Source organism: Narcine bancroftii, unplaced genomic scaffold (assembly GCF_036971445.1).
Source record: "Narcine bancroftii isolate sNarBan1 unplaced genomic scaffold, sNarBan1.hap1 Scaffold_301, whole genome shotgun sequence".
Classification (NCBI taxonomy): Eukaryota; Metazoa; Chordata; class Chondrichthyes; order Torpediniformes; family Narcinidae; genus Narcine; species Narcine bancroftii.
Genome location: NW_027212038.1, coordinates 2,047 through 290,404, shown reverse-complemented (window position 1 = coordinate 290,404; position 288,358 = coordinate 2,047). Strand labels below are relative to the sequence as shown.

Here is a 288,358-nt window from a genome sequence, read left to right as displayed (position 1 = left end):
ACCAAGAGATCCGTGCGGCTGGAGATTCCTCTCTTCTATAAGAAGAGATGCCGTTAAAAATGTGTTTCATTGACGTTTGATTTGTCACTTCTCTGAGAACATGGGAGCCTGGTTACTAAGTCAAATCATTGCCATTTATTATCCTGTTGTGGCAGCTGTCGGTGTTCCAGGTGAGCAAATATACCCGGCGTGTTTTTCCCAGTCAGCCAGTTATTTGCTCGTGTTGGATGTGGACCGCATTCATGGGATGCGGTTTAATAGTTATGAAATCGATGAGCGACGTCTGCTCAATGATGGGGATTCCTTTAAATTAACCCGGTGTCTCAGTCCAAGCCGTTATCTCGGTAAAGTTGCCAGGCTTCCTTTTCACAGTTCAATGTGCGGGCAAGTCCCATGAACACGACAGCAGTTGACAGGCTGAGTTTGTGGCCAGAGTGGAATCGCACGCTGATGAGCTTGATCTGCGAAATTCATGGTCAACCAATGCAGGGCGGTGGGGTTGGTGTTCCTTGTTCTGGACGCTGTGGCAGAACTGAACGACGCTGACCTGCTCTCAACGACTTTATTTCTCATTGATGGGCCAGAGATTGGATGTGAATTCTCTGGCACGGTGTGATTCCGCTGTGGTCTCTCAGCTGACTGAGAACTTGTTCAGTTTCACATCCGTCCGGGCTCCAGATTCACTGAAGTCGTTGAATATTCGCATATCCAGAATGAAAATTCTGTCATAGATCAGTAGGAAAAGCATTGTTTCTGGAGGGATCACCAGTCACCGGTCGACAGATTTCTTTTAGATTTGAGTGAATCAGATTGCACGTTTCCCCTTCGGTCGTGATTTTACACCTGCATATATTTTTACTCTCCAAAGTTTCTTTCCCCATTGACTTCCTCATTTTTGTTCCCCCATCTGACTCTTCACTTTTTCTCCGCCTCTCTCATCCTCCGCCCTATTGTCCATCAGCTCTGGGCCCCTTCCTTGTTTAATTTCTCTTTGATAGTTAGTAAGTTTACTATTCTATTTGGGTCTCGTAAACCCGAAACTTTGATCACTTCTGCGCATGGATGTTGGCTGAATTGGAGATATCCTTCAGCAACCCTTTCTTGGATCAAGTGAAAGACTTCTTCTGGAGTGAAACAGAAGGCACTTTCAGGTGGCCAATTGCCCCGCATGTAAAGCCGCATGTTTAGGCAATGTGCGGCTGTTTTGAGGCCAGCTGAATGTGCAGGAGAGGCGAGCGACGTCTCCCTCCTCCGAGAGGGATAATCAGCCCAGCTCCGTGGCTCCTCCAGCCGCCTGAATGCAGCTGTTAAAGGGTCAGGCTGCTGATCACATCTGACACTGGGCAGGAGCCCCATTGTGCTCAGAGCCGCATCCTGTGCAGCGGCGTCCTTCAGGTGGCCAGCGTTGCGCTTTAAACGCTGCCACCTGAAGGACAATTTGAAGGGCCGCTTCTTCAGGGACGCTCTTAGCGTAGAATGCACCTGAAAAAGCCTAAAGAGAATACAAACCTGACTGAGTTGTGGACAATTTAGATGATTGAAAACGGATGTCTGTAACTCATTGAAATGATGTGGCTGCTGACTAGGATGGCTTATAATAAGGGGCTGGATGAGGAAGGATCTTTGAGCGACGAATGTACAAAGGAAATATTGGTACAATAACTGGCTAAATGTATTACATTTCCGAATTTCAATGTGAATGGTCTGAATGGAAAGATTAAGAGAAAAAGAGTCTTGGCGTACATAAAGAAATTGGGAGTGGACCTGGCCTTGCTCGAAGAAACTCATTTCACAGAACTCGAAAACAATAAATTAAGAAGATGGGTGGGCCAGGTACTGGCTTTCTCATTCGGTTTGAAAGCAAGGAGGTGGAAATTTTGATCAGGAAGTGTTCTAATGAATGGATAAAAATGGTAGATTTGTAGTGGTGCACTGTCAAATATATTCCAATCCTGGACCCTCGAGAATCTATACGACCCAAATATAGAAGATGAAAAATTTAGGCAGGACATTTTCTTCTGGCAGAAGCAAAAGAGTATATTCTAATTTGTCGAGTATTTTTTACTTTTGTTTGGATCCTGTTTTGGACAAGTCAATGAAAATAATAATGAAAACAGAGATGGCCACTGGCACTATTTGCAGTATGAAGAAGATGAACGAGACAGATGTGAGGAGACAGAAGCATCTGATTATTGCTTCTACTCGAGTCAGCATTACTCCTACTCTAGTATAGATGTTTTCCTGGCTTTAGCCCATATAGAGGTTACTGAGTGCATGGTGAGACTACTTTCAGATCATTCACCTTGAGTAGTCAGGATAGAGATGCCGGACAAACAGGAAACGGTATACAGATGGCATCTTAATACATTGATGTTAAAGAAATTTGGAGATTTGTAAGAGCACAGATACATCTGTTTTGTGAGTCTAACTGCACTTGCACTCCATATGAAGTTTATCTGGCGGATTGGCGAAGCATTTGCCAGAACTAATGAAGAAAGATCAAATGGGCTTTGTGCGAAAAAGCAGGCAACTGATAACTTTGGCAGACTGCTAAGTAGAATAAATTTGGCGCAAGCCAGAAATAGTTGGGGGGTGGGGGGGTGGCTCGCCATTCTTCCCGATGCAGGAAAGTTATTTGACAGGTTAAAGTGGAAATTTTTATTCATAGTTGTGGAGAAAATAGTGATAGGATTAGTTGGATTCGGGTGCCTTATTATGCACCTAATACAAAAGTGGTGACTAAGGGGAACATTTCTTCAGCCTTCCCACTCACAAGGTGAAGCAGACAGGAATACTCACTATTTCCAGCTCTGTTCATACTGGCATGGAATCTTTGGCTGATGCCATTCATCATGATCCACACATTAAGCAGTTCAAAGTGGCACATGAAAAACATAAAATCAGTTTATTTGCTGATGATGTACTGATATATTTGACAGACCCAATAAACCCATTGCCGAAGCTGCCCTCTACTCTGGAAGACCATGGGGAGATTCTCTGGTACAAGATAAATTGGGATAAGTGTAAGATCATGTCACTTATGGAGGGGGATTACAGTCAATGTCAGAAAAATAATTACCTAAAGTGGCCACAAAATGGTATCAAGTACTTGGGAATTAAAAGAGAGAATAAACTAAATAATTTGCATAAATTAAATTTCCCTTGCTGGGAAAAATTCGAGGAGCACCTAAAGAGATTGGCAGGGTCAACTGCATTAAAAAAGAATGTGTTGCCAAGACCAATATCACTTTCAGAACTTGCCTGTGACATTGCCCAGGGGCTTCAATCAGTTGGATAAAAAAATACTTATGGAACAGGAAGGTAGCCAGGATCTCTATGGAGAAATTAACCTGAGACTCTAGTGTTGGTGGATTACAGATGCCGGTCTTTAACAAATACTATTGGTCAGCCCAATAACATTCATCTCCTCACTCTTTGCAGGTGGGGGAAGAGGTACGATCCTTGGTATGAATTGGTCTGTGCTTGGTATGCTTGAGAGTAGCAGAGGACTTTATTTCCAAGTGGGGTGCCAAATTGCTATCTTCGAAAGCATGCAGTGCCATACTAAAGCAGTTTTTTCGCATTTTGGGTGACATAAATCAGTATTTAGGAATAAAACTACGGCTGTCTCCAGAAACTCCCCTTACCTCAAACCGGCTAAAACCTCTGACAATGGGTAACAGGATCCTGCACTCCTGGTGCTGGAATGGCATCAGGTACATGGACGATTATTCCGATGAAGGACAAGTAATGTCATTTCAGCTTCTTAGGTAGAATTACAATTTGTAAAATAAGATATTCCACTGCTATCTTCAGATAGTATCTTTTTTTGCAGATCAAATTGGGTCCAACTGTCCCCACTAAAGTGCAGTGACTAAGAGACCTTGATTCGAAGGGGGATCACCTAGAAATTCATTTTGCCAATGTATTCCCTGTTCCAAGAAGAAGGACACAAATGGTCACCATAAATCCAGACAGAGGTGGGAGTTGGACTTTGAATAACAATTGATCAGCGGTGCTGGTCGGCCCAGCATGACAGCAGTGATCAATGCAAGGTACGGGTACAGGCTAGTGAAATGTAATATTTTTGTATCAGCTGTACCTGACTTGCAAAAAATATGCAGGTCAATAACTGATCTGTCGGATCATTCTTTTAGATGCCGCATTGATATAGGACCCTTTGTGCATTCGACGTGGATATGTACCAAAGTGAGGTCCTTCTGGACCGAACTCGAGAACTCGTTGAATTCATAGGGAAAACTATTGGTAAAGATTTCCCACAGAACCCTGACCTGTTTCTGCTGGGTAATATAATGGACCTAAGACTTAAAATGATGCTTCCAAATTCAATTCCTAATGATCGCGTTGGTGGTGACCAGGAAGTGCATAGCGGTTACCTGGAAATCCGACATTTGGCTGAGTATTGCACAATGGATCAGGAAGCTGCAAGCATGAATTCTCCTGGAGACAGTTACCTATAACTTGAGGGGAAGGTATGGCAACTTCCATAAAAAATGGCAGCTGTATCTGAGACATATAGGAGGACGGCTGTGAAAAAAATACCTCTTTGCCTCGCGGTCTCGCTCACTCCGATTCCTTCCCAATGGCTGGAGAGGGGGTTGGGGGCACAGCGACCACCTCAGTCCAGCCAGTAAAAGTCAGGAAATCAAAGTGAAATCGCCCCAATCTCTAGCCGATGGGCCAGGCCAGAACCATAACTCCTCGATATGATTTTGTACTTTTTAATGTCTTAATTTTTTTTTAATGTTTCTTATTTTCCTCTTTGTGTTAAGTATTTGAGGTCAAGGGAATGGGGTGGGGATGGGAGAAAGGGAAAGGAGTGTTAGCCTTGGACTTGACAGAGAATACGCATAGACGAGATTAGAATAAGCTGTAATTGACACAGATTTGTTAAAAACTGTTGGTGACAGATGAGTTCAATTTTGAAAACTATAAATAAATTATTCAAAAATTATCTGGGCGATGCTGTTAATTGTCCCCGACTGGGACCTGCGCAGCATATTTGAATATTTCCAAGTTCTCCATTATGTTCAGTTTCATTTCATATTTCCAACATCCAGAGTGTGTTTGAATATTTCCATCTGTGGTTCCATTCAAGGATTGGTGCAACTTTTAATTTTCTGAATGTCTGGGATCGGCTATTCCTGGTTTCACTAAATTCCGGTCCAGAGAAGTGGTGCCCCGTTGTTGCATGGATTTCCCTCCTGGGAATCCGGTGTCTGTGATCGAACATAATTGGAGAAAAGCGATACATATTATGATTGGGAATATGTCCATGTGCTGCGGGACATCGATCCTGAAGGAGAATCTACTGTTGCAGGGAACTCATGGATAAGGTGGAGGAAAGGGAACTGCATGTGTTGTCGTGTAGATTGTGGATAACAGATAATTAAGTGGAAATAGAGTTCAGGTCGCAGCCCTCAATTATTTTAACTGAAAATCAGTGTTGCCTCTCATACACCCCACAGATCTTTCAATGAAGTTCACCGTGAACTTCGACGTTCATAAAATCGCATTCGTTTTTCTGCCAATGTTTATTGTTCCAGGTGGTCTGGCATCTGTTGGTCATTGTGTACGGTCCTTGTATTGCTCGTTGTTCCTCATTACTGATATCCCTGTCCGATTCTCAGCTTCCCCTCTCCCACGGGCTGCACAGTTGAGCAGCTGCAGCAAGAACGGCTGCCTCCAAGCACAGGAAATCATCGTTCGATCCTGACCTCGGGTGCTATCTGTCTGAAGTTTGTGTGTGTGGGTATCCTTTGATTGCTAAAACACATCATGTTTCTGAATCGCAAAGAACACAGACACAACTTTTCTCGCATCTGTTGCATGAATTCCTCTATCATATCACTACATCGTCTGCTGAACGTTATCTCGACTGCTTCTGACCATGCTACATTTGGTTTTTTCGGTGTCCATTGAATTGTGCGCATTATTCCAGACATGACTCCACCAATCCCCTGTATATTACAATAAAGCCTCTCTTTTCTGGAAAATAATGCTGTCCTTTTGGAATAAAGTTCCATATGCTTTGATCATTCCTTGCCACATTCTGGATATGTGGTAAGGACATTCTGGAGACCCACGATCACTTCACCCTGTAATATCCAGACATCAAAAACAACCTGTGAGATCCCCTTCTTATATTTCCCCTTCCTCTTCAATCTCAACTAGACCCAACTCGCGTTTCTCGCCTGAGCCAGCCTACCCGCCTCACAGCCCCATTGATAACTTACACCTCTTTCCAATGAAGTCTAAATCTATCCATTCAGTTTTAACTGGTGATATTTCAGTCATAGAACACAGTACTTGATGTTATGCATATACATATACCTACCATAAAAAATACTTAATCCTGACTACCTTGTAACCCTTTACTTTTTTTCATCCTTGCTCCTAGAATCCCCTCAAATCCCTTCATTATACAGCACCAACCATAATCGTTGGCAAGGCGTTCCAAGAACCTACACCTGTCGCTGTAAAAATTCAACCCATGGCGTCACCCCTAATATTTCCCTCTTCATAGAACATAGAACAATGCAGCACAGAGCACACCCTTCGGCCCTCGATGTTGTGCCGAACATATATTCCTTCGAAAAAGAAATGCTAAACCTTCCCAACTCATAGCCCTCTCTTTGCCTTTCATTCACGTGTCTCTTTGAGTCTTTAAATTCCCCCAATGTTTCAGCCTCCAGCACCATCCTCAACAAGGTATACTCTGTATAAATAGAATCTTACCCCTGATGTCTCCCCTAAACTTCCCTCCCTTAACTTTGTACTTTTGTCATCTTGTGTTTGTTGATCCTTCCCATGGAAACTGATGCTTGTCATTCACCTTACCTCGTCGACCTTTGTCAAGTCTCCTCTCATCCTTCTATGCTACAAAGTGAAAAATACCAGCTCTGCTAACCTTGCCTCATAGGATATGTTTCCCAATCAAGGCAACATCCTGGAAAATCTCCTCAGCACTCTCTCCATAGCCTCCAAGTCTTTCCAATAATGAGGTGACCAGTATTAAACACAATGGTCTCTACTCCTGAATTCAATCCCCCTATTAGTGAATACCACCATCCCATAGTCCTTCTTACATATCCTATCAACATGTACGGTGACCTTGAGGTATGCATCCACATGCTTAAGCAACTAACCATTATCCCTGTACTCGGTATTCTGAATAGTCCTTCCAAAATGCAGCAACTCACAAATCCTCAGATTGAAACCCATCTTCAACTTTTCTTTCTATATCCTCTTGTGACCTCTGGCAAACCTCAGCTTCATTCACACCTTCTCCAACATTCATGTCAACTGCAAACCTACTGGACATCGTTCTGCCTCTTCATCCAGGTCATTTTAACAGTCACATGTACCAGAGGCCCCAGAACAGATTCCTGCAGCACTCCACTAGTTACCATCGTCCAGGCAGAATACTTTCCTTTCATCATTATTCTCTGCTTTCTTCATACAAGTCAATTATTTGTCCACACAGCCACGGTTCTACTAATCCCGTGGCTCGTGAATTTCTGGATAAGTCTCTCGTGGTTGATTTACCACATGCTTTGCTAAAGTCCATGTAAGCACATCTACCATGCTACCCTCATCAATTTCTTAAGTTACCTCCTCAAAAATCTCAATTAGACTTCTGAGGCATGACCTTCCCTTTACAAAGCCATTGTGAATATCCCAGAGTAGACTCTAGTTCTCCAAATGATCAAAGATCCCATCCTTAAGAATCTTCTCCATTAGTTTGCTCATGATTGACGTATGATTCACTGATCTATAATTCCCAGGATTCTCCCTATTACTTTATGGAAGGGGACTACATTTGACATTCTCAAATCCTCTGGAACCTCTCCCAGAGCCAAATACGATTAAAAGATCATAGCTACTGTCCCAGCTATCTTGACCCTGGGTATATATCAGCCAGTCCTGGGGGCTATCAATCTTGGTGTTTTTAAGAAAATCCAGCAGATCTGCTTTCTTAACCTCTGCATTCTCTAGAATGCAGGGCTGTTCAATTTCAAATTCACTGTCATGAATGTCCTTTTCTCTTGTGGAATCTGACACATAGTATTCGTTTAGGACCTCCGAACCTCCACTGACTCCAGGCCCATCTTGTCTCCCTTATCCTATATCAGCCTCACCTTCATTCTCATAATCCTTCTGTTTTTTATGTACACATAGACTGACTTGGGGTTCTGCTTAATTCCACATGCCAAGGCCTTCTTTTTCCCCTTTCAAGTTCTCATGTCCTTTCTGAAGCTCCTTCCTGCCTACCATACAATTCTCATGAGCACCTTCTGTTTCCTCTTTCCTATATTTAAAGTATTCTTCGTTCTGCCTCTTGGCTTAACTGCCTCACCTGCTTCATCAGCAATGGTTCCCCTTTCGTACAATCTTTTCCTTATCCCAGTGGGGCAAACCTATCTTGAACCCTGCACACGTGATCCCTAAAAGCCCTCCACATTACCTCTGCGCTTTCGCCCTTAAACATCTGTTTCCAACTTACTCTCGCTAGTTCCTGGCTTATCCCTTCAAAATTTACTGTTCTCCTGTTAAACACTTTCCCAGTTTGACTGTTTATATCCTTTTCTGTGGCTTAGTTGGAACTATGGAAATTGTGAACACACATGATGGCCGAGAAGGCAGCAGGTTCCCCACCTCTGGGACATACTAGTTCTGAAACTCTGAATATTAACAACTCTATTGTAATTATCTTCACTTATCTCTTTAGCCCGTGGTCTGGATCACATTGCAGAGAACATCCTCTCATTTCTGGATGCCCGATCGCTGTGTGCCGCGGAACTGGTGTGTAAAGAATGGTACCGTGTCATCTCCGATGGGATGCTCTGGAAGAAATTGATGGAGAGGATGGTGCGCACAGACACCCTCTGGAAGGGGCTTTCAGAGCGGAGGGGATGGTAAGGTTTACTTGTGTGCTCACATAAACCCTGTGGACAATACCACTGCCAAATAGTACCTTGAACTGTTCCAGTTATGGGTGCTATTATTTTGAGCTGAGGTGGGCATGGTGTTGGACGCCATTTATTTCCTCTCCCAGTTACAAGTCTAGGCAGAACAGCAAGCATCGCAGGTAGAAACAAAACAGTGGAATATCCTGCTAGTGTCCAGTGGCCAACCATTTAAATGTCAGGGTCACACTCCCACGCTCACATGTCTGTCCATGGCCTTATGTACTTTCCCACCCTGACGAACCACAGATTGGAGGAACAACACCTTATTTTCCATTTGGACACCCTCCAGTCTCATGGTATGAACATTCACTTTAATGCTTTACATTAAACCTCTTGCCTTTTCATTCCCCTCCCCCTTTTCCTGTCTTTCCAATTCTTTCATCCATCCAGCCCAGCCATTTCTCCTCCCCTGCATTCCTGCTGTCCTCTCCCTCTTTTCTCCACCTATCTTCTCCTGCCTTTGCCACACATACCCCCTTTCCCCCGCCCCCGCTCTTTTGTTCAGATGCTTGCCGGCATTTTCTCATACTTTGATGAAGGGCTATTTATCTTTGCTTTTGCTACATAAAGGACACTGTTTGACCTGCTGAGCTTCTCCAGCATGTTGTGTTTTTACTGCTTTCTTCAAGATGCCATTTGTGTGTTGGGTCCAGAGAAGATCCTCTGAGAAGGTGGCTCCCAAGGAGTTAAATTTTCTCAGCTGAATCATAAACATCTGGTTTTCCCTACCTGAAGTCAACAATCAGCTCCTTAGATTTGGTGACACTGAATGCAAGGTTGTTGTTTGTGCTAACCTGACTGTTTGTTTGCCTCACTTCCCTGGATTCAGTCTCAGTTTCCTAAGTTAATTTTATCTCTCTGTATTGCACATTCAGTTTGGTTACATTTCTTTATTTATTTCTATGTGTACATATCTTCTTGAGTACAGTTTTTTGCACTACCAATAAAATGGTAATTCTGCCTTCTCCACAGGGAAAAGAATCTCGGGGTTGTATGTGATGTCATTTGAGCTCTCACAATAAATCTGAACATTGAACTTCGAAACCCATGCTAAGATCTCCCCCATCTCTTCTGACTCTGTACATAGCCGTTCACACTAATGTACAAGAGGACCAATTTTGTCCTTGCGATTCTTTATCTGCAGAAGTCCGTACAATTTTCTTTCACTTTGTCTGCCAAAGCAACCCCGTGTCTTATCTTTCTTCATTTCCATCTTAAGTTTGTACACATCAAGTACTTAATTTGCTTGTTGCCTATACCAGCTGTACACTTCTCTATGCCTTTACCTGATCCTCAATATTCCTCTTAAACCAAGGTTCCTTATGCCTGTTAAATTTGCCTTTAGTTCTTTCAGAAACTCACAAACTCTGCACTCGCAAAATTTCACCTTTAAAGGCCTTCCATCCACCAAGCTTATCCTTGCCAGAAAACAACTTCTCCCAATCGATGCTTTCTAGATCCTTTATCATTTCTTCAAAATTGGCCTTTCTCCAATTTAGAATTTCAACCTGAGGACCATACCCTATCCTTAATTTATCTTGAAACTAATGGCATTATGATTACTGAACCCAAAGTGTTCCCTTACACATACTTCTGTCACTTGTCCTACCTTGTTTCCTATTACACTCTCTCTAGTTGGTACCTCGATATATTGATTTAGAAAACTTTCCTGAACACCTTTGACATGGATACCTGTATTAAATCATTTGAACAAAGATGAAGTGCAGGCTTGAAATGACTTGAAGTTCTCGCCATGGTTGGGAGATCAGAGGTGCTGATAACTTTTCAATGACTTAAAAGTTGTGAAAGAGAACACTGATCACTGTTGTTTATCCAACCAGCAGCATTGTCCACATTTAAATATTACAGAAATGAATCTCTGATTGTGGGAGTGACCTTGTCTGTTGAGATAGCACCTCTTCAGCACATGGCAAGACCCCGCAGTGAGACAAATGACCAGTTCATCTATCCTTTTGTGAGTATTGATTGTTAGAGGACATATAAGACAGGATGTTGGGAGTGGTGCTCTGATTCTGATTTTGGCACAGGGTACTTTAGTACAAGAAAAATGAGATGTTATTTGGACTGGTGCAGTAGGAGGTGATCCAGAGTTTGGGTTAGTCAGACAGTAAAGGCAGATTTATTTACATTTGGGAATCTTTGCCTTGATCAATATGTATTCTTCTCGCATGCCCATTGACATCCCTGATTCTTCTACCACCCACTCACACTCGGGGATAACCTACCAACCATCATGTCTTGAGGATGAATGAGGAAACCAGAGCACCCAGTATGTATTAAAAGAAAACATTTGGGAGAGAAAGCAAACTCCACACACCAGAATCTGGCTAACTGGGACTGTAAGATAGCTGCATTACATGCAGTACATTATGTCTTGTGTACAGGAACAGGTCAGTGGCTGGGGGCAAGTTCCTCAGCTTCTGAAACTCCAGTGCCTTTTCACTATTATCAGGGTACGACAAAAGAACATGGTGAAAAATTCTCCATTTGCCCAGGAGAGGGCAGCTCCAATAACTTGAAGCCTAACACCACCAAGGAAAGGTTTATTGCATGAAACATACAGTATTCTCAATGCAATTTTAATTATCTGCTTAAAGTGACAAAAGAAAATCATTATACTCCCACTATACTCACTGTACATGCATTACTTTGTAGCCAAATACCATTCCAACTTCAGATACAAATGTGTGGGTGATACCACCATTGTTGGCCGGAGCTTGAACAATGACACAATGGAACATAATAGGGAGGCAGAGGGACTAGTGACTTCGTACAAGTCAATAACTTCTCCCTCTGTGTCTGCAAAACCAAGGAGTTGGTCACTGACTTATGGAAGAGAAGTGGAGCTCACTGATCAGACCATATCAATGATTCTGAGGTGATGATAATGTCTAGCTTTTAGTCCTTGCATAAATATTCCAACAACCTGACCTGGTTCACCCACAACCTGTCAGGATGCATCAATACATGATACAGGAAATCTGCCAAAGACAACAAGAACTGCAGAGAGCTCTGAACACAGCTCAGATCATTACATAAACACACCTTCCCTCTCCATCATTTCCATCCATACTTCCCACTGCCTCTGAAAAGCAGCCTGGAAAGGACACATCCCACCCCAGCCATACTCCCTTCACCCTCCTCAATGGGAAGAAGATTCATGACCGAGATCACACACCACCAGGTTCAACTGACTGAGTGCTTCATCAGGTATGAAGTAAGGGATCAGGCCCAAAATGTCGACAGCCTATTGTTTTCCATGATTGATAGCACGCTGCTGAGTTCCTCCAGAACTTTGTGTGCACCCATACACCCTAGAATCTGCAGGCTTCTTGTTTACCTCCACTAAGTTCAAATTTTCCTGCTACTCTCAGATTGTTGAATGTGCCTCACACTAGTAAAATAATGTTGCCCTTCCTCTATTCTAACTGATCTCTCTCTAACTGTTCTTTGTTTTATCTGTTGTTCTTGTTAGCTTTGTGACAATAAACCTCAGCTGAAAGCCTCTTGCTTGTTGGAAATTTGTTTCCTGGTCCCACTTCTGCATGTGGCAGTTTAACCCATGGCATCAAATGTTTGCATGAATTTGAACATGGTTGTACATAAATGATGTGAGAATTTGCAGCAAGTTCCGGAGCACCAAATAATGTGCAGAATCCTGGGGTTTAGCTGAAGTATGTCTGCCTTTTGGTGCCAACTCTAGACTCAGTTTAAAGGTCTCAAATACTGCAGGTTATTGACAATACTGATTGTCAGATCTCGGAAGCTAAATAAGCACAGGCCTGGTCAGTAACTGGGGGGGAGACCACCTCGGGACACCAGGTGCTGTCGGTTGCTGTGAGGGGTGCTGTACAAAGTTGTGACTCTTACGGTAGACAAAAGTTAAAGAATTTCATGTATGTTACATTCTAAATGTTGTATTACGTGACAACAATGGAACCTTTACTTTTACCTAAAATGTTCCCAATGTGATTACCCTCCCTGCCATTGGGTTCTGAGTGGTGATGCTAAAATTTATGTACAATTCCACTGACGCTAAAGAACTTTTTTTATCTACAGGATCCAGTATCTGTTCAAAAACAAACCCTCCGATGGTATTTTGCCTCCAGATTCCTTCTACAGATCTCTATACCCCCAGATCATACAAGATATAGAGGTAAGGGATGTAATTTCTTCGGCAGGCACACTGATTGCTTAGGGTAAACATTATTGCAGGAAACATTGCTAATTAAATACATCTCAAGAAAAACGCACCCAGATTGCTCACTGCAAGCACAAACGTCACCAAGATACAATCCAGACAATAGCTGTGATGAATGTTGTCCAGAAAACTGCCGACTGAAATGGTTTCTCAGGATGGTCACATCCACCTGACCAAGGGCTTCATTTAACATCTTGTCTGAAATGTGACCCTTCCAGCACTACGACACACAGTTGGACATGAGCTTGGGTTAGAATTTTTTTATGTTTAGACATCCAGCACGGAAACAGGCCCTTTCAGCCCAGGAGCCCTTGCCGCCCCAATTAGACCCAATTTACCTACAACCCTGGTACATTTTTTGAATGGAAGGAGGAAACCACATCACCTGGCAGAAACCCACACAGGCATGGGAAGAATGTACAAACTCATTACAAACAGTGCAGGATTCCTACCCTGGTCCCTGTTGCTGGCCCTGTCACAGTGTTGTGCTAACTGAACCGCCCTCTAGGTGATGCATGGTTCTAGGGTGTGACAACTCTGGAGTCATTCAATTTGTAGAATATTACTTTACAGTAACTTGCCTCTCGTGTACCAGTGCATCCTTTGTTCTCTCTTCACAAGAAGTTGGCAGACAGATAGCTGAAAGTTAAAGAGAAAGAATTCCTTTGTTAAATATGTTGCTTTCTTTCAATGAATCAGCAAATTCTTCTCAACTGTATAATCTCTCCTGAGGAAAGAGCAATGTGGGTGATCGAAGAGCTGCAGATGCCGAAAATCTGAATTGCACATAGGTAAAGCAGGTCAGTGTCAGTGGAAAGACATTTCAGGTCATTGGCATCTCATTGAAACTGAAAAATTTGAGGTGTAACAGGTTTTCACAATTTTGGGGATGGGGTAAGATTAATGAAAACCTTAGAGTGGAAATTTGGTCGAAATCAATGCGGACACAAAGTGAATGGTTATAGTATGTTAAGAAATACAAAAGCACTGTTTGTTTTTCCAGACTATTGAATCTAACTGGAGGTGTGGACATCACGGTTTACAGCGGATTCACTGCCACAGTGAAACTAGCAAAGGAGTCTATTGTTTACAGTATGATGACCAGAAAATCATCAGTGGGCTGCGTGACAACACCATCAAGGTAGGTGGAAGGAATCAGGAAAACTGATGTTATACACTGATAGATGGTTGGTGTGATTTGTTTTGTACTAATGCTGGACATGCACAGTTTGCAGTGAGTTGGCTGACTCCCAGCGACCAATGCATGGTCTATACTGAGTTTGCCAATTTTCAGGATTGCCTTTATGAACAAAATCAGTTTCAGTTTCAGAAGGAGACCTTTCAGTTAAAGGAAGCTAATTAACCTGTATATGCTCTGGCGACAGTGAAAGATTGGCTCCAATTGTGACCTACAAGGATAGAGAGTCCTTGGCTGAGGGAGAGGCAATGGGGCCTTTGGTTACTGTGGAAAGTCAAGATTGTGGGATTAGTAACTGGGTAAAAGCGCTGAGCCTGATATTGGTAGTCAGGGTGCCTGGGATTGACACAAGGGGAATTATTTTTAGAATGAGGGTGGAAAGATAAGAAACGACAATGCTCAGTTGCATTAAAATATCCAATGCTTTATTTTATTTCACTCTCCTCAGATATGGGACAAGAACACGTTGGAATGTAAGAACATTCTGACAGGACACACTGGCTCTGTGCTCTGTCTACAGTACGATGACAAAGTCATCATTACTGGATCGTCTGACTCCACAGTACGGTATGTGTGGCTGCTTGTTGGGTTGTGCAATATGGAACCGATACCTCGAGTTCAAGTTTATTATCTGATTGGACAAGTACAACCTGATGAAATAGCATTCTCCGGTCCTCGGTGCAAAACACACAGACTCAAACTAGACATTACACGCATACAGTCAAAGAATATGTTCAGAGGACAAATATACATATATAAAAATAAATACATTTTTTGTAAATATGAGAATCTCGGATGGTTAGTGTGAATAGTTCGTTTGCTCATTCAGCATTCTCACTGACAATGAGAAAAAGCTGTTTCTCAACCTGGTGCTGGCTCTGATACTCCCGTATCTTTCCCGATGGCAGTGGTTGAAAGATGCTGTGTGCAATGTGGTAGGGGTCCTCAATGCCCTCGCAGATCCTGTTAGATCATGTCGATGGCGAGGAGAGAGACCCCAGTGATCCTTTCAGTCACTCTCATGGTCCTGTGAATTGACCTCTAACCTAGTGCTCTACAGCAACCATACCGCACTGTGATGCAGCCGGCCAGGATGATCTCAATAAAGCTCCTGTAGAAGGTCGTCACAATGGTGGCCAGTAGCCTTGCCCGCTTCAGTCTCCTCAGGAAGTGCAGTCACTGTTACGCTTTCCTGATAGGTGAAGAGATGTTGTGTGTCCATGATTGGTCACTAGTTAAGTGGATTCCAAGGAACTTGGTGGTCTCTACTCTCTCCACAACCGATGTGTAGTGGAGGGTGCTCATTCCTGGTTCTCCTGAAGTCCACAATCATCTCCTGATATATCTCACCCTGGGCTGTGTAAGGATTGTGAACTGTTCCCCTCCCTTATGGGTCAGAGGGAGTACAGCCAGGAAATGGCGTGAGGAGATCAATCTCATCTCCAAGAGTTGAAAGTCCAAGTATTTAACCTAGCAGAGCTCTGACATTAGGGGCCTTGAAATTAATGACTATCCCATCTTTTCACTCTTTTCCTCTTCTCTCTTTTTCCTTCTCTTACTATCACAATCTTGTTGCTCTTTCTCATTCTGCTCAGTGATAATCAATAAAGTTGGGCCTTGTTTGACCTTTGCAGGGTTTGGGAAGTGAACACTGGGGAAATGTTGAATACTTTGATCCATCATTGTGAGGCTGTGCTGCACCTCCGCTTCACGAACGGAATGATGGTCACGTGCTCCAAGGACCGCTCGATAGCTGTGTGGGACATGAGCACATCCACAGACATCACCCTGCGCCGTGTCCTGGTTGGCCACAGGGCAGCTGTTAATGTGGTTGATTTTGATGATAAGTACATCGTGTCTGCTTCTGGAGACAGGACCATCAAAGTAAGATCAGTTCCTGCTCTTTGATCTTCCTCTGTTCCCTTCTCTATCTATTTGTTTTGTGTTGTGTTTGTTGCAAGACAGATGTAGCTATTGCAGTTAGACCAGTCTGGGAACTGTTGGGAGATTTCCTGAGCACAGTAAAACCCTGGTTGATGGGTCCATTATTGTCATGTAATACTACATTAAGAAGGTAACGTACATGAAATCCTTTAACTTTTTTTCTTCCGTAATGTAGACAGAGTCGCCACTTTGTCCAGCGCCCCTCACAGAAACCTACAGCACCTGGTGTTCCCAGGCGGTCTCCCCTCCAAGTACTGACCAGGCTTGAGCCTGCTTAGCTTCTGAGATCAAACAATCTCATGAGTATTCAGGCCATTAGATGCTGGATACGTGAATTTTCCTGTTGCTTGAGATTGCATGTTGTGTGGATTGGCAAACTAACGGCGAGGCATGCCAATTTTAAACATATATTTTTTACCTATTTATTTTTGTCAATTTATTTGCCGATTGCTTGAAGCTTCCAGTTGCTTTAATTCTCAGATACCAGGGGTTTTACTGTAGTTTTAAAATTTTTGTGATTATGTGTACAACATTTCTGATGGATTTTTAAATTTAGAATTTATTTTTATAGCTTGAATTTAAATCCACCAGATGACTATTAAATTTTAAATAACATTTAGGCATACAGCACGGTAACAGGCCCATAATTCCCACAAGCCCGTGGCCGCCCCATTATACCCGAATAACCTACAACTCCAGTACGTTTTGAATGGTGAGAGGAAACAGATGTGCCTGGAGGAAACCCACGCAGACATGGGGAGAAGGTGCCAAATCCTGACAGATAGGGCCAGATTTGAACCCCAGTCGCTGGCACTGCAGCAGTGTTGCATTAACCACTGTGCTAACCATGCCACCAAAGTGGTGGACTAATGATATTAAACCCATCAAACCAATGCTGCCTTTCATAGCAATGCCTTTCCTTTTACATATTTTCCTATTCTGTATCATGCCCATTAAATTGACCTGATTCTCAATCACTCACCAAGTCCAAGTAATAAACGTTATCCAGTGAACCGACCAACCCATGGGACTCAGATGTGAAAGGAATAGAGCATCTGGGAAAACCGATACAGCCACTGGGAGAATGTGCAAATTCTGTTTGGGTGGTGCCCAAGGGCAAGGTCAAACCCAATCACTGGAAGTAGCAGCACTGCGTACTGCGTCACCCAAACCCATATTCTCTAATGTTAATCCAGGCCTCAGGACCTCTAATTTGTAAACTAACCAGGGTGCTGTTGCATCCCATTCTCGTACTGTCCTGAAGATATCGATGTACTATGTTCAGCTCAATCCAATCTCCTTTATCTGGATATCATCAGAGAGAGGCATTCAGTGCAGAACAAAACCTTTGGCTCCAAATGCCAACAGTCCTTTTAAACAGCGTTTGGTCCAGATCCATTGAAACTTTTCCTATCTGTAACTCTGTCCAAAAGTGTTTTGAACTTCACAATCGTACCTGCTTCTAAAGCTTCCTCTGGCCGCTCATTCCAGAGACATACTGTCCACTGAGTGGAAAACGTTGCCCCTCGTGGAACAAGACTAAGATAAGAGGACGTTCTGATCTGAAGCCAGTTCATCTGGCTTGCAATCTTGTGAGGCTTCCCTGCGCATCCAAAAACTAAATTTGCATATCTCTGTAGGATAGACCGATTTGTAAGCAAATTATAACTTTTGTTATAATGCATCACATTATCACTTTGTGACAGCATGGTCCCAGGTGTCAATCAAGCCTATCTCATATGGTTTAGTCCAGCTGACTCATGCTGCCCAACGTGGACTCCAGAGGAGTCTTATTAAAGGGGCGCCACAGTGATTCTTTCTTTCATTTGAAACTGGAACCTAGGTCTCCATTCATGTCAATAAGTCGACTAAAGAAGAGAGCAATGATGAGTAATTGTTTGGTAAAGTTCAAAGGATATTGCTTAAAGCTGGGATTCTGAGGTCCATACACACCCGCAAGCAGTTAATTCACCATGAAGTATGTCTGAAGTACTTCAAATAAATAGATGAGGAATTTTGTGACATGTTCATGACAACAAATTCTGATTTTGGGTTTTACACCCCAAAGAATTTTGAAACTAATAGTTCAAGTTTATTATAATTATCCAATTGTATAGGTACAACTGGACAAAACAGCATTCTTCATCCTCAGTGTAAAAACATACATAGAGATGACACACACATTTATATGCAGTACTGTTATGAGCCCAGAGGACCACAAAACCCAGCAGCAATAGATATTCACCAAGACAAATGGGTACTTAAACAAGAGTTGCTTTTATTTATCTTTAAATAGGAAAATAGAATCAAGCTTTAACATCACTAACTTACTTAACCTAACTTAACTCCCTTCTAATTCTAAGCACATGTGTGTGTGTATAAGTTCAGAAAAATTATTTGTTTCACAGTCCAATCTCACTTCTCATTCCTCCAAGTTCACTGGTTCCAGGCAATTCTTATACTGTGCACAGAATTTAACATTTATAAAGTTCACCGGGCTTTTTTGCATGAAAGGTAAATGGTTACTGCTCAAGAAGGGTCTTGATGGTTTTCAGAGAGATTTGTTGTTCCAGGACCTCCACAACTGATGTATTTTCATCAGTCACGCCAGTGTCCTGCTGACGAAACTTGCCCCTTCAGGGTTCTCCAGATGATAACCTCTTTCTTTCAGGTCCCCACAGAGTTCCTTTTTGTTTCACATATTGCAAGTGAAACATTAGACTGCATGAAAAACAAGGGCTTTGACCAGGCCATCTTCCAAATGGGCTTTTCAGCTTGTCCTGTACTAGTCCCAGCTACTTCTGCTGGCTGTGACACTGTGTGTGTGTGTGTGTGTGTGTGTGTGTGTGTGTGTGTGTGTGTGTGTGTGTGTGTCTCTCTCTCTCAGAGAGAAAGCCTGTTTGACTCTCTCTGTTTGCAAAACCACATGACCTTACAACAGCAAGCTCTCTTCCAGACAGCATCGGCTCCAGCATGCTCTTTCATAGTTGCCTTTGGTACACAACAATCCAATAGTGAAGTCTCTTGAGCATTTTTCACAGCTCTTGGAAAAGCTGTGTAGCTGATATGTCTAGCAGGGGCAGAGCTCCAGTATTTCAAATAAGATCTATTTTAAAGTGTTTGTATGTGGCCTACTCTAACAAACCTTTTCCAATTTATCTCCCAAAAACATCTATATACTCTGTCACATCTTCGCCCTTTAAAAGAATTTAACTCTTGAGTTAAAATTCAGTTATACCTTAACTGTCTTTAAAATCGCTAACAAAACACAATATATAACATGTCGTAATAAAGTAAACCAATGTTGAGAATATTTCTATACACGATTAATTTTAACATCTTCACAAACAATCTGCTATCATATTATTTGTACCTCTGATATGATTAATTTGCAGATTATATTATAATATTAAACTCTAGTTTAACAATCTTCTGTTTTTATTCTTCATTTTATTCAAAAACACCAGAGGATTGTGGTCAGTAAATATTACAGTTGGTTCTTGAGAGGTATCAGAATTCCGCAGTGCAAATATGATAGACAGCAGTTCTTTTTCAATAGTGGAACAGTTCCTTTGATGAACATTGAATTTTTTTTGAAAAGAAGGCAACTGGATGGTCAATTTCTTTATGTTTTTGCAATAAAACTGCACCTGCTGCTCCCTCACAGACATGCTCCGCTAAAGAAAATAGTTTGTCAAAATCAGGAGATTTTAACACAGGGCAATGACATAGCATCTCCATTAAATTTTCTAAAGCTGTATGACAAACTTTAGTCCACACAAATTTCTACCCTTTCTTCAAAAGATTGGTTAAAGGAAGAGATACCTCAGCAAAATTTCTGCAAAATTTCCTATAATATCCTGCCATTCCTAAGAACCTTCTCTCTGCTTTCTTGTCATTTGGAATAGGAAACTCAGAAATTGCATTCACCTTAGCTTAAATAGGTGCAACTTTGCCATGACCCAAGTATATTACAGTGGCATTTTCAAATTGAGTTTTTGCTAAATTAACAGTTAAGTTTGCTTTAGATAATCTTGCAATTTGTCCAATTCCCTTAGATGTTCTTCCCATGTGTAACTTTTAGTGACCAATCATCTATATGCGTTAACCCTTGGATTACCGAATTAATCATCCTTTGGAATGTTGCAGGGGTATTTTTCATGCCAAAAGGTAACACATTATACTCATATAAACCGGATAGAGTTACAAAAGCCAAAATATTCTTTCCTCTCTCAGTTAAAGGCACACACCAGTAACCCTTCAACAAATCCAACTTAATAAGAAATTTATCTTTCCAAATTTTATCAATACAGTCATCTATTCTCAGAATAGGATAAGCATCTGTTTTAGTTACTGAATTAACTTTCCTGTAATCTGTACAGAACCTAACAGTTCCATCTGGTTTCGGTACCAGAATACAAGGAGAACCCCAATCTCAGTTTGAAGGTCTAATAATATCATTTATCAACATATATTCCACCTCCTGATCCATGATTTAACTCTTCTGAATGTTTATTCAATATGGGTGTTGTTTTATGGGATTTGCTTCTCCCACATCTACATCATGGTAAATCACTGATATCCTTTTTGGAACATCAGGGAACAAATATGTATACTTCAAAATTAATTCCTTCAACTGCATCTGCTCTTGTGACTCAAGATGGTCTAACTTTTCCTCCAAATTTTCCAAAATTGCTAAGTTAGACAGTCACACAGGAACCATGGTTTCTTTAGGGTTACCCTCACAAGATTCTGTTTCCATAATCTTATGATCTATAACTTCCCTGACAACAGCTAACACCTCTGATACAGATTGTTCTCCACTACCCTTATCCTCATAATAAGGTTTCAACATATTTATGTGACAAACCTGAGTTTTATTCCTTCGATCTGGAGTGTTAACAACATAGTTAACATCATTCAATTTTGATTTAACTGTGTATGGACCAGAAAATCTAGCTCTCAAAGGATAGTCATGTGATGGAAACAAAATCAAAACTTTACTTCCTGTCTTAAAATTCCTCACTTGAGCTTTCCTGTCAAATAAATGCTTCATTTTACCCTGAACCATTTCTAAATTCTCTTGAGCCAAAGTCCACACTTTTTGTAACCTATCTTTAAATTTAGAAACATAATCCAGCAAATCCAACTGCTCATCCTCATTAACCCACTGTTCTTTTATCAACATTAAAGGTCCTCAAACCTGATGTCCAAACACAATTTCAAAAGGGCTGAAACCTAATGAATCCTGCACATCCTCCCTTGCTGCAAATAACAATAAAGGAATAACTTCATCCCAATCTTTTCCAACCTCCAGACAATAAATCCTCATCATATTTTTAAGAATAGAATGAAATCTTTCCAAAGCTCCGCGAGTTTCAGGATGGTACCCAGATGAAGTGATCTGTTTATTCCCAACTCATAAATCAACTGCTGAAACAACCCAAACATAAAGTTAGATCCTTGATCACTCTGGATCTCTTTAGGTAGTCCAAAAACTGTGAAAAATCTTTCCAGAGCCTTTACCACATTTTGGCTTTACTATCTCTAAATGGTATAGCCTTTGGAAATCTTGATGCTGTACACAAAATTGTTAATAAGTACTGATTCCCAGACTTAGTTTTCGGCAGGGGACCTACACAATCCACAATAACCCTAGTGAAAGTTTCCCCAACCACAGGAATAGGTTGCAATGGAGCTACTTGAGGACCCTGGTTAGGTTTCTCCACAACCTGATAAAAATGACATGTCTGGCACCAATTTACAACATCCTTACGCAAACCTGGCCAGAAAAATTGTCTCAAAATCTTATTCATGGTTTTATTTACACCAAGATGACCACCCAAAGATGTACTCTGGGCTAGATTTAAAATTGAATTCTGATAATTTCTCGGATCAACCACCTGATGAATCACCCCTCCCCCGTGCCCCCCCACCCCACTCTTCATTAGCAGAAATATCAAGAGTTCTCCATTTTCTCATCAACAATTCATCCTTCAAGTAATATCCACAAGCCATTTCTTTAATCTCCTGTTCAGTTACTGCTTTGTCCCTCAAGTCAACAAATTAACTCTTTCTTTGGTAAAGAGAAATCCTTACTCTCACAATTACCCTGCTCTTTCAAAACTACTTCAAAACTATTGTCTAATAAAAACGAGACACCCTGCATGGGTAACTTTGAAATTACTTCTACTACAACAGATCCTTTAACTAATTCTGAATTTAGCACTATGTTGTGAAGAGATATTGACTCTACCTCATCTCCAACTCCTTTAATCAAAGTTGTCTCTCCTATGTCAGTCCTTTGATCCAGAGTTAAAATACTTTCCAACAACAATGACTGAGCAGCCCCCCAGTATCTCTCAGAATTTTAACGGGAACCTGTGATTCTCCCTCCTATACTGAAACAAAATATCTGGCACAAAAGGTTTGAAAACATCCATGACCTTCTTACCAGGGTTTGGAACATCTGCTCTCCTTAAATTCCACTATTTGAATATATGCTCTGGTAAAACCTCCTTTTGTCATCTCTTTTTAAATACTAGACATTTTGCAATAACATGACCAGGTTTACAAAAATGACATACAAATCCAGAAATTCTGTCCTTTCCCACCATCTTTTCTCTTTGCATTCTCTCCAGACTTAATTTCAGGTTTACTAGTCTGCTCCACAATAACCTTCTGAAAAGGCTTATTAATCTGTTCCACATTAACTTCCTGAAAATGTTTTACTATTCTGAAATGTACCTTTGTGAATTAGGGCAAATTTGTCCGCTAATCTAGCCGTTTGTAGCCACGTCCCCACGTCTATCTCATCCAGGTATAATTTAATCTCCTTTGGGACACACCTTTTCATTTCCTCAATGAATATCAATTCTCTCAATCTGTCAAAATCATTGTTTATTCCTTTTCAGGTGCATCAATGGTCAAAACATACAGATTGCTTCAGAGAAAAATCCATATAAGATTGATTCCATGTTTTCACCAAATTCCAAAATTTTTATCTATATGCTTCTTTTGCCAAATCATCAGCTTTAAATACTACTTGTTTAACAGTATCATAATTTCCCATTTGCTCTGTAGTCAAGCTAGAGGATGCAATTTGTGTTTTTCCCTTCAATACACTTTGGAGCGTAAGGGGCCATTTTCCCTTTGGCCATCTTGAGCTCTCATTAACCTTTTGAAAAAGATGAAAATATGTATCTATATCTCCCTCATCAAAAGGAGGAACTAGATTTACCTCTCTACTCACCAAAAAGCTCTCCCCAGGAGTTACAGCCTCATTTCTCTTACCTCACTCCATTTCAATTTTTATCTTCACTAATTGAAACCATCTGTCCCTTTCAATCTTTCCCAAGTCATATTTTCTTTGTCTTTCATCACCCACCCTCCATTTTCAGCTACCTCTAAATCATATTTCCTCCATTTTTCAGTTTTCTCTGTCTCATGTTTCCTCTGTTTCTTAGCCTCTTCTCTTTGTTTTTCAGCTTGGTCTGTCTCATATTATCTCCAACACCCTCTATTTCTCTCTTTCTTCTTCCATCCTCAATCTCTCCAATTCCAATTGCAATTCAATAGATCTGTCCTCTGGAAAATTTTCTAAGTCCTTCTCAACAAATTTTCCCTCATCTATATAATATTTCATTGTAATCCTCTATACTTGTATTTTCCTCATCCAATGCATAACTTCAGTCAGTTTTAATGCCTTAGAAATAGCCATCAGTTCCTCTTTCCTCTTGCTCTGCAGCTCTGCAGGTGATGGCTGTGACAAAAATGTATTAACATCCATTGCTGCTGTTTTTCCATACAAGCTTTAAATTAGCTTGAAAAAAATACCAATTAACTAATAAATCACAAAAACTCCAATTTTCAAATCGAACGGACAAGTCCCCATAAAATGTTAGAAGAACACAAAAACCCAGTAGCAATAGATATTCACCAAGACAAATGGTTACTTAAACAATAGTTGCTTTTAATTATCTTTAAACATTAAAATAGAATCAAACTTTATCTTATCACTAATTTACTTAACCCCCTTCTAATTCTAAGTGCACATGTATGTAATGTGTGTGTGTAAGTTTAGAAAAGTTCTTGGTTCACAGTCCAATCTCACTTCTCATTCCCCTAAGTTCACTGGTTGCAGACAATTCTTATACTATGCACAGAATTTAACATTTATAAAATTCACCAGGCTTTGGTGCTTGAAAGGTAAATGGTTACCGCTCAGGAAGGTTCTTGTCTGTTTTCAGAGAGAGATTTGTTGTTCTAGGCCATCCACAACTGATATACTTCCATCAGCCACTCCAGTGTCCTGCTGATTTAACTTGCCCCTTCAGGGTTCTCCAGGTGATAACTTCTTTCTTTCAGGTCACCACAGAGTTCCTTTTTGTTTCACTTATTCCAAGTGAAATATTAGACAACCAGTCCTCTCCTCTTTCATGAACCACAAGTGTTTTGACCAGGCTGTCTTCCAAATTGTCTTTCCAGCTTGTCCTGTTCCAATCCCAGCTACTTCTGCCGGATGTAACACTGTCAAGTGATCTCTGCCCCTCTCTCTTTCTCTCTCTCTCTCTCTCTCTCTCTCTCTCTGTCTCTCTCTCTCTCTCTCAGAGAGAAAGCCTGTTTGACTCTCTGCTTGCAAAACCACATGACTCTCTTACAACTCTCTTCCAGACAGCAGCGGCCCCAGCATGCTCTTTCATCTGTTGCCTTTGGTACACAACAATCCATTAGTAATGTCTCTTGAGCACTCTTCAAAGCTCTTGTAGCCGATATGTCTAGCATGGGGCAGAGCTCCAGTATTTCATATAAGATCTGTTTTAAAGTGTTTGTATGTGACCTACTCTAACAAACTTTTTCCAATTTATCTCCCAAGAACATATCTATATACTCTATATACCCTGTCTCAGTACATATATCAAAATAAATAAATATTATTAAATAAATTGTATGAGCAGCTCATCAATCATTGGACAGTCTCACTGCTGGTGGGAAGAAGCTGTTCCTCAGCCTGGTGGTGCTGGCTCTGATCCTCCTGTATCTTTTAGTAGTAACTAGAATATGCTGTGTGCGGGGTGGTAGGGGTCCTTAATGATTTTGCACAGTCTCTTCAGACAACGATACCGGTAGATCACGTCAATGGGGAGAGGGAGACCCCAGTGGTCCCCTCTACTGCTCTTATGATCCTGTGGATTGACCTCTGATCCACAGCTCTATAGCAACCATACCACACTGTGATGCAGCCAGCCAGCTCCTGGAGAAAGTTAACAGAATGGTGGCCAGTAGCCTTGCACGCCTCAGTCTTCTCAGGAATTGCAGTCACTGTTGCGCCTTCCTGACAAGTGAGGAGATGTGTGTCCATGATAGGACACTACTTAAATGGACTCTGAGGACCTTGGTACTCTCTACTTTCTCTACTACCAATCTATTAATGTGTAGTGGAGGGTGATTATCCCTGAAGTCCACAATCATCTACTTTTGTCCATGTTGAGACAAAGATTGTTATTGCACCATATCATGAGATTTTCCACATCTTTTCTGTAGCACAACATGTTGTTGTTGCTGATGAGGCCAGGAGCTGGATCTGGCAGTGCAATTATGGGTCAGAAGCGGGCTGAGCATACAGCCCTGAGGTGTGCCAGTGCTCAGAATTATGGTTCTTGAGGTTCTGTTACCAATCTGGACAGACTGTGGTCTTTCTATTAGGAAGTCCAGGATACAATTTATAAAGTAATAAACTCATCAGACAGAGCATCCAATTTTGGTTGAGGAACAATTATTGATCTATAATTTGGTTTCATCCAACAGATGAAATCTCAGTATAACTCTGAAGTACAGCATTTTAACAATACAATATACACTGTTATTCCCTCAATGCTGCTCTGGGGTCATCAGCTTGCATTCTCTCCCTCAGTATTTAAAGAGAGAACTTTTCTTCACCTGTGGAAATGATCCATAGGTCCTCTAGAAGAAATGGTATTCCTATTATATTAGAACTCTTCATGACAGGATACAAAAATGCAAATTGATAAAGTGGAAGGAGTGCACTCAGCCCCTCAAGCCTGCCCTGCCGTTCACCATGATAATTTCTAATCTGCCCCAGACCTCTACGCCTCCACTCTGCCAGTCCTCCTTAGCTCTCAATTCCCCCATCTTTCTACATTTATTTTCCTTCATTTCAATTACTTATAACAATCTGAATATTTTTAATAAACCCAAATGAATCACCTATAGTTTTCAGCTTAAAAATCCATTCTTCCATATTTCTTCTCAATCAATAAATTTATCCAGGTTACTTTGTTCTCTTAATTCTTTTAAGATGAAATTTGGAATCTAAACTATTCCCTCATTGTGTCCTGTGTCTACTTATAATAACATCCTTGTCCATAACCCCCACAACTCTCATTTAGGTGTGGAACACTGGATCCTGTGAGTTTGTCCGAACGTTAAACGGACACAAGCGAGGCATCGCATGCCTGCAGTACCGGGACAGGCTCGTGGTCAGTGGTTCCTCGGATAATACAATCCGGTAAGTCTCTTGGGCATTTATTGCAAACTGTCATCCCCACCAAAACAGGAAACTGCTGGTTTGGCCATTTCTAATAACAAATGTCTTCAGGTTACCACTTGAAATGTTTATTTTTAGCAGAAAAGGGCAAGTTTTATCACCTTTCACGATCTTGGAACGTCTCAAAGCATTGGAAATGTGATACTGATTTGATAACTATTCTTAAAGATGCTGAATTGGGGATAAGTATGAAGAGACGAGGACAAGCACTGTTTTCCAGTAATGGCCATGGCATCTTTTGCATCCATTTATAAGGACAGAGAGGCCACACTTCAGTCTCATCTGAAGCTGAGTATTTCCAAAGATGTAGGATTCACAGGAACGGTAAACGATCTAATTGTGCAACTGTTTTCCAGAGATGCAGGAATTTCCAGGCACGTCTTGCTGTTAAACAGAAGGAGCAAAACCACATTAATCTCTTGCAAGTTGGATGGAGTCAAAACTTAGGAAATGTTCTCCGATGGTTTACTCCAAGTTAACCTGTTATTTTCTCCTGTTTATCTGACAATTTAAGAAATCTCAACCTTAAAAACATCTTCAAAATATGAAGTCAAACAAAATCTGACATCAAACCATGTCATTGGGATAAGAGCTGACCAAAAGCTCTAACCCAGGGGTGGCCCTCCTTTTAATTTTTAAGTTAAACATATGGCACAGTAACATGTCATTTCGGCCCACGTGTGTAGGTTAATTGGACTCATGGGCCGAAATGACCTGATACTGTGCTGTACCTCTAAATTAAAAATTGAAAGTTTGGCCACTCCTGCTCTAGGTAAAGGGTAGGGTTTCAAGAGCTCTGGAAGAGGGGAGAGATGGGGTAGAATAGTCTCCACAGCCGATCTACCTTTGGTTGCAGATCCCATTTACCAGTACCCTCCTTTTTAATAAAATACTGTGGCATTGCAAATAGTGTAGCTGTCTCATGGCTCCAGCAACCAGAGTTCAATCTCGACCTCCAGCACTGTTTTTATAGAGTTTGCCTGTGGCCATGTGCATTTTCCAAAGGTGTGCTGATCAATGGGCTGCAAGATGTCCCTAGTATATATCTGAGTAATAAAAAGGAGAGGTGGTGAGTTAATGAAACGATGGGGTGAATAATTTGCAATCAGGGGAAGAATGTGATTGCTCTGTGCAATGGCATTGACTCAAAGAGCAAAATGGCTTCCTGGTGTTTGGTCGGGAAATATGGAGACCCCTGCTGGGTTTGGAACACGATTTGTGAGCTTTTGCAAATGTGATTGGACATCAGCTTCAATTTCGACCCCTCACCTCTCTCTGCTGTAGGTTATGGGACATTGAGTGTGGTGCTTGCCTGCGGGTCCTGGAAGGTCATGAAGAACTGGTTCGATGCATCCGTTTTGACAACAAACGGATAGTTAGTGGAGCCTACGATGGGTAAGTAAAACATTCCAAGGAACTTCATAGCCAATCAAGTACAGTAAACTGGATGTGCAAAATTTTCGGATGCTTGAGACTCACTTACAATGCAAAATGTAAAATAATTTAAAAAATATCAGTATTGTAGTCCTTAATTGTGTAAAATTCTCTTTAATCAGGTAATTACCTAACTTTAAAAATTTAAATTTATATTTGAATACCTGTCGCTAGCGCTATAACAGCATTTTGCTAACCGTACCGCCATCGTAATTAACTCCCTCTCCCAAGTTTACATAAAGCCTCACTTAATAATATGCTAATAAAGACAAAATCTCTTACTAAGCAGGGATAAGGAGACGCTTTAAGAGAGTCACCTCAACAGCGAGCAGCATCAACCAGCTCTTCATCCTGGGTGACCCCATTGCTATTTCGCACAACTTTATTCAAACAGCTGCTACGAGCAAAGCCCAATCAAGGCCCTCCGCTGGCTGAATATTTGCTCTCACCTTCACCAAAGGGTTATGTGTTACATCGGAGACATTTAAGTTTAGAATTGTAAACTTATATTTAATTTTTTTTTTCTTTTTTTTGTTTGTTTATTTTCCTCAAATTTTTTGCCAGTTGCTTGAATTCCGGATAGAGAGGATTTTATTGTAGTTATTAAATTGTCACAATTATCATGCAGGAAAAAAAGTGACTTGTTTGTTGACAAGCAGCAGTGAGAAAGTAAACAGATCAGATGAAGTGATGTTCATGTGGTCCCTCCTGTTTCTCCATAAACTATACAGATGGTACCAGGGGAAGCACACTGGCCAAAGTGAAGTATCTATGTATAGTGGAGATCCCAACAACTTAATTATTTAATACCTTTCACTGCAGGCTCTTCCTGGGAATGCTTCTGATAAAAGCACAGGTCACTCCTGCACCAAACTCCCATGCTGACATGTCTATCCATGGCCTCGTACTGTCCCACCAAAACCACCTATAAATTGGAGGAGCAACACTTGATTTTCTGTCTGGGCACTCTCCAGCTGGATGTCTCTATCATTAACGTCCAGATTTTGCTAGCATACTCTCCCTTCTCCCTCCCTTCCCTTTCCCTCTGTCTCATTTCCTCCAGCTATTCATCTCCTCTCTCCATTCACCAGCCATCTCCCTCCCCCTGACTGGTGGTGTGTCCTCTCTTCCTTATCCACCTATTACATCCTGCCTTTGGCACTGTGCTCCTCCCCCTGCCTACATTTGCTCTTACCTTGATGAAGGGTTCAGGGCCAAAATATTGGTTATGTATCTTTAATTTTGCTGTATAAAGTGCACTTTTTGAGCATTGTCTTTTTACTTCAACCAGGGTGTCTGGAAACTTTCATGTTTCAAGATTTAATTTATTGTCATGTGATTTAAAAAGTGTCATATTAAATTAAATTACCTTTTGTTTGCTCTAAAGCGGACAGATTTGCCTTCAGCAAAAATTGCCTGAAGAGCCTCTTAGTCAGTGAAAGAGAAGCAAAAGAGATTCCCGCCAGAATCACCAAGTGTCTGAGGATTTACCTCCAGTGCTCCCACAGCCTCCCCAGCCACACAGACTCCAGTCCAAACTTTCGGCAACCCAAGCTCTAGTTCCACAATCAGGAACTCTTCAGCACCCTCACATCCAGTTCTGATAACTTCAGCCAGTCTTGAGCCAGTGTCCAGCAGTTCGCCCCTGGTGTGAGTCCCTTGACCACAATCTCCAGCCCACAACTTGCATGGATTCCTCTCCTCCAGTCATCAACAGCACCGCCACCTGTATATTCCTCAGACGCAAAACCCCTGGTCTGCCGCTATGGTTATCAACCTGTGGGTTGTCTCCTCTGCTTCTTCTCATACCGGCTGTGGTCACCATGTTTTCTGGTGCCCTGCACCAGTCCGCCACTTCCCCAGAGTGTGCAACTTTTTGGCTGTTGCCGATCATAAGCGGCACCATCTTGGACGCAGACCACACAGTCGGAGGATTTTAAATAAAATTACTATCCACTCCTTTAATCAACCATTTAAAACCCATGTGGAGCTGACAGCAGTCAGACTGGGTGGTTGGACCCTGTGGGAGCGCTGTGTCTTCACTCCCTGCTCTCCACAGGTCCGTACCAGCACTGTCACTGTCATTACAACAGCTCCAACGGTGCCATCGTTTTTTTTTCTTGTGGAAGTAAGCAGGTGACCAAATATTTGGCTTGGCATGGAGGTCAAGGTGTATCTTTGATGAGAAAACGGGGGAATTTGGAGCAGGAATTCCTGAGCACATTGGCAGTGATGGCAAAGCATTGGGAATTAGAAATGATCAAGAGGTCAGAATTGGAGGAGTGTAGAAATTTTTCAGCTTGGTTGGGAGGAGATTATAGAGGTTTGGAGGGATGAGTCTATGGAGGAACATGAACATGCAAGAATGGAGGCATTGGCCAGACAAGAAGCTAGCCTGGGTCGCTTTGGAAGCAGGGCCTGACGGATGACAGGTCTTGGCATGTTAGGTCACAGAGGAGGTGCCAGCAGTCATTGATCTAGATTCCTCCATCTATAATCTTGCGTTTTTTCAGCTGTCATTGGTTTGTCATGTGGTGGGCTTCAAGAGTTGAATGGAGCAGTCAATCCATGCTCCGCCATCCTGGAACAGTTAACACCAGCTGAGCTGCCAGACCAGCATTCAGCCACTGGACAAGATTCCTCCTGCCCCCCTGGAGGATTTTAGGCAAAATGACCATGCATGGTCAGGCAACCTGCTGACGCACACACAGGGTGTCTCTGGGCCGTGGTCAGTCAGTGCAGTGCTTTAATTTAATTTGATTGATCTCTTTTTTTCTTGTTTCAAAGCAAAATTAAGGTTTGGGACTTGGTGGCTGCATTGGACCCCCGATCGCCAGCTGGGACCCTTTGCTTGCGGACTCTAGTGGTAAGAACTTCATGTTCCACTTCTCAGGAGTTATCCCTTAAACCCATTGGACTCTCGAGCAAACAGCACCTCCAGCTCAATTCCTTTTACTGAATCAAATTCCCCTCTTAAAGTGTGTACAATCTGGATAATAGCAAAACTATTAGCAAACAGATTGGCCGACTGTGTACCAAAAATAGTAAAACAAGATCAAACTGGATTTATTAAGAAAAGATGAACAGCGGATAATGTCTGTAAGTTCATTAATTTAAATCCATGCTGTTCAAGGAAATAAGATACCAACAATGGCTGTTGCTTTAGATGCAGAAAAAGCCTTTGACAGGGTAGAATGGAATTATTTATTCAAAGTATTACAGAGGTTCAACCTACCAGAAAAATATATTAATTTGAATAAAGCATTATATAATGGACCATTAGCGAAGGTGACAGTAAATGGATATTTATCGAACCAATTTAAATTAAGCAGGTCAACTAGGCAGAGATGTCCACTTTTTCGCTTTATCAATAGAACCCTTGGCAGAACTGATAAGAACAGAAAATAAAATAAAAGGATAAAACTAAAGGAGGAGTATAAAATCAGTTTATTTGCAGATAACATCATAGTATACTTAACAGAATCAGAAATATCAATAAAAGAACTACGTAAGAAATTGAAGGAATATGGAGAAATATCGGGGTACAAGATCAACGCAAATAAAAGTGAAGCGATGCCAATGAATAATGCGGATTACACAGAATTTAAGAAAGAATCACCATTTAAATGACAAACACAAGCAATCCAATACCTAGGTATTAGATTAGATAATAATTTAAGCCACCTATACAAATTAAATTATCAGCCATTAATGAAGAAATTACAGGATGACGTAGAACATTGGAAAGAATTGCCACTAACATTGATTGTAAATTGCATTAAAATGAATATCTTCCCAAGGATACCTATTTCAATCGTTGCCAATTCCCTAATTGAGAAATTCTTCAATGAACTAAAGAGAATAATAAGGAAATTCTTATGGGGGAGGGGGTGGAAACCGAGGATAGCATGAAATAAATTTACAGAGTGGTACAAACAAGTGGGTTTGCAGTTACCAAACTTTAAAAATTATTATAGAGCAGCACAATTAAGGTATTTATCAGATTTTTATCAGACAAGGGAAAAACCAAATTGGACTAAAATAGAGCTAGATCAAATAGGGGAGAAGGTACCAGAACATATACTTTATGTGGGATGAAAAACTGGTGCAGTATAAAAGTTCACCAGTACTGCATCATTTATTCAATATATGGAAGAAGATTCACTTAGAAAGGAAAAAAACAAATTACCAAATACCAAAATTATTATTGACGCAAAATCAACTAATCCCTTTCACAATAGATAACCTTTCCTTTAGAGAATGGGAGAGAAAAGGAATTTAAGGAATAGAATTTGTTTTTTTGGGAAATAATTTATTAACATTTGAACAAATGAAGTACAAATATGGAATAACTCATGGTACAATGTTTGCATATCATCAACTGAAAGCCTACTTAAGGGAGAAATTGGGAAGCAGACTGAGATTATCAGAAGGAAGCAGCTTTGAATATGTGATTACAGAAACAAGGTTCATAAAAAGATTTATAACAAACATGTACATCAAGCTGCAAGAGAAGGAAAATTATGAAATAAGCTATAAACCCAAACAAAATTGGGAAAAAACATAAAGATAAAAAATGAAATATGGGAAAAGTTATGCTCTGGAACTATGAAGAATATAATAAACACGAGGTTACACAGATTATATATCACGCCCCAAAAGTTAAAAAAATGGGATCCAACATTATCAGATAGAAGTTTTCACTGTAAGAAGGAAATGGGAACAACAGTACATGCAATTTGGGCATGTGAGAAAGTGAAAAAGTTTTGGGAAGATCTAAATCAGGTATTAAAAAAAAATCACAAAAATCAACATACCAAAAAAATCCAGAGATCTTTCTTCTAAGTAATATAAGAAGTAAAGAGTTAGGCTTCAAGCTGGATGAAGCGCAAAAAAGATTTATTATGATAGCCTTAGCGATAGCAAAAAAATGTATAATGTCAACTTGGAAACCAGAAGAGAGCCTTGAGAGTACAGCAATGGTATATGGAAATGAATAAATGTATTCCATTGGAAAAAATAACATATAATTTAAAAAATAAAGTCACATTATTTGAACAAATTTGGGAACCGTACATGGAACACAACAGAGAGGGCCTACCGCGGACCTCCACCCCCTAAAATGATAAAATGGTAAGAAGACAAAATGACTTGATCCAGTGTGTAAAAGTAGATGACACATTTTTCTTGTTTATTTTCATTGTGTGATGACATTGTTTAATGGTTTTATTGTATTGTATATGTTGAACGTTTAATGGGTTTGGAGGGGGGTGGGAAGGGGGAAGGGAAGGTAGGGGGGACAAAAGGGGAGAAAATGCCACTATATATTTAAGAGGGAAATGTTTGTATGTATTTTGATTGATATGGTTCACAGTGTGAAAATTTTTTTTAAAATTTAAAAACAAAAGTGTTTACAATCTGCAACCTTCTCTGCACAGAGGTGCTCCAGTGAGACCGGATAACGAGTAATCTCTTCTTCTCGAAGGAACGATGCTCTTTGTTATGGGAAGGGAGTAGATTCAGAATTATCGTCATGAAATTCATTGTTTTGTGACATTACAGTGAAAACATTTAAACAACCTTATGAAATAAATAAAAAATAGTGCAAGACAGTCAAAGTAAGGCAATGTTTATAGTTAATTAATCATTCAGGAATCTGATGGCAGATGGGAAGAAGCCGTCCTTGTGCTCATTTTCGCTGAGTGCTCACCTTCGGGCTCCTGTACCTCCTTCCCGATGGTAGCAGAGTGAAGAGGGCCTGGCCTGGGTGGTGGGGGTCCTTGAGGATAGAGGCTGCTTTCTTAAGACACCGCCTCTCATAGATATGATAAATGATGACTGGTGGCCATGACTTCACAAGCTGAATTCACAACCCTCTGGAGTTTTTTCTTGACCTGAGCACTGGAACCTCCATACCTGACACTGATGCAACCAGATAGAATGCCCTCCATGGACCACCTGTAGGAGTTTTCAGAGACATACTGAATCCCCTCAAAATCCGCATAAAGTATAGCCGCTGGCGAGCCTTCTTCGTGATTGCATCGACGTGGAGGCTCCAGGATTCTTGGAGATGTTGACACCCAGGAATTTGAAGTTTTTAAACCCTGTCCTCTGCTAAGTTCTCAATGAAGTCTGGTTTGTGTTCTTCTGATTTCTTCCTGAAGTCCACAATCATCTCCTTGGTTTTGCTAATGTTGAGTGCAAGGTTGTTGGTGTGACACCCCTCAACAAGCTGATCCATCTCCCCCCAGTGTTGGTGTGACACCCCTCAACAAGCTGATCCATCTCCCTCCAGTGTTGGTGTGACACCCCTCAATGGGCTGATCCATCTCCCCCCAGTGTTGGTGTGACACCCCTCAACAAGCTGATCCATCTCCCTCCAGTGTTGGTGTGACACCCCTCAATGAGCTGATCCATCTCCCCCCAGTGTTCGTGTGACACCCCTCAACAAGCTGATCCATCTCACTCCAGTGTTGGTGTGACACCCCTCAATGGGCTGATCCATCTCCCCCCAGTGTTGGTGTGACACCCCTCAATGAGCTGATCCATCTCGCCCCAGTGTTGGTGTGATATTGTCATTTCTGATTCTGCCGACAACTGTGTGTCATCAGCAAGTTTATAAATAGCATTGAAATTGTTCCTAGCCACACAATCACAATGTTCACTTCAGTTGAAATGACCAAAGGTGATTGTATCGGAAGATAATGTCAGAAGAATCAGCAGGTAGTTGCCCAAAGCTTTTGTCTATCCAGTCTAAAATACACCTCAGCCATGGGTTATAGTCATACAAATGAAAAAACTCCTTCAGCCTGAGTTTGAGAACTGAGTTTGTATTGACCATCAAGTGCCATTAACACCAGTCCTACACTAGTCCTCTAAAACTATCCCCATCCTCTAGGATTCTGCTCCTCATCTACACACTAGGGGCAATTTACAGCACCCAATTAACCTACCAACACAAACATCTTTAGGATGTGAGAGGAGTCCAGAGCACCGGGGGAAACCATATGAAAACTCCACACAAGGCAGCACCAGTGGTTGGGGTTGAACCTGAGTCTTGACCCATTGTACTCCAATGACCCCCCCACTGGGTGGGCACTTCTGCCTGATGAGAAAGTGCAGTGTGACGATTGTGAATCTAGAACCTAATGTTTGGTCTATTCAGGTTCTCCGATAGAAGTGGGGAGAGTATTGCTCATCACTCAATAAGCCTTGGATTTAGTGTTTGTGTGATCTCTCTCTCTCTCTCTCTCTCTCTCTCTCTCTCTCTCTCTCTCTCTTTCTCTCTCTCTCTCTCTCTCTCTCTCTCTCTCCCTCCCTCTCTCAGGAGCATTCTGGGCGAGTATTCCGGCTTCAGTTTGATGAGTTCCAGATAGTCAGCAGCTCTCACGATGACACCATCCTGATCTGGGATTTCCTGAATGTGCCCTCTGAGCAGGGTGATGGTTCGCAATCGTCCCCCCGCACCTACACCTACGTGTCCAGATAGATGGAGGCTCTGAGCAGACCAGTAATGGTAAGGAGTGTGCGTGCTTCCATCTCTTTGAAGGCATACGGGGAAACTGGTGATGTGGTAATCCTACCCGGAATCCTTGACAAAGCGAATTGGTTCCATCGCCACTGTCCACTCCCCTCTTGCAGTGTGGCCTAACAGCAGATCATAAAAGCTGGCAAATTCCCAGTGCCCTCCTCTGCTTGGGACAAACTTCCCAAATAGGTGAAAGGTACAGAAATTTACCTATGACTTCAATTTACTGCAAAACACCTAGACCCACAACCAGACTTATCACACATACAGACAAACAATACATACGTAGAACACGTATTCGTCTACACAAATAAATAAATATTGTTTTGTAGATATGAGAGTCTGGGACGGTGAATGTGAGCAGTTCTTTTGGATGTTCAGCATTCTCACTGCCTGTGGGAAGAAGCTGTTCTTCAGCCTGGTGGTGCTGGCTCTGATCCTCCTGGGTCTCTTCCCCGATGGGAGCAGCTGAAAGATGCTGTTTGCGGTGTGAAAGGGCGGGGGGGGGGTCAATGATTTTATGTGCCTTCAGGAATACAAAGGTTTTGTCAACCTCTTGTGTCTCTCCCTCCACATTATTTTCCCACAACCTAGGAACTTTGCATCCACTTTGAAAAGCAAAGATGTTCCCAAGGCAACAGAGAATGACCACCGTGCAGGATTTGGAAGTTGCCTGATAAAGACTAAGCCAACACCTCTGCCTCACCATTTGATGTTTTATTGACATTTTTCTTTCTATCTCTAGATTCCCACAAGAAATCCAGCTTTTAGGCAGTGAACCTGCAACAAACCTGAGCCACACATTCATACAATGAAATTATTACATTGAAGGGGTCTGTGAGTCAGTGTGGCATTGCTGCCTGCTGAGTGAAGAGTGAGAGCATTTTTGAAAGAGGAAAGCCCCCATTGCCACCCCTGCCTCACACATACATCATTGCATCAGTGAAGGAAGTTTAAATTCGATCTTCAACCATCGCGAAGTAATCCAGCCCAAACAGTTAATTTTGTAAATTTGCAAGGACTGAAAACTTGAAGGAACTTCAAAGACAGAACGCTAAATAGAGAATCTTTGTAAAGGGAGGTGTCAGAAGGGCCGCAAGGAACTGGTGACTGCTTGTGAAGTGACCATATGTTTCTTTGCACTTTCCCTTTGTGTTCCTCTCCAGCCCTCTGTTCTTCGATAGAGGTCCCAGTGGTACTGAGCTCCACAGAGCAGAAGATCCCAGGTATCAACCTTAGTCTCTTTCGGCCCTGGAGGGAAGCGGGGGGGGGGGTGTGGGGGTTTGATTCATGCAAACAAAATCAACCTACTTTGAAAAGTTATAGAGCTCCTACCATCTTTCTCGCCATCCTCTCCCAGGTAAATGCAGATTCAAGCCTTCAACCCGGTAAGGCTCAAAATAAAATGGTGCTGCTTTGCATTGGAAGAGGGGCTCCCTTACTCCTATGACTAGTTTGGAGTGCAAAGCAATGTGTGTACCTCACAAGTACAGTGGATGGAGCTGCACTTTCATTGATAAATCTAGCTGTGTCTTTTCAAAAAGCCATGCCAGAAATAGAGACTTGTGTGAATTTGAGTGAAGTCTCTCCGATGCTTGAAAACCCGAGGGTTGGCATGAGTCAGGGATTCACCTTGCACCTGGGACCTGTGGCTCAAACTCTACTACAGTTTGGCCATGCAGCCGACTGACTGCAGCTAGGATTAAAGAGCAGATACGCTGCTGGACCCCTGAAAGCTCCTGGTGAGAAGACTCCTGCCATGACCCTATCTATACCCAAGGACTGTTTAAATGACTGGCCCTGGGGCAGTGACTGGTATGTGCACACCAGCCAAGAGCAAATGTATTGAAAACAGGCACACCAATCGAAGACAACAGTGTAGATCTGTTCTCAGTGATGTTTCAGTCCCTACTAATAAGTTGTATATTTGTATGTCATCACCTTCCTTCTGAGAGCAGGGGAGGTATTGTGTTGATTGAAACCAATGTGCAATTTTAGTTACTTTTGTAAAGCTTGTGTAATATATAGCACCTTCTCTGTTTCTTCATGCAGTATACATCTTGCCTTTCAGGCTTCAACAAACTCTGGGACTCTTGATGTTGAAACCTCATCAGTATCTCATGAGGATGGGCTCAAGCTGTGAGAGAAGGGGTTCAGTTGCTCTTGCTACTGTCTCTCTGTCTCTGTCTCAGTGTGTGTGTATGTGTGTGTGTGTGTCTCTCTCTCTCTCTCTCTCACCCACCTGCACACCCCTTCCTTCTCTGTTACTTCAATATGGTAGGGTCAGTCTCACTGCATCCAGTAAGAAAAATTGGGAATGATTTATAACAACAGTTACCACTTTCCATCTCCAACCTATGGAAACAGTGGCATTTGTGGCTGTCCCTCGCCCACACCTTTCTCCACTCCAAGCCTGTATTCCATGATTTCTGCAGTGACTTGGGTTTGAGGGGGCAATTCATTCTCTGCATGACAACAGTACAGTAAAGAAAGCAGTAGATCCTGGAGGACATTCATCCCATCATCGCACAGCCAGTATTTACCTGGGTGATGGAAGAACTTGTGATTCAGGCAAAGGTTAGCACTAAACCAAAGGTGTTGCTTAGACCCAGTTCTCTTCTGAAAGTTTCCCCTATCAATTCTACAAGGCAGATAGTTAAAATCTATGCTCCCCAAACAATGTGTTCACTACACATCAACATGGTCAAACAGTTGTCGTGAAGACCAGACCTCCATGGTGTGCCCAGCCTGGCTTAATTTTTATTTTGGATTCCAAGTTCTCTTTTTATTACTTGACTCTGGCTTTGGTAGTGAATTGTGCTATTTTTCTACACTTTCTTATTTTGTTCTGTGGATTATTTATGTCATCTTTTTTTAAAAAAAAACAAATGCAATCTTCAAGAAATGTGGTTTGTGATTAAATTGCAATTTATCATTCCCCTGACTTGCAAGGATATCGAATGTCCACATTTTTTTTTTAGACAACACTTCAAAATTTTGGCCTGAGGTTTCTACCTCCATTTAAATTGCCAGTAACCACACTGAGGACTGCTTTTCTTTGTTCATTTTGACTGGACGATGGCTTGGAACACAGCTTCTCTGCTTGAAGGAGGACTATCCCATTTCTTTGCCTGACTCAAATACTTCAATCTGGAAACCTTTTCTGCATCATCAAGTTTATTAACCAGACATTTTGCTCCTGTTATGGCACAGCCTTTGCTCTAGTTTACAAAGTCCAATGATCCAGTCCTGTCCTGGTACTTTCAAAAATTCATAAACTTCAATTCCCAGGCTTCAAGTGACAGTCCTTCCTTCAGGAATGGTCTGGAAGCACATTAGGTGGAAATGTTTCTCATGAATCATCTGTTGGCTTTAAGGCAGGTCAACATCCTTAGTTGTGTCCTCTCCCATATGTGCAAATATTTTCTTATCATAATGTGGATAAAGTAAAGGTGCAGAAGATTTATTCATTTGAAACTGAAAGTTATGTTAAGTTGGAAAAGAAAAAAACATCATCTCATTGTAACATTTGTCACTCAATTTTCTATCTGCATAATTATGTTTCTGGATTTGTTTTAAGTGATTGAATAAATGAACCTATTCAGGTGGGGGGGGGGGGTGGAATTATTATCTTTTCAGCAACCCAGTTTTCTAAAGCAAATGGGTGACCATAACCTATCTGTTCTTTAACCAATGATCACAAGTGTTGGCAATAGAATCATTGAGTAATGAAGCAAAAACTCAGCAGGTCAAACAGTATCCTTTATATAGCAAAGATAAAGATACATAACCAATGTTTCAGGCTTGACCCCCTTCTTGAAGGTATGAGCAAAATGTAGGAAAGCTGCCTGGTTGGAGGGTAGGCAGGCCCACTGGCAGGAGATATTAGGTTGATATGGGCACACCAGCAAGGGGGGTGGGGGATGGCTCCATGAATGGAGAGGAAAGCGGGTGGAGAGCTGAAAGAAAGAAGAGAGAGGGATGGGGAAGAGAGGGAGAATAGGGATTAGTCTAGCAGAAACTGGAGAAGTCGATGTTAATGCCATCCAGTTGAGAATGCCCAGACAAAAGTGTTGCTTCTCCAATTTATAGATGGCCTTGGTTTGGTAATGCATGGGGCCATCGACAGGCATGTCAGCACACGAGTGCGGCACAGAATTGAAATAGTTGTCCTCCGGGAGATGGCTGTCATTGATTGGCAGAGCGACGTTGCTCAGTGAAGTGATCTCCCAGTCTGTGTCCAGTTTCTCTGATGTAGAAGCCACAATAGGAGCACCGGATGCAGTAGATAACATCCATAGATTCACAAGTGAGCTGTTGCTTCACTTGGAAGGACTGTTTGGGGCCCTGAATGGTGGTGAGCAAGGAGATGGGGGCACATGTGGCACTTTTTGCAGCCATTGGGGTAATTGCCAAGGGAGCAATTAGTGGGAAGGGGTGAGTGGACATGGAGAGAGCAGTCCTTACAGAAGGTGGAGAGGGTGTCTGGTGGTGGGATTATGTAGGTGACAGAAATGATAGAAGATAATATGTGGAGTCTAGTGGGGTGAAAGGTGAGGTCAAGGGGAATCCTGGTTTTATTGTGTGTAAGGCAGGAGGTTCCCAACCAGTGGGCCACAGCATGTTTCCATGTGGGTCTTTAAAAATGTTAAATAAAATACTTTAAATTAGATAAAGATCTGTTTCTTACAGAGCTGCCTTTGACTTGAAAATATTACTCAGTCATTGCCATTAGTGGGCCATGGCATGTTAGCCACATGGGCCTTAAACTGAAAAAGGCTGAGAACCATTAGTCAAGGGGTAGAGGGCCCAGGGAAGATATGGTAGGAAATGGTGGAGATGCAGATAAGGGCTGAGTTGATGGTAGTGGAGGGGAAGTCACAATTTCTGAAGAAGGAGAACATCTTGGAATATCTAGACTGAAGTCCTCATCTTGGGAGCAGATAACGACAAACAGAGGTATTGAGAGAAACCTTGCAGGGAACTGGATGTGAAGTATCATGGAACCCACTACTTTGTATGTTTATAAAAAACCCTACACCTGATGTCGCCCCTAAACTTTCCTCCCCTCACCTTGTTAAGATGTCCTCTGGTGTTTGAGGAGTAAAACATGAAAGTCTGCAGACACAGTAATTGAAGTAAAAACACAAACCTGGAGAAATTCAAAGTCAAAAAGAGTTATTTCTGTAGCAAAGAAAAAGAGACATAGCTAACGTTTTGGGATTGAGCGCTTGATCAAGGTATGAACAAAATATAGGCAGATGCCCATGCCCAAACAAAATGTGTGGGCAGGGAGTGGAGCACAGTCCCACAGGCAGGAGGTAATAGGTGGATAAGGAAAGGTGCACCAGAAAATGGGGTTGGGGGTGGCTCTGAAAGAGGGAAGGGGTGGAAAGCTGGAGGAAAGAAGAAAGAAAAGGATAATGGGGAGTGGGCTAGCAGAAACCAGGGAAGTCGATGTTAATGACACCAGGTTGGAGAATACCCAGATGGAAAATTAGGTGTTGCTCCTCCAATTTACGGGTGGTCTTGGTTTGCCAAGGACAGACACGTCAGCCCACGAGTTAGGTGCAGAATTGAAATGCTTGGCCACTGGGAGATTCCTGTCATTGTTGCAGACAGAGCGAAGGTGCTCAGCAAAGCGATCTCCCAATCTGCATCCAGTCTTTCCAATACAGAAAAAAACTAAAACACAAAATACTGTAGAAGCTCAGCAGGTCAGTGTCCTTTATAAGTCGGAAAGGTTTTTCAGGCTTGAGCCCTTCATCAAAGTATGGAAAAATGTCAGCAGGCATCTGAGCAAAAGAGTAGGAGAGGGGATGGGGGTGGCAAAGGTAGGAGATGATAGGTAGAGAAAGGAGGGAGGGGACTTGATGTAGAGAAGAACTGTTTGATACTCTCGCCCCCGGAAGAAGATGCTGGCTATCCACTTGGAAGGACTGTTTGGGGGTACCAAATAGCCATGATGGAGAAGGTGTGTGTGGAAGTATAGGACTACTTGTGGACAAAAACATTAGTACCAAGGGGGGCATTTAGTGGGAAGGGATAAGTAGATGAGGGAGTTGCTGAGGGAGCAAACGCTATGGAAAGCAGAGAGGGGATCTATTGGTGAAAACCTGATGAGGTGGCAGAACTATCAGAGAATGATGTGTTTGGTGTGGTTTGGGGAGGATGAGGGGAGTCCTAATCTTGTTGCATTATGGAAGGGAAGGGGCCAGGGCAGATGCATGGTAAATAGAGGGGATTCACCTCAGTAATTCACATCCTTGTACCACAGTTGATTCTGGTGTGTTTTGTTGATACCAGCCGCAGAGTGATGAGGATATGGAAATCAGTTCCATGAGGAGTGGCTGCAGTGAATAATTATTTAATGTGTGGAATAGGATCAGAGAAAAGACACTGATTCAGACTGAGGGTTAAACAGCTTTTACATCCAATAAACATGATGCGAGCACACGGAGTATCAAGTACATCAACCAGAAATAGGTTCTTCAATATTTACAGCTAAAATGAAAACTGGTCTATAATGTGAGGCCCTGCCTCCTCCCTCCCACCCTGTTTTCTTTACAATGTTCCTGTACAAACATCCTTCAGCATTTTTCTCCATCAGAATGTGCTGGACCTCAGATTCTGGCATCTGCAGTCTTCAGAAGTCAGATTTATTGTCAGAGTACATACATGACATCACATTCAATTCTGAGATTCTTTTTTCCTGCAGGTGAGACAGAATTACCACTTGAAGTGCAAAAAAATGTACTCAACGTAAAAATGGAAACAAATAAAGAAATGTAAACAAACAGTGTAATACAGAGAGAGAAGAAAAAAGCAAGTCAGAGTACTTAAATTAGTCCCTGATTGTGCTGTTGAGGAGTCAATGGTGGAGGGGGAGCAGCTGTTCATGTACCTGCTGATGCGGGTCTTGTGGCACCGATACCTCTTTCCTGATGGCAGCAGCGAGAACAGTGTGTGTGTGCTGGGTGGTGTTGATCATTGATGATTGCTGCTGCTCTCCAACGGCAATGTTCCCAAGATATGTTCTCGATGGTGGGGATGGTTTTTCCTGTGATGTCTTGAGCTGTGTCCACTACGTTTTGCAGAGTTTTACGCTCATGGGTATAGGTTTCCCCATACCAGACCATGATGCAGCCATTCACCATACTTTCCAACATTTGCCAGGGTTTTTGGTGCCATACCAAACTCATGAGGAAATAGAGGCACTGATGTGCTTTCTTCACAACACCATTAGTGTGTTGGGTTCAGGAAAGATCCTTCAAGATAGTGAATCCCGAAATCTTAAGTTTGCTCACTCTCTCTACCTCTGATTTCCAATTTTTCCATGGAAATCGGCCCTAAAGTCCTGAATGTGTGGCATTAGATAGTGGCATCACTGAGCCTTCTGTAGTCGCTGCATGGCCTCCAGCCGACTTGGACACCATGTGCAGCGGAGAGGGCCACAGACTGTCTGAACACTGGATGATCCCCATCTCCATTTTCCTGAACTCCTCCTCGGCAATTGGAGTTGATTGGGTAGGAGCTGTCAGTCTGGGCATGCAGCAGTGGTCCTTGAAGGGGAATGTGGTGAAGTATGCCATGCTAAGGGTGTCTGTGGAGAACTGCAGCATAATAATGGCCGGGAACTCATTGCCTGACAGTCACAGAGTCCAGGTGTGGGGCCAATAATTTGGCTTGATGAGTGAGAAGGTCTGAAAGGACTTGGCATTCACTAGGCAGTATCCCTTGAGGTCCACTAGGAGGCAGTATACCTGTAGGAAATCTGCATCCAATAAAGCCTGCGACACTGCTGCCAGAGTATATGACCAGGTCATACGTTAGAACCAGACTGTAGTGGGAATATTTATAGTGTGAATATTGTTGGCAGCACTGAGCGCCAGTCATGACTTTCTACCATGTGTTTCATGACTCAAAGAGGGCAAGACGCTAACCTCTGCCCCATATCTATGAGGAAGATTCACCAAGAATGTCGATCACCTAAGTAAAGGAGGCTATCACAGTGGCCAGCCAACATATCCATTAGTGATGGCCGTCCCTAGCATTTCCCAGAAAAGAACAGGATGGGCTCAACGATGGGTTCCTGAACACCAGTTTTGGTGTTAAAAATGCCAATAGTCCAAAGTGAGTTCACTCCCTCCTGCAGGCATCACTGGCTTTATTGGTGGTGAGGGGAAGGCCCAGGCCTTAGGGTGTAATGCAGCAACTTGGTCGATGTAGGTCCCGCCATGATTCTTGGTGTGCCACAGGATATCTGCATGTGCCGCTACTTTGCGTGGGTCACTGAAATCATCTTCAGTGATGCGGAGGTGGATATCATCTGGCATCTGCTTGAGAAAAGCTTGTTTGATCAGTAAATATGACTTTTGGCTGTTACTAGTGCCAGCATCTCATTCAGTAAGGATGGTGTCCCGCGGTCACCATGGCCATCCATGTGGAGCAATCACACTGTGTGCGCATGGCAGGAGAGCCCAAAAGTATGGATCAGGAGTGCCTTGACTGTTTCATTCCTGTCCACAAACTGGTGTAGGAAGCCAATGATGCAGCCAGTTGTTTCCTGGTCGAGTGAACTGACCACAAAGTAGTCTGTGGTGTCTGAGATGATTTGCCCAACCTGGAATTGGGCTTCGACCATTTCAAACCACACCCGCGGCTGCTAGGTCCAGGAAGTCAGCAGTTTCAGTGAAACTTCATTCTACATGCTTGGGTCGGTCATCGTTGGGCCCAAATGCCGTTTGGACAGTTGGGGTCACCAATGTAGTCGTAATAGGCACGCAGTTAGAGAAAGCACCACACAGGGTCGAAAGTTGGTTGAACCAACTGACTTTAATAGAACAACTCACTTTAATAGAACTTCGTGCGCACTTAAATCCTACGGAACCCGATGACGCTTGTGACTCCTTATAGCATCATCCGCCAGGTGGTGGGATGCCCCGCACCAGGAGCTCTCAGTCATATCTGCCGTGGACTTGCCTGCGACTCCATGAGCTGATTCACCTGTTACATGGGCAATCCACCCACACTATACATAAAATAATAATAATAATGCACAAAAAGCGAGGCAGTATCTTTGGTTCATTGATTATTCGGGAACCTGAAGACAGCAGGGAAGAAGTTGTCCCTGTGCCATTGAGTCCTTGTTTTTAGGCTCCTGTACATTTTTGCCAAAGGTAGCAGAGTGAAGAGTGGTGAGGGTCTATGACAATAGCAGATGTGCAGGGAACTGGAATATATCTATTGTTCAGATGGCTAGCTCCTCCCTTGGCTCCACCCTTACTTATCGATATGTAAATGCTAATTTTCCCACCTTATCTCAGATTTACCTGAGGACTATTGTATCATCTACCAGTTATTAATTTAGGTATTTGTACTCCTCACTTGTCACTGAGTGCAATCAGTTGTGTTACAATTTTAATAGCATAACTTTGAAGCAGCGAGGAAGCCCAGCTGAAGCCAGGCATGCTCCAGGTCTTCCCTCAGTCCAATCCACAGAGGAATTTGTCTATTAGCTGGAATGCTTCCAGTCCTACCTGACAATCACACAAAGCGTCTTCAAATCAGATAGTCTCAGGAGACCAGCACTTCTCTTTCAAGTCAGCCCCAGAGGGTTCGTTGTCATCAGAAATGGTGCTACATACAAGTCGGCCATAGAAGAGTTGAAGGCCCAATACGTGAGCCCCAGAACAATGTGCTGGAGAGGCACCAGCTCTTTGAATGTGTCAGCGTCCGGGTGAATCGCTGGATGACTATATTCTGGAATTGTGGGCCCTGACCAGAAAATGCTGCTACGAAGTGGCCACGGCCCGGGTAAGAGAGGAGGAACAAATCTGAGACACACTTGTGGAAGGAATGAGGTCAAGGTATGTGAGCCAGTGACTGCTGGAGTGGGGAAGAAAGATGTCCTACATCCTGGAGCTGGCAAAAGCACTCAAGCAGGCCCAACTGGGAGCTGACAATCTCACGTGAAAGTGGGGTCTTTTCAGAGAACCAGGTCATTGGAGTGCTGGTGACCCCCACTGCCCCAGCACTGACTGCTGTAGCCATGCGCAACTGGGTGCTACTTCTGTGGACAGGCGCAGCACCCCCACACCTGATGCCCTGTGAAGGTCTCTGTGTGCTCAGGATGCAGTAAGCGAGTGCACTGGGTGAAGGTCTTCAGGGTTAAGGAAACCCAAAGAGGGTGATCACATGTACGACCCCCCGAATCATCGCTTGACCTGTGCTCAAGTCCCGAAGTGCTAGCCTAAGCCTCTCAACACTGCTCACCGCCAGCATCCTGCTGTGCCTCGTGGTGAGACGCGCCACCAGAGGTAAACCATCTATAGAAGCTACAGCAGCCATCTTGCTATGCCTTGAGGTCGACGCTATCTTGTCTGACTGTGGGCCAAGAGGGGAAAATCGATATTGGAGTGGGGGCCGACGGGGTTTCTGGCATCGGTCATCCTGAATAACTTGATGATGGAGGTGAGGGTAAATAAACATTTGACTGATGGCTTAGTAGACACTGGCTCAACTGAGAGCTTTATAAACTCTGCGATGGCTCTGCTGTACAACATAAGAGTGTACCCGATGGACTATTGTATTTTCCTAGCTTTGCACTCTCATTCTGCAATGATACAGGGGTAATGTATAGTACATCTAACAGGAAAAAGGGGGAATTTTGCATGTTCAGATTGTATGTACTGAAGGATTTGTGTGCTCCTGTGTTGCTGGACCTGGGCTTCCTGTGTCACCTTAAAAGCGTGACCATGGAGTACTCTTGACAACTTCGTCCAATCATGGTGTGGAATTGAAAGTTCCAAAAGCTGGATGCCACATGTGATTCTCCTCCCTAAATATAGATTTCCCCCCATCCCACTGTTTCTGAATCTGACTCCCTATTGCAAGCGAATAGCTACCAAGAGCAGGAGATACAATGTGGGGGATCGGGAATTTATTCGACCTGAGTCACAGTGACTGCTCCAAGAAAACATCATTAAGCCTACCAACAGCCCATGTAGAGCCCAGGTTGTAATCATGAAAGGGGAAGAAAAGTCCAGGCTAGTGATTAACTTATAGCCAAGTAATTAATTGCTTCACACTACTGGACTCAGACCCTCTCCTTTAAATTTCAGACATGGTAAAAAGAAATTGCACAGTATCGGGTCTATCTGACTATCAACTTGAAATCTACCTTTAGTTACTGATCGCTTTCGAGGACCGCCCTTACACAGCATCTGAGGCAGATGGCTCTATCAGTTCTGGAGGGTCCCTTTTTGCTTTACTAATGGTGTCTTCCAGAGACACATAGACAAAATGATTGACAAATACGTGTTGATGGCCACCTTCCCTTATCTCAAAAATGTCACCATTTGTGGGCACTCTCTGGAAGACCATGATGCCAAACTCCAGAGGTTTCTTCACATGGCCAAGGCCCTGAACCTCAGTAAATGCATGTTCCGGATGAAACATCTGGTGGTCCTGAGGTATGTGGTGGAGGATGGTATCATTGCCCTTGAGCCCGATTGAATGCGCCCTGTTAGACCTGATCTCAAACACCATGAAGGCCTTCAGGAATTGCTGGGATTCTACTCCTACTACACCCAGTGGGTCCCTCACTATGCGGAAAAAGTTTTCCCCCTCTTAAAATCCTCTTTCCCAATATCGGCTGAATCCCAGATGGCTTTCGACAATATTCGGAGCTATATCATAAAGGTCACCATGCATGCGGTGGACTAGAATGCACCCATCCAGGTGGAAAATGATGCCTTTGAAGTAGATCTGGCCACTTCACTTAACCAGGCAGGTAGGCCAATTGCTTTCCCACCTCCCCCCCCATCCCGCACCCTATAAGACCATGAGATTGAGAACCCATCTGTGGAGAAAGAGGTTCAAATCATTCTGGAGGCCATCAGGCACTGGAGGCATTACTGGGCCAGCAGAAAATTTACACGGCTCACCAACCAGTGATTGGTGGCATTTATGTTTAATAATGCAAAAAGGGGGAAAATAAAGAATGATAAGATCACTAGGTGGAGGATCGAACTCTCCACCGATAATTACGACATAGCATACAGGCCAGGTACTCTCAAGAGGAAGTTGTATCTGTATACAAACCAGCCAGTTGCAGTCACTGCTCAATCAGCTTTTCCACCCAGGCATCACTCGCATGGTTCATATCGTCAAGGCACACAACCTGCCCAACTTTGTTGAGGACATCAGGGTAATGACCAGCTCCTGTCAGGTCCCACAGAGTGCAATCTGCATTTCTACCTCCCCGACAAAACACACCTGATAAAGGCAACCCACCCTTTCAAACGATTCAGTGTTGATTACAAGGGGCCCCTCCCTTCCACCAATGGAAACATGTATTTTATCAACATCATCGAAGAGTATTCACGTTTTATGTTCACCATCTCCTGCCCAGACATGATCACCACCATGGTCATCAGGGCCTTGCATTCTATTTTCACCCTGTTTGAATATCCCAGCTATATCCATAGTGACCAGAGCTCATCATTTATGAGTGAAGAGCTACGCCAGTATCTACTCATAAGGAGCATGTCTCAAGCAGGACAACTAGCTACAATCCCTGGGAGAACGGACAAGTCGAAAAAGAGAACACAACTGTTTGGAAGGCCATGAAATTAGCTCTCCGGTCCAAAGTCCTTCCAGACTCACACTGCCAAGAAGTCCTACCCATGGTGCTCCACTCCATAAGGTCGCTCCTCTGCATGGCGACCAACAAAACTCATCACGAGCTTATGTTTATGTTCCAGAGGAAATTCACATCTGTGACTACTCTCCCGGCTTGGCTAGTGGCACTAGGGCCAGTTTTGCTGAAGAAGAATGCGAGGAGGAGCAAGGCAGGCCCCCTGATCAAGAGGGTGCACTTGCTGTACGCCAATCAAATGTATGTATGCCACATACCCTCATGGCAGAAAGGACACCGTCTCAATCACAGACCTGGCACCCACCAGAACTGAGGATTCCGATGCCTCAAGTGAGCTAGGAACTACTGAGTACCCCATTCAGGGTCCCGGAGCACACTGCTCGGGAAGTGGTCCATTCAACCCCATGACCTAAGCCTGAGCCCTTGAGGCCCACTGACCCTGTACCACAGGGGGTCCAGGAAGTTCAGGAAGCCCAAAGTCCTCCAGTACTGTGGCACTCGACCAGAATTGCCAGACTCCCTGACAAACTTAATGTAAATATTTGTAAAGTGTTAGTTTTTTGAATGAATGGTCTCTGTATTTCACCCACAGGCTCAATTTGGAAGAAAGGGGTAAATGCAGTGAACTGAAATTCATTGTCTATGTATTGTTCAGATGGCTGGCTCCTCCCCTGGCTCCACCCTCATTTAAATCCTGGTTTTCTGCCTTTCCTCAGATTCACTTGAGGGACTATTGTGTCAATAGGCCACTTATTGTAAGCTATTAAAAGCATATTTGTTCTCCTCCCCTGTCTCTGAGTACAATCAGTCGCGCTGCACAAATAAGATCCTTTTTGAAGGACAAATTAAGTCTGTCTATGTCATTGCCATTGTGTAGTGACATGGAGGCTCTATTTCAAAAGGGGATCACACAGAAATTCAACTCTGGTTCTGTTCCAAAACAAGAGCCCAAAAATGAGTCTCCATAAATTGAGGCAAAGATCGGAATAAAATCTTGGAACAGCAATTCCTGAACAATGCTGGTCCGACATCTGTCGGGGCAGCGTGATAAAGGTTATTAACGCCAGGTATAGGCTGGTGCAGTACAATTTCCTTCAAAGATTGCATAAGGCAAAAACAGGAATCTCAGAATTGTGTTTTAGATGCGGTGTAGAGACAGGAACCTTTGTGCATTCAAACTGACTATGTTCCAAGGTAAGACCCTTTTGGGTAGAATTAGGGGAGATTTTGGAAAAAAATTACAGGGGTGACGTATCCACAGAATTCAGTCTTGTTCCTGTTGGGTTATATAATGGACATGAATCCGAACTTGTCCAAACACCAAATTCAATTTGTGAAAGGTGCCTTGGCGGTGGCCAGGTGAAGCATAACGGTTACCTGGAAGTTTGATACTGTCACTGATATAATTGGCATCAGTTTTAAAAGAAAATTGCCAAATACAAAATTTTAATGGAGTATCTTTTCAATTATACATATAATTTAGACGCTAAGTTGTAGCCTTAAGCAATAGTCAAAGGTAATACGGTGGCTATTGACACATTAGACCAAATTAATATTTTAATATACAAAAAACAAAGGTCATAATGGAGTTCTCATGAGCTTAACCCATATTGTAATCCTATTTACCGTAACAGCTTGTTTGTCTCCATATTGTTGTAGAAGTAAATTTTGGACTCAGTAAGCAGTGGGGACTGCCACCTACTTTCAATTATATATCATGTGAAATAAAGTTAGTGACATGATACTTTTGGTCTCATATCAGTTAATTTCTTTGACACATACAAGGAAACAAAAATTAGGGAGGACTGGGAAGCTTTTAAATACGAATAGTAGGTAACTAGGAAGGTCAACAGAAAAGAAAAGATGAACATCGGAAGGACGCATGCAAATATTATCATTAAAAAAAGACGTATTACGGCTTTTTCGGGCCTAAGCCCTTCCTCAATGTGTGATTGAAAATAGTCAAGACTCTGATTTAAAGACTGGGGAAAGAAAGGGATAAAAATGGGAGGAGGGAGTACAGACCAACAGAGAAAAGGTGTTAAAGGAAATGATAAGGGGGAAAAGTGAGAATTGAATTTGGCTCCGTGAAAAGAGATAGAGGGAAAAGGGAAGTGTGTGTGTGTGTGTGTGTGTGTGTGTGTGTGTGTGTGTGTGTGTGTGTGTGTGTGTGTGTGTGTGTGTGTGTGTAAGAGAGAGATATTAGGGAGTAGGTTTCAATGGAAATTGCAGAAGTACATATTAATGCCATGCAGTTGGAGGGTGAACAGATGGAAAATGGGGTATTTTTCCTCCAATTTATGAGAGGTCAATATCTGGCAGTGCCTCAGACCATTGACAGACCTCTCATCAAGGGAATGGTGCTGGTAATGCACACTGGTTGCGCACTGATTGCCACTGGTGTGGTGGACAGAGCCAAAGTGCTCAAAATTAAAAAAATAATTTCCCAGTCTGCATCCAGTCAGGGAAAAGCACAACGGGACAACTCGATGTTGTAAAGACCCCTGAAGATTCAGAAGTGAAGTGTTGTTTCACTTGGAAAGAGTATTTGGGGCCCTAAATAGAGGTAAGGGACTTGGTTTTGGCTCAAGTGGTGCATCTCTTGTGATCAAAGGGGAAGGTGATGGGGGTTGGGGGGGAGATTCAAAGGGTAGGGAAGTGGACAACGATGTTAGAGAGAGAGAACCAGGTGAAAGACAGAGAGGAGAATAAAGTAGAATACGTATCTAGTGGTGGAAGCATGTAGTAGGGGCTGAAATGGCAGAGGAAGATATGTTGGATCTGGAGGGTTGTGGTATCTGGGTAGCAAACTTTGCATGTGACCAAACCTTTGTTAATGCCCCCTTGATGTGTCCAGTCATCATTTCAACCATTCAGGAGGACAGAGATTAGGATGGGATCTGCAAATCCCACCTGAATCATAGAGCATCATTGAGGCCTCATTAACATATTAGCAAAATGAGACCCTCAATCACTGTTGATCCCCATTGCAGAAGTATTGCCTTTAGTTGGGACTTTTACAGCTGTTTTCACATCATTGTGTGGTACGGAGTTGCCAATACCCCTGACTGGAAATCCCTGCAAAAGGTAAAGAGCACACCGCAGAACATCACCTGTTACACCCTCCAAAATGTCGAGAACATCTACAAGGAATACTACTGTCAGAGAGCATGTTGCGGAGAAAGAATTTCACTACTAACACCAGGGTAATGCTTCGGAAGAGTTTATTAGAGCGAGATATCTCAGAGAGCCGTCCCTGTAACAGCCAGGGCTCAGCTCTGAACTACACAGTTGCACAGCTCGAATTTATACAGTGAAGTAAACAAGTTAGTTTGCGAAGTCAGCAGAATGAGTTACTAGAGGAAAGAGGGAGGAAATCACAAGAACATAATGCAATCAGTGTCTCAGACATAATGCAATCAGAGTGTCTCAGAAGATAAAGAATGTTATCTGGAGCTATTCCTTTGCAAACGGCACCTGGGACCAGAGATCCTGTCTCATTCCATTCGCACAGACAACTTCTATATCATCCCATTAAGAGTTACTCTGCTATCTACAGTATCCTTCCATTTGGCAAATTTCTTCCACAGTTCCCTCCTTGTGGATCCGCAGATCAACACCTTATTGAATCATAATTTCCTTTTCCTCCTCTTTCTGTCTAGCACTTTTGGTCACCTTCAGCAACCTGTGCCAAACCTTTCTTGCAGTCTTCTCTACCTGCCTTATCAGTCGTTTTATTCTCATCCACAGGCATATGATCAGGAATAATAGTAGCAATAAAGTGAGAAACATAAGAACAGGGTGCCATTCCAAATTGAGCATCCTACTGGCTTTGGGGGACCAACCCTTAAAGATATCCCACCAGTGATGGGTCGTGAGTTGGGTGATCTGATCTGCGACCCGGATCAACTGTCCCTCCTTATAGGTTACGTCCACTCGGGTTTGACTTATGGTTCGTCCTTATTTTCCCATCAGGTGGGTGATTTGCTCTTTTTCTTTAATCAGTCTATCCAAATGGGTATAGTTAATAAGGGAAGTGAGGAGTTGCCGGCGGTGGGCAATTCAATAATCTTATACCTGCCTCCAGGTTCCCAATAAGAAAGAACATTTCTCATCATATATTTCAATCTTAGCCACCCCTCGGAAGTCACTCCACTCACCAATCATGAGACAATCATTAACTATGAATGTTACAAGTCAAAGCATGTTAAAAAAAACAATGCTGATCAAGTGGGTCAATATATTCACTAGTGCCATCCGAATGCTGGACAAGGCACATAGATAAATTCAATGACAACACCTCACCAGCCTCCACACCCCTGACCAAACAGGGTTGTTGTGTTACCAGTGGGGCAGGGTGCAGTGTGAGCTGCTCCCCAGTGTCAGAGGGGAAGATAGAAAAAGGAATTTGTTTGGTCCCAACTCCTATGCCTGGGTTCTCCAACTTAGCCAGAAAATGTGAGCACCCTTACCACCAATGTCTGCGAGGAGGCAGTGCAAGGTCATCCATCAGGTGGCAGAGCCTCCTCTTGGCTTGCGCATCATGCGCCTTGGCCTCATGCTTGGACACTCCTCAGGCTCAGAGCCCAGATGCCTGTCACCGTGCTACCCCATGGTGAGGCAGGGGGCAGGTCAGCAGGTATACATCCAGGGTGTACCTGGAGCGCCTGCTTTTCTGGGCTGACGTTTGACACCAGGATGCCCTTCCTGCTCACGTTCTCTTTCAATGGGTGCCCCAAGTGCCTGTAACGATTACAGGGATCCAGCTCACAAACTGTAACTTTACATCCACACTGCGATTATGTATCTCGAAATTTCATCTTCTCTGAGTGTGCTTCGAGACATTACGCTTTGTGAAAACCACAGCTAAACATACAATTTTTAAAAACTTAAAGGCTTGGTAAGATGATAGTTTCCAGAGCAACAGCTGTTCTCTTGCTGATTTTATTTTTGCATAATACATGACGAACTGTCTTGTTGGTCAGTCGTCAGTTCGGTGTCACTGTACAAGTGCTCGCAAATTCATAAGTAACCCTAAGGAAAGTGTTGGCCAATGTCCCGGTATCAAATGGGTTGTAGCAAGCAGCGGCACCAGGCGGAGATTTTGTCCAGAAGACCAGCAGGACTCTGCACCCTTGGATCTTCTGCCAGAGATTCCATTCAGTAGCCGAGATGTGTAATTTAAAAGGAACACCTGCCTGGCAGGGGGAAAGGGGCAGTGCTTGTTTATTGGGTGAATAAAATTAGAGGTCAAAGAATGCCTCTGGAAAACACTTTCAATGTTCATGTCTCAAGGTGATGATCTTGCAAAGGTTGCTGCAATTAGGGCAACCATTTGCTTCAAACGTGAATTGCATCTAAAAGGACATGAGTCTAAACACAACAACACATTAAGCCATGTAAAATAGTGAATTCAAAGATTGTCAAACCAAAATATTAACTACTCCTCCATTCAGAGATTCTGTCCATCTTGCTGAATATTTCTTGCATTTTGACTTTTAAAAAATCAGGTTTCCACTTTCTATAGTTTATTTTACCTCGAGTGAGAGGCAATAATTGTGAATCAGTCATCAAACTCTATCATCCAACATCCATAGACAGGGATTTGCACCAGTAAGAGCAGGTAATTTTCCACACGGGCCAATTTTAGCAACCAGCTAGGCTACGCTTTAAAAAAAACAGGATTTTTCTGTTCCCTTTAATCTAATTACAAGCATTAGAAAAAAATAGTAATTAAATGCAATTATCTGGTTATGAAGACATTAATAAATATTTCATTTTTAAATAGATCTTAGGAATGACTAGCCATCAATGGACTGAATACCTGGGAAATGAGGAGCAAAAATAAAAATTAACAGTATTATTCAATTGTTAACTGTACAGTAACTTAATTGAAAAGTTGAGTGTCAATGAAATTGCCATTGGAAATTACAAATACTTTTGAGAAAGTCAAAGCTGTTTATGAAATGTAAAATTACATGCACATTTTTTAGATTTTTAACAAATTATATGCCATATTCTATTAATATTCTCTCACTTTTCTACGTAGCAATTTTCAGTGGTAACGTCATATTTAGCAAATTCAGCTATAATAATATATTCATAATAAAAAATGACCACAAATTATGAGTGTCATCTAAATTCTAGTCTTCTCGTAATTGCATTGTTAACATTTAATTCTAACAACTTTTGGTGTTATTAGTTTGAAGCAATTCTTGAGTTGTAGTGCCCTGCACTGGAACCAAAATAAGGACTGAAGCTTTCCAGATGGATGTTTTCCATCAGGTTATAAAGTCTAAACTGTTAGAAATCTCTAATTTTTTAAAAAAGACACAAATTTCTACATCAAAATTCAATAAATACTTTCTTTGTTAATGAAGTATTCTGACATGAGAAAAAGGCTATATAAATTACATTTTTTTCCTGTACAATCTAAATTGAACATTTTACCAGGTAGTTTGATATTGTGGCGGCTCACCCATGTGGCAAGTGAACCGGCTCCAGCGGTTATGGGTGGGCCCACAGTGACTCTCAGTGCGGAGCAAAGCCTTGGCCTGGAAGTTGACAACACTTACATTCTGCAGGGTGCTAGGGTTTCTGGGAAGCGCGGGCCACTTAATTGCTCAATTTTGAATTAGTCAATCAGTTGAACTGAAACTATGCTCAACTCAATGTGTTTCTTTTGCTCGCAGTGGCACATCAGCCACAATGTGCTCTCATGCTGTTATTTGGATTGAACTTGTTACCAAAAAAGGTGATGCCTATAGTATTTCTTTAAAGAATTAAATTTAACCAAGTAAAATGTGATGAATTTGTAAATGAGGAAATAAAAATGGAATCTCTAAATGTGCTTAATCCTATTAAATATTCTTTCTAATTACAGTACAACTCTGATTACCCAAAGTCAGATTCTCTAAAATCCTCTTTTATCAAATTTTTTAAACTTTTGGAGCCAAACTGACCTCACAGGTTTAAAAATTCACTTGACACGAAATTAGAATGACGATTGTCCTAGTTTCAGGTAACTCCCTCCCCTCTCTCTTTCCATTTCTTCTTTACCTTCCACTATTGACTTTTCTCCAACTCTCTGCCACTGTCTCCCAGCTGCAAGCGAATGGAAGAATCCCTCACCCAGGGATCAAGGAGAGTGGCCTCCTGGGCAGTAGCAGGGACATCAGGTTCCCGGACAGGAGCACTCCCTCCTTCATTGTCGGTGTTTTCCCACCAGTCATTTATTAATTGCACATTAAAACTTCCTCCATACAGCCACTCTCTCTGAGACTACCCATACAATTCAGTGGAAAATGGGACAGCCCATTTCCAGGTCCCGGTCTCCTTAATCACAATATCAGTGGGCGATCCTGGCAGTACTATCAAATCAATGACCAGTCGCCGACTCTTATTTACCTATTGACCTCGTCTGACTGGCTTTTTACTCATTGGCGGTCCCTTGGAGAGTCTCGCTCCTTTGGTGGGTTGGGAACAGCTTTCCCTGCTCGACCGACACATACTTGATTTCCCATCTTGGCCTCCTATTAAATCTTAACAACAGTTATACAATATATACACAATTGTCAGTTCTCTTACTTTACAGCGCGTGAACCAGTGCCTCTTCTGTCTGCGTTGTCACCCTGGGTTTCACTTCTCCATCTTCCCCCCATTTTGGATTTGGGTTCTTGGCATGCCTCACCTCTTTACAGTTGGGTTCTTGGCATGCCTCACCCCTTTACATAGAGAGTCTCCCACTCTCTGTACGTCACTTCACCCTCTCAAGTGGAGTTCTTGGTGTGTGAGCCTGCCTCATCCCCTTTCAGCTAGGTTCTTGGCCAGGGCTGTTGCCCATTCACTCCTATGGGACCCTCAGTCCCAGGTTCGTGATTCTGTCAAATAGGATCCTGCTCGCAGCACCAGATTTGTTGCTGAGAAACAATTTTACTACTAACGCCAGGGTAATGCTTCGGAAGAGTTTATTAGAGTGAGATATCTTGGAGAGCAGTCCTTGTAACAGCCAGGGCTCAGCTCTGAACTACACAGTTGTACAGCTCGAATTTATACAGTGAAGTAAACAAGTTAGTTTGTGAAGTCAGCAGAATGAGTTACTAGAGGAAAGGGGGAGGATATCACAAGAACATAATGCAATCAGTGTCTCAGATATAATGCAATCAGAGTGTCTTAGAAGATAAAGAATGTTATCTGGAGCTATTCCTTTGCAAACGGCACCTGGGACCAGAGATCCTGTCTCATTCCATTCACACAAACAACTTTTATATCATGCCATTAACCCCTTAAGAGTTACTCTGCCATCTACAATATCCGTCCATTTGGCAAATTTCTTCCACAGAGCAGCAGCAATTGTCAAGGATCCACACCACCCAGCACATGTTCTATTCTCACTGCTACCATCAAGAAAGCAGTGTATCAGCAGGTTCAGATACAGCTGCCATCCGTCCACCATCAATTTCCTCAACTAACAAACCCAATCAAGAGCTCATTTAAGGACTCTTACTTGTGTACTTGATGGTTTTTCCCCCTCTATTGCATAATCAGTTTGTTTACATTCCTTTATTTGATTACATTGAACGTTGTACACAGATTTTTTACACTACCAATAAATGGTAAATCTACCTTGCCCACAGGAAAATGAATCTTAGGGTTGAATGTAATGTGTATGTACTCTGACAATAAATCTGAAATCTGAAATAATCATTTATTTTAGTTAGATAAGATTCCACACACAGGGAAAATATATCAACTATAACTCAAGAGTATTTGAATTGTTTACTGGCAAGCATCTGAACAAATTCAATTTGAGCTGCTGCAATGCCAGCTCAGGCCCAGGCAGTGATCATTTTTTTCCTGGTGTCCTGCCTCTACCGTGTTGTTCACAGACCTCACACATCCCTACCACCTATCTACCATTACCAATATTCCTTGTGAAAACCATTGCTTGATAATAATGTGTAGCATCCCTGAATTGACCATGTGAGCCTCTAAATGATTCACCTGACCCAGGGGAAGAAAGAGTAATCAGGTAAACTGGTGACATGTCAGTGTGCACCCAGCCAGCAGCATCTTTTTTTGCCAGGTACGCATCTCCTGAACTGTGGCTGCATTCTGAACTTGCTCTGGGTCAGAAAAAAGAAATGAACAGGGGATAATCGGTTGAGGCTGGTGACTGCCAAAAGGGCGATTGATTTAAAGTGACCTGTTTGGGGTGATTGTCAGAAAGAGCGTTGCCATGGAAACTGGGTCATTTTGTAGTGTCATCTTCACATTTAATTACCATAACTTGTAAAAGTAGGAGGGTACCTTGAGGTTGTGCAAGCAGGAATTTTGATTTAATGGCCAGGTGACCTGACACTTCTATACAGAGTGGAAAAATAGAGTGAATAGGCTCTTCCCCTTGAGGGTAGGTGAGATTGGTATGAGGGGTCATAATTAAGGGTTGGGGGGAGAACTTTAGAAGTAAAATAAGGGGGAGCTTCTTCACTCAGAGAATGGTGGCTGAGTGGAATGACCATCCTGAAGAGGTGGTTGCAGCAGGGTCAATTTTGTCATTTAAGAGGAGGTTGGATGAGTACATAGATGTGAAGGGATTGGAAGGTTATGGACAGAGAGCAAATAGGTGGGGCTAGTGGAATTTTACTTAAATCGGTGTGGACTAGAGGGATTAAGATAGCTTGTTTCCATACTGTAATTGTTATATGGTTATAACCATATAACCATTTACAGCGCGGAAACAGGCCATGTCGGCCCTTCGAGTCCACGCCAGTTCACTTGAACAACTCCACTAGCACCCCCCTCCTGCTCTCTGCCCATAACCCTCCAATCCCCTCCCATCCACGTACACATCCAATCATCTCTTAAATGACAGAAGGGACCCTGCCGCAACTATCTCTTTTGGAAGATCATTCCATTCTGCCACCACTCTGAGTGAAAAAGCATTCTCTAATATTTCTCCTAAAGTTTTGTCCTCTTACCCTTAACTTATGCCCTCTTGTTCCAACTTCCTCTGCCCTCAGGGGAAAGAGTTTATTTACGTCTAGTCTATCTATTCCATTCATAATTTTAAATACCTCTATCAAATCCCCTCTCAGCCATTTATGTTCCAATGAATAAATCCAAGTCTCCTTAATCTTTCTCTGTTCTCTAGATGCTGTAAGCCAGGCAACACCCTTGTAAATTTTCTCTGCACCCTCTCCACCTTATCTATACCCTTTCTATAATTTGAAGACCAGAACTGAACACAGTACTCCAAACCTGGCCTCATCAATGCCTTAAACAGCCACAGCATCACTTCCCAGCTCCTATACTCAATACTAAGATTTATGAAGGCCAGCATACCATATGCCTTCTTAATCACCCTGTCTACATGGGAATCCACCTTCAGTGAACTTTGTACCATAACCCCCAGGTCCCTCTGTTCATCTGCGTATCTCAGTGCCCTCCCCTTAACTGCATATGTCCTATTTTGGTTATTTTTTTCAAAATGCAGCACCTCTTATTTGTCTACATTAAATGCCATCTGACATCTTTCAGCCCACTCTTCCAAACAAACCAAATTCTTCTGTAATCTAAGAAAACCTTCCTCACTATCCATCACTCCTATTTTCGTATCATCTGCATATTTGATTACCCAGTTAACCACACCCTCCTCCAAACCATTAATATAAATGATAAACACCAAGGAACCCAGCACCAATCCCTGAGGCACCCCGCTTGTCACAGGCTTCCAACCTGACAGACAGTTGTTCACCATGACTCTCTGCTGTTATCTCCCAGCCACCTCTGAACCCATGTCACTATCTCTCCATTAATCCCTAGTGACCGAACCTTCCTTATTAACCTTCCATGCAGAACCGTATCAAAAGCCTTATTAAAATCCGAATAGATAACATACCGCCCTACCTTCATCCACTTTTTTTGTAACCTCCTCAAAAAACTCAAAAAGGTTCATCAAACATTACTTTCGCTTTACAAACCCATGCTGGGTGCCCCTAATCAATCCCTGCCTATCTGTCCTGTATTTTGGGCACCAAATACCTCTCGGGGGTGGCTGCATTGTTCAACTGACAGTTGTCTCCACATGGTCTCCAGCCACTGGACAATTTCTGCACTATATGGAGCGGTGATGCTCAGGTGCTCTCCTAGCACTGGATGATTCCCAGTTCCTGGAGCCTGGAGAACTCCTCCTTTGCCTGCTGGAACTACGCAGGCAGCAGCCGTCTAGGTCTAGAATGCAGCAGGGGGCCCTGTGGGGCAATGTGGTGAAAGATCCCATGCTAGGGCAGGGAGGCATTGAACTGTGGCTCTAAGATGGCAGGGAATTCATGGAGGATCTCATTGAACTAGTCCCTGGCAGCGGCTACGGTGGCGATTTCAGGCCTATGGGCTTCTGCTATGTCCAGTCGGGTGGAGTGGAACATTTCGGGCATTAACCAGTCTTTTGCCCTTCATGTCAACCGGTAGGCCGTGAGCTCTGAGAAAGTCGGCCCCTAACAGGATGGTGCCCACGGTTGCTTGGAAGAACCTTCAGTGGAACTTCTCCTTCTTGATCTGGATCTGTGCCCTGTGGTTGTCGTAGGTCCTGATAGTGGAGCGGTTGACTGCCTGCAGGGTTGGACCTCGAGATCGGGTGCGAGTCTCTAATGCTGTGGGGGGAAGGACGCTGAGCTCAGCCTCTGTGTCCACCAGGAAGCAGTGGCCGGTGGATTTTTCTGTCACATGAAGGAGGCTGTTTGTGTGGCCAGCCATCACAGCCATCAACTGCGGCTGGCCTGGTCGGTTCCCTGAAACCCGCAGGGCTGGGAGTACTTACAGACTTGTGCTCCCCAGCGCTGGTAGTTTAAACACCAGGTCGACTGGCCTTCCTCTGGCTTGGTCTTGGGAGGGGCTTGCAGTCGGCTGGCTCCTGATAGTGCCACCTGATTGAAGGCTGCCTTGTTCTCCATCTTCGTGTGCCAGAGGGCATCCGCACAGGCTGCTGCTCTCCTCGGATTCAAGAAGTCTTCATCTGTGAGGTTGTCAGCTGGATGTCCTCCGGTATCTGTTCCAGGAATATCTGACGGAAGAGAAAACAAGGCTTGTGGTCTTCTGCCAGGGCCAGAATTTCATCCATCAGTGCTAACGGACTACAGTCCCAAGCCCATCTAAGTGAAAGAACCTGGAAGCCTGTTGCTGGGGAGTTAGTCTGAAAGTTCCAAGCAGCAGGTCTTTGAGGGCGGTGTACTTGCCCATAGCCGGGGTGTGGTGGATGATGTCATCCACCCTCACTGCCGTAACTTTGTCCAGAGAGCTCATGACATGGTAGAATATTGTAACATCTTAGGAGATTTTGTTGCAGAGTTAATATTGTGCTTCCGCCTGCCCGAACCACGTTCTCGGTTGGTGGATCTAAAAGGGGGGAAGCTTGATTGAGACAGCGATAACCTCTGCTGAATCCATGGTGTTTTGTGTCCAGAAAAACATCTGGGCTTGTCAGGGTCACCAATGTGGGGGTGTGAGCAGTGGAAGAAACACTGCCACCATGTTGAGGGTCGTTAATGACTGTTTTTATCCAAATTCAGCACGCCCCTATAAGGGCAGCAGGAGCTCAGTCACCTGGTGCATTGTGGCATCATAATCACGGCCCAGGGTGCACACTGGAAGGGATGCTGGAGTCAGAGAGAAACCTCTGATAACGCCATTTCCCCGTGGCTGCCCCGCCACGTGGCGCTACAAGGGGGGCCGGTTCACCATGAGGATGTGCACCGCCACAGTAATACTTTTTCATGATGTTGATGTTGGAGAAGAAAATCCTATTAAACAACAGCCCTATCGAATTAACATTGAAAAAAAACTAATGAATAAGGAGGGAAAGAATAGCATTGCAAAAATTGATGTGGAAGAATGCTTTAGGAGGTTTACAATTGCCTCATTTTCAAAATTGTTATGAAATCGCACAGTTTAAATTTATTAACAGGATGTTGGATGTTACACAGTCTCCTAGTTGGGCTAAAGTGGAATTTGCTTGAATTTCTGAATCTCAGGTTCATCAGTAAACTGGAATTTAGGTCGATTACAGGGATATAACGTACCAGTTTTAAAACATTTAATAGGGATTTGGACTAAAATGAATTCTATTATAGCTACTAAAAGTAAGATATCAAGTTCAACTCTGATATATGAAAAACTTGAAGAGGCCTTTTTCGTTGAAAAATAGGTTTTTAAAGGAATGGGAATTTGAAGGCATTTGTGTTAGAGAATTGTTTTGAAGAAGGACTTCTTTCTTTTAATCAACTTAGAGAAAAATTTGGAATATCAGTGAACACTATATTTGTGCATTATCAGGTTAGAGTATTAGTTAGGAATAATTTTGGAAAAGAAATGATAATGCCTAAATTAACAAAATTTGAATTCTTGATATCGCAATCACTAAAAAAGGGTTTTATTTCTCATATGTATGCTTTGTTACCGGATAGTATGGATAAGTCAAATTTAAATAAATCTAGAAATAGATGGGAAGGGGATTGATCTTATGATATACCTCAGGAAGATTGGGAAATTATGTGTCAAGACGGGGGTGACTAAATTACTTAATGTAAGATATAGTATGCATAATTATAATTTTCTCTGTCAGTTGTATTTGACCCCTGAGAAATTGAAAACATATGGATTCAGTCATTCGGATTGATGTTTTAGTTGTGCACAACGTGTTGGACCATTTTTGCATTCAGTTTGGCTTTGTGATCATGTTCAACTATTTTGGGAAAAAATTAGTGTATTTTTGGAAAATTTATTTAAGATCCAATTGCCATTAGATCCTGAAATTTTTTTTATTGGGTTACACTGTTTAGTTGACTGGTTTGGGGTTGGATAAATTTCAGATAGCTTTTGTTCATTTAGTATTGGCAATAGCATGGAAATGTATAACGATTACTTGGAAAGATGATGTAGAAGTAAATATAGCACGTTGGCATAATGGAAAAGATCATGTATAATTTGTATGATAATTATACATTTTTGTTCAAATGAGATTGCCCTATTTGAAATCTATGGGGTTGGCAATATCTTGATACTATCTAGTTTATCTCCATATTTGTTACTTTTTTTGGCTCCCCTTGGGGGGTGTACTGAGGGTGGGGAGAGTATGAGATGGGTTTATGTTTAGATTATTTTGATATTATTTTTATGTATTTTGAAAAGCTTAAATAAATTTTAAAAAATAGAAATAAGGAGGTGGAATACCTGTTGGAGAATGTAATTGTTAGACATTCAAACTCCTTTTGTTCTTGTACCTAAAACAGGTGGAACTGTTAGGTTCTGTACTGATTACAAGAAAGTCCATACCATAACCAAAAAAGATGCCCATCCTATTCCTAGAATAGATGATTGATTTGATAAAATTGGGGCAGCTAAGTTTCTTACTAAGGTGGATCTGTTGAAGGGCTACTGATGAGTGCAACTAACAGAGAGATTAAGGGAGATTTCTGTATTTGTGACACCATCAAGCTTTTATAAATACAATGTCTTACCTTTTAGTATGAAGAATGCCCTGCTACATTCCAAATGATGATAAATTCTGTAATCTAATGATTAAAATATACGGATGCGTATATTCTTGACATGGTCACAAAAAGTAACATCTGGGAGGAACATTTGATGGAATGGGAAATAGTTTTTGAGAGATTATTGGAGGTTAAGTTAACTATCAATTTATTTAATAGTGAACTTGGACATGCTACTGTGACATTTTTTAAAATTAAAAAAAAATTTTCACACTATGAATCATATCAACCAAAATATGAACAAATGTTTCTCATTAAATTCACACAGTGGTCTTTTCTCCCATTTTTTCCCCTTTCCTTCCCTCCCATCTACCCACCCCCCTCCAAAACCCATCAATATTCAACATATACAATACAATAAAACCATAAAACAATATCTTCACACAAAGGAAAATAAACAAGAAAAATGCATCATCTATTTATTACACACTGAATCTAGTCGTTTTGTCTTCTTGTCATTTTCATTCTCATTTTAAGGGATGGAGGTCCTAGGCAAGCTCTCTCTGATATATTCCATGTATGGTTCCCAAATTTGTTCAAACATTGTGACTTTATTTTTTAAATTATATGTTATTTTTTCCAATGGAATGCATTTATTCATTTCCATGTACCATTGCTGTATTCTCAGGCTCTCTTCCATTTTCCAAGTTGACATTATACATTTTTTGCTATCGCTAAGGCTATCATAATGAACTTTTTTTGCACTTTATCCAATTTGAGGCCTAATTCTCTACTTCTTATGTTACTTAAAAGAAATATCTCTGTTTTTATTGGTATGTTATTTTTTGTAATTTTATTTAGTATCTGATTTAGTTCTTCCCAAAATGTATTCACTTTCGTACATGCCCAAGTTGCATGTAATGTTGTTCCCATTTCCTTCTTACAGCAAAAACATCTGTCCGATAATGTTGAATCCCATTTTTTAAAATTTTTGAGGAGTGATGTATACCCTGTGTAACCTTGTGTATTCTTCATAGTTCCAGAACATAACTTTTCCCATACTTCATTTTTTATCTTTATGTTTAGATCCTTTTCCCACTCCTGCTTAGGTTTATAGTTTATTTCATTTTCTTTTTCTTGCAGCTTAATGTACATGTTGGTTATAAATCTTTTAATTATCATTGTGTCTGTAATTACATATTCAAAGCTGCTTTCTTCAGGTAATCTCAACCTGTTTCCCAATTTATCCTTTAAATAAGATTCCAATTGATGATATGCAAACATTGTACCATGAATTATTTCGTATTTGTACTTCAACTGTTCAAATGTTAATAAATTATTTCCCAAAAAACAATTTTCTATTCTTTTGATTCCCTTTCTCTCCCATTCTCTAAAGGAAAGGTTGTCTATTGTAAAAGGGATTAGCGGATTTTGCGTCAATAATAATTTTGGTATTTGGTAATTCATTTTTTTCCTTTCTAAGTGGATCTTCTTCCATGTATTGAGTAAATGATGCAATACTGGTGAGGTTTTATATTGCACCAGCTTTTCATCCCACTTATAAAGTATATGATCTGGTACCTTCTCCCCTATTTTATCTAGTTCTATCTTATTCCAGTCTCCTTTCTCCCTTGTCTGGTAAAAATCTGATAAATACCTTAATTGTGCAGCTCTATAATCATTTCTAAAATTTGGTAACTGCAAACCACCTTCATTATACCTCTCTGTTAATTTATCTAATGCTACCCTCGGTTTCCTCCCTTTCCACAAGAATTTCCTTATTATTCTCTTCAGTTCATTAAAAAAAATTCTGTTAAAGGAATTGAAATAAGTATTGTATCCTTGGGAACACGTTAATTTTAATGCAGTTTACCCTCCCTATCAACGTTAGCGGTAATTCTTTCCGATGTTCTAAGTCTTCCTGCAATTTCTTTATTAGTGGCTGATAATTTAGTTTGTACAAGTGGCTTAAGTTATTATCTAACCTGATCCCTCGGTATCAGATTGCTTGTACTTGCCATTTAAATGGTGTTTCTTTTTTTAACTTCTGTATAGTCTGCGCTACTCAATGGCATCACTTCACTTTTATTTGCGTTGATCTTGTACCCCGATATTTCTCCATATTCGTTCAATTTCTTATGTGATTCTTTTACTGATACCTCTGGTTCTGTTAGATATACTATGATATCATCTGCAAATAAGCTGATTTTATACTCCTTCTCCTTTATTTTTATCCCTTTTATTTTATTTTCTATTCTTATCAGTTCTGCCAAAGGTTCTATTGCTAAGGTGAACAATGAGGGGTATAGTGGACATCCCTGTCTAGTTGACTTACTTAATTTAAAGTGACTTGATACATATCTATTTACTTGTGCCTTCGCCAAGAGTCCATTATACAATGCTTTAATCCAATTTATATATTTTACTGGTGGATTAAACTTCTGTAATACTTTAAATAAGGAATTCCACTCTACTCTGTCAAAGGCTTGTTCTGCGTCTAGAGCAGGGGTGTCAAACTCAAATTCACGGAGGGCCAAAATTAAAAACTTGGACTAAGTCGAGGGCCGAACTAAATATCTATTGAAAATTTTCAACAACATCTGCATGTTTTCTCTCCTTTCAACATATGTAATGTTAAACTTTAGGATATAACTTTAGGAGGATAATGTTACAGGTCAGGAGTAGGTAGCTCAAGTTCACCCTTTGCTTGACCTGAGTGAAACATATTTGGTCCCTGTGGAGATGTAGTCAGCATTCACAGGCTGTGTCCATCAGGACTCAGCATTTCATGCTCACTCCTCAGGCTCTAGGCCTCTATTCACCCTCGACTCACCATCCCTCTACCTGAACAGTCCTTTACCCAACCTCTACTCACCCCTCACTCCACTCACTCTGCCTCTACCCACCCCAACCTATACACGCCCCTCTACTGCCTCTCCCCTCAACCTGTTCCTCCCTCTACCCATCTCTCACCCTCTAATCACCCCTCGCCTACTCGCCCTTCCCCTCCCCTTTTACCTCTTCCCTATCCACCCCTCCATCTACTCATCCCTCCCTCTAACTGCTCCTCGCACCACCATAACTTCCCCTGCCCATTACTCCTCACCTACACCCTCTGCCCACCCCTGCTTACCCACCCATTCAGGCCCAGCGCGCTGCCGATCAGCCTTTGCGGACAGCCACCATCTCTCTCTTCATGTGCAGGGCCGAACCAGCCGTCCCAGGGGTCCACGCGGGTGCAAGCGCTGAAGGACGTGGCGACCGGGAGAAGTGCGCTCGCGCTGTGGAAGGGCCGTCCGGTGCCAGTCAAGCAGGGCTTGCGCTGCCCGGGGTCCGTGCGCAGCCTGCCATGCCCGTCGCGCCGACAGGAAATCACAGGCGCTCACCCATCCGCCGCACCGCTTGACAGGTGGGAGAAGTGACTGGTTGTGCGGGGAGCCTTCCCGGGAGCCGGCTGATGACATCGACAGACTTCTCGTGTTACAATGGGGAAGGATGTGCAATGAAGGGGGTGGATGGTGGGGGTGACATTACCAAAAAAACAGCATCGGCTCTCGCTGCAGGGCGGGCCACCTCTAATACATTTTTGAAATGATCTTGCGGGCCAAATATAATTATATCACGGGCCAAATTTGGCACGCTGGCCAGAGTTTGACATGTGTGGTCTAGAGCAACACCCACTGTTGGTTTCTTATTTCCTTGAACTGTGTGGATTAGATTAATAAGTTTACAGACATTGTCCACTGTTCATCTTCTCTTAATAAATCCAGTTTGATCTTGTTTTACTATTTTAGCTACACAATCGGCCAATCTGTTTGCTAATAATTTGGTTATTATCTTATAATCTGAGTTAAGTAGAGATATTGGTCTATATGATGCTTGTGTTAATGGATCCTTCCCCATCTTTGGTATTACTTTAATTATTGCTATCTTACATGAATCTGGCAAGTTTTGTGTTTTTTCGACTTGGTTCATTACTTTCAGTAAAGGAGGAATTAATAACTCTTTAAATGTTTTATAAAATTCTCTTGGAAATCTATCTTCTCCTGGAGTTTTATTATTCAGCAGCATTTTTAATATATTCTGTACTTTCTCTATTTCAAATTGTTTTATTAGTTTGTTTTGTTCCTCTTCTTGCAATTTCAGCAGTTCAATTTTAGCTAAAAATTCCTCTATTTTATCATCCTTCCCCTCGTTCTAAGTTTTATATAATTGTTCATAAAATTCCTTAAAATTTTCATTAATCTCTGTTGGGTTATATGTAATTTGTTTGTCCTTTTCCCTTGATGCCAGTATTGTTCTTTTAGCTTGTTCTATTTTAAGTTGCCAGACTAATATTTTATGTGTTTTTTCTCCCAGTTTGTAATACTTGTGCTTTGTTTTCATTATGTTCTTCTCCACCTTATACGTTTGTAATATTTCGTATTTAATTTTTTTGTCAACCAATTCTCTCCTTTTCATTATATCATCCCTTTTAACTAATTTCTTTTCTGTACTTACTATCTCCTTTTCCAACTGCTCTATTTCCCAGTTGTTATCCTTTTTCACCTTAATCACATAACTTGTTATCTGCCCTCCAATGAAGGCTTTCATTGCGTCCCCTAATATTAATTATCTTTCACTGATCCTGTGTTTATTTCAAAATATGTTTTAATATGGCTTTCAATAAACTCCCTAAATTCCTTTCTTTTAAGTTGCATGGAGTTTAACCTCCATCTATATGTTCTTAGTGGGATGTCCTCCAGTTCTATTGCTAATAATAGAGGTGAATGATCTGATAGAAGTCTAACTTTATACTCAGTTTTCCTAACTCTCCCTTGAATATGGGCTGACAACAAAAACATATCAGTCCCTGAGTAAGTTTTGTGCCAACTCAAATAATATGAAAATTCATTCTCTCTTGGGTGTTGCCTCCTCCATTTATCCATAAATTTCATTCCTTGCATTGATTTAACCATACATCTGGCTATTCTATTCTTTTTACTTCTCTCATGTCCAGTTTTATCCAACATTGGGTCCAAATTAAGGTTAAAATCCCCTCCTATCAATATATTTCCTTGTGTGTCTGCAATCTTCAAAAGATAAACCTGACACTTTATCATTGCATACCTCCCTGTCGGATGTATTATTTCCTCCTCTATTTTGAATGGTACATTTTTGTTAACTAGTATGGCTACACCTCTAGCTTTTGAATTATAGGATGCTGCTGTTATGTGTCCTACCTATCTCTCTTTAGTTTGTTATGTTCCTCTTCAGTTAGATGTGTTTCCTGCACAAATGCTATATCTATTTTTTTCCTTCTTCAATAAATTTAGTAGCCTCTTCTTTTTAATTTGGTTATGTATTCCGTTAATGTTTATAGTTATATAGTTCAACATGGCCATCTTATACCTTGCTTACACCTCTCCGCCACCTCCATCCCCCTTTTCCCCATTTTCATCTCTTAGTTTTCTCTTATTACACTTAATGTATGACAACACATTTAAGAGATAAAGTACCCCCGCAGTCACACATCCACTAATACTTTAACCCCAAAAGTTCATCCCCCCCCTCTCTGAGTTGCCCCATATCACTTGCCAGGCAACGAAAACTCGCCTTTTCATTTGGATTGGGGTCTGGTTTGCAGCGTCAACTGATTTTGCAGTGACGGTTATTCCCCCTCCACCCAGCCCTCTCCAGAAAACACATACAACAAAGCTCTCTCTCTTCTTTTTTCCCCCTTACTCCCTTCCTTCCCTTCTCTTTTCCCTCTTTAGTTCTTTAGATATACATTGTTTTTACATCTTTACATATACTTTATTGCTGTTGCTCATTCTTGTTACATCTCTTCATCTCTTCTCCTGTCCTGCAAACGTTCTGCAAATTTTTGTGCTTTCTTTGGATCCGAGAACAGTCTGTTTTGCTCCCTGGTTATAAATATTTTAAGCATGGCTGGATGTCTTAACATGAATTTGTAACCTTTATTCCATAAAACTATTTTTGCTGTATTAAACTCTTTCCTCCTCTTTAAGAGTTCAAAACTTATGTCTGGGTAAAAAAATATTTTTTGGCCCTTGTATTCCAATGGTTTATTATCTTCTCTAACTTTATTCCTTGCACGTTCTTTTGTCATGTATCTCAAAAATTTTACTAAGATGTGGTTTCAGAGCTAATGCTCTGTGTGCCCTTTCTATTTCCATTTCTTCCTGCATTTCTGTCATTCCCAGGACCTTCGGGTTCCATCCTTTTATAACTTTCTTTATGTTTGTGCCTTCTTCACCCTCCTTCAGGCCCACTATTTTATGTTGTTTCGCCTCCTATAATTTTCCAACATATCAATTTTCTGAGATAACTCTTGTGTCCCTTTAATTTTTTTGTCACTTTCTTCCAATTTTTCTCTTGTGATTAACTTCCATTTCTACAGCCATTTCCTGCTCTTCCACATTCTCTACACTTTTCCCTATTTCTGCCATTACCAGTTCTAACCTTTGCATTTTATCTTTTGTTCTTTTCATTTTCCTTTTAATTGTATTAAATTCTAATGATAACCATTCTTTTAGTGATCTCATTTGTTCTTCAAAAAAAACTTTATCTATATTCTGTTCATCAGTTTAACCTTTTATTTCTCTTTGTCCATCAGTTTTACCTTCTATTTCTCTGTGAAGATCTTGGTCTTTTTCTTCCTCTTCTGTGTCTGTACCTGTGTTTGTGTCTTCTTCTCTTCTTTGTGTCCGTGTCTCTTCTGTTTTTTCCTGATGAGCTGCTTGTATCTCTTTGTCAGGCTTCCTCTTGCTGGGCCTCTTGTTGCTGGTCCAACCCTCCTGGGCTGCTCGTCTGTTGTGCTTCCTGACGTTAATCTTCTTGTCGGTCATCCTTCCATCTATCTCCCGCGTCTGTTTCATCGCTCCCTCTTCTTCTGCCTTCTTCGTCCTCCAGCTGAGCACCCTGGTGTCAAGTGTCCCTCAGCTGTTCATGCTGTGGCAGCCCACTCCTCTGTTGAGCCACCCTCCTCTTTCTCCTTTGATTGTGCACTTTTGTTTGGCTCCGAGAGCCATTTTTGCTGTTCACTGGCTTGTGAGTCGCGACTCCGTAGGGCAGGCACTGACCTCAAGGTTTGGGCACTCCTCACCACCACAGTGCCCTGTTCCTTCTTGCAGGTAAGACCTTCTTCTTTATTCTCTGGTGACTTTCCTACGTCATTTTTTCCAGTCGTTTTTACTTTCTCCTTCTTGGAAGCCATTTTCTTTCTCTTCTCTGTATATTTATCTTCTATTTCTTATATTTTATTTTTGTTAAGCTTTTCTTTTTCCTAACGTTTTTCCTATTTTCCTGGAGGGTGCTGGTTTTCCCAACTGTCCACTACTCCATCGCGTTACTCCTTTGACTACTGTGACATATTTAGGACATATAGTTGGTGAGTTGAAAGTTTTGCCTATTGGAGCTAAACTGCAGTCAATTTCTGAGATCCCTATTCCAAATGGCAAGAAGGCAGTAAGAAGAATTTTAAGAATGACAGGTTATTATAGGAAGTTTTGCAAAATTTTGCTAAAATTGCTCTTCCTTTTATCAATTTCTTGAAGAAGGGTGATAAATTCCTCTGGATGGATTCTTCACAGAGGGCCTTTGAGATTTTAAAGGAGATGCTATGCCATAGCATTATTTTAAGGTCTCCTGATTTTGATTAAAAAAATATTTTCTTTAGTTGTGGATGTCAGTGAGGGAGCAGCAGGTCCCACATTGTTACTAAAACATGATGGAATTGACCATCCAGTTGCCAAATAAATTCAATAATTATCAAATAAATTATTCCACGATTGAGAAGGAACTGTTGTCTCTAATACTTGCTCTGCAGAATTTTGATGCGTTTTTGGGTACTACCCATGAAGCTGTAATATTTATTGATCACAATCCTCTTGTGCTTTAGAACAAAATGAGAAATAATAATAAAAGAATATTAAATTGGAGTTTAATTTTGCAAGAATACAATTTGTAAATTAATCATATCAAAGGTAAAGATAATGCTATAGCAGATTGCTTGTCTAGATGTTAAAAACCTTTCTATATTTGACACTTGATTATTAAATTATGTACGGTGTATTTTTTTATCACTGTAATGATTGTAAAGTTAGCAATTACTTTAGCTATGGACCAATTTTTACCCTAGGATAAAAATTCCTTTGAAGAGAGAGAATGTGATGCAATGGGTTAATAAAATATATGCTTATAAAAGGGAATTGAATTGTGCAAGCAGACCCCAGAAACTAAAATATTTGCAGAGAGTTGGGGCCATGAGATTTTTGTAAAGCCTGGAAATTGCACCATTCATAAACTGAAACCAAAAAATAACAGTGCTTGGAATATCAGAAGGGAAGGGGCAGAGAGCAAGAGAGGAGTTAGCAGCAGGCAGTCTGAGAAAAAAGACTGGACAGAAGAGGAGCCTGCTGAAATGGGCAGAGTTCTAATATTATAGCCTTAGTGTACTCTCTGGGGAAATCAGGAGTGGCAGCTAGTCTTCCCTGTGTGGTGAAGAACTTTGTGAGAAGAACCTGGAAAGAAGACAAGTTTTTTTTCTGGTAGACCCTCCTGTTTGGGGTGTCCAACAAGCAACAACAATCTCTCTGTCATCATCCATAACTTTATTGCCTGATAATTCTAAGTAAAGCACTAAAGTGTGCTTGAATGTAGTGACTGTGTAACGGTACGCCATTAGACAGGTGAACTGGCCCCACTTGTCACGCACGCAGTGGGTCAGCCGGCCAAGATGGCGCTGTTGGGGGTTCCTCCCGACCTCGGCACCGGGTTCAAAAGCCTGCAGTTGGGGACGCACATGTCACCCTGGTGACGTCAGGGCCCCCAACGCGGTTCTCAGCCAAGTCCAGGCTGGGAGTATAAGACCAGCCAGGCAGCCTGCAATAAATCAGTTTTTGCTCACTGAACTCAACCCATCTGGTTGTGCAATCCTTCAGTTAGCAGTATAGCCACCGCTACAATTGGTGACCCAAACAGGTTCAAACATCTTTGAACCCTACATGAATGACCCTTCGATCAATGCTATAGCCATCAAGCTTCGTGTCTTCTGGGTTCAGGAGCCAGAGACCTGGTTCAGCCACGCAGAGACTCAGTTTCACCTCTGCCAGATTTCATCGGATTTCACCAAGTTTTACCATGTGGCCACCGCCCTGGACCAGGCCACCGCCAAATGAGTGCTTCCTCCATGGAAGATAAGTACAGGACCATCAAGTGGGTTCACCATCAAGCGGGTGCTCACCGGTTACCTCGGCACCTCCAGGCGCCAGCGTGCTGCTCGGATGCTGTGCCTCGATACCTTGGGGGACAGAAACTCTAAACGAGTTGATGGACGAGTTGCTCGCGCTCATGGGCGATCACACCAACTGCCCACTCTTCGAGCGCATCTTTCTTGACCATCTGCCTGAAGACATCCAGCTGTTATTTTCCCAGGAGAGCTTCGTTGACCCTAGAAAGGTTGCTCAAAAGGCTGAGGAGCTATGGCTCGAATGATTCCCAGCAGGCTCAGCAGTCCAGCAGGTTACGAGTTATGGGCATGACCACGCCAAGCCTTCCTCTAGTGCTGCAGTGGAACACCTGGCCCCTGCAGGGGCCTCAAAGAGCATAGCCAGAAGCAAATGATCAATTTCAGGCCTCTGCTTCTTCCACCAGAGCTGGGGAGCCAAGGCTCAGAAGTGTCATCAGCCCTGCTCGTTCCAGGGAAACAAGCAAGCCGGCCGCTGTTAATGGCTGTGGCAGCTGGCCAAGAACACAGCCTTCTCTACCTGTGGGATTCAGTCAGCGGCCGATACTTCCTCATCAATAACGGGGCCCAGATCAGCATCATCCCGACCATAGCCATCGAGTCCTGGAACTGGCCTTGAAGACCTCCCCTCCATGCAGCCAATTCAATGGAGATCCGAACGTATGGAGACAAGACCGTCCACTTCCAGATCGGCCAGCGGAGGTTCTCGTGGAGTTTCACCATTTTGTCCCTTCCAACCGCTATCTGGGGTGTCGACTTCATTCTCACCCACAGACTCCTGGTCAACAATCGAGGTAAGCGAATGGTAGCTGCCTGTACCTTCCAATCTGTTCGCCTCAACGCCTCCCACACAGAGTAGCCGCTGATGGCCATGGTCAGCACGCCCAAGGACGAGTTTCAGCGTATCCTGGATGAGTTCCCATCCCTTGTCAAGCTGCAATTTTCTGCCACCTCACCATGCCATGGAGGTGTTCCATTACATCCCCATCGAATGCCAGCCAGTTCATGCCAAAGCACGCTGGCTCCCACCAGATAAGTTCCAGATAGCGAAGGAAGAGTTTTCGCATCTTCAGGAACTGGGGATCATTCGATGCTCTGACAGTCCTTGGGCCTCACCACTCCACCTGGCCCCGAAAGCCTCCGGTGGCTGGCGCCCCTGTGGAAATTATTGACGGCTTAATGACGCAACAGTACATGACCGTTACCCGATCCCTCACATCCAGGACTTTACGGCCAACATGCATGGCGCAAGGGTATTCTTCAAGTTCGACCTGGTGCGCGGGTATCACCAAATCCCATTGCAACCCGAGGACATACCCAAAATAGTCATCACCACCGCCTTTGGCTTGTTCGAGTTCCTACGCACCTCTACAAAGACCATACAAAGGACTGTACAAAGTCATCCAGCATTCAGGATCCACTTTCACACTGGACATTGGTGGTAAGAGGGAACTGTCTATGACGAACAGGTTAAAGCCAGCGCACCTCAACCCCATCGAACCAATAGTTGTGGCCCAACCCAAGAAGCGAGGCCGCCTGGCAAAAAAGGACATTGGCACCGGTTCTGTGGGGGGGGGGGGGGGCGGGGTTGTGCTGTGTGGCAGTACGCCATTAGGCAGACGAACTGGCCCTACTTTTCATGCACGTAGCAGGGCAGCCGACCAAAATGGCGCCGGTGGGGGTTTCCACCTGTCCGCGGCACCGGGCTCAGAAGCCCACGCTTGGGGACCCACGTGATGCCCTGGTGACGTTGGGGTCCCCAGCGTGGTTCTCAGCCAGGTCCGGGCTGGGAGTATAAGACCAGCCAGGAAGCCTGCAATGAATCAGTTTTTGCTCACTGAACTCAACCTGTCTGGTTGTGGAATCCTTCAGTTAGCGGTGTAGCCACTGCTACAACTGTTTGATTCTGTACACAGGATTGAAGATTACTGGAATCTGTAGCCTTGAAAATGTGAACAGTGGAAGATTGGCCAGTAAAAAGGACTTTCTTGAAAACACTTGACACACACTTGAATATCGATTAGGTTAGGGGAGGGAGGGATTGTGGAAATAACCTAGTGTTGATAAGTTAAGTATTCATCTTGCTGTTCTATTCTATACTCAGAGAATTAAACTAATTTTGTTAAAGGAGCCATTGCTTTGTTGTATTTCTATTGCTGCTGGTATATGGAGTTCACTGAACTTGTAACAACATCCACTTCCTACCTAGGGCCGACAGTAGCAAATACCATAGGGCATCTGCGTAAGATGAGAGGAGTTATCGGGTGCAAGTTTTTTTAACACCTAGTGAGTGGCAGTTGTGAGTAGTGCGTTTCACGGTTCGTGGAAGAGGATAGGAATAGAGAGAAATTTAAAAACACACTGAGTCAAGCTCATGGATACTGAAAAATAGATGACTGTGGGTGAGTGGTGTGGAAAATGGAGATGGTGGAGTACGTTTATTTTGGTCAAATCTTTCCGATTTGTGTATAAAACTCCAGATTCAAAACATTGCCTATCCATTTCTCTCCATTGACGTTGGCCCCTTTAAGCCTCTCATATCCATTGATTAGTAGAATAAAATGAATGACCAAAACGATCAAAATCACAGAAATATCTAGTTTAAACTCTTCTAAACCAAACTGTGATTCGAATGAGTGCAGTCGTTTGTGAATTAAGTTGTGAAACCTGCACTGTATTCTCCATTACTTCAGTGCTTTAATAATAAGCCTGAAAGGCCATTCAATCACATGCATTAACTCCAATCTGAATTTTGTCTGGGACACGGCATAAATAAATGTATTTGTACATGGATTGAGAAGCTGCAGCATATATCCACTCTTTTCCATCACACCCAAGGCATGACTGTAATCAGTGTCAAAATGCTGAGCATCTGTAATCTTTGCCGTTATGAAATAAATAGTGGCTGTAAGCCAAAGTAGTACAAAACTGGCCGATATGGCAATCAACAAAACAATAGATTTGTTTCGGTTCTGTACCTCAGGGTCATGTTTAGGGATCCCTCCGCTCTTACTATGCAGAGCCTTGCGGATTTTGCTGGCAAACATTATATGTCGGATTGTCAGGGTATTAAGTAGCAAAATCAGAATAAATGGAGCAAACGGGGTTAAGACATTGTCAGTCCAGGAATATGCCACCCAGCCAGCAGCAGCATAGAAAGAGGATTTTAACAGGCAATGCCACTCTACTCCATCCATTATTTCCCTCGGCTCAAATGCAAAATATATTGGAATATTTTCGGAAATGCAAAGCACAATGACAACTGCAATGACAATACTGGCAGTCTGTTCGTTGCAGTATTTGCTCCTGAGTTTTTCACAACAAATTGCCACGAACCGATCAAAAGTGAAACAAATTGTTAACCACACAGAACAATCAACCACAACAAATCCTAGAAGATATTTCAAACTGCAAATGTAAAATCGATTCAACACGGAATTTGGGAAGTATGTGTCGTTCAGCTCAAAGAGCACGACTGTAAATATGAGGACGAGAAAATCAGCTACCGCCATGGCCAGCAGATACCGGGTGATGCATTTGGATAGACCACATTTTGCACGCAGTAGAATCACAATCGTTAACATGTTAGCTGGAAGAAAGAAGAGAAAATGTCACCAAAATGTTCACAACTAAATACCAATCATTCTTTATTTTTCCATTCAGTCCATCACTTGAAAGTGAAATAAAAGACCCTCAATTGTCTGTGTCAACATCATGGTCTTACTATCTGACTGAATCTCGAACGAGTTGCTCTCCATAAATTGCAATCATTTTTAATTTTTTTTCTTAGTGCTGCTCAAAGATATTACAATTAAGGAACAAAATTTAGAGAAGAATGAATTAAGTGAAGGCAGAGAGTCATTGGCCATGAGAAGGGGATTAGACACCCAAAGGGTTTAACATGAGGGGAGTGGGGGGGAACACAAGGGTAACATTTTTACAGAGGCTGGTTAGTTCATCAAACCGACATTTGGAGATGACGATTGTAGCAGCTAGACTTGCAGTTTAGGATAAAAAGGACGGATATCTCGCGAGGGATAGGGGCCAAACCTACGTGGGACATTTTGGTCAGCATTGGCTGGTTGGACCAAAGGAAGCGCTTTCCATTTACTGTTTTACTGTTCGATTAATCTCTAATCCAATTACGATGATTGGTTCATGGTCTTCGATTGAAGGAAACTAAAGCGATTGATAATTTGTTGCCTAACGTTCCTGAGGTCAGAAAAACCATACTCATCTCAAAACGATGCATACAGGCATAATTTCTTTAGCACTCAGAGCATTACGAATGCCAGTATTGACGGAGTTATGCAACTACAAAGAAAATTTAAAATTTATTTGTGTCTGCAGCACTCCAATGCTTAAATGAGCAATCAGCTAAACTAAAACCCACATCATTAACAGAAATTTCAAATGGTATGTTAATTATCATATTGACTATGTTGCCATGGTGTTTGCAATGTCAATTGGCTGAAGTTGTTCTGTTAACTGCAATGGTATTTGTACAGCAAAGCGTGTACACCTGTGGTGTCTAGACATATAAACGATTAAAGTGTTTCAAATTTTCAACTTCGTTAGGAAATGTCGAAGATTACGAAAATGTTATATTCCATGTCAAAATGTTCCTTCCGGTTAGGCTTCTTTTTCCCGCAGTTTTACGTGAATGCAGTCTTTACCTGTGTTCCTAGAAATTGAAATCGAACAGGTGGTCGAGAGTTGGATGCGTCATTTCTTCCTATTTGCTATCCATGTACCTCTTCATATATTTTCATGGAGTAAAGCGGAAGTACTGCACATGGTACTTAAAATATTGCCTAAACAACACCTCAACCTACATGTTCAATGCACTTATCCATTAAGGGAAGTTTTCTAAACAGCTTTTTGACCTTCCTGTATCAATACATCACCACATTCGGGGAATTATGATCATGTGCCCCAAGGTCTCCCAGTTTTGAAATGATTCTTAGACCCTATTGCTACGAGTCCAGAGGACCCCAATACCCAGCAGAAATAGATATGCACCACAACAAAAGATTACTGAAACAAAAGTTGCTTGTAATTATCTTTAAACATGAAAATAGAATCAAACTTTAACTTATCTCTATTGACTCACTTAACTTACTTAGCCCCCTTCTAATTCTAAGAGCACGTGTGTGTCATGTGTGTGTAAGTTCAGCAAAGTGGTGTGGTTCACAGTCTAATCTCACTGGCTGCAGGCAATGCTTATACTGTGCACATTAATAAAGTTCACTAAGCTTTGGTGCTTAGCAAGTAAATGGTTACCACTCAGAAAGGCTCTTGTTGGTTTTCAGAGAGAGAGTTTCTCTTGTTTCAGGACATCCACAGCGGATTCCTTTTTAATTAGCCACTCCATTGTCTTGCTGATGAAACTTGCCCCCTTCAGGTCACCACAGAATTCCTTTCTGTTTCTCCTATTCCAAGGGAAACATCGGGCAGTCAGTCCTCTTCTTTGACCAGGCTGTCTTCCAAAGCTTGTCAGCTTGTCCCTCTGGAACCGATGTCTGTGTCTCTCCTCTCTCTCTCTCTCTCTCTCTCTCTCTCATTCCCTCCACTCTGAGAGAAAATCCTGTTTTTTTTTCTCTGCTCTCTGCCTGTAAAGATCACATGACCTTCCAGACTTGTAAGTTCTGTTTCCAGACAAAGCTGCTACTGCCTGTTGTTACATTTGTTGCCTTTTGCAAACAACATTCTATTATTGAAGTCTCTGAGCACTCTTGCAGAAGCTCTTGGAAAAAAGTCTGTGTTTTAAAGTGTTTGTGTGTGACCTGCTCTAAGAAACCTTTCCCAATTTATGTCTGTAGAGCTCGTCGAAAGAACCAAACACAGGAGCTCTTCACAGGTGGCCGACCAGTCCGGAATGATCTGACCTGGCTAGGGACACAACCCTTTAAAGCCCAGACAGTAGGTGTGGCTAAGCTCTCAGCCAATTGCTGTAAGCACAGTCATTACATACTCTAGATACTGTAACTATATACATTATTGATAGGTCTGTACTATCACAATCTCCCAAACACCTCTATATACTCTGTCACACTATCATTTATTATTCAAGTTCTGTCATGGTTCTACATACTATAGCAACTACCTATCAGTTATATGAATTAAAGGCCAGCTCCTGTGGGCTGTGGCGCAAGGCATTTAATGTTTAAATTACAATAGCAATGTTAAATAATCGTCAAATTTGTTGCCGTCTGCAGTGACAAAGACATGTCTTATTCCCACTCGGCTATTTTTAAAATAAATTCATTTTAGAATACAGTTAATATCACTCGCTGAATCATTATGGCTAATTGTGTACTTAAGGCAGAACTAAAGGTTGAATATGTTTCAAGTTCTCTCACAGGGGCTCTTGTGCTGCAATGTCTGTTATGTACTCACTCTAACAAATTGCGGGTTGGTTGCCCCATACAGACAAGCAGCTTCAACTGCGTTTTAATAAGGTCTAATATATTCAAAACCCATGGAAATATGGTTTGTGTTTCTTTTTACAATTATTCTAAATATAACATTTACACTAACACAAAGAAAAGTCAGATTGTTATGGTAAACGGTGTCTTGCCCCACAACGATTTTGGAAACTATTGTAAAAACAGATAAGGCATTAAATTGCAGCTATTCACTTTTAATTAGCATTTCACCAAGTAAACAGGATCGTGAACTAATAAATCCTGGGAATACATTGGCAGTTAATTAAGACAGAAGTGTTTATTAGTTCAAAACCCACCCCTGGAACCTCCTATTCATTTTATTAAATCTGGTGATTGGGTATATGTAAAAGCATGGCAAGATCACCATCTGAAACCTGTCTGGGATGGCCCCTATTGTGTACTTTTGATTACAGACACTGCCATGCGAACAAAAGAAAAGGGGTGGACTCAAATACAATGAATTAAACAAGCTGCTGATCCAGGACGAAAGACATTGATAATCTACCCTCCACTGGGCGTGCTGTCCTTCATCCTTCTGATCTGAAAGTTACAGTACACCGGGAAAAAGTGCTGTAATGTTGTTTTTACCATTTACTGTATTGTTTACTTGTTGGTTCCCCGTTTTTGGGACATCCATAAATTACTCACGATGTATTAAGTTCTCCTGGAATAGGGGCAGCAGAGGTGACAATTATTTACCTTTAGAATGTAGACAGGACATAGATATAAAGTATAGTCATAGTGTGGTATGGGTTAATGTAGGATTCCAACAGGGACCAGGGGAATTGAACGGCTTTAGAGGAGTAGATTTGATTTGTATTTTAGCCTTCACAGGTATTAAAAAGAGGAGTTTTAAAGGGATAGCACAAAGCAGATGGTGGGACAAAGACAGACAGAATGTTAATCAGGATTGTACATGTGGCAGAGATAGAGTTAATACATATGACAGGCTTGGACTCACAGGTTCAATGATACTTATGCTAATGTTAGCAGACAAGCTGCAACTCACCAGGTTAAATGATAAGAAACAACCCTCCCCAACTTGGTCTCTTGTTAAACATCCTTTGGGTCCCTCAGACATTCGGAATGTTAAGCACCACCTCGTTAAGGGGAGTTCCAGTTATAAACGATGTAAGCTGCTACAGACGCTAAAGCTGCTTGGCATTTAAATCACTTAATCAGACTCCAGGCAGCCTTGGAGTTCATCACCGAACAGATAGCAATGGCCCTGAATTTAGGGGCTGAAGAAGGGCGACAGATACGAGCCACAGTTCAACAAAACCGCCTGGCTCTCGATTACTCATTGGCTGCTGAAGGCAGTGTTTGTGAAAGACTGGTTAAGGACAATGCTCACAACGGTCAGGCGGTTAAAGACACTTCTTCAGGAGTTCGAAAATCTTCCCATGCCCAGGTACAGACTTGGCAACCTTGGTCCAGTGTGGGATGGACTAGACTTTTTATTGGTAACTGGAGTCTGATACCCACAGCCCTTATAGCAGCTGGACTCGCTATTCTGACCATTATGGTGCTCCCCTGCCTAAAGACTTGTGTGCAGTATTTAATTCATCGAACCCCTCGTCAGAACACTATAACCCAAAGAATGAATGTTTCCCTAATTCTGTCTAATGATGCTGAAACTGCCGTTCGTTTACTGACCAGCTGGGAAAAAGACCAAGTTTGCAAGTAATACATTTCAATAGAGAGATCAGTAATACTCATCTAAAAGAAAAGTGAGGATTGTAAGAGATCAGTAACACTGATCATTGTGAGAGATCAGTATCACTGATCTAAAAGAAAAGTGAGGATAGTGTGAGAGATGAGTAAAACTGATATAAAAATATGAAGATCAGGAAACTAATATAGATATATGGGTAAATGAATAAAGCCAGTATGAACAGGATAAGAAATAGATATTAGAATGTAGGAAGCAGAGTCAGTCTGAGTAAGATAAGAATCTTCTAGCCTTTAGACAGAATCAGCAAGTTCACCCTATGAATGAGATAAGGATATACAATAGATAATAGAATGTAGGAAGTAGAGTTAGTCTGAATAAGATCAGGGTCTTCTAGCCCTAGATAGAAGCAGGTTTTGCATATGTAATTAGCAAGCCCTAGACAGTATTAGCAAGTTCTACATATGAAGAGGTTGTAGCCCTGAGAGTTGGGAAGGTGTAAATTAGAACAAAGACAGGTTTGTGAATAAGGACAATGAGGATAATGACATGATGAGACACGGACAGGATACCCCCTGGTCCTCCAAGTTCACAGAAACAGCACGTAGGCAGGCAGGATTGCCTAATGCCAAACCTATACAGGAAGCAGAAGAATGTAAGGGGGAGGGTATTCCTATACTGAAATCAACTGTATAAAAGTTGGGTGAGCCCCAGTGTGTGTGTGTATTCCCAGGGTAAGGGGAAGCACCCAACTTTGCATTGTTGTATTATAAATGTTCTTTGTTCTCAAATTTTGTCTCGAGCAATTTCTGTGAAGGTACTTCTGTTTCTAACAGAAGGAAACTAAAAAGATAGTCTATTTGGCTGTGGGAGGAAAAACACTTTTGGTAACTATCAGTATTGTTAAATAATATAATCCTGCAGATACTTACCAGGAAGCCCGACTATTGCAAGAAGGGGATAATACATTTCTTCAATTTGAGCAATTACTGGGCGCCTCATGCCACTCAATACCTTGTGATCGATTGAATATGAATTGTTTAAAAGCCACTCTTAATTTATACTTGAAATGTGTCTCAGGTGTGCAATATGCATTGATCAATCATTGACTTTGTGCAAAAACACGTGAATAAATATAGACACTGTGTTTGGAACTCCGACACTCAGGAGGGAATACAAATCGTCAATTAACCATCCCGATGTAGAGCTAATGAAATGCAATGTTGGTCGTGCTTGTTTTCAGAACAACAGATGTTGAAATTCATTTAATTGCATGAGCACCTTCAGAACGTTGTAACAATATTGATATTTGGGGAGAATTTATAAGATTTAGAGTAGATCACATACATACACACATTTTCAAACCGATCTTATTTGAAAGACTAAAGAATTCACATTCTCTCGGAGAATGTAAGCACCTTTCACAAGTAGGTGTTAATTGAACTGACATCATAAAATGCTTGACCACTCTCTTGTTGGAGTCATGTTGTCTCAGTACTCTGGTCAATTCTGGATTGTTTATCTAACAACAGATGGGAGCAGAAGAAAGAACTGTTGCTTTGCTCAGGAAGGTGGTGGGGGGAGGGGGGGTTTGCAAAACATGAGTCACATGCTCTCTTTGGGGTTCAGTTGGAAGAGAGAGAGAGAGAGAGAGAGAGTTGAGTTAACAGCTCAGTCAGTCAGTCAGTGTGTGGGACACAGACAAGTAACTGAAAAATGCAATCCAGGGAGGACTGTTTGAAAATTATGAAAGCAAGTTCCAGAGCAGTAAATGGCTGGAAGTGCTATCTGTCTGATGTTTCTCTTGAAATAGGAAGTAATGGAACTCAGTGATAGCTTGAAGAAAGAGGTTACCATCTGGAAGAACCTGATGGGGCAGGTTTCATCAGCGAGACTCTGAGGTGACAAGTGGTACCTCAGTTGTGGAAATCCTGGAGCATCAAATATCTCTCTCTGCAAACCCTACAAGAACCTTCCTGAGCAGTAAACATTTACCTTTCCATCACCAATCCTGGTGAACTTTATACATGTTCAATTCTGTGCACAGTGATTGCCTGCAAGCAGAGAACTTGGAAGAAGGAGAAGTGAGATTGAACTGTGAACCAAAGAACTTTTTTTGAATCCGCACACATACACGTGCGCTTAGAATTAGAAGGGGGTTAATTTGGGTTAGTTAAGTATAGAGGACAGTATAAGAATAGAGTTAAAATGAAGTTTGATTCTATTTTCATGTTTGAACTTGATTAAAAATAATTTTTGTTTTAAAAGCCACTTGTCTTGGTGAATATCTTGCTGCTGGGTTTTAGGGACCTTTGGGCTCATAACAACGTGAACTTTCAATGCACGGAGCTTCTGTTAGCTGGATGTTTACTGGATCGCAATGATACATTTCACCTTAAAATTATAGGTTCGTGATCAGATTCAGAATGGATTGAAGTGCAAAAATTTAAGTACTGTATTTCCTGTACATCGGCCGGTGTAAGTACAATGCATCATGCATCCACAAGATCAATGACATCTGGGGCGTGGCCTGATGGCAAAGGAGGAAGAAGTGTAATTCCATATTCCCACAGATGGACTAAAAAATACCTGAATTTAAATATTTGGAAAAGTTTTAAAAGTTTGTTTTGAAGTTATCTGAATGTTTAAAAACTGTTATTGCAGCTAATACAAAGAAATCAAAGAAACCGATTCAGAAGAAACTTCACTTTAAAAGTTTGGAAGAAGTGAGGCCAATTGATCAAATGGAATCCTCAGAGACGACTGGACAGCCACCCAATCAACAAAGGATTCCAGCCCGCTGTGTATTACCCCGGAACCACCACAGGATGGCACCAGGCTACCAATTTTTTTCTTCATATATCAGGAGTGATGCAGAATCAATGGAGTCCACAACGGTCCCGACGCGCGGTGCTACTGCAGATCCTGGCAGTGCGGAGATTCAGGGCATCATGTCAGAAGATGTGCATGTGCGGACCTCTGTGTTGCTGGGCATACGCAGCACGTCGCGTGTCCGGGAGTTACTGGATAAGGTCTGGGCTGTTGGTGAGGGTCAATGGCATTCTGAACAAATTGGGTCTGGACCTGTAGTGTTCCAGACCAGAAGCAAGATTAAATCGAAGGCTGAATTAAAAGAATTGAAAGAGGAATCATTGATTGTTGTTGAAGATAGGCCTCAAGGAGAAGACACTAATTTTGAAGCTGTTTTTACTGTTTTGGAATCAATGGCACATCAAATGGGCAATATGTCAATTCAAATAACGAAGTTGGAACATGCATTTATGAATGTAACTGAAAAAATGAATAATATTTCTATGAAGTTTCTTCACTTAAAAAGGACATTTTTGCTGTTAAAGGCGATGTCAATAAATGTTTGAACTTGGTGGACACAGTTCAAGATAATTTTAAGAAAATGGAAGGTGTCTTTCAAGTTTGTAAGGACCAAGTGCAATGTAATAAACAGAAAATAGAGAAAGTCGAATGGGAGATTCAGAAGAAAAATTATTGAAGAAGATAGAGTCTCTGGAAAATCAAAGTCGTCGAAATAATGTTAAAATAGTGGGAATTCCTGAAGGAATCGAGGGTTCAGATTCAATAAAAAAAATTATTAGCATTGGGATTGGAGTTTTTTTCAGAAGGTTTGGAGTTGGATAGGGCTCATAGGGCTTTATGGAGTAAACCATATCCAGGTCAAGCACCATGAGCTGTTTTGATTCGCTGTCTAAAATATCAAGATAGAGAAACTAGTTTGAGAGTAGCAGTCCAGAATGCACGTAGATATCAATCCCCGTTGATGGTACAGGGAAATATGGCTTTTTTCTATCCAGATCTGAGTCAAGAAATTATTAGGAGATGCAAAGAGTTTAATTCTGCTAAGGAGGTGCTTTGGAGAATGGGTTATAAGTTTTTATTTAGATATCCTGCAGTTTTGAACATTTTTTATGGTAATTTTCAATCACAATTTTTTGAGAATTATTATGATGCTTTAATCTTTGCTAATTCTCTCCCTGATGGGGCTGTTGAAAGGTATTGTTCACCTAAGAGGAGGATATCTGAGAAGAAGGATGGAAACGGGAATGGGAATCTGTCAAAGAGCTTGATTGATATTGATGAGCAAGTTTTGGGATTAAAATCAATGGGATTAAAATCAATGGGGATTTAGACATCATTTTTTGAGTCCGATTGGGGGAAGGGAGGTCGCTGAAGCTTTACAAAGTCATCTGCCACCTGTGGGGGGGGGGTTTATTTCTGTCCACACCCAGCTAAGTGGGGAGTTACTACTTTGTAGTGCTGTTTAGTGATCATTTATAAGGGAAGCTTTAAGATTAAATTTTTTTTAATTATTAGAAGAGATAGAAAGAAAGGGGGCTTTTAAGGTTTTTTTTGAGTTAGTAGAAGGGATAGAAAGTTAAGGGTTTTTTTGTATTTGTTGTTTGAATTTTACTTTGATAATAATGTCTAATATAAACTTTGCAACCTTTAATGTTCAGGGTTTAAATAATAAAAAGATGAAAGTTGACATTGCTTTTTTGCAGGAGACTCATTTAACCAAAAAAAGAACATTTGAACATGTATCTTCATCTTCCTTTAACTCAAAAGCAAGAGAAGTGACAATTTTGATTCATAAGAAAATACCATTTGAACTTGTTTCTTTGTCGGAATCAGTTGGTCGTATTTTAATGATTAATTGTAAATTGTTTGCTGAGCCATGGTCTTTATTGAATGTGTATGCACCTAATGTTGATGATGAACAGTTTGTGTCTGAAGCTTTCTTAACTTTAGGTCATGCTAAGGAGAATATTTTGATTGGGGGAGACTTCCATTGTGTGTTAAACCCATTATTGGATAAATTTCCGAAAGTTGTGAAAAAATGGAAAGCAGCGGTTCAATTGGTTTCCTTGATGAAAAATCTGAATTTGATAGAGGTCTGGAGAAGATTAAATCCTACTGAGAAATATTTTTCATTTTATTCTTCACGTCATGATTCATTTTCCAGGATTGATTTTTTTTTAGCATCAGCACATTTGCAAGCACGTTTCACTCAAGCTGAATATAAGAGCAGGATAATTTCTGACCATTCTCTGTTGTTTATTTCTTGTGTGGGACTGGAAGTTAATCAATCAATCTTTCACTGGAGGTTTAATATAATGTTATTGAAAAAACTGGAATTTGTAAAATTTATTAAGGATCAAATTGCTATTTACTTAGATTTGATTAAGAATACAGTCAGGAGTAATTTTTATTGTATGGGTTGCTTTAAAAGCATTTTTACGTGGTCAAATCATTAGTTACGCATCAAAGGAAAAAAATAAATTTCTGGTAGTCTCAGTTGTTAGAAAAACAAGAGGCAGAGTTGGAAAAGGAATTTCAGAGGAATTCTACAGAAGATAATAAGGCTTTTGTGACAAAATTGAAGCTAAAATATAATATATTGCAAACAGACCAATTTGAACATTTGATTCAACGATCTAAGCAATGTTATTATGAGTTATAAAAGCACATAAAGTCTAGGCATGGCAAATGAAAACTGAACAAGCTTCAAGGATTATTAATGCTGTGAGGAAGGACAATTCAGTTACTTTTAAACCTCAGGAAATTAATGACCAATTTTTGTCATTTTATCAGAAATTATATGCTTCTGAAGGAGGGCGAGATGATGGTTCTATTGAAGCGTTCTCGTCAGAGTTAAATTTACCAATATTGAAGGAGGAGGATGTGAGAAAGTTGGATTCTCCTTTTATGGATTTAGAAATAAAGGATGTTATTCAACAAATGCCTAATGGGAAATCACCAGGAGATGATGGGTTCACTGCTGAATTTTATAAAGTTTTTTATGATGATCTGTCTTCTGTATTCATGGATGTTCTTAATCAGGTAACTCAGGAGAAAGCTTTACCAGACTTGTGTTTGAGTGCAATAATAACAGTTATACCAAAAAAAGACAGAGACCCTTTGAAGGTTTCTTCTTATCGACCAATTTTTTAAATTAAATGTCGATTATAAAATAATAGTGAAATTATTTGCAAATAGATTAGCAAAGTATTTACCACAATTAGTACATTCTGATCAGGCTGGTTTTATTAAAGATAGGTATGCTTCGGATAATATTCTTAGAGTGGTTTCATTGATCAATGCTTCACTTCAGCAACCCAACCTACCAATGGTAGTATCATTAGATGCTGAAAAAGCTTTTGATAGGGACAAATGGAATTTTTTATTTAAAGTTTTGGAGAAATATAAATTTGGACCCTTATTTATTGGTTGGATGAAGGTATTATATAATAATCCTGTTGCAAGGGTGGCGACAAATGGTCAAAATTTTTCCTTTATTAAATTAACGCGTTCAAATCATCAAGGTTGTCCTTTGTCGAAGGCCCTATTTGCATTGGTCATTGAACTGTTAGCTATCAGGCACAATGAGAATATTACAGGTATAAGGATTGGACAGGATGAATATAAGATTAATTTATTTGCTGATGATGTTTTGATATGTTTAACTAATCCGGAATGATCTTGAATTTATTTGCAAAATTGCTTAGAATTATATGGTAAATTATCTGGAAATAAAGAGATTTGGGATAAAAGTGAAACACTACCAATTTCTGAAGGAAATTATGATCAATCTAGACAAATTAGTAAATTTTGATGGACTGATAAAATTAAGTACTTAGGGATAACGATAGATGTAAATTTTCAATCATTGTATAATTTAAATTATGTACTATTAATGAGAAAGATTAAAGCGGATTTGATTAAATGGAAAAATTTACCTTTAACTTTAATAGGTTGAGTAAATTGTATAAAGATGAATATTTTTCCGCAAATTCAATATTTGTTTCAATCGATTCCTTGTTCTCTTCTGAAATCCTTTTTTTAAGATTTAAATAAAGTAGTTCAAGAATTTTTATGGAAAGGAAAATTAGCAAGGTTAGCGATGCATAAATTGACCTGCCAGATGCTTTGGGAGGCTTGCAATTACCTAATTTTTAAAATTATTATGAAGCAGCTCAATTAAGATTTATTAATCATAGGTTAGATATTTCGAATTCTCCTAGTTGTGCTAGGGTGGAATTGGCTGCAATATTGGAACCTTGTTCCCATCAGTTTGTATTTAAATGGAATACTGTCTTACTACAGAAATATAATGTACCAATTTTGAAACATTTATTAGAAATTTGGACTAAAAGGAATTTATTAATAGGATCAAAAGGTAGTTTATCAGTTCAAACCCCAATATATCAAAGTAAATTGATTCTATTTTCATTGAATAATAGAGTTTTAGAAGATTGATGGATTAAAGGAATAAAATGATTGCAGGATTGTTTTGAAGAAGGTGAATTTTTATCATTTAATCAGCTTAAAGAGAAATTTGGGATTTTAGAGAATTCTCTGTTTGTTTATTAACAAATTAGGGTATTAGTGAAAGATAATTTTGGGAGAGAAATGAAAATTTCTTAGTTAACTTAATTTAAATTTATGGTTTCATATTTTTCAGATAAAGGTTTTATATCAGAAATGTATGCATTATTACAAGATACAATGGTTAATTTTTTTTAGATACCTCTAGGATTAAATGGGAGCATGATTTAAGTTGTGAGATTAGTCAGGTGGATTGGGAAAATGTGTGTTATGATGGGTTGACTAAATTAATTAATGTAAGATATAGTTTGGTTCATTATAATTTTTTTTGCATGAGTTATATTTAACCCATGAAAAATTGAAAAATATGGATTTAGTAATTCAGATTTGTGGTTTGGGTGTGGATTATGTGTTGGAACATTTATACATTCTGTTTGGTTTTGTGATAAAATTCATTCTTTCTAGTTTAAAATTAGGAACTTCCTTCAAAATTTGTTTAAAATTCAATTTCCTTCAGATCCAAAAATTTTTTTGTTAGGTTATTTTACTCTGTTAGTGGACTTGGGGTTGGATAAGTTTCAGACAGAGTTTATTCATCTAACATTGACATTTGCTCCTAAATGTATTACTATGTCTTGGAAAGATGAAGCAGAGTTAAATGTAGTTCGATGGCATCATGAGTTGAAGTCGTGTATCTATATGGAGAAAATAACATATAGTTTACATAATTGTTATGATTTTTTGTTAAGATGTGGACACCATATATGAAGAATATGAATTTAGTAATATTGTAAATTACTGAATGTTTTTGTTTATTTTTAATGCTTCCCTTTAGGGATCAATTGTGGGAGGGGGAGGGGATAGTTTTCTTTTACTATTTTATAATTAGATTATTTATTCAGTAAAAGTCTGTTTATTTTTTATTGAAAAAATACTAAATAAAGTTAAAAAAAGATCAATGACATCTCATAATCAAATCAAATCAAGTTTATTATCATCTGATTGGACAAGTACAACCCGATGAAAAATAGTGTTCTCCGGTCGTCGGTGCAAAACATGCGGACACATAACCAGACATAACACACGAACAAACAAAGAATACATATGCAGGACAACTATCTCATTATGACAAATAAATAAATAATCATTGTTTCATGAAGATGAGAGTCTCAGATAATTAGTTTGAGCAATTCCTTTGGTCGTTCACCATTCTCACTGCCCGTGGAAGGAAGCTATTCTTCATCCTTCTGGTGCTTGCTCTGACACTCCTGTATCTCTTCCCCAATGGGAGTAGATGAAAGATGCGGTTAAAGTGTGGAAGAGTTTCAAAATGATTTTGTGTACTTTCTTCAGACACCGATCCCTGTAAATCAAGTACACCTCTAACAAGTTACTCCTCATCCTTCGTTACTCTGTGAAGAAAACATCAAGTTCACTCAACCTACGCTATTGAGCCATGCTCTCCAATCTGAACACCCTTGTAAATCTCCTGTCCACCTTCTCTGGAACACCCACTTCCTTACAGATGTGAGATATCCAGATCTGAACACAACATTCCTAGTGGGAACTATCTGGCATCATGTAAATGTTCACCTTACTTCAAGGCTCTTGAAATCGATCGAATGGTTTACAAAGGGCAACACACCAGTTGGGTTTTTAATTAAACCGTGCATCAAAATTGAGAGTCCTGTGGATATGGAAACCATGATTTCCCCCAATTCTACACCGAAGTGCATTCATCTGCCATTTCCTTGCGACTCTTGACTTTTCCTAGTCCTTCTGCAGACACAGCGCACCCTGATCACGAGCTCACCCCTTTTGATAGGAGAATTGGCTGCCACTGCATCTTTGACTTTTTAATTTAATTTTAATTTACTCATACAGCACGGTAACAGGCCCTTTGGGCCCATGAGCAGGTGGCACCGAATCACACTAAACTGACCTGGTGCGCTTTTAATGGTAGCAGAAGCAGGAGCCCGCGGGGAAAATCTGCAGATACATGGGGAGAATGTAGAAATGCCTTACAGGCAGCGCTGGATTTGAATCCAAATCCTAACCGCTGACGTCAAATTCTTTAACAGCATTGCGCTAATTTATAGTGGCCATTGGTAATTGAGGTGGTTGCCTATAGTGTGTTGCAATATTCTTCATTTGTGGAAACATTGACAAATCATTTCTACGTATTGTTGTTGCCTGTCAGGTTGAGCTCCTCCAGAATATTTTTGTTCGAGATTCCAGCAACTGCAGCTTTTGTGTGTTTGAAACATGTTAATCCTACCGGAGTGCATTGTACCACGTAAGTTTGGCAACAGGCGTAGATATTTGTGTCCTGTAATTGCAATGCAACCCAGGAGGCGAGAAGGAGAACTCTGCTCATGATGGATAACTGATAAAATATTGGAATGCATATAAAAGCTGGACAGAATCAACAGATCATGCAGAGACCATGCGAAGTCAACCTTTCGGGACTGAGGCCTTCAGCCAGAATCAATATTTTACATCCTACGGATGATATGTCACCTGTTAAGTTTCTCCAGCATTTTACAGTATTGTATGAGACCTCAGTATCTGCATAACCTCAATTCCAATAAAAAAGATATGTTCACTATTTTGCTCCATTTTTCTTGGTATTTCAAGCGGAGTAAAATCCCAAAGATTTTATAATTGGATGGAAATTTCTGTTTTTGGACTGTTTGTCTTGAGAGCCAGAGAGGTGAAATTTGGGGACATCAGTGAATTGTTGCACTTTGTGTAGCTCAATTATATGTAATCTAATGCAGTGAATTGGAGAGGATTTGTATTTCTGGAGGTCTACATTTGGTAGGACCTACAAGGTGAACGTTGGTATTTGGGGAGAGCTGAAGAGGAGACCAATTGTGCACTACAAACACACAAAATGTTGAATGAGCCATGACAGGGAGATAGGGTAGTGAAGAAGTCTTTCAGTACAAGCGCCTTTATCAGTCAGCCTATTCAGTACAGATGTTAGGAGGCTATCATGAATAAGTCGTTGATCAGGTCCAATTTGCAGTCCCGTTTTCAGTTTTTGTCATGTGCAAAATAAAATTTTGTTAAGTTGGTGGGGACATCAGGAAGATTTAGGAGAATGTTGGCAGGTGTCGGGCTGCAGGGCAAGGTGAAGCTGGGTAGTATTTTAGTCCTTGGAGCACTGAAGGACGAGGGATGGTCTGACAGAGTATTTTGGACAGAGTCAGGGAATGCATAACCGGACTTCACTGTAGGAAGGTGAGCAGCTGAGAGTTATCAGTTATCCAAGGCACAAATTTTGTAGAAAGAGGGTAGAGTGTCCATGGAACATGCTGCTATAGAGCATGGTTGAGGCAGTTAAGAATGAAGTGTTTATGAAGTGTTTCAGGCACATGAATATGATAGATTTAGAGGTATATGGGCCAATGTTGGGCAGATAGGACTAATCTGAGTGGGATATTTGTTGTTGCAGGCAATTGATGCCAGAGGGCATGTTTCTATGAAGTAGGCATCTAGGACTCTTAAAATATTACACATTGGTCAAATATGATGCATTTTAGACTTATAGTCCGGAAACAGGTCATTTCGGACCATGAGTCCATGCCGCCCAATTTACACCCAATTAACGTGCACCCTGGTAGGTTTTTAATGGTGGGAGGAAACTGGAGTACTGAGGAAACGCTATAGATGGTCTTGATTGTGGGAGCATTTTGCTTGTGATGCCTGTGCTATGTTCATTGCAATTTTCAGGTCATTACTCTCAGGCTTATTGATGTCCCCATACCAGACAGTAATGCAGCAGGTCAACACATTTTCAACCACACCATCATTGAAATTTGCCAGGGATTCTGATGTCAAACCAAACCTCTGCAAACACCTGAGGAAATACAACCACTGATGTTCTTTCCACACAGTTCAATTACTGTGTTGGGTCCAGGATTGATCCTTTGAGATAGTGACTCACAAGAATTTAGTCTTCTCAACCTCTCTATTTCTGATCTCACAATGATCACTGGATAAGCTCCTTGGTTTTGAAGACATTGATTGATATGTGAGGAAATCCAGGATCCAATTATGTAGTCGGACATGGAGGACCAAGTCTTGGAGTTTGCACATCAATTCTGAGGTTTTGAATGCCGAACTGAAGTTGATAATGAGCATCCTGGTATATGCAAATTTTCTCTTCAGGTGTTCCAGTGCTTTGTGTTGAACCAGTGAGATGGCATCCGTTGTTGCTGTAGATAGATTGGAATGGATCCATGTCACTGCTCAATGCATTCTACTTTTGCACACCCATTGCTTTCGCAAGGTCTTATCAAATGCCCTTTGAAAGTCCAAATACACTACATCAATCTGTTCACAATTGTCCTTTCTGATGTTCACACCACAAGTGTAGTACAGGTCTTGACAAAATCAATCAGGATTATTTGGATACCAACACAAGCTATCTTGGCCAAGTGACGTCTCCACATTCATAGTATTTTTCCTTTGTATTATAGAAATGTTTTTACAGATCTACAGAGAGAGAGAGAGAAAAGTGTCCAATGGATTATCATGTGTATATTTAAAACTCTCATTATCAAACCCTTCATTATTTTGTTTACTTTTATGAAATCTCCCATCATTCCTTGTAAAGATACCAGGTAAAGATTCTGATGGATTAGAAAATATTTTATATTGCATATCGATATGTTTTTGAAGGACATAGATTGTGGAGACAATGCAGGTCGCAAACAAGCACAAACACTTCAAAAAGCAGATCTCATTTAAGATGCCAGAGCTTTGCACAAGCTAGACCACACAGGCACTGAAAGCCTTTACAAAAACTTTTAAGAATGTCAATAGAGGAGGGGTGGCCAAACTTGCTTAATGTAAGAGCCACAAATGATAAAGCACAGGTGCTTGAGAGCCGCAGGACATGAACAAAATTGTTACATACACATTTTGTTACAAGAATTTTATATAAATTTTAAGTATTTATTTAAATATTAAATGCAAAAATATTTATTCTTGCCTGCAGTTTTTAAACTGTTAATTTGTATTTGTTTCAATAATCACAAAGACTCAAATATGTAAAAAAAGGGAAATCAAAAAAATTAGAGATATTTTAATCAGATTTCCACCTTACAAAATTAGTCTTATTATAATTATATTTTTATGACTAAAATACAATGCTACAAATATCAGGCTATTAAAGATGTGAGTCGGGCGGGCGAGAGCCCGGCAGCGCAAGTCGGGCAGGTGAGGGGGAGAGCAAGGTGGCGTGAATTGGGCGGGGGAGAGAGACAAGCAGCATGAGTCAGGCGGGTGAGAGAGACAAGCAGCGCAAGTCGGGCGTGCAAGGGGGAGAGACTGGCAGCGTGAGTTGGGCCGGCGACAGGGGGACACCAGTAGCACGAGTCAGGCGGGTGAGAGAGACCGGCAGCGCGAGTCGGGCTGACGAGGTGGAGCGATTGGCAGCATGAGTCAGACCGGCAAGGGGGAGAGTCGGGAGCGCTAGTTGGGCGGGCAAGGGGGGGGTGTGGTGGTCGAAATTTATAGAATATTTGAATTTTCCATTAGCCACATATTAAAGGTCAAAGAGACGGATGTGGCTCGCAAGCCCTGGTTAGGCCACCCCTGTCTACATGGGAATTCACCTTCAATGAACTCTGTACCATAACCCCCAGGTACCTCTGTTCCTCTGTGTACATCAATGGCCTCCCCTTAACTGCATATGTCCTGTTTTTTTATTTTTTCCGAAATGCAGCACCTCGCAGTTGTCTACATTGAATTCCATCTGCCATCTTTCAGCCCACTCTTCCAAACAAACCATATTCTTCTAGTGACCCTAGAAGCTCCAAAGCCTTCTCTTTACTCATCCCTATCCTCTCCATAACTAAACCATTTGCCTCACTTATCTCATATAGCCCAATGTCCCTTTCCCTCGTGAATATAGACGAGAAAAAATTGTTCAATATCTCTCCCATCTCATATGGTTCCTCACATAGTCCACCGGTCCCATCATCCAGTGGATCTACTCTATCCTTAACCCTCCTTTTACTCTTTATGTATCTGTAAAACCCTTAGGATTCACTTTCACCTTATTAGCTATGGACTCCTCATACCTTCTTTTTGCCTTTCTAATTTCCCTCTTAAAGTTCTCCCTGCAATCTAAGTAACGATCATTCATCTCCTCAATCCCCTGCTTCTTATATTTAGCATAGGCCTCCCTCTTGTCCCGAAGTAACTTCCTAATTTTTCAATAAAACCATGGCTCCCTTGAACTTTTGGTCTTGCCTTTTGGCCTGACTGGAACATAAAGATCCTGTCTTTCAAAATCTCACCCTTAAATGCCCTCCAATTTTCCTCTACATCCTTTCCGGCAAAAAGATCAGCCTACACAACTCTCTGCAAATCCGTTCTCATTTCTTCAAATCTGGCCTCCCCCACTCAAAGACCTTCGACTTCGGACCCGACCTATCCCTTTCCATAATTAAGCTAAAGCTAATGGACCCTTGATCACTGGATCCAAAGTTCTCCACAACGCTCACCTACGTCACCTGCCCTATTTTGTTCCCAAACAACAGATCTAACACTGCTCCCCCTCTAATGGGCTTCTCAATATATTGCAGCAAGAAGCAGTCCTGAAGACATTGTAAAATAATAAGCCATCATGCCCTCTTACTGACTGTGTTTCCTAATCTATGTTTGGAAAATTGAAATCCCCAACCTATTTCTACTGCACATGTCAGTTATTTCCTTGCACATTTGCTAGTTCCTCCTTTTGTTGAGGGAGATATAGATACATATTTTCATCTTTTTAAAAGGTTTATGAGAACTCAAGATGGGCAAAAGAAAAGTGGCCTCTAATGCTCCAAAGTGTATTGAGAGAAAAAGCACAAATTGCATACACTAGCTTGACTGCAGAGCAAGTGGCAAATTATGATAATGTGAAACAAGCAGTATTGAAAGCTTATGAGTTGATTCCAGAAACATATAGACAAAAATTTGGGAGTTTGGTGAAAACATGGAATCAATATTATATGGATATTGCTCTGAAGAAATCTGTATGTTTTGACCATTGATGCACCTCAAAAGGAATAAACAATGATTTTGACAGATTGATAGAATTGATATTAATAGAGGAAATTAATCTCCCAAAGGAGAATAAATTATACCTGGGTGAGAGAGATGTGAGGACAAGGCAACAGGCAGCTAGTTTAGCTGATGAATTTGCTCTATTTCATAAAAATACATTCCAGAATAGTAGACATTTTCAGAGAGTTCATGTGGGACAGATTAATAAACCTGTTCATAATGTTAATGTGGAGCAGGATAGTGAGCCTGAAATGAAATCTGGAGAAAATATTGAGAGAAAAGATGAAAGTAAGGTGGGAAAGGACAGAACCTCTGCATTTGAATGTCATTTTTGTAAGAAACCTGGTCACGTGATTGAGAATTGTCTAGTGTTGGAAAAGAAATGAGAAAAAGAGGTTTTACCAGAGCATGTATTCAACAGTGGAATTTAAGGAGAGCAGATGTTCCAAATCCTGGTAAGGAGATCATGGATGTTTTCAAACCTTTTGTGTCAGATACTTTGTTTCAGTAAAAGAGGGAGAATCACGAGTTCCAGTTAAAATTCTTAGGGATACTGGGGCTGCTCAGTCACTGTTGTTGGAAAGTATTTTAACTCTGGATGAAAGGACTGACAGATGAGAGATAACTTTGATTAAAGGAGTTGGAGGTGAGGTAGAGTGAATATCGCTTTGCAATATTGTGCTAAATTCAGAATTAGTTAAAGGACCTGTTGTAGAAGGAGTAATTTCAAAGTTACCCATGCAAGGTGTCATGTTTTTATTAGGAAATGATTTGGCAGAGGATAACGTTAGGTCAGTTTTGAGATTATGAAATCGGCCTAGTAAGGATGAGGTTAGAGAGGATTATGAGATATATCCTGCATGTGCTGTAACAAGTCTTTGTCCAAGAATATGATGAGAGCTGAAGAATATCCAGTTGATAGCGATTTACCCAGTGCTTCTGAAATAGTTTTGAAAGGGCAGGGTAATTGTGAGAGTAAGGATTTCTCTTTGTCAAGGAAAGAGTTAATTTAGCAACAGAAAATACAGATCTTGTTGTCTTAAGGGACAAAGCAGTAACTGAACAGGAGATTAAAGAAATGGCTGGTGGAGATGACTTGAAGGGCGAATTGTTAATGAAACCTTATTTAGAGGAAAAAGGTAGTGGAGAACAATCTGTATCAGAGGTGTTAGATGTTGACAGGGTTGAGGTAGTTATGGATCATAAGATTATGGAAACAGACTCTTGTGAGGATAGCCTTAAATAAACCATGGTTCCTGTGTGCCTGTCAAACTCAGCAATTTTGGAACACTTGGAAGAAAAGTTAGGACTTATTAAGTTACAAGAGCAGATGCAGTTGAAAGAATTACTTTTGAAATACACAAATTTGTTCTCTGATGTTCCAAAAAAGGACATCACCTAATTACCATGATGTAGATGTAGGAGAAGTAAATCCCATAAAAAAACCCATATAGAATAAACATTCAGAAGAGTAAAATCATGGATCAGGAGGTGAAATGTATGTTGGGAAATGGTATTATTAGATCTTCGAACTCAGCTTGGGGTTCTCCTTGTATTCTGGTACCGAAAACAGATGGAACTGTTAAGTTCTATACAGATTATAGGAAGGTTACTTCAGTAACTAAAACAGATGCTTATACTATTTCGAGAATAGACGACTGTATTCATAAAATTTGCAAAGCTAAATTTCTTACTAAGTTAAATTTGTTGAAGGTTTACTGGTGTGTGCTTTTAACTGAGAGAGGAAAGAATATTTCAGCTTTTGTAACTCCATGCTGTTTATATGAGCATAATGTGTTACCTTTTGGCATGAAAAAATCCCCCTGCAACATTCCAGAGGATGATTAATTCGGTTATCCAAGCGTTAGCACATACAGATGCTTATATTGATGAGTTTGTCACAAAAAGAGACAAATGAGAAGAACATCCAAGGGAATTGGACCCATTGTTTGCAAGATTATCCAAAGCAAACTTGACTGTTAATTTAGCAAAGAGCCAATTTGCAAATGCCACGGTAACATACTTGGGTTATGTCGTTGGCCATGGCAAGTTGAATGCAATTTCTGAGTTTCCTATACCAAAAAAGCAGTGAGAAGATTTTTAGGAATGGCAGGATATTATAGGAAATATGGATAAATTTTGCTGAGATTTCTCTTCCTTTAACCAACCTTTTGAAGAAAGGAAAGAAATTTGTGTGGACTAAAGGTTGTCAGAAAGCTTTGGAAAATTTTAAGGAGATGCTATGCCATTGTGTTGTGTTAAAATCTCCTGATTTTGACAAAACATTTATTTTAACAGTGGATGCCAGAGAGGGAGCAGAATGGGTAGTTTTTTTGGTAAAAACCATAAGAAATTGACCATCCCATTACCTACTTTTCAAAAATATTTAATGTTCATCTAAGGAACTATTCTACAAATGAAAAAGAACTGTTTTCAATCATATTTGCTCTAGAGAATTTTGACATATATCTTGGTACCTCTTATCAACCAAATGTGGTATTCACTGACCACAATCCTCTGGTGTTTTTAAATAAAATGAAGAATTAAAACAGAAGATTGTTGAACTGGAGTTTGATATTACAAGAATATGATCTGCAAATTAACTATATCAGAGGTATAAATAATGTGTGAGCAGATTGTTTGTCAAGATATTAAAATTGATCATGTATAAAATACTCTCAACATTGGATTACTGTATTATAACATGTTATATATTGTGTATTTTTACCTCTTAAATGATGTTTAGGATAGTTTAGTTATAACTGACTTTTAAATCAAGAGTTAAAATTTCTTTAAAGGGGGAAGGTGTGACAGTATATAGAGGTGATTCGGAGATAAATTGGTAAAGGTTTGTTAGAGCAGGTCACACACAAACACTTTAAAACACAGAGCTTTTGCACGTGCTTTTGCAAGATGCTTAGACTGATGATGGATGGTCATTTGCAAAAGGCAACAAATGTAACAACAGGCAGTAGCAGCTTTGTCTGGAAAAGAGCATTTACTGTCTGGAGGGTCATGTGATCTTTGCAGGCAGAGAGCAGAAAAAAGAGGCTTGCTCTCAGAGTTGGAGGGAGTGAGAGTGAGAGAGGAGAGACACAGACATTGGTTCCAGAGGGATAATCTGGCGACCTTTGAAAGAGGCCTGGTGAAAGGAGAGGATTGGCTGTCCGGTGTTTGCCTTGGAATAGAAGAAACTGAAAGGAACTCTCTGGTGATCTGAAAAAAAGAGATTATCAATTGGAGAACCTGAAGGAGTATAATTTTTCTCCAGACGTGCTGCCAGATCAACTGAGTCCATCAATCTTCACATTATCACCCCTCCCTTCAATAAACCTGCCCCCGGTAATTGACTGTGCTCCATGCTCCAATACGTGGTATTGCTGATGTTGGTCGATAAAAGTGGGGAAGCAAGTTTGCTGTGACTATGTGTTGACAGGTGAATAGAACCAGAATTGAACACAAGGGAACTGAATCATCAGATATTTATCAACCCTTGAAGAGAATCCTCTGACTAATGAAGACGATAATCCCATAAGTCTTCTTAACTATGCTGTCAACCTGCATGGCATCATTAAGAGAGGTAGGAATTTGGCCTCGAAGTCACTCTGTTCTTCCATATGTGAAGTATCCTCCATAAACCTTGTACTCAGTCTTTAGGCCTTCGAAAACGCATCATCTCAAATGTTTAAGGTTTGAACTCCATCTGCCACTTCTCCAACCAAGTCTGCATCCTGTCTCCACTCTGTTGTAAACTACGTCAACCTTCAACACTATCCACAACTCCTTCAACCTTTGTATCATTGGTAAACATTCTGTCCCATCCTTCTGCTTCTTCACCTAAGTCATTAGTTCTAGGCCACGTGTCGCCCTGTGCCACTGACCCCTACCATTATGAAATGCTCCTGGCATCTGCTGATGGAGCACATCAAAGCAACCCTCCCAGAGACACTGGACCCATTTCAATTCACCTTCAGAAGAAACTGTTCCATAGCTGATGTTATAAACCTGTCACTTGACTCCATGCTGTCCCATCTCGACTATGATGCCTCTCACGCCAGCCTTCTGTTCATCAACCAGCTAGGCCATCATTTCTATAATTTCTCAGAGGCATCTGGAGAGGCTCCCCTCGCTGGGACTCAATGCCCATCTCTGCAACTGGATTCTGAACTTCCTAAAAAAGCCACAATATTTTCGGGTCTGTATCAGAACATCTAGAACCGCCACCCTGAGCACAGACCAACCTCAAGTCCTGCTCCTCTTCATGCTACTGACCTATGACTGCATCACCAGATCCAGATCCAACAGTGTCATGGAATCTGCAGTTGGCCTCATCTGCAACAACAACATTGTGCTGCATAGGAGAAAAATCTCATTATATGGTGCTAGAGTAACAGCCCAAATCTCAATGTAGACAAGGTGAAGAATATAATAAATTTAAATTAAATTAAAATTTATATTTAGACATGGATCATGGTAACAGGCCCTTTCGGCCCAAGAGACCATGCTGCACAATTACACCCATTTGACATACAACATTTGGAATGGTGGGAGGAAACCAGAGGACCTGGGTAAAACCCAAGCAATGATGGGGAGAAACGGACAAGCTCTTTTCAGACAGCTCCATATTCGAACTCCTGTCCTACTTGCTATCGCTGTAAAAGCAGTGCTCTAGGTCTAACCACTGTAATAAACCTGCTGCTCAGGTGATCCTGGATGTTATGAAGACCAGAAATGACCACATTCCACTACACATCATTAAACCTGCAGTTGGCAGAGTGGAAAGAACCACATTTCACAAAGTTCACTTAAGTAGTGACCTATCATGGACAAACATCTCAAATGTCAGGAAGATGCAATCCTGACTGCACTCACTTTGAAAACTAACACGGGCAAAGATACGAGCCACCATTATCAGAGCTCCTGGCTGACTGCATGACCGTGAGGTACTGGTACTGCAGAGAAATAGAGGCCAATCCATAGGACCATAAGTTTGGCAGAGTGAAAAGTACAAAGTGAATTTACAGAAAACCCTTCTTTGAAGGATCACTGGAGTCTCGCTTCCCCACCCACCAATGTTTGAAGATGGCCCACAAAAGCTTTGAGGACTCTTCCATCAATCAGACAATATTGTTCAGCTGTTCCCCTTGAGAAGAGATGCAGGAGTATGAGAGCCAATATGAAAAGGCTGAGAAACAGCTTATTCCCATGGGAAGTGAGAATGCTGAACGACCAAATGAACTGCTCACACTAACTATCTGAGAATCTCACATTCACGAAACAATATTTATTTCTTTGTATATATGAAAACTTGAACTACGTATGTATTATTTTCCTGCGTGTGTTTTATCTGGTTGTATGTCCATTCAGAGCCAGCTCTCCAGCACATGACGTCCTGTTTGGCGAAAACTACCAAAATGTTTGGCCTGGAAGTCAGCCTAAAGAAAACTGAGGTCCCCCATCAGCCAGCTCCCCACCATGACCACCAGCCCCCCCACCCCACACCCACCACATCTCCATCGGGCACACAGAACTCAAAACGGTTAACCAGTTTATCTACCTCGGCTGCACGATTTCATCTTATGCAAGGATCGACAAAGAGATAGACAACAGACTCGTCAAGGCAAATAGTGCCTTTGGAAGACTACACAAAAGAGTCTGGAAAAACAACCACTTGAAGAAACACACAAAGATCAGCGTGTACAGAGCCATTGTCATACCCACGCTCCTGTTCGGCTCCGAATCATGGGTTCTCTACCGGCATCACCTACGGCTCCTAGAACGCTTCCATCAGCGCTGTCTCCGCTCCATCCTCAACATTCATTGGAATGACTTCACCACCAACATCGAAGTACTCGAGCTGGCAAAGTCCGCATGCATCGAATCCATGCTGCTGAAGACCCAACTGCGCTGGGTGGGTCAGTGTCCAGAATGGAGGACCATCGCCTTCCCAAGATCGTGTTCTATGGTGAGCTCTCCACTGGCCACTGAGACAGAGGTGCACCAAAGAAGAGGTACAAGGACTGCTTAAAGAAATGTCTTGATGCCTGCCACATTGACCACCGTCAGTGGGCTGATATTGCCTCCAACCGTGCATCTTGGCGCCTCACAGTTCGGCGGGCAGCAACCTCCTTTGAAGAAGACCACAGAGCCCACCTCACTGACAAAAGACAAAGGAGGAAAAACCCAACACCCAACCCCAACCAACCAATTTTCCCTTGCAACCGCTGCAACCGTGACTGCCTGTCCCGCATCAGACTTATCAGTCACTAACAAGCCTGCAGCAGACATGGACATACCCCTCCATAAATCTTCGTCCGCGAAGCCAAGCCAAAGATGTCTGCATATTTTGCACAAAGGACCAGAGAACTCTGTTTTGTCATGTGGAACTTTTGTAATCTTATGACAATTAACTTAACTAATACAAGGGCATCAAGGGAAGATACTATTAATGAGGCGAAGCTGGTTGGTGTTGGTAGTCGGCATAATGAAGGTTGAAGTGTGAAGGCCTGCAGTTCACTTAACGTTGTCACCATCAGAAAGGACAAGAGTGTATGGATTCCAGTTGGTTCAGTGGATCACATGAAATGACATTATCTAAACTTTTGTCATGGTCAGAATATTTTATTCTGCAGAATTGTGAGTTATCTGCACAAAGCCTCAAAAAGATGCTCGTGTGGCGGCACACATCCTCATGGCAAACTGGCTCCACTTGTATCACCACATGGCAGAGCAGCCATGGGGGAATGGCGTCGTCAGAGGTTTCTCTCTGACTCCAGCATCCCTTCCAGCATGCACCCTGGGCAGCGATTATGATGTCACATTGCACCAGTTTGCTGAGCTCATGCTGCCCTTAAAGTGGAGCACTGAAATTAAATATAAACAGTCGGTAATGACCCTCAATGTGGTAGCTGTGTTTCTTCCACTGCTCACACTGTGGTGACCCCAACGAGCCCAGACGTTTTTCTGGACTCAAAACACCATGGATTCTGCAGAGGTTAACGCTGTCTCCACTGACCAAGAACATGGTTCGGGCATGCAGAAGCACAATTTCAACTCCGCAGCATCTCCTCAGATGCCACGATGTTTTATCATGTCGTGAGCGCTCTGGACCAAGATACAGCAGCGAGGGTGGGCGACATCATCCACCAACCCCTGGCTACTGGTAAGTACACCGCCCGCAAAGACCTGCTGCTTGGATCTTTCGGGCTAACTCCCCAACAATGGGCTTCCAGGCTCCTTCATCTAGTTGGGCTTGGGAACTATAGTCCGTAGGCACTGATGGATGAAATGCTGGCCCTGGCAGAAGACCACAACCCTTGTTTACACTTCCACCAGATATTCCTGGAACTGATGATGGAGGTCATCCAGCTGCTCCTCACAGATGAAGACTTCTTGAACCCGAGGAGAGCAGAAACCCATGCAGATTACCTCTGGCACACGAAGAGGGAGAATGAGACAGCCCTCAACCAGGTGGCACAACCAAGAGCCAGCCGACTACATCGCTCCCAAGACCAAGCCAGAGATGGGCCAGTCGACCTGATATTTCTACCACCAGTGCTGGGGACCGCCATCTCAGGACTCAAACTCAAGGATGTCTGGGTGCCCAGCAACCCGGACACATTGCTTTGCGACATCTCAACAGGAAGGCTGAACCTGCTGGTCCTGCCGCACTGGAGGGCGAAGGGATTCAGTCTGATCCACAACCTCGCTCACCCAGCGGTAAAGACGATTGTGCAGATGGTCGCGGACTAATGACCCTCAACGTGACCCTAATGACCCTTCCACTGCTTACGCCACCACACTCTCTCTATAAAGGCTGGCAGAGACTGACTCCATGTTGACAGCTTGCCTTTGTTCAGTTTACACATGAGTCGGGTTACTACTGGCCCAATCAAAATTTATACTATACATCTTACCCAAGTTAAAGTTAAAGTTTGATTGTATTTTCTTATTCAAAGTTAATTAAAGCAACTTTTGTTTAAGTAACCCTTTCTCGTGGTTCACAGGTTTTGCTGCTTGGATTTGGGGTCCTCTCGCCTCTTAACGATATCAATTATTTTGTAAAGGTCCAGACCGTCTCTGTATTTTCCTCTTCCAATAATTTGAAATAAATGTCATCAACGCTTAAGGTCTGTCACGACTTATGTTGGAAATAGACCCATCTCCTTCTTTTCTTTCAAACGTCCCAAGCACACGAGCCTTTTCTACACCATTCTCCTCATCTTGATTTTACACGTAACGCTCCTGGGTAAATACTGATGCAGAATCTTCATTTATCACATTTCCTCTGACTCCAAGCATAAGATATCTTATTATTCCCACCAATAGTAGGAATTGAGTCAGGATAAAAGAAAATGTTGATAACTCCAGTAACGCTGACGTCTCTTTATAAAGTCTTCCAATTGCCTTTCTCGACTGCGGTGCAGTTCTCGGTTTACCCTCAGTTAATGTGGATCCACACATTCATGCAACCAAAGCAGAGCACTTTCAGATGCAGAAACATGGGAAACACAGTGACCCAATGAGTGTACATCAACCCTCTCACAATCCTGATACATGTCATCATTGCTCACTGACATGGCATCCAAACGATGCCTTTTGATGATGGATCTTCCACTTTGAGCCTGGAATCCCCACAGTGCTGTCATTCTGGGAGCAGGTGACATAACTTGTTTGTTCAGTGAATGCAACTCACATCAATTACCAAGAGATCCGTGCGGCTGGAGATTCCTCTCTTCTATAAGAATAGATGCCGTTAAAAATGTTTCATTAACATTTGATTTGACACTTCGCTGAGAAAATGGGAGCTTGGTTACTAAGTCAAATCATTGCCATTTATTATCCTGTTGTGGCAGCTGTCGGTGTTCCAGGTGAGCAAATGTACCCGGCGTGTTTTTCTCAGTCAGCCAGCCAGTTGCTGGTGTTGGATGGGGACCGCATTCATGGGATGCGGTTTAATAGTTATTAAATCGATGAGCGACGTCTGCTCAATGATGGGGTTTCCTTTAAATTAACCCGGTGTCTCAGTCCAAGCCGTTATCTCGTTAAAGTTGCCAGGCTTCCTTTTGACAGTTCAATGTGCGGACAAGTCCCATGAACACGACAGCAGTTGACAGGCTGAGTTTGTGGCCAAAGTGGAATCACACGCTGATGAGCTTGTTCTGCGAAATTCATGGTCAACCAATACAGGGCGGTGGGGTTGGTGTTCCTGGCTCTGGACGCTGTTGCAGAACTGAACGACGCTGACCTGCTCTCAATGACTTTATTTCTCATTGACGGGCCAGAGATTGGATGTGAATTCTCTGGCACGGTGTGATTCCGCGGTGGTCGCTCAGCTGACTGAGAACTTGTTCAGTTTCACATCCGTCCGGGCTCCAGATTTACTGAAGTCGTTGAATATTTCCACACCCAGAATGAAAATTCTGTCATAGATCAGTATGACAAGCATTGTTTCTGGATGGATCACCAGTTAACGGTCGACAGATTTCTTTTAGATTTGAGTGAATCAGATTGCACGTTTCCCCTTCGGTCGTGATTTTACACCTGCATATATTTTTACTCTCCAAAGTTTCTTTCCCCATTGACTTCCTCATATTTTATTCCCCCATCTGACGCTTCACTGTTTCTCCGCCTCTCTCATCCTCCGTCCTCTTCTCCATCAGCTCTGGGCCCCTGCCATGTTTCTTTCCTCTTTGATAGTTAGAAAGTTTACTCTTCTATTTGGGTCTCGTAAACCCGAAACTTTGATCACTTCTGTGCATGGATGTTGGCTGAATTGGAGATATCCTTCATCAACCCTTTCTTGGATCAAGTGAAAGACTTCTTCTGGATTGAAACAGAAGGCACTTTCAGGTGGCCAATTGTCCCGTGTGTAAAGCCGCATGTTAAGGCAATATGCGGCTGTTTTGAGGCAGGAGAGGGAGCGACGTCACCCTTCTCCGAGAGGGATAATCAGCCCAGCTCAGTGGCTCCCCCAGCCGTTTGAATGCAGCTGTTAAAGGGTCAGGCTGCTGATCACAGCTGACACTGGGCAGGAGCCCCATTGTGCTCAGAGCTGCATCCTGTGCAGCGGCGTCCTTCAGGTGGCCAGCGTTGCGCTTTAAACGCTGCCACCTGAACGGCAATTTAAAGGGCCGCTTCTGCTTCTTCAGGCACGCTCTTAGCGTAGAATGCACCTGAAAAAGCCTAAAGAGAATACAAACCTGACTGAGTTGTGGACAATTAAGATGATTTAAAACGGATGTCTGTAACTCAGTGAAATGATGTGGCTGTTGACTAGGGATGGATTAGGAAGGATCTCTGAGCGACAAAGGTATAAAGGAAATATTGGTACAATAACTGGCTAAATGTATAACATTTCCGAGTTTCAATGTGAATGGTCTGAATGGAAAGATTAAGAGAGAATGAGTCTAGGCGTACATAAAGAAATTTGGAGTGGACTTGGCCTTCCTCCAAGTAACTCATTTCACAGAAGTCGAACACCAAAAATTAAAAAGAAGATGGGTTGGCCAAGAACTGGCTTTCTCATTCGGTTTGAAAGCAAGGAGGTGGCATTTTTGATCAGGAAGTGCTCTAATGAATGGATAAAAATGCTCGATTTGTAGTGGTGCACTGTCAAATATATTCCAACTCCTGGACCCTGGAGAATCTAAACGACCCCAATATAGATGATGAAAAATTTAGGCAGGACATTTTCCTGTTTGGCAGAAGCAAAGGAGAATATTCTAATTTGGGGAGATTTTTACTTTTGTTTGGATCCTGTTTTGGACAAGTCAATGAAAATAATAGTGAAAACACAGATGGCCACTGGCACTATTTGCATTATGAAGAAGCTGAACTAGCTAGAGGTGTGGAGACAGAAGCATCTGATTATTCCTTCTACTTGAGTCAGCATTACTCCTACTCTAGAATAGATGTTTTCCTGGCTTTTCCCATAGAGAGGTTACTGAGTCCATGGTGAGACAACTTTCAGATTATTCACCTTTAGTAGTCAGGGTAGAGATGCCGGACAAACAGGAAAAAGTATACAGATGGCATCTTAATGCATTGTTGTTAAAGAACCTGGAGATTTGTAAGAGTACAGATAGATGTGTTTTGTGAGTCTAACTGCACTTCCACTCCAGATATAGTTTATCTGGCAGATTGACGAAGCATTTGCTGGAACTAATCAAGAAAGATCAAATGGACATTGTTCAAAAAGCAGGCAACTGACAACTTGGGCAGACTGCTAAGTAGAATACATTTGATGCAAGCCAGAAATAGGTGCGGGGTATTGGGGGCTCACCATCCCTCTCGATGCAGGAAAGGTATTTCACAGGTTAAATTGGAATTTTTTATTCATATCCTGGAGAAAATAGTGATAGGATTAGTTGGATAAGAGAGCTCTATTATGCACCCAAAGCAAAAGTTGTGACTAAGGGGCAAATTTCTTCAGACTTCCAACTCACAAGGTCAAGCAGACAGGTTGCTCACTATTTCCAGCTCTGTTCATACTGGCATGGAATCTTTGGCTGAGGCCATTCATCAGGATCCACACATGAAGCAGTTCCAAGTGGGACATGAAGAACATAAAATCAGTTTATTTGCTGATGATGTACTGATATATTTGACAGACACAATAAACCCATTGCCGAAGCTGCCCTCTACTCTGGAAGACTATGTGGAGATTCTCAGGTACAAGATAAATTGGGATAAGTGTGAGATCATCTCACTTATGGAGGGGATTACAGTCAACGTCAGAAAAATAATTACCTAAAGTGGCCACAAAATGGTACTAAGTACCTGGGAATTAAAAGAAAGAATAATCTAAATAATTTGCATAAATTAAATTTCCCTTGCTGGGAAAAATTCGAGAAGCACCTAAACAGTTCGACAGGGTCAACTGCATGAAAAAGGAATGTGTTGCCAAGACTCCAATATCTCATTCAGAACTTGCCTGTGACATTGCCCAGGGGCTTCTTTCAGATCGATAAGAACATAGTTATGGAACAGGAAGGTAGCCAGGATCTCTATGGAGAAATTAACCTGAGACTATAGTCTGGGTGGATACGGATGCTGGTCTTTAAAAAATACTATTGGGCAGCCCAATCAACGTTTATCTCCTCACTCTTTGCCGGTGGGGGAAGAGGTACAATCCTTGGTACAAATTGGTCTGCGCTTGGTAGGCTTGAGAGTAGCAGAGGACTTTATTCCCAAGTGGGATGCCAAATTGCTATCTTGGAAAACAGACAGTGCCATACTAAAGCAGATTATTTTCATTTTAGGTTTCAAAAATCAGTAGTTAGGAATAAAACTATGACCGTCTCCAGAAACTCCCCTTACTCTAAACCGGCTAATACCTTTGACAATGGGTAACAGGATCCTACTCACCTGGTGCTGGAATGGCATCAGGTCCATGGACGATTGTTACCATCAAAGACAATTAATATCATTTGAACATCTTCGGTAGAATTACAATTTGCAAAATAAGATATTCCACTGCTACCTTCAGAGAGTATCGTTTTTTGCAGATGAAATTGGGACCAACTGTGCCCACCAAAGTGCAGTGACTTAGAGACCTTGATTCGAAAGGGGATCACCTGGAAATTCATTTTGCCAATTTATTCCCTGTTCCAAGTAGAACGACCCAAACGGTGACCATATATCCAGACAGAGGTGGGAGTCGGACTTGGCAATAACAATTGATGAGTGGTGCTGGTCGGCCCAGCATGACATCAGTGATAAATGAAAGGTACATGTACAGGCTAGTGCAATATAATTTTTTTGTATCAGCTGTACCTGACTCGCAAAAAATATGCAGGTCAATAACTGATCTGTCGGATCATTGTTTTAGATGCCGCATTGAGATAGGAACCTTTGTGCATGCGATGTGGATATGTACCATAGTGAGTGAGGTCCTTCTGGACAGAACTCGAGAACTCGGTGAATTCCTAAGGAAAACTATTGGTAAAGAATTCCCACAGACCCTGACCTGTTTCTGCTGGGCAATATAATGGACCTAAGACTTAAAATGATGCTTCCAAATTCAATTCCTCATGATCGCGTTGGCGGTGACCAGGAAGTGCATAGCGGTTACCTGGAAATCCAATATTTGCCTGAGTATTGTGCAATGGAGCAGGAAGCTGCAAGCCTGAGTTCTCCTGGAGACAGTTACCTATAACTTGAGGTGAAGGTATGGCAATTTCTATAAAAAATGGCAGCCGTATCTGAGACATATAGGAGGACGGCTGTGAAAAAAAAGATATCTTTGCCTCGCGGACTGGCTCACTCCGATTCCTTCCCAATGGCTGGAGAGGGGGGAGGGGCATGGTGACCGCCTCAGTCTAGCCAGGAAAAGTCAGGAAAAGAAAGTGAAATCGCCCTAATCTCTAGCTGCTGGGATAGGCCAGACCCATAACTCCTCGATATGATTTACACCTGTGTTTTGTACTTTTTAATGTCATAATTTTTTTTGTTTCTTACTTTCCTCTTTGTGTTAAGTATTTGAGGTCGAGGGAATGGGGTGGGGAAGGGAAAAAGGGAAAGGACTGTTAGTCTTGGACTTGACAAAGAATATGCATAGATGAGATTAGGATAAGCTGTAATTGACACAGATTTGTTAAAAAGTGTTGGTGACAGATGAGTTCAATTTTGAAAACTATAAATAAAATATTCAAAAATTATCTGGGCGATGCTCTTTATTGTCCCTGACTGGGACCTGCACAGCATATTTGAATATTTCCAAGTTCCCCATTATGTTCAGTTTCATTTCATATTTCCAACATCCAGAGTGTGTTTGTATATTTCCATCTGTGGTTCCATTCAAGGATTGGTGCAACTTTTCATTTTCTGAATGTCTGGGATCGGCTATTCCTGGTTTCACTAAATTCCTGTTCAGAGAAGTGGTGCCCTGTTGTTGCATGGATTTCCATCCTGGGTATCCGGTGTCTGTGATCGAACATAATTGGAGAAAAGCGATAGCTTTTATGATTGGGAATATGTCCATGCGCTGCGGGATATCGATCCTGAAGGTGAATCTACTGTTGCAGGGAACTCATGGATAAGGTGGAGGAAAGGGACCTGCATGTGTTGTCGTGTAGATTGTGGATAAAAGATAATTAAGTGGAATTAGAGTTCAGTTCGCAGCCCTCAATTATTTTAACTGAATATCAACTTTGCCTCTCATTCACCCCACAGATCTTCCAATGCAGTTCACCATGAACTTCGACGTTCATTAAATCGCATTCGTTTTTCTGCCAATGTTTATTGTTCCAGGTGGTCTGGCATCTGTTGGTCATTGTGTCTGGTCCTTGTATTGCCCGTTGTTCCTCATGACTGATACCCCTGTCCGATTCCCAGCTTCCCCTCTCCCACGGGCTGCACAGTTGAGCAGCTGCAGCAAGAATGGCTTCCTCCAAGCACAGGAAATCAGCGTTCGATCCTGACTTTGGGTGCTGTCTGGCTGAAGTTTGTGTGCATGGGTATCCTTTGATTGCTTAAACATATCATGTTTCTGAATCGCAATGAACACAGACACAACTTTTCTCGCGTCTGTTGCAAGAATTACTCTATCATATCACTACATCGTCTGCTGAACCTTATCTCGACTGCTTCTGACCATGCTACATTTGGGTTTTTTCGCTGTCCATTGAATTGTGCGCATTGTTCCAGACACGACTCCACCAATCCCCTGGATATTACAGCAAAGCCTCTTTTCTGGAAAATAATTCTGTCCTCTTGGGATAAAGTTCCATGTGCTGTGATCATTCCTTACCACATTCTGGATATGTGGTAAGGACATTCTGGAGACCCACGATCACTTCACCCTGTAATATCCAGACATCAAAATCAACCTGTGAGATTCCTTTCTTATATTTCCCCTACCTATTCAATGTCAACTAGTCCCATCTCACGTTCATCGCCGAGCCAACCTACCCGCATCACATCCCCAGTGGTAAATTACACCTCTTTTCAATGATGTTTAAATCTATCCATTCAATTTTAACTGGTTATATTTCAGTCAGAGAACACAGTACTTGATGTTATGTATATACATATATCTACCATAAAAAATACTTAATCCTGACTACCTTGTAACCCTTTACTTTTTTTCATCCTTCCTCCTAGGATCCCCTCAAATCGCCTCATTATACAGCATCAATCGTAATCGTTGGCAAGGCGTTCCAAGAACCTACAACTCTCGCTGTAAAAATTCAAACCATGGCTTCGCCCCCAATTTTACCTCTTCATAGAACATAGAACAATGCAGCACAGTGCACACCTTTCAGCCCTCGATGTTGTGCCAACCATATATTGCTTCGAAAAAGAAATGCTAAACCTTCCCTACCCCATAACCCTCAATTTGCCTTTCATCCACCTGTCTCTCTGAGTCTTTAAATGCCCCCAATGTTCAGCTTCCAGCACCATCCTCAGAAAGGTATTCCATGTATCCACAATTCTCTGTATAAATTGAATTTTACCCCTGATGTCTCCCCTAAACTTCCCTCCCTTAACTTTGTAATTATGTCATCTTGTGTTTGTTGATCCTTCCCATGGAAACCGATGCTTGTCATCCACCTGTCAAGTCTCCTCTCATCCTTCTATGGCCCAAAGTGAAAAATACCAGCTCTGCTAACCTTGCCTCAAAGGATATGTTTCCCAATCAAGGCAACATCCTGGAAAATCTCCTCTGCACCCTCTACATAGCTTCCAAGTCCTTACTTTAATGAGGTGACCAGAACTAAACACAATGCTCAAACTGTGGTCTCTGCTCTTCAATTCCGTCCCCCTATGAGTGAATACCACCATCCCATAGGCCTTCTTAAATATCCTATCAACCTGTACAGTGACCTTGTGGTATGCAAGGATTTGGAACACAAGGCCTTCTTTTCGTCCACACCCTTAAGCAACTGATGATTAACCATGTACTCAGTATTCTGAATAGTCCTTCCAAAATGCAGCAACTCACAAATCTACAGATTGAAACCCATCTTCAACTTTTCTGTCTATATCCTCTCGTGACCTCTCGCAATCCTCAGATTCATTCACAACTTCTCCAACATTCATGTCAACTGCAAACCTACTGGACATCCTTCTGCCTCTTCATCCAGGTCATTTATAACAGTCAGAAGGACCAGAGCCCTAGGACAGATACCTGCGGCACTCAACGAGTTACCATTCTCCTAGCAGAATACTTTCCTTCCACTATTATTTACTTTCTTCATACCAGTCAATTATTTTTCCACACAGCCATGGTTCCATTGATCCCGTGCCTCATGAATTTCTGGATAAGTCTCTCATGGTGTATTTGCCAAATGCTTTGCAAAAGTCCATGTAAGCTCATCTACCGCACTACCCTCATAAATTTCTGAAGTTACCTCCTCAAAAGTTCAATTAGACCTGTAAGGAATGACCTTCCTTCACTAAGCCATTCTGAATATCCCTGAGTAGACTCTAGTTCTCCAAATGATCAAAGTTCCTATCCTTAAGAATCTTCTCCATTAGTTTGCTCATGATTGACGTAAGATTCACTGATCTATAATTCCCAGGATTCTCCCTATTACTTTTCACAAGGGGACTAAATTTGACATTTTCCAATCCTCTGGAACCTCTCCCGTAGGCCAAAGAGATCATTGCTACTGTCCCAGCTATTTCAACCCTGGTATATATCGGCCAGTCCTGGCGACTATCAATCTTGAAGTTTTAAAGAACATCCAGCACATCTGCTTCCTTCACATCTAAATTCTCTCGCACGCTGTTCAATTTCAACCTCACTGTGATCACTGTCCTTTTCTCTTGTGAAAACTGACACTTAGTATTCGTTTATGACCTCCCAACCTCCTGTGACTCCAGGCACATCTTGCCTCCCTTATCCTTTATCAGCCTCACCTTCATTCTCGTAATCCTTCTGTTCTTTATGTACACATAGACGGACTTGGGGTTCTCCTTAATTCCACATGCCAAGGCCTTCTTATGCCCCTTTCAAGTTCTCATCTCCTTTCTGAAGCTCCTTCCAGCCTACCATGCACTTCTCATGAGCCCCTTCTGTTTCCTATTTCCTATATTTAAAGTATTCTTCCTTCTGGCTCTTGACGTAACTGCCTCACCTGCTTCATTAGCAATGGTTCCCTTTTCATACAATCTTTTCCTTATCCCAATGGGGCAAACCTATCTTGAACACTGCACAAGTGGTCCCTAAAAGTCCTCCACATTACCTCTGTGCTTTTGCCCTTAAACATCTGTTTCTAATTTACTCTCGCTGGTTCCTAGCTTATCCCTTCCAAATTTACTGTTCTCCTGTTAAGCACTTTCCTATTTCGACTGTTTATATCCTTTTCTGTGGCTAAGTTGGAACTATGGAAATTGTGGTCACTGTTACCAGAATGCTCCTCCACCGAGAGGTCCACCATCTGACCAGGTTCATCTCCAGAACCAGATCCAGTGTGGCGAATCCTCTTGCTGGCCAGTCAACATATTCTGCCAATCATTATCAGAGGTGTTTAATAACCCATAACTGTAACTCTGTATTTCCAACACCATTCCAAAATCTGCCTGCTTATTTACTCCTTGGTGTCCTGAGTGCAATATAGGGGCCTATAGACTACACTCAGCCTAGTGGTAGCTCTCTTCCGATTTCTGACTTCCATCCACACCGACTCAATGGACACTCCCTCTGCAACATCCTTAATTACTATAGCCATTATACTATCCCTGACCACTCCTCCAATTTCTACCTCGCATCCTATTATTTTTTTAAAATATCTATACCCAGGTAGCTGCATCAGGCAATATTGCCCTTCCTGTAGCCAAGTTTCTGTAATGGCTGCAATATCATAGTTCCATGTATGCTCTCGGTTCATCTCCTTCATTCCTAATATTCATAGTGTTGAAATAGGCACATTGCAAACCCTCTAACTAGACCCTCTCTATGTTTTGCCCACTGCCTGTCCTTCCTCGCCAACTCAGAGCACATAGTATTATTCCTTTGTCCCACCCTAACCCTTTCTACCTTAACCTCTGCACTCACATTCTGCTTCCCATGGTCCAAACCCCTGCCAAATTAGTTTTAACCCTCCCCCACTGCTGTAGTATACCTGCCTGCCAGGATATTGCCACCACCACCCCCACCTTCCTCTTTTTGTACAGGTCATATCTTCACCAGAAGTGATCGCAATGATTTAAAAATCGGAACCCCTGCCCTCTGCACCAATTTTGTACATTGCTTTGTTCACATTGAAATTAAATGTTGATGCACGTGCAAACCATCTAGTAGATGCTACCATCATATTTATCACATCAACTACTTAAATACATAATATTTGTACTCACCCTCTTATCCTTTCTCGGCTGTTGACTGTGCAACTAACATCATTTTAAATGCAATTTAGTATATCCATATACATCACTGGTATATTATTCAATGTTCAGGAAGAATTGTAAATTCGATGGAGGAACCATTGAACGCTTCGTCACAGAAGATAGGTCATTCTAACCTTTTAGACCCCACCAACAATTTTTCTGCTACTTCCATTGACATATTTCCATTTGATATCCTTCCAGAACTCTTCCATCCATGTTTTTTTTCCAATTTAAAATTTATTCTTAAAATTTATGATCGAGCCCACATTCACCGGATCAGATGGCAGCTCATACCACATACTCATATTCTGTGTGAATAAATTTCCCCTAATGTTCAGCCCAGCCTTTCTGTTCTCAGCCTAAAACAATGACATCTTATATTTATCTCCCCCAATCTAAGCGGAAAAAGCCGACTCACATCCAATCTGTCTATATTTCCCATAATCTTGTAAACATCTATCAAATCTCCACTCATTCTTTATCGCTCCAAGGGATAAATTCCTGACATCTTCAATCTTTCCCTGTAACTCAACTCCTGAAGACCCGCCAACATCTTAGTAGAGCTTCTCTGCACTATTTCAATCTTAATGATATTCTTCCTGTAATTTGACACCCAGAACTCCACACAATATTCCAAATTTGGTCTCACAGTCTTAACAAATGTCAATATAACATCCAAACACCTATACTGAATATTTTGATTAATAAAGTCTAAGATGCCAAAAGGTTTCTTTGCAACACTGTCCACATGTGACGCCACCTTCAAGTAACAATGTATCTATGTTCACATATATCTTTGCTGCTCCACGATCCTCAGTGCCCTCCCCTTTACTGTATATATCCTATCTTGGTTTGCCCTTGAAAATGTCTGCATTAAACTGCATCTGCCATTTTTGACTATTCTCCAATTTAGTCCAAATCCCTTTGAGAATCTTCATTAGTGTCCACAATGGCTCCGATTTTTCTGTAATCAGCAAAATTGCTAATCCAATTTATCAAAAAATAAGATCCAGATCATTGACACAGACAAAAAAAAACAAGACATCTCATCTCACGGAGAACTCACACATTCCACATAGGTTGCACCGGATTTTGGCGTCAGTGCTAAAAACGTATATTGATTTCTTCGATTCTTTCCATTAATTATTGTAAATTAGTTTAATTTTCAAAAATTAGTTATTCTACGCCCAGAAAAACGTACGTGGACGGGAATGCATTGCGATCCCATTATAATGTACTTTTTCTCTTTCCTTCAAGTTAACCTGGTGGCGATTGTGACCTTGGCACGAGGAAAGTGCGGCCTCTCCAATTGTATCATTCGTTACCTTGTGGGCATTGCAGTGGCTGACCTCCTGCAGAACCTCCATGAAGCCATATTAAGGAACATTGTTGAAATATATTTCCCATTTTCATTCCTGACCATCACCCCCGTGTGTTCTCTTAATGGGGTCCTGATATGGGCAACCATAATGATGTCGTTCTGGTTCACGCTGGGCTTTACATTTGATCGGTTTGTTGCCATTTGTTGTCAAAATTGGAAAATAAAATATTGCACCGAGAGAACAGCGACACTTTTTCTCGGCACGGTGACTGTGCTAAGCTGTGTTTCAAGCTGCCCCTGGTACTTTACAATGGACCCAGCGTTTACCACCAACGGTACACCACGGGGTTGTGTCTGGAAAAAAGCATTTTTAACTTCACCCGCATGGGCTTCGTTTGAGTTGTTCATATTTTCTTTAACTCTTTTCCTCCCATTTGTATTGATTTTGTTCTTCAATGCACTGACCGGCAGATATATTTTCCTATCTGGTCGGGCCCGCAAGAAGCTCAGGGGCCGCAGAAATGGAGAGAATGACCCGGAGATCGGGAAACGGAGGAAATCCATTGTTTTACTTTTCAGCATATCTGGCAGTTTCATATTGTTGTGGAGTATTTTAGTTGTATACGTTGTGACTGAGCGTGTTTTAGGCGCTGAGTACTTTGTCGGCAGTGATTTTCCAGCAATCGCATTCATGGTCCCGCTTCTAAGTACCTGCACAAACATGGGGATTTATGTACTGACCCTGAGAACATTTCGAAAGGAGCTGATGGAGTCGGTGAAATGCCCAGTGACGCTCATCGCCAAATGTATGAAACCTTAGATCCGAGTGTACCAACAGGTACGTGAAGAAATGTTAACCATTAGCAGACAGATACCTAACGAGTGCTGGTTACACATCTAAACTGCGAAACCTATCCGCTCATTCAAACAGATATAATTTAAAAGCCTATAGGTATTAAAGAAATGTTGGAAAATCTGATATTCAGATTTATTGCCAGAGTACACATATCACATGGAACCCTCAGATTCTTTTATCTATGGGCGAGTCAGAATTACCACCTAATGGTAGTGCAAAAAACTGCACTCAACATGTGCAGGTAAAGAAATATAAACAGATAACGAATGTAAACTGTCTGTCCAATACAAAGAGAATAAAAAATCAATAAATTGCACAAGTAAGGGGTCTTAAATGAGGTCCTGATTGAGTTTGTTGTTGAGGAGTCTGATGGTGGAGGGGGAGCAGCTGTTCCTGAACCTGGTGGGGTGAGTCTTGTGGCACCTGCACATCGTTCCTGAGGGCAGCAGCGAGAACAGAGCATGTGCTGGGTGGTGTGGATCGTTGATGATTTCTGCCTCCTTCCAGCATAGTTGATCCAGCAAGAGCTTGGCGTCATCCGTGTGTGAGTCAATGAGGAAAAACGACAGTTATGAATCTGGAAATAAATGTATAAATCTGTTTCCGTGCCACTTTGTTTGCTTGCTGCTCCTGGCCCAGTGATAGACGGACGGTCGAGGTGGCTAAGGGAGCAATCAATCGGAGACGCCCATGGATGAGAGTGGTGTTTCATCTTACCTGGGCCCACTGATCGGTAGTGAACTCCGCCTCTATGGGCGGAGCTGGATAAAGTCTCTTGAGATCAACGTTTCACTTCTGCTCTTGCAATGCGTGCAGGTCAGTGGGAATACCGGAATGATGTTGTCATGATAATGAATATGTATGAGATGTACCGGAAGTCACGTGGTATGAGAGAGATAAGAACACAAGCAGGGGAAAAAGGAAATGGGAGAATAAAGACACTCAGAAGTTTACCTGATAAAACTTGTGTTTAATGTTTTATTAACTTCACATTTCGGGCCACAAATGTGACATTGGCGACGAGGATGAAAGAAGCTTGAAGAAAATTAAAGACTAAACAAGATTACAGAGGATTACAGGCAACTTCAAGGTGATAAGAATTTTCTCTTTGACTCAGTACTTTTGGGGCTGGAATATTTCCTCATGGCTGGGGCAGACGTGACTTTCTAAGACATAGTCGAATTCCTCATTTTGACCCGACGGGTGATGCAAGTACTGTAAGTGTGAAGTGGAAGGCATGGCTGGAAGAATTTGAATCCTACGCCGACAGTCGTGGCCTATTTCTAGATACCGGTACAGTTGAACAAAAAGTGCAGAGAAGGGCGTTACTTCTTTTCACGGCTGGACCCGCAGTTCGGGCAACATTTAAGACACTTTTGAATACTGGAAGAAAGGATGAGTACCGGAAAGTGGTAGATGCATTAAATGCACACTATGTAGTGACACCGAATGCTACATTTCAATGCCATTTGTTTCGGAGAACGAGACAAGAAGATGGCCAGACAATTGCTCAGTACGTGACGAGACTATGCCAGCTAGCTGTTGGATGCAATTACATGCCAGCTGATTTGGACAACCAATTACTGGATCAAGTCGTACAGCACTGCAGATCACATAAACTCAGAAGACGTCTACTGGAAAGAGGGAGTGAGTTGGAACTCACCGATGCTTTAACCATTGCTGCTGCATTAGAAGCTGTTGAAGGCCAATTTAATACCATGACCCTGAAAGACAACTCAAGCCAGCAAATTAAGAGGCTCTCACATCGCCATAATCAGCCAAGATATACGTCGACACAGGACGTGGAGTGTTATCGATGTGGAAACCGAGATCACTTTGGAAAAAACCCATATTGCCCGGCCAAAGGCAAAGTTTGCAGAAAGTGTGGAGGTAAGGACCACTTTGCAAAGAAGTACAAAAGCAAGTCCAATGCAGACCAGAAGAGGAAGAGTACAACTTCCAAAGGCAAAGCCTGGGGGAAAGGAAAGTATCCTGGAAAGAAAGATACCATTCGCCAGATAGACGGTGACGATGATGATACCCAGGAGGAACAGAGTTGTTACCAATTTATGTTGAATGAAATACATCATGAGAAGGTCCCAGTGATCATTGGTGGAGTGACAGTTCAGGTCATTGTAGACTCAGGCAGTGACAGTAATGTGATTGATCGACATTTATGGGAGAAGTTGAAAAGGAAAAAGATCATCTGTACCTCAAAGAAGTGTTCCAAGAAACTGTATCCATACACAGCAACCAAGCCATTGCAGACCATTGGATGTTTTACTGCAACTGTTGAAGCTGGAGATAAGTACACTGAAGCAGAGTTTATGGTCATAGAAGAGAGGGGAGAACCATTGTTGAGTAGAAGCACAGCGCAAGACCTGGCAATACTTCATATTGGAGCTTGTGTCAATTCAATTCAGGCATATGAGGATATGAAGCAAGAATTCCCCACAGTCTTCCAAGGAGTAGGAAAGCTGAAAGGTCGACAATTGAAGCTAGCGGTAGATGAAATGGTCAAACCCAAGGCACAACCAATGCGCCGAACTCCATTTGGACTTCGTGGGAAAGTCGAAGCCAAAATAAAGAATTGATGGAACAAGACATTATTGAACCGGTGGAACATTCGACACAATGGGTCAGTCCCGTAGTGATTGTGCCCAAACCAAAGGGTGACATAAGACTATGTGTTGACATGAGAATGGCCAATGAAGCTATAATTAGAGAACGACACCCTATACCAACAGTGGAGGAAATACTTCAAGAACTAACCACCAGCAAGGTATTCTCAAAAATTGATCTGAAATGGGGCTATCATCAATTAGAGCTGGATCCACGTTCCTGAGATGTAACTACATTTGTGACTCACTGTGGATTGTATCGTTACAAGAGACTATCATTTGGAATTAATGCAGCTTCTGAGATCTACCAGTATGAAATCCATCGAGTGATTCAAGGCATTCCTGGAGTTGCCAATATTTCTGACGACATCATAGTCCATGCACCAACGAAGGAAGAGCATGACAAACGGTTGAGGCGTGTACTATCTAGACTACAGGAGGCAGGCCTTACCGTGAATGGAAACAAGTGCCAGTTCGGTGTGTCAGAAATGGACTTCATGGGACACAGACTTACACAGGAAGGACTAAACCCTGCAGAGGCCAAGGTGAAAGCTATTGAAGAGGCACGTGAACTTCAGAACGCAACAGAGGTGAGGAGTTTCCTAGGATTCGTCAATTTTTGTGCAAAGTTCATTCCTAATTTCGCTACTGTGGCAGAACCACTAAGGAAACTAACCAGGAAAGGTGTCCCATTTCATTTTGGATCTGAGCAGAAGAAAGCATTCACAGCACTGAAGCAAAGCCTGACAGATGCAAAAACTCTTGGATATTATGATCCGGCGGCATCAACCAAAGTCATAGCGGATGCCAGCCCAGTTGGTTTAGGAGCAGTGTTGGTCCAGATGCATGATGGAGGACCAAGAATCATTGCCTATGCCAGCAGATCGTTATCAAATGTGGAAAGAAGATACTCTCAGACAGAGAAAGAAGCACTCGGACTTGTATGGGCCTGTGAGAAGTTCCATGCATATTTGTATGGCATTGAATTTGAACTCATCACAGATCATAAGCCATTAGAGGTGATCTATGCACCTAGATCCAAACCATGTGCCAGAATAGAGAGATGGGTACTCAGACTACAACCCTACAAATATAAAGTAATCCACATTGCAGGGAAAGCAAACATTGCTGATCCGCTGTCCGGATTGGTGAAGGATGGAGGTCCACATTCCAAGTCAGAATTGGGAACAGAAACAGAGAGCTTTGTACGCTTCGTAGCTATTCAGGCAACACCAAAACCTGTGACTACGAAGGAAGTCGAGAGAGAATCTGAACGTGATCCAGAACTCATGGAAGTAAGAGAATGCATACAGAGTGGACAATGGGACGGGTGTACTCACAAGGCTTACATTCCTATTAGAGATGAAGTTTGTTGCATCGGACAGTGTGTATTGAGAGGTTGCAGATTGGTGATACCGCAAAGATTGAGACCGAAGATCGTATCCTTAGCGCATGAAGGACACCTAGGCATTGTTGGTACCAAGCAAAACCTCAGGACCAAGGTATGGTGGCCAAGTTGTGATAAGGATGCAGAGAAATTCATTAAAACTTGTCATGGATGTCAAATCACAAGTAGGAGTAATCCGCCAGAACCGATCCAGAGTACGCAACTTCCGACAGGACCATGGATCGACGTAGCTGTTGATTTTCTTGGACCTTTACCGACGGGTGAATCAATTATGGTAGTGATAGATTACTACAGCAGATACAATGAGTACGTGGTGTTGAAGTACACAACCACTGAAAAAACAATACAAGCGTTAGCAGAGATATTTGCAAGATATGGATTACCTGTTACATTATACTCTGACAATGGTCCACAATTCATTTCAGAGACATTTGCAGAATACATGAGGACCACAGGTATCCACCATCATAAAGTAACTCCGAAATGGCCGCAAGCCAATGGAGAAGTAGAGAGACAAAATCAGTCCATTGAAAAACGATTGAGGATTGCACACGCAGAAGGACAAAATTGGCGAGAAGCATTGTTATCTTATGTGGCTGTCTATCGAACAATGCCTCATGCAACCACTGGAAAAAGTCCTGCAGAAGCATTTTTTGGGAGAAAAATCCGCACAAAAATGCCAGAAATAAAGGAAATCCGAGACGACCAGGAGATGAGGGACCACGATGCTGAAAAGAAAGGTGCAGCAAAGCTGTACACAGCTTCAAAACGTGGAGCCAAGTACTCAGACATCATGCCAGGAGATAATGTTCTAGTGAGGCATGAAACTGGTGGTAAGCTAGACACACCTTATTACCATCAACCCTATACTGTCGTATCCAGAAGTGGCAGTATGGTGACAGTCAAGTCTCCGACTGGAGTCCTGTATAAGAGAAATATCTCAAGTGTAAAAAGGTACTAGTCCAGAGATACATCGAGCGAAGAGGTTGAAAGGCCAATACGAGATGCTGAAACTGAGAGACCTGACGATGTTCCAGAAGCAGTTACCAGCACTCCTGATGAAGTGACTAGAGCGCCAGAAACACCTGAAGCCGTGGTGAGCAGTATTTCCGACGCCGAGAGTGAACAACCGAGAAGCGACGATAGTATCGCAGGCAGGCCGAAACGAAACCGGAAAGTGCCCAAACGATACGAAGACTTTGTGCCATAGTTTAATAAGAACTTTGGGACAGTATTTAATCTTATATCATAAAGTGCATGTATGAGTGCTGGAGGAAGTAAATTTTATGTAGTTGAGTTATAGTATTACCATTAGTTACGATGTTTGTATGTTTCCGAGGGATATTGGTAAGTTAAGGTAAAGTTTATTTCTGATTAAATGAGGGATGTCATGATAATGAATATGTATGAGATATATCGGAAGTCTCGTGGTATGAGGGACAGATAAGAACACAAGCAGGAGAACAAAGGAAAACTGGAAAATAAAGACAACGGAGAAGTTTACCTGATAAAACTTGTGTTTAATGTTTTATTAACTTCACATTTCGGGCCACAAATGTGACAGATGTTTCCACACAGAGTAGAAGGGCCGACTGACCAATAACAATCCACTGGACATGATAGAATAGATAGACATTTCGACTAATCTATTGGCCTAATTATTATCTTTCCTTTTTTCACTGATCTGCACCCTGACCATACCCTTCCCGACCACACCGGTACCATTTTATTTAATGGAAAATGACAAATACAGCCGGCTTTTTACCATTCAGGAAGCAGTATGTTCCACACCCTCACCGCTATCCAATTCTTTTCTGCATCCGGACAATTTATATTGACCCGCAGTATTTCTGATCCTTTCGTGTTCATGATGATCTCTTCTTTCTGGCACCGTAGTCAAGTGGATTTGATGCAACACGGATAAAAGTGAAGAGTCTGCAGTTGGAGAAGATGGACATAGCGAAGGGCGGCACTCACCCTCATAGATTGGAAATTAGAATTCAAGTTTCAAGATCTAAGATTCAAGATTCAATTTATTGCCATGTAATTAAAAACAGGACCCGATTACAAAAATTGTTGCAGACAGTTTTGCCATCGGTAGAAATTTCCTGAAGAGATGCAACATTTTTAAAGAGAATCCTCCCAGAGTCACCAATTGTCTGTGGATTCTCCTCCATCGCTTCTGCAGCAATGCAGAGTCCAGCCCAAACCATTGGCTCCCTGAGCTCGAGTCCGGATTCGAATCTCTGATACCATCGGGAACCCTTTAAAGCCCTCTGCACCCTATTTTACCTGGTTTTGTTACATGGTACACCTTCAGCTAGTTTTGAGCCAGTCCCCAGCAATCCACAGTTTTGAATCGAAATCCATTGACACCCATCTCCAGCATCATACAGCCTCCGTCGGTTATTTGCCTCAAGTCACCGCGACCTGTGTGGGTTCTTCAGCCAAATAACACCTCACAGCTCTGCTGCCGTGGTCACAGTTCCATCTCCTCTGCTTTCCTTTCTCCCATAGGGGTGGTCTCCCTGCCATCTGGTGCCCTGCGTCCATTCTGCGCTTCCCTCAGTCTGCAACCGCTCTTGGATTCTGTCCAGCAGAGGCCCCACAATTTTTTGTGTGTCTCCTGAGGTCAAGGGATTTTAATCAAACTACCTTCATCTCCTATAATTGGCCATTCAAAGCACAAATGGACTGGACCCCGCAGGAGCGCTGGGTCTCCGCTCCCTACTCTCCCCAAATCTGCGCCGTACAGGAGTTCCAGGGGCGCTGCGATTTTCTCTTCTTCAATATCGGATCCAATAATATTATGATCAGCTTATTGACTCCTATACAAACAGAAACAATTAATTTTGTTGAACATAACCTCTCAGCAGAACCTGTCTAGTTCCCATTCAAGGCTCTATTCTATTGACCAGAACTCTGTCTATCGATTAAAATAGATCTGCACTGCCGAACCAGATCATTTCAATTTTTGCTGTGAGAGAAGATCATTAACATACATGAACGCAAGGAACATAAATTACAGCATAGACACTTCAAAATTAAAAATAAACAAGAAAAAAACAAAGGAACTGCCGATTCTGGAACTCCTTGTATGCAGCTTCAGGATCCCCTAATAAACCGGATACAATATTCCGATAGAATAAAAATCACAAGTTAAAAAAGAGAAAAGCAAGTGCAGACGGAATAAATGACATGCAAAAGAGTAAAGATGAATGGATTTTGAAAGCTCACTGGGTTTCTGGACACTTTATCCAAATATATGTAGTGTTATAAACAAGGTCAGTGAACCTGTGGCATAAATCAGTACAAAGGGGTATGATTTAATGGCCACTACTACGGCATTGTGGTTCCAGAGTGGAGGGCACTGGGGATTAAATATCCAAGCATATCAGGACATAACGAGGGGAAAACAGGAACCTATTGGGAAGTGTGCTAATGTTCTTAGTTAAGGAAGACGTCAGCGTAATAGTGAGACGTGATGTAAGATGTTAGGAGCAAAATGTCGAGTCCGTTTGGGTTGAGATTAGGAATAGTAACTGGAAAGTAATCACAAGCAGGAGTTGTCTCAAGGCCACCGATTATTACAGTGGCACGGGCAATATATCAAGAAATATAAAAGGCATTCAAGGATGGAACTGCTCTTATCGTGTGGGTCTTTAACATGGATATAGGTTAGACGAATCAGGTTGGCCAGGTAGCCTGGACGAGGACTTCATCGTGGTTGGCTTTCCTTATTATCATATTACTGAACCTGCAAAGGAACATGCTATCTTGGATCTGCTCCTGTACAATGATGCAGGTAAAATTATCAATCTTTAGATTGGGATCCACTTGGAAAGAGTGATCTAAATATGACTGAGTTTATCATATAATAGTTCATGTAATATCATATAATAACATAACCAGTTTGTTATGCCAAAACAAAGGAAACTCGAAGGGGATGAGTTGTGGGAACACAAGCTAGATGGAGGGACTGTTGAATACCAGTGGAGGACTTTCAAAAAGATTTATAAATTAAAGATTAAACTTATTGTCATGTACCCACAACAGTGTCATATTACATGAAATTGCTTTTGTCTGCTGTACGGCAGATGTATTCGCTATCGGAAATAACTTGCCTGAATGGTCACAGTTAACATTTAACATTTCACACAAGCACCAAGCACAAGACAGTCCAACGATAATTTGATACATTGAAAGAACAGAGGGAAGGATTGTCACAGTCTGTTCCAGATTTGATACATTTGCAAAGACACTGATTTTTCAAGGGAGGGCCATGCTAACTGCTGGAGAGTAAACAGCTATTTGAAGCAGCTCTATGGCCAGTCATTCTTTAAAATGCAGAAGGAAGTGAAATTCAAGAGGATTCCTATCTAATGATGAAACGCATGCTCTCTGAATGACTGGGCCTTTTTGGTGAATTGACCCACCCCATAAGGGTCTTTATATGGGGAGCAAATTGTTTCATTTTGATTCTGACTAATAGTTGAGGTCATCCTGTTACTTGGAGAGACCACTGCCAAGGAATAGTAAAATGAGGCCACCCAGTTCGAGTCTTGCCTACAAAAGGATCAGGAGCTCGTGAGGATGGACATTTCTTCAAAGGCAATATATGAATAATTCATGAATCTATCACATCCATAATTCCAGTCTTCCCATCATTTCATCATTAATTCTGGGCATCAAATCTCAGGACTACATTTCAACACTGAATTTGAAAGACTGATCTTGAAGTAACTTTGTAGATTATGGTCTTGTGAGAAGTGCCTTCGCGTTCACAAAATATGCTCGAGACAAAAGTTGAGAACAAAGAACATTTATTTATATTTACAACATTGCAAGGTTGGGTACTCTCCCCTTACCTCCGGAAAGAACCCTGAGGGCGGGAAGCTTCTTTGTTTTTATACAATTTTTACTTCACCTCTCCTTACATTTGTCTTACGTTTGTCTTCCTTGGATTGGTTTGGCACTTTTCCCTATTCGTCTGACTCTTGATTGACTCCAACTTTCTCTTAACCCGTACTCACACCTCCTTTCCCCACCCCCTATTAAACAAGCTCTTTGTGTGTATGTGCATATTTCTTAAATTCCTCTGTTATCTTGTCTACTCTGTTCTGTTTTTCATACAGCTTTTTTAGCTGCATGAAACATTTTAGCCTTTTTCGTGCTTTTTCTTTCTACCTTCTATATCTGTTTCAGAACTCCTAACATTAAAATAATATCTGTTTCTAAACTCCTTCAATTAAAATAATAACTGTTTCTAAACTCCTCCAATCCACCCCTTAAAAAGTGCTACGCTTTCAAACCTGTCTAAATAATAGAGGTTTCTTTTTCCCATAGTTTCAGAAGGTTCTCTGCTGCCTCAGCATAATCCTGTTGTTGCAGAACCATAATGGGACTGATTTGTCGAATGGCTGTCTCACCAAACACTGGAGGCAAGGAAGGATGCAAGGGATCAGTATTAAGGCAAGAAGTATAAAGGCAGAAAAGATAAGTGCTGAATGTATCCATGACCAGGAGCCACTAAACCATGTAGACAACCATGAGCCAACGGCGGGGTGCCATGTTTGCACAGGCACATGGAAGAGGTTCCGTATACCTGAAGAGATATCTTTAACAGCTTGTCCATTATTATCAATTTTAAGGTAGCAATTGGAGAGATTCAGCTTGCCACACACACCACCTTCTGCACCCAATAAATAGTCCAGGGCTAGGCGGTTCTGATAAACGGTAGCCCGGATTTGCTGTTGTTCCTCTGCCAACAAATCTAAGGCCGTAGCTGTCTGGTTAGTAATTACTTCTAGGACAGCCTGCAAGTGGATTAAATGGTTAAGCATGTAGATTGGAGTTTGGTACCCCCATGAACCATCCCATGCCCATGTAGCTGGTCCATAGTATATAATTATGCGTTCAGGGGGCCAGTCATCACCCCATTTGCCGATCTCAACCGAACGGCGTTGTGTGGGGGAATGTAATCGAGTGGAAATATGTTCATCGGAATCTGGAGGAAGAAGATGAAAATGTGGTTGAATCATTCCAATACAAAAAGTCCCACTCCAGTCGGGTTCAAGGTATGTATAAGCCATATTCCCACAAATCCAATCTAAGCAGATGGGTGCATAACCGGAAGGACTAGAACCTTCCCAGTAGGATGTCAGTGCAGGAATGGCCTGATAAGGGTTGAAACCAGTGCAATTCCAAAACTCAATGTTGGCAAGGTCAGATGTGTCATTAATGGGAACTGAGGGTACACAGGGAACATCTTATCGATTCGAAAAGGACAGGAAGCCGGTAGGCAGGGTTGGAACCCAATTTGAACTAGTGATATTATTCCAGTGCCCGCATGCCAAATCGCCCTTTGGGTACCTGCCGTGTTCTTTTACCAAGCACTCAAAGCCTAGTGGATGATTTTCCAACTTCAAAGACTCACGGGATTGACCAGAAGCAATCGTGGAAAGATTGGAGGCAAGAAGTATACGATCATCTAATGGCTCACCGCTCCATGGCCAAGTTCCATCCTGGGTTGGGCCGCTACAAATCCAACAGTTACGAACACCAAGCTCCTGGATGGTAAGTTGATGTAAATCGACCCATAGGTTATCTCCAAGTCTATGCCTATTGGCTTGTATTCTTGCCCTTTCGTATAAGTTCTTTTGAGACTCGTGTGGCGAAACGGTGATCATGTTGGTACCACTATACTTAGAACCTGCCCGCAGTGAAATCACTTCCTTCTCTACAGAGTCTCCCGGTTTGCCTAATTTGGAGGCACAGAAGGGTCCCGGAGGGCGGGGTGGGGCAGGACAGGAAGAATCTATTTCTTGACCTACCTAGGGGAGAACCCTCTCCTAGACTTAGAAAAATGGTATATGTCTCGGAGGCAAAAGAACAATTGTCGTTCTTTCTTGGGACTACACAACCCTCCTTCATCCCCGTCCACTTCTCAAAATACTTAATCTCCCTAAGTGCTGCCCTTCTTCCAAAAGGACTTAACATATTGGGAGCAAGACGGAGTGGAGGCAAAAGCAATGGAGAAAATAAAGAAAAATACAAACAAGGACATTTTTATTATACACAAATCAAATTTTTCATCGTAGGGTGAGCTTGAGGTCGCTAGGATGTCGCTCCAACTGCCAATATGAGCCTTCTAGGTCAGTGGAGATATTCTCGAGGGGCTGATGATAATGTTTCACCCTCTGGACATGAGTCCACCCCTTTTTCACGCATTTGTACAGCAGTATCTGTAACTAGAAGGACACAAAAAGGATCATCCCAGGTTGGCGACAACTTAACATCTTTCCAACTCTTTATCAATTCCCAGCCACCGGGTTGAATGGTATGTATGGGGAATTCCAAAGGCGGCGTCTGCGCTAGAATCCCCCTTCTTCTCAGATCAGCCAACGTGGTGGAACGTTTTTGCAGATACTTAGATATAAATTGGTCATTTGCCTCCGGTATTGGGAGGTCTGTATGGGAGCCCAGATAAGGAAGGCCGAACATCATTTCATATAGGGAGACGGCAATATCACGACGGGGAGCGGTACGAATACGAATCAAAGCCAGGGGTAAACATTTAAACCAGGAGAGTCCTGTCTCAGCACACAGGCAGATGAGCTGAAGTTTACTCCAATGGATGCCTCCTTTGCGAACTCATCTGCCTGTCTGTTACCTCGGTCTTCGGGGCTTTCCCCTACCTGATGTCCCCGGACATGGAGCACGGCCATCTCCTTAGGCAGCATTAAAGCATCCAAACATTTGATTATTAAATTTTCATGGACTAATTTTTGGCCCTTTCCTGTAATTAACCCCCGTTCCTTCCAAATTTTTCCAAAGGTATGTACAACTCCAAAATCATATTTAGAATCTGTGTGAATTGTTCCTACTTTCCCCTGTAGTGCTGGAAGGATCGACACAGAGCATATAATTCACATGTCTGAGCTGACCAGAGACCGGGGAGGCGACCAGCTTCAATAACAGAACCATCTTTTCCATCCACGATGCCATATCCACTGTAACGAGTTCCTTCTATACAACGAGAAGAACCATCTATAAACCATCTATCTCCCTCACATAGAGGCTCATCCCCTAGATCGATCCGGATCATAGTCTGCAAATCTATTATTTCCAAGCACTCATATTCCATCTGATCATAGGCCGTCTCACTTGACGGAGATACTAAGAATGCAGCTGGGTTCTGGTCCCAATTAGTAACCAGCGTCAGGTCATCTCGGTCCATCAAAATTGCCTCATAATTTAGAATTCTCAAATCAGTCAACCACCTCCCTGCACGCTGTTACAGAATAGTTCGGACGGTGTGCGGGGTATGGACAGTCATGGGTGCGCAAAAGGTAATCTTTCGACCCTCTTCTAGCAGGACAGGGGTGGCAGCAATAGCCTGGACACACTCCGGCCATCCGTGGCAAACTGGGTCCAATACTTTGGACAAAAACGCCACTGGTTGCCGGAGCCCCATTCGCTCCTGGGTCAATACACCCGTAGCTGCCCCATTCTTTGCATTAGTAAATAAGTCAAATGGTTTATTCAAATCAGGTAATGCCAACACTGGAGCCTTGGCGAGACAACTCTTTATCCTCTTAAATCCCTCCATTTCTTCCTCTGTCCAGACAACAAGATAATTATCTAGGCCAGCTAACTTATCATCCAAAATTTTTACCAAACTAGAATAATTTTCTATCCAAATTCGGCAATATCCCACCAGACCAAGGAACTTCCTGAGCTCTCGGTCATCCTTGGGAGGTGGGACCTGCAAAATGCCACGTATTCTCTCCGGGCTTATTCGCCGACACCCCTGACTAATTAGATGGCCCAGGTATTTTAACTCTGGCTGCACAAATTGCAACTTCGCCTCACTTACTCTCAGCCCCTTTTCTCCCAGAAAGTTTAACATATCCACCGTATATTGTTTGACAGCCTCCTGTTCTTTTCCTGTGATTAATAAATCATCTACATATTGTATTAGTTGACAGTCTAATCTTTTTGGAGCTTCTTCCAACACTTGTTCTAATACCTGGCCAAACAGATTAGGGGACTCTGTGGAGCCTTGTGGGAGAACCGTCCAGCGATACTGGTTCTTTCGTCCAGTATACAGGTTTTCCCATTCAAATGCAAACATGTCCCTATTACCCTCATCCAGAGGGCAAGCCCAAAAGGTGTCTTTCAGGTCTTTCACACTAAAACCATTTACTACTTGGATCTATTTTTCCCATAATTGTATAAGGATTAGGCACAATGGGGTATCGGGCCAAAATCACCTTATTTAATTATTGTAGGTCTTGTACCAGCCGATAAGTACCGTCTGGTTTTCGTACTGGCAGTATTGGGATGTTAAAGGGGGACATACAGGGTTCGAGTAACCCATCCAATAATAATTGATCAATTATGGGTTGAAGTCCCTTTCTTCCCTCCATTGGGATTGGATATTGCTTTCGTCTGACAATCTCATTGGGGTCTTTTAGCATGACCCGAAGTGCGGAACATCCAACCCCCCTCTATTTCCTTTCTTGGCCCACACCTTGAGGTTGATCAACTCGCGATCCTCTTGTGTCAATGTGTAGAACCGGACCCCAATTCCCTTTCCTTGAGGCCGGGTCCCGATACCCAATAAATCCTGCAAATCCTGTCACAGCAGGCAGACTCCTGCCTGGGCAACCAGTAGAATGTCTCCCATTATTACTTTTCTCCCCATTTGTATCCTGAGGCCCCTTACTCTGGAACTTCAAAATTAGATCCCCTGACTCCCGAGATGACTACTTTCCCATTAGGCACCGTTCCTTTGGGTTTGGTTCGAATACTAGAACGAGCTGCTCCCGAATCTACCATAAAGATCATATCCTCTTCGGGGGGTCCTTTGCTTAAGTTTACCAATGGTTCTCCATGCAGCCCCACGGCACTCCTTATGAGAGAACCTTGACTTCACTAATCTTCCTCTTCCATCAAAACATAGGACCGCATGTCCCTAATCCTCTGGGGACATTCCCTCTTAAAGTGCCCCTCTCTTTTACAATAGTAACAAACCTTGGGCCCTGTCTGCCATCTTCTATTGGAACCACCTCTTGGGACTCCCGCTCGTGGATGGGACCTTGGGGTTCGTCCCATCCTTCAAATCCTGGTCCTCCTCTTTCTCTCATTCCCATCCATCCGCCCGGTCCATTGGTCCGGCATCTTTGACTTCCCTGCTGTCAATCTATGACTTCCTTTACTACCTGCATTAATATCCTTGCCTTTCCTTTCTGCTTATCCTCACTTCTCTGAACATAAGCTCTCTGGGCTATTTGTAGAAGTTGTGATAATCCCTGTTCATGCCAATGTTCAGTCTTTTGGAGTTTCTTTCTTATGTCTGGGGCTGAATTTGTAACAAATCCTGTCAAAACGAACTGTTCCCCCGCCGGCGACTCTATATCTAACCCCCCATATTGCTGTATTGCCGCCTGCAATCTAGTCAAGAAAGCTGAAGGAGTCTCCTCTGGGCCCTGAGGGACTTCAAATGCCTTTTTAAAAATTTTCCCCCTGGGTACCGACTCTCTCATTCCCTTTATTAAATTAACCCTATATTCTTCCATTCGAGTTCGGCCTTCAGCAGTTCCTTTATCCCAATTTGGATTCACCAAGGGAAACTTATCTTTTCCTGGACCTCCTTGGTGTTCCCGATTCCATACTCTAATTCGCGCTTGTCTAATAATTCCCCTCTCATCTAGAGTAAACAAATCCTTAAAAATGGACATTAGTTCATCCCAGGTGTAAATATTTGGTCCCAAAAGCTGATCTAATTGCTCTGCACAGGCTTGTGGGTCCTCTATCAAATAATTCATTTCTCGTTTAAAATTCCTTACTTCCGTGCTAGTTAGTGGAACATTAACAAATCCCATCGCACCTCCTGGACCTCCCAGGGCCCCTTCACGAAGGGGCCACATTCGCGCCTGGTGCGGGTCCGATCCCCGAGCCCCTGGTAGGGCGGGGTCCCCCTTCTGTCATCTAAGACTCAAATCAAACTCCCCGGCTTCCTCCTCACGGAGGTTTTCACACTGTTCCTCTGACAATCCCGTAAAATCTGGGTCACCAACCTGAGGAGTAAGGGGTGGTGGAGGACGCTTAGCCTGTGATCTGGGACTAACAACATTCTTCTGTTCATTTTTGTTAACAAGGTGTGGGGGCAGTGAAATGGATGACATTGGGAGGGGAGGATAAAGTGTGCGGGGAGGAAGAGGGGGCAGCGGAAGAGCCGGCTCGGGATATGGAGGAGGTCATGCCTGTTAGGGGTCCCATTTTTCAGGAAGAGGAGCCGAAGGCTCCGATTCCTTAGGTTTCGCCGGATCCCTTGTAGTCATCACCATTTGGTTCGATTCTACAAATAACCAACAGGCAGAGTAATCCCTGCTCTCGGAGTCATTGGGTCTATTTTCATAAAGCCACATATTCAGTGCCTGACATACCCAATCCTCATCCGAACCGTATTTTGGCCAAAATACTGAAGACCTCTTAATTTGATTTTCAGGCCACTCGTGGCAACAGTACTGGATAATTTTCTTTTTATTTTTCTCGCAGGTCTTTCCCGCACCCCAATTCATCAATTACCTCCCCAATGGGCTTCCCGTGGGAATTCTATCAATCGGTCCTATTCTCAGACCTTTCTTTTTGCTCCCTCCCCCACCGATGGTGGATAAAGTTGTCTCCCCAATGGGCTTCCCGGGGGAGTTCTATCAATCGGTCCTATACTCGGACCTTTCTTTTTGCTTCCTCCCCCACCCAGGGTGAATAAATCAGTCTTACCCAGCAGTCGAGCCTTCCCAGCACGTCACTCGCACGGCTGACCTGTCCTTTGATCTCAACGTCTGTTCTCGGATATCACTCGCTACATCCACTGGCCGGACACTCGATGACCAGGAGTCCAGCTAAATCAGCCGGGGTGCGGCAATCCCCTTTCAGACAAGCACCAGTCAGTGGAGGGAGTATGATCCCGGATGAGTCCCCAAGTTATGAGAAGTGCCTTCGCGTTCACAAAATATGCTCGAGACAAAAGTTGAGAACAACGAACATTTATTTATATTTACAACATTGCAAGGTTGGGTACTCTCCCCTTACCTCAGGAAAGTACCCCGAAGGTGGGAAGCTTCTTTGTTTTTATACAATTTTTACTTCACCTCCCCTTACGTTTATTTGTCTTACGTTTGTCCTTCTTGGATTGGTTTGGCCCTTTTCCCTATTCGTCTGACTCTTGATTGACTCCAACTTTCTCTTAACCCGTGCTCACTCCTCCTTTCCCCACCCCCTATTAAACAAGCTCTTTGTGTGTGTACGTGCATATTTCTTAAATTCCTCTATTATCTTGTTTAATATGTTCTGCTGTTTTTCATGCGCCATTTTATACAAAGAACATTTTAGCTTTTTTCTTGCTTTTTCTTTCTACCTTCTATCACTGTTTCAGAACTTCTACAGTCAGAATGTTAATGGTTCGGGTAACACACACACACACACACACACACACACACACACACACACACACACACACACACACACACACACACACACACACACACACACAAATGCACATAGATGTGCATAGATTTAGTGTTAAGGATAGTTTAAAACTTAAGATTATATTTTAAGAGTTAGAAATAAATTTAGTGTTTTAAAATTGAACATTGTCTGGTTCATTTTCTATTGGTGCGCTTTATGTGCAGTTCATAACAAAATTGGGGACTTGTCATCCGAGATTTTTTTACCACATTTGGAGCTAATAATGCTTAACCAAATTGAGGAGCTTATAATGTAAGTGCTACAGAAGGCAGGACAGAATTTGGAGCTTTGTAATCAATTAAATTTAGATGAGGTTGATACAGTCCTTTTTCCAAGCTAATTGAGAGTCTTGGGTGTGTGTGTAAAAGCAGCAATAAATATTGAAGGGGTTTTCAAGTTACCATCTCCTGCAGAATTGCAGAAGGCATAAAGGGATGATTTGGTGAATATTGCTCAATGGTTGGGACTTTCTGAAGGAAATTTTGATAAAGGAAATTAGAGCAAGGAAATAAGTAGACAAGGGCAAGTTTGAAGATGCAGAATTAGAGAAATTTCTGAGTGTAAACCTATTAAAGCAAAGCTTGTGTTTGAAAAGAGTCAGTTAAAAATTGAGGCAGAGGTAAAAAATAATGCAAGTGGTGTTAGAGGAAAAATAAAGGCAAAGACAGTGTGAGTTAAAAATGGAGTGAGGTTGCAGAGAAGCAAAGGTGGTATCAGGCAGAGCAGACAAAGCAGAATTCTATCTTCTAGTCTAACTGAGAAGTTTATAGCCAGTACAGAGGTGTGGTTAGTTCCTCCATTTCATAAAAGTGAAATTGATAATTGAGATTTTGCAAGGAAGAACCATTTTGACTGTAAAGAGAAAATAGCTTTTGAAGGAGCTTTTTGAAGTGCCAGTTGATGAAGTAGAGAAAGACGATGTGGTCAAACAATAATCATGGCTTTTATTAGCAGAAACTCATGGTACAATAATGAAAGACAATAGGTTCATATATAGTTATACCCAAGGGGAGTCTCCTTAACAGTAGAGATAATGCCCAGCCAATGTGAGTACAGCAAGGCTCGCCAGAGGGGAGACAGGCAGCTTGGCAGACATTCACCACAGTCTCCCCCACTCCCCAGCAGAAGAAGGGTTAAAATCAAAAGGACAGCTTCTAGGAAAGACTGAAGCTAGCGATACATGGATACCATGTTCGGCATCGAGAATACTCTTAACAGCCAAAATACGCCAGTATCTAGCAAGCAATCGAAATATAATTAGATGTTTTATGAATATGTCAGCCTATCAGGTTGTTTATGAATTCTGCTCCTTCTTCTCAAAACAGATAGCTCCTTTGCAACCTTGGGAACTGGTACAGTGGACGAACATCATGACTCCTGGGTGGCACAGTCTTCTATGGATCTCCTTTAGCCCCTCCAGCTGAGCACCAGCAGCAGATCGTGACAATGCGTCAGAGGGATCATTTAACCTGCCCGGCCTGTACTGGATCACATAATTATAAGTTGAGAGTCCTTACCGTTCTTGATTTTACTTTTGCGTAGTACTGAACATGTCGGCTGCAGATTTCTGATCAGTGACAAGAGTAAATTTTCCGCTGACTAGAAAGTGTCTCCAGTAGCGAACAGCTTCAATAATAGCCTGGGCTTCTTTTTCAATGGCAGGATGTTTAAGTTCAGGTCTGCGTAACATGCGGGAGAAGAATGCCACAGGTCTGCCCTTTTGATTAAGGGTTCCTGCCAAGGCACAATCTGAGGCATCAGTTTCCACTTGGAATGGGACATCCTCGTCACTGGATGAGAGTCCATCTTTGGCAATATCAGATTTAATTATCAAGAAAGCCTTCAAGATTTAGTGTCAAACAGAAGATGTGCCTTCGTGGCATAATCCCAAACCCATTTGCAGTAGTATGAACAGAATCCCATACATCTTTGAAGGGCTTTTGCTGAGTTTGGGGGTGGTAACTTCTTAAGTGGGGCCATTCTTTCTGGGTCGGGTTGGATTTCGCCCTTGCGGACAATGTAGCCCAGAATGGGTGGCTCTGTTGCGTTGAACACACATTTGTCCTTGTTAAATATAAGTTTGAGTTCCTTCGCTATTGCTAAAAATTTATGTAAGTTGTTGCTGTGCTCAGCCTGTGTTTTCCCACAGATAGTGACATTATCCAGATAGGAAAATGTACCCTGTAACTCATTCGTCCTAACAATCTTATCTATTTCCCTCTGAAACACAGACACACCATTAGTGACCCCAAAAAGTACCCTTTTTAACTGGTATACCCCCCCCCCAATCAGCCTCAAAAGCTGTATAGGGCCATTCCCTTTTCTTAATGGGGATTTGGTGATCAGCTGCTGTGAGGTCGATAGTGCAGTACACTTTGTATTGTGCTATCTGATTAATCATTTCATTGATGCGTGGCAGGGGGTAGGCATCCAGGTTCGTGTAACAGATAATTGTCTGGCTGTCGTCAATAGTCAGTCATCTCTTAATGTGATTTTTCACGACTACCACTTGGGCCCGCCACGGACTCTTACTTGGTTCAATTACTCCCTCTTTAAGCAGTCTCTGGGTCTCCGCTTTGATAAACACATGATCCGCTTTGCTGTAAGAATGGCTCTGAGTGGAAATTGGCTGACATTCAGGGGATAAATCACTGAAAAGGGAAGGAGTTTTGATCTTTAATGTGGACAGACCGCTTGATATCGAAATCAAGATATAGAGAAACCACCTTGACCCGGTACAATACTGGATTTCCTATCTGGGCAAGAGACAGTCCAGGTGGCGGAAGTGTGTTTGGAGGAACACTGATCATAATGTTATTATTATATCAATTGGAGAAATTTTAATTTTAATTAAATTAGAAAGGATATACTGTTGAAATCATGGATTGGGCCAGATTGTTTCTTATTTAAATATTTTTATTGAATTTAACACATAATTCCCTCATACAAAGTATTTTATTGAAACAAATAACAGGTGGTATCATATGCACGTGCATAGGAAATATGTAAAACTACAATAGACTATCCCATGATCTAAGCACAGTGTATATTCTGTTTAATGCTATGATCTATAATGACCATATTAACCCATATTGAACTAATTAATTGAAAAAAAAACTGAAAACAAAAGGAACCCTTGTTTGTGTCTGGCAATGACATCGTTGATATTTGGTGGGCCATCAAAGGTTAAATATTCTCAGTAAAGTGCTTCTATGCTCCGGCCAGAATTAAAGGCAAAAATAACAGGAGTAGGGAACTTTGGTTTGAGGGAGATTGAGGATGTGGTTAAGAAGAGAGAGAGAGAGATGAATGACTGTTGTGAGGATGTTGTGAGTGTTAGATGTTGCATTTTGGAAGGAGAAGCCAAGAAATGACATAGACGATATATGGCAGCACATTGAGGAGTGCAATAGAACAGAGGGATCTGGGAATACGGATACAAAATTTGCTGAACAGTCATCACAATTAGATGGGGTTGTAAAGAGAGCTTTTCATAAATCAAAGTAATGAGTAGAGGAATTGGAATGTGATTTTAAAGTTGATAAGACATTGATGAGGCTAAATTATGAGGATTGGTGCAGTTCTGGTTACCTCACTACAGGAAGAGGGGGAGGGGGTTCAAGTGATGGAATAGTAACTGGTCCAGTCTGCTTTCCAGAGAAGAGTTTAAAAGAGTGGACAATAAGTAAAGTCCTTATTTAAAACAATTTAACAAATAGAAAGTTAAACAGTTGGGGAAAAATTTGAAGATGACTCCGAAAAAAGACAAAACTTCAATGATCAACAGAGAAGAAGCAAAGAAAACGACAGAACATAAGGAAGGAGGCCTTACCTATAAATTGGATCCAGGAGCTGTCCAAAAAGATTTAATTGTATTAAGTCTTTAGGTTTTTTGTAAATATGTCAATAAATTCTCTGGGGGAGCAAGGATAGTACACTGCAGGATCAAGTCACTATTAATGTTTATACCGCAACCCAATATGTTAAAGGTGTTGTGGTTGTTTTATAAGTTAGTAAAGACAAATCAATTAGGACTTTTTTTAAATTTTCCTTGTCTTTTTTCAAAATTCTTACTATTTTTATGTCACTTGTGTCATCAAGTACAGTCAAAAAGAATAATCTTCAAATAGATATTTTTCGAGGAATAGAGTTGGAGCATTTGACATGGGGATACATGAATAAATTGAAATTAATATAATGAAGACATTGAAATTTATAACTACTAATATTAATGAAATACAGGATCAGGTTAAAAGGAAAAATGATTAAGATGACTTAAAAATATAAAAATGGAACATTTATAAGAGAAATAGATTTAACTGAAGTGCAACATTTTAAATTGAGGAGAGATTGGGTGGGTTATGCATTTTCCTCATCTTATAATTCAAAAGCTATTTTAATCAACAAAAAATTACCCATTGAAAGAGAAAAAATTAATTATGAATACAATGGGTAGATTTATCACAATGAACTTTCACATTTATTCAGAACATTCGATATTATTTAATATATATCCATCTAAAGATGATGATGATAAGAAATTTATGAAAGATTTTTTTACGCTTATGAAATACTCAAGGATCAAACCAATTTGGAAGCTTTAGGGCCGATTGACTTGTGCTTAATTATCAGTCATCTGAGTTTAACTCAACCTTCAGCTTGAAATTAACAATAAACAGTGAGGGTATAAATCACCAGCAGAAAACCCAGGAACTATGAATATTGACCAGTTCATAGTGAACCCTTCAGTGGTTAATTGGAAAATGGGTAAAAAGTCAGAACTGAATGTTAGAGTTGGCAAGTTATATCTTCTTACAGTAAGAACTGGGATGAAAAAGAAGGGAATTGCTTGAAAAATTGTTAAGCACTATGTAGGAAATGGGATATTTGAAGAAACTGCATTAGAACAGTTTACAAAGGAGAAAACTTCAGAGGAAGTAAAGTTGGCTTTGAGAAAACAAGCGTTAGAGGAAAAAAGAGAACAGAAAGGAAAGCCAAATGGGAAGCAGTAAGGCAGGCAGAAAGGGAAAAGAGAGAGAAAGAATGGAAACATGAGCTAGAACTAGCTAAATTGAAGCCAACCCTAATGCAAGGAGAGGGAGAAGCCCAAAACCCACGTGCTGGTTAGGAGGAGCGGTTTCTAGTCAGTAGTGGTAAGTCCTCCATTTGAGGAAGCTGAAATAGACCAGCATTTTCAGCATTTTGAGAAAGTAGCTGTAAATTTAAAATGGCCACCAGACCAGCAGTCACTCTTGCTACAAAGTGTTCTTAAAGGGAAAGCCCAACAGGTGTATTCATGTCTCACAGTACCACAAGCAGCTGATTACGAATTTGTGAAGCAGGCTATACTACGATCTTATGAACTAGTTCCAGAGTCTTATAGACAAAAGTTCAGGAGTTTAAAAAAGGCACCAACCCAATCTTACCTGGATTTTGCTTATGGGAAGGTTGTGTGTTTCGATCGGTGGTGTGCCTCAATGAAAGTAGAAAATAACTTTGATTTATTTAGGAAAATCATTCTGATTGAGCAGATTAAAAATTGTGTTCCTGACGATATTCAAGAGAATAATATAAAAACTTGGCAAGAATTGGCTTAGTGGACACCAGGGAAAACCTTTCAAATACTGCTGACAATCCACGTAGAGTGGAAAGAAAATCTGGAAGTTAGGTTAAAGGAAGAGAGGAAGAGAAATGTATGAAGGAAAATTTTTCAAGTGTTATTTCCCTCTATTGTATGAAACCAGGGCACATAAGAACAAATTGTCCTGTACTGAAAAGGAAGAAAGCGAAAGGGGTGGTACGAACCACCTGTGTTCAGAGTGAGAAAGTTAGGGATATTTTTAAAACATTCCTGACTGAAGGTTTCATTTTGGTTAAAGAAGGATCCAATCAAGTGCCAATTAGAATCCTGTGGGATACTAGAGCAGCCCAATCACTTGTGTTATGAGCCCAAAGGACCCCAAAACCCAGCAGCAATAGACATTCAACAAGACAAATGGCTTTCTAAACAAAAGTTATATTTAATCAATGTAAAACGTGAAATTAGAATCAAACATTAATTTAACTCTATTCTTATACTGTACTCTATACTAACCCAAATTACCCCCTTCTAACTCGAGGTGCACGTGTATGTAATGTGTGCGTTAATTCAAGAAAAGTTATTTGGTTCACAGTTCAATTTCACTTCGCCTTCTTCCAAGTTCTCTGCTTGCAGGCAATCACCATACTGTGCACAGAATTTAACATGTAGAAAGTTCACCCAGCTTGGTGCTTGAAAGGTAGATGTTTACCATTCAGGAAGGTTCTTGTAGGGTTTGCAGAGAGAGAGATATTTGTTGTTCCAGGATTTCCACAACTGAGGCAACCTCAATAGTCACCTCAGTGTCTTGATGATTAAACTTGCCGCATCAGGGTCTTCTGGATGGTAACCTCTTTCTTCAAGCTACCACAGAGTTCCATTCCTTCCTCTATTTCAAGAGAAACATCGGACAGATAGCACTTCCAGCCATCGACTGCACTGGAACTTGCTTTCATAATTTTCAAATAGTTCTCCCTGGATTGTATTTCTCAGTTACTTGTCAGTGTCCCACACACTGACTGACTGACTGAGCTGTTAACTCAACCCTCTCTCTTTTTCAACTGTAACTCCAAAAAGAGCATGTGACCTGTGTCTTGCAAGACCCCCACCTTCTCTAGAAAACAACAGTTCTTTTTTTCTTCTCATGTTGTTATCTTAGTTAAACAATCCAGAATTGACCTTTCTGTGAGCACTTTGCAGAAAGGGCACAGATAGACAGCATGACTCCAGCAAGACAACGGTCAGTTCAGAATGAATTGCCTTGCCTGCCTGTCAAGAATACTGCAAAATCTAGCTTTTACTCTCACTGGCTTTTAACTCCTTCCTTCCTCAAGTGGACCTGTTGACATGGTGTGTTTGGACTTTCTAATTGAATTTGTTGAAGTTCTGCACAAGAAATTGCTGTGTAAAATCAGAGAGAGCATTGAATGGAGAACTCATTGGTAGGGTGGAAGCAAACCTCTGAAATAAGTGAGTCCATTTATGAGCACCAGAAAAAGGTTGAGCACTGGTACAATGGAGATTTACAATAAATATTTACGATCGATCAGCGGAAAGTGAATAGATTGTCAAATGAGTTTCGAGTGGCAGTTTGATCTGTGAGGTGGATTCCAGACCAGTGAAGGGTAACAGGAATAGATTAGGAAAGTACACAAATGCATTGCTGTTGCAGTGTAATGCAGGTACATGTGGGGATAGCCAATTCAGTGGCAATATTCTAAAGGGAGATTGTCACCTGAACATGTCAAGAAAGGGAGTGATGTAAATGGACAGTCATTCACAGTTTAACCATTAACTTTACACAGGACAACGTCAAAGAAGCCCTTTTGAGATTCCTGGCTCAGAATTTCTCCGGAGATCCAAGCTCATCAAATATTTGACTCCGTGTCTGCAGCACGGAACTACCTGTCGGCTAATTTCCCGTCTAGCGCGACCTCTCAGCCCGAGTGACCGATAAAAAATGCCGTAGATATCGGTCTTTTTCAGGTTAATAGTCAGACTCTGATTTCTGACCATTCGAAAAGTAATAGATCATTGTAGCTCTAATTATCCTGTTCATCTCTAACACATTTTTATATATATTTTTTTCTCCTCTGTGAGAAATTTTTTTTAATATATAAGTGTATGTTTAATTTTATATTAATCTATACTAATAATATGATTATATTCTTTACTATTTTATTTCTGAGTTACTGAAAATAGCGATTTTTATTTTTTGTTTATTAAAACTTTTCGCGGTTTTTTTACATTCGCCATTTTCTCTTTGTCTTTCCCCATAAAGTAATTTTAAAATGATTTAACTCTTTATGACTTTGTTTTATCAGCAGGTACTACACAATTACGATTTTTCTTTTATTTCTTTTCAAATATTTTTTTTTCAATATTTAGCATTTGATTTTAGCTTAAGTTATCCTTCTTATAAGTTTAAGTGGTGGATCTTACCTTAATATTAGGAGCTGCCGTCTGAAGACATGGGGGTAGGTTTAGTGTTATTTCTTCTTTTTTCTCTGATCGCTCTCTGGTCAGATGGGGAGCTTTGTGGGTGGGGGGTGGGTTTTGTTTTTCTTTCAGGGGTTTTTATGTTTCATTTTCTTTCGTTTTTTCTTGATTTTTTTTAGAACTACTGATATGGCTGACACGTCGTTATTTCCGGTCCTTCCTTATATCTTAATTCTTCTTCCGGGCACATGGGTCCCTGTTTTGGTTAACCCTTTATATACTGGAGGGTTGACCTAAGTAATGGATCAAAACATTGATTTTGTCTCTTGGAATTCTAATGGTTTAAACCACCTGTTTAAAAGGAGGAAGGTCTTTAAAGTATTCCAGACACTGAAAGCACAGATTATTTTTTTACAGGAGACTCATGTGAGGAAGGAGGATAATCTGCGTTTTTTTAAATCTTGGATTTCATGCCAACTCATGCTCTAAGACTCGAGGTGTATCTATTTTTATTGATCCCTCTATTACATTTGTTCAACATGACATCACTGTAGACCCTAATGGCAGATTTTTATTGGTTACTGGGTTATTATTCAATATTAAGGTTGTCATGGTTAATGTTTATGCCCCGAATGTAGATCACCCTGAGTTTTTTAGATCTTTGTTTACTATTTTACCCAATCTAAATGAATATCATTTAATAATGGGTGGGGATTTTAACTGTTGTTTGAATCCCCTGCTAGATAGGTCAAAACCTTCACAGTTCCTACCGAATAAATCGGCTACATATATTAATTCTTTCCTTACTAACTCCGGAGCTGTTGATATTTGGAGATTTCTTCACCCGACAGATAAAGAGTTTTCCTTTTTTTTCTCATGTATACCACTCATACTCGAGAATTGATCACTTTTTTATTGATTCATGTTTTATTTCACTTGTAATTGCTTGTAAGTATGACATTATAGCCATTTCGGATCACTCTCCATTACAACTCTCTCTTAAATTCAAAGACTCTGTTTCTACTATTAAGCACTGGTGTTTTGATGTTACATTATTGCAAGATTTAGACTTTGTTAAATTTATCAAAGAACAAATTAACTTTTTTTTCAACAAATTACACTACGGAAATTTCTTATGGAATATTGTGGGATACATTCAAGGCTTATATTCGTGGTCAAATTATTTCTTACTCAGTAGCTTTGAAGAAATGCATCAAAAACAAGACTCATCTATTGGTTGAGAAGATTAAAGACATTGACAAGAAATATGTGACTGATCCTACTGAAGAACTTTACAAACAAAGAATTGAACTGCAGATGGAATATAATTTGTTACTTACATCTTCGATTGAAAACCAGTTAATTAGATCTAAATCTGATTTTTATGTGCACAGTGAGAAATCGGGTAAACTGTTGGCTAATCAACTGAAGAATATTTCAGTTAGACGCCAAATTGTGGAGATTCGCAAACAGAATGGAGAACTGACTGTTAACCAGGAAGAGATAAATCAATCTTTCCAAAATTTTTATACATCCTTATATAGTTCAGAATCCCCTCAAGACCTTAGTAATATGTTTAATTTTTTAGAACATTTGAAACTCCCAAAAGTATTACCTCAAGATAACTTAGAATTAAGTAAACCCATTACAGATTCTGAGATCAATAATACTATTTCCTCACTGAACTCGGGGAAAGCACCAGGTCCCGATGCATATTCTGTGGAATTTTATAAATCTTTTTCTTCTACTCTCTCTCCCTGGCTTATTAAGATGTTTGATGAATCTATCACATTGGGTAAACTACCACAATCATTTTACAGAGCCACGATTTCTCTAATCTTGAAAAAAATAAAGACCCGACCGAATGTTCTTCTTATAGACCAATTTCTTTGTTGAATGTTGATTCTAAGATTTTCTCTAAAATTCTAGCGACAAGGCTAGAGAAGATATTACCATATATTATCTCTGAAGACCAGACTGGATTCATTAAAAATCGTTATTCCTCCTTTAATATAAGAAGATTGATGAATATTATTTACACCCCTTCACATAAGTCCTCAGAATGTGCTATTTCATTAGATGCTGAGAAGGCCTTCGATAGAGTAGAATGGCCTTATTTATTTACAGTTCTTGAAAAATTAAATTTTAGTCCAATATTTATATCTTGGATTAAACTTCTTTATAATTCCCCAGTTGCCTCGGTTTTTACTAATACCCAAAGATCGCCATATTTTCGATTATTTCGGGGCACCAGGCAAGGGTGCCCCCTTAGCCCTTTATTATTTAACTTAGCTTTAGAACCTTTGGCAATTGCTATCAGAGAAGCACCCAATATTACTGGTATTATTCGTTGCAGGGATATTCATAAAGTATCACTATATGCAGATGATTTATTGCTATATATTTCCAATCCTGAAAATTCTATTCCTGCAGTTTTATCTTTATTAGCCCAATTTAGTAATTTTTCGGGATATAAACTGAATTTAAATAAAAGTGAATTATTCCCTTTTAATGGATGGGTTCCTACTTACGATAGTTTGCCTTTTAAAATAGCTAGAGACTATTTTATATATTTAGGGATTAAGATTACTAAAAAACATAAAGATTTGTTTAGGACTAATTTTTTCCCTCTATTGGACCTGATCGGTAGTTTACTTACCAATTGGTCACCATTATCCCGATCCATGATAGGCCGAATTAATGCTATTAAGATGATGATCTTACCTAAATTTTTATATATATTCCAAGCTATACCTATTTTTGTTCCTAAATCTTTTTTTGATAAGGTCGATTCTAAATTGTCTTCATATATCTGGCAAAACAAGAACCCTAGATTGGGAAAAAATTATTTACAGAAATCTAAACTGGAGGGAGGATTGGCATTACCCAACTTTAGAATTTATTATTGGGCAATTAATATTAGTTACTTAAGGTATTGGTTGAATTATTCAGAATTATCTCTAAATCCCCATTGGGTAAATTTAGAAATTAAACTGGTACAAAATTTCTCAATTAGTTCTATTTTGGGAGCTGCTCTCCCTTTTACTCTTACTAAACTATATAAACTAATTGATAATCCAATGGCTAAACAAACACTACGTATATGGTTTCAATTCCGGAGATTTTTTGGCCTAAGTCATTTTATCTTGGAAACCCCTATTGTACTAAATTTCTTTTTTCATCCCTCTCTAATTGATCAAGCTTATTTACTCTGGAAAGTTAAAGGTATAACATGCTTTTCGGATTTATCTTGGATAACTCTTTCATGTCATTTGAACAATTATCCATGAAATATGATTTACCTAGATCTCATTTCTTTCGATATTTGCAGATTAGGAGTTTCTTAGTTTCGACTTTACCCTCTTTTCCCAATCGGGAGACTACGACTGTTTTAGAGGATATACTATATTCAAAATTCCCTCCAAAAGGTGTGATATCTAAATTATATAATATAATTACAAAAATAAATTCTGGGACTTTTTGAAAGTTTAAAAATGATTGGGAAAGAGAACTCAACCTTCATATTTCCAATGAAAATTGGAATAAAATTCTGCGACTGGTAAACTCCTCTTCTCTATGTGCAAAACATTCACTGATACAGCTTAAAGTTGTTCATAGAGCTCATATGTCTAAAGATAAACTCCATCGCTTTTATTTTCATATTGATCCTATATGTGATAAATGTCAATTGGAAATAGCTTCCCTTACACATATGTTTTGGTCCTGTCCCTCTTTACAGAATTATTGGAAGGAAATTTTTTCCATTACATCTACCGTTTTGAATATTGATTTACAACCACATCCCATTACTGCAATTTTTGGATTACCTATGATAGATTTGACTTATTTATCTCTTCCTGCGGATCGTATGATTGCTTTTCTTACACTAATGACTAGAAGATCTATACTATTGAATTGGAAAGAGGTTAATCCTCCCACTGTTTTCCAATGGTTTACCCAAACTATACTATGTTTAAATTTAGAGAAAATTAGAAATTCTGTCTATGAATCCCCTTCTAAGTTTGAGTTAACCTGCTGACCATTTATTCAATATTTTAATTTGTGATGAGTTGATCTGGCTCTGTTTTCTTTTTATGATTATGTATGATAATTGGGCTGTTAGATGAGATCGGAGTGATCGGCGTGGTTTAGCTAAATTGGTAGGTTTTTTTTAAAGTTTTTAATTCAGATTTGTTTTTTCTTCCTTTTTGGGGTTTTTTCTCTCTTTTTTTGTATATTTTTATTAATTATATAATTTTTTTTAGAGATAGTTCCTACTCTAAACTGATCTAAAAATTTTTTTATGATATATTTTTATTCTGCAATATTATTGTTTAATATCTCTGTATTAATTTGTTATTTACTATGTATTTTTCATATCTCTTTGAACTGTATGTATTTATAAATTATAATAATAATAAAAAGATTGAAAAAGAAAGAAAGAAAGAGATTCCTGGCATGCTGTTCAATTGTTCTTGAGAACTATCATGGTTATATCCTTCGACTTGTTTGATATGAGTTTTCAATGTGTAGGTGGCTGCAATTTTCAACTGCAATTATGAAACTGCAACACATTGCGATTTCTTCACTCGATGGAATATACTGTAACAGAGTATATAGAGGTATTTGGGAGATAAATGGGGAAAGGTTTGTTAGAGCAGGTCACACACAAACACTTTAAAACCCAGAGATTTTGCAGGTGCTTTTGACAGTCATTTGCAAAAGGCAACAAATGTAACAACAGTGGCAGCTTTGTCTGGAAGCTTTGTCTGGAAAAGAGCATTTGGCAGCTTTGTCTGGAAAAGACCATTTATTGTCTGGAAGGTCATGTGACTTTCGCAGGCAGAGAACAGTAAAAAAACAAACTTTGCTCTCAGAGTTGGAGGGAGTGAGAGAAAGAGAGAGAGAGAGGAGAAAGACACAGACATTGATTCCAGAGGGACAAGCTGGCGAGCTTTAAAAGACGGCCTGGTCAAAGGAGAGGACTGGCTGTCCAGTGTTTCCCTGTGATGACCTGAAAGAAACAGGTTATCAACTGGAGAAACCTGAAGGTGGGCATGTTTCATCATCAAGACACTGGAGTAGCTGATTCAAATGGAATCAGATCGCAATGTCCTGGAACAATAAAAACTCTCTCTCTGAAACCCAACAAGAGCCTTCTGAGTGGTAACTATTTACCTGTTGAGCACCAAAGCCTGGTGAACTGTCTTAATGTTAACTTCTGTGCACAGTACAAGTATTGGCTGCAACCAGTGAGATTGGACTGTGAACGAAAGCACTTTACTGAACTGACACAGACGTGCGTTTGAATATGAAGGGGGTTAAGTAGGTTACGTGAGTCAAAAGAGATAAGTTAAAGTTTGATTGTATTTTTATATTCAAAGATAATTAAAGCAACTTTTGTTTCAGTAAACATTTGTCGTGGTTCACAGGTTTTGCTGCTTGGATTTGGGGTCCTATCGCCTCTTAACGATATCAATTATTTTGTCAAGGTCCAGAACGTCTCTGTATTTTCCTCTTCCAATAAGTTGAAATAAATGTCATCAACGCTTAAGGTCTGTCACGACTTATGTCGGAAATAGACCCATCTCGTTCTTTTCTTTCAAACGTCCCGAGCCTTTTCCACACTATTCTACTCATCTTGATTTTACACGTAACGCTCCTGGGTAAATACTGATGCAGAATCTTCATTTATCACATTTCCTCTGACTCCAAGCTTAAGATATCTTATTATTCCAACCAATAGTAGGAATTGAGTCAGGATAAAAGAAAATGTTGATAACTCCAGTGACACTGACGTCTCTATATAATGTCTTCCAATTGCCTTTCTCGACTGCGGTGCAGTTCTCAGTTTACCCTCAGTTATTATGGATCAACACATTCATGCGACCAGAGCAGAGCACTTTCAGATGCAGAAACATGAGGAACACAGTGACCCAATGAGTGGACATCAACCCTCTCACAATCCTGATACATGTCATCATTGTTCACTGACATCGCATCCAAACGATGCCTTTTGATGGTGGATCTTCCACTTTGAGTCTGGAATCCCCACAGTGCTGTTATTCTGGGAGCAGGTGACATAACTTGTTTGTTCTGTGAATGCAGCTCACATCAATTACCAAGAGATCCGTGCGACTGGAGATTCCTCTCTTCTATAAGAAGAGATGCCGTTAAAAATGTGTTTCATTGACGTTTGATTTGTCACTTCACTGAGAACATGGGAGCCTGGTTACTAAGTCAAATCATTGCCATTTATTATCCAGTTGTGGCAGCTGTCGGTGTTCCAGGTGAGCCAATATACCCGGCGTGTTTTTCCCAGTCAGCCAGCCAGTTGCTGGTGTTGGATGTGGACGCATTCGTGGGATGCGGTTTAATAGTTATTAAATCGATGAGCGACGTCTGCTCAATGTTGGGGTTTCCTTTAAATTAACCCGGAGTCTCAGTCCAAGCCGTTATCTCGGTAAAGTTGCCAGGCTTCATTTTACAGTTCAATGTGCGGACAAGTCCCATGAACACGACAGCAGTTGACAGGCTGAGTTTGTGGCCAGAGTGGAATCATACGCTGATGAGCTTGTTCTTCGAAATTCATGGGCAACCAATGCAGGGCGGTGGGGTTGGTGTTCCTGGATCTGGACGCTGTTGCAGAACTGAACGACGCTGACCTGCTCTCAATTACTTTATTTCTCATTGACGGGCCAGAGATTGGATGTGAATTCTCTGGCTCGGTGAGATTCCGCGGTGGTCGCTCAGCTGACTGAGAACTTGTTCAGTTTCACATCCGTCCGGGCTCCAGATTCACTGAAGTCGTTGAATATTTCCACATCCAGAATGAAAATTCTGTCATAGATCAGTAGGACAAGCATTGTTTCTGGAGGGATCACCAGTCACCGGTCGAGAGATTTCTTTTAGATTTGAGTGAAACAGATTGCACGTTTCCCCTTCGGTCGTGATTTTACACCTGCATATATTTTTACTCTCCAAAGTTTCTTTCCCCATTGACTTCCTCATTTTTGTTCCCCCATCTGACTCTTCACTGTTTCTCCGCCTCTCTCATCCTCTGTTCTCTTCTCCATCAGCTTTGGGCCGCTGCCTTGTTTCTTTCCTCTTTGATTGAAAGTTTACTTTTCTATTTGGGTCTCGTAAACCCGAAACTTTGATCACTTCTGCGCATGAATGTTGGCTGAATTGGAGATATCCTTCAGCAACCCTTTCTTGGATCAAGTGAAAGACTTCTTCTGGAGTGAAACAGAAGGCACTTTCAGGTGGCCAATTGCCCCGCTTGTAAAGCCGCATGTTTAGGCAAAATGCGGCTGTTTTGAGGCCACCTGAATGTGCAGGAGAGGCGAGCGACGTCACCCTCCTCCGAGAGGGATAATCAGCCCAGCTCAGTGGCTCCCCCAGCCGCCTGAATGCAGCTGTTAAAGGGTCTAGCTGCTGATCACAGCTGACACTGGGCAGGAGCCCCATTGTGCTCAGAACCTCATCCTGTGCAGCGGCGTCCTTCAGGTGGCCAGCGTTGCGCTTTAAACGTTGCCACCTGAAGGGCAATTTAAAGGGCCGCTTCTGCTTCTTTAGGCACGCTTTTAACGTAGAATGCACCTGAAAAAGCCTAAAGAGAATACAAGCCTGACTGAGTTGTGGACAATTTAGATGATTGAAAACGGATGTCTGTAACTCAGTAAAATTATGTGGCTATTGACAAGGGATGGCTTATAATAAGGGGCTGGATGAGGAAAGATCTCTGAGCGAGAAAGTTACAAAGGAAATATTGGTACGGTAACTGGCTCAATGCATAAGATTTCCGAGTTTCAATATGAATCGTCTAAATGGAAAGATTAAGAGCAAAAAATGTCCTGGCGTACATAAAGAAATTGGAAGTGGACCTGGTCTTCCTTCAAGAAACTCATTTCACAGAACTCGAACACGAAAAATTCAAAAGAAGATGGGTGGGCCAGGTACTGGCTTTCTCATTCGGTTTGAAAGCAAGGAAGTGGCAATTTTGATCAGGAAGTGTTCTAATGAATGGATAAAAATGGTAGCTCTGTAGTGGTGCACTGTCAAATATATTCCAAGTCCTGGACCCTGGAGAATCTATACGACCCCAATATAAATAACGAAAATTTTAGGCAGGACATTTTCCTGATTGGCAGAAGCAAAAGAGAATATTCTAATTTGGGGAGATCTTTACTTTTGTTTGGATCCTGTTTTGGACAAGTCAATGAAAATAATAGTGAAAACAAAGATGGCCACTGGCGCTTTTTTGCAGTATGAAAAATCTGAACTAGATAGATGTGTGGATACAGAAGCATCTGATTATTCCTTCTACTCGAGTCAGCGTGACTCCTAATCTAGAATAGATGTTTTCCTGTCTTTAACCCATATAGACGTTGCTGAGTGCATGGTGAGACTACTTTCAGATCATTCACCTTTAGTAGTCAGGATAGGGATGCTGGACAAACAGGAAACGGTGTACAGATGGCATCTTAATGAATTGCTGTTAAAGAAACTGGAGATTTGTGAGAGCACAGATAGATATATATTGTGAGACGAACTGCACTGCCACTCCATAAAGTTTATCTGGTGGATTGGCGAAGCAGTTGCCAGAACTAATCAAGGAAGATTGTGCAAAAAAAGCAGGTGACTGACGAGTTGGGCAGACTGCTAATTAGAATACATTTGACATAAGTCAGAAATAGGTGGTGGGGTGGCTCGTCATCTCACTCGATGCAGGGAAGGTATTTGACAGGTTAAAGTGGAACTTTTTATTCATCATCCTGTAGAAAATAGTGAGAGGATTAGTTGGATAAGAGTGCTGTATTATGCACCAAAAGCAAAAGTTGTGCCTAATTGGCACATTTCTTTAGCCTTCCCACTCACAAGGTCAAGCAGACAGGAATGCTCACTATTCCCAGCTCTGCTCATACTGGCATGGAATCTTTGGCTGATGCCATCCATCAGGATCCACACATTAAGCAGTTCCAAGTGGGATATGAAGAACATAAAATCAGTTGATGTACTGATATATTTGACAGACCCAATAAACCCATTGCCGAAGCTGCCCTCTACTCTGGAAGACCATGGGGAGATTCTTGGGGGCAATATAAATTGGCATAAGTGTGTGATCATGTCACTTATGGAGGGGTTTATAGTCAATGTCAGAAAAATATTTACCTAAAGTGGCCACAAAATGGGATCAAGTACCTGGGAATTATAATAGAGAATAATCTAAATAATTTGCATAAATTAAATTTCCCTTGCTTGGAAAAATTCCGAGAGAACCTAAACAGATGGGCAGGGTCAACTGCATGAAAAAAGAATGTGTTGCCAAGACTCCAAAATCTCATTTAGAATTTGCCTGTGACATTGCCCAGGGGCTTCCTTCAGACGGATAAGAACAAAATTATGGAACAGGAAGGTAGCCAGGATCTCTATGGAGAAATTACCTTGAGACTATAGTCTGGGTGGAATACGGATGCTGGTCTTTAAAAAATACTATTGGGCAGCCCAATCAACGTTCATCTCCTCACTCTTTGCAGGTGGGGGAAGAGGGACAATCCTTGGTAAGAATTGGTCTGTGCTTGGTAGGCTTGTGAATAGCAGAGGACTTTATTTCCAAGTGGGATACCAAATTGCGTCCTTGGAAAACAGACAATGCCATACTAAAGCAGATTATTTGCATTTTGGGTGACATAAATCAGTATTTAGGAATAAAACTAGGGCTGTCTCCAGAAACTCCCCTTACTCTAAACCAGCTAATACCTTTGACAATGAATAACAGGATCCTACACACCTAGTGCTTGAATGGCATCAGGTACATGGACGATTGTTACGATCAAGGACAATGAATGTCATTTGAGCTTCTTGGGTAGAATTACAATTTGTAAAATAAGATATTCCACTGCTACCTTCAGAGAGTATTGTTTTTTGCAGATCAAATTGGGTCGAACATTTTGCCAATGTATTCCCTATTCCAAGCAGAAGGACCCAAACGAGGTCACCATAAATCCAGACAGAGGTGGGAGTCAGACTTAGGAATAACAATTGATGAGCAGTGCTGGTCGGCCCAGCATGACAGCAGTGATCAATGCAAGGTACAGGTTCAGGCTAGTGCAATATAATTTTTTTGTATCAGCTGACCTGACTCACAAAAAAATATGCAGGTCAATAACTGATCTGCCCGATCATTGTTTTAGATGCCGCATTGAGATAGGACCCTTTGTGCATGCGATGTGGATATGTACCATAGTGAGGTCCTTCTGGACAGAACTCGAGAAGTCGGTGAATTCCTAGGGAAAACTATTGGTAAAGAATTCCCACAAGAACCTGACCTGTTTCTGCTGGGTAATATAATGGATCTAAGACTTAAAATGATGCTTCCAAATTCAATTCCTAATGATCGCGTTGGCGACGGCCAGGAAGTGCATAGCGGTTACCTGGAAATCAGACATTTGCCTGAGTATTGTGCAATGCAGCAGGAAGCTGCAAGCCTGAGTTCTCCTGCAGACAGTTATCTATAACTTGAGGTGAAGGTATGGCAACTTTCATAAAAAATGGGAGCCGTATCTGAGACATATAGGAGGACGGCTGTGAAAAAAAAGACATCTTTGCCTTACGTTCTGGCTCACCCCGATTCCTTCCCAATGTCTGGAGAAGTGGTTGGGGGCACGGTGACCGCTTCAGTACGGCCAGGAAAAGTCAGGAAAACAAAGTAAATTTGCCCCAATTTGACCCATAACTCATCGATATAATTTACCCCTGTGTTTTGTACTTTTAAGGTCATATTTTTTTTTGTTTCTTACTTTCCTTTTTGTGTTAAGTATTTGAGGTCGAGGGAATGGGGTGGGGAAGGGAGAAAGGGAAAGGAGTGTTAGCTTGGACTCGACAGAGAATACGCATAGACGAGATTAGGATAAGCTTTAATTGACACAGATTTGTTAAAAACTGTTGGTGACAGATGAGTTCAATTTTGAAAACTATAAATAAAATATTGAAAAAATATCTGGGCGATGCTGTTTATTGTCCCCGACTGGGACCTGCTCAGCATATTTGAAGATTTCCAAGTTCTCCGTTATGTTCAGTTTCGTTTCATATTTCCAACATCCAGAGTGTGTTTGTATATTTCCATCTCTGGTTCCATTCAATGATTGGTGCAACTTTTCATTTTCTGAATGTCTGGGATCGGCTATTCCTGGTTTCACTAAATTCCTGTCCAGAGAAGTGGTGCCCTGTGGTTGCATGGATTTCCATCCTGGGAATCCGGTGTCTGTGATCGAACATCATTGGAGAAAAGCGATACATTTTATGATTGTGAATATGTCAATGTGCTGCGGGATATCGATCCTGAAGGTGAATCTACTGTTGCAGGGAACTCATGGATAAGGTGGAGGAAAGGGACCTGTTTGTGTTGTCGTGTAGATTGTGGATAACAGATAATTAAGTGGAATTAGAGTTCAGGTCCCAGCCCTCAATTATTTTAACTGAAAATCAACGTTGCCTCTCATTCACCCCACAGATCTTCCAATGCAGTTCACTGTGAACTTCGACGTTCATTAAATCCCATTCGTTTTTCTGCCTATGTTTATTGTTTCAGTTGGTCTGGCATCTGTTGGTCGTTGTGTACGGTCCTTGTATTGCTCGTTGTTCCTCATTACTGATACCCCTGTCCGATTCTCAGCTTCCCCTCTCCCCCGGGCTGCACAGTTGAGCAGCTGCAGCAAGAACGGCTGCCTCCAGGCACAGGAAATCAGCATTCGATCCTGACCTCGGGTGCTGTCTGGCTGAAGTTTGTGTGCGTGGGTATCCTTTGATTGCTTAAACATATCATGTTTCTGAATCGCAACGAACACAGACACAACTTTTCTCGCGTCTGTCACAAGAATTACTCTATCATATAACTACATCGTCTGCTGAACCTTATCTCGACTACTTCTGACCATGTTACATTTGGGTTTTTTCGGTGTCCATTGAATAGTGCGCATTGTTCCATACACGACTCCACCAATCCCCTGTAAATTACAGTAAAGCCTCTATTTTCTGGAAAATAATGCTGTCCTTTTGGAATAAAGTTCCATGTGCTGTGATCATTCCTTACCACATTCCGTACTACATAACGACATTCTGGAGACCCACGATCCCTTCACCCTGTAATATCCAGACATCAAAAACAACCTGTGAGATCCTCTTCTTAAATTTCCCCTACCTATTCAATCTCGACAAGTCCCAACTCGCCTTCATTTCCCGAGCCAACCTACCCGCCTCGCGTCCCCTTTGATAAATCACACCTCTTTTCAATGAAGTCTAAATCTATCCATTCAGTTTTAACTGGTGATATTTCAGTCATAGAACACAATACTTGATGTTATGCATATACATATCTTTGAGGGGGAGGACGTGGACCTGTCCTCGGGTCTGCCAAAGGAGCTTTTTGGTGGAGTGCAGTGTGCGCAGTACTGGCCCCACCCTTTACACCCATGGTTCGTGTGCCGTGGCCAAGCAAGCTGGGACGTGGCAGCGAGGTCTTTGGGTCGTAGTTTTTATATCGGAGGTACCTTCTATGCAGGTTGCTTAACCAGGCTGAAGAGGCCTGCCTCCCCTTTTAGGTCAAACCATTTCTGTAGAATTACGACCGCTGTTCCCAGTTATGGAGTGGTGCGCCCTGGAATCGACCTGCGTGTGTTTACTCCAGCCACGGCCGAGTAAAGGGGATGCAGCATTGGTTGAGGATCCTACCATAAAAAAAATACTTAATCCTGACTACCTTGTAACCCTTTCCTTTTTTTCATCCTTGCTCCTACCATCCCCTCAAATCCCCTCAATATACAGCAAAAACCATAATCCACACAGCCATGGTTCCACTGATCCCGTGCCTGTGAATTTCTGGATAAGTCTCTCATAGTGGATTTCTTAACTTACCTTCTCAAAAAGCTCAATTAGACCTGCGAGGCATGACCTTCCCTTTACAAAGCCATTCTGAATATCCCTGAGTCGACTCTAGTTCTCCAAATGATCAAAGTTCCTATCCTTAAGAATCTTCTCCATTAGTTTCCTCATGATTGACGTAAGATTCACTGATCTATAATTCCCAGGATTCTCCCTATTACTTTATACAAGGGGACAACATTTGACATTCTCAAATCCTCTGGAACCTCTCCCAGAGCCAAAGAGGATTAAAAGATCAAAGCTACTGTCCCAGCTATCTTGACCCTGGGTATATATTGGCCAGTCCTGGGGACTATCAATCTTGATGTTTTTAAGAAAATCCAGCACATCTGCTTCCTTAACCTTCACATTCTCTAGCACGCAGGGCTGTTCAATTTCAACCTCACTGTGATCACTGTCCTTTTATCTTGTGAAAACTGACACATGGTATTCGTTTAGGTCTTCTCAACATCATCTGACTCCAAGCACATCTTGCCTCCCTTATTCTTTATCAGCCTCATGTTCATTCTCGTAATCCTTCTGTTCTTTATGAACACATAGACTGAAGTGGAGTTCTCTTTAATTCCACATGCCAGGGCCATCTTATGCCCCTTTCAAGTTCTCATGTCCTTTCTGAACCTCCTTCCTGCCTACCATACACTTCTCATGAGCACCTTCTCTTTCCTATTTCCTATATTTAAAGTATTCTTCCTGCTGCCTCGTGACTTAACTGCCTCACTTGCTTCATCAGCAATGGTTACCTTTTCCTACAATCTTTTCCTTATCACAGTGGGGCAAACCTATCTTGAACCCTTCACACGTGGTCCCTAAAAGTCCTCCACATTTTCCTCTGCACTTTCACCCTTAAACATCTGTTTCCAATTTACTCTCGCTAATTCCTGCTTATCCCTTCAAAATTTACTGTTCTCCTGTTAAGCACTTTCCCAGTTTGACTGTTTATATCATTTTCGGTGGCTAAGTTGGAACTATGGAAATTGGGGTCACTGTTACCAGAATGCTCCTCCACCGAGAAGTCCACCATCGGACCAGGTTCATCTCCAAAACCAGATCCAGTGTGGAGTCTCCTTTAGTCGGCCAGACATCATTCTCTGCCAATCATTATTAGAGATGTTGAATAAACCATAACTGTAATTCTGTATTTCCCACACCATTCCAAAATCTGTCTGCTTATCTGCTCCTTGGTGTCCTGAGTGCTATATAGGGGCCCATAGACTACACTCAGCCTAGTGCTAGCTCTCTTCCTATTTCTGACTTCCATCCACACCGACTCAATGCAACTTCCTTCATTTCTATAGCCATTATACTATCCCTGACCAATCCTCCATGTTCTACCTCCCATCCTATTATTTTTTAAAGTATCTAAACCCAGGTACCTGCATCAGGCAATCTTACCCTTCCTGTAGCCAAGTTTCTGTAATGGCTGCAATATCGTAGTTCCATGTATGCTCTTGGTTCATCTCCTTAATTCAAAATATTCATAGTATTGAAATAGGCACATTGCAACCCCTCTAACAGACCCTCTCTATGTTTTGCCCACTGTCTGTCCTTCCTTGCCAACTCAGAGCACATAGAATCATCCTTTTGTCCCACCCTAACCCATTCTACCTTAATCTCTGCACTCACTTTCTGCTTCTCATGGTCCAACCCACTGCCAAATTAGTTTTAACCCTCCCCCACTGCTGAACAATACCTGCCTGCCAGGATATTACCACCACCCCTGCCCCCACCACCTTCCTCTTTTTGTACAGGTCATACCTTCACCAGAAGAGATCACAAAGATCCAGAAATCTAAACCCCTGCCCTTTGCACCAATTTTGTACATTGCTTTGTTCACATTGAAATTAAATGTTGATGCACATGCAAACCATCTAGTAGATGCTACCATCATATTCATCACATGAACTACTTAAATACATAATATTTGTACTCACAATCTTATCCGTTCTCGGCTGTTGACTGTGCCACTAACATGATTTTAAATGCAATTTAGAATATCCATATACATCACTGGTATATTAGTGAATGTACAGGAAGAATTGTGAATTCGATGGAAGAACCTTTGAAACAGAATGCTACGTCACAGAAGATAGGTCATTCGACTCTTTTAGACCCCAACAACCATTGTTCTCCTACTTCCATTGAGATATTCCCATTGGATGTCTCTCCAGGCCTCTCCCATCCATGTTTTTATTCCAATTTCAAATTTATTCTTAAAATTTATGATCGAGCCCACATTCACCAGATCAGATGGCAGCTCATACCACACTCTGTGTGAACAACTTTCCCCTAATGTTGTCCCTAGCCTTTCCCTTCTCAGCCTAAAACAATGATATCTCATATTTATCTCCCCCAATCTCAGTGGAAAAAGCCTACTCACATCCAATATGTCTATATTTCCCATAATCTTGTAAACCTCTATCAAATCTCCACTCATTCTTCATCGCTCCAAGGGATAAAGTCCTGACATCTTAAATCTTTCCCTGTAACTCAAGTCCTGAAGACCCACCAACATCCTAATAAAGCTTCTCTGCACAATTTCAATCTTCCTGATATTCGTCCTCCAATGAGGCACACTGGACTCCACATAATATTTCAAATTTGTGCGCACAGTCTTAACAAACATCAATATAACATCCAAATTCCAAAACTGAATATTTTGATTAAAAAAGTCAAAGATGCCAAAAGGTTTCTTTGCAACACTGTCCACATGTGACGCCACCTTCGAGTAACAATGTATCTATGTTCCCATATCTCTTTGCGGGCCCATGATCCTACTGTGTATGTCCTATCTTGGTTTGCCCTTCCATAATGTCTGCATTAAACTGCATCTGCCATTTTTGACTATTCTCGCATTTAGGCCAAATCCCTTGGAGAATCTTCATTGGTGTCAACAATGACTCCGATTTTTCTGTAATCAGCAAAATTGCTAAAACAATTTATCAAAAAATAAGATCCAGATCACTGACATTGACAATAAAAGACATCTAATCTCATGGAGAACTCACATATTCCACATATTTTGCACCGGATTTTGGCGTCAGTCACTTGTTAAATGGAGCTGTGCTGAAAACACATTTTGATTTCTTCGATTCTTTCCAGTAATTATTGTAAATTAGTTTAATTTTCAAAAATCGGTTATTCCACGCCCAGGAAAACGTACGTGGACGGGAGTGTATTGCGACCCCATTATCATGTACTTTTTCTCTTTACTTGAAGTTAACTTGGTGGCGATTGTGACCTTGGCACGAGGAAAGTGCGGCCTCTCCAATTGTATCATTCGTTACCTTGTGGGCATTGCAGTGGCTGACCTCCTGCAGAACCTCCATGATGCCATATTAAGGAGCATTGTTGAAATATATTTCCCATTTTCATTCCTGACCATCACCCCCGTGTGTTCTCTTAACTGGGTCCTGATATGGGCAGCTACAATGATGTCTTTCTGGTTCACGCTGGGCTTTACATTTGATCGGTTTGTTGCCATTTGTTGTCAAACTTGGAAAATAAAATATTGCACCGAGAGAACGGCGACACTTTTTCTCTGCACGGTGACTGTGCTGAGCTGTGTTACAAACTGTCCCTGGTACTTTACAATGGACCCACGTTTAATCACCAACGGAAAACCGCGGGGCTGTGTCTGGAAAAAGGCATTTTTAACTTCACCCGCGTGGGCTTCGTTTGAGTTGTTCATATTTTCTTTAACTCTTTTCGTCCCATTCGTATTAATTTTGTTCTTCAATGCACTGACCGGCAGATATATTTTCCTCTCTGGTCGGGCCCGCAAGAAGCTCAAGTGCAGCAGAAATGGAGAGAATGACCCGGAGATCGGGAAACGGAGGAAATCCATTGTTTTACTTTTCAGCATATCTGGCAGTTTCATATTGTTGTGGAGTATTTTAGTTGTATACGTTGTGACTGAGCGTGTTTTAGGCGCTGAGTACTTTGTCGGCAGTGATTTTCCAGCAATCGCATTCATGGTCCCGCTTCTAAGTACCTGCACAAACATGGGGATTTATGTACTGACCCTGAGAACATTTCGAAAGGAGCTGATGGAGGCGGTGAAATGGCCAGTGACGCTCATCGCCAAATGTATGAAACCTTAGACCCGAGTGTACCAACAGGTACATGAAGAAATGTTAACCATTAGCAGACAGATACCTAACGAGTGCTGGTCACACATCTAAACCGCGAAACCTATCCGCTCATTCAAACAGATATAATTTAAAAGCCAACAGGTATTAAAGAAATGTTGCAAAATCTGATATTCAGATTTATTGTCAGATTACACACATCACATTGAACCCTCAGATTCTCTTACCTATGGGCAGGTCAGAATTACCACCTAATGTTAGCGAAAACACTGCACTGAACATGTGCAGGTAAAGAAATGTAAACAGATAACGAATGTAAACTATCTGTCCAATACAAAGAGAATAAAAAATCAATAAATTACACAAGTAAGGGTTCTTAAATGAGTCCCTGATTTGAGTTTGTTGTTGAGGAGTCTGATGGTGGAGGGGGAGCAGCTGTTCCTGAACCTGGTGTGGTGAGACTTGTGGCACCCACAACTCATTCCTCAGGGCAGCAGCGAGAACAGAGCATATGCTTGGTGGGGTGGTTCCTTGATGATTTCTGCCACCTTCCGGTGTAGTTGATCCAGGAATAGCTTGGCATCATCCGTGTATGAGTCAATGAGGAAATGCGACAGTTATGAAACTGTAAATAAATGTATAAATCCGTTTTCGTGCCACTTTGTTGGTTTGCTGCTCCTGGCCCAATGATAGACAGACTGTCGAGGTGGCTAAGTGAGCAATCAATCGGAGATGCCCCTGGAGCCGCGGCGTGGATGAGAGTGGTGTTTCATCATACCTGGGCCCACTGATCGGTAGTGAACTCTGCCTCTATGTGCAGAGCTGGATGAAGGCTCTTGAGATCAATGTTTCACTTCTGCTCTTGCAATGCGTGGAAGTCAGTGGGAATACGGGAATGATGTCTCCGCACAGAGTAGAAGGGCCGACTGATGAACAACAATCAACTGGACACGACAGAATAGATAGACATTTCGGATAATCTAATGGCCTAATTATTATCTTGCCTTGTTTCACTGATCTGCACCCTGACCATACCCTTCCAGACCACACCGGTCCCGTCTTTTTAAATGAAAAATGACAAATACAGCCAGCTTTTTACCATTTAAGAAGCAGCATGTTCCACACCCTGACCGCTATGCAATTCTTTTCTACATCCGGACAATTTATATTGACCCGCAGTATTTCTGACCCTTTCGTGTTCATGATGATCTCTTCTTTCTGGCACCGTAGTCAAGTGGAGTTGATGCAACACAGATAAAATTGAAGAGTTTGCAGTTGGAGAAGGTGGACCTAGCGAAGTGCGGCACAGACCCTCATAGATAGGAAATGAGGATTCAAGTTTCAAGATCTAAGATTCAAGATTCAATTTACTGTCATGAAATTAAAAACAGGACCCACTTAAAAGAAATTGTTGCAGATAGTTTTGCCATCGGTAGAAATTTCCTGAAAGAGATGCAACATTTTTAAAGAGAGTCCTCCCAGAGTCACCGAGTGTCCGTGGATTCTCCTCCATCGCTTCTGCAGAAAGGCAGAGTCCAGCCCAAACCATTGGCTCCCTGAACTCGAGTCCAGATTCGAATCTCTGATACCATCAGGATCCCTTCAAAGCCCTCTGCACCCTCTGTTACCCAATTCTGTAACATTGTACCCCTTCAGCTAGTTTTGTGCCAGTCCCCAGCAATCCACAGTTTTGTATCAAAATCCATGGACACCCGTCTCCAGCATCCACAGTCACCGTTAGTTATTCGCCTCAAGTCACGAATAGCCCGCAACCTGTGTTGGTTCTTCAGCCAAATAACCCCTCACAGGTTTGCTGCCGTTGTCACCATCCCATCTCCTCTGCTTTCCTTTCTCCCATAGGGGTGGCCTCCCTGCCATCTTGTGCCCTGCGTCCGTTCTCCGCTTCCCTCAGTCTGCATCCCCTCCTGGATTGTGTCCAGCAGAGGCCCCACAATTTTGTGTGTCCCCTGAGGCCATGGGATTTTAATCAAACTACCGTCAGCTCCTTTAATTGGCTATTCGAAGCATAAACGGAGCGGACCCCGCGGGAGTGCTGGGTCTCCGCTCCTGCACTCACCTAGTCTGCGACGTACAGCAGTTCCAGAGGAGCTGCCATTTTCTCTTCTTCAATATAGGATCCAATAATGTTATGATCACCTTATTGACTTCTATACAAACAGAAACAATTAGTTTGGTTGAACATAACCTCTCAGCAGAACCTGTCTAGTTCCCGTTAAAGGCTCTTTACTATTGACCAGAACTGTTTCAATTTATCGAGTAAAATAGATCTGCACTGCAGAATCAGATCATTTCAATTTTTGCTGTGAGGAAAGATCATTAACATACATGAACACAAGGATCATAAATTACAGCATAGACACTTCAAAATTTAAAAAAAATAGCAGAAAACACAAAGGAACTGCCAATTCTGGAACCTCCTCATATGCAGCTTCAGGATCCCCCAATAACCAGGATACAATATTCCGATAGAATACATTGAAAAGTTAAAAAAAGAGAAAAGCAAGTGCAGACGGGATAAATGTCATGCAAATAGCAATGATGACCGGATTTTGAAAGCTCAATGGGTTTCTGGACACCTTATGCAAATGTATGTAGTGTTATAAACAAGATCAGTGAACCTGTGGCATAAATCAGTACAAAGGGGTATGATTTAATGGCCACTACTACGGCATTGTGGTTCCAGAGTGGAGGGCACTGGGGATTAAATATCCAAAAATATCAGGTCATAACGAGGGGCAAACAGGAAGCTATTGGGAAGTGTGCTAACGTTCTTAGTTAAGGAAGACGTCAGGGTAATAGTGAGACGTGATGTAAGATGTTAGGAGCAAAATGTCCAGTCCGTTTGGGTTGAGATTAGGAATAGTAACTGGAAAGAAATCAAAGCAGAAGTTGACTAGAGGCCACCTATTATTACAGTGGCACGGGCAATAAATCAAGAAATATAAAATGCATTCAAGGATGGAACTGCTCTTATCGTGTGGGTCTTTAACATGGATATAGATTGGACGAATCAGGTTGGTCCAGGCAGCCTGGAGGAGGAATCCATAGTGGTTGGCTTTCCTTATTCTCATATTACTGAACCTGCAAAGGAACATGCTATCTTGGATCTGCTCCTGTACAATGATACAGGTAAAATTATCAATCCTTAGATTGGGATCCACTTGGAAAGAGTGATCTAAATATGACTGTTTATCATATAATAGGTCATATAATATCATATAATAACATAACCAGTTTATTATGCCAAAACAAGGGAAACTCGAAGGGGATGAGTTGTGGGAACACAAGCTAGATGGAGGGACAGTTGAATAGCAGTGAAGGACTTCTAAAAAGATTTCTAAATTAAAGATGAAACTTATTATCATGTACCCACAACAGTGTCATGTTACACGAAATTGCTTTTGTTTGTTGTATGGCAGATGTATTCACTATCGGAAATAACTTGCCTGAATGGTCACAGTTAACATTTAACATTTCGCACAAGCACCAAGCACAAGACAGTCCAACGATAATTTGATATATTGAAAGAACAGAGGGAAGGATTGTCACAGTCTGTTCCAGATACGATACATTTGCAAAGACACTGATTTTTCAAGGGAGGGCCATGCTAACTGCTGGAGAGTAAACAGCTATTTGAGGCCACTCTATGGCCAGTCATTCTGTAAAATGCAGAAGGAAGTAAAATACAAGAGGATTCCTATCTAATGATGAAACGCATGCTCTCTGAATGACTGGGCCTTTTTGGTGGATTGACCCGCGCCATGAGGGTCTTTATATGGGAAGCAAAGTGCTTCATTTTGATTCTGACTAACAGTTGAGGTCATCTTGTTACTTGGAGAGACCACGGCCAAGGAATTGTAAAATGAGGCCACCCAGTTCGAGTCTTGCCTACAAAAGGATCAGGAACTCGTGAGGATGGACATTTCTTCAAAAGCAAAACATGAATAAATCATGAATCTATCACATCTACAATTCCAGTCTTCCCAACAGTTCATCATTAATTCTGGACATCAAATCTCATAGGACTACGTTTTTACGCTGAATTTGAAAGACTGATCTTGAAGTAACTTTCTAGATTATGGTCTGGAGGTTAATGGTTCGGGTAACGCACACACACACACACACACACACACACACACACACACACACACACACACACACACATGCAAATAGATGGAGATAGATTTAGTGTTAAGGATAGTTTAAAAGTTAAGATTATATTTTAAGAATTAGAAATAAAGTTAGTTTTTAAAAATTGAACACTGTCTGGTTCATTTTCTATTGGTGCGCTTTATGTGTGGTTCATAACAAAATTGGGGACTTGTCATTCGAGATTTTGTTATACCACATTTGGAGCTAATAAAGCTTAACCAAACTGGGGAGTTGAAAATGTATGTCCTACAGAAGGCAGCACAGAATTTGGAGCTTTGTAATCAATTAAATTTAGATTAGGTTGAGACAGTCCTTTTTCCAAGCTAATTGAGAGTCTTAAAGCAGCAATGGATATTGAATGGGTTATTGAGTCACCATCTCTTGCAGAATTGCAGAAGGCATAAAGGGATGATTTGGTGATTATTGCTCAATGGTTGGGACATTCTGAAGGAAATTTATCCCTGAGGAAGGTGGAGATAAAGGAAATTATAGCAAGGAAATAAGTAGACAAGGGCAAGTTTGAAGATGCTGAATGAGAGAAATTTCTGAGTGTAAACCTATTAAAGCAAAGCTCGTGTTTGAAAGGAGTGAGTTAAAAATTGAAGCAGAGGAAAAAAAATGCAAGTGGTGTTAGAGAAAAAAGAAAGACAAAGACAGTTTGAGTTAAAAATGGAGTAAGGTTGCAGAGAAGCAAAGGTGGTATAAGGCAGATAAGACAAAGCAGAACTCTATCTTCTAGTCTAACTGAGAAGTTTATAGCCAGTACAGAGGTGTGGTTATTTCCTCCATTTCATAAAAGTGAAATTTCTAATTGTGATTTTGCAAGGAAGAACCATTTTGACTGTAAAGAGAAAATAGCTTTTGAAGGAGCTTTTTGAAGTGCCAGTTGATGAAGTAGAGAAAGACAATGTTGCCAAACAATAATCATGGCTTTTATTAGCAGAAACTCATGGTAAAATAATGAAAGACAATAGTTACATATATAGTTATACCCAAGGGGAGTGTCCTTAACAGTAGGGTTAATGCCCAGCCAACGTTAGTACAGCAAGGCTCGTCAGAGGGGAGACAGGCAGCTTGGCAAACATTCACCACATTCTCTTCCCCCACCCCCCCAACCCCTGGCAGAAGAAAGGTTAAAATCAAAAGGACAGCTTCTAGGAAAGACTGAAGCAAGCAATTCATGGATACCATGTTCGGCATTGAGAAAACTCTAACAGCCAAAATATGCCAGTATCTCACAAGTAATCGAAATATAATGAGATAGTTTATGAATATGTCAGCCTATCAGGTTGTTTATTAATTCTGGTTCATCTTCTCAATACATGTGGCTCCTTTGCAACCTTGGGAACTGGTACAGGTCCTGGGTCTGTAGTGTGGGAAGGACTGACTTCTGGACCCGCTCCAGAATCACCAGCGTGAGGTAATGGAGCCTCAGCATGGCCATCTGAAAACTTACTGGGTGTCACAGGCTAGGGGAATGAGCTCAATCTCTCAGGCTCACCCTGAGTAGGTGTGTGAGGAAGGGGCAAACCAAGCAAGATCTCTTAGGGGTACAGTGCCAGTACTCCTGTCTGGGAATTTAACATGAGCATAGTTGGGGTTGGTATGCTGTAGCTAAACTGGTTGGACTAGGGGCTCTGTTTTGCACACCTGAGTATGGCTCTTCAGCAGCACGGTTCAGGCTCAGATAAACAGGCTGACCAGTCCATCACAGTTTCTGATTTTCTAGGAAAGGCAAGCATACATTCATGAGGTGTTTGATTTCTTGCAGGACATAATAATGACCGAATAGAATGTAGCGCCTCATACAGCACCTCCTGCCACCGGGTAACAATTTAACCATGAATTTTTAAAGCAAGATTAACAGTCTTCCTGACTGCAGCATTAGCCCTTTCGACCTGGTCATTACCCTGTGGGTTTTAGCTAGTGGTACGGCTTGTGGCAATCCCCTTTCGTAGCAGGGCTCGCCGCAGTTCAGCGCTCATGAATGCTGAGCCCCTATTGGTATGAATGTTATTGGGAAAACCAAAAATGCTGAAAATTATGTCGTGACTTAATGACAGACGCTGACGAGACGTCAAGGCAGGGTATCGCAAAGGGAAACCTCAAATATTTGTCAATTACTGTAAGGAAATATACATTTTTTTGTTGGAATGTAATGGTCCATTAAAATCTAAGTTAATCCTCTCAAAAGGTCGGGTTGCCTTGATAAGAGTGGCCTCTGGAGCTTTGAAGTATTGCAGTTTGCATTCTGCGCAAACGGGACAGCTTTTAGTCAGTTTCCTGACTTCTTCCAGAGAGGAAGGAAGGTTGTTAGCCCTTATGTAGTGGAAGAACCTCATGACTCCTGGGAGGCACAGTCTGCTATGGAACTCTTTTATCCCCTCCATCTGAGCACCATCAGCAGATCGTGACAATGCGTCAGAGGGATTATTTAACCTGCCCGGTCTGTATTGGATCTCATAATTATAATTTGACCGTTCTTACCGTTCTTGATTTTACTTTTGTGTTTAGTACTGAACATGTCGGCTTCAGATTTCTGCTCAGTGACAAGAGTAAATTTTCTGCTGTCTAGAAAGTGTCTCCAGTAGCGGACAGCTTCAATAATAGCCTGGGCTTCTTTTTCAATGGCAGAGTGTTTAAGTTCAAGTCTGCGTAACGTGCAGGAGAAGAATGCCACAGGTCTGCTCCTTTGATTAAGGGTTCCTGCCAATGCACAATCTGATACATCATTTTCCACTTGGAATGCGACTTTCTCGTCAATGGATGGAAGTGCAGCTTTGTCAATATCAGATCTAATTATCTTGAAAGCCTTCAGGATTTAGTGTCAAACAGAGGATGTGCCTTAGTGGCATAGTCCCAAACCCATTTGCAGTAGTAGGAAAAGAACCCCATACACCTTTGAAGGGCTTTTGCTGAGTTTGGGGGTGGTAACTTCTTAAGGGAGGGCCATTCTTTCTGGGTCACGGTGGATTTCGCTCTTGCGGACAATGTAGCCCAGAATAGGTGGCTCTGTTGCAGTGATTACACATTTGTCCTCATTAAATGAAAGTTTGAGTTCCTTAGCTATTGCTAAAAAAATTTTTAAGTTGTTGTCGTGCTCAGCCTGTGTTTTCCCACAGATAGTGACATTATCCAGATAGGGAAACGTACCCTGTAACTCATACGTCCTAACAATCTTATCCATTTCCCTCTGAAACACCATTAGTGACCCCAAAAGGTACTCTTTCAAACTGGTATAACCCCCCCATCAGCCTCAAAAGCTGTATAGGGCCATTCCCTTTTCTTAATGGGGATTTGGTGATAAGCTGCTTTGAGGTCGATAGTGCAGTGCACTTTGTATTGCGCTATCTGATTAATCATTTCATTGATGCGTGGCAGGGGGTAGGCATCCAGGTTCGTGTAACAGATAATTCTCTGGCTGTCGTCAATAGTCAGTTGTCACTTAATGTGATTTTTCACGACTACCACTTGGGCCCGCCACGGACTCTTACTAGTTAATTACTCCCACTTTAAGCAGTCTCCGGGTCTTCGCTTTGATAAACTCCTGATCCTCTTTGCTGTATGAATGGCTCTTAGTGGTAATGTCTCCCAGAAGGTAAAACCTGGATCCTGTGGCAAATCCTTTTTTGCAATTTTTTTTCAGAATATCCCCTATGTCTTCCCAAAAATATCCTACCTTTCTACATAGCAAAATGGAGTTGACAAAAGTTATGACCTCAACACCACACCTAAAGCACTTCTGGAATTTCAGGCTTTGATTTGTGTAATTTTTGAAGTATGAGGTACACTTGGTGCAAGAATTTGCAATGCATGTGTTATGGATTTTGGACAATATTATTTCTGACTGAGACGGGTCTGTGCCTACTGTGGGGAAATAGACAGCTGCTGTAGTAGTGCTACTAATGAACTTTGATAGCTGTTAAAGTGAATTAAAACACAAAATGGAAGCCAGATGTCTAGATTGAGAAGAGATTCCATGAATGATACAGGAGAAGAAGAAAAGACAGAGGAAATGTACAGAAAGGATTTTAATTAGTTTATATGTTGCAGGATTTATTCTTTAACATGATGGGAAGCCTTACTACCAATAATTGGAATTGTGAAGAATGCAAAATGGATTAATAATATTTATTATAACCAACAGAGATTTATCAATTAATCCAATGATATATTGAGTGCCCTGGGAGAACAGGTTGATGCGATCAGGAAAATGATATGGCAGAATCAACAGACTTTGGACTGGTTAGTGGCTAAAGAAGGAGGTGTCTGGATTATGTTTGGGAAGCATTGTTGTACCTTTATTCCAAACAACACAGTTCCAGATGGTTCCTTTACTCGGGCTATGAATAAACTTAAGAATCTGTGGCAAGAATTAAAGGAGAATGCTGGTTCTGGCTACCGTTTCTTTAATTGGTTGTATGCGAACTTTGAACTTTGGGGTTCATGGGTTACTAAGATTATGATAAATTTAGTAGTCATATTAATAATTCCCCTCTTGACCGGATGCCTCTTGTAGCCATTGATTAAGAATTTTTTTTGACTTGGGTAAGTCCAGCCATCCCTATGATGCAGCAAAGGATGGAATCAGTGGGGGTTGAGACTGAGCAGTGGGAGGAGAAGGAGATACAGACTCAGATAGATTTGGAGCTTCAGGAGGCTGAGTGTTGGAGACTGGGGAATATAGATGAGTATGGAAATAGGCAGTGAGGAAGTGACTGATGGTGGGATAGGGACAAATGTGCAACTTCCCCTTTGTTGGGATATGCCACTTATAATCCACCATGACTGCTTAGGAAGTTGTGATGAAATCAGGAAAGGGAGGAATGAGAAAGGAAAGGTTTAACAGCTTGTGATGGTGTATCTAGGTTTTGCAGCATTCTAGTAAGGTGGGCCTGGCAATTCAAAAGGACCAATTAGCACGATGACGAATTGTAGGAATTTACTCTGAACCAATCAAATGAGCAGGTCTGAAAAGGGGCTGTCAATCATCTTTAGCAATGGAATTTCTACTTAGTAGCAATTGCATTGCATAAGAATGTATTGTGTGAACTTTTGATTGAGCCAAATATAACTTCGCCCATGTTTGACCCAGACAAAGGGAAAGCTTTGAAACACATGTTTAATATTCTCTGCCAGCTCTCACAGATAGAGCATCTCTGGAAATCTCTGTGCAGATAACTTACAATTCTTCAGAAGAAAGGAAGTTTGACTCAGATGAAAGTTTTGGTAATGTCATTTTGTAGAGTCCACCAAATGAACCAGAATCCACACTAACACGTCTGATACAGATTGTTCTCCATTAACATTTTCCTCTAAATAAGGTTTCATTAACAATTAACACTTCAATTTATCTCCACCATCCATTTCTTTAATCTCCTGTTCACTTATGGTTTGTCCCTTAAGTCAACAAAATCTGTATCTGTTTTCTGTTATTGAATTAACTCTTTCCTAAACAAAGGGAAATCCTTACTCTCGCAATTACCCTGCTCTTTCAAAACTATTTAAGAAGCACTGGGCAAGTCTCTGTCAAATGTATCTTCTTCAACTGTCATCATAATCTTAGTCACAGACCTTGTTGCAGCACATGCAGGATATATCTCACAATCTTCTCTAACCTGATCCTTACGAGGCTGATTTTTTAATCTCAAAACTGACCCAACTTTATCCTCTACCAAATCATTCGCGAAAAATAACTGCACACCCTGCAAGGGTAACTTTGAAATTACTCCTACTACAATGGTCCTTTAATTAATTCTGAATTCAGCACTATGTTGTGAAGAGATAGTAACTCTACCTTACCTCCAACACCTTTAATCAAAGTTGTCGCCTCGTGTCAATATATGGATCAAGAGTTTAAACACTTTTCAACAACAGTGACTGAGCAGCCCCAGTATCTCTAAGAATTTTAACCGGAACCTGTGATTCTCCCTCCTTGACTGAAACCAAACCCTCTGACATAAAAAGTTTGAAAACATCCATGACACCCTTACCAGTTTGGAACATCTGCTCTCCTTAAATTCAACAGCCTGAATACATGCTTCTGGTAAAACATCCTTTTCTCTTGCCCTGCAGCTCTGCAGGTGGTGGTTGTGACAAAAAAATCCATCAACATCCATTTCTGCTGTTATATCCACACACAAACTTTAAATTACCTTGAAAAATACCAATTTACTGATAAATCACTAAGCTCCAAGTTTCAATCCGAAAGGATGATTTCCCGTAAATGTTATGAGCCCAGAAGACCCCAAAACCCAGCAGCAATAGATATTCACCAAGACAAATTGTTACTTAAACAAAAGTTGTTTTTAATTATCTTTAAACATGAAAACTGAATCTCACTTTAACTTAACTAACCTAACCTAACCACTTCAAACTCTATGCACACGTGTGTGCTTGTTCAGAAAAGTTCTTTGGTTCACAGTCCAATCTCACTTCTCATTCGTCCAAGTTCACTGGTTTCAGGCAATTCTTATACTGAGCACATAATTTAACATTTATGGAGTTCACTGGACTTTGGTGCTTGAAAGGAAAATGCTTACCGCTCAGTAAGTATTTGGTCGGTTTTCAGAGAGAGATTTGTTGTTCCAGAACATACACAACTGATGTACTTTTTAATTATCCACTCCAGTATCTTGCTTATGAAACCTGCCCCCTTCAGGGTTCTCTATATGATAACCTTTTCAGGTCACCACAGATTTCCTTTTTGTTTCTCTTATTCAAAGTGAAACATTAGATAGCCAGTCATTTCCTCTCCTATTGCATGAACCACAAGGCTTTTGACCAGGCCATCTTCCAAATGGGGCTTTCCATAAACTTGCCAGCTTGTCCTGTTCCAGTCCCAGCTTCTCTTGCTGGCTGTAACACTGTAGAAGATCACTGTGTGTCACTCCCTCTCTCTCTCCCCCCCCTCTCTCTCTCTCTCTCTCTCTCTCTCTCTCTCTCTCTCTCTCTCACACTCTCTCACTCTCTCACTCTCTCTCTCTCTCTCTCTCTCTCTCTCTCTCTCTCTCTCTCTCTCTCTCTCTCCCCCCTCTCTCTCTGAGAAAAAGTCTTTTTGACTCTCTCTGCTTGCAAAACCACATGACCCTCTTAGAACATCTGCAGACAACCTGTGGCTCCAACAAATATATTTTATCTGTTGCCTAATGTAAACAACAATCCATTAGTGAATTCTCTTTAAAGGTCTTGCAAAAGCTGGGGAGCTGATATGTCTTGCATGGGGCAATTTGCAATATTTTAAATGAGGTCTGTTTTAAAGTGTTTCTATGTGACCTACTCTAACAAAACTTTCACAATTTATCTCCCAAAAACATATCTATATACTCTATTACACTATGAAATTGTAACCAATACAATTAATGATAGATATCTATTGGTACAATTTAATTGTTAAATCAATTATATTATACTCCAGACAAATTACATGCACTTCATTCAATATGAGCATCAACATACCACCTGACATTTCTGTTGTAGGTTTCAGTTTATTTGATTGCCGGACCACGTATTAATTTAAGCATTGGAATGCTGCAGACACAAATACACTTTAAATTGTCTTTTTATTTGCACAAATTGATTAATACTGGCATTAGTATTGCTTTGAGTCATTAAGTAATTGCGCCTTTATGCCTCGTCTTTAGATGAGTATGGTTTTCCTGACCTAAGCAAAATATGGCAACAAATTATCGATCGCTTTAATTTTCCTCCATCGAAAACCAAAACCAACCATCATAATTGCGTTAGAGATTATTCGAACAGTAAAACTATAAAGGTAAAGCAGCTCATTCAGTCCAACCAGCCAATGCTGACCAAAATGTCCCACCAAGGTTTGGCTCATATTCTTCGTGAGATATCCGTCTTTTTATCCTAAACTGCAACTATATTTGTTTTAATCGCTACTTTAAATTAGAAACTCACCAGCTTCTGTGTACAAATATTTTATCCTCATGTCCCTGTTCAAATTCTCCCTCACTCACTTTAAACCTTTCAACTTTAGGTGTCTAATTGCCTTCTCAAGGCGAATGACTCTCTGCCTTCTCCCAATCTATTCTTCTCTCAATTTTATTTCTGAATTGTAATATCTTTCAACTGCACTAAGAAAGAAAAAAAAATGATTGCAATTTATGAAGGACATTTCATTCGAGATTCGGTCACATAGTAAGACCGTCACCATGATGTTGACACAAACAATTGAGGATCTTTTAATTCACTTTCAAGTGATGGACTGAATGGAAATATAAACTAAATTAGTATTTAGTTGTGAACATTTTGGTTTCATTTTCTCTTCTTTCTTCCAGCTAATATGTTAATGATTGTGATCCTCCTGTGCGCAAAATGTGGTTTATCCAAATGCATTACCCGGTATCTGCTGGACATGGCAGTAGCTGATTTTCATGTCCTCATATTTACAGTCGTGCTCTTTGATCTGAACGACACATACTTCCCAAATTCCGTGTTGAATAGATTTTACATGTGCAGATTGATATATTTTCTTGGATTTTTTTTTGTGGTTGATTTTTCTGTGTGTTTAACAGTTTGTTTCACTTTTGATGGCAAATTGTTGCAAAAAACTCAGGAGCAAATACTGCAGCGAACAGACTGCCAGTATTGTCATTGCAATAGTCATTGTGCTTTGCATTTCAGTAAATATTCCAATATATTTTGTGTTTGAACCAAGAGAAATAATGGATGGAGTAGAGTGGCATTGCGTGTTTCTATGCCACTCCTTGCTGGTGGCATATTCCTGGAATGACAAAGTGTTAACCCCATTTACTCCATTTATTCTGATTGGACTGTGAATCAAAGAACTTTGCTGAACTTACACACACATTAAACACACAAGCGCTTAGAATTAGAAGGGGTTTAGTAGGTTAAGTAAGTCAAGAGAAATAAATTATAGTTTGATTCTATTTTCATGTTCAAATATAATTAAAAGCAACTTTAGTTTAAGTATCCCTTTGTCATGGTGCATATCTATTTCTCCTGGGTTTTGGGGTCCTCTGGAGTTGGTAACATTTTCTGGGGATTCACCCTTTTGGATTGAAAATTGGTGTTTTTGTGATTTATTAGTTAATTGGGTTTTTTGTTCAAGCTAATTTTCAGTGTGCCGAAAGACAGCAGCAATGGAGGTTGATACTGTTACAAACCAAAGGACCCCCAAACCCAGCATCAATAGACATTCACCAAGACCCATGGCTTTCAAATCAAAAGTTATTTTTAATGAACTTCAAACATGAAAATAGAGTCAAACTTTAATTGAATTCTATCCTAACCCAAATTCCTATTCTAAGTGCACGTGTATGTAATGTGTGTGTAGATTTAAGAAAAGTTCTTTGGTTCACAGTTCAATTTCACTTCTCCTTCTTCCAAGTTCTCTGCTTGCAGGCAATCACCATACTGTGCACAGAATTGAACATGTATAAAGTTCACCAGGATTGGTGCTTGAAAGGTAAATGTTTACCACACAAGAAGGTTCTTATAGGGTTTGTAGAGAGAGATGTTTGTTGCTCCAGAATTTCCACAACTGAGGTACACCACTAGTCACCTCAGGGTCTCGCTGATGAAACCTGCCCCATCAGGGTCTTCCAGATGGTAACCACTTTCTTCAACTACCACAGAGTTCCATTCCTTCATCTATTTCAAATGATATATCAGATGGATAGCACGTCCAGCCATCTACTGCTCTGGAACTTGCTTTCATCAGTTTCAAACAGTTTTGCCTAGAGCGCACTTTTTAGTTACTTTGTCAGTGACCCACACATTGACTGACTGAGCTGTTAACTCAAATCTCTCTTTCTTTTCCAACTGAAACTCCAAAGAGAGCATGTGACTCATGTCTTGCAAAACTCCAAGTTGTAATCTTAGGAAAACAATCCAGAATTGAACTTTCTATGAGCACTTTGCAGAAAGTGTACTGCAACATGACGACAGCAAGACAATGGTCAAGCATTTTATGAAGTCAGTGCAATTAACACCTGCTTGTGATAGGTGCATATTCTCCAGAAATCCTGCAATGTGAATTCTTCAGCCTTTCAAATAAGATCTGTTTTAAATTTTTTTGTATATTTGTGACATACTCTAAATCTTATAAATTCTCCCCAAATATTAATATTATTACAATACATTTTTGTCACAACCCTCTCCTGCAGACCTGCAGGGCAAGCAAAAAGAGGAATTGATGGCTATTTCTAAGGCATTAAAACTGACAGAAGATAAGCATTGGATGAAGAAAATACAAAAACAAGGATTATATTGAAATACTATATATAAGTGAGGGCAAATATGTTGAGAAAGAAACATTTCCAGAAAATAGATCTTTTTAATTGCAATTGGCTTGGGAGAAATTGAGGTGGAAGAAGAAAGAGAGAAATGTAGGGTGGAGAGGCTGTGAAACAGAGGATATATGAGGCAGGGGAAATGTGAGTTAGAGGGATCTGAAAGGGACAGACAGTTTCAATTAGAGAAGTTAAAAATAGAGTTGGAGAGAAGTAAGAGGATTGAGGCTGTAACTCCTGGGGAGAGGTTTTTGGCTAGTAGAGAGATAAATCTAGTTCCTCCTTTTGATGAGGGAGATATAGATACATATTTTCATCTTTTTAAAAGGTTAATGAGAGCTCAAGATGGACAAAAGAAAAGTGGCCTCTAATGATCCAAAGTGTATTGAGAGGAAAAGCACAAATTGAATACTGCAGCTTGACTGTAGAGCAATGGCAAATTATGATAATGTTAAACAAGCAGTATTGAAAGGTTATGAGTTGGTTCCAGAAGCATTTAGACAAAAATTTGGGAGTTTGGTGAAAACATGGAATCAATATTATATGGATTTTGCTCTGAAGAAATCTGTATGTTTTGACCATTGATGCACCTCAAAAGGAATAAACAATGATTTAGACAGATTGAGAGAATTGATATTAATAGAGGAAATTAAAAGATGTGTCCCAAAGGAGATTAAATTACACCTGGGTGAGAGAGATGTGAGGACAAGGCAACAGGAGGCTAGTTTAGCTGATAAATTTGCTCTATTTCAGAATAGGGGACATTTTCAGAGAGTTCATATGGAACCGATTAATAAACCTGTTCATAAAGTTAATGTGGAGCCTGAAATGAAATCTGGAGAAAATATTAAGAGAAAAGATGAAGGTAAGGTGGGAAACGACAGAACCTCTGCATTTCAATATCACTTTTGTAAGAAACCTGGTCACGTGATTGTGAATTGTCGAGTGTTGGAAAAGAAATGAGAAAAGGAGGTTTTACCAGAAGCATGTATTCAACAGTGGAATTTAAGGAGAGCAGATGTTCCAAATCCTGGTAAGGAAGTCATGGATGTTTCCAAACCTTTTGTGTCAGATACTTTGTTTCAGTGAAGGAGGGAGAATCACGAGTTCCAGTTAAAATTCTTAGACATACTGGAGCTGCTCAGTCATTGTTGTTGGAAAGTATTTTAACTCTGGATCAAAGGACTGACATAGGAGAGATAACTTTGATTAAAGGAGTTGGAGGTGAGGTAGAGTCAATATCGCTTTGCAATAGTGTGCTAAATTCAGAATTAGTTAAAGGACCTGTTGTAGAGGAGTAATTTCAAAGTTACCCATGCAGGCAGTCACGTTTTTATTAGGGAATGATTTGACAGAGGATAACGTTAGGTCAGTTTTAAGATTAACAAATCGGCCTAGTAAGGATGAGGTTAGAGAGGATTATGAGATATGTCCTGCATGTGCTGCAACAAGTCTTCCTCCAAGAATATGATGAGAGCTGAAGAAGATCCAGTTGATAACGATTTACCCAGTGCTTCTGAAATAATTTTGAAAGAGCAGGTTAATTGTGAGAGGAAGCTTTTCTCTTTGTCAAGGAAATAGTTAATTTAGCAACAGAAAATACAGATCTTGTTGTTTTAAGGATCAAAGCAGTAACTGAACAGGAGATTAAATAAATGGCTGGTGGAGATGACTTGAAGGGCGAATTGTTAATGAAACCTTATTTAGAGGAAAAAGGTAGTGGAGAACAATCTGTATCTGAGGTATTAGTTGTTGACAGGGTTGAGGAAGTGATGGATCATAAGATCATGGAAACAGAATCTTGTGAGGATAACCTTAAATAAACCATGGTTCCTGTGTGCCTGTCTAACTCAGCAATTTTTGGAAAATTTGGAAGAAAAGTTAGGCCTTATTAAGTTACAAGAGCAGATGCAGTTGAAAGAATTACATTTGAAATAAATGAATTTGTTCTCTGATGTTCCAAAAAGGTCATCACCTAATTACCATGATGTAGATGTAGGAGAAGTAAATCCCATAAAACAAACCCATATAGAATAAATATTCAGAAGAGTTAAATCATGGATCAGTAGGTGAAATATATGTTGGGAAATGGTATTATTAGATCTTCGAACTCAGCTTGGGGTTCTCCTTGTATTCTGGTACCGAAAACGGATGGAACTGTTAAGTTCTGTACAGATTATAGGAAGGTTACTTCAATAACTAAAACAGATGCTTGTAATATTCCGAGAATAGATGACTGTATTAATAAAATTTGCAAAGCTAAATTTCTGACTAAATTGGATTTGTTGAAGGTTTACTTGTGTGTGCCTTTAACTGTGAGAGGAAAGAATATTTCGGCTTTTGTAACTCCATCCTGTTTATATGAGTATAATGTGTTATCTTTTGACATCAAAAAATGCCCCTGCAACATTCCGGAGGATGATTAATTCGGTTATCCAAGCGTTAACACATACAGATGCTTTCTTGATGAATTGGTCACAAAAAGAGACAAATGGGAAGAACACTTAAGGGAATTGGATCAATTGTTTGCAAGATTATCCAAAGCAAACTTGACTGTTAATTTAGCAAAGAGCCAATTTACAAATGCCATGGTATCATACTTGGGTTATGTCGGTGGCCATGGCAAGTTGAGTGCAATTTCTAAGTTTCCTATACCAAGAAAGCAGTGAGAAGATTTTTAGGAATGGCAGGGTATTATAGGAAATTTGGAAGAATTTTGCTGAGGTTTCTCTTCCTTTAACCAACCTTTTGAAGAAAAGGAAGAAATTTGTGTGGACTAAAGGTTGTCAGAAAGCTTTGGAAAATTTTGAGGAGATGCTATGCCATTGCACTGTGTTAAAATCTCCTGATTTTGTCAAACCATTTTCTTTAACAGTGGATGCCAGTGAGGGAGCAGCATGGGTAGTTTTTTTTGTAAAAACAATAAGAAATTGACCATCCCATTGCCTACTTTTCAAAAATATTTAATATTCATCAAAGGATCTATTCCACGATTGTAAAATAACTGTTGTCAATCATATTTTCTCTGCAGAATTTTGACATATATCTTGGTACCTCTTATCAACCAAATGTGGTATTCATTGACCACAATCTTCTGGTGTTTCTGAATAAAATGAAGAATAAAAACAGAAGATTGTTAAACTGGAGTTTGATATTAGAAGTATATGATCTGCAAATTAACTATATCAGAGGTATAAATAACGTGATAGCAGATTGTTTGTCAAGATATTAAAATTGATTATGTATAAAAATACTCTCAACATTGGGTTACTGTTATATATGTTATATATTGTGTATTGTTACCCCTTCAGTGATTTTTAAGATAGTTTAGTAATAACTGAATTTTAAATCAAGAGTAAAAATTCCTTTAAAGGGGGAAGTTGTGATAGATTTTAGATATGTTTTTGGGAGATAAATGTGGGCAGGTTTTTTAATGTAGGTCACTTTAAAACAGATCTTATTTAAAAAGCTGGAGCTCTGTTCATGCTAGACAGGCTGGCGCCAAGAGCCTCAGATGAAAGAAGTTGTTGGAGCTGCAGTCTGTCTAATAGGGTCGTGCAGAATTGCAAGCAGATGTGTGTGTGTGTGTGTGTTTGTATGTGTTTGTGTGTGTGTGTGTGTGTGTGTGTGTGTGTGTGTGTGTGTGTGTGTGTGTGTGTGTGTGTGTGTGTGTGTGTGTGTGAGAGAGAGAGAGAGAGAGAGAGAGAGGGGGAGAAGGAGTTCTGTTCTGCGGGTTTACAGTCAGCAGCAGCAGAAGCTGGAACTGGAACAGGACAAGCTGGAAAGCTTGTGGAAACCCCCATTTGGAAGATGGGTTTGACTGCTTAGTTCAGCCTGGTCAAAGTCCTTGTGGAGAGGATTGGCTGCCTAATGTTTGATTTGAAATAAGGGAAACTCAATGAACTCTGTGGTGACCTAAAAAATGAGGTTATCATCTGGAGAACACTGATGGGGCAAGTTTCTTCGGCAAAACACTGAAGTGGCTGGTAACGAGGAATCAGTTATGGGTGTCCAGAGAACAACAAATCTCTCTCTCTCTCTCTCTCATAAGCTGACAAGAACTTTTTTTTAGCAGTAACCATTTACTTTTCAAGCACCAAAGCCTGGTGAACTTCTTAAATGTTAAATTCTGTGCACAGCATAAGAATTTCCTGCAACCAGAGAACTTGGAGGAACGAGAAGTGATATTGGACTCTGAATGGAAGAACTTTTCTTCACTTACATACACATGCACTTAGAATTAGAAGAGGGTTAGATTATGTTAGTTAAGTTAATAGTGATCAGATAAGTTTGATCCTGTTTTCATATTTAAAGATATTTAAAATCAACTTCTGTTTAAGTAAACATTTGTCTTATTGAATATCTTTTGCTATGAATTTTGGGTTCCTCTGGGTTTGTAACAATTCCAACTCTCTAAATTTCTCCAACTCCAATTGCAATTCAAAAATCTGTCTCCGGAAAATGTTCTAAGACTTTATTAACAATTCTTCCCTCACCTATATAATATTTAACTACAATCTTCTCTATTTGTATTTAACTCATCCAATGCTCAGTTTCAGTCAGATTTTATGCCTCAGCAATGACCATCACTTCCTATTTTCTCTTGCTCTGCAGTTCTGCTGGTGATGTTTGAGGCAAAAATGTAGTAACATTTATTGCTGCTGTTTTCCAAATATTTGGGAGTATTTTGTAAAATTAGAGTAGGTTACATACATACATACATTTTAAAACAGATCTTATTTGAAAGAATGAAGTATTCATATTCAGTCACATTGCACGATCTATGGAGACTTTTATGCACATTTCACAAATAGATGCTAATTGAAATGTTGTCATGAAATAATAGACCATTGTTTGAAATTGGAGGCAGGCTGGATGGTTGGATAACTACAAGGCTTCTGACCTTTCTTCAAAGTGCTCACAGAAGGGTCACTCCTGGATTTTGTTTACCTAAGACAACAGCTTGACCAAGAGAAGGTTAACAACTGTTGTTTGGTGAAGAAGGTGGGGATTTTTGCAAGTGAGAGAGTCACATGGTTTTCCAGCAGTGGGCAGTTGGAGGGAGATAGAGAAATGTTCAGGAATCTCACCCAGCTAGTGTGTGTGACACTGAAAGCAGCTGAACAGAACAAGCCAGGAAGTTGGTTGAAACTGATGAAAAGCTCCAGAGCAGTGGATGGTTGAAAGTGCTATCTGTCTGATGTTTCTCTTGGAATAAGTGGAACAGAAAGGAACTCTGTGATGGCTGAAAGAAAGAGGTTGGCATCTGGAGAATCCTGATGGGGCAAGCTTCATCAACGAGACCTTGAGGAGACTAATGGTGGTACCTCAGTTGTGGAAATCCTGGAACAACAAATCTCTCTCTGCAACCCTACAAGAACCTTCCTGAGTGGCAAACATTTACCTTTCGAGCACTATAGCCTGCTGAACTTTATACATGTTAAATTCTGTGCACAGTATAAGAATTACCTGCATTCAGAGAATTTGGAAGAAGGAGAAGTGAGATTGCACTGTGAACCAAAGAACGTTTCTTAAATTTATACACACATCATATACGTGCACTTAGAATTAGAAGGGGGTTAATTTGGGTTAGTTAACTATAGTGTAATGTATATATATTTGGGAGAATTTGGGAAAATTAGAGTAGGATCTTAATTGAAAGACTGAAGAATTCATATTCAGTTACATTGCAGGATCATTTGAGACATTTCTGCACATTTCACAAGTAGGTGCTAATTAAAATGATGTCATGAAATGAATAGAACATTGTTTGGAATTAGAGAAAGACTGGATGGTTGGATAACTACAAGGCTTCTTACCTTTCAGCAAAATGCTCACAGAAGTGTTACTCCTGGTTTTGTTACCGAAGACAACAGCTTGAACAAGGAGAACCCCTGTTGATTGCTGAAGAAGGTGGGGTTTTCTGCAAGTGAGAGAGTCACATGAGCTTCCTAGCAGTCTCACTTGGAGAGAGAGAGAGTGAGTGAGAGAGAAAGAGAGAGAGACAGAGAGACAGAGAGACAGAGAGAGAGAGAGAGAGAGAGAGAGAGAGAGAGAGAGAGAGAGAGAGAGAGAGAGAACTTCACTGCATAAGTTGCGATGATTTCATTCTCTACTCTCATTCCTACTTTACCTTTACAAAAGCTAGCAAATCTTTCATGAAGTTAATTGATTCCTAAGATTGAACGACAGGATTTTATGCGCACTTTCTTTCCCTCCTGTCCTTCTATTTGCCCCTCTGGATAACCCATGTGCAGCAACTTGACTTGTTGCTTTCACATTGACGTTTCCAGCATCAGCCTTCCTTGCAGTCTTATCATCACAGACCCACATGGTTACAGTCTTTGAAGCCAGGGACTTAAAATATTTGGACCTACATTGATTAGAAAATGCAGTCTTGACGTTTTCAGTGTTCAGCTAATTTTTTCTGCTGAATTTCTCATGCCAGTAAATTCATATGTTACTTGTTATTGAATCACAAAGCTATTTCCACAAATGTGTTGAAGTGCACTTGAGGATGTGGAGTCATAACAGTGGTCGCGAGCAATTCTTCTGCATGGCGAATGCACACATACAATTTGGAATTAATGTCATCAATTGTAGGTTCATTGGTGTATTTCGGCTGTATGGGCCCGTGGGTCTGCAAAGCTGATTTACGCTCTGTATATCTATAACGTATTTTGAAAAATTGTGCACAGCACGGTTCAGTGAAGAGCTTTAAGTGCTGCGACTGTAATTCAATAAATATAAAGTATTACAGATATTACAAACAATTAAATAAAGTGCAAGGTTTAAATTTATACCCCTATGCTGTTATGCTTGATCATTTATTCGGAAGTAAAATTCACAGCATAGATGCAAAAGTAACGCAGATTTTCACAGTATTGAGCCAATATCAGTGTACTGCAAAGATGCATATTCTGATGCGGGATGATTTGCTCTAAAATATTCATTGTGTCATCCCAACATACAGGGATTGTCATCCACAATAACTGTAGATGATGGAACATTGAGCGAAGGAGCAGAATTAGGACGGAGTCAAGGTGACATATAACATTCACTGAGAGTCAACATTTCTGGTCGGAAAGCCCTGTTGGGAAATAAATGATAATTTCTCTCCAGACATGCCGCCAGATCAACTGAGTCCATCAATCTTCACATTATCTCCCCTCCCTTGAATAAACCTGCCGGTGGTAATTGACTGTGCTCCATGCTCCAATACGTGGTATTGCTGATGTTGGTTGATCAAAGTGGAGAAGCAAGTTTGCTGTGAATATCTGTTGACGTGTTAATAGAAGCAGGACTGAACACAAGGTAACCTAATCATCAGATATTTATAGAGTTGTAACATAACCTCTTGACCCTTGAAGAGAATCCTCTGACTAATGAAGACAATAATCCCATTGGTCTTCTTAACTATGCTGTCAACCTGTATGGCATCATTAAGAGAGGTAAGAATTTGGATCAAAGTAACTCTGTTCTTTCACACTATTAAGTATCCTCCATAAACCTTGTACTCAGCCTTTAGGCCTTCGAACATGCATCATCTCAAACGTTTTGGGTTTGAACTCCATCTGCCACTTCTCCAACCAAGTCTGCATTCTATCTCCACTCTGTTGTAAACTACATCAAACTTCAACACTATTCACAACTCCTTCAACCTTTGTATCATTGGTAAACATTCTGCTTCTTCACCTAAGCCATTAGTTCTAGGCCACAGTGTCGCCCTATGGCACTGACCCCTACCATTATGAAATGCTCCTGGCATCTGCTGATGGAGCACATCAAAGCAACCCTCCCAGAGACACTGGACCCATTTCAATTCACCTTCAGAAGAAACTGTTCCATAGCTGATGTTATAAACCTGTCACTTCACTCCATGCTGTCCCATCTCGACTATGATGCCTCTCACGCCATCCTTCTGTTCATCCACCAGCTAGGCCATCATTACTATAATTTCTTAGAGGCAGTTGGCGAGGTTCCCCTCACTGGGACTCAATGCCCATCTCTGCAACTGGATTCTGAACTTCCTAAAAAGGCCACAATCTTTTAGGGTCTGTATCAGAACATCTAGTAACACCACCCTGAGCACAGACCCATCTCAAGGCCTGCTCCTCTTTACACTACTGACCCATGACTGCATCACCAGATCCAGATCCAACAGTGTCATGGAATTTGCAATTGGCCTCATCTGCAACAACGACGTTGTGCTGCCGAGGAGGAAAATCTCATGATATGGTTCTAGAGTAACAACCTGAATCTCAAAGTAGAGAAGGTGAAGGATATAATACATTGAAATTAAATTAAAATTTATATTTAGACATGGATCATGGTAACAGGTCCTTTCGGCCCAAGCGTCCATGCTGCACAATTACACCCATTTGACCTACAACATTTGGAATGGTGGGAGGAAACCGGAGAACCCGGGTAAAACCCAAGCAATGATGGGGAGAAACGGACAAGCTCTTTGCAGACAGCACCATATTCGAACTCCTGTCTGACTTGCTATCGCTGTAAAAGCAGTGCTCTAGGTCTAACCATTATAATAAACCTGCTGCCCAGGTGATCGTGCATGTTATGAAGACCAGAAAAGACCACATTCCACTACAGATCATTAAACCTGCAGTAGGCAGAGTGGAAAGAACCACATTTCACAAAGTTCACTTAAGTAGTGACCTATCATGGACAAAAATCTCAATTGTCAGGAAGATGCAAACCTGACTGCACTCATTTTGAAAACTCACACGGGCAAAGATACGAGCCACCATTATCACAACCTTCTACAGGAGCTCCATGGAGAGCTCCTGGCCGACTACATCACCGTGAGGTACTGGTACAGCAGAGAAATAGAGGCAAATCCATAGGACCAAAAGTTTGGCAGAGTGAAAATACAAAGTGAATTTACAGAAAACCCTTCTTTGAAGGATCACTGGAGTCTCGCTTCCCCACCCACCAACATTTGAAGATGGCCCGCAAAACCTTTGAGGACTCTTCCATCAAGCAGACAATATTGTTCAGCTGTTCCCCTCGAGAAGAGATGCAGGAGTATGAGAACCAATATGAACAGGCTGAGGAACAGCTTATTCCCATGGGAAGTGAGAATGCTGAATGACCAAATGAACTGCTCACACTATCTGAGAATCTCACATTCAAGAAACAATATTTATTTATTTGTATATATGAAAACTTGAACTACGTATGTATTATTTTCCTGCGTGTGTTTTATCTGGTTGTATGTCTTTTTTTTGCCCACAAAGGACCAGAGAACTGTTTTGTCATGTGGAACTTTTGTTATCTTATGACAATTAACTTAACTAATACAAGGGCATCAAGGGAAGATACTATTAATGAGGCTAAGCAGGTTGGTGTTGGTATTCGGCATAATGAAAGTTGAAGTGTGAAGGCCTTAACTTTGTCACCATCAGAAAGGACAAGAGTGTGTAGATTCCAGTTGGTTCAGTGGATCACATGAAATGACATTACCTAAACTTTTGTCATGGTCAGACTATTTTATTCTGCAGAATTGTGAGTTATTTCCACAAAGTCCCACAAAGATGCTCGTGTGGTAGCACACATCCTCACGGCAAATTGGCCCCGCTTTTATCTCCACGTGGCGGAGCAGCCATGGGGAAATGGTGTCCTCAGAGGTTTCTCTCTGACTTCAGCATCCCTTCCAGCGCGAACTCCTGGGCAGCGATTATGATGTCACAATGCACCAGGTGACTGAGCTCGTGATGCCCTTAAAGGGGAGCAATGAAATTGAATAGAAACAGTCGGTAACAACCCTCAATGTGGTAGCTGTGTTTCTTCTACTGCTCACACAATTTCAACTCCGCAGTATCTCTTCAGATGCCACGATGTTCTATCATGTTATGAGTGCTCTGGACAAAGATGTGGCAGCGAGGGTGGTCAACATCATCCACCACGCCCTGGCTACGGGCAAGTACACCGCCCTCAAAGACCTGCTGCTTGGAACTTTTGGGCTAATTCCCCAGCAATGGGCTTCCAGGCTCCTTCACCTCGATGGGCTTGGGGACCATAGTCCGTAGGCACTGATGGATGAAATTCTGGCCCTGGCAGAAGACCACAAGCCTTGTTTACTCTTCCACCAGATATTCCTGGATCAGATGATGGAGGTCATCCAGCTGTTCCTCACAGATGAAGACTTCTTGAACCCGAGGAGAGCAGAAGCCCATGCGGATTCCCTCTGGCACAGGAGGAGTGAGAATGAGGCAGCCCTCAACCAGGTGGCACAACCAAAAGCCAACAGACTCGAAAAACCAAGCAGAGGAGGGCTAGTCAACCTGATGTTTCTACCACCAGTGCTGGGGACTGCCATTTCAGTCCTCAAACTCAAGGATGTCTGGGTACCCAGCAGCCCGGACACGTTGCTCTGCGACATCTTAACAGGAACACCACACCCGCTGGCCCTGCCACACTGGATGGCGAAGGGCTTCAGTTTGATCCACAACCTCGATCACCCAGCGGTAAAGACAACTGTGCAGATGGTTGTGGAGTGGTTTGTGTGGCACAGACTGAAGAAGGAGGTGGTGGAACTTGCCAGGTACTGTACCAGGTGCCAGGCCTCCAAGGTCCAGTGACATGCGCTTGCCCCCACCCAGAACTTCGATCCGGCAGTTTGCAGATTCCAACACATCCACGTTGATGTCATTGGGCCCCTGCCAATGTCCAAGGAGGCTCGTTACCACCTTATGGTGGAGGATTGGACCACCATCTTGATTAAGGACGCCTCCGTGGAGATGTGCGCCAGGACTCTGGTCAGCCAATGGATCACTCATTTCAGAGTCCTCGCGTACATCACTAGTGACAGAGGGTCGCAGTTCACATCTGCACTGTGGACTCAGATGGTGAAGCTCCTAGTGGTCAGGCTCCACCACACCACAGCATACCACCCACAGTCTAATGGGTTGGTGGAGATTTTCCACAGGAACCTTATGGCCCGGTTCTCTGGACCAGACTGGGCGGACAAACTACCCTGTGTCCTCCACGGGATTAGGGTGGCACCCAAAGTGGTCCTGCAGGCTTCATCAACAGAGATGGCCTATGGCAAACCACATTTCCTGTCGGGTGAGTTATCAGGCCAGACCCTGACACCACGGCCACTGACAAAATCCTACTGCCTGACCTCCGCCACCTCTGGCACGCCACAGCACCCGGCTGTTTCATCTCCCCAAAGAGCTCAACTTGGCCAAGTTCATTTTTGTGTGGAGGGGACCACAAGGTGCATCGCTACAGCGACCATATACAAAGTCTTGCACCAGTCTGGCAGAACCTTTACCCTGGATGTTGGGGGGAGAGAGGAACTTTTTTTACGGTGGACCGCCTGAAGGTGGCCCACCTGGACTTATCACAGCCGATGCAGATGCCCATGCCCAAGCACCAGGGCTGGCCACCAAAGTGACAGGACATGTAGCCAGTTCTGTGGGGTAGTTGTGTGGCAGTGCACATTCTCATGGTGAACCGGCCCTACTTGTAAGCCACATGGCAGGGCAGCCATGGGGAAATGGTGTCATCAGAGGTTTCTCTCTGACTCCAGCATCCCTTCCAGCTTACACCCTGGGCAGCGATTATGATGTCACAATGCACCAGGTGACTGAGCTCAAGCTGCCCTTAAAGGAGCGTGCTGAATTTGAATAAAAACAAATTGACCAGGGCCAGTCGACTTGGTGTTTCTACCACCAGTGCTGGGGACCGCCATCTCGGGAGATGATTTACAATAAATATTTATAATCTATCAGCAGAAAGTGAATAGATTGTCAAATGAGTCTCGAGTGGCAGTTTGATCTGTGAGGTGGATTCCAGAACAGTGAAGGGTAACAGGAATAGATTAGCAAAGTACACAAATGCATTGCTGATGCAGTGTAATGCAGGTACATGTGGGGATAGCCAATTCAGTGGCAATAATCTAAAGAGAGATTGTCACCTGAACATGTCAGGAAAGTGAGTGATGTAAATGGATCGTCATTCACAATTTAACATTAATTTTACACAGGACAATGTCGAAGATAGACCTTTGAGATTCCTGACATGCTGTCCAATTGTCCTTGAGGACTATCATGGTTACAGCCTTCGACTTGTTTGATTTGAGTTTTCAATGTCTAAGTAGCTGCATTTTTCAACTGCGATTATGAAACTGCACCACATTCCGATTTCTTCACCAGATGGAAGCTAACGTAACAGAGTATATAGAGGTATTTCGGAGATAAATGGGGAAAAGTTTGTTAGAGCAGGTCAGAAACAACACTTTAAAACACAGAGTTTTTGCAGGTGCTTTTGCAAGATGCTTAGTCTCATGATGGATGGTCATTTGCAAAAGGCAACAAATGTAACAACAGGCAGTGGCAGCTTTGTCTGGAAAAGAGCATTTATTGTCTGGAAGGTCAATGATCTTTGCAGACCGAGAGCAGTTGAAAACGGGCTTTGATCTCAGAGTTGGAGGGAGTGAGAGAGAGAGAGGAGAGAGACACAGACATTGATTCCAGAGGGACAAGCATGCGATCTTTAAAAGATGGCCTGGTCAAAGGAGAGGGCTGGATGTCCAGTGTCTCCCTGTGGTGACCTGAAAAAAAGAGGTTATCAACTGGAAACCCTGAAGGGGGGCATATTTTGTCAGCAAGACACTGGAATGGCTGATTAAAAAGGAATCAGTTGGAGATGTCCCGGAACAAGAAAAACTCTCTCTCTCTGAAAACCAACAAGAGCCTTCTGAGTGGTAACTATTTACCTGTTGAGCACCAAAGCCTGGTGATCAGCATTAATATTAACTTCTGTTCACAGTACAAGCATTGGCTGCCACCAGTGAGATTGGACTGTGAACCAACGCACTGTGCTGAACTTACACACACATGACACACACGTGCCCTTAAAATGAGAAGGGGGTTAAGTAGTTGAAGTGAATCAATAGAGATAAGTTAAAGTTTGATTTTATTTTCATATTCAAAGATAATTAAAAGCAACTTTTGTTTAAGTAACACTTTTTCGTGGTGCACAGGTTTTGCTGCTTGGATTTGGGCTCCTCCAGCCTCTTAACACTATCAATTATTTTATCAAGGTCCAGACCATCTCTGTATTTGCCTCTTTATTTATTTGAAATAAATGTCATAAACGCTTAAGGTCTGCCACGAAATATGTCGGAAATAGACCCATCTCGTTCTTTTCTTTCAAACATCCCGAGCACACGAGCCATTTCCACACCATTCTCCTCTTCTAGATTTTAAAAGTAATGCTCCTGGGTAAATACTAATGCAGAAAATTAATTTATCACATTTCCTCAGACTCCAAGCATAAGATATCTTATTATTCCCACCAACAGTAGGAATTGAGTCAGGCTAAAAGAAAATGTTGATAACTCCAGTGACACTGACATCTCTTTATAATGTCTTCCAATTGCTTTCCTCGACTGCGGTGCAGTTATCGGTTTACCCTCAGTTATTATGGATCTACACATTCATGCGACCAGAGCAGAGCACTTTCAGATGCAGAAACATGGGGAACACAGTGACCCAATGAGTGGACATCAACCCTCTCACAATCCTGATACATGTCATCATTGCTCTCTGACATGGCATCCAAACGATGCCTTTTGATGGTGGATCTTCCATTTTGAGTCTGGAATCCCCACAGTGCTGTTATTCTGGGAGCAGGTGACATAACTTGTTTGTTCAGTGAATGCAACTCACATCAATTACCAAGAGATCCGTGCGGCTGGAGATTCCTCTCTTCTATAAGAAGAGATGCCGTTAAAAATGTGTTTCATTGACGTTTGATTTGTCACTTCTCTGAGAACATGGGAGCCTGGTTACTAAGTCAAATCATTGCCATTTATTATCCTGTTGTGGCAGCTGTCGTTGTTCCAGGTGAGCAAATATACCCGGCGTGCTTTTCCCAGTCAGCCAGCCAGTTACTGGTGTTGGATGTGGACCGCATTCATGGGATGCGGTTTAATAGTTATGAAATCGATGAGCGACGTCTGCTCAATGATGGGGTTTCCTTTAAATTAACCCGGTGTCTCAGTCCAAGCCGTTATCTCGGTAAAGTTGCCAGGCTTCCTTTTTACAGTTCAATGTGCGGACAAGTCCCATGAACACGACAGCAGTTGACAGGCTGAGTTTGTGGCCAGAGTGGAATCACACGCTGATGAGCTTGTTCTGCGAAATTCATGGTCAACCAATGCAGGGCGGTGGGGTTGGTGTTCCTGGATCTGGTCGCTGTTGCAGAACTGAACGACACTGACCTGCTCTCAATGACTTTATTTCTCATTGACGGGCCAGAGATTGGATGTGAATTCTCTGGCACGGTGTGATTCCGCGGTGGTCGCTCAGCTGACTGAGAACTTGTTCAGTTTCACATCCATCCGGGCTCCAGATTCACTGAAGTCGTTGAATATCTCCACATCCAGAATGAAAATCCTGCCATAGATCAGTAGGACAAGCATTGTTTCTGGAGGGATCACCAGTCAACGGTCGACAAATTTCTTTTAGATTTGAGTGAATCAGATTGCACGTTTCCCCTTCGGTCGTGATTTTACACCTGCATATATTTTTACTCTCCAAAGTTTCTTTCCTCATTGACTTCCTCATTTTTATTCTCCAATCTGACTCCTCACTGTTTCTCCGCCTCTCTCATCCTCCGTCCTCTTCTCAATCAGATCTGGGCCCGTGCCTTGTTTATTTCCTCTTTGATAGTTAGAAAGTTTACTCTTCTATTTGGGTCTCGTAAACCCGAAACTTTGATCACTTCTGCACATGGATGTTGCCTGAATTGGAGATATGCTTCAGCAAACCTTTCTTGGATCAAGTGAAAGACAGAACTCCAGAACTCAGTGAATTCTGAGGGAAAGCAATTGGTAAATAATTCCCACAGGACTCTGACCTGTTTCTGTTGGGTAATATAATGCACCTAAGACTTAAAATAATGCTTCCAAATTCAATTCCTAATGATCGCGTTGGCGGCAGCCAGGAAGTGCATAGCGGTTACCTGGAAATCCGACGTATATTGCGCAATTGAGCAGGAAGCTGCAAACCTGAGTTCTCCTGGAGACAGTTACCTATAACTTGAGGGGAAGGTATGGCATCTTCCATCAAAAATGGCAGCCGTATCTGAGACATATAGGAGAACGGCTTTGAAAATAAGACATCTTTGCCTCGCGGTCAGGCTCACTACGATTCTTTCACAATGGCTAGAGAGGGGGTTGGGGGCACGGTGTCCGCCTCAGTCCAGCCAGGATACGTCAGGAAAACAAAGTGAAATCGCCCTAATCTCTAGCCGCTAGGCCAGGCCAGACCCATAAGTCCTCGTATTTCCAACATCCAGACTGTGTTTGTATATTTCCATCCGTGATTCCATTCAATGATTTGTGCAGCTTTTCGTTTTCTGAATGTCTGGGATCGGCTATTCCTGGTTTCACTAAATTCCTGTCCAGAGAAGCGGTGCCCTGTTGTTGCATGGATTTCCATCCTGAGAATCCGGTGTCTGTGATAGAACATCATTGGAGAAAAGTGATACATTTTATGATTGGGAATATGTCATCGATCATGAAAGTGAATCTACTGTGGCAGCGAACTCATGGATAAGGTGGAGGAAAGGGAACTACATGTGTTGTCGTGTAGATTGTGGAATTCACATAATTAAGTGGAATTAGAGTTCAGGTCCCAGCCCTCAATTATTTTAACTGAAAATCAACGTTGCCTCTCATACACCCCACAGATCTTCCATTGCAGTTCACCGTGAACTTCGACGTTCATTAAATCGCATTCGCTTTTCTGCCAATGTTTATTGTTTCAGGTGGTCTGGCATCTGTTGGTCGTTGTGTACGGTCATTGTATTGCCCGTTGTTCCTCATTACTGATACCCCTGTCCGATTCTCAGCTTCCCCTCTCCCACGGGCTGCACAGTTGAGCAGCTGAAGCAAGAACGGCTGCCTCCAAGCACAGGAAATCAGCGTTCGATCCTGACCTCGCGTGTTGTCTGGCTGAAGTTTGTGTGCGTGGGTATCCCTTGATTGCTTAAACATATCATGTTTCTGAAGCGCAGCGAGCACAGTAACAACTTTTCTCGCGTCTCTCGCAAGAATTACTCTATCATATCACGACATCGTCTGCTGAACCTGATCTCGACACCTTCTGACCATGCTACATTTGGGTTTTTCGGTGTCAATTGAATTGTGCGCATTGTTCCAGACACGACTCCACCAATCCCCTGTATATTACAGTAAGCCCTCTCTTTTCTGGAAATAATGCTGTCCTTTTGGAATAAAGTTCCATGTTCTGTGATAATTCCTTACCACATTCTGGATATGTGGCAAGGACATTCTGGAGACCCACGATCCCTTCACCCTGTAATATCCAGACATCAAAAACAACCTGTGAGATCCCCTTCTTATATTTCCCCTATCTATTCAATCTCAACTAGACCCATCTTGTGTTTATCGCCTGAGCCAACCTACCCGCCTCACATCCCCATTGATAAATTACACCTCTATCCAGTGAAGTCTAAATCTATGCATTCAGTTTTAACTGGTGATATTTCAGTCACAGAACACATTACTTGATGTTATGCATATACATATACCTACCATAAAAATACATAATCCTGACTAGATTGTAACTATTTATTTTTTTTCATCTTTGCTCCTAGGATCCCCTCAAATCCCCTCATTATACAGCACCAACCATAATCGTTGGCAAGGCGTTTCAAAAACCTACAACTCTCGCTGTAAAAATTCAACCCATGGCGTCACCTCTAATTTTTGCCTCTTCATAGAACATAGAACAATGCAGCACAGTGCACACCCTTTGGTCCTCGATGTTGTGCCGACCATATATTCCTTCGAAAAAGAAATGCTAAACCTTCCCAAGCAGTAACCCTCTATTTCCCTTTAATCCATGTGTCTCTCGGAATCTTTAAATGCCCCCAATGTTTGTCAAGTCTCCTATCATCCTTCTATGTTCAAAGTGAAAAATTCCAGCTCTGCTAACCTTGCCTCATAGGATATGTTTCCCAATCAAGGCAACATCCTGGCAAATCTCCTCTGCACCCCCTCTATAGCTTCCAAGTCCTTCCAAAAATGAGGTGATCAGAATTAAACACAATGCTCGAAGTGTGGTCTCTACTCTTGAATTGAATCCCCCTATTAGTGAATACCACCATCCCAAAGGACTTCTTAAATATCCTATCAACCTGTACGGTGACATTGAGGTATGCAAGGAATTGGAACCCAAGATCTTCTTTTCATCCACACTCTTAAGCAACTGACCATTAACCCTGTTCTCGGTATTCTGAATAGCCCTTCCAAAATGCAGCAAATAACAAATCTCCAGATTGAAACCCATCTTCAACTTTTCTGTCTATAACCTCTTGTGACCTCTGGCAATCCTCAGCTTCATTCACAACTTCTCCAACATTCATATCAACTGCAAACCTACTGAACATCCTTCTGCCTCTCCATCCAAGTCATTTATAACAGTGACAAGGACCAGAGGCCTCAGAACAGATTCCTGCAGCAGTCCATGAGTTACCATACTCTAAGCAGAATACTTTCCTTCCACTATTATTCTCTGCTTTCTTCATACAAGTCAATTATTTGTCCACACATCCATGGTTCCACTGATCCCATGCCTCATAAATTTCTGGATAAGTCTCTCGTGGTGGATTTGCCAAATGCTTTGCTAAAGTCCATGTAAGCACATCTACCATGCTACCCTCATCAATTTCTTAAGTTACCTCCTCAAAAAGCTCAACTAGACCTGCGAAACATGACCTTCCCTTTACAAAGCCATTCTGAATATCCCTGAGGAGACTCTAGTCCTCCAAATGATCAAAGATCCTATCCTTAAGAATCTTCTCCATTAGTTTCCTCATGATTGATGGAAGATCCACTGATCTATAATTCCCAGGATTCTCCCTATTACTTTATACAAGGGGACTACATTTGACATTCTCCAATCCTCTGGAACCTCTCCCAGAGCCAAAGTGGATGAAAAGATCATAGGTGCTGTCCCAGCTATCTCGACCCTGGGTATATATCGGCCAGTGCTGGGACTATCAATCAATGTTTTAAGAAAATCCAGCACATCTACTTCTTAACCTGTACATTCTCTAGCACGCAGGGCTGTTCGATTTCAACCTCAGTGTGATTACTGTCCTTTTCGCTTGTGAAAACTGACACATAGTATTCGCTTTGGACCTCCCAACCTCCTCTGACTCCAGGCACATCTTGCCTCCCTTATCGTTTATCAGGCTCACCTTCATTCTCGAAATACTTCTTTTCTTCATGTACACATAGACTGACTTGGGGTTCTCCTTAATTTCACATGCCAAGGCCTTCTTATGCCCCTTTCAAGTTCTCATGTCCTTTCTGAAGCTCCTTTCTGCTGACCATACACTTCTCATGAGCACCTTCTTTTTCCTATTTCCTATATTAACTGCCTCACCTTCTTCATCAGCAATGCTTCCCTTTTCCTACAATCTTTTCCTTATCCCAGTGGGGCAAACCTATCTTGAACCCTGCACATGTTTCCCTCAAAGTCCTCCACATGACCTCTGTGCTTTCGCCCTTGAACATCTGTTTCCAATTTACTCTCACTAGTTCCTAGCTTATCCCTCAAAATTTACTGTTCTCCTGTTAAGCACTTTCCCATTTTGACTATTTATGTCCTTTTCTGTGGCTAAGTTGGAACTATAGAAATTGAGGTCACTTTTACCAGAATGCTCCTCTGCTGAGAGGTCCACCATCTGACCAGGTTCATCTCCAGAACCGGATCCAGTATGGCGTCTACTTTCGTCGGCCAGCCAACATACTCTGCCAATCAGTCTTAGAGATGTTGAATAACCCATAACTGTAACTCTGTATTTCCCACAACATTCCAAAATCTGCCTGCTTATCTGCTTCTTGTTGTCCTGAGTGCTATGCAGGGGCCTATAGACCATACTCAGCCTAGTGGTAGCTCTCTTCCTATTTCTGACTTCCATCCACACCGACCCAATGGACACTTCCTCTGAAACATCCTTCAGTTCTAGAGCCGCTATACTATCCCTGACCACTCCTCCATTTTCTAACTCCCATCCTATTATTTTTTTAAATATCTAAACCCAGGTACCTGCATCAGGCAATCTTGCCCTTCCTGCAGCCAAGTTTCTGTAATGGCTGCAATATCATAGTTCCATGTCTTCTCTTGGTTCATCTCCTTCATTCATAATATTCATAGTGTTGAAAAAGGCACATTGCAACCCCTCTAACTAGACCCTCTTTATGTTTTGCCCACTGCCTCTCCTTTGTCGCCAACTCTTTCCACCTTAACCTCTGCACTCACTTTCTGCTTCCCATGGTCCAAATCCCTGCCAAATTAGTTTTAATCCTCCCCTACTGCTGTAGAATATCTGCCTGCCAGGACATTGCCACCAATCACCCCCCACCTCCTCTATCATTTTGTACAGGTCATACACTCACTAGAAGAGATCTCAATGAACCAGAAATCTGTACCCCTGCCCTCTGCACCAATTTTGTACATTGCCTTGTTCACATTGAAATTAAATGTTGATGCACATGCAAACCATCCAGTAGATGTTACTATCATATTCATCACATGAACTATTTAAATACATAATATTTGTACTCACCCTCTTATCCATTCTTGCCTGTTGACTGTGCCACTAACATGACTTTAATTGCAATTTAGTATAACCATATACATTACTGGTATATTAGTGAATGTCCAGGAAGAATTGTGAATTCGATGGAAGGACCATTGAAACATAGAATGCTACGTCACAGAAGATAGGTCATTCGACCTTTTAGACCACACCAACCATTTTTCTCCTACTTCCATTGACATATTCCCATTTGAAATGCCTCCATGCCTCTCCCATCGATGTTTGTTTTCCAATTTCAAATTTATTCTTAAAATTTATGATCAAGCCCACATTCACCAGATCAGTTGGCAGCTCATAGCACACTCAGTATGAATAACTTTCCCCTAATGTTCCCCCTAGCCTTTCCCTTCTCAGCCTAAAACAATGACATCTCATATATATCTCCCTCAATCTAAGTGGAAAAAGCCTACTCACATCCAATATGCTATATTTCCCATAATTTTGTAAACCTCTATCAAATCTTCACTCATTCTTCATCGATTCAAGGGACCAAGTCCTGACATCTTCAATCTTTACCTGTAACTCAACTCCTGAAGACCCACCAACATCCTAGTGAAGCTTCTCTGCACTATTTCAATCTTACTGATATTCGTCCTGTAATGAGACACCCAGAACTCCACACAACATTCCAAATTTGGTCTCACAGTCTTAACAAACGTGAATATAACATCCAAACTCCTATACTGAACATTTTGATTAAAAAAGTCTAAGATGCCAAAAGGTTTCTTTGCAACACTGTCCACATGTGTCGCCACCTTCGAGTAACAATGTATCTATGTTCCCATATCTCTTTGCTGCTCAACGATCCTCAGTGCCCTCCCCTACTGTGTATATCCTATCTTGGTTTTCCTTCCAAAATGTCTGCATTAAACTGCATCTGCCATTTTTGACTATTCTCCCATTTAGTCCAAATCCCTTTGAGATTCTTCATTAGTGTCTACAATGGCTCCGATTTTTCTGTAATCAGCAAAATTGCAAATCCAATTTATCAAAAAATAAGATCCAGATAATTGAAATTGACAAAAAAAAAACAAGACATCTCATCTCACGGAGAACTCACACATTCCACATATTTTGCACCGGAGTTTAGCGTCAGTCACTTGTTAAATGGAGCTGTGCTGAAAACATATTTTGATTTCTTCGATTCTTTCCAGTAATTATTGTAAATTAGTTAAATTTTCAAAAATCTGTTATTCCAAGCCCAGGAAAACGTACGTGGACGGGAGTGTATTGCAATCCCATTATAATGTACTTTTTCTCTTTCCTTCAAGTTAACTTGGTGGCGATTGTGAACCTTGGCACAAGGAACGTGCGGCCTCTCCAATTGTATCATTCGTTACCTTGTGGGGATTGCAGCGGCCGACCTCCTGCAGAACCTCCATGAAGCCATATTAAGGAACATTGTTGGAATATATTTCCCATTTTCATTCCTGACCATCACCCCCGTGTGTTCTCTTAACTGGGTCCTGATGTGGGCAGCTACAATGATGTCGTTCTGGTTCACGCTGGGCTTTACATTTGATCGGTTTGTGGCCATTTGTTGTCAAAATTGGAAAATAAAATATTGCACCGAGAGAACGGCGACACTTTTTCTCGGCACGTGATTGTGCTGAGCTGTGTTACAAACTGTCCCTGGTACTTTACAATGGACCCAGGTTTTATCACCAACGGTAAACCGCGGGGTTGTGTCTGGAAAAAGGAATTTTTAACTTCACCCACGTGGGCTTCGTTTGATTTGTTCATATTTTCTTTTCGTCCCGTTCGTATTGATTTTGTTCTTCAATGCACTGACCGGCAGATATATTTTCCTCTCTGGTCGGGCCCGCAAGAAGATCAGGGGCCGGAGAAATGGAGAGAATGACCCGGAGATCGGGAAACGGAGGAAATCCATTGTTTTACTTTTCAGCATATCTGGCAGTTTCATATTGTTGTGGAGTATTTTAGTTGTATACGTTGTGACTGAGCGTGCTTTAGGCGCTGAGTACTTTGTCGGCAGTGATTTTCCAGCAATCGCATTCATGGTCCCGCTTCTTAGTACCTGCACAAACATGGGGATTTATGTACTGACACTGAGAACATTTCGAAAGGAGCTGATGGAGGCGGTGAAATGCCCAGTGACGCTCATCGCCAAATGTATGAAACCTTAGACCCGAGTGTACCAACAGGTACATGAAGAAATGTTAACCATTAGCAGACAGATACCTAACGAGTGCTGGTCACACATCTAAACCGCGAAACCTATCCGCTAATTCAAACAGATATAATTTAAAAGCCATCAGGTATTAAAGAAATGCTGGAAAATCTGATATTCAGATTTATTGTCAGAATATACACATCACATTGAACCCTCAGATTCTTTTACCGGTGGGCGAGTCAGAATTTCCACCTAATGTTAGTGCAAAATACTGCACTGAACATGTGCAGGTAAAGAAATGTAAACAGCTAACGAATGTAATCTATCTGTCCAATACAAAGAAAATAAAAAATCAATAAATTGCAGAAATAAGGGGTCTTGATTGAGTCCCTGATGTGAGTTTGTTGTTGAGGAGTCTGATGACGGAGGGGGAGCAGCTGTTCGTGAACCTGGTTGGGTGAGTCTTGTGGCACCATTACCTCATTCCTGAGGGCAGCAGCGAGAACAGAGCATGTGCTGTGTGGGGCGGATCCTTGATGATTTCTGCTGCCTTCCAGTGTAGTTGATCCAGCAAGAGCTTGGCATCATCCGTGTGTGAGTGAATGAACGAAAATCAACGGTTATGAATCTGGAAATAAATGTATAAATCCGTTTCCGTGACACTTTGTTTGCTTGCTGCTCCTTGCCCAGTGATAGACGGACGATCAAGGTCATGGATGAGAGTGGTGTTTCATCATACCTGGACCCATTGATCGGTTGTGAACTCCGCCTCTATGGGCGGAGCTGGATAAAGGCTCTTGAGGTCAACGTTTCACTCTGCTCTTGCAATGCATGCAGGTCAGTGGGAATATCGGAATGAAGGGTCGACTGACCAATAACAATCCACTGGACATGACAGAATAGATATACATTTCGGCTAATATATTGGCCTAATTATTATCTTGCCTTGTTTCACTGATCTGCACCCTGACCAGACCCTACCAGACCACACCGGTACCATTTTTTTAAATGGAAAATGACAAATATAGCCGGCTTTTCACCATTTAAGAAGCAGCATGTTCCACACCTCACCGCTATCCAATTCTTTTCTACATCCGGACAATTTATATTGACCCGCAGTATTTCTGACCCTTTCGTGTTCATCATGATCTCTTCTTTCTGGCACCGTTGTCAAGTGGAGTTGATGCAACACAGATAAAAGTGAAGAATCTGCAGTTGGAGAAGATGGACATAGCGAAGGGCGGCACTGACCCTCATAGATAGGAAAATTGGATTCAAATTTCAAGATCTAAGATTCCAGATTCAATTTACTGTCATGTAATTAAAAACAGGACCAGATTACAAGAAATTGTTGCAGACAGTTTTGACATCGGTAGAAATTTCCTAAAAGAGATGCAACATTTTTAAAGAGAGTCCTCCCAGAGTCACCGAGTGTCCGTGGATTCTCCTCCATCGCTTCTGCAGCAATGCAGAGTCCAGCCCAAACCATTGGCTCCCTGAGCTCGAGTCCAGATTCGAATCTCTGATACCATCAGGAACCCTTCAAAGCCCTCTGCACCCTCTTGTACACGGTCCTGTTACATGGTACCCCTACAGCTAGTTTTGAGCCAGTCCCCAGCAGTCCACAGTTTTGTATCAAAATCTATTGACTCCCGTCTCCAGCATCCACAGCCTCCAGCGGTTATTCGCCCCAAGTCACGTATAGCCCGCCACCTGTGTGGCTTCTTCAGCCAAATAACCCCTCACAGGTTCGCTGCCGTTGTCACCGTCCCATCTGGTCTGATTTCCTTTGTCCCATATGGGTGGTCTCCCAGCCTTCTGGTGCAGTGCGTCCATTCTCCACTTCCCTTAGTCTGCAACCCCTCATGGATTCTGTCCAGCAGAGGCCCCACAATTTTGTGTGTCCCCTGAGGTCACGGGATTTTAATCAAACTGCCGTCAGCTCCTTTAATTGGCCATTCAATGCATAAATGGAGCGGACCCCGTGGGAGCGCTAGGTCTCCGCTCCCTGCTCTCACGTAGTCTGCGCCGTACAGCAGTTCCAGGGGCACTGCCATTTTCTCTTCTTCAACATAGGATCCAATAATGTTATGATCACCTTATTGACTCCTATGGAAACAGAAACAATTAGTTTGGTTGAACGTCAGCTCTCAGCAGAAGAGAGGTTCCCATTCAAGGCTCTGTACTATTGACCAGAACTGTTTCAATTTAACGAGTAAAATAGATCTGCACTGCCGAATCAGATCATTTCAATTTTTGCTGTGAGGAAAGATCATTAACATACATGAACACAAGGAACATAAATTACAGCATAGACACTTCAAAATTAAAAATAAACCCAGAAAAAATACAAAGGAACTGCCGATTCTGGAACCTCCTCATATGCAGCTTCAGGATCCCCCAATAATCAGGATACAATATTCCGATAGAATAAAATCACGTTAAAAAAGAAAAAAAGCAAGTGCAGACGGGATAAATGTCGTGCAAAAGAGAAAAGATGACCGGATTTTGAAAGCTCAAAGGGTTTCTGGACACTTTATCCAAATGTATGTAGTGTTATAAACACTATAACACTACATGATGGGGTTTCCTATAGAGGCCACCTATTATTACAGTGGCACGGGCAATAAATCAAGAAATATAAAAGGCATTCAAGGATGGAACAGCTCTTATCGTGTGGGCCTTTAACATGGATATAGATTTTACGAATCAGGTTGGTCCAGGCAGCCTGGAGGAGGAATTCATAGTGGTTGTCTTTCCTTATTATCATATTACTGAACCTGCAAAGGAACATGCTATCTTGGATCTGCTCATGTCCAATGATGCACGTAAAATTATCAATCTTTAGATTGGGATCCACTTGGAAAGAGTGATCGAAATATGACTGTTTATTATATAATAGTTCACATAATATCATATAATAACATAACCAGTTTGTTATGCTAAAACCTATGTAGGAAAGGGGGTATTTGAAGAAACTGCATTAGAATGGTTTCCAAAGGAGAAAACTTCAGAGGAAGTAAAGTTGGCTTTAAGAAAACAAGAGTTAGAGGAAATAAGAGAGGCAGAAAGGAAAGCCGAACGGGAAGCAGTAAGGCAGGCAGAAAGGGAAAAGAGAGAGAAAGAACAGAAGCATGAGCTAGAACTAGCTAAATTGAAGCCGACCTTATCGCAAGGAGGGGGAGAAGCCCAAAATCCACGTGCTGGTTCGGAGGGGAGGTTTCTGGTCAGTAGAAGTTAGTTCCTCCATTTGAGGAAAATGCAATAGACCAGCATTTCAGGCATTTTGAGAAAGTAGCTGTAAATTTAAAATGGCCACCAAACCAGTGATCACTCCTGCTACAAACTGTTCTTAAAGGGAAAGCCCAACAGGTGTATTCGTGTCTCATGGTACAACAAGCAGCTGATTACGAATTTGTAAAGCAGGCTATACTCCAATGAACTAGTCTCAGAGGCTTATAGACAAAAGTTCAGGAGTTTAAAAAAGGCACCAACCCAATCTCACCTGCATTTTGCTTCTAGGAAGGTTATGTGTTTTGATCGGTGGTGTGCCTCAATGAAACTAGAAAATAACTTTGATTTATTTAGGAAAATCATTCTGATTGAGCAGATTAAAAATTGCGTTCCTGACGATATTCAAGAGAATAATATAAAAACTTGGCAAGAATTGGCTTAGTGGGCACCAGGGAAAACCATTCAAATACTGCTGACAATCCACGTAGAGTAGAAAGAAAATCTGGAAGTTAGGTTGAAGGAAGAGAGGAAGAGAAATGTATGAAGGAAAATTTTTTGATTGTTATTTACCACTATTGTATGAAGCCAGGGTGCATAAGAACAAATTGTCCTGTAATGAAAAGGAAGAAATAGAAAGGGGTGGTACGAACCACTTGTGTTCAGAGTGAGAAAGTTAGGGATATTTTTAAACCATTCCTGACGAAATGTTTCATTTTGGTTAAAAAAGGATCCAATCAAGTGCCAGTTAGAATCCTGTTTTATGAGCCCAAAGGACCCCAAAACCCAGCAGCAATAGACTTTCACCAAGACAAATGGCTTTCAAACCAAAAGTTATATTTAATCAACGTCAAACGTGAAAATAGATTCAAACTTAATTTAACTCTATTCTTATACTGTCCACTATACTACCCCAAATTACCCCCTTCTCATTTTAAGCGCATGTGTATGTAATGTGTGCGTTAATTCACGAAAATTTATTTAGTTCACAGTTCAATCTCACTTCTCCTTCTTCCAAGTTCTCTTCTTGTAGGCACAAAATTTAACATGCATAAAGTTCGCCAGGCTTGGTGCTTGAAAAGTAGATGTTTACCGCTCAGGATGGTTCTTGTAGGGTTTGCAGAGAGAGAGATATTTGTTGCTCCAGGATTTCAACAACTGAGGTAAAATCATTAGTCACCGCAGGGTCCCACTTATGAAACTTGCCGCATCAGGGACTTCTGGATGGTAACCTCTTTCTTCAAGCTACCACAGAGTTCTATTCCTTCCTCTATTTCAAGAGAAACATCAGACAGATAACACTTCCTGCCATCGACTGCACTGGAACTTGCTTTCATAATATTCAAACAGTTCTCCCTGGATTGCATTTCTCAGTTACTTGTCAGTGTCCCACACACTGACTGACTGACTGACTGAGCTGTTAACACAATTCTCTCTCTTTTTCAACTGTAACTCCAAAAAGAGCATGTGATCTGTGTCTAGCAAGACCCCCACCTTCTCTAGCAAACAACATGAGTTCTTTCTTCTCCTCATGTTGTAATCTTAGTTAAACAATCCAGAATTGAACTTTCTGTGAGCACTTTGCAGAAAAGGCACTGATAGACAGCATGACTCCAGCAAGACAATGGTCAATAATTTTATGTCAGATCAATGAACACCTACATGTGAAAGGTTCTTACATTCTCCAGAGATCCTGAAATGTGAATTCTTCAGTCTTTCAAATAAGATGTGTGTATGTATATGAGCTACTCTAAGTCTTATAAATTCTCCCGAAATATTAATATTGTAACACCTCCCTTTCTTTAAAGGAATTAAAATTCAGAAATAACTAAATTGTCTTTAAAACCTCAAAAATATAAGAATTCACAATATATACATCATAATAAATATGTTGACAGCATATTATACAAGATAAAATTTAACATCTTGATAGATAGTCCTCTATTAGATTATTTAAACCTCTGATATGAACAATTTGCAAATGATATTCTCGTAATATCAAACTCCAGGTTAACAATCTTCTGTTCTTGTTCTTCATTTTATTGAATAACACCAGAGAATTATGGTCAGTAATTACCACAATTGGTTCTTGAGATGTACTGAGATACATATCTAAATTCTGCAAAGATAACACAATTGCCAATAATTATTTCTCAATAGTAGAATAGTTCCTTAGATGAACATTTAAATTTTTGGAAAAGTAGACAACTGGATGGTCGATTTCATTATGTTTTTGCAATAAAACTGACCCTACTGCTCCCTCACTCCTATCCACTGCTGCAGATTTAACAAAGTCAGGAGAATTTAATAGAGGATAATGGCATAGCCTATCCTTTAAACTTTCTAAAGATGCCTGACACTTAAGTCCACACAAATTTCTCCACCTTCTCCAAAAGGTTGGTTAAAGGAAGAGCAACCTCAGCAAAATTTCTGCAAAACTTCCTATAATACCCTGCCATTCCTAAAAACCTTCTCACTGATTTCTTACCATTGGTAAGAGGAAACTCAGACATTTCATTCAATTTTGCTTGAATAGGTGCAACTTTGCCATGACTAACTACATGAGCCAAGTATGACACAATGGCTTTGGATAATCTTGCAAACAATTTGTCCAATTCCTTCAAATGTTCTTCCCATTTGTCACATTTTATGACCAAATCATCGATAAAAGCATCTGTATGTGTTAACCCTTCGATTATTGAATTAATCCTTCCTTGAAATGTTGCAGGAACATTTTTCATGCCAAAATATAACACTTTGTACTTCAGTTAAATAAAGGGAATTTTGCAGCTATGAGGGAGGAGCTATCCAAAATAAAATGGGAAGATACACTAGCTGGGAGGACAACTGGGGAAAAATGGCAGGTTTTTATGGACATTTTTCACAGGATTCAGGACAAATTTATTCCAAAGTGGAGGAAAGGCTCTAGGAGATGCAAATGGCAGCCCTGGCTAAGTAAGGAAATCAAGTGCATTATCAAGTCCAAAGGGAGTAATTATAAGATAGCGAAGCGGAGTGGGAAATTAGAGGATTGGGATACCTTCAAAGAACATCAGAGGGTAACTAAGAAAGCCATAAGAGATGGGAAAATGAAGTACGAGAGGAAATTAGCAGATAATATTGTGGAGGATAGCAAAAGCTTTTTTAAGTATGTGAAGAGGAAGAAATTGGTTCGGTCTAAAATTGGCCCTTTGAAAATGGGCAAGGGTGAAATTATTACCGGAAACAAGGAGATGGCAGAGGAATTTAACAAATACTTTGCAACTGTCTTCACCAAGGAGGATATAGGTTATAGTCAGTTAGGGGGTAGTGGTCATGCGGTACCAAGAGACTTGGGGAACTTTACTGGGGAGGTAGGGGATATCCGGATCCAGAAGCAGGAGGTTATGAGTAAATTGTTGGGACTGAGGGCTGATAAATCCCCAGGGCCTGATGGGCTGCATCCTAGGGTGCTTAAAGAGGTGGCTATGGAAATTGTGGAGGCACTGGTCGACATTTTCCAAAGTTCCATAGATTCCGGGGAGGTCCCTGGGGATTGGAGAGTGGCTGATGTGGTGCCGCTTTTTAAGAAAGGAGGGAGGGAGAAAACGGGAAATTATAGACCGGTTAGCCTGACATCAGTGGTGGTGAAGATATTGGAGTCCATCATAAAAGGAGAAATAGCAGAACACTTAGTCAGTAATAATAGTATAAGGGCTAGTCAGCATGGATTCCTTAAGGGTAAGTCATGCTTGACTAACCTTCTGGAATTTTTTGAGGATGTGACAAAGAGGGTGGACTCGGGAGAGCCAGTGGATGTGGTGTATTTGGACTTCCAAAAATCCTTTGATAAGGTACCGCACGGGAGTCTAGTGGGCAAGATCAGGGAGCATGGTATTGGAGGTAAGGTGCTGACATGGATAGGAAATTGGTTAAGAGATAGGAAACAAAGGGTTGGAGTAAATGGGTCTTTTTCAGAATGGCAGGATGTGACGAGTGGAGTGCCTCAGGGATCGGTGTTGGGTGCTCAGTTGTTTGTAATTTATGTTAATGATTTGGATGAGGGGATTATAAATAACATGAGCAAATTTGCAGACGACACTAAACTGGGTGGCGGTGTGGGGTGTGAGGAGGATGTAAGGAAAATGCAGAGGGACTTGGACAGGCTGGAGGAGTGGGCGGATAAATGGAAGATGAATTTCAATGTGAACAAATGTGAGGTTATTCATTTTGGGGGAAGTAATAGGAAAGCTGAGTATTATTTAAATGGAGACAAGCTAGGGAGTGGGGAAGTGCAAATGGATCTGGTTGTATTTGTTCACCGGTCACTGAAGGCTAGCATGCAGGTTCAGAAAGCTGTGAAGAAGGCAAATGGAATGTTGGCTTTCATAAAGAGGGGATTGGAGTATAGGAACAGAGATGCCCTTCTGCAGTTATACAGGGCCCTGGTGAGACCCCACCTGGAGTATTGCGTCCAGTTCTGGTCTCCAAACTTGAGGAAGGACATACTAGCTATAGAGGGTGTGCAGCACAGATTTACAAGGTTAGTTCCAGGGATGGCAGGGTTGTCATATGCAGCAAGGCGAGAAAAACTGGACTTGTATCCATTGGAGTTTAGAAGGATGAGGGGGGACATGATTGAGGTATACAAAATCATCAGGGGGATAGACAAGGTGAAGTCTGATTACTTGTTCCCAATGATGGGGGAGACGAGGACTAGAGGGCATAGTTTAAGAATACAGGGTAGGCACTTTAGGACGGAGATGAGAAAGCATTTTTTTACCCAGAGAAGTGTGAATCTGTGGAATGCTCTGCCACAGAGGGTGGTAGAGGTGGATTCGCTGACTATGTTCAAAAGAGAGTTAGATAAGACTCTTGTGTGTAACGGAGTTAAGGGTTATGGGGATAAGGCTGGAAAGGGGTACTGATGATAATGATCAGCCATGATCTAAAATGGCGGTGCTGGCCCGACGGGCCAAATGGCCTACTCCAGCTCCTATTGTCTATTGTACTCCTATAAGCCAGATGGAGTAATATAAGCTGAAATATTCCTTCCTCTCTCAGTTAAAGGCATACACCAGTAACCCTTCAACAAATTCAACTTAGTAAGACATTCTTGGAATAGGATAAGTATCTGTTTTAGTTACTGCATTAACCTTCCTGCAATCTGTACAAAACCTAATAGTTCCATCTGGTTTCGGTACCAGAATACAAGGAGAATTCCAATCTGAGTTTTAAGGACTAATAATGTCATTTCTCAACATATATCCCACCTCCTGATCCATAATTTTACTTTTATGAATGTTTATTCTGTATGGGTGTTGTTTAATGGGATTTGACTCACCAACATCCACATTGTGATAAATCACTGATGCCCTTTTTGGAACGTCAGGAAAAAGATATGTCTTCTTTAAAATTAAATCCTTCAACTGTATCTCTTCTTGTGAATTAAGATGAACTAACTTTTTCTCTAAAGTTTTCAAAATTTCTGAGTTAGACAAGTGCACAGGAACCATGGTTTCTTTAAGGTTATCCTCACAAGATTTTATTTCCATTACCTCATGATCCACCACTTCCTCCACTCTGTCAACAGCCAAAACTTCTGATACAGATTGGTCTCCATTACCATTATTCTCATAATAAGGTTTCAACATATTTATGTGACAATCCTGAGTTTTGTTCCTTCTATCTGGAGTGTTATCAACATAGATAATATTGATTTAACTGTGTATGGACCAGAAAATCTAGCTTTCAAAGGATTGTCATGTGTTGGAAAAAAAATCAAACTTTACTTCCTACATTAAATTTCCTCACTTGAGCTTTCATTTAATAAACACTTCATTTTACCTTGAGCCATTTCTAAATTCTCAAGCTAAATTCCACACTTTTTGTAGCCTTACTTTAAATTTAGAAACATGATCAAGCAAGTCCAACTGCTCATCCTCATTAACCCACTGTTCTTTTAATAACATCCAAGGACCTCTAACCTGATGTACAAACACAATTCAAAAGCAAAAACCTAATGACCCCCTTCACACCTCTCTTGCTGCAAACAACAATAAATGAATACCTTCATCCCAATCTTTCCCATTCTCCAAACAATAAATCCTCATCATATTTTTAAGAGTGAAATCTTTCCAAAGCTCTGCGAGTTTCAGGATGATATGGAGATGAAGTGATCTGTTTTATTTCCAACTCATCAATTATTTGTTGAAACAATCCAGACATAAAATTAGATCCCTGATCACACTGAATTTCTTTTGGTAATCCAAACACTGTGAAAAATCTTTCCAGAGCCTTCACCACCATTTTAGCTTTAATATTTCTTAATGGTATAGCTTCTGGAAATCTTGATGCTGCACACATAATTGTTAACAAGTATTGATTTCCAGACTGAGTTTTCGTCAAGGGACCTACACAATCCAAAATATCTTTAATGAAAGATTCCTTAACAACAGGAATAGGTTGTAATGCAGCCACTGGAGGACACTGGTTAGGTTTCCCCACTACCTTACAAATGCCCAAGAGCCGGGGCTGGCCATCAAAGTGAAAGGACACGTAGATCAAGGATGTCTGGGTGCCTAGCAGCCTGGACACATTGCTCTGCGACGACTCAACAGGAATGCCGCACCTGCTGGTCCTGCCGCACTGGAGGGTGAAGAGCTCAGTGTGATCCACAATCTCGCTCACCCAGCAGTAAAGACAACTGTGCAGATGGTCATGGAGTAGTGGCTGTGTTTCTTACACTGTTTACACCGCCCCACTCTCTCTATAAAGGCTAGCAGAGACTGACCTTGTGTTCACAGCTTGCCTTTGTTCAGTTTACACATGAGTCGGGTTATATTTGGCCCAATAAAAAAATTTATACTATACATTCTTACACAATGCAATTGCTACAAAGCATAAATTCCATTGCTACATAAGATTGACAGTATTATCAGACCTGCTCATTGATTGGTTCAGAAAAAATTCCTATAGTTAGTCATGGTGCTAATTGGACCTTTTGAATTGCCTTGCCTGCCTTACTAGAATGCTGCAAAATCTAGATTTTACTCTCACTGGCTTTTAACTCCTTCCTTCCTCAAGTGGACCTGTTGACATTGTGTGTTTGAACTTTCTAATTGAATTTGTTGAAGTTCTGCACAAGAAATTGCTGTGTAAAATCAGAGAGAGCATTGAATGGAGAACTCATTGGTAGGGTGGAAGCAAACCTCTGAAATAAGTGAGTCCATTTATGAGCACCAGAAAAAGGTTGAGCACTGGTACAATGGAGATTTACAATAAATATTTACGATCGATCAGCGGAAAGTGAATAGATCATCAAATGAGTCTCCAGTGGCAGTTTGATCTGTGAAGTGGATTCCAGACCAGTGAAGGGTAACAGGAAAAGATAATGAAAGTACACAAATGCATTGCTGTTGCAGTGTAATGCAGGTACATGTGGGGATAGCCAATTCAGTGGCAATAATCTAAAGGGAGATTGTCACCTGAACATGTCAGGAAAGGGAGTGATGTAAATGGACAGTCATGTACAGTTTAACCATTAACGTTACAAAAGACAACGTCGAAGTTAGCGCTTTTGGGATTCCTGACATGCTGTTCAATTGTTCTTGAGAACTATCATGGTTACATTCTTCGACTTGTTTGATTTGAGTTTTGAATGTGTAGGTGGCTGCAATTTTCAACTGCAATTATGAAACTGCACCACATTTCGATTTCTTCACTCGATGGAATATACTGTAACAGAGTATGTAGAGGTATTTGCGAGGTAAATGGGGAAAGGTTTGTTAGAACAGGTCACACACAAACACTTTAAAACACAGAGATTTTGTAGGTGCTTTTGAAAGATGCTTAGACTCATGATGGACAGTCATTTGCAAAAGGCAACAAATGTAACAACAGTGGCAACTTTGTTTGGAAGCTTTGATTGGAAAAGAGCATTTGGCAGCTTTGTCTGGAAAAGACCATTTACTGTCTGGAAGGTCATGTGATCTTCGCAGCCAGAGAACAGTAAAAAACAGGCTAAGCTCTCAGAGTTGGAGGTAGTGAGAGAGAGAGAGGGAGGAGAGAGACACAGACATTGGTTCCAGAGGGACAAGCTGGCGAGCTTTGAAAGATGGCCCGGGCAAAGGAGAGGACTGGCTGTCCAGTGTTTCCCTGAACTGAAAGAAAGAGGTTATCAACTGGAGAACCCTAAAGGTGGCCATGTTTCGTGAGCAAGACACTGGAGTGGCTAAATAAAATGGAATCAGATGGTGATGTCCTGGAACAATAAAAACTCTCTCTCTCTGAAAAACAACAAGAGCCTTCTGAGTGGTAACTATTTACCTGTTGAGCACCAAAGCCTGGTGAACTGTCTTAATGTTAACTTCTGTGCACAGTACAAGTATTGGCCTCAACCAGTGAGATTGGACTGTGAACCAAAGCACTTTACTGAACTTACACACAGGTGTGTTTAGAATGAGAAGGGGGTTAAGTAGGTTAAGTGAGTCAATAGAGATAAGTTAAAGTTTGATTGTATTTTCATATTCAAAGAAAATTAAAGCAACTTTTGTTTCAGTAACCGTTTGCCGTGGTTCACAGGTTTTGCTGCTTGGATTTCGGGTCCTCTCGCCTCTTAACGATATCAATTATTTTGTCAAGGTCCAGATCATCTCTGTTTTTGCCTTTTCCAATAATTTGAAATAAATTATCATCAACGAGGTCTGTCACGACTTATGTCGGAAATAGACCCATCTCGTTCTTTTCTTTCAAACGTCCCAGCACACGAGCCTTTTCCACACCATTCTCCTCATCTTGATTTTGCATGTAACGCTCCTGGGTAAATACTGATGCAGAATCTTCATTTATCACATTTCCTCTGACTCCAAGCATAAGATATCTTATTATTCCCACCAATAGTAGGAATTGAGTCAGGATAAAAGTAAATGTTGATAACTCCAGTGACACTGGCGTCTCTTTATACTGTCTTCCAATTGCTTTCCTCGACTGCGGTGCAGTTCACAGTTTACCCTCAGTTATTATGGATCCACACATTCATGCGACCAGAACAGAGCACTTTCAGATGCAGAAACATGGGAAACACAGTGACCCAATGAGTGTACATCAACCCTCTCACAATCCAGATACATGTCATCATTGCTCACTGACATGGCATCCAAACGATGCCTTTTGATGGTGGATCTTCCACTTTGAGTCTGCAATCCCCACATTGCTGTTATTCTGGGAGCAGGTGACATAACTAGTTTGTTCATTGAATACAACTCACATCAATTACCAAGAGATCCGTGCGGCTGGAGATTCCTCTCTTCTATAAGAAGAGATGCCGTTAAAAATGTGTTTCATTGACGTTTGATTTGTCACTTCTCTGAGAACATGGGAGCCTGGTTACTAAGTCAAATCATTGCCATTTATTATCCTGTTGTGGCAGCTGTCGGTGTTCCAGGTAAGCAAATGTACCCGGCGTGTTTTTCCCAGTCAGCCAGCCAGTTGCTGGTGTTGGATGTGGACCGCATTCATGGGATGCGGTATTATAGGTATTAAATCGATGAGCGACGTCTGCTCAATGATGGGGTTTCCTTTAAATTAACCCGGTGTCTCAGTCCAAGCCGTTATCTCGGTAAAGTTGCCAGGCCTCCTTTTCACAGTTCAATGTGCGGACAAGTCCCATGAACACGACAGCAGTTGACAGGCTGAGTTTGTGGCCAGGGTGGAATCACACGCTGATGAGCTTGTTCTGCTAAATTCACGGTCAAGCAATCCAGGGCGGTGGGGTTGGTGTTCCTGGATCTGGTCGCTGTTGCAGAACTGAACGACGCTGACCTGCTCTCAACGACTTTATTTCTCACTGAACGGCAAGAGATTGGATGTGAATTGTCTGGCACGGTGTGATTCCGCGGTGGTCGCTCAGCTGACTGAGAACTTGTTCAGTTTCACATCCGTCCGGGCTCGAGATTCACTGAAGTCGTTGAATATTCCCACAGTCAGAATGAAAATTCTGTAATAGATTAGTAGGACAAGCATTGTTTCTGGAGGGATCACCAGTCAATGGTCGACAGTTTTCTTTTAGATTTGAGTGAATCAGATTGCACGTTTCCCCTTCGGTCGTGATTTTACACCTGAATATATTTTTACTCTCCAAAGTTTCTTTCCCCATTGACTTCCTCATTTTTATTCCCCAATCTGACTCTTCACTGTTTCTCCGCCTCTCTCATCCTCCGTCCTCTTCTCCATCAGCTCTGGGCCCCTCCCTTGTTTCTTTCCTCTTTGATAGTTGGAAAGTTTACTCTTCTATTTGGGTCTCGTAAACCCGAAACTTTGATCGCTTCTGCGCATGGATGTTGGCTGGATTAGAGATATTCTTCAGCAACCCTTTCTTGGATCAAGTGAAAGACTTCTTCTAGATTGAAACAGAAGGCACTTTCAGGTGACCAATTGCCCAGCATGTCAAGCCGCATGTTTAGGCAATATGCGGCTGTTTGGAGGCCATCTGAATGTGCAGGAGAGGGAGCGACGACTCCCTCCTCCGAGAGGGATAATCAGCCCAGCTCAGTGGCTCCCCCAGCCGCCTGAATTTAGCCGTAAAAGGGTCAGGCTACTGATCACAGCTGACACTGGGCAGGAGCCCCATTGTGCTCAGAGCCGCATCATGTGCATCATGCGTCATTCAGGTGGCCAGCGTTGCGCTTTAAACGCTGCCACCTGAACGGCAATTTAAAGGGCTGCTTCTACTTCTTCAGGCACGGTCATAGCGTAGAATATACCTGACAAAGCCTAACGAAAATACAAACCTGACTGAGTTGTGGACAATTTAGGTGATTGAAAGCGGATGTCTGTAACTCAGTGAAATGATGTGGCTGTTGAGTAGGGATGGCTCATAATAAGGGGCTGAATGAGGAAGGATCTCTGAGCGACAAAGGAAATATTGGTACGACAACTGGCTAAATGCATAACATTTCCGAGTTTCAATGTGAATAGTCTGAATGGAAAGATTAAGAGAAAAAGTGTCCTGTCGTACATAAAGAAATTGGGAGTGGACCTAGCTTTCCTCCAAGAAACTCATTTCACAGTAGTCGAACACCAAAAATTCAAAAGAAGATGGGTGGACCAGGTACTGGCTTTCTCATTCGGTTTGAAAGCAAGGAGGTGGCAATTTTGGTCAGGGAGTGTTCCAATGAATGGATAAAAAAGGTAGATTTGTAGTGGTGCACTGTCAATTTTTTTCCAAGTACTGGACCCTGGACAATCTATACGACCCAAATATAGATGATGAAAAACTTAGGCAGGACATTTTCCTGATTGGCAGAAGCAAAAGAGAATTTTCTAATTTGTGGAGTTTTTTTGCTTTTGTTTGGATCCTGTTTTGGACAAGTCAATGAAAATAATAGTGAAAACACAGATGGCCACTGGCACTATTTGCAGTATGAAGAATATGAACTCGATAGATGTGTGGAGACAAGCATCTGATTATTGTTTCTACTCGACTCAGCATTACTCCTACTCTAGAATAGATGTTTTCCTGGCTTTAACACATATAGAGCTTATTGAGTGCATGGTGAGTCTACTTTCAGATCATTCACCTTTAGTAGTCAGGATAAAGATGCCGGACAAACAGGAAACGGTATACAGATGGCATCATAATGCATTGCTGTTAAAGAAACTGGAGATTTGTAAGAGCACAGATAGATCTGTTTTGTGAGTCTAACTGCACTTCCACTCCAGATAAAGTTTATCTGGCGGATTGGCGAAGCATTTGCCAGAACTAACCAAGAAAGATCAAATGGGCTTTGTGCAAAAAAGCATGCAACTGACAACTTGGGCAGACTGCTAAGTAGAATACATTTGATGCAAGCCAGAAATAGTTCGGGGTGGGTGGTGGCTCGCCATTCCACTCGATACAGGACAGGTATTTGACAGGTTAAAGTGGAACTTTTTATTCATAGTCCTGGAGAAAATAGTGATAGGATTAGTTGGATAAAAGTGCTGTATTATGCACCCAAAGCAAAAGTTGTGATTAATGGGCAAATTTCTTCAGCCTTCCCGCTTACAAGGTCAAGCAGACAGGAATGCTCACTCTTTCCAGCTCTGTTGATACTGGCATGGAATCTTTGGCTGATGCCATTCATTAGGATGCACACATTAAGCAGTTCCAAGTGGCACAAGAAGAACATAAAATCAGTTTATTTGCTGATGATGTTCTGATATATTTGACAGACCCAATAAATCCATTGTCGAAGCTGCCCTCTACTCTGGAAGACCATGGGGAGACTTTAGGTAAATATTTACCTAAAGTGGCCACAAAATGGGATCCTGTACCTGGGAATTAAAATAGATAATAATCTAAATAATTTGCATAAATTAAATTCCCCTTGCTGGGAAAAATTCGAGGAGGACCTAAACAGATGTGCAGGGTTAACTGCATGAAAAAAGAATGCGTTGCCAAGACTCCAATATCTCATTGAGACCTTGCCTGTGACATTGCCCAGGGGCAATTTTTCCACAAAAATACTTATGGAACAGGAAGGTAGCCAGGATCTCTATCGAGAAATTAACCTGTGACTCTAGTCTTGGTGGATTACAGATGCCGGTCTTTAACAAATACTATTGGTCAGCCCAATAACATTCATGTCCTCACTCTTTGCAGGTGGGGGAAGAGGTACAATCCTTGGTATAAATTGGTCTGTGCTTGGTAGGCTTGAGAGTAGCAGAGGACTTTATATCCAAGGGGGATGCCAAATTGCTATCTTGGAAAACAGACAGTGCCATACTATAGCAGATTATTCACATTTTGGGTGAGCTAAATCAGTATTTAGGAATAAAACTAGGGTTGTCTCCAGAAATTCCCCTAACTCCAAACCGGCTAACATCTTTGACAATGGGTAATAGGATCCTACACACCTGGTGCTGGAATGGCATCAAGGAAAATCAAGGAAAATTAATGTCATTTGAGCATCTTAGGTAGAATTACAATTTGTAAAATAAGATATTCCACTGCTACCTTAAGATAGTATCGTTTTTTGCAGATCAAATTGGGTCCAACTGTGCCTACCAAAGTGCAGTGACTTAGAGACCTTGATTCGAAAGGGGATCACGTGGAAATTCATTTTGCCAATGTATTCCCTGTTCCAAGAAGAAGGACGCAAACGGTCACCATAAATCCAGACAGAGGTGTGAGTCGGATTTAGGATTAATAATTGATGAGCGATGCTGCTCAGCTCAGCATGACAGCAGTGATCAATGCCAGGTACAGATACAGGCTAGTGCAATATAATTTTTTTGTATCAACTGTACCTGACTCGCAAAAAATATGCGGGTCAATAACTGATCTGTCGGATCATTGTTTTAGCTGCCGCATTGAGATAGGTACCTTAGTGCATGCGACGTGGATATGTACCATAGTGAGGTCTTTCTGGACTGAACTCGAGAATTTGGTGAATTCCTAGGGAAAACTATTGGTAAAGAATTCCCACAGGACCCTGACCTGTTTTTGCTGGGTAATAATTATGGACCTAAAACTTAAAATGATGCTTCCAAATTCAATTCCTAATGATCGCGTTGGCGGCAGCCAGGAAATCTGACATTTGCCTGAGTACTGCGAAATGGAGCAGGAAGCTGCAAGCCTGAGTTAACCTGGAAAAAGTTACCGATAACTTGAGGGGAACGTATGGCAACTTCCATAAAAGAATGGCAGCCGTATCTGAGACATATAGGAGGACGGCTGTGTAAAAAAGACATCTTTGCCACGCGGTCTGGCTCAATCCGATTCCTTCACAATGGCTGGAGAGGGGGTTGAGGGCACGGTGTCCGCCTCAGTCCAGCCAGGAAAAGTCAGGAAAACAAAGTGAACACCCCCCAATCTCTAGCTGCTGGTCCAGGCCATACCCATAACTCCTTGATATGATTTACCCCTGTGTTTTGTACTTTTTAATGTCTTAATTGTTTTTTTTTTAGGTTTCTTATTTTCGTCTTTGTGTTAAGTATTTGAGGTCGAGGGAATAGGGTGGGGAAGGGAAAAAGGGAAAGGAGTGTTAGTCTTGGACATGACAAAGAATATGCATAGATGAGATTAGGATAAGCTGAAATTGACACAGATTTGTTAAAAAGTGTTGGTGACAGATGAGTTCAATTTTTAAAACTATAAATAAAATATTCAAAAAATATCTGGGCGATGCTCTTTATTGTCCCCGACTGGGACCTGCACAGCATATTTGAATATTTTCAAGTTCTCTGTTATATTCAATTTTGTTTCATATTTCCAACATCCAGAGTGAGTTTGTATATTTCCATCTGTGGTTCCATTCAAGGATTGGTGCAGCTTTTCATTTTCTGAATGTTTGGGATCGGCTATTCCTGTTTTAAGTAAATTCCTGTCCAGAGAAGTGGTGCCCCGTTGTTGCATGGATTTCCATCCTGGGAATCCGGTGTCTGTGATCGAACATAATTGGAGAAAAGCGATACCTTTTATGATTGGGAATATGTCCATGCGCTGCGGGACATCGATCCTGAAGGTGAATCTACTGTTGCAGGGAACTCATGAATAAGGTGGAGGAAAGGGACCTGCACGTGTTGTCGTGTTGATTGTGGATAACAGATAATTAAGTGGAATTAGAGTTCAGTTCCCAGCCCTTAATTATTTTAAGTGAAAATCAACGTTGCCTCTCATACACCCCATAGATCTTTCAATGCAGTTCACCGTGAACTTCGATGTTCATTAAATCGCTTTCGTTTTTCTGCCAATGTTTATTGTTTCAGGTGGTCTGGCATCTGTTGGTCATTGTGTACGGTCCTTGTATTGCTCGTGTACCTCATTACTGATATCCCTGTCCGATTCTCAGCTTCCCCTCTCCCACAGGCTGCACAGTTGAGCAGCTGCAGCAGGAACGGCTGGCTCCAAGCACAGGAAATCCTGACCTCGGGTGCTGTCTGCCTGAAGTTTGTGTGCGTGGGTATCCTTTGATTGCTTAAACATATCATGTTTCCTAATCGCAACGAACACAGACACAACTTTTCTTGAGTCTGTTGCAAGAATTACTCTATCATATCACTACATCATCTGCTGAACCTTATCTCGACTCCTTCTGACCATGCTACATTTGGGTTTTTTTCGGTGTCCATTGAATTGTGCGCATTGTTCCAGACACGACTCCACCAATCCCCTGTATATTACAGTAAAGCCTCTCTTTTCTGGAAAATAATGCTGTCCTTTTGGAATAAAGTTCCATGTGCTGTGATCATTCCTTACCACGTTCTGGATATGTGGTAAGGACATTCTGGAGACCCAGATCACTTCACCCTGTAATATTTCCCCTACCTATTCAATCTCAACTAGTCCTATCTCGCGTTCATCGCTCGACCCAACCTACCCACCTCACTTCCCCATTGATAAATTACACCTCTTTCCAATGAAGTCTAAATTTATCCATTCAGTTTTAACTGTTTTTTTTTCATCCTGGGATCCCCTAAAATCTCCTCATTATACAGCACCAACCATAATCGTTGTCAGGGCATTCCAAGAACCTACAACTCTCACTGTAAAAATTCAACCCATGGCGTCACCTCTAATTTTTGCCTCTTCATAGAACATAGAACAATGCAGCACAGTGCACACCCTTCGGCCCTCGATGTTGTGTCGACCATATATTCCTTCGAAAAAGAAATGCTAAACCTTCCCTACCCCATAACCCTCTATTTGCCTTTCATCCACGTGTCTCTCTGAGTTTTTAATGCTCCCAATGTTTCAGCCTACAGCACCACCCTCAGTAAGGTATTCCATGTATCCACAATTCTCTGTATAAATAGAATCTTACCCCGGATGACACCCCCAAAACTGCCCTCCCTTAACTTTGTACTTATGTTATCTTGTGTTTGTTGGTCCTTCCCATGGAAACTGATGCTTCTCAAGCACCTTATCTTGTAGACCTCTGTCAAGTCTCCTCTCAACCTTCTATGCTCCAAAGTGAAAAATACCAGCTCTGCTAACCTTGCCTCACAGGATATATTTCCCAATCAAGGCAACATCCTGGAAATTCTCCTATGCACCCTCTCCATAGCTTCCAAGTCCTTCCTATAATGAAGTGACCAGAATTACACACCATGCTCGAAGTGTGCTCTCTACTCTTGGATTCAATCCCCCTATTAGTGAATACGACTATCCCATAGGCCTAAAATATCCCATCAACCTGTACGGTGACCTTGAGGTATGCAAGGATTTGGAACCCAAGGTCTTCTTTTCATCCACACTCTTAAGCAACTGACCATTAACCCTGTACTCGGTATTCTGAATAGTACTTTGAAAATGCAGCAACTCAGAAATCTCCAGATTGAAACCCATCTTCAACTTTTCTGTCTATATCCTCTTGTGACCTCTGACAATCCTCAGCTTCCTTCACAACTTCACCAACATTCATGTCAAATGAAACCCTACTGAACATCCTTCTTCCTGTTCCTCCAGGTCATTTGTCACAGTCACAAGGACCAGAGGCCCCAGAACAGATTCCTGCAGCACTCGACTAGTTACCATCCTGCAAGCAGAATACTTTCCTTCCACTATTATCCTCTGCTATCTTAATACAAATCAATTATTTGTCCACACAGCCACGGTTCCACTAATCCTGTGCCTCCTGAATTTCTGGATAAGTCTCTCATGGTGGATTTGCCAAATGTTTTGTTAAAGTCCATGTAAGCACACCCACTGCACTCCACTCACCAATTTCATGTTACCTCCTCAAAAAGCTCAATTAGACCTGTGAGGCATGACCTTCCCTTTACAAAGGCATTCCGAATATCCCTGAGCAGATTCTAGTTCTCCAAATGATCTAAGATCCTATCCTTAAGAATATTCTCCATTATTTTGCTCATGATTGACGTAAGATTCAATGATCTATAATTCCCAGGTTTCTTCCTATTACTTTATACAAGGGGACAACATTTGACATTCTCCAATCCTCTGGAACCTCTCCCATAGCAAAAGAGGATTAAAAAATCATAGCTAATGTCCCAGCTATCTCGACCCTGGGTATATATCGGCCAGTCCTGAGGACTATCAATCTTGGTGTTTTTAAGATATTCCAGCACATCTGCTTCCTTAATCTTCACAATCTCTAGCATGCAGGGTTGTTCAATTTCAAACTCACTGTGATCACTGTCCTTTTCTCTTGTGAAAACTGACATATAGTATTCGTTTAGGACCTCCCAACCTCCTCTGACTCCAGGCATATCGTGCCTCCCTTATCCTTTATCAGCCTCACCTTGATTCTCGTAATCCTTCTGTTCTTTATGTACACATAGACTTACTTGGGGTTCTCCTTAACTCCACATGCCAAGGCCTTCTTATGCCTCTTTCAAGTTCTCATGCCCTTTCTGAAGCTCCTTCCTGCCTACCATACACTTCTCATGAGCACCTTCTGTTTCCTATTTCCTATATTTAAAGTATTCTTCCTTCTGCCTCTTGACTTAACTGCCTCACCTACTTCATCAGCAATGGTTCCCTTTTCCTACAATCTTTTCCTTATCCCTGTGGGGAAAACCTATCTTGAACCCTGCACACATGGTCCCTAAAAGTTCTCCACGTTACCTCTGCACTTTCGCCCTTAAACATCTGTTTCTAATTTACTCTCGCTGGTTCCTGGCTTATCCCTTCCAAATTTACTGTTCTCCTGTTAAGCACTTTCCCATTTTGACTGTTTATGTCATTTTCAGTGGCTAAGGTGGAACTATGGAAATTGTGGTCACTGTTACCAGAATTCTCCGCCACCAAGAGGTCCACCATCTGATCAGGTTACTCTCCAGAATCAGATCCAGTGTGGTGTATCCTCTAGCCACCCAGTCAACATTCTCTGCCAATCATTATTAGAGATGTTGAATAATCCATAACTGTAACTCTGTATTTCCCACACCATTCCAAAATCTGCCTGCTTATCTACTCCTTGGTGTCCTGAATGCTATATAGGGGCCTATAGACTACACTCAGCCTAGTGGTAGCTCTCTTCCTATTTCTGACTTCCATCCACACCGACTCAATGGACACTCCCTATGCAACATCCTTCATTACTATAGCAGTTATACTATCCGTGACCACTCCTCTATTTTCTACATCCCATCCTATTATTTTTTAAAGTATCTAAACCCAGGTACCTGTATCAGGCAATCTTGCCCTTCCTGTAGCCAAGTTTCTGTAATGGCTGCAATATCGTAGTTCCATGTATGCTCGAGGTTCATCCCCTTCATTCCTAATACTCAAAGTGTTGAAAAAGGCACATTGCAACCCCTCTAACTAGACCCTCTCTATGCTTTGCACACTGCCTGTTCTTCCTCGCCAACTCAGAGCACATAGCATCATGCTTTTGTCCTACCCTAACCCTTTCTTCCTTAATCTCTGCACTCACTTTCTGCTTCCCATGGTCCAAACCCCTGCCAAATTAGTTTCAACCCTCCCCCACTGCTGAACAATACCTGCCTGCCAGGATATTACCACCACCCCTGCCCCCACCACCTTCCTCTTTTTGTACAGGTCATACCTTCACCAGAAGATATCACAAACATCTAGAAATCTAAACCCCTGCCCTCTGCACCAATTTTGTACATTGCTTTGTTCACATTGAAATTAAATGTTGATGCACCTGCAAACCATCTAGTAGATGCTACCATCATATCCATCACATGATCTACTTAAATACATAATATTTGTACTCACCCTCTTATCCTTTGTTGGCTGTTGATTGTTCCACTAACATGATTTTAAATGCAATTTAGTATATCCATATACATCACTGGTATATTAGTCAATGTACAGTTAAAATAGTGAATTTGATGGAAAAACCATTGAAACATAGAATGCTACATCACAGAAGATAGGTCATTCGACCCTTTTAGGCCCCACCAACCATTTTTCTGCAACTTCCATTGTCATATACCCATTTGATATCCCTCCAGACCAATCCCATCCATGTTTTTTATTCCAATTTCACATTTGTTCTTAAAATTTATGATCGAGCCCACATTCACCAGATCAATGGCAGCTCATAGCACACTCAGTATGAATAACTTTCCCCTAATGTTCCACCTAGCCTTTCCCTTCTCAGCCTAAAACAATGTCATCTCATATTTATCTCCTCCTATCGAAGTGGAAAAAGCCGACTGACATCCAATCTGTCTATATTTCCCTTAATCTTGTAAACCTCTAGCAAATCTCCACACATTCTTCATCGCTCCAAGGGAAAAAATTCCTGACATCTTCAATGTTTCCCTGTAACTCAACTCCTGAAGACCTGCCAACATCCTAGTAAAGCTTCTCTGCACTATTTCAAACTTAACAATATTCTTCCTGTAATTAGGTACCCAGAACTCCATACAACAGTCCAAATTTGGGCTCACCGTCTTAACAAACGTCAATATAACATCCAAACTCCTATACTGAATATTATGATTAATAAAGTCCAAGATGCCAAAAGGCTTCTTTGCAACACTGTGCACATGTGACACCACCTTCGAGTAACAATGTATCAATGTTCGCATATCTCTTTGCTGCTCCACGATCCTCAGTGCCCTCCCCTTTACTGTGTATTTCCTATCTTTTTTTGCCCTTCCAAAATGTCTGCATTAAACTGCATCTGCCATTTATGTCTATTCTCCCATTTAGTCTGAATCTTCATTGGTGTCCACAATGGCTCCGATTTTTCTGTAATCAGCAAAATAGCTTATTCAATTTATCAAAAAATAAGATCCAGATCACGGACATTGACAAAAAAAAGACATTTAATCTCATGGAGAACTCACATATTTCACGTATTTTGCACCAGATTTTGGCGCAATCACTTGTTAAATGGAGCTGTGCTGAAAACATATATTGATTTCTTCGATTCTTTCCAGTAATTAAAGATAATTAGTTTAATTTTCAAAAATTATTTATTCCACGGCCAGAAAAACATACGTGGACGGGTGTATTGCGATCCCATTATCATCTATTTTTTTCTCTTTCCTTGAAGTTAACTTGGTGGCGATTGTGACCTTGGCACGAAGAAAGTGCAGCCTCTCCAATTGTATCATTCGTTACCTTGTGGGGATTGCAGCGGCTGACCTCTTGCTGAACATCCATGATGTCATCTTAAGGAACATTGTTGGAATATATTTCCCATTTTCATTCCTGACCATTACCCCCGTGTGTTCTCTTAACTGGGTCCTGATATGGGCAACAACAATGATGTCGTTCTGGTTCACACTGGGTTTTACATTCGATCGGTTTGTTGCCATTTGTTGCCAATATGTTAAAATAAAATATTGCACCGAGAGAACGGCGACACTTTTTCTCGGCACGGTGACTGTGCTGAGCTGTGTTACAAACTGTCCCTGGTACTTTACAATGGACCCAGGTTTTATCACTAACGGTAAACCGCGGGTTTGTGTCTGGAATAAGGCATTTTTGACTTCACCCACATGGGCTTCGTTTGATTTGTTCATATTTTCTTTAACTCTTTTCCTCCCATTTGTATTGATTTTATTCTTCAATGCACTGACCGGCAGATATATTTTTCTCTCTGGTCGGGCCCGCAAGAAGCTCAGGGGCCGCAGAAATGGAGAGAATGACCCGGAGATCGGGAAACGGAGGAAATCCATTGTTTTACTTTTCAGCATATCTGGCAGTTTCATATTGTTGTGGAGTATTTTAGTTGTATACGTTGTGACTGAGCGTGTTTTAGGCGCTGAGTACTTCGTCGGCAGTGATTTTCCAGCAATCGCATTCATGGTCCCGCTTCTAAGTACCTGCACAAACATGGGGATTTATGTACTGACCCTGAGAACATTTCGAAAGGAGCTGATGGAGGTGGTGAAATGCCCGGTGACGCTCATCGCCAAATGTATGAAACCTTAGATCCGAGTGTACCAACAGGTATATGAAGAAATGTTAACCATTAGCAGACAGACACCTAACGAGTGTTGGTTACACATCCTAACCGCGAAACCTATCCGCTAATTCAAACAGATGTAATTTAAAAGCCAACAGGTATTAAAGAAATGTTGGAAAATCTGATATTCAGATTTATTCTCAGAGTACACACATCACATGGAACCCTCAGATTCTTTTACCTGTGGGCGAGTCAGAATTACCACCTAATGTTAGCGAAAACACTGCACTCAACATGTACAGGTAAAGAAATGTAAACAGATAACGAATGGAACCTATCTGTCCAATACAAAGAGAATAAAAAAAGCAATCAATTGCACAAGTGAGGGGTCTAAATGAAGTCCTGATTGAGTTTGTTGTTGAGGAGTCTGATGGTGGAGGCGGAGCAGCTGTTCCTGAACCTGGTGGGGCGAGTCTTGTGGCATATACACATCGTTCCTGAGGGCAGCAGCGAGAACAAAGCATGTGCTGGGTGGTATGGATCCTTAATGATTTCTGCCGCCTTCCAGTGTAGTTGATCCAGCAAGAGCTTGGCATCATCCGTGTGTGAGGCAATGAGGAAAGGCGGCGGTTATAAAACTGAAAATAAATGTATAAATCCGTTTCCGTGCCACTTTGTTTGCTTCCTGCTCCTTGCCCAGTGATAGACGGACGATCAAGGTGGCGAAGTGAGCAATCAATCGGAGACGCCCATGGAGACGCCCATGGATGAGAGTGGTGTTTCATCATACCTGGGCCCACTGATCGGTAGTGAACTCCGCCTCTATGGGCGGAGCTGGAAAAAAGTCTTGAGATCAACGTTTCACTTCTGCTCTTGCAATGCATGCAGGTCAGTGGGAATATGGAAATGATGTTTCCGCACAGAGTAGAAGGGCCGACTGACCAACAACAATCCACTGGACACGACAGAATAGATAGACATTTCGGCTAATATATTGGCCTAATTATTATCTTGCTTTGTTTCACTGATCTGCACCATGACCATAACCTTCCAGACCACACCGGTACCGTTTTATTTAATGGAAAATGACAAATACAGCCGGCTTTTTTACCATTAAAGAAGCAGCATGTTCCACTCCCTCACCGCTATCCAATTCTTTTCCACATCTGGACAATTTATATTGACCCGCAGTATTTCTGACCCTTTCGTGTTCATGATGATCTCTTCTTTCTGGCACCGTTGTCAAGTGTAGTTGATGCCACACAGATAAAAGTGAAGAATCTGTATTTGGAGAAGATGGACATAGCGAAGGGCGGCACTGACCCTCGTAGAAAGGAAATTAGAATTCAAATGTCAAGATCTAAGAGTCCAGATTCAATTTATTGTCATGTATTTGAAAACTGGACCAGATTACGAGAAATTGTTGCAGACAGTTTTGCCATCGGTAGAAATTTCCTGAAAGAGATGCAACATTTCTAAAGAGAGTCCTCCCAGAGTCACCGAGTGTCCGTGGATTCTCCTCCATCGCTTCTGCAGCAATGCATAGTCCAGCCCAACCATTGGCTCCTTGAGCTCAAGTCCAGATTCAAATCTCTGATACCATCAGGAACCCTTCAAAGCCCTCTTCACCCTCTTGTACACGGTTCTGTCACATGGTACCCCTTCAGCTACTTTTGAGCCAGTCCCCAGCAGTCCACAGTTTTGTATCAAAATCTATTAACACCCGTCTCCAGCATCCACAGCCTCCGTCGTTATTTGCCTCAAGTCACGTATAGCCCGCCACCTGTGTGGCTTCTTCAGCCAAATAACCCCTCACAGGTTCGCTGCCGTTGTTACCGTCCCATCTCCTCTGCTTTCCTTTCTCCCATAGGGGTGGTCTCCTAGCCGTTTGGAGAACTGCGTCCATTCTCCGCTTCCCTCAGTCTGCAACCCCTCATGGATTCTGTCCAGCAGAAGCCCCAAAATTTTGTATGTCCCCTGAGGTCACGGGATTTTAATCAAACTACTGTCAGGTCCTTTAATTGGCCATTGAAAGCATAAATGAAGCGGACCCCGTGGGAGCGCTGTGTCTCCGCTCCCTGCTCTCACATTTTCTGCCCCGTACAGCAGTCCCAGGAGCGCTGCCATTTTCTCCACTTCAATATAGGATCCAATAATATAAGGATCACCTTATTGACTCCTATGGAAACGGAAACAATTAGTTTGATTGAATGTTACCTCTCAGCAGAACCTGTCTATTTCCCATTCAAGGCTCTGTACTATTGACCAGAACTGTTTCAGTTTATCGAGTAAAATAGATCTGCACTGCCGAATCAGATCATTTCAATTTTTGCTGTGAGAGAAGATCATTAACATACATGATCGCAAGGATCATAAATTACAGCATAGACACTTCAAAGTTAAAAAAAAAAACACCCAGAAAACACAAAGGAACTGCCGATTCTGGAACCTCCTCATATGCAGCTTCAGGATTCCCCAATAAACAGGATACAATATTCCGATAGATTAACATCACAAGTTAAAAAAGAGAAAAGCAAGTGCAGACGGGATAAATGTCTTGCAAAAGAGCAAAGATGACCGGATTTTGAAAGCTCAATGGGTTTCTGGACACTTTATCCAAATGTACGTAATGTTATAAACAAGGTCAGTGAACCTGTGGCATAAATCAGTACAAAGGGGTCTGATTTAATGGCCACTACTACGGCATTGTGGTTCCAGAGTGGAGGGCACTGGGGATTAAATATCCAAAGATATCAGGTAATAATGAGGGGCAAACAGGAAGCTATTGGGAAGTGTGCTAACGTTATTAGTTAAGGAAGACATCAGGGTAATAGTGAGACGTGATGTAAGATGTTAGGAGCAAAATGTCGAGTCCGTTTAAATTGAGATTAGGAATAGTAACTGGAAAGAAATCAAAGCAGAAGTTGACTAGAGGCCACCTATTATTACAGTGGCACGAGCAATAAACCAAGAATTATAAAAGGCATTCAAGGATGGAACTGCTCTTATCGTGTGGGTCTTTAACATGGATATAGATTGGACGAATCAGGTTGGTCCAGGCAGCCTGGAGGAGGACTTCATCGTGGTTGGCTTTCCTTATTATCATATTACTGAACCTGCAAAGGAACATGCTATCTTGGATCTGCTCCTGTACAATGATGCAGGTAAAATTATCATTCTTTAGATTGGGATCCACTTGGAAAGATTGATCTAAATATGACTGAGTTTTTCATATAATATCATATAATAACATAACCAGTTTGTTATGCCAAAGCAAGGGGAACTCGATGTTGTTGAATTCTCTGAACACAAGCTAGGTGGAGGGACAGTTGAATACCAGTGGAGGACTTTCAGAAAGATTTCTAAATTAAAGTTTAAACTTATTGTCATATACCCACAACAGTGTCATATTACACGAAATTGCTTTTGTCTGCTGTACGGCAGATGTATTCACTATCGGAAATAACTTGCCTGAATGGTCACAGTTAACATTTAACATTTCACACAAGCACCAAGCACAAGACAGTCCAACGATAATTTGATATATTGAAAGAACAGAGGGAAGGATTGTCACAGTCTGTTCCAGATTCGATACATTTGCAAAGACACTGATTTTTCAAGGGAGGGCCATGTTAACTGCTGGAGTGTAAACAGCTATTTGAAGCAGCTCTATGGCCAGTCATTCTGTAAAATGCAGAAGGAAGTGAAATTCAAGAGGATTCCTATCTAATGATGAAACGCATGCTCTCTGAATGACTGGGCCTTTTTGGTGGATTGACCCATGCCATAAGGGTCTTTATATGGGGAGCAAAGTGCTTCATTGTGATTCTGACTAACAGTTGAGGTCACCTTGTTACTTGTATAGACCACGGCCAAGGAATTGTAAAATTAAGCCACCCACTTCGAGTCTTGCCTACAAAAGGATCAGGAACCCGTGAGGATGGACATTTCTTCAAAGGCAAAACATATATAAATAATGAATCTATCACATCCACAATTCTGGTCTTCCCAACAGTTCATCATTAATTCTGGGCATCAAATCTCATAGGACTACGTTTCTACGCTGAATTTGAAAGACTGATCTTGAAGTAACTTTCTAGATTATGGTCTGGAGGTTAATGGTTTGGGTAACACAGACACAGACACACACACACACACACACACACACACACACACACACACACACACACACACACACTCATATATGGAAATAGATGTGGATAGGTGTAGTGTTAAGGATAGTTTAAAAGTTAAGATTATATTTTAAGAGTTAGAAATAAAGTTAGTTTTTAAAAATTGAACATGGTCTGTTTCATTTTCTATTGGTGCACTTTATGTGCGGTTCATAACAAAATTGGGGACTTGTCATTCGAGATTTTGTTATACCACATTTGGCACTAAGAAAGCTTAACCAAACTGGGGAGTTTATAATGTATGTGCTACAGAAGGCAGCACAGAATTTGGAGCTTTGTAATCAATTAAATTTAGATTAGGATGAGACAGTCCTTTTTCCAAGCTAATTGAGAGCCTTGGGTGTGTGTGTTAAAGCAGCAATGGATATTGAACAGGTTATTGAGTCACCATCTCCTACAGAATTGCAGAAGGCAGAAAGGGATGATTTGGTGAATATTGCTCAATTGTTGGGACATTCTGAAGGAAATTTATCCCTGAGGAAGGTGGAGATAAAGGAAATTATACCAAGGAAATATGTAGAAGAGGGCAAGTTTGAAGATGCAGAATTAGAGAAATTTCTGAGTGTAAAACTATTAAAGCAAAGCTCGTGTTTGAAAGGAGTGAGTTAAAAATTGTGGCAGAGGAAAAGAAAGATTGCAAGTGGTGTTAGAGGAAAAAGGAAGACAAAGACAGTTTGAGTTAAAAATGGAGTAAGGTTGCAGTGGTATCAGGCAGATCAGACAAAGCAGAATTCTATCTTCTAGCCTAACTGAGAAGTTTATAGCCAGTACAGAGGTGTGGTTAGTTCCTCCATTTCATAAAAGTGAAATTGCTAATTGTGATTTTGCAAGGAAGAACCATTTTGACTGTAAAGAGAAAATAGATTTTGAAGGAGCTTTTTGAAGTGCCTGTTGATGAAGTAGAGAAAGACGATGAGGTCAAACAATAATCATGGCTTTTATTAGCAGGAACTCATGGTACAATGATGAAAGACATTAGGTGCATATATAGTTATACCCAAGGGGAGTGTCCTTAACAGTAGAGATAATATCCAGCCAATGTGAATACAGCAAGGCTCGCCAGAGGGGAGACAGGCAGCTTGGCAGACATTCACCACGGTTTTCCCCCATCCCCGACAGATGAAGGGTTAAAATCAAAAGAACATCTTCTAGGAAAGACTGAAGCAAGCGATACATGGATACCATGTTCAGCATTGAGGATAATGTAACTGCCAAAATACGACAGTATCTAGCATGCAATCAAAATATAATGAGATGCTTTATGAATATGTCAGCCTATCAGGTTGTTGATGAATTCTGCTGCTTCTTCTCAAAACAGATGGCTCCTTTGCAACCTTGGGAACGGGTACATGTCCTGGGTCTGTAGTGTGGGATGGACTGACTTCTGGACCCGCTCCAGAATCGCCAGTGTGAGGCAGTGGAGCCTCAGCATGGCCATCTGAAAGCTTACTAGGTGTCACAGGCTGGGGGAATGAGCCCAATCCCTCAGGTTCACTCTGAGTAGGATAATATAAAATATGTCAATAAATTCTCTGGGGGAGCATGGATAATATGCTGCAGGATCAAGTCACTATTAATGTTTATACCTTAATATGTTAAGGGTGTTGTGGTTGTTTTATAAGTTAGTAAAGACAAATCAATTAGGACTTTTTAAAATTTTCCTTGTCTTTTTTAAAATTCTTACTATTTTTATGTCACTTGTGTCATCAAGAATCGTCAAAAAGAATAATCTTCAAATAGATATATTTTGAGGATAGAGTTGGGGCATTTGAAATGGGGATACATGAATAAATTTAAAATAATATGAAGACATTGAAATTTATAACTACTAATATTAATGAAATACAGAATCAAGTTAAAAGGAAAAATGATTAAGACGACTTAAAAACATAAAAATACATAGAGCATTTATAAGAGAAACAGATTTAACTGAGGTGCAACATTTTAAATTGAAGAGAGATTGGGTGGGTTATGCATTTTCCTCATCTTATAGTTCAAAAGCTATTTTAATCAACAAAACATTACCCATTAAAAGAGAAAAAAATAATTAAGAATCCAACGGGTAGATATATCATGATGAACTGTCACATTTATTCGGAACATTGGATATTATTTAATATATATCCACCTGAAGATGTGATAACAAGAAATTTATAAAAGTATTTTTACACTTAGGAAATACTCAAGGATCAAACCAATTTGGAAGCTTTAGGGCCGATTGACTTGTGCTTAGTTATCAGTCGTCTGAGTTTAACTCAACCTCCAGCTTGAAATTAACAATAAACGGTGAAGGTATAAATCACCAGCAGAAAACCCAGCAACTATGAACATTGACCAGTTCATAGAGAACCCTTCAGTGGTTAATTGGAAAATGGCTAAAAGGTCAGAACTGATGGTTATAGTTGGCAAGTTAAAACTTCTTACAGTAAGAACTGGCATGAAAAAGAAGGAAATTGCTTGAAAAATTGTTAAGCCCTATGTAGGAAAGGGGGTATTTGAAGAAACTGCATTCTCCAAAGGAGAATACTTCAGAGGAAGTAAAGTTGGCTTTGAGAAAACAAGAGTTAGAGGAAAAAAGAGAGGCAGAAAGGAAAGCCGAACAGGAAGCAGTAAGGCAGGCAGAAAGGGAAGAGAGAGAGAAAGAATGGAAACATGAGCTAGAACTAGCTAAATTGAAGCTGTCCCTAATGCAAGGAGAGGGAGAAGCCCAAAACCCATGTGCTGGTTTGAAGGAAAGGTTTCTAGTCAGTAGAAGTTAGTTCCTCCATTTGAGGAAGCTGAAATAGACCAGCATTTTCAGTATTTTGAGAAAGTAGCTGTAAATTTAAAATGGCCACCAGACCAGTGGTCACTCCTGCTACAAAGTGTTCTTAAAGGGAAAGCCCAACAGGTGTATTCGTGTCTCATGGTACAGCAAGCAGCTGATTACGAATTTCTGAAGCAGGCTATACTCCAATCTTATGAACTAGTCCCAGAGGCTTATAGACAAATGTTCAGGAGTTTAAAAAAGGCACCAACCCAATCTTACCTGGATTTTGCTTCTCGGAAGGTTGTGTGTTTTGATCGGTGGTGTGCCTCAATGAAAGTATAAAATAACTTTGATTTATTTAGGAAAATCATTCTGATTGAGCAGATTAAAAATTGTGTTCCTGACGATATTCAAGAGTATAATATAAAAACTTGGCAAGAATTGGCTAATTGGACACCAGGGATAACCATTCAAAGGAATACTGCTGACAATCCAAGTAGAGTAGAAACAAAATCTAGAAGTGAGGTTAAAGGAAGAGAGAAAGAGAAATGGGTGAAGGAAAATTTTTCAAGTGTTATTTACCACTATTGTATGAAGCCAAGGCACATAAGAGCAATTTGTCCTGAACTGAAAAGGAAGAAATAGAAAGTGGTGGTACGAACCATCTGTGTTCAGAGTGAGAAAGTTAGGGATATTTTTAAACCATTCCTGACTGAAGGTTTCATTTTGTTTAAAGAAGGATCCAATCAAGTGACTGTTAGAATACTGTGGGATACTGGAGCAGCCCAATAGCTTGTGTTACAAGCCCAAAGAAACCCAAACCCAGCAGCAATAGACATTCACCAAGACAAGTGGCTTTCAAAACAAAAGTTATATTTAATCAACTTCAAATGTGAAAATAGAATCAAACTTTAATTTAACTCTATTTTTATACTGTACTCTGTACCGCAAATCACCCCCTTCTAATTTTAAATGCACATGTATGTAATGTGTGCATTCATGTTGTTTGGTTCACAGTTCAATCTCACTTCTCCTTCTTCCAAGTTCTCTGCTTGCAGGCAATCACTGTGAACAGAATGTAACGTATAAAGTTCACCAGGCTTGATGCTTGAAAGGTAGATGTTTACCGCTCAGGAAGGTTCTTGTAGGGTTTGCAGAGAGAGAGATATTTGTTGCTCGAGGATTTCCACAACTGAGATAACATCAATAGTCACCTCAGGGTCTCGATGATTAAACTTGCCACATCAGGGTCTTCTAGATGGTAATTGCTTTCTTCAAGCTACCACAGAGTTCCATTCCTTCCTCTATTTCAAGAGAAACATCAGACAGATAGCACTTCCAGCCATCGACTGCACTGGAACTTGCTTTCATAATTTTCAAATAGTTCTCCCTGGATTGCCTTTCTCAATTCCTTGTCAGTGTCCCACACATTGACTGACTGACTGAGGTGTTCACTCAACTCTCTCTCTTTTCCAACTGCAACTGCAAAAAGAGCATGTGATCTATGTCTTGCAAGACCCCCAACTTCTCTAGCAAACAACAGCTGTTCTTTCTTCTTCTCAAGTTGTTATCTTAGTTAAACAATCCAGAATTGACCTTTCTGTGAGCACTTTGCAGAAATGGTACTGATAGACAGCATGACTCCAGCAAGAAAATGGTGAAGCATTTTATGATGTCAGTTCAATTACCACTTACATGTGAAAGGTGCTTACATTCTCCAGAGATCCTGCAATGTGAATTCTTCAGTCTTTCAAATAAGATGTGTGTATGTATATGACCTACTTTAAATCATATAAATTCTCCCCAAATATTAATATTGTCCCATCTCCCTTTCTTTAAAGGAATTTTAACTGAGTTAAAGTTCAGGAATAACTAAACTTTAAAAATATAAAAATTCACAATATATACATGTCATAATAAATATGTTGACAGCATATTATACAAGACAATATTTAACATTTTGAGTGATAGTCCACTATTATATTATTTAAACCTCTGAGATGAACAATTTTCAAATTATATTCTCGTTATATCAAACTCCAGTTTAACAATCTTCTGTCCTTGTTCTTCATTTTATTCAATAACACCAGAGGATTATGGTCAGTAATTACCACAATTGGTTCTTGAGATACACATCAATATTCTGCAAAGGTAACACAATTGCCAATAATTCTTTCTCAATAGTAGAATAGTTCTTTAGATGAACATTTAATCTTTTTGAAAAGTAGACAACTGGATGGTCGATTTCATTATGTTTTTGCAATAAAACTGAACCTACTGCTCCCTCACTTATATCCACTGCTACAGAAAGAGATTTATCAAACTCAGGAGATTTTAATACTGGATAATGTAATAGCCTATCATTTTAAATTTTCTAAAGCTGCCTGACATTCTAAAGTCCACACAAATTTCTCCTCCTTCTTCAAAAGCTTGGTTAAAGGAAGAGCAACCTCAGCAAAATTTCTGCAGAACTTCCTATAATACCCTGCCATTCATAAAAACCTTCTCACTGGTTTCTTGCCATTGGGAATAGGAAACTCAGAAATTTCATTCAATTTTGCTTGAATAAGTGCAACTTTGCCAATACTAACTACATGACCCAAGTATGACACAATGGCTATTGCAAATTCAGTCTTTGCTAAGTTAACTTAAGTTTGCTTTGGATAATCTTGCAAACAATTTCATTCCTTGAAATGTTGCAGGAGCATTTTACATGCCAAAAGGTAACACATTGTACTCACATAAGCCAGATGGAGTAACAAAAGCTGAAATATTTTTTCCTCTATCAGTTTAAGGCACACACCAGTAACCCTTCAACAAATCCAACTTAGTAAGAAATTTAGCTTTTCCAATCTTATCAATACAATCATCTATTCTTGGAATAGGATAAGCATCTGTTTTAGTTACTGCATTAACCTTCCTGCAATATGTACGAAACCTCACAGTTCCATTTGGTTTCGGTACCAGAATACATGGAGAATTCCAATCTGAGTTTGAAGGTCTAATAATATCATTTCCCAACATATATCCCACCTCCTGATCCATATTTTTCCTTTTCTGAACGTTTATTCTGTATGGGTGTTGTTTAAAGGGATTTGACTCACCAACATCCACATTGTGATAAATCACTGATGTCCTTTTTAGAACGTCAGGAAAAAGATCTGTGTTCTTTAAAATTAAATCCTTCAACTGTATCTGTTCTTGTGAATTGAGATGAACTAACATTTTCTATCAATTTTTCATAATTTCTGAGTTAGACAATTGCACAGGAACTATGGTTTCGTTAAGGTTACCCTCACAAGATTTTATTTCCATACTCTCATGATCCACCACTTCCTCCACTCTGCCAGCAGCCAACACCTCTGATAGAGATTGGTCTCCACCACCATGATTCTCATAATAAGGTTTCAACATATTTATGTGACAAACCTGAGTTTTATTCCTTCTATCTGGAGTGTTAACAACATAGATAATATCATTCAATTTTGATTTAACTGTGTCTGGACCAGAAAATCTAGCTTTCAAAGGATTGTCATGTGTTGGAATAAAAATCAAAACTTTACTTCCGACCTTAAATTTCCTCACTTGAACTTTCATTGAATAAACACTTCATTTTACCCTGAGCTATTTCTAAATTCTCGAGCTAAAGTCCACTCTTTTTGTAGCCTTACTTTAAATTTAGAAACATAATCCAGCAAGTCCAACTGCTCATCCTAATTCACCCACTGTTCTTTTAATAACATCAAAGGACCTCTAAACTGATGCCCAAACACAATTTCAAAAGCTAAAACCTAATGACTCCTTCACACCTCTCTTGCTGCAAACAACAATAAATGAAAACCTTCATCCCAATCTTTCCCATTCTCCAAACAATAAATCCTCATCATAATTTAAAGATTAGAATGAAATCTTTCCAAAGCTCCACGAGTTTCAGGATGACATGGAGATGAAGTGATCTGTTTTATTTCCAACTCATCAATTAATTGTTGAAACAATCCAAACATAAAATTAGATCCCTGACCACACTGAATTTCTTTTGGTGATCCAAACACTGTGAAAAATCTTTCCAGAGCCTTCACCACCATTTTAGCTTTAATATTTCTGAATAGTATAGCTTCTGGAAATCTTGATGCTGCACACATAATTGTTAACAAGTATTGATTTCCAGACTGAGTTTTTGTCAAGGGACCTACACAATCCACAATATCTCTAATGAAAGATTCCCTAACATCAAGAATATGTTGTAATGCAGCCACTGGAGGACCCTGGTTAGGTGTCCCCACTACCTGACAAAAATGCCCAAGTGCCAAGGCTGGCCACCAAAGCGAAAGGACACGTAGCCGGTTCTGGGGGGTGGTTGTGTGGCGGTGCACATCCTCATGGTGAACCGGCCCCACTTGTATCACCACATGGCAGGGTAGCCATGGGGAAATGGCCTCATCAGAGGTTTCTCTCTGACTCCAGCATCCCTTCCAGCTTACACCCTGGGCAGCGATTATGATGTCACAATGCACCAGGTGACTGAGCTCAAGCTGCCCTTAAAGGAGCGTGCTGAATTTGAATAAAAACAAATTGACCAGGGCCAGTCGCCGTGGTGTTTCTACCACCACTGCTGGGGACCGCCATCTCGGGAGATGATTTACAATAAATATTTATAATCTATCAGCAGAAAGTGAATAGATTGTCAAATGAGTCTCGAGTGGCAGTTTGATCTGTGAGGTGGATTCCAGAACAGTGAAGGGTAACAGGAATAGATTAGCAAAGTACACAAATGCATTGCTGATGCAGTGTAATGCAGGTACATGTGGGGATAGCCAATTCAGTGGCAATAATCTAAAGGGAGATTGTCACCTGAACATGTCAGGAAAGTGAGTGATGTAAATGGACAGTCATGTACAGTTCAACCATTAACTTTACAAAAGACAACGTCGAAGTTAGCGCTTTTGGGATTCCTGACATGCTGTTCAATTGTTCTTGAGAACTATCATGGTTACATCCTTCGACTTGATTGATTTGAGTTTTGAATGTGTAGGTTGTTATATATAGAGAATTTAGGTTAAAATGGCTTAAGTTAAAATGTGATGATTAATCATAAAAAGGGAAGCCAGAACGGACAGGGAGCTTACTAGCAGCCAAGGACAAAAGGTTCAGCTGGATATGTTTTTTTTTAAACATATCTTTTCATGGTCATAGTGAGAGACATGCAGGAGACAAAAGATTGATAAGAAGGGTGAGAAACAGAATTTAGTGTATGTAGAGTTCGCAGCGTACGTAACGAACGTGATAATTAAAAATGCAGTTGTACTTAGAATGCTTTTGCATACTAACCAATTAAAACAGTATTAATAAGTAGGGGAAGGGCAAACAACAAGGGTATAAAAATCAATGCACTGTATGTATCGGGGCTTAACTGGTGAGAAGCCAGTTGAGTCCAACTCTGCAGACTTGTAAATAAAGCTTATCATGTCATCAGTTTTAAAGAGACTCATGTGTGAGAAGTTTTATTTCTGACAAATGGGGGCTCGTCCGGGATCTACACTCCAGCCGTGAGGGGAGGCGAGAAGAGGGACATCGGAGGTGGTGCACCCCGCTGAGTTCAGCGGCTCCTAGTCCCTTGCTCGTCGCTTCGGGCGGCTTGAGCGAGTGGTATCCGGACAAGGTGACACGACAAGACGGAGAGGAGAAGGGTGACGGTTCAATCCCCGAGAAGACACCGGTAAGTGACGACTTACGATTGTGGTGTGGGGATTGGGTAACAGGTGTAACGGGATACACCTGTTTGGATAAAAAAAACCTAACGTAATAGATCAGGTATAGAGCTTTTGTTGTGGCGTGAGGACCCTGTCGTGGGACTCTAGGATAGACCCCAGGGAAACCTCGGCGGTAACCGAAGGAGGGACAGCACCTCCGACGAAGTGCCGAGAAGAGAGGGGTCGACCCCAGGGAAACCTCAGCGGTAACCGAAGGAGGGACAGTACCTCCGACGAGGCGTCTGAGAAGAAGGGAGTAGGGTCCAGAATGAGAGGGTCCTCAGCAACAATAAACGGATCTAGGTGGGATAATGGGAGGATCAAAATCTAAGGGCTCATCTGAAAATTCAGGACAATTCCTGGGAGTTCCCCTTGACAGCCCTTTGGGGAGAATGTTTGAAAATTGGGATAGTAAAAGATATCGAGACAAAAACAAGAAAAAGATGGTTCAATATTGTCTCCTTTGGTCAAAACAACCTATTAAAGGTTCCTCGGTCTGGTGGCCGAAATTTGGATCTGATGAGGATTGGGTTAGACAAGCATTAAACATATATGTAAATTCGAGACCAAAGGTGAATCAAGAAGAGTCAGCGTATGCATTTTGTTGGGTTCCCTGGCCAGGATCCTTAACAAAATGTTTTAAATTGAGGGTAGCGGGAGAAAAGAAGTGGGAACCTCTGGACAACCTTCCCCCTCCTTATATTCCCCCGGTGCCTACTGCGCCCGAGGAAAGCTCATTACCGGAGGGGAAAGGTGATGAATCTGATTGCCCCGAAAGGGGCCAGGAAAAAAAGAATGAATTAAGGGAGTCGGACCCTAAACTTCCACCGGTAAACCGACCCTGGACAAGATCCCAGACTGGTCCAGGACCATCAAAGTTTTCAATAAGCCTAAATCCCCTGAGGGAAGTTCCTATGGGAGGACCGGGAGGGGGAACGGGATATGTGAATGTTCCCCTAACTAGTACAGAGGTGCGGGGATTTAAGAAAGAAATGAAAAAGTTATTGGAAGATCCTATAGGACTGGCCGAACAGCTCGACCAATTCCTGGGACCAAACACATATACGTGGGAAGAGATGCAGGCAATAATGGGAACATTATTCTCACCCCAGGAGAGGCAGATGATTCGACGGGCTGCCCTCCTCATGTGGGAATATGAACAACCTGGGGACCCCAGACCCCATGAACAAAAATATCCCTTAAATGAACCCAGGTGGGACAAACGAACACACGAGGGATTGGCAAGTATGAGACAATATAGAGAGTGGACAATTAAAGGGATACGGGAGGCTGTGCCAAAGGGTCACAATTTCACCAAGGCATTTGGGAACCACCAGGGGAAAGACGAGTCCCCTACTGATTTCTTGGAGAGGGTGAGAAAGAATGTCCAACAGTATGCGGGTGTAGACCCTAGTACACCAATGGATCAGGACCCAAGGAACAAGAAATGAGGGGAGATACAATTAGACTCTTGAATTATCTGGGGAAAAAGGGTCTACGGGTGTCCAGGAACAAGTTACAGTTCGTTGAGAGAACTGTGGTATATCTGGGACACCAGATAAGTAAAGGACAGAAACGGATTACCCCTGAACGGATTGCGGGAATCACTAGAATGCCGTTACCCCGTAATAAGAAGGAAATAAGACAATTCCTGGAACTCTTAGGTTACTGTAGGTTATGGATAGAGGACTACTCAGCGTTGGTGAAGTTTATGTATGAAAAGCTGACAAATGAAAATGAATATCCATTGAAATGGACCCAGGAGGAGGAGGGATGGTTTGAGGACTTGAAGCATCGCCTGACACGAGCCCCGGTACTCACTCTGCCCTCTTTAAAACAGCCCTTCCAGCTATTTGTCACTCATAACCAAGGAACAGCTGTGGGAGTTTTAACACAGGAAAAAGGCGGTCAGCGACACCCAGTGGCTTTCCTTTCCAAAATGATGGACCCAGTGTCATGATGGGCTGACAAACTGCCCATCGATGGCTGACTGATTCTCGCATATTAAAGTATGAAACCATTTTAATAGTCGGAGAAGATCTACAGTTTGCAAAGATTAATAGCTGCAACCCAGCTCAGTTTTTATACGGCAGTGAAACAGAGAGAGAGGTGGAGCATGACTGTGTCGAGTTGACGGATCTTCAGACCACGACCCGAGAAGACCTTTGCGATACTCCTCTGGGAGAAGGATATGAATTCTACATTGACGGCTCCGCCAGATGTGTTGACGGAATGAGAAGAAGTGGGTATGCTATAATAGAAGGAAATACTTGGAAAGTAGTAGAATCCACGAGACTACCCGGAAGCTGGTCAGCGCAGTCCTGTGAACTATATGCCTTGCAGAGAGCCCTCAGAATACTGGCAGTGAAAACTGGAACGATTTACACTGATTCCAAATACGCATACGGGGTAGTGCATACCTTTGGTAAGATCTGGAAGGAGCGTGGTCTAATTACATCAAGAGGAAAGGAATTGGCACATGAACAGATGATTACTCTGACTTTAGAAGCCTTGACATTACCCCAGGAAATAGCAGTGGTCTACATATCAGGCCATCAGAGGGGAGATACCCCGACAGCAATTGGAAACAGACTGGCTGATGAAGAAGCCAAAAGGGCAACCATGCAACAAGAAGTCCGTTTGCTGACCTTAATCCAAATAAGACAAGGCATAAAGAAGGCTCCCATTTTCACTGCTAAGGAAGAAAAGGACATGGCTCAGCTGGGCGCAAGCCAGCTGCCTGATGGAACATGGAAGACACCAGATGGAAGAATGGTTCTAAATACAGAAATAACTCGCAATATTTTAATTGATTTGTAATGCACCCAAGCCTTATGTGACACAGTGCTTCGAGAATATGTGTGTAAGGGAATCTACACCTTGGCCCAACAGGAGGTGCAGAACTGTCACCTATGCACAAAAATTAATAAGAAGATAATGAGGACAGGGACCATGGGAGGTCAACCATTAGCCATACGCCCTTTTCAAAGTATCCAGATCGACTTCACAGAGTCACCTCAAGTCCAAAGATGGAAGTATCTGTTGGTGGTAATAGATCACTTTACCCGATGGGTGGAAGCCTTCCCAACAGTAAATGCTACAGCCTCTACAGTAGCTCGCCTCCTCCTAGAACAGATAATCCCCAGATATGGTATAATGGATTCTATAGACAGACAGGGGTCCACATTTTTGTTCAAAAATCCAGCAATTGATTTGTAATGCATTACAGGTCTCTTGGAAATTGCATACCCCTTGGCATCCACAAAGCTCAGGGAGGGTTGAACGTATGAATGGAACCCTAAAAATGCAATTGACAAAATTAATGGTGGAAATTAAAATGCCTTGGATAAAGTGTCTGCCCCTGGCTTTATTGAGAATTCGTACTGCCCCACGAAAAGATGTAGGGTTGTCCCCTTATGAAATTATGTTTGGGCTTCCCTTCTGGAGTACAGTTGAGGGGTGTCCCACCTTGGGGGAAGGGGATATATTTGTTAGGAACTATTTACAGGCACTGTCACGCTCTCTTACAGATTTACGAAAGAGAGGACTATTGGCACAAACACCGCCTCTAGACTTTTCTTTACACAAAGTGGAACCAGGAGACTGGATTCTCATCAAGACCTGGAAAACTGAAAAACTCCAGCCCCAGTGGGAAGGTCCATACCAAGTTCTCTTAACTACAGAGGCTGCAGCACGAACAAGAGAGAAGGGGTGGACGCACGCATTCAGATTTAGGGGACCTGTAGAGGCGCCTCAGGACCCTGATACGAACTCAGATTGGACTTGTGTTCCTGGAAAAAAACCTCTTACCTTGCGATTTCGCAGAAAGATTTGATTCACAATGTTATTGTTATGTTCTTTGATTTTTCTTAGTTTGCCTATGTCTTTATCAGGTGTGAAATGTAAGAAATGCAGAGACACAGTGGTCCTGTTTCAGGACCACTTTTGGGGAAGAAAGGAGGGTAATTTTATTTCCCATACCTCAGTTCCTGAGAAATGCTGGGCAGAAAATACCACCCAACATCCATATACCCCTTGTGTGGAAAAAGAAGGAAATAATATGGGTCATTATATACAGATTCCTAATACCACTCCTTTCCCTCTTAACGGTTGGAAGGGTGACTCAGGCCCACCATGCCCTGATGGACTCTGGTTTTGCATACACCAGCGTACTGTTCCAATAAGAAATTCCACTCCACACTCGAAAGTGCCTGCCCCTTTAAGACAGCCGGACTTAGATCGAGTCCATCCAAATAACCATGAAAGTTTCGGTCACGCAGTTGGGGGAGATAACCTTTTTGTTGATCTTGCAACTAGAATTGCAGGAACTTTTAATGTAACCAATTGTGGGTCATCGGAGGTATTTTATTCCTCCTACTTGTTTTGCCCTGTATTATTCCCTGTCTACGCAGCCTGGTGATTTCCATGGTCCAACAGGCTATGCAACCAGGGGGACTGGGAGACCCCGTTAGAATTTTACTTCAGCACGAGATTAATTTATCATGAAACGTTTCTCTTCCCCGAGTTAAAATCCCCATTCATATATATATAATACACACATTTTAAAGAGAGAAAGGGGTGGATTGTTATATATAGAGAATTTAGGTTAAAATGGCTTAAGTTAAAATGTGATGATTAATCATAAAAAGGGAAGCCAGAACGGACAGGGAGCTTACTAGCAGCCAAGGACAAAAGGTTCAGCTGGATATGTTTTTTTTTAAACATATCTTTTCATGGTCATAGTGAGAGACATGCAGGAGACAAAAGATTGATAAGAAGGGTGAGAAACAGAATTTAGTGTATGTAGAGTTCGCAGTGTACGTAACGAACGTGATAATTAAAAATGCAGTTGTACTTAGAATGCTTTTGCAATACTAACCAATTAAAACAGTATTAATAAGTAGGGGAAGGGCAAACAACAAGGGTATAAAAATCAATGCACTGTATGTATCGGGGCTTAACTGGTGAGAAGCCAGTTGAGTCCAACTCTGCAGACTTGTAAATAAAGCTTGTCGTGTCATCAGTTTTAAAGAGACTCATGTGTGAGAAGTTTTATTTCTGACATAGGTGGCTGCAATTTTCAACTGCAATTATGAAACGGCACCACATTCCAATTTCTTCACTCGATGGAATATACTATAACAGAGTATATTGAGGTATTTAGGAGATAAATGGGGAAAGGTTTGTGAGAGCAGGTCAAACAAAAACACTTCAAAACAGAGAGATTTTGCAGCTGCTTTTGCAAGATGCTTAGACTCATGATGGACAGTCATTTGGAAAAGGCAACAAATGTAACAACAGTGGCAGCTTTGTCTGGAAGCTTTGTCTGGAAAAGAGCATTTGTCAGCTTTGTCTGGAAAAGACCATTTCCTGTGTGGAAGGTCATGTGATCTTCGCAGCCAGAGAACAGTAAACAAACAGGCTTTGATCTGTTGGAGGGAGTGAGAGAGAGAGAGAGAGGAAGGAGACACAGGCATTGGTTCCAGAGGGACAAGCTGGCGAGCTTTGAAAGACGGCCTGGTCAAAGGAGAGGACTCGCTGTCCAGTGTTTTCCTGTGATGTCCTGAAAGAAAGAGGTTATCAACTGGAGAACCCTGAAGGTGGGCATATTTCGTGAGCAAGACACTGGAGTGGCTGATTAAAATGGAATCAGATGGGGATGTCCTGGAACAATTAAACACTCTCTCTCTCTGAAAACCAATGAGAGCCTTCTGAGTGGTAACTATTTATCTGTTGAGCACCAAAGCCTGGTGAACTGTATTAATGTTAACTTCTGTGCACAGTACAAGTATTGTCTGCAACCAGTGAGATTGGACTGTGAACTAAAGCACTTTACTGAACTTACACACACGTGTGCTTAGAATTAGAAGGGGGTTAAGTAGGTTAAGTGAGTCAATAGAGATAAGTTAAAGTCTGATTGTATTTTCATATTCAAAGATAATTCAAAGCAACTTTTGTTTAAGTAACCCTTTGTCGTGGTGCACAGGTTTTGATGCTTGGATTTGGGGTCCTCTCGCCTCTTAACGATATCAATTATTTTGTCAAGGTCCAGACCGTCTCTGTTTTTGCCTTTTCCAATAATTTGAAATAAATGTCATCAACGCTTAAGGTCTTTCACGACTTATGTCGGAAATAGACCCATCTCGTTCTTTACTTTCAAACGTCCCGAGCACACGAGCCTTTTCCACACCATTCTCCTCATCTTGATTTTACACGTAACGCTCCTGGGTAAATACTGATGCAGAATCTTCATTTATCACATTTCCTCTGACTCCAAGCATAAGATATTTTATTATTCCCACCAATAGTAGGAATTGAGTCCGGATGAAAGAAACTGTTGATAACTCCAGTGACACTGGCGTCTCTTTATAATGTCTTCCAATTGCCTTCCTCGACTGCGGTGCAGTTCTCTGTTTACCCTCAGTTATTATGGATCTACACATTCATGCGACCAAAGCAGAGCACTCTCAGATGCAGAAACATGGGGAACACAGTGAACCAATGAGTGGACATCAACCCTCTCACAATCCTGATACATGTCATCATTGCTCACTGTCATGGCATCCAAACGATGCCTTTTGATGGTGGATCTTGCACTTTGAGTCTGGAATCCCCACAGTGCTGTTATTCTGGGAGCAGGTGACATAACTTGTTTGTTCAGTGAATGCAACTCACATCAATTACCAAGAGATCCGTGCGGCTGGAGATTCCTCTCTTCTATAAGAAGAGATGCCGTTAAAAATGTGTTTCATTGACGTTTGATTTGTCACTTCTCTGAGAACATGGGAGCCTGGTTACTAAGTCAAATCATTGCCATTTATTATCCTGTTGTGGCAGCTGTCGGTGTTCCAGGTGAGCAAATGTACCCGGCGTGTTTTTCCCAGTCAGCCAGCCAGTTGCTGGTGTTGGATGTGGACCGCATTCATGGGATGCGGTTTAATAGTTATGAAATCGATGAGCGACGTCTGCTCAATGATGGGGTTTCCTTTAAATTAACCCGGTGTCTCAGTCTAAGCCGTTATCTCGGTAAAGTTGCCAGGCTTCCTTTTGACAGTTCAATGTGCGGACAAGTCCCATGAACACGACAGCAGTTGAGGGCTGAGTTTGTGGCCAGAGTGGAATCACACGCTGATAAGCTTGTTCTGCGAAATTCATGGTCAACCAATACAGGGCGGTGGGGTTGGTGTTCCTGGATCTGGACGCTGTTGCAGAACTGAACGACGCTGACCTGTTCTCAATGACTTTATTTCTCATTGACGGGCCAGAGATTGGATGTGAATTCTCTGGCACGGTGTGATTCCGCGGTGGTCTCTCAGCTGACTGAGAACTTGTTCAGTTTCTCATCCGTCCGGGCTCTAGATTCACTGAAGTCGTTGAATATTTCCACATCCAGAATGAAAATTCTGTCATAGATCAGTATGACAACCATTGTTTCTGGAGGGATCACCAGTCACCGGTCGACAGATTTCTTTTAGATTTGAGTGAATCAGATTGCACGTTTCCCCTTCGGTTGTGATTTTACTCCTGCATATATTTTTACTCTCCAAAGTTTCTTTCCCCATTGACTTCCTCATTTTTATTCCCCCATCTCACTCTTTACTGTTTCTCCGCCTCTCTCATCCTCCGTCCTATTCTCCATCAGCTCTGGGCCCCTGCCTTGTTTCTTTCCTCTTTGATAGTTAGAAAGTTTACTCTTCTATTTGGGTCTCGTAAACCCGAAACTTTGATCACTTCTGCGCATGGATGTTGGCTGAATTGGAGATATCCTTCAGCAACCCTTTCTTGGATCAAGTGAAAGACTTCGTCTGGAGTGAAACAGAAGGCACTTTCAGGTGGCCAATTGCCCGCATGTAAAGCCGCATGTTTAGGCAATATGCAGCTGTTTTGATGCCACCTGAATGTGCAGGAGAGGCGAGCGACGTCACCGTCCTCCGAGAGGGATAATCAGCCCAGCTCAGTGGCTCCCGCACCGCCTGAATGCAGCTGTTAAAGGGTCAGGCTGCTGATCACAGCTGACACTGGGCAGGAGCCCCATTGTGCTCAGAGCCGCATCCTGTGCAGCGGCGTCCTTCAGGTGGCCAGCGTTGAGCTTTAAACGCTGCCACCTGAACGGCAATGTAAGGGGCCGCTTCTGCTTCTTCAGGCACGCTCTTAGCGTAGAATGCACCTGAAAAAGCCTTAAGAGAATACAAACCTGACTGAGTTGTGGACAATTTAGATGATTGAAAGCGGATGTCTGTAACTCAGTGAAACGATGTGGCTGTTGACTAGGGATGGCTTATAATAAGGGGCTTGATGAGGAAGGATCTCTGAGCGACCAACGTACAAAGGAAATATGGGTTCGATAACTGGCTAAATGTATAACATTTCCGAGTTTCAATCTGAATGGACTGAATTAAAAGATTGAGAGAAAGAATCCTGGCGTACAGAAAGAAATTGGGAGTGGACCTGACCTTCCTCCAAGAAACTCATTTCACAGAACACGAGCACCAAAAATTTAAAAGAAGATTGGTAGGCCAGGTACTGTCTTTCTCATTCGGTTTCAAAGCAAGGAGGTGGCAATTTTGATCAGGAAGTGTCCCATTATAATGTACTTTTTCTCTTTCCTTCAAGTTAACTTGATGGCGATTGTGACCTTGACACGAGGAAAGTGCGGCCTCTCTAATTGTATCATTCGTTAGCTTGTGGGAATTGCAGCGGCTGACCTCCTGCAGAACCTCCATGAAGCCATATTAAGGAGCATTGTTGAAATATATTTCCCATTTTCATTCCTGACCATCACCCCCGTGTGTTTTCTTAACTGGGTCCTGATATGGGCAACCACAATGATGTCGTTCTGGTTCACGCTGGGTTTTACATTTGATCGGTTTGTTGCCATTTGTTGTCAAAATTGGAAAATAAAATATTGCACCGAGAGAACGGCGACACTTTTTCTCGGCACGGTGACTGTGCTGAGCTGTGTTACAAACTGTCCCTGGTACTTTACAATGGACCCAGGTTTTATCACCAACGGTACACCGCGGGGTTGTGTCTGGAAAAAGGCATTTTTAACTTCACCCGCGTGGGCTTCGTTTGAGTTGTTCATATTTTCTTTAACTCTTTTCCTTCCATTCGTATTGATTTTGTTCTTCAATGCACTGACTGGCAGATATATTTTCCTCTCTGGTCGGGCCCGCAAGAAGATCAGGGGCCACAGAAATGGAGACAATGACCCGGAGATCGGGAAACGGAGGAAATCCATTGTTTTACTTTTCAGCATATCTGGCAGTTTCATATTGTTGTGGAGTATTTTAGTTGTATTCATTGTGACTGAGCGTGCTTTAGGGGCTGAGTACTTCGTCGCCAGTGATTTTCCAGCAATTGCATTAATGGTCCCGATTCTTAGTACCTGCACAAACATGGGGATTTATGTACTGACCCTGAGAACATTTCGAAAGGAGCTGATGGAGGTGGTGAAATGCCCGGTGACGCTCATCGCCAAATGTATGAAACCTTAGATCCGAGTGTACCAACATGAAGAAATGTTAACTATTAGCAGACCGATACCTAACGAATGCTGTTTGCACATCGAAACCTTGAAACCTATCCGCTCATTCAAACAGATATAATTTAAGAGCCAACAGGTATTAAAGAAATGTTGGAAAATCTGATATTCAGATTTATTGTCAGAGTACACACATCACATGGAGCCCTCAGATTCCTTTACCTGTGGGCGAGTCAGAATTACCACCTTGTGGTAATTACCAGTTGTGCAAAAAAATGCACTCAACATGTGTTTGTAAAGAAATGTAAACAGATAACGAATGGAAAGCATCTGTTCAATACCAAGAGAATAAAAAAATCAATAAATTGCACAAGTAAGGGGTCTTAAATGAGTCCCTGATTTGAGTTTGTTGTTGAGGAGTCTGATAGTGGAGGGGGAGAAACTGTCCCTGAACCTGGTGGGGCGAGTCCTGTGAAACCAACAACGCATTCCTCAGGGCAGCAGCGAGAAAGAGCATGTGCTGGGTGGGGTGGATCTTTGATGATTTTTGCCGCCTTCCGGTGTAGTTGATCCAGAAAGAGCTTGGCATCATCTGTGTGTGAGTCAATGAGGAAAAGCGACAGTTATGAAACTGAAAATAAATGTAATAATCAGTTTCCGTGCAACTTTGTTTGCTTGCTGCTCCTGGCCCAGTGATAGACGGACGGTCGAGGTGGCTCAGTGAGCAATCAATAGGAGATGCCCATGGAGCCGCGGCATGGATGAGAGTGGTATTTCATCATACCTGGGCCCACTGATCGGTAGTGAACTCCGCCTCTATGGGCGGAGCTGGATAAAGTCTCTTGAGATCAACGTTTCACTTCTGCTCTTGCAATGTGTGCCGGTCAGTGGGAAAATGGAAATGATCTTTCCGCACAGAGTAGAAGGGCCGCGTGAACAACAACAATCCACTGGACACGACAGAATAGATAGACATTTCGGCTAATCTATTGGCCTAATTATTATCTTGACTTGTTTTGCTGATCTGCACCCTGACCAGACCCTTCCAGACCACAACGGTACCGTATTTTTTAAATGGAAAATGTCAAATACAGCCGGATTTTTACCATTTAAGAAGCAGCATGTTCCACTATCCAATTCTTTTCCACATCTGGACAATTTATATTGACCCGCAGTATTTCTGACCCTTTTGTGTTCATGATGATCTCTTCTTCCTGGCACCGTTCTCAAGTGTAGTTGATGCAACACAGATAAAAGTAAAGAGTCTGCAGTTGGAGAAGATGGACATAGCGAAGCGCGGCACTGACCCTCATAGATAGGAAATTAGGATTCAAATTTCAAGATCTAAGAGTCTAGATTCAATTTATTGTCATGTAATTAAAAACAGGACAAGATTACAAGAAATTGTTGTAGACAGTTTTGCCATCGGTAGAAATTTCCTGAAAGAGATGCAACATTTTTAAAGAGAGTCCTCCCAGAGTCACCGAGTGTCCGTGGATTCTGCTCCATCGCTTCTGCAGCAACGCAGAGTCCAGACCAAACCATTGGCTCCCTGAACTCGAGTGCAGATTCGAATCTCTGATAGCATCAGTAACCCTTCAAACCCCTCTGCACCCTATTTTAGCTGGTTCTGTTACATGGTACACCTTCAGCTAGTTTCGAGCAAGTCCCCAGCAGTCCACAGTTATGAATCGAAATCCATTGACACCGGTCTCTAGCATCCACAGCCTCCGTCGGTTATTCACCTCAAGTCATGAATAGCGGACCCCTGTGTGGGTTCTTCAGCTAAATAACCCATCACAGATTCGCTGCCGTGGTCACCCTCCCATTTGCTCTGCTTTTCATTCTCCCATTGTGGTCGTCTCCCAGCCGTCTGGTGCACTGTGTCTGTTCTGCGCTTCCGTCAGTCTGCAACCCCTCGTGGATTCTGTCCAGCAGAGGCCCCACAATTTTGTGTGTGTCCCCTGAGGTCACGGGAATTTAATCAAACTACCGTCATCTTCTATAATTAGCTATTCAAAGCATAAACGGAGTGGACCCCGCGGGAGCGCTGGATCTCCGCTCCCTGCTCACCCCTAGTCCGCGCCGTACAGCAGTTCCAGGGGCGCTGCCATTTTCTCTTCTTCAAAATAGGATCCAATAATGTTATGATCACCTTATTGACTCCTATATAAACAGACACCATTAATTTTGTTGAACATAACCTCTCAGCAGAACCTGTCTAGTTCCCATTAAAGGCTCTTTACTATTGACCAGAACTGTTTCAATTTATCGAGTAAAATAGATCTGCACTGCTGAATCAGATCATTTCAATTTTTGCTGTGAGGAAAGATCATTAACATACATGAACACAAGGATCATAAATTACAGCATAGACATTTCAAAATTAAAAATAAACCAGAAAAAAACAAAGGAACTGCCGATTCTGGAACTCCTTATATGCAGCTTCAGGATCCCCCAATAACCAGGATACAATATTCCGATAGAATAAAATCATAAGTTAAAAAAGAGAAAAGCAAGTGCAGACGGGATAAATGCTGTGCAAAAGAACAAAGATGACTGGATTTTGAAAGCTCAATGGGTTTCTGGACACTTTATCCAAATCTATTTAGTGTTATAAACAAGGTCAGTGAACCTGTGGCATAAATCAGTACAAAGGGGTATGATTTAATGGCCACTACTATGGCATTGTGGTTCCAGCGTGGAAGGCACTGGGGATTAAATATCCAAAGATATCAGGTAATAATGGTGGGCAAACAGGAAGCTATAGGGAAGTGTGCTAACGTTCTTAGTTAAGGAAGACATCAGGGAAATAGTGAGACGTGATGTAAGATGTTCGGAGCAAAATGTCGAGTCCGTTTGGGTTGAGATTAGGAATAGTAACTGGAAAGAAATCAAAGCAGGAGTTGTCTCAAGGCCACCTATTATTTCAGTGGCACGGGCAATAAATCAAGAAATATAAAAGGCATTCAAGGATGGAACAGCTCTTATCGTGCGGGTCTTTAACATGGATATAGATTGGACGAATCAGGTTGGTCCAGGTTGCCTGGAGGAGGACGTCATTGGTTGGCTTTCCTTATTATCATATTACTGAACCTGGAAAGGAACATGCTATCTTGGATCTGCTCCTGTACAATGATACAGGTAAAATTATCAATCTTTATATTGGGATCCACTTGGAAAAAGTGATCTAAATATGACTGTTTATTATATAATAGGTCATGTAATATCATATCATAACATAACCAGTTTGTTATGCCAAAACAAGGGAAACTCAAAGGGGATGTGGTTGAGTTCTGGGAACACAAGCTAGATGGAGGGACAGTTGAATACCAGTGGAGGACTTTCAAAAAGATTTCTAAATTAAAGATGAAACTTATTGTCATGTACTCACAACAGTGTCATATTACAAGAAAGTGCTTTTGTCTGCTGTACGGCAGATGTATTCGCAATCGGAAAAACTTGCCTGAATGGTCACAGTTAACATTTAACATTTCATACAAGCACCAAGCACAAGACAGTCCAACGATAATTTGATGCATTGAAAGAACAGAGGGAAGGATTGTCACAGTCTGTTCCAGATTCGATACATTTGCAAAGACATTGATTTTTCAAGGGAGGGCCATGCTCATTGCTGGAGAGTAAACAGCTATTTTAAGCAGCTCTCTGGCCAGTCATTCTGTAAAATGCAGAAGAAAGTGAAATTCACGAGCATCCCTATCTAATGATGAAACGCATGCTCTCTGAATGACTGGGCCATTTTGGTGGATTGACCCACACCACGAGGTTCTTTTGATTCTGATTAACAGTTGAGGTCATCTTGTTACTTGGAGAGACCACGGCTAAGGAATTGTAAAATGAGGCCACTCAGTTCCAGTCTTGCCTACAAAAAGATCAGGAGTTCGTGAGGATGGACATTTCTTCAAAGGCAAAACATGAATAAATCACGAATCTATTGCATCCACAATTCCAGTCTTCCCATCAGTTCATCATTAATTCTGGGCATCAAAGTTCATAGGACGATGTTTCAACACAAGACTGATCATGAAGTAACTTTCTAGATTATGGTCTGGATGTTAATGATTCGGGTAACACACACAAACATACACACACACACACACACACACACACACACACACACACACACACACACACACACACACACACACATGCACATAGATGTGGATAGATTTAGTGTTAAGGATAGTTTAAAAGTTAAGATTATATTTTAAGAGTTAGAAATAAAGTTAGTGTTTTAAAATTGAACACTGTCTGGTTCATTTTTGATTGGTGCGCTTTATGTGCGTTTCATAACAAAATTGGGGACTTGTCATCCTGTAGGAGTTTAGAAACAGTTATTATTTGAATTGAAGAAGTTTAGAAATGGTTATTATTTTAATTGCAGGAGTTTAGAAACAGTAATTATTTTAATGTTAGGAGTTCTGAAACAGTTATAGAAGGTAGAAAAAAAAAGCAAGAAAAAAGCTAAAATGTTCTTTGTGTAAATTGGCGCATGAAAAACAGCAGAACAGAGTAAGCAAGATAACAGAGGAATTTAAGGAATATGCACGTACACACAAAGAGCTTGTTTAATAGGGGTTTGGGAAAGGAGGTGTGAGTACGGGATAGGAGAAAGTCAGAATCAGTCAAAAGTCAGGCGAAACCAGTCCAAGAAGGATAACTGTAAGAAAAATGTAAGGGGAGGTGAATTGAAAAATGTAGAAACACAAACAAGCATCCCGCCCTCAGTGTACTTTCCCGAGGTAGGGGGAGAGTACACAACCTTACAATGTTGTAAATGTAAATAAACGTTCTTGGTTCTCAACTTTTGTCTTGAGCATATTTTGTGAACGCGAAGGTACTTCTCACAATCCGAGGTTTTTTTTAGACATTTGGAGCTAATAACGCTTAACCAAATTGGGGAGCTTATAATGTATGTGCTTCATCAGGCAGCACAGAATTTGGAGCTTTGTAATCAGTTAAATTTAGGTGAGGTTGGTACAGTCCTTTTTCCAAGCTAATTGAGAGTCTTGCGTGTGTGTGTAAAAGCAGCAATGGATATTGAAAGGGTTTTCAAGTCACCATCTCCTGCAGAAATGCAGAAGGCATAAAGGGATGATTTGGTGAATGTTGCTCAATGGTTGGGACTTTCTGAAGGAAATTTATCCCTGAGAAAGGTGGAGATAAAGGAAATTATAGCAAGGAAATATGTAGAAGAGGCCAAGTTTGAAGATGCAGAATTAGAGAAATTTCTGAGTGTAAACCTATTAAATCAAAGCTCGTGTTTGAAAGGAGTCATTTAAAAATTGAGGAAGAGGAAAAAAAAGAATGCAAGTGGTGTGAGAGATAAAAGAAAGACAGAGACAATTTGAGTTAAAAATGGAGTAAGGTTGTAGTGGTATCAGGCAGAGCAGACAAAGCAGAATTCTATCTTCTAGTCTAACTGAGAAGTTTATAGCCAGTACAGAGGTGTGGTTAGCTCCTCCATTTCATAAAAGTGAAATTGATAATTGTGATTTTGCAAGCAAGAACCATTTTGACTGTAAAGAGAAAATAGCTTTTGAAGGAGCTTTTTGAAGTGCCAGTTGAAGAAGTAGAGAAGACGATGTGGTCAAAAAATAATGATGGCTTTTATTAGCAGAAACTCATGATACAATAATGAAAGACAATAGGTGCATATATAGTTAAACGCAAGGGGAGTGTCCTGAACAGAAGGGATAATGCACAGCCAATGTTAGTACAGCAAGGCTCGCCAGAGGGGAGACAGGCAGGTTGACAAACATTCACCACAGTCTCTTTCCCCCCCACGCCCAGCAGAAGAAGGGTTAAAATCAAAAGGATAGCTTCTAGGAAAGACTGTAGCAAGCCATACATGGATAACATGTTTGGCATTGAGAATAATCTAACAGCCAAAATATGCCAGTATCTATCAAGCAATCGAAATATAATGAGATGTTTTATGAAAATGTCAGCCTATCAGCTCGTTTATGAATTCTGGTGCTTCTTCTCAATACAGATGGCTGCTTTGCAACCCTTGGGAACTGGAAAAGGTCCTGGGTCAGTAGTGTGGGAATGACTGACTTCTGGACATGCTCCAGAATCACCAGTGTGAGGCAGTGGAGCTTCAGCATGGCCATCTGAAAGCTTACTAGGGGTCACAGGCTGGGAGGATGAGGCCAATCTCTCAGGATCACTCTGAGCAGGGGTGTGAGGAAGGGGCGAAACAGGCAAAGCCATATCTCTTAGGTGTACAGTGTCAGTACTCCCGTCTGGGAATTTAACATGAGCTTAGTTGGGGTTGGTATGCAGTAGCTGAACTGGTTGGACTAGGGGGACTGCTTTACACACCCGAGCATGGCTCTTCAGCAGCACGGTTCAGGCTCAGATAAACAGGCTGGCCAGTCCATCACAGTTCCTGATTTCCTAGGAAAGGCAAGCATACGTTCATGAGGTGTTTGATTTCTTGCAGTACATAATAATGACCGAATAGAATGTAGCACCTCAGACAGCACCTCCTGCCATCGGGTTACAGGGTAACCATGTGTTTTTAAAGCAAGATTAACTGTCTTCCAGACTGTAGCATTAGCCCTTTCGACCTGCCCATTACCACGCGGGTTGTAGCTCGTGGTACGGCTGTGGCAATCCCCTTCCGTAGCAGGGCTCGCCGCAGTTCAGCGCTCATGAATGCTGAGCCCGTATCGGTATGAATGTAATTGGGAAAACCAAAAATGCTGAAAGTTATGTCAAATGACTTAATGACAGATGCTGACAAGACGTCAGGGCAGGGTATCGCAAAGGGAAACCTGGAATATTCGTCAATTACAGTTAGGAAATATACATTTTTGTTGTTGGAAGGTAACGGTCCTTTAAAATCTAATCTAATCCTCTCAAAAGTTCGGGTTCCCTTTATTATAATGGCCTCTGGAGCTTTGAAGCATTGTGGTTTGCATTCTTTTAGTCAGTTTCCTGACTTCTTCCAAAGAGGAAGGAAGGTTGTTAGCCCTTATGTAGTGGAAGAACCTCATGACTCCTGGGTGGCACAGTCTGCTATGGATCTCTTTTAGTCCCTCCAGCTGAGCACCATCAGCAGATCGTGACAATGTGCCAGAGGGATCATTTAACCTGCCCGGTCTGTACTGGATCACATAATTATAAGTTGAGAGTTCTTATTGTTCTTGATTTTACTTTTGCGTTTAGTACTGAACATGTCGGCTGCAGATTTCTGATCAGTGACAAGAGTAAATTTTCCACTGGCTAGAAAGTGTCTCCAGTAGCGAACAGCTTCAATAATAGCCTGGGCTTCTTTTTCAATGGCATGATGTTTAAGTTCAGGTCTGCATAACGTGTGGGAGTAGAATGCCACAGGTCTGCCCTTTTGATTAAGGGTTCCTGCCAAGGCACAATCTGAGACATCATTTTCCACTTGGAATGAATCATCCTCATCAATGGATCAAAGTGCAGCTTTGGCAATATCAGATTTAATTATCTTGAAAGCCTTCAAGATTTAGTGTCAAACAGAGGATGTGCCTTCGTGGCATACTCCCAAACCCATTTGAAGTAGTAGGAAAAGAATCCCATACACCTTTTAAGGGCTTTTGCTGAGTTTGGGGGTGGAAACTTCTTAAGGGGGGCCATTCATTCTGGGTCGGGGTGGGTTTCGCACTTGCGGAAAATGTATCCCAGAATGGGTGGGTCTGTTGAGTTGAACACATATTTGTCTGTTAAATGTAAGTTTGAGTTCCTTAACTATTGCTAAAAATTTCTTTAAGTTGTTGTCATGCTCAGCCTGTGTTTTCCCACAGATAGTGACATTATCCAAATAGGAAAACGTACCCTGTAACTCATACGTCCTAACAATCTTATCAATTTCCCTCTGAAACACGGACACACCATTAGTGACACCAAAAGGTATCCTTTTAAACTTGCATAACCCCCCATCAGCCTCAAATGCTGTATAGCATTTTCTTAATGGGGATTTGGTGATCAGCTGTGAGGTCGATAGTGCAGTACACTTTGTATTGCGCTATCTAATTAATAATTTCATTAATGCGTGGCAGGGGGTAGGCATCCAGGTTCGTGCAACAGATAATTGTCTGGCTGTCGTCAATAGTCAGTCGTCTCTTAATGTGGTTTTTCACAACTACCACTTGGGCTCGCCATGGACTCTTACTTCGTCCAATTACTCCCTCTTTAAGCAGTCTCTGGGTCTCTGCTTTGATAAACACTGATCCTCTTTGCTGTAAGAATGGCTGTGAGTGGCAATTGGCTGACACTGAGGGGATAAATCACTGAAAAGGGATGGAGTTTTGATCTTTAATGTGGACAGACCGTTTGATATCAAAATCAAGATATAGAGAAACCACCTTGACCCAGTACAATACTGGATTTCCTATCTGGACAAGAGACAGTCCAGGTGGCGGAAGTGTGTTTGGAGGAACACTGATCATAATGTTATTATTATATCAATTGGTGAAATTTTAATTTTAATTAAATTAGAAAGGATATACAGTTGAAAGCATGGATTGGGTCAGGTTGTTTCTTATTTAAATATTTTTATTGAATTTAACACATAAATTCCTCATACAAAGCATTTTAATCAAACAAATAACAGGTGGTATCATATGCACATGCATTGGAAATATGTAATACTACAATAGACTATCCTTTGATGTAAGCACAGTGTACATTCTGTTTAATGCTATGATCTATAATGACCATATTAAACCCATATTGAACTAATTAATTGAAAAATAACTGAAAACAAAAGAAACCCTAGTTTGTGTCTGGCAATGACGTCGTTGATATAATGTATGTTAAATATTGTTTATCCAGATATACATTTTTAAAGGCAAAGATAACAGGAGTAGGGAACTTTGGTTTTGAGGGAGATCGAGGATGTGGTTAAGAAGAGAGAGAGAGATGAATGGCTGTTATGAGTATGTTGTGAGTGTTAGATGTTGCATTTTGGAAGGACAAGCCAAGAAATGACATAGACGATATATGGCAGCACATTGAGCAATGCAATAGAACAGAGGGATCTGGGAATACGGATACAAAATTTGCTGAACAGTCATCACAATTAGATAGGGTTGTAAAGAGAGCTTTGGTCACATTCGCCGTCATAAATCAAAGTAATGAGTACAGGAATTGGAATGTGATTTTAAAGTTGATAAGACATTGGTGAGGCTAAATTATGAGTATTGGTGCAGTTCTGGTTACCTCACTACAGGAAGGGGTGGGGGGGGGGGTGGTGTCAAGTGATGGAATAGTAACTGGTCCAGTCTGCTTTCCAGAGAAAAGTTTAACAGAGTGGACAATAAGTAAAGTACTTATTTAATACAATTTAACAAATGGAAAGTTAAACAGGGAAAAATTTGAAGATGAATCCGAAAAAAGACAAAACTACAACGATCAACAGAGAAGAAGCAAAGAAAACGATAGATCATAAGGAAGGAGGCCTTACCTGTAAAGTGGATCCAGGAGCTGTCCGAAAAGGTGACTCCATTTGCGTGGTCTTCAATTGAACAAACTCAGGTTGGTCCTGCGTAGTACGAGTTTTATCAGTAGCTCATTGAGTTATGAAAAGAAACATTACTTCACATATACAAATAGATGTGCATGCGTGAAACTCATTTTAAATAGGACATTGAAGAAAGAGGCTATTTCAGTTATAATGGAAGTCAGATTAGACACATTTGCTGGAACAGACTTCATATCACGTGAAGAAATGGATCCAAAAGTATTAGAAGAAGCAAAAAAAATAAGAAAGAGAATGGTAAACTTCAAACTCAAATAGTGGATATACAATATTTTGATAAGCAATTAAAAATGTTAATGGAAACACTGATGTACAAAATTAACGTTAATAGAAACTGTGTATTAGAAACGGATGTTAAAATACAACCTGTAGAGAATGCAATGATGGTCATGAAAAGCAACTTGAAGAAGTGGAAGAAAGAGAAAAGGTATGGAGGGAGATATGGGTGATGTGAAGGAAAAAACAGATATTATGAATAAACGTCACTAAGACACAAGAAATACTGACTCAGAAAATTTGTTTAGAAAGGTTTAGCAGACACAACAATATAAAAATAGTAGGTTTGAATGAGGGCAAAGAGGGTAAAGATATCAAAGAATTTTAAAATAAATGGATCCCACAAGTCTTAGGATCTGAAGAATTTCAAGACAATATTGAAATTGAAAGAGCTCACAGAGCTTTGACATCGATACCTCATACAAATCAAAAACCACAATCTATTTTAGTCAAATTGTTATGCTACTCAAAAAGGGAACTGGCTGATTGACGAGCCACGGAAAGACATGAATCACTGGAATATAATGGAAGTTAAATATTGTTTATCCAGATATATGTTTTAAAATATTAAAATAAACGTAAAGCATTGATTTCAACAAAGAGAATATTATGGAAGAAAGGCTATAATTTACATTATCCAGGCACTTTAAACATAATAGATTTTTTTGTTGACCCAGTAAAAGTCAGGCAGTTTGCTGAACAGTTGCGAGAAAATCATCTGCAAAATGTGGAGTTAATGCAACAAAAGGACATCTGATGTTAATATGCATAAATTGGTTTTGATTCAAAGTAATATTGGACTGTATATATTATTATAGATGGTAAAGATATGATTGTATTAAGTCTTTAGGTTTTTTCAAAATATGTCAATAAATTCTCTGGGGGAGCATGGATAATATGCTGCAGGATCAAGTCACTATTAATGTTTATACCTTAATATGTTAAGGGTGTTGTGGTTGTTTTATAAGTTAGTAAAGACAACTCAATTAGGACTTTTTTAAAATTTTCCTTCTCTTTTCTTAAAATTCTTACTATTTTTATGTCACTTGTGTCATCAAGAATCGTCAAAAAGAATAATCTTCAAATAGATATTTTTCAAGGAATAGAGTTGGAGCATTTGAAATGGGGATACATGAATAAATTAAAATTAATATAATGAAGACATTGAAATTTATAACTACTAATATTAATGAAATACAGAATCAAGTTAAAATGAAAAATGATTAAAACGACTTAAAAACATAAAAATACAGAGAGCATTTATAAGAGAAATAGATTTAACTGAGGCACAACATTTTAAATTGAAGAGCGATTGGGTGCGATATGCATTTTCCTCATCTTATAATTCAAAAGCTATTTTAATAAACAAAACATAACACATTAAAAGAAAAAAAAATAATTACGAATCCAACAAGTAGATATATCACGATGTACTGTCACATTTATTCGGAACCTTGGATATTATTTAATATATATCTACCTAAAGATGATGATGATAAGAAATTTATGAAATTTTTTTTATGCTTATGAAATACTCAAGGATCAAACCAATTTGGAAGCTTTAGTGGCGATTGACTTATGCTTAGTTATCAGTCGTCCGAGTTTAACTCAACCTCCAGCTTGAAATTAACAATAAACGGTGAGGGTATAAATCACCAGCAGAAAACCCAGCAACTATGAATATTGACCAGTTCATAGCGAACCCTTCAGTGGTTATTTGGAAAATGGGTAAAAATTCAGAACTGATGGTTTGAGTTTGCAAGTTATATCTTCTTACAGTAAGAACTGGGATGAAAAAGAAGGGAATTGCTTGAAAAATTGTTAAGCACTATGTAGAAAAGGGGGTATTTGAAGAAACTGTATTAGAACGGTTTCCAAAGGAGAATACTTCAGAGGAAGTAAAGTTGGCTTTGAGAAAACAAGAGTTAGAGGAAAAAAAAGAGGCAGAAAGGAAAGCCGAATGGGAAGCAGTAAGGCAGGCAGAAAGGGAAGAAAGAGAGAAAGAACAGAAGCATGAGCTAGAATTAGCTAAATTGCAGCTGACCCTAATGCAAAGAGAAGGAGAAGCCCAAAACACACGTGCTGGTTAGGAGGAGAGGTTTCGAATCAGTACAAGTTAGTTCTTCCATTTTAGGAAAATGAAATAGACCAGCATTTTCAGCATTTTGAGAAAGTAGCTGTAAATTTAAAATGGCCACCAGACCAATGGTCACTCCTGCTACAAAGTGTTCTTAAAGGGAAAGCCCAACAGGTGTATTCGTGTTTCATGGTACAACAAGCAGCTGATTACGAATTTGTGAAGCAGGCTCTACTCCGATGAACTAGTCTCAGAGGCTTATAGACAAAAGTTCAGGAGTTTAAAAAAGGCACCAATCCAATCTTACCTGGATTTTTCTTATAGGAAGGTTGTGTGTTTTGATCGATGGTGTGCCTCAATGAAAGTACAACATAACTTTGATTTATTTAGGGAAATCATTTTGATTGAGGAGATTAAAAGTTGTGTTCCTGACAATATTCAGGAGAATAATATAAAAACTTGGCAAGAATTGGTAAGTGGACACCAGGGAAAACCTTTCAAAGGAATACTGTTGATAATCCAAGTAGAGTAGAAAAAAAATATAGAAGTGAGGTTAAAGGAAGTGAGGAAGAGAAATGGGTGAAGGAAAAATTTTCGATTGTTATTTACCACTATTGTATGAAGCCAGGGCACATAAGAGCAAGTTGTCCTGGACTGAAAAGGAAGAAAGCAAAAGGGGTGGTACGAACCACCTGTGTTCATAGTGAGAAAGTTAGGAATATTTTTAAACCATTCCTGACTGAAGGTTTCATTTTGGTTAAAGAAGGATCCAATCAAATGACAGTTAGAAACCTGCGGGATACTAGAGCATCCCAATAGCTTGTGTTACGAGCCCGAAGGACCCCAAAACCCAGCAGCAATAGACATTCACCAAGACAAATGGCTTTCAAAACAAAAGTTATATTTAATCAACGTCAAAGGTGAAAGTAGAGTCAAACTTTAATTTAACTCTATTCTTATAATGTCCACTATACTAACCCAAATTACCCCCTTCTAACTCGAGGTGCACGTGTATGTAATGTGTGCGTTAATTCAAGAAAAGTTATTTGGTTCACATTTCAATCTCACTTCACCTTCTTCCAAGTTCTCTGCTTGCAGGCAATCACCATACTGTGCACAGAATTTAACATGTAGAAAGTTCACCAGGCTTGATGCTTGAAAGGTAGATGTTTATCGCTCAGGAAGGTTCTTGTAGGGTTTGCAGAGAGAGAGATATTTGTTGCTCCAGGATTTCCACAACTGAGATAACATCAATAGTCACCTCTTGATGATTAAACTTGACGCATCAGGGTCTTCTGGATGGTAACATCTTTCTTCAAGCTACCACAGAGTTCCATTCCATCCTCTATTTCAAGAGAAACATCAGACAGATAGCACTTCCAGACATCGACTGCACTGGAACTTGCTTTCATAATTTTCAAATCATTCTCCCTGGATTGCCTTTCTCAATTCCTTGTCAGTGTCCCACACATTGACTGACTGACTGAGGTGTTCACTCAACTCTCTCTCTTTTCCAACTGCAACTGCAAAAAGAGCATGTGACCTATGTCTTGCAAGACCCCCACCTTCTCTAGCAAACAACAGGAGTTATTTCTTCTTCTCAAGTTGTTATCTTAGTTAACCAATCCAGAATTGACCTTTCTGTGAGCACTTTGCAGAAATGGTACTGATAGACAGCATGACTCCAGCAAGACAACAGTCAAGCATTTTATGATGTCAGTTCAATTACCACTTACATGTGAAAGGTGCTTACATTCTCCAGAGATCCTGCAATGTGAATTCTTCACATTGATGTGTGTAAGATGTGTGTATGTATATGACCTAATCTAAATCTTATAAATTCTCCCCAAATATTAATATTGTTACACCTCTCTTTCTTTAAAGGAAATTTAACTGAGTTAAAATTCAGTAATAACTAAACTGTCTTTAAAACCTCAAGAAATATAAAAATTCTCAATATATAAATGTCATAATAAATATGTCATAATAAATGGAGACAAGCTAGGGAGTGGGGAGGAGCAAATGGATCTTGGAGTACTTGTTCACCTGTCACTGAAGACTAGCATGCAGGTTCAGAAAGCTGTGAAGAAGGCTAATAGCAAGTTGGCTTTCATAAAGAGGGGATTGGAGTATAGGAAAAGAGACGCCCTTCTGCGTGTGTACGGGGCCCTGGTGAGACCCCACCTGGAGTATTACTTCCAGTTCTAGTCTCCAATCTTGAGGAAGGACATACTAGCTATAGAGGGTGTGCAGCACAGATTTACAAGGTTAGTTCCAGGGATGGCGGGGTTGACATATGCTGAAAGTCTAGACAAACTGGACTTGTATCCGATGGAGTTTAGAAGGATGAGGGGGGACATGATTGAGGTATACAAAATTATCAGGGGGATAGACAGGGTGAAGTCGGATTACTTGTTCCCAATGATGGGGGAGACGAGGACTAGAGGGCATAGTTTAAGAATACAGCGTAGGCACTTCAGGACGGAGATGAGAAAACATTTTTTTACCCAGAGAAATGTGAATCTGTGGAATGCTCTGCCACAGAGGGTGGTAGAGGCAGATTCGCTGATTATGTTCAAAAGAGAGTTAGGTAAGACTCTAGTGGGCAAAGAAGTTAAGGGTTATGGGGATAAGGCTGGAAAGGGGTACTGATGGTAGTGATCATCCATGATCTGTAAAATGGCGGTGCAGGCTCAACAGGTCGAAGGGCCTACTCCAGTTCCTATTGTCTATTGTCTGTTGTCTATATGTTGACAGCATATTATATAAGATAAAATTTAACATCTTGATAGATAGTCCACTATTATATTATTTAAACCTCTGATATGAACAATTATCAAAATATATTCTCATTATATCAAACTCCAGTTTAACAATCTTCTGTTCTTGTTCTTCATTTTATTCAATAACACCAGAGGATTATGGTCAGTAATTACCACAACTGGTTCTTGAGATACACATCAAAATTCTGCAAAGATAACACAATTACCAATAATTCTTTCTAAATAGTAGAATAGTTCCTTTGATGAACATTTATTTTTTTTTGAAAAGTAGACAACTGGATGGTCGATTTCATTATGTTTTTGCAATACATCTGACCCTACTGCTCCCTCACTCATATCCACTGCCTCAGAAAGAGATTTATCAAAGTCAGGAGATTTTAATACAGGATAATGTAATAGCCTATCCTTTAAATTTTCTAAAGCTGCCTGACACTCTAAAGTCCACACAAATTTCCCCTCCTTCTTCAAAAGGTTGGTTAAAGGAAGAGCAACCTCAGCAAAATTTTTGCCAAACTTCCGATAATACCCTGCCATTCCTAAAAACCTTCTCACTGCTTTCTTGCCATTGGGAATAGGAAACTCAGAAATTTCATTCAAATTTGCTTGAATAGGTGCAACTTTGCCATGACTAACTACATGACCCAAGTATGACACAAAGGCATTTGCAAATTCACTATTTGCTAAGTTAACAAGTTTGCTTTGGATAATCTTGCAAACAATTTGTCCAATTCCTTCAAATGTTCTTCCCATTTGTCACATTTTATGACCAAATCATCAATAAAAGCATCTGTATGTGTTAACCCATCGATTATTGAATTAATCATTCCTTGACATGTTGCAGAAGCATTTTTCATGCCAAAAGGTAACACATTGTACTCATATAAGCCAGATGGAGTAACAAAAGCTGAAATATTCCTTCCTCTCTCAGTTAAAGGCAAACACCAGTAACCCTTCAACAAATCCAACTTAGTAAAAAATTTAGCTTTTCCAATCTTATCAATACAATCATCTATTCTTGGAATAGGATAAGCATCTGTTTTAGTGACTGCATTAACCTTCATTGGCAGGGTGGAAGCAAACTCCGAAATAAGTGAGTCCATTTATGAGGACCAGAAAAAGGTTGAGCACTGGTACAATGGAGATTTACAATAAATATTTATGATCTATCAGCGGAAAGTGAATAGATTGTCAAATGAGTCTCGAGTGGCAGTTTGATCTGTAAGGTGGATTCCAGACCAGTGAAGGATAACAGGAATAGATTAGGAAAGTACACAAATGCATTGCTGTTGCAGTGTACTGCAGGTACATGTGAGGATAGCCAATTCAGTGGCAATAATCTAAAGGGACATTGTCACCTGAACATGTCAGGAAATGGAGTGATGTAAATGGAGAGTCATTAAAAGTTTAACCATTAATTTTACACAGGACAACGCCGAAGATAGCCCTTTTGAGATTCCTGACATGCTGTTCAATTGTTCTTGAGAACTATCATGGTTACATTCTTCGACTTGTTTGATTTGAGTTTTGAATGTGTAGGTGGCTGCAATTTTCAACTGCAATTATGAAACTGCACCACATTCCGATTTCATCACTTGATGGAATATACTGTAACAGAGTTTATTGAGGTATTTGGGAGATAAATGGGGAAAGGTTTGTGAGAGCAGGTCACACGCAAACACGTTAAAACACAGAGATTTTGCAGGTGCTTTTGCAAGATGCTTAGACTCATGATGGACAGTCATTTGCAAAAGGCAACAAATGTAACAACAGTGGCAGCTTTGTCTGGAAGCTTTGTCTGGAAAAGAGCATTTGGCAGCATTGCCTGGAAAAGAGCATTTGCTATCTGGAAGGTCATGTGATCTTCGCAGCCGGAAAACAGTAAAAAAACAGGCATTGCTCTCAGAGTTGGAAGGAGTGAGAGAGAGAGAGGAGAGAGATACAGACATGGGTTCCAGAGGGACAAGCTGGTGAGCTTTGATAGATGGCCTGGTCAAAGGAGAGGACTGGCTGTCCAGTGTTTCCCTGTGATGACCTGAAAGAAAGTGGATATCAACTGGAGAACCCTTAATGTGGGCATGTTTGGTCAGCAAGACACTAGAGTAGCTGATTAAAATAGAATCAGATCGCGATGTCCTGGAACAATAAAAACTCTCTCTCTCTGAAAACCAACAAGAGCCTTCTGAATGGTAACTATTTACCTGTTGAGCACCAAAGCCTGGTGACCTGTATTAATGTTAACTTTTGTGCACAGTACAAGTAGTGGCTACAAACTGTGAGATTGGACTTTGAACGAAAGCACTTTACTGAACTTACACACACGTGTGTTTAGAATGAGAAGGGGGTTAAGTAGGTTAAGTGAGTCAATAGAGATAAGTTAAAGTCTGATTGTATTTTCATATTCAAAGATAATTAAAGCAACTTTTGTTTAAGTGACCCTTTGTCGTGGTTCACAGGTTTTGCTGCTTGGATTTGGGGTCCTCTCGCCTCTTAACGATATCAATTATTTTGTCAAGGTCCAGACCGTCTCTGTTTTTGCCTTTTCCAATAATTTGAAATAAATGTCATCAACGCTTCAGGTCTGTCACGACTTATGTCGGAAATAGACCCATCTCGTTCTTTTCTTTCAAACGTCCCGAGCACACGAGCCTTTTCCACACCATTCTCCTCATCTTGATTTTACACGTAACGATCCTGGGTAAATACTGATGCAGAATCTTCATTTATCACATTTCCTCTGACTCCAAGCATAATATATCTTATGATTCCCACCAATGGTAGGAATTGAGTCAGGATAAAAGAAAATGTTGATAACTCCAGTGAAACTGACGTCTCTTTATAATGTCTTCCAATTGCCTTTGTCGACTGCGGTGCAGTACTCGGTTTACCCTCAGATATTATGGATCCACACATTCATGCGACCAGAGCAGAGCATTTTCAGATGCAGAAACATGGGAAACACAGTGACCCAATGAGTGGACATCAACCCTCTCACAATCCTGATACATGTCATCATTGCTCACTGACATGGCATCCAAACGATGCCTTTTGATGGTGGATCTTCCACTTTGAGTCTGGAATCCCCACATGCTGTTATTCGGGGAGCAGGTGACATAACTTGTTTGTTCAGTGAATGCAACTCACATCAATTACCAAGAGATCCGTGCGGCTGGAGATTCCTCTCTTCTATAAGAAGAGATGCCGTTAAAAATGTGTTTCATTGACGTTTGATTTGTCACTTCTCTGAGAACATGGGAGCCTGGTTACTAAGTCAAATCATTGCCATTTATTATCCTGTTGTGGCAGCTGTCGGTGTTCCAGGTGAGCAAATGTACCCGGCGTGTTTTTCCCAGTCAGCCAGCCAGTTGCTGGTGTTGGATGTGGACCGCATTCATGGGATGCGGTATTATAGGTATTAAATCGATGAGCGACGTCTGCTCAATGATGGGGTTTCCTTTAAATTAACCCGGTGTCTCAGTCTAAGCCGTTATCTCGGTAAAGTTGCCAGGCTTCCTTTTGACAGTTCAATGTGCGGACAAGTCCCATGAACACGACAGCAATTGAGGGATGAGTTTGTGGCCAGAGTGGAATCACACGCTGATGAGCTTGATCTGCGAAATTCATGGTCAGCCAATGTAGGGCGGTGGGGTTGGTGTTCCTGGATCTGGACGCTGTTGCAGAACTGAACGACGCTGACCTGCTCTCAATGACTTTATTTCTCATTGACGGGCGAGAGGTTGGATGTGAATTCTCTGGCACAGTGTGATTCCGCGTTTGTCGCTCAGCTGATCGAGAACTTGTTCAGTTTCACATCCGTCCGGGCTCTAGATTCACTGCAATCGTTGAATATTTCCACATCCAGAATGAAAATTGTGTCATAGGTCACTATGACAAGCATTGTTTCTGGAGGGATCACCAGTCACCGGTCGACAGATTTCTTTTAGATTTGAGTGAATCAGATTGCACGTTTCCCCTTCGGTCGTGATTTTGCACCTGCATATATTTTTACTCTCCAAAGTTTCTTTCCCCATTGACTTCCTCATTTTTATTCCCCCATCTCACTCTTCACTGTTTCTCCGCCTCTCTCATCATCCGTCCTCTTCTCCATCAGCTCTGGGCCCCTGCCTTGTTTCTTTCCTCTTTGATAGTTAGAAAGTTTACTCTTCTATTTGGGTCTCGTAAATCCGAAACTTTGATCACTTCTGCGCATGGATGTTGGCTGAATTGGAGATATCCTTCAGCAACCCTTTCTTGGATCAAGTGAAAGACTTCTTCTGGAGTGAAACAGAAGGCACTTTTAGGTGGCCAATTGCCCCGCATGTAAAACCGCATGTGAAGGTAAAATGCGGCTGTTTTGAGGCCAGATGAATGTGTAGGAGAGGCGAACGACGTCACCCTCCTCCGAGAGGGATAATCAGCCCAGCTCAGTGGCTCCTCCAGCCTCCTGAATGCAGCTGTTAAAAGGTCAGGCTGCTGATCACAGCTGACACTGGGCAGGAGCTCCATTGTGCTCAGAGCCGCATCCTGTGCAGCGGCGTCCTTCAGGTGGCCAGCGTTGCGCTTTAAACGCTGCCACTTGAACGGCAATTTAAAGGGCCGCTTCTGCTTCAGGGACGCTCTTAGCGTGGAATGCACCTGAAAAAGCCAAAAGAGAATAAAAACCTGACTGAGTTGAGGACAATTTAGGTGATTGAAAGCGGATGTCTGTAACTTAGTGAAATGATGTGGCTGTTGACTAGGGATTGCTCATAATAAGGGGCTGAATGACGAAGTATCTGTGAGCGACGAAGGTTTTAAGGAAATATCGGTACGATAACTGGCTAAATGTATAACATTTCCGAGTTTCAATGTGAATGGTCCGAATGTAATGATTAAGAGAAAAAGAGTCTTGGCGTACATAAAGAGATTCGGAGTGAACCTGGCCTTGCTCGAAGAAACTCATTTCACAGAACTCGAAAACAATAAATTAAAAAGATGGGTGGGCCAGGTACTGGCTTTCTCATTCGGTTTGAAAGCAAGGAGGTGGCAATTTTGATCAGGAAATGTTCTAATGAATGGATAAAAATGGTAGATTTGTAGTGGTGCACTGTCAAATATATACCAAGTCCTGGACCCTGGAGACTCTATACGACCCCAAGAGAGATGATGATAAATTTAGCCAGAACATTTACCTGATTGGCAGACGCAAAAGAGAATATTCTAATTTGGGGAGATTTTTACTCATGTTTGGATCCTGTTTTGGACAAGTCAATGAAAATATTAGTGAAAACAAAGATGGCCACTGGCGCTATTTGCAGTATGAAGAAGCTGAACTAGTTAGATGTGTGGAGACATAAGCATCTGATTATTCCTTCTACTCGACTCTGCATTACTCCTACTCTAGAATAGGTGTTTTCCTGGCTTTACCCAATATAGAGGTTACTGAGTGCATGGTGAGACTACTTTCAGATCATTCACCTTTAGTAGTCAGTATAGAGATGCCGGACAAACAGGAAACGGTTTTCAGATGGCATCTCAATGCATTGCTGTTAAAGAAATCGGAAATTTGTAACAGCACAGACAGATCTGTTTTGTGAATCTAACTGCACTTCCACTCCAGATAAAGTTCATCTGGCGGATTGGCGATTATTTGCCAGAACTAATCAAGAAAGATCAAATGGGCTTTGTTGAAAAAAGCAGCTGACTGAAAACTTGGGCAGACTGCTAAATAGAATGCATTTGGCACAAGCCAGCCAGAAATAAGTTGGGGAGGGGGTGGGGGGGGGCTCGCCATCCCTCTCGATGTGGGGAAGGTATTTGACAGGTTAAAGTGGAACATTTTATTCATAATCGTGGAGAAAATAGTGATAGGATTAGTTGGATAAGAGTGCTGTATTATGCACACAAAGCAAAAGTTGTGATGAATGGGCAAATTTCTTCAGCCTTCCCACTTACAAGGTCAAGCAGACAGGAATGCTAACTATTTCCAGCTCTGTTCATACTGGCATGGAATTTTTGGCTGATGTCATTCATCAGGATCCACACATTAAGCAGTTCCAAGTGGCACATGAAGAATATAAAATCAGTTTATTTGCTGATGATGTACTGATATATTTGACAGACCCAATCAACACATTGCTGAAGCTGCCCTCTACTCTGGAAGACAATGGGAAGATTCTTGGGTACAAGATAAATTGGGATAAGTATGAGTTCATGTCACTTATGGAGGGAATTTCAGACAATGTCATAAAAATAGTTACCTAAAGTGGCCACAAAATGGGATCAAATACCTGGGAATTAAAATAGAAAATAACCTAAATAATTTGCATCAATTAATTTCCCTTTGCTGGGAAAATTTCAAGGAAGACCTAAACAGATGGGCAGGGTCAACTGCATGAAAAAAGAATGTGTGGCCAAGACTCCAATATCTCATTCAGAACTTGCCTGTGACATTGCCCAGGGGCTTCTTTCAGATCGATAAGAACATACTTATGGAACAGGAAGGTAGCCAGGATCTCTATGGGGAAATTAACCTGAGACTATAGTCTGGGTGGATACGGATGCTGGTCTTTAAAAAAATACTATTGGGCAGCCCAATCAACGTTCATGTCCTCACTCTTTGCAGGTGGGGGAAGAGGTATTATCCTTGGTACAAATTGGTCTGCACTTGGTACGCTTGAGAGTAGCAGAGGACTTTATTTCCAAGTGGGATTCCGAATTGCTATCTTGGAAAACAGACAGTGCCATACTAAAGCAGATTATTCGCATTTTGGGTGACATAAATCAGTATTTAGGAATATACTAGGGCTTTCTCCAGAAACTCCCCTTACGCCAAACTGGCTAATACCTTTGACAATGGGGAACAGGATCCGATACACCTGGTGCTGGAATGGCATCAGGTCCATGGACGATTGTTATGATCAAGGAAAATTAATGTCATTTGAGCATCTTAGGTAGAATTACAATTTGTAAAATAAGATATTCCACAGCTACCTTCAGATAGTATCATTTTTTGCTTATTAAATGGGGCCAACTGTGCCCACCAATGTTCAGTGACTGAGAGAACTTGATTCAAAAGGGGATCACCTGAAAATTCATTTTGTCCATTTATTCGCTATTCCAAGCAGAAGGACCCAAACGGTCACCATAAATTCAGACAGAGGTGGGAGTCAGACTTAGGAATAAAAATTGATGAGTGGTGCTGGTCGGCCCAGCATGACAGCAGTGATCAAGGCAAGGTACAGGTACAGGCTAGTGCAATATAATTTTTTTTGTATCAGCTGTACCTGACTCACAAAAAATATGCAGTTCAATAACTGATCTGTCGGATCATTGTTTTAGATGCCGCATTGAGATAGGACACTTTGTGCATGCCACGTGGATATGTACCATAGTAAGGTCCTTCTGGACAGACCTAGGGAAAACTATTGGTAAAGAATTCCCACAGGACTCTGACCTGTTTCTGCTGGATAATATAATGGACCTAAGACTTAAAATGATGCTTCCAAATTCAATTCCTAATGATCGCGTTGACGGCGGCCAGGAAGTGCATAGCGGTTCCCTGGAAATCTGACATTTGCCTGAGTATTGCGCAATGGAGCAGGAAGCTGCAAGCCTGAGTTCTCCTGGAGAAAGTTACCTATAACTTGAGGGGAAGGTATGGCAAGTTCCATAAAAAATGCCAGCCGTATCTGAGATATAAAAGAGGACGGCTGTGAAAAAAAGACATCTTTGCCTCACGTTCTGGCTCACCCCGATTCCTTCCAACACCGCATGACTGGAGGGGGGATTGGGGGCACGATGACCGCCTCAGTCCAGCCAGGAAAAGTCAGGAAAACAAAGTAAATTTGCCCCAATCTCTAGCCGCTGGGCCAGGCCAGATCCATAACTCCTCGATATGATTTTTACCCGTTTTGTAAGTTTTAATGTCTTAATTGCTTTTATATGATTCTTATTTTCCTCTTTGTGTTAAGTATTTGAGGTTGAGGGAATGGGGGTGGGGAAGGGAGAAAGGGAAAGGAGTGTCAGCCTTGGACTCGACAGAGAATACGCATAGACGAGATTAGAATAAGCTGTAATTGACACAGATTTGTTAAAAAGTGTTTGTGACAGATGAGTTCAATTTTTAAAACTATAAATAAAATATTCAAAAAAAATCTGGGCGATGCTATTTATTGTCCCTGACTGGGACCTGCACAGCATATTTGGATATTTCCAAGTTACCCGTTTTGTTTAGTTTCGTATTTCAAACATTTAGAGTGTGTTTGTATATTTCCATCTGTGGTTCCATTCAAGGATTGGTGCAGCTTTTCATTTTCTGAATGTCTGGGATCGGCTATTTCTGGTTTAACTAAATTCCTGTCCAGAGAAGTGGTGCCCTGTTGTTGCATGGATTTCCATCCAGGGAATCCGGTGTCTGTGATTGAACATAATTGGAGAAAAGCGATACCTTTTATGATTGGGAATATGTCCATGTGCTGTGGGACATCGATCCTGAAGGTGAATCTACTGTTGCAGGGTACTCATGGATAAGGTGGAGGAAAGGGAACTGCATATGTTGCCGTGTACATTGTGAAGAACAGATAATGAAGTGGAATTAGAGTTCAGGTCCCAGCCCTCAATTATTTTAACTGAAAATCAACATTGCCTCTCATACACCCCACAGATCTTCCGATGCTGTTCACCGTGAACTTCGATGTTCATTAAATCGCATTCGTTTTTCTGCCAATGTTTATTGTTTCAGGTGGTCTTGCATCTCTTGATCGTTGTGTCCGGTCCTTGTATTGCCCGTGGTTCCTCATTACTGATATCCCTGTCCAATTCTCAGCTTCCCCTCTCCCACGGGCTGCAAAGTTGAGCAGTTGCAGCAAGAACGGCTGCCTCCAAGCACAGGAAATCAACTTTCGATCCTGACCTCGGGTGCTGCCTGGCTGAAGTGTGTGTGTGTGGGTATCCTTTCATTGCTTAAACATATCATGTTTCCGAATAGACACAACTTTTCTCGCATCTGTCGCTAGAATTACTCTATCAAATCACTACATCGTCTGTTGAACCTTATCTCGACAGCTTCTGACCATGTTACATTTGTTTTTTTTTGGTGTCCATTGAATTGTGCGCATTATTCCAGACATGACTCCACCAATCCCCTGTATATTACAGTAAAGCCTCTCTTTTCTGGAAAATAATGCTGTCCTTTTGGAATAAAGTTCCATATGCTTTGATCATTCCTTGCCACATTCTGGATATGTGGTAAGGACATTCTGGACACCCACGATCACTTCACCCTGTAATATCCAGACATCAAAAACAACCTGTGAGATCCCCTTCTTATATTTCCCCTACCTATTCAATTTCAAATCGTCCCATCTCGCGTTCATCGCCCGAGCCAAACTACCCGCCTCACGTCCCCATTGATAAATTACACCTGTTTCAAATGAAGTCTAAATCTATCCATTCAGTTTTAACTGGTGATATTTTAGTCATAGAGCACAGTACTTGATGTTATGCATATACATATACCTACCATAAAAAATACTTAATCCTGACTACCTTGTAGCCCTTTACCTTTTTCCATCCTTGCTCCTATCCCTCAAATCCCTTCATTTTACAGCACCAACCATAATCGTTGGCAAGGTGTTCCAAGAACCTACACCTCTCGCTGTAAAAATTCAACCCATGGCATCACCCCTAATTTTTGCCTCTTCATAGAACATAAAACAATGCAAAACAGTGCACACCCTTCGGCCCTCGATGTTGTGCCGAACATATATTTCTTCGACAAAGAAATGCTAAACCTTCCCTAACCCATAGCCATCTATTTGCCTTTCATCCACGTGTCTCTCTGAGTATGTAAATGCCCCCAATGTTTCAGCCTACAGCACCATCCTCAGCAAGGTATTACATGTATCCACAATTCTCTGTATAAATAGAATCTTACCCCTGATGTCTCCCCTAAACTTCTCTCCCTTAACTTTGTACTTATGTCATCTTGTGTTTGTTGATACTTCGCATGGAAACCCAGGCTTCACGACCACCTTATCTTGTAGACCTCTGTCAAGTCTCCTCTCATCCTTCTATGCTCCAAAGTGAAAAATACCAGCTCTGCTAACCTTGCCTCATAGGATATGTTTCCTAATCAAGGCAACATCCTGGAAATTCTCCTCTGCACCCTCTCCATAGCTTCCAAATCCTTCCTATAATGAGGTGACAAGAATTGAACACAATGCTCGAAGTGTGGTCTCTACTCTTGAATTCAATCCCCCGATTAGTGAATACCACCATCCCATAGGCCTTCTTAAATATCCTATCAACTTGTATGGTGACCTTGAGGTATGCAAGGATTTGGAGCTCAAGGTCTTCTTTTCATCCACACTCTTAAGCAACTGACCATTAACCCTGTAATCGGTCTTCTGAATAGCCCTTCCAAAATGCAGCAACTCACAAATATCCAGATTGAAACCTATCTTCAACTTTTCTGCTATGTACTCTTGTGACCTCTGGCAATCCTCAGCTTCATTCACAACTTCTCCAACATTCATGCCCACTGCAAACCTACTGAACAGGTCATTTAAAACAGTCACAAGGACCAGAGGCCCCAGAACAGATTCCTGCAGCACTCGACTAGTTACCATCCTCCAGGCAGAATACTTTCCTTCCACTATTATTCTCTGCTTTCTTGATACAAGTCAATTATTTGTCCACACATTTCCTTGTAAATTTCTGGATAAGTCTCTCATGGTGGATGTGCCAAATGCTTTGTTATAGTCCATGTAAGCACACCATCGGCACTCCCATCACCAATTTCATGTTACCTCCCCAAAAAGCTCAACTAGACCTGCGAGGCATGACCTTCCCTTTACAAAGCCATTCTGAATATCCCTGAGTAGACTCTAGTTCTCCAAATGATCAAAGATCATATCCTTAAGAATCTTATCCATTAATTTGCTCATGATTGACGTAAGATTCACTGATCTATAATTCCCAGGATTCTCCCTATTACTTTATAGAAGGGGACTACATTTGACATTGTCCAATCCTCTGGAACCTCTCCCAGAGCCAAAGAGGATTAAAAGATCATACTGTCCCAGCTATCTTGACTCTGGGTATATATCGGCCAGTCCTGGGGACTATCAATCTTGGTGTTTTTAAGAAAATCCAGCACATGTGCTTCCTTAAACTCCACATTATCAAGCACGCAGGACTGTTCAATTTCAACTTTACTGTGATCACTGTCCTTATCTATTGTGAAAGCACACATAGTATTCGTTTAGGACTTCCCAACCTCCTGTGACTCCAGGCCTATCTTGACTCCCTTATCCTTTATCAGCCTCACCTTCATTCTCATAATCCTTCTGTTCTTTATGTACACATAGACTGACTTGGGGTTCTCCTTAATTCCACATGCCAAGGCCTTCTTATGCTCCTTTCAAGTTCTCATGTCCTTTCTGAAGCTCCTTCCTGCCTACCATACACTTCTTATGAGCACCTTCTCTTTCCTATTTTCTATATTTAAAGTATTCTTCCTTCTGCCACTTGGCTTAACTGCCTCACCTACTTCATCTGCAATGGATCCCTTTTCCTACAATCTTTTCCTTATCCCAGTGGGGCAAAGCTATCTTGAACCCTGCACACGTGTTCCCTAAAAGTCCTCCACATTACCTCTGCGCTTTCACCCTTAAACATCTGTTTCCAATTTACTCTCGCTAGTTCCTGGCTTATACCTTCAAAATTTACTGTTCTCCTGTTAAACACTTTCCCAGTTTGACTGTTTATATCCTTTTCTGTGGCTTAGTTGAAACTATGGAAATAGTGGTCACTGTTACCAGAATGCTCCTCCACCAAGACATCCACCATCTGACAAGGTTCATCTCCAGAACGAGATCCCGTGTGGCATCTCTTTTAGTCGGCCAGCCAACATTCTCTGCCAATCATTATTAGAGATGTTGAATAAACCATAACTGTAACTCTGTTTTTCCCACACGATTCCAAAATCTGCCGGATTATCTGCTCTTTGGTGTCCTGAGTGCTATTTAGGGGCCTATAGACTACACTCAGGCTAGTGGTAGCTCTCTTCCTATTTCTGACTTCCATCCACACCGACTCATTGGACACTCCCTCTGCAATATCCTTCAGTTCTATAGCCGTTATACTATCCCTGACCACGCCTCCATTTTCTACCTCCGATCCCATTATTTTTTTAAAATATCTGAACCCAGAACGACTTCCTGCAGCCTCATTTCTGTAATGCCTTCAATATCATAGTTCCATGTATGCTCTATGTTCATCTTCTTCATTCCTAATATTCATAGTGTTGAAATAGGCACATTGCAACCCCTCTAACTAGACCCTCTCTATGTTTTGCCACTGCCTGTCCTACCTCGCCAACTCAGAGCACATAGTATCATGCATTTGTCCTACCCTAACCCTTTCTACCTTAATCTCTGCACTCACTTTCTGCTTCCCATGTTCCAAACGCCTGCCAAATTAGTTTTAACCCTCCCCCACTGCTGTAGTATACCTGCCTGCCAGGATATTGCCACCACCCCCGCCCCCACCACCTTCCTCTTTTTGTAAGCTCATATCTTCACCAGAAGAGATCGCAATGTTCCAGAAATCTGAACCCCTGCCCTCTGCACCAATTTTGTACATTGCTTTGTTCATATTGAAATTAAATTTTGCTGCACATGCAAACCATCTAGTAGATGCTGCCATCATATTCATCACATGAACTACTTAAATACAAAATATTTTTACTTACCCTCTTATTCTTTCTCGGCTGTTGACTGTGCCACTAACATGACTTTAATTGCAATTTAGTATATCCATATACATCACTGGTATATTGGTGAATGTACAGGAAGAATTGTGAATTTGATGGAAGAACCATTGAAACATAGAATGCTACGTCACAGAAGATAGGTCATTCGACTCTTTTAGACCCCACCAACCATTTTTCTGCTACTTCCATTGACATATTCCCATTTGATATCCCTCCAGGCCTCTCCCATCCATGTTTTTTTTTTTCCAATTTCAAATTTATTCTTAAAATTTATGATTGAGCCCAGATCAGATGGCAGCTCATAGCACATTCTGTGTGAATAACTTTCCCCTAATGTTCCCCCTAGCCTTTCCCTTCTCAGCCTAAAACAATGACATCTCATATTTATCTCCCCCAATCTAAGTGGAAAAAGCCTACTCACATCCAATCTGTCTATATATCCCATAATCTCCCATAATCTTGTACACCTCTATCAAATCTCCACTCATTCTTGATCAATCCAAGGGATAAAGTCCTGACATCTTCAATCTTTCCCTGTCACTCAAATCCTGAAGACCCGGCAAAATCCGAGTAAAGCTTCTTTGCATTATTTCAATCTTAACGATATTCTTCCTATAATTAGGCACCCAGAACTCTACACAATATTCCAAATTTCGTCCCACAGACTTAACAATGTCAAGAGGAAAAGATTGGTGAAATCCACAGTAGGTCCCTTGCAGTCGGAATCAGGGTAATATATAATGGGGAATAAGGAAATGGCAGACCAATTAAATTCTTACTTTAGTTCTGTTTTTACAAGAGAGGATACAAATATCCTCCCAAGGATGTTGGGAAACGTAGAGACTAATGCAAGGGAGGAACTGAAAGAAATCAGTATCTCTAAGGACATGGTCTTGGGGAAATTGATGGGATTGAAAACAGATAAATCCCAAGGGCCTGATAATGTACATCCTAGGGTACTTAAGGAAGTGGCCATTCAGACAGCAGATGCTTTAAGAATTATTTTCCAGAACTCTATAGACTCAGGATCAGTACCCATGGATTGGAGGGTAGCTAATGTTACCCCACTATTTAAAAAGGGGGGTAGAGAAAAAGCGGGGAATTATAGGCCGGTGAGCCTTACATCACTAGTGGGCAAAATGATGGAATCCATTATTAAGTATGTAATAGCGGAGCATATGACTAGCAGAGAAGGGATCAGACGGAGTCAACATGAATTTACAAAAGGTAAATCGTGCTTGACAAATCTATTTCAATTCTTTGAGATGGTGACAGATAAAATATATGGGGAAGAGCCAGTGGATGTGGTGTACCTGGACTTCCAAAAGGCCTTCAATAAGGTCCCGCATAAACCACTGGCTTCCAAAATCAAGGCTCATGGGATTGGGGGCAAAGTATTGATGTGGATTGAGAACTGGCTGGCGGGTAGAAGACAGAGAGTTGGGATAAATGGCTCATTTTCTGAGTGCCAGGTGGTGACCAGTGGGGTGCCACAGGGATCTGTACTAATGGCCTTCATATCAAGAGGGTTTGAGTATACCTTACTGCAGCTGTACAGGGCCTTGATTAGACCACACCTGGAGCATTCTGTGCAGTTTTGATCACCTTATCTAAGGAAGGATGTTCTTGCAATGGAGGGAGTGCAGAGGCGATTCACCAGGCTGATACCTGGAATGGCAGGGATGACATATGAGGAAAGATTGCGCAATTTGGGATTGTACTCACTGGAGTTTAGAAGATTGAGAGGAGATCTCATAGAGACATATAAAATTCTGGCAGGACTGGACAGAATGGATGCAGAAGGATTGTTTCCACTGGTGGGGGAGTCCAGAACCTGGGGCCATGGTTCGAGGATAATAGGCAAACCATTTAGAACCGAGAGGAGGAAGAATTTCTTTACCCAGAGGGTGGTGAATCTGTGGAATTCATTGCCACAGAGAGCAGTAGAGGCAGGTTCATTGAATATATTTAAGAGGGAATTAGATCTATTTCTTCAGTATAAGGGTATTAAGGGTTATGGAGAGAAGGCGGGGACGGGGTACTAAACTTTAAGATCAGCCATGACTCGTTGAATGGCGGAGCAGGCTCGAAGGGTCGAATGACCTACTCCTGCTCCTATCTTCTATGTTTCTATGAATATATCATCCAAACTCCTATACTGAATATTTTGATTAAAAAAGTCTAAGATGCCAAAAGGTTTCTTTGCAACACTGTCCACATGTGTCGCCACCTTTGAGTAACAATGTATCAATGTTCCCATATCTCTTTGCTGCTCCACGATCCTCAGTGCCCTCCCCTTTACTGTGTATATCCTATCTTGGTTTGCCCTTGAAAATGTCTGCATTAAATTGAATCTGCCATTTTTGACTTTTCTCCCACTTAGTCCAAATCCCTTTGAGAATCTTCATTAGTGTCCACAATGGCTCTGATTTTTCTGTAATCTGCAAAATTGCTAATCCAATTTATCAAAAAATAAGATCCAGATCATTGACATAGACAAAAAAAAACAAGACATCTAATCTCACCGAGAATTCACACATTCCACATATTTTGCCGAGAAGTCACTTGTTAAATGGAGCTGTGCTGAAAACATATTTGATTTCTTCGATTCTTTCCAGTAATTATTGTAAATGAGTTTAATTTTCAAAAATCAGTTATTCCACAACCAAAAAAACGTCCGTGGACAGGAGTGTATTGCGATCCCATTATATTGTTCTTTTTCTCTTTCCTTCAAGTTAACTTGGTGGCGATTGTGACCTTGGCACGAGGAAACTGCAGCCTCTCCAATTGTATCATTCGTTACCTTCTGGGGATTGCAGCGGCTGACCTCCTGCAGAACCTCCATGATGCCATATTAAGGAGCATTGTTGAAATATATTTCCCATTTTCATTCCTGACCATCACCCCCATCTGTTCTCTTAACTGGGTCCTGATCTGCGCAACCACAATGATGTCGTTCTGGTTCACGCTGGGTTTTACATTTGATCGGTTTGTTGCCATTTGTTGTCAAAATTGGAAAATAAAATATTGCACCGAGAGAACGGCGACAATTTTTCTTGGCACGGTGACTGTGCTGAGCTGTGTTACAAACTGTCCCTGGTACTTTACAATGGACCCAGGTTTTATCACCAACGGTACACCACGGGGTTGTGTCTGGAAAAAGGCATTTTTAACTTCACCCACGTGGGCTTCGTTTGAGTTGTTCATATTTTCTTTAACTCATTTCCTCCCGTTCGTATTGATTTTGTTGTTGAATGCACTGACCGGCAGATTTATTTTCCTCTCTGGTCGGGCCCGCAAGAAGCTCAGGGGCCACAGAAATGGAGAGAATGACCCGGAGATCGGGAAACGGAGGAAATCCATTGTTTTACTTTTCAGCATATCTGGCAGTTTCATATTGTTGTGGAGTATTTTAATTGTATACGTTGTGACTGAGCGTGTTTTAGGGGCTGAGTACTTCGTCGGCAGTGATTTTCCAGCAATCGCATTCATGGTCCCGCTTCTAAGTTCCTTCACAAACACGGGGATTTATGCACTGACCCTGAGAACATTTCGAAAGGAGCTGATGGAGGTGGTGAAATGCCCAGTGACGCTAATCGCCAAATGTATGAAACCTTAGATCCGAGTGTACCAACAGGTACATGACGAAATGTTAACCATTAGCAGACAGATACCTAACGAGTGCTGTTTACACATCCAAACTTTGAAACCTATCCGCTTATTCAAACAGATGTAATTTAAAAGCCAATAGGTATTAAAGAAATGTTGGAAAATCTGATATTCAGATTTCTTGTCAGAGTACACACATCACATGGAACCCTCAGATTCTTTTACCTGTGGGCGAGTCAGAATTACCACCTAATGGTTGTGCCAAAAAAATGCACTCAACATGTGTTTGTAAAGAAATGTAAACAGATAACGAATGTAAACTATCTGTCCAATACAAGGAGAATAAAAAATCAATAAATTGCACATGTAAGTGGTCTTAAATGAGTCCCTGATTTGAGTTTGTTGTTGAGGAGTCCGATAGTGGAGGGGGAGAAGCTGTTCCTGAACCTTGTGGGGCGAGTCTTGTAAAACCAACAACGCATTCCTCAGGGCAGCAGCGAGAACAGAGCATGTGCTGGGTCGGGTAGATCCTTGATGATTTTTGCCGCCTGCCGGTGTAGTTGAACCAGCAAGAGCTTGGCATCATCCGTGTGTGAGTCAATGAGGAAAAGCAATAGTTATGAAACTGGAAATAAATGTATAAATCTATTTCCGTGACACTTTGTTTGCTTGCTGCACCTTGCCCAGTGATAGACGGACGGTAAAGGTAGCTAAGTGAGCAATCAATTGGAGATGTCCATGAAGCCGCGGCATGGATGAGAGTGGTATTTCATCATACCTGGGTCCACTGATCGTTAGTGAACTCCGCCTCTATGGGCGGAGCTAGATAAAGGCTCTTGAGATCAACGTTTCATTTCTGCTCTTGCAATACGTGCAGGTCAGTGGGAAGACGGGAATGATGTTTCCGCACAGAGTTGAAGGACTGACTGAACAACAACACTCCACTGGACACGACAGAATAGATAGACATTTTGGCTAATCTATTGGCCTAATTATTATCTTGAGTTGATTTGCTGATCTGCACCCTGACCATACCCTTCCAAACCACACCGGTACCGTATTTTTTTAAATGGAAAATGTCAAATACAGCCGGCTTTTTACCTTTTAAGAAGAAGCATGTTCCACTATCCAATTGTTTTCTACACCGGATAATTTATATTGACCCGCAGTATTTCTGACTCTTTCGTGTTCATGATGATCTCTTCTTCCTGGCACCGTTCTCAAGTGTAGTTGATGCCACACAGATAAAAGTGAAGAGTCTGCATTTGCAGAAGATGGACATTATGAAGGGCGGCGCTGACCCTCGTAGAAAGGATTTTATGATTCAAATTTCAAGATCTAAGAGTCCAGATTCAATTTATTGTCATGTAATTAAAAACAGGACCAGATTACAAGAAATTGTTGCAGACAGTTTTGCCATCGGTAGAAATTTCCTGAAAGAGATGCAACATTTTTAAAGAGAGTCCTCCCAGAGTCACCGAGTGTCCGTGGATTCTGCTCCATCGCTTCTGCAGCAACGCAGAGTCCAGACCAAACCATTGGCTCCCTGAACTCGAGTGCAGATTCGAATCTCTGATACCATCAGGAACCCTTCAAACCCCTCTGCACCCTATTTTACCTGGTTTTGTTACATGGTACACCTTCAGCTCGTTTCGAGCCATTCCCCAGCAGTCCACAGTTTTGAATCGAAATCCATTGACACCCGTCTCCAGCATCCACAGCCTCCGTCGGTTATTCGCTCAAGTCATGTATAGCCCGCCCCTTTGTGGGTTCTTCAGCCAAATAACCCCTCACAGGTCTGTCACCCTCCCATCTCCTCTGCTTTTCTTTCTCCCATTGTGGTGGTCTCCCAGCCGTCTGGTGCACTGTGTCTGTTCTGCGCTTCCGTCAGTCTGCAACCCCTCGTGGATTCTGTCCAGCAGAGGCCCCACAATTTTGTGTGTGTCCCCTGAGGTCACGGGAATTTAATCAAACTACCGTCATTTCATATAATTGGCCGTTCAAAGCATAAACAGAGTGGACCCCGCGGGAACGCTGGGTATCCACTCCCTGCTCTCCCCCTAGTCCGCGCTAGTCTGCTCTCCCCCTAGTCCGCTCCCTGCTCTCCCCCTAGTCCGTTCCAGGGGCGCTGCCATTTTCTCTTCTTCAATATAGGATCCAATAATGTTATGATCACCTAATTGACTCCTTGACAAACAGAAACAATTGATTTTGTTGAACATAACCTCTCAGCAGAACCTGTCGAGTTCCCATTAAAGGCTCTTTACTATTGACCAGAACTGTTTCAGTTTATCGAGTAAAATAGATCTGCACTGCCGAATCAGATCATTTCAATTTTTGCTGAGGAAAGATCATTAACATACATGAACACAAGGATCATAAATTACAGCATAGACACTTCAAAATTAAAAATAAACCAGAAAAAAACGAAGGAACTGCCGATTCTGGATCTCCTCATGTGCAGCTTCAGGATCCCCCAATAACCAGGATACAATATTCCGATAGAATAAAATCAGAAGTTAAAAAAGAGAAAAACAAGTGCAGACGGGATAAATGCTGTGCAAAAGAACAAAGATGACCGGATTTCGAAAGATCAGTGGTTTTCTGGACACTTTATCTAAATGTATATAGTGTTATAAACAAGGTCAGTGAACCTGTGGCATAAATCAGTACAAAGGTGTATGATTTAATGGCCACTACTCCGGCATTGTGGTTCCAGAGTGGAGGGCACTGGGATTAAATATCCAAAGATATCAGGTAATAATGGGGGGCAAACAGGAAGCTATTGGGAAGTGTGCTAACGTTCTTAGTTAAAGAAGACATCAGGGTAATAGTGAGACGTGATGTAAGATGTTCGGAGCAAAATGTCGAGTCCGTTTGGGTTGAGATTAGGAATAGTAACTGGAAAGAAATTACAAGCAGGAGTTGTCTCGAGGCCACCTATTATTACAGTGGCACGGGCAATAAATCAAGAAATATAAAAGGCATTCAAGGATGGAACTGCTCTTATCGTGCGGGTCTTTAACATGGATATAGATTGGACAAATCAGGTTGGTCCAGGTTGGTCATAGTGGTTGGCTTTCCTCATTATCATATTACTGAACCTGCAAAGGAACATGCTATCTTGGATCTGCTCCTGTCCATGATACAGGTAAAATTATCAATCTTTAGATTGGGATCCACTTGGAAAGAGTGATCTAAATATGACTGAGTTTATCATATAATAGGTCATATAATATCATATAATAGCATAACCAGTTTGTTTTGCCAAAACAAAGGAAACACGTTGCTGTTGAATTCTCGGAACACAAGCTAGATGGAGGGACAGTTGAATACCAGTGGAGGACTTTCAGAAAGATTTCTAAATTAAAGATGAAACTCATTGTGATGTACCCACAACAGTGTCATATTACACGAAATTGCTTTTGTCTGCTGTACGGCAGATGTATTCGCTATTGGAAATAACTTGCCTGAATGGTCACACTTAACATTTAACATTTCACACTAGCACCAAGCACAAGACAGTCCAACGATAATTTGATACATTGAAGGAACAGAGGGAAAGATTTTCACAGTCTGTTCCAGATTCGATACATTTGCAAAGACACTGATTTTTCAAGGGAGGGCCATGCTAACTGCTGGAGAGTAAACAGCTATTTGAAGCTGCTCTATGGCCAGTCATTCTGTAAAATGCAGAAGGAAGTTAAATTGAAGAGGATTCCTATCTAATGATGAAACGCATGCTCTCTGAATGACTGTGCCTTTTTGGTGGATTGACCCGCGCCATGAGGGTCTTTATATGGGAAGCAAAGTGCTTCATTTTGATTCTGACTAACAGTTGAGGTCATGCTGTTACTTGGAGAGACCACTGCCAAGGAATTGTAAAATGAGGCCACCCACTTCGAGTCTTGCCTACAAAAGTATCAGGAGCTCGTGAGGACTGACATTTCTTCAAAGGCAATCTATCACATCCACAATTCCAGTCATCCCATAATTTCATCATTAATTCTGGGCATCAAATCTCAGGACTAAGTTTCAACACTGAATTTGAAAGACTGATCTTGAAGTAAATTTGTAGATTATGGACTTGTGAGAGGTGCCTTCCCGTTCACAAAATATGCTCGAGACAAAAGTTGTGAACAAAGAACATTTATTTATATTTACAACATTGCAAGGTTGGGTACTCGCCCCTTACCTCGAGAAAGTACCCCGAGCGCTGGAAGCTTCTTTGTTTTTGTACAATTTTTACTCACCTCCCCTTACATTTGTCTTACGTTTCTCCTTCTTGGATTCATTTGGCACTTTTCCCTATTCGTCTGACTCTTGATTGACTCCAACTTTTTCTTATCCCATGCTCACTCCTCCTTTCCCCACCCCCAATTAAACAAGTTCTTTGTGTATGAACGTGCATATTTCTTAAATTCCTCTGTTATCTTGTTTACTCTGTTCTGCTGTTTTTCATGCGCCATTTTACACAAAGAACATTCTAGCTTTTTTCTTGCTTTTTCCTTCTACCTTCTATAACTGTTTCAGAACTCCTAACATTAAAATAATAACTGTTTCTAAACTCCTGCACTTAAAATAATAACAATTTCTTAACTCCTTCAATTTAAATAATAACTGTTTCTTAACTCCTACAGTCTGGATGTTAACGGTTCGGGTAACACACACACACACACACACACACACACACACACACACACACACACACACACACACACACACACACACACACACACAACACACACACACACACACACACACACACTCACACACACACACACACACACACACACACACACACACAAATGCACATAGATGTGGATAGATTTAGTGTTAAGGATATTTTAAAAGTTAAAATTATATCTTAAGTGTTAGAAATAAAGTTAGTGTTTTAAAATTGAACACTGTCTGGTTCATTTTCTATTGGTCCGCTTTATGTGCAGTTGAAAACAAAATTGGGGACTTGTCATCCAAGATTTTGTTTACCACATTTGGATCTAATAATGCTTAACCAAATTGGGGAGCTTATAATGTATGTGCTACAAAAGGCAGCACAGAATTTGGAGCTTTGTAATCAATTAAATTTAGATGAGGTTGATACAGTCCTTTTTCCAAGCTAATTGAGAGTCTTGGGTGTGTGTGTAAAAGCAGCAATTGATATTGAAGGGGTTTTCAAGTCACCATCTCCTGCAGAATTGCAGAAGGCATAAAGGGAAGATTTGGTGAATATTGCTCAATGGTTGGGACTTTCTGAAGGAAATTTTGATAAAGGAAATTATAGCAAGGAAATATGTAGATGAGGGCAAGTTTGAAGATGCAGAATTAGATAAATTTCAGAGTGTAAACCTATTAAAGCAAAGCTTGTGTTTGAAAGGAGTCAGTTAAAAATTGAGGCAGAGGTAAAAAAGAATGCAAGTGGTGTTAGAGAAAAAGGAAAGACAAAGACAATTTGAGTTAAAAATGGAGTAAGGTTGCAGTGGTATCAGGCAGAGCAGACAAAGCAAAATTCTATCATCTAGTCTAACTGAGAAGTTTGTAGCCAGTACAGAGGTGTGGTTAGTTCCTCCATTTCATAAAAGTGAAATTGACAATTGAGATTTTGCAAGGAAGAACCATTTTGAGTGTAAAGAGAAAATAGCTTTTGAAGGAGCTTTTTGAAGTGCCAGTTGATGAAGTAGAGAAAGACGATGTGGTCAAATAATAATCTTGGCTTTTATTAGCAGAAACTCATGGTACAATAATGAAAGACAATAGGTTCATATATAGTTACAACCAAGGGGAGTGTCCTTAACAGTAGAGATAATGCCCAGCTAATGTGAGTACATCAAGGCTCGCAAGAGGGGAGACAGGCAGCATGGCAGACATTCACAACAGTCTCCCCTCCTCCCCGGCAGAAGAAGGGTTAAAATCAAAAGGACAGCTTCTAGGAAAGACTGAAGCAAGCGATACATCGATACCATGTTCGGCATCGAGAATAATGTAACTGCCAAACTACGACAGTATCTAGCATGCAATCAAAATATAATGCGATGCTTTATGAATATGTCAGCCTATCAGGTTGTTGATGAATTCTGCTGCTTCTTCTCAAAACAGATGGCTCCTTTGCAACCTTGGGAACGGGTACATGTCCTGGGTCTGTAGTGTGGGATGGACTGACTTCTGGACCCGCTCCAGAATCGCCAGTGTGAGGCAGTGGAGCCTCAGCATGGCCATCTGAAAGCTTACTAGGTGTCACAGGCTGGGGGAATGAGCCCAATCCCTCAGGTTCACTCTGAGTAGGGGTGTGAGGAAGGGGTGAACCAAACAAGGCCAGATCTCTTAGGGGTACAGTGTCAGTACTCCCATTTGAGATTTTAACATGAGCATAGTTGGAGTTGGTATGCTGCAGCTGAACTGGTTGGACTAGTGGTCTGTTTTACACCCCCGAGTATGGCTTTTTTGCAGCACGGTTCAGGCTCAGATAAACAGGCTGGCCAGTCAATAACAGTTCCAAATTTCCTCGGAATGGCAAGCATACATTCATGAGGTGTTTGATTTCTTGCAGTACATAATAATGACCGAATAGAATGTAGCGCCTCAGACAGCACCTCCTGCCATCGGGTAACAGGGTAACCATGTGTTTTTAAAGCAAGATTAACTGTCTTCCAGACTGCAGCATTAGCCCTTTCGACCTGCCCATTACCCTGCGGGTTGTAGCTCGTGGTACGGCTTGTGGCAATCCCCTTCCGTAGCAGGGCTCGCCGCAGTTCAGCGCTCAAGAATGCTGAGCCCCTATCAATATGAATGTAATTGGGAAAACCAAAAATGCTGAAATTTCTGTCAAGTGACTTAATGACAGACGCTGACAAGATGTCAGGGCAGGGTATCGCAAAGGGGAACCTGCAATATTCATCAATTACAGTTAGGAATATACATTTTTGCTGTTGGAAGGTAACGGTCCTTTAAAATCTAAGCTAATCCTCTGAAAATGTCGGGTTGCCTTGATTAGAGTGACCTCTGGAGCTTTGAAGTATTGCAGTTTGCATTCTGCGCAAACGGGACGGATTTCAATCAGTTTCCTGACTTCTTCCAGAGAGGAAGGACGGTTGTTAGCACTTATGTAGTGGAAGAACCTCATGACTCCTGGGTGGCACAGTCTGCTATGGATCTCTTTTAGCCCCTCCAGCTGAGCACCAGTAGCAGATCGTGACAATACATCAGAGGAATGATTTAACCAGCCCGGTCTGGACTGGATCACATAGTTATAAGTTGAGAGTTCTTACCATTCTTGATTTAATTTTACGTTTTAGTACTGAACATGTCGGCTGCAGGTGTGCTTTCGTGGCATAATCCCAAACCAATTTGCAGTAGTAGGAACAGAATCCCATACACCTTTGAAGGGCTTTTGCTGAATCTGGAGCTGGTAACTTCTTAAATGAGGCCATTCTTTTGGGGCGGGGTGGATTTTACCTTTGCGGACAATGTAGCCCAGAATTGGTGGCTCTGTTGCGTTGAACACACATTTGTCCTTGTTAAATGTAAGTTTGACTTCCTTCGCTATTGCTAAAAATTTCTTTAAGTTGTTGTTGTGCTCAGCCTGTGTTTTCCCACAGATAGTGACATTATCCAGATAGGGAAACGTACCCTGTAACTCATACGTCCTAACAATCTTATCTATTTCCCTCTGAAACACAGACACACCATTAGTGATCCTAAAAGGTAACCTTTTTAATTGGTATAACACCCCCCCCCCCACCATCAGCCTCAAAAGCTGTATAGGGCCATTCCCTTTTCTTAATCGGGATTTGGTGATCAGCTGCTGTGAGGTCGATAGTGCAGTACACTTTGTATTGCACTATCTGATTAATCATTTCATTAATGCGTGGCAGGGGGTAGGCATCCAGGCTCGTGTAACAGATAATTGTCTGGCTGTCGTCAATAGTCAGTCGTCTCTTAATGTGGTTTTTCACGACTACCACTTGGGCCTGCCACGGACTCTTACTTGGTTCAATTACTCCCTCTTTAAGCAGTCTCTGGGTCTGCGCTTTGATAAACACGTGATCCACTTTGCTGTAAGAATGGCTCTGAGTGGCAATTGGCTGACATTCAGGGGATAAATCACTGAAAAGGGAAGGAGTTTTGATCTTTAATATGGACAGACAGCTTGATATCGAAATCAAGATATAGAGAAACCACCTTGACCCGGTACAATACTGGATTTCCTATCTGGGCAAGAGACAGTCCAGGTGCCGGAAGTGTGTTTGGAGGAACACTGATCATAATGTTATTATTATATCAATTGGAGAAATTTAATTTTAATTAAATTAGAAAGGATATACAGTTGAAAGCATGGATTGGGGCAGGTTGTTTCTTATTTAAATATTTTTATTGAATTTAACACATAAATCCCTCATACAAAGTATTTTAATCAAACAAATAACAGGTGGTATCATATGCACGTGGATAGGAAATATGTAATACTACAATAGACTATCCCTTGATCTAAGCACAGTGCATATTCTGTTTAATGCTATGATCTATAATGACCATATTAAACCCATATTGAACTAGTTAATTGAAAAAAAACTGAAAACAAAAGAAACCCTTGTTTGTGTCTGGCAATTATGTCGTTGATATTTGATGGGCCATCAAAGGTACAATATTCTCAGTAAAGTGCTTCTATGTGGCCAGAATTAAAGGCAAAGGTAACAGGAGTAAGGAACTTTGGTTTTGACGGAGATTGAGATTGTGGTTAAGAAAAGAGAGAGAGATAAATGGCTGTTATGAGGATGTTGTGAGTGTTAGATGTTGCATTTTGGAAGGACAAGCCAAGAAATGACATAGACGATATATGGCAGCACATTGAGGAGTGCAATAGAACAGAGGGATCTGGGAATACGGATACAAAATTTGCTGAAGTCATTACAATTAGATAGGGTTATAAAGAGAGCTTTTGTCACATTCACCTTCATAAATCAAAGTAATGAGTACAGGAATTGGAATGTGATTTTAAAGTTGATAAGACATTGGTGAGGCTAAATTATGAGTATTGGTGCAGTTCTGGTTACCTCACTACAGGAAGTGGGAGGGGGGGGTGTCAAGTGATGGAATAGTAACTGGTCCAGTCTGCTTTCCAGGGAAAATTTAACAGAGTGAACAATAAGTAAAGTCCTTATTTAAAACAATTTAACAAATGGAAAGTTAAATAGTCGGGGAAAATTTGAAGATGACTCCGAAAAAAGACAAAACTACAACGATCAACAGAGAAGAAGCAAAGAAAATGACAGATCATAAGGAAGGAGACCTTACCTGTAAAGTGGATCCAGGAGCGGTCTGAAAAGGTGACTCCATTTGTGTGGTCTTCAATTGAACAAACTCAGGTTGGTCCTGCGTAGTACGAGTTTTATCAGTAGCTCACTGAGTCATGAAAAGAAACATTACTTCACATATACAAATAGATATGCATGCGTGAAACTCATTTTAAATAGGACATTGAAGAAAGAGGCTATTTCAGTTATAATGGAAGTCAGATTAGACACATTCGCTGGTACAGACTTTATATCATGTGAAGAAATGGATCCAAAAGTATTAGAAGAAACAAAAAAAAATAAGAAAGAGAAAAGTAAACTTCAAACTGAAACAGTGGATATACAATATTTTGATAAACAATTAAAAATTTTAATGGAAACACTGATGTACAAAATTAAAGTTAATAGAAACTGTGTATTAGAAATGGATGTTAAAATACAACCTGTAGAGAATGCAATGATGGTCATGAATAGCAATTTGAAGAAGTGGAAGAAAGAGAAAAGGTATGGAGGGAGATATGGGTGATGTGAAGGAAAAAACAGATATTATGAATAAACGTCACTAAGACACAAGAAATACTGACTCAGAAAATTGATGTTTAGAAAGGTTTAGCAGACACAACAATATAAAAATAGTAGGTTTGAATGAGGGCAAAGAGGGTAAAGATATCAAAGAATTTTAAAATAAATGGATCCCACAAGTCTTAGGATCTGAAGAATTTGAAGACAATATTGAAATTGAAAGAGCTCACAGAGCTTTGACACCGATACCTCATACAAATCAAAAACCACAATCTACTTTAGTCAAATTGTTATTATACTCAAAAAGGGAACTTGCTGACTGACGAGCCAGGGAAAGACAAGAATGACTGGAATATAATGGAAGTTAAATATTGTTTATCCAGATATACGTTTTTAAATATTAAAATAAACGTAAAGCATTTAATTCAACAAAGAGAATATTATGGAAGAAAGGCTATAATTTACATTATCCAGGCACTTTAAACATAATAAATTTTTTTGTTGACCCAGTAAAAGCCAGGCAGTTTGCTGAACAGTTGCGAGAAAATCAACTGGAAAATGTGGAATTAATGCAACAAAAGGATATCGGCAGTTAATATTCATAAATTGGTTTTTCTTCAAAGTAATATTGGTCTGTATATATTATTATAGATGGTAAAGATTTGATTGTATTAAGTCTTTACATTTTTGAAAATATGTCAATATATTCTCTGGGGGAGCAAGGATTGTATGCTGCAGGATCAAGTCACTATTAATGTTTATACCGCAACCCAATATGTAAAGGGTGTTGTGGTTATTTTATAAGTAAGTAAAGACAACTCAATTAGGACTTTTTTTAAAAATTTTCCTTCTCTTTTCTTAAAATTCTTGCTATTTTTATGTCACTTGTGCCATCAAGAATCGTCAAAAAGAATATTCTTCAAATAGATATTTTTCGAGGAATAGAGTTGGAGCATTTGAAATGGGGATACATGAATAAATTAAAATTAATATAATGAAGACATTGAAATTTATAAGTACTAATATTAATGAAATACAGAATCAGGTTAAAAGGAAAAATGATAAAGACTACTTAAAAACATAAAAAATAGAGAATTTATAAGAGAAACAGATTTAACTGAGGCACAACATTTTAAATTTCCTCATCTTATAATTCAAAAGCTATTTTAATCAACAAAACATTACCTATTAAAAGAGAAAAAAATAATTATGAATCTAACGGGTACATATATCATGATGAACTCTCACCCTTCGGAACATTGGATATTATTTAATATATATCCACCTGAAGATGTGATGATAAGAAATTTTTGAACGTTTTTTTTACGCTTTGGAAATACTCAAGGATCAAACCCATTTGGAAGCTTTAGGGGCGATTGACTTGTGCTTAGTTATCAGTCGTCTGAGTTTAACTCAACCTCCAGCTTGAAATTAACAATAAACGGTGAGGGTATAAATCACCAGCAGAAAACCCAGCAACTATGAATATTGACCAGTTCATAGCGAACCCTTCAGTGGTTATTTGGAAAATGGGTAAAAAATCAGAACTGAAGGTATGAGTTTGCAAGTTATATCTTCTTACAGTAAGAACTGGGATGAAAAAGAAGGGAATTACTTGAAAAATTGTTAAGCACTATGTAGAAAAGGGGCTATTGAAGAAACTGTATTAGAACGGTTTCCAAAGGAGAAAACTTCAGAGGAAGTAAAGTTGGCTTTGAGAAAACAAGAGTTAGAGGAAAAAAGAGAGGAAGAAAGGAAAGCCAAACGGGAAGCAGTAAGGCAGGCAGAAAGGGAAGAGAGAGAGAAAGAACAGAAGCATGAGCTAGAATTAGCTAAATTGAAGCTGACCCTAATGCAAGGAGAGGGAGAAGCCCAAAACACACGTGCTGGTTAAGAGGAGAGGTTTCGAGTCAGTACAAGTTAGTTCTTTCATTTTAGGAAAATGAAATAGACCAGCATTTTCAGCATTTTGAGAAAGTAGCTGTAAATTTAAAATGGACACCAGACCAATGGTCACTCCTGCTACAAAGTGTTCTTAAAGGGAAAGCCCAACAGGTGTATTCGTGTCTCATGGTACAACAAGCAGCTGATTACAAATTTGTGAAGCAGGCTATACTCCGATGAACTAGTCTCAGAGGCTTATAGACAAAAGTTCAGGAGTTTAAAAAAGGCACCAACCCAATCTTAGCTGGATTTTGCTTCTAGGAAGGTTATGTGTTTTGATCGGTGGTGTGCCTCAATGAAACTAGAAAATAACTTTGATTTATTTAGGAAAATCATTCTGATTGAGCAGATTAAAAATTGTGTTCCTGACGATATTCAAGAGAATAATATAAAAACTTGGCAAGAATTGCCTTAGCGGACACCAGGGAAATCCTTTCAAAGGAATACTGCTGACAATCCAAGTAGAGTAGAAAGAAAATCTGGAAGTTAGGTTAAAGGAAGAGAGGAAGAGAAATGTATGAAGGAAAAACTTTTGAGTGTTATTTACCACTATTGTATGAAACCAGGGCACATAAGAGCAAATTGTCCTCTACTGAAAAGGAAGTAATAGAAAGGGGTGGTACGAACCACCTGTGTTCAGAGTGGGAAAGTTAGGGATATTTTTAAACCATTTCTGACTGAAGGTTACATTTTGGTTAAAGAAGGATCTAATCAAGTGCCAGTTAGAATCCTGTGGGATACTGGAGCAGCCCAATCGCTTGTGTTATGAGCCCAAAGGACCTCAAAACCCAGCAGCAATAGACATTCCCCAAGACAAATGGCTTTCAAAACAAAAGTTATATTTAAATAATGTCAAACTTTAAAATAGAATCAAACTTGAATTAAACTCTATTCTTATACTGTACTCTATATTATACCAAAATTACGCCCTTCTAATTCGAGGTGCACGTGTATGTAATGTGGGCGTTAATTCAAGAAAAGTTATTTAGTTCACAGTTCAATCTCACTTCGCCTTCTTCCAAGTTCTCTGCTTGCAGGCAATCACTGTGCACAGAATTTAACATGTATAAAGTTCACTTGGTGCTTGAAAGGTAGATGTTTACTGCTCAGGATGGTTCTTGTAGGGTTTGCAGAGAGAGAGATATTTGTTGCTCCAGGATTTCCACAACTGAGGTAAAATCATAAGTCACCGCAGGGTCTCACTTATGAAACTTGCCGCATCAGAGACGTCTTGATGGTAACCTCTTTCTTCAAGCTACCACAGAGTTCCATTCCTTCCTCTATTTCAAGAGAAACATCAGACAGATAACACTTCCAGCCATCGACTGCACTGGAACTTGCTTTCATAATTTTCAAACAGTTCTCCCTGGATTGCATTTCTCAGTTACTTGTCAGTGTCCCACACACTGACTGAGTGACTGACTGAGCTGTTCACTCAATTCTATCTCTTTTTCAACTGTAATTCCAAAAAGAGCATGTGATCTGTGTCTTGCAAGACCCCACCTTCTCTAGAAAACAACAGGAGTTCTTTCTTCTTCTCATGTTGTTATCTTAGTTAAACAATCCAGAATTGACCTTTCGGTGAACACTTTGCAGAAATGGTACTGATAGACAGCATGACTCCAGCAAGACAATGGTCAAGAATTTTATGATGTCAGATCAATGAACACCTACATGTTAAAGGTGCTTACATTCTCCAGAGATCCTGCCATGTGAATTCTTCAGTCTTTCAAATAAGATGTGTGTATGTATATGACCCACTCTAAGTCTTATAAATTCTCCTGAAATATTAATATTGTAACACCTCCCTTTCTTTAAAGGAATTTTAACTCAGTTAAAATTCAGAAATAACTAAATTGTCTTTAAAACCTCAAAAATATAAGAATTCACAATATATACGTCATAATAAATACGTTGACAGCATATTATACAAGATAAAATTGAACATCTTAATAGATAGTCCGCTGTTATATTATTTAAACCTCTGATATGAACAATTCGCAAATTATATTCTCGTTATATCAAACTCCAGTTTAACAATCTTCTTGTTCTTCATTTTATTCAATAACACCAGAGAATTATGGTCAGTAATTACCACAATTGGTTCTTGAGATGTACTGAGATACATATCAAAATTCTGCAAAGATAACACAATTGCCAATAATTATTTCTCAATAGTAGAATAGTTCCTTTGATGAACATTTTAATTTTTGGAAAAGTAGACAACTCGATGGTCGATTTCATTATGGTTTTGCAATAAAACTGACCCTACTGCTCCCTCACTCCTATCCACTGCTGCAGAGATTTATCAAAGTCAGGAGATTTTAATAGAGGACAATGGCATAACCTATCCTTTAAATTTTCTAAAGCTGCCTGACACTCTAAAGTAAACACAAATTTCTCCACCTTCTTCAAAAGGTTGGTTAAAGGAAGAGCAACCTCAGCAAAATTTCGGCAAAACTTCCTATAATACCCTGCCATTCCTAAAAACCTTCTCACTGCTTTCTTGCCATTGGGAATAGGAAACTCAGAAATTTCATTCAAATTTGCTTGAATAGGTGCAACTTTGCCATGACGAACTACATGACCCAAGTATGACACAAAGGCATTTGCAAATTCACTCTTTGCTAAGTTAACAAGTTTGCTTTGGATAATCTTGCAAACAATTTGTCCAATTCCTTCAAGTGTTCTTCCAATTTGTCACATTTTAGGACCAAATCATCAATTTAGGCATCTGTATGTGTTAACCCTTCGATTATTGAATTAATCATTCCTTGACATGTTGCAGAAGCATTTTTCATGCCAAAAGGTAACACATTGTACTCATATAAGCCAGATGGAGTAACAGAAGCTGAAATATTCCTTCCTCTCTCAGTTAAAGGCACACACCAGTAACCCTTTAACAAATCCAATGTAGTAAAAAATTTAGCTTTTCCAATCTTATCAATACAATCATCTATTCTTGGAATAGGATAAGTATCTGTTTTAGTTACTGCATTAACCTTCCTGCAATCTGTACAAAACCTAACAGTTCCATCTGGTTTCGGTACTAGAATACAAGGAAAATTCTAATCTGAGTTTGAAGGACTAATAATGTCATTTCTCAACAGATATCCCACCTCCTCATCCATAATTTTCTTTTTCTGAATGTTTATTCTGTATGGGGGTTTTTTAATGGGATTTGACTCACCAACATCCACATTGTGATAAATCACTGATGCCCTTTTTGGAACGTCTGGAAAAAGATATGTGTTCTTTAAAATTAAATTCTTCAACTGTATCTGTTTTTGTGAATTAAGATGAACTAACTTTTTCTCTATATTTAACAAAATTTCTGAGTTAGACAAGTGCACAGGACCCATGGTTTCTTTAAGGTTACCCTCACAAGATTTTATTTCCATAATCTCATGATCCACCACTTCCTCCACTCTGTCAACAGCCAACACCTCTGATACAGATTAGTATCCACCACCATGACTCTCATAATAAGGTTTAAACATATTTATGTGACAAACCTGAGTTTCATTCCTTCTATCTGGAGTGTTAACAACATAGATAATATCATTCAATTTTGATTTAATTGTGTATGGACCAGAAAATCTAGCTTTCAAAGGATTGTCATGTGTTGGAATAAAAATCAAAACTTTACTTCCTATCTTAAATTTCCTCACTTGAGCTTTCATTGAATAAACACTTCATTTTACACTGAGCCATTTCTAAATTCTCGAGCTAAAGTCCACACTTTTTTTAGCCTTACTTGAAATTTAGAAACATGATACAGCAAGTCCAATTGCTCATCCTCATTAACCCACTGTTCTTTTAATAACATCAAAGGATCTCTAACCTGATGTCCAAACACGATTCCTAAAGCTAAATCCTAATGACCCCTTCACACCTCTCTTGCTACAAACAACAATAAATGAAAAACTTCATCCCAATCTTTCCCATTCTCCAAACAATAAATCCTCATCATAATTTTAAGATTAGAATGAAATCTTTCCAAATCTCCGCAAGTTTCAGGATGATACGGAGATGAAGTGATCTGTTTTATTTCCAACTCATCAATTAATTATTGAAACAATCCAGATATAAAATTAGATCCCTGATCACACTGAATTTCTTTTGGTAATCCGAACACTGTGAAAAATCTTTCCAGAGCCTTCACCACCGTTTTTGCTTTAATATTTCTTAATGGTATAGCTTCTGGAAATCTTGACGCTGCACACATAATTGTTAACAAGTATTGATTTCCAGACTGAGTTTTTGTCAAGGGACCTACACAATCCACAATATCTCTAATGAAAGATTCTCTAACAACACGAATAGGTTGTAATGCAGCCACTGGAGGACCCTGGTTAGGTGTCCCCACTACCTTACCAATGCCCAAGTGCCGGGGCTGGCCACCAAAGTGAAAGGACATGTAGCCGGTTCTGGGGGGTGGTTGTGTGGTGGTGCACATCCTCATGGTGAACCAGCCCCACTTGTATCACCACATGGCAGGGTAGCCATGGGGAAATGGCCTCATCAGAGGTTTCTCTCTGACTCCAGCATCCCTTCCAGCGTGCACCCTGGGCAGCGATTATGATGTCACAATGCACCAGGTGACTGAGCTCATGCTGCCCTTAAAGGAGCGTGCTGAATTTGAATAAAAACAAATTGACCAGGGCCAGTCGTCTTGGTGTTTCTACCACCAGTGCTGGGGACCGCCATCTTGGGCCTCAAACTCAGGGATGTCTGGGTGACCAGCAGCCCGGACACATTGCTCTGCGACGTTTCAACAGGAATGCAGCACCCACTGGTCCTGCCGCACTGGAGGGTGAAGAGGCTCAGTGTGATCCACAATCTCGCTCACCCAGCCATAAAGACAACTGTGCAGATGGTCATGGAGTAGTGGCTGTGTTTCTTCCACTGCTTACACCGCCACACTCTCTCTATAAAGGCTAGCAGAGACTTACCTTGTGTTCACACCTTACCTTTGTTCAGTTTACACATGAGTCAGGTTATATTTGGCCCAATCAAAAGTTTATACTATACATTCTTACCCAATGCAATTGCTACAAAGCACTAATTCCATTGCAACATAAGATTGACAGCCTCTTATCAGACCTGCTCATTGATTGGTTCAGAAAAAATTCCTATAGTTAGTCATGGTGCTAATTGGACCTTTTGAATTGCCTTGCCTGCCTTACAAGAATGCTGCAAAATCTAGCTTTTACTCTCACTGGCTTTTAACTCCTTCCTTCCTCAAGTGGACCTATTGACATGGTGTGTTTGGACTTTCTAATTGTATTTGTTGAAGTTCTCCACAAGAAATTGCTGTGTAAATTCAGAGAGGTTATTACATGGAGAACTCATTGGTAGGGTGGAAGCAAACTTCTGAAATAAGTGAGTCCATTTATGAGCACCAGAAAAAGGTTGAGCACTGGGACAATGGAGATTTACAATAAATATTTACGATCTATCAGCGGAAAGTGAATAGATTGTCAAATGAGTCTCGAGTGGCAGTTTGATTTGTGAGGGGGATTCCAGACAAGTGAAGGGTAATAGGAACAGATTATGGTACACAAATGCATTGCTCTTGCAGTGTAATGCAGGTACATGTGGGGATAGCCAATTCAGTGGCAATAATCTAAAGGGAGATTGTCACCTGAACATGTCAGGAAAGGGAGTGATGTAAATGGACAGTCATTCACAGATTAACCATTAACTTGACACAGGACAATGTCAAATTTAGCCCTTTTGAGATTCCTGACATGCTGTTCAATTGTTCTTGAGAACTATCATAATTATATCTTTCGACTTGTTTAATATGAGTTTTGAATGTGTAGGTGGCTGCAATTTTCAACTGCAATTATGAAACTGCACCACATTCCGATTTCGTCACTCGATGAATATACTGTAACAGAGTATATAGAGGTATTTGGGAGATAAATTGGGAGAGGTTTGTTAGAGCAGGTCACACAGAAACACTTTAAAACACAGAGATTTTGCAGGTGTTTTTGAAAGATGCTCAGACTCATGATGGACAATCATTTTCAAAAGGCAACAAATGTAACAACAGTAGGAGCTTTGTCTGGAAGCTTTGACTGGAAAAGAGCATTTGGCAGCTTTGTCTGGAAAAGAGCAT

General features: G+C 41.2%; 2 protein-coding genes and 2 long non-coding RNA genes across 14 annotated transcripts; 2 read left to right on the top strand and 2 right to left on the bottom strand.

Moving 5' to 3' along the window:
* The first annotated feature begins 7,122 nt into the window (after window positions 1–7,122).
* On the top strand, window positions 7,123–40,562 carry LOC138750904 (F-box/WD repeat-containing protein 1A-like). Its single transcript, XM_069913031.1, has 11 exons — window positions 7,123–7,186; window positions 8,753–8,939; window positions 13,074–13,170; window positions 14,219–14,356; window positions 14,862–14,980; window positions 16,048–16,297; window positions 26,767–26,885; window positions 28,209–28,319; window positions 31,146–31,224; window positions 35,686–35,874; window positions 36,632–40,562. The coding sequence occupies exons 1-10, from the start codon at window positions 7,123–7,125 to the stop codon at window positions 35,845–35,847; spliced, it is 1,326 nt and encodes a 441-aa protein (XP_069769132.1). The 3' UTR covers window positions 35,848–35,874; window positions 36,632–40,562.
* A 34,405-nt stretch (window positions 40,563–74,967) lies between these two features.
* Window positions 74,968–75,867, bottom strand: LOC138750903 (probable G-protein coupled receptor 139). The gene has a single exon (XM_069913030.1). The coding sequence runs from the start codon at window positions 75,865–75,867 to the stop codon at window positions 74,968–74,970; it is 900 nt and encodes a 299-aa protein (XP_069769131.1).
* Window positions 75,868–126,424: 50,557 nt separating this feature from the next.
* On the bottom strand, window positions 126,425–286,763 carry LOC138750902 (uncharacterized). 7 transcript variants are annotated; one of them, XR_011349587.1, is made up of 5 exons: window positions 286,609–286,763; window positions 279,767–279,874; window positions 248,902–248,979; window positions 177,227–177,330; window positions 126,425–126,623 (listed from the first exon to the last, which is right to left on the bottom strand). It is a non-coding gene; the product is annotated as an uncharacterized lncRNA (long non-coding RNA). The 7 variants fall into 7 exon arrangements; XR_011349589.1 differs by lacking the exon at window positions 126,425–126,623 and adding an exon at window positions 168,716–168,793; XR_011349586.1 differs by lacking the exon at window positions 126,425–126,623 and adding an exon at window positions 174,355–174,510.
* Window positions 207,095–216,762, top strand: LOC138750901 (uncharacterized). 5 transcript variants are annotated; one of them, XR_011349581.1, is made up of 4 exons: window positions 207,095–207,976; window positions 209,445–209,665; window positions 211,174–211,363; window positions 216,405–216,762. It is a non-coding gene; the product is annotated as an uncharacterized lncRNA (long non-coding RNA). The 5 variants fall into 5 exon arrangements; XR_011349583.1 differs by having other exon boundaries at window positions 211,274–211,363; window positions 216,405–216,761; XR_011349582.1 differs by having other exon boundaries at window positions 211,257–211,359; window positions 216,405–216,761.
* Window positions 286,764–288,358: the final 1,595 nt, after the last annotated feature.

Coding starts and splice junctions, on each gene's coding strand:
- LOC138750904 (XM_069913031.1), top strand. CDS start 7,123: ATGTACGGTGACCTTGAGGTATGCATCCACATGCTTAAGCAACTAACC. Junction 7,187..8,752: donor AACCATTATCCCTGTACTCG/GTATTCTGAATA, acceptor TTATCTCTTTAG/CCCGTGGTCTGGATCACATT. Junction 14,357..14,861: donor TGCGTGACAACACCATCAAG/GTAGGTGGAAGG, acceptor CACTCTCCTCAG/ATATGGGACAAGAACACGTT.
- LOC138750903 (XM_069913030.1), bottom strand. CDS start 75,867: ATGTTAACGATTGTGATTCTACTGCGTGCAAAATGTGGTCTATCCAAA.